Source organism: Sminthopsis crassicaudata, chromosome 2 (genome assembly GCF_048593235.1).
Source record: "Sminthopsis crassicaudata isolate SCR6 chromosome 2, ASM4859323v1, whole genome shotgun sequence".
NCBI lineage: Eukaryota > Metazoa > Chordata > Mammalia > Dasyuromorphia > Dasyuridae > Sminthopsis > Sminthopsis crassicaudata.
This window is the reverse complement of record NC_133618.1, coordinates 102,584,174-102,817,099: the sequence shown is the minus strand read 5'-3', so window position 1 is coordinate 102,817,099 and position 232,926 is coordinate 102,584,174. Positions and strand designations below refer to the sequence as shown.

The 232,926-nt window shown below is 33.7% G+C and overlaps 1 protein-coding gene across 2 annotated transcripts; it reads right to left on the bottom strand.

The window, feature by feature from the left end:
- Positions 1–847: 847 nt before the first annotated feature.
- On the bottom strand, positions 848–229,965 carry ACYP2 (acylphosphatase 2). Of its 2 annotated transcripts, XM_074286936.1 has the most exons (5): positions 229,598–229,965; positions 199,906–199,922; positions 194,797–194,906; positions 92,545–92,620; positions 1,230–1,318 (listed from the first exon to the last, which is right to left on the bottom strand). In XM_074286936.1, the coding sequence occupies exons 1-4, from the start codon at positions 229,815–229,817 to the stop codon at positions 92,557–92,559; spliced, it is 411 nt and encodes a 136-aa protein (XP_074143037.1). In that variant the 5' UTR covers positions 229,818–229,965; the 3' UTR covers positions 1,230–1,318; positions 92,545–92,556. The 2 variants fall into 2 exon arrangements, with proteins under 2 accessions (XP_074143036.1, XP_074143037.1); XM_074286935.1 differs by lacking the exon at positions 92,545–92,620 and having other exon boundaries at positions 848–1,318; positions 229,598–229,892.
- Positions 229,966–232,926: the final 2,961 nt, after the last annotated feature.

The following is a 232,926-nucleotide window of genomic DNA, read 5'->3' as shown; positions in this document are numbered from 1 at the left end:
ATTAGATTGTAAGCTCCTTGTAAGGAGGGATTATATGATTCTTTGTATTTGGATCCCCACTGCTTTGGTCAGAGTAAGTGCTTAATAAAAATTTGTTAGTTGATTGATTATAATTTTAAGTCAAAGAGCCCCAAAGGAATGGGTTATCTATAGCAGAGGTTTCAAATAAGGCCCACATACATGTGGCTTACCATATTCCTGGATATGGCTAGACCAGATTAAAATATAATTGGAAAATATTTAACAAAACAAATAAAAATACAATGAAACATAGATAATATTAATATGTGATTTCTAAGACAATACATAGCCTGCAAGGATCTTCATATATGGTTTAGTGGTCCCTCCCCTGTTTCAATTTAAGTTAGACATCACTGATCTACAGGGAATTCTGTAGTTTATATTGGACTATGCCAGTTTTGTTTTCAAGTTAACATAGCATATTTAAGGGTCTACTCTAGCCTCTACCAGGAGAGTCTAATAAATTACCCTTTTTTAGCCTTTTCACTTCAGGCAGATCCAATGACAGCTCTTTTCCAGTACAATGGACATTTTGCCAGAAAAACATGGTCTGAAATTTATGACTTGGATCAATGCCTCCTAGGAATTTTATGAAGAGCTCTTTATTCCACAAACAATACCAAATAGCTATAAAGTAGGAGGCTTTAATCAGTATTCATATTTAACTAGATTTTGTTATGGATGTTGAGCAAAACTAGAAATAAGTATATATTGAGTTTCACATAAATTTAGTTGAAAACTTAGGATTTTCTACAAACATATTACCAATATTCAAGGAATTATTATAGTTTTTTTAGAATTTAATAGAATCAACAGCATACACAAGTTTCATTTTTAAGTAGCTAACTTTATTATGCACTGAATAGTGAAACAATATTCACATTGTCATGTTCATTCAACTCCAAGGCCTTGTGGGCTAAACTAGATACTCATACTATACATTTTATACTGATATTTTCTTATTTTACAATTCTACTTTTATTCTTTTAATTTCAAAAAAAACATTCAAGTTAAATTAGTTCAGTGCCAGGCATTTTTAGTAACATCATATTTTTACTTTTTTAAGAACAAATTTCCATCGTTTAAATGGAAATACAAAGCACTATTATTCCCTTTTATGGATTTATGGAACTTATTATGGCACATAAGCATTATAATTTTATTCTAAGAACTTTTTTTCCACTAGTATTTAATGCTAAAATTAGTGTAATCAAGTTCAGAGATGGTCTTTTCATTGGAAAAGTCAGCCCGATCAATACGAGAACTGGGGCTCCCAACTTTGCTTAGCCAGGACTTCCTGTAGATTAAAAAGAAGAAGAAAAATCTTTTTTAGCATGTAAAATTCATTTTAGTGGATTGAAATTACATTATCATAAATATTAATATGATTTTAAACAAAATATTTTCATAAGAAACCCTTTAAATATTTCCATTTCACATTTCATATATCATCCTAATAATATAATACAGTAGATATGAATGATATATTAAGTCTGCATAAAATAAAGATAATGAAAATTTGAGTATGGCCAGGCTTTGATTTTCAGATTTGATTATTCATTTGAGATCTTCCTATGGCAGGCTATTAACATCAAGTTTTCTTTTTAGCAGTACTAATGCACTTAGAATCTCAGAATCTGAATTGGAAGAAAGCTCAAAAGTGATCCAGTTCAATTTGTATCTGAAAATAATCTCCTTTTCAATACAGGTTGTCAGCTAGCCTTTTTTTTGGAAAACATTTGTCTATTCCACTTTGGGACAGCTCTAATTGTCAAGAAGTTTTTCCATACACCAAGCAATTTCACTCATTGCTCTTAGTTATGCCTTTGGGGACCATGCAAAACAAGTCTAATCCTTTTCCTAATTCTTTTCCCCCACAACAACCTTCAAATACATGAATATACACATGATAAATAATCATCACTAGTTCCTTTAACTCATTCCCATGATATGCTATCAAAGTCCTTTTCTATCCTGCTACCTTTCTCTGGACATTCTCCAGCTTATTAATATTTTTATAAGGTAAATTAAGAATGGAATATAATATTCTGTATGCAATTTGACCAGGGCAGAATTATCTTTCCATTTTACCTAATATAGATACATCAAGGAATTAAAATTAATTTAATGTTGCACTAATATATCAATTCTCAATTTTTTTGGTCTCAGGATCTCCTTAAAAGCTAAAAAATTATTGAGGGTCTCTCAAAGAATTTCTGTTTATATATTTTATATCAACTGGCTCTATATATATTTACAAAAGTGTATTATAAATTCTGCTGACATAAAGGATGTATAGCACACAATTTACAATAAAATATACAATACTTTTTACTGTGAATTTCAAGTAGCCAATTAATCCCCACACAATTCTTTTATTGATTTTTGACAACACTGCTATCTGTAGGCAACCTATAGTTGTAACTTAACTATGATTTGACAAATGGAATTTCATTTTAATTAACTCTTTTCTCAATTAATTTATTGCCATTAAATCTGCTTGTATATGTAAACTCCATGAGGGTAAGGGTTTATTTGTCTCATTTTTGCATCTTCACTAGTGCTTAGTACAGCAATCTGTATCTAGTGAGCACATAATAAATGTTTGTGAAATGAATGAATGAATTCCATTAATCAGGAAAAGGAATATCATATCTAGAATTATTCACATTTCTCCAAGTAACTATTGTTTCTCTTGCAGCTAAAATAAGCTTGATGAATTTCTCATGTAAGGCTCTATATGGGTATGATGACTTTAATTATATTATCTTTGCAAAACACATAAAGTATACTCTTTGTTCACTTGAATTGAAAGAGCCTCTTAAATTATCACATTAGAAATGAGATGGGTAAAAATACTATCTACATATCTTTCTCATAAGTTCAAACATTTTAGAGAAACAGGAAGCTCCATACTTCCCAGAATTATGACATTTAAAGCAGTCCTCCACATTCTGTTTTTCCTATGCACTCTACATATTACAAGCATGCTTCAGATTATATTGAAAATGATTATGGCTGTCATCTTTAGTTACAGGAAATAGCATTTTCATGAATCATTAATAGCACTAGCTTACTAATGCTTGCTTTTCTACTCTTACAAAGAAGGGATTAACTAAGGAATATTGAAAATAGCACCTGCTCTTGGTTATAGAATCATATTCCATTCTCTTCCAACAGGAATATTCTATCTTATGACAGTATAAAATATATATCTATATCTATATCTATGTCTATATATCTTTATATATAAATATGTTATATGAAGAAGTGGCTGCAGGTTCTTAGGATCTTCATGCTAGGATGTTAAAAAGTAGTGTAAAACTTGTGCCTTACAGGAAGATTAATAAAAAATATTACCATGCACAGAAAATAACTGAATGAAATTTTCCTACAAACTTAATTTCAGAACTTAAGGATACCAATAATTTCATACAAATACCCAAACAAAGCTGTTCTTTCATCTCTGGTTCACATAATTCCAGCTTTCACATCAAAAAAAGACCAAGAAGTCCTTGTGAGTAGAAAGTATTTGTACCAATGTTAGAAATGTTAAAAACATTGTGAATTTTAGTCTTATTTAAAATGATTTAGTACTTATGTAATATTTGTAATGTCTCTAAAAGAGAAACACATTCATTCTTTTGAACCCCAAAGTTTGTACTGTTATGTTGCTATCTATAGGTTTAAGTAAAACATGCCTGAGAAGTAGAGATATTCTGTCCTTGGTTAAAAGGTACAGAATATTCAATATATATATAACATGTGGGACTTTTATCTCAGTACTCTTATGTTCATATGCCAGTAGTTTTATCTTTCCCAGTTGTTTTTCCATGTAATGCTTTTCTTAAACACACCAATAAAGGCTATTCCTAATTTTAAAAAATCCCTTTTTCTTGATCTTAAATTAAAATTTTTGGTTTTCTAGGAATTTACCTAAAGAAATCGCATGTTTGTGTCTCCTAATTAGATGAAATAAATATATTTAAGCTACTATGTTGCTTGCTAAATTGTATATTGGGTAATTTATAAAACTTGTATGAGCTGTGCTTTAACATTTTGTCAGCCTGGCCAAATATGTGGCATAAATATTGTGAAATTTTATCCAAGACTATTTAGAATATTCATCTTAAGGTTTGTAAAAGCAAGAAAATTTGGTGTATAGGATGTATGTAATTGCAGAACAAATTGTATCTGAAAGGCAACATGTCTAAAAATTAATAAGAAGTATTGAGGAGGTGTCTCCTAGGGAGAGAAGGAGGCTGGGCTCCAGAATATTTAGGTTAGGCTTTAATGAAATGACACCAGTGGGGAAAGAGAAATATAGGGGGATGGGTGGAAGCTTTCCCCCTGAGCTCTGCTGCTAAGAGGGGTAAGTGGCACAATATTGGAACAAATTCTACCTAAGGCTGGATTGGTAGAGATAATTGATTCTGATAAAGAAACATGTTTTACTTTTGGTTTTATAAGAAATAATGGGGAAAGATTGCAAATTGAATAGCAATTCCATACACCTGAGCATCTGCCCTCATCTGGGAAAGTGGAAAGAATGAATCAAATTTTAAAAACTATTTACTAAATTGATGTTAGAGACTAGATTGTCTTGGACAAAATGTTTACCTATTGCTTTATTAAAGAATTGTAACTTTCCCCAGAAGTGACCTGGGACTTTCCCATGAGATTGGTTTATTCTATTTGGGAGAAGAAAGAGAAAGACCCTCTTTTGAAACAAAGGATAACTTTTTGAAAAATTATATACTGTCTGTATCCTCATCCCTTTTTATCCCTTACAAAATAAGGATTGCTGACACAGGTAACACCATTGGAGTTTACAGTTTGCAGGAGAGAGGGTACTTATTAAGTTCTGGAAGAAGCAGAGTAGGAAGGACCTTACCAGACTTGACAGATGAGTGAGATCGCAGTCTGAAAGCTGAAGAACACTAGACTTATAGGATCTATAGAGGAACTTCAAGAATGAATGGTCTATTGAGGACAATTTATAATCTCTAAAATTTGCAATTAGGAATGTTTTGGTAGTAGGCAGGAATGTTTTGGTGGGAGCTGGGAATGTTTGTGCCTAGAGGAATTTTAACAATATTTGTGTTGTACTTTTTATATTTCCAAACAAGATTAATAAATTTAGAGGGATTCCTCAATTATTATTTTTTTGAATGAAGAAACCATTAATATTAACTAATGTTTTATGTGAAATCAGGATATTCTATATTCTGTATGAGTTTTAATTGGTTATATTAAGTCATCCTAAAGTTATACCCATTATTTAAAGGAACTCTGAGAATAATAGTTTTTCTCTCTGTCCCTTTGAACATGTTTCTGATATAGACAATATGTAATTTAGAATTTTTCTATGTATTGGGCATTTTAAAGGCAAAATGATTTGTGTAATGTGGAACTTAAAACCATTTACTTAGATATGAAAGATAAGCTGTGAACCTTCTAGGATGAATATTTTACTGTTATCAATGTAAAGCCACAGTCAATACTTTTTTTTTAGGATACATGATCCTTGAGAGCTAGATTCATCTGAAGCCTTGATTAATGACATTTGGTATTGGAGCTAAAATCTCTTGGGACAGTAGCTAATATTATTTTTAAATTCAGGGAGGACTGTCTGATAAATCATTAAGCCAGTGATCCACCATCTGAAAGGAATATGCCACAAACTACTCAGAAGAATGTGATTTTGACTTGAAAAATTAGGCTGACGACTTTGGCCTCTGTTGAGGTGGGAGCCTTCTGACTCAGTTTCTCAGTGGTGTTCTTTTGAATAAAAACCCACCTGATTACTCTTGAGCTGGCTTAAGGTAGATTGTTACTACATGATTAATTAGGCACTGGGACAATTACCTGAAAGCAAAAGTGAGTTAAGGATGCTTTATCCTGTATTCTATATGTGCTCTCAGATCAAGGCCTCAAGGACCTATTTTGATGCTATTATGTCCCTGCTTTTTTTCCTCTAATGGCAAATTTTTATATTCAGGACAAATGGTCAGTAGAAGCCATGAGCACAATTCAAAAAAAAATGTGATCATTATATTCTAAAGTAAGTAAATGAGTATTGACCTAATAATTATCCATCTGTTGCTAGGTGCATATTTTTGTCTATTTATTTTAACATCTTTGTTGTAACTAACTTTTGTAATAGGCATCTCTATTTGTGAAAGGTTATCTACTCCAATTATGGGGGACATAATTGGTTGGGATGATAGGTGGCCCTGCTACCTGAGCCCAAGAAGAAAACTATCATTAGGAAGGAGAAGTCTGTGTAAGGTTATGCTCATAACACTTGGTGGGGCCCTCCTATTCCCAATCTGTTTTATCCAAGATGATAGAATGAAAGGCAAGGAAAAAAGGGAGGAAATTATCTGGGTGATTTCATAGTTAACATTCCCATGAGAAAAGACTATGTTTCCAGGAGAAAATACTGACTATTGCCTTGGTAAAAGATATAACCATCTTTTTACGGTTCTATAAAACCATATATATAGTTTTATGTACATATATGTATATATATTATGTATATCAGAAAATTAGCATATATTCTGATTCAAACTTGGATCTCCCCTTTTAACACCTCTTGGTGGTCTTGGTTTGGAGGAAACTGTTGGAGACAGGTTCTATGGTTTCTCCTGATAGCCCTCAGTAGAGTTATGTTCTCCCTGTATGATGTAACTTATTACCAATGTGGTTCAGAAAACATTAGGATAGAAGGTACAGTTATGGGATTAGCATGATTGATGGTATTCAAGAGACAAGGTTGGGAAGCAGAGCCTGGGAGGATAAGTCAGACTCTGAAAATGAAGTCGATCAGGGAGTTGAAGAAATGAATAAACTTTGATGTGAGCAGCTTTCTACTGATGAAAGAGATGGGAGAATTGAATGAAATGAATTGCAAAAGCTGTCTCACAAGATGGAGACTGTGTTCTAAAGACTAAGTGAAGGTTGAAGGTCAGTTGTACCCCAGGGTCAGGTTTCTTTCTCCAGAAATCAGCTGGTTTACAAAAAGTGGGATCTTTTCTTTGCACTGAGGTAATTTAGTAATCCTAAAGATGTGGTTGGGTTGAAAGTTTTTCCTCATTTATGACTTAGAATGTGAGGTCATTTGTCCTGGCTAATCAGGGAAAAGATTCAGCCTAGTGTTAGCCCAGGCCCCTATATAATTCTTATCTGTTAACTGGGTAGCACCTCTTCTTGTCTAATGGCTCATGGGGAGGGAGACTCCCTTTCTCATGAGATCATAATAAAATTCTTTTCTGCTTTTGCCTTGAGAAATCTTCTTAATTTATTTGATTTATTTAAGTCAGTGGTCTTGTCCCACACATTATGATAATATGAAAAAGAAACTAGGGTATCGTACTGGAAAAAGAGGACAAAGGAGGTAAAGAAGACCTATTATTATTGAGGGAAAGAAGAGAGGGGGATGAGCATAGTGTGAATCTTACTGTCAGCAGATTTGGCTCAAAGAGCGAATATCAGACATGATTGGTTTCATAGAGAAACTTGTCTCACCTGATAGGGAAGTGGGAAAGGAAAGAGAAAAGGAAAGGGAAAGACTAATAAAAGAGAAAACAGAAATATTAGGGGAAAGGTGTAAGAAAGAGGGAGGGGCTCTAAAAAGGGAGGGCTATTTGAGGGAGAAGGAAGCAAAATATTGGGGAGAAGGAAAAGGGGGAAAGGAAAGAAAAAGCATAACTGAGGATAAATAAGATGGCAGGAAATACAGAATTAGTTGTTTTAATTGTGAATGTGAATGGGATGAACTTTCCCATAAAGTGTAAGCAGATAACAGACTGGATTAAAAGCCAGAATCCTACAATATGTTGTTTACCAAAAACATATTTAATGCAGAGTAATACATACAGAGTGAAAGTAAAGGGCTGGAGCAGAATTTATTATGCCTCAGGTGGAGTAAAATAAAGCAGGAGTAGCCATCTTGATCTCAGATCAAGCAAAAGCAAAAAAAGATCTAATTAAAAGAGATAAGGAAGGAAATTATATTTTATTAAAGAATAGCATAGATAATTAAGCAATATCAATGCTAAACATATATGCACCAAGTGGTATAGCATCCAAATTCCTAGAAGAGAAGTTAAGAGAGTGCAAGAAGAAATAGACAGCAAACCTGTATTAGTAGGTGATCTCAACCTTGCTCTCTCAGAACTAGAAAAATCAAATAACAAAATAAGAAAGAAGTTAAGTAGGTAAACAGAATGTTAGAAAAGTTACACATGATAGATCTTTGGAGAAAATTGAATGGAAACAGGAGTTTACTTGGAAGCTATACAAAAATTGACCATATGTTAGGGCATAAAAACCTCAAAATCAAATCCAGAAAGATAGAAATAGTAAATTCATTTTTATCAGATCATGATGCAATAAAAATCATATTCATTATCAATAACTTCATCTAAGAGAATGACAATAATGAGACAACATTCCAAAATTTGTGGGGTGCAGCCAAAGTGGTTATTAGGGGAAATTTTATATCTCTAGATGCTTACTTGCACAAAATAGAGAAAGAAAAGATCATTGAATTGGGCTTACAACTAAAATAGCTAGAAAAAGAACAAATTAAAAACATTTAACTAAATACCAAATTTGAAATTCTGAAAATAAAAGTGGAGATTAATAAAGTGAAAATAAGAAAGCCATTAAATTTATCAATAAAATTAAGTTCTGGCTTTATGAAAAAAAAACCAACAAAATAGATAAATCTTTAGTTAATTTGATTAGAAAAAAGAAAGAAGAAAATCAAATTGTTAGTCTCAAAAATGAAAAGGGGAACTATCCATCAATGAAGAGGAAATAAGAGCAATAATTAGGAGTTATTTTGCCCAACTATATGCCAATAAATTTGAGAATCTAAGTGAAGTGGAGGAATATCTACAAAAATATAGATTATTCAGGTTAACAGAAGAGGAAATAAATTATTTAAAGTCTCATTTTAGAAAAAGAAATAGAACAAGCTATTAATCAACTCCCTAAGGAAAAAATCTCCAGGGCCAGATGGATTTATATGTGAATTTTACCTAACAGTTAAAGAATAATTAATTTCAATACTATATAAACTATTTGAAAAAATAGGGAAAGAAGGAATCCTACCAAATTCCTTCTATGATACAGATATGGTGCTGATACTTAAACCAAGTGAAAACCAAGAAAGAAAATTATAGACCAATCTCCCTAATGAATCTTGATGCAAACATCTTGAATAAAATATTAGCAAAGAGATGACAGAAAGTCATCCCCAGGATAATACATTATGACCAAGGAGTATTTATAACAGGAATGCAGGGCTGGTTCAATATTAGGAAAACTATTAACATAATTGACTATATCAATAACCAAAGTAACAAAAATCATATGATTATCTCAATAGAAGCAGAAAAAGCATTTGACAAAATCCAATATTCATTCCTATTTAAAACACTAGAGAGTATAGGAATAAATGAACTTTTCCTTAAAATGATTAGTAGCATCTATTTAAAACCAGCAGCAAGCATCATATTTAATGGGGACAAATTAGAACCATTCACAGTAAAATCAGAAGGGCAACAAGGTTGCCCACTATCTCCTTTACTATTCAATATTGTATTAGAAATGCTAGCTTTGGCAATAAGGGGAAAAAAAGAACTTAAAGGAATTAGAGTAGGTAATGAAGAAACCAAATTATCACTTTTTGCAGATGATATGGTGGTATTCTTAGAGAACTCTAGAGAATGAACTAAAAAACTACTAGTAACAATTCACAACTTTAGCAAAATTGCAGGATACAAAATAAATCCACATACATCATCAGCATTTTTTCATATTATCCACAAAGTCCAACAGCAAGAGATACGAAGAGACATTCAATTCAAAATAATTGTCGATAGTATAAAATATTTGGGAATCTATCTGCCAAGGGAAAGTCAGAAATTATATGAATACAACTACAAAATACTTTCCACACAAATACAGTCAGATCTAATAAATTGGAAAAATATCAAGTGCTCATGAGTAGGCCAAGCTAATATAATAAAACGACAATTCTACCTAAATTAATCTACTTACATAGTGCCAAACTCACAAGAAATTATTTTACAGACTTACAAAAAATAATAACAAAGTTTATCTGGAAGGACAAAAGATCAAGAATTCAAGGGAATTAATGAAAAAAAAAAATGCTATTGAAGGTGACCTAGCTGTACCAGGCCTAAAACTATATTATAAATCACGGTTGTCAAAACCATTTGTTACTGGCTAAGAAAGAGAGTAGTTGATTAATGGAATAGGTTAGGTTCACAAGACAAAATAGTCAATAACTATAGCAATCTAGTGTTTGACAAACCCAAAGACTCCAACTTTTGGGATATGAATTAACTATTTGATAAAAACTGCTGGGAAAATTGGAAACTAGTATGGCAGAAAGTAGGCATGGACCCACACTTAACACCATATACCAAGATAAGGTGAAAATGGGTTTATGATTTAGACATAAAGAGTAATATCATAAGCAAATTAGAAGAACATAGGATAGTTTACCTCTCAGATATGTGGAAAAGAAAGGAATTTGTGACCAAAATAGAACTACAACTCATAATTGAACACTAGATAGATAATTTTGATTATATTAAGTTTAAAAGGTTTTGCACAAACAAAACTAAGATTAGAAGGGAAACAATAAATTGGGAAACCATTTTTACATTTAAGGGTTCTAATAAAGGTTTCATTTCTAAAATATATAGAGAATTGATTCAAATTTATAAATGAGTTGATTGTAGAATTTTTGTAAGAAAGGGTACTAACATTAGGACCTTCAATCAGAAGACTCATCTTCCTGAATTCAAGTCTGGCCTCACACTTAAAAGCTGGGCAAGTTATTTAATCTTCATCTATAAAAAGAGCTGGGGAAGATAATGGCAAACTACCTTAGTATCTTTGCCAAGAAAACCACAAATGGGGTCGCAAAGAGTCAGACACGACTAAAAATGACTAAACCACAATAAAGGATTCCAGGTAGAAAACAGTATTTGAGGTGAATCTTGAAGAAAACAAGAAATTCCAAGAGGCAAAAGTGAGGAGGGAAGGTGTTCTAATCTTCAGGGGCAGCCAGGACAAAGGCAGAACTTAATGCAGTGTATACAGAATAGCAGTTGTAAGTTTGTGTGGCTGGGCCAAAATGTATAGAAAGGAGTAATGGGTCTGAGATTCTAAAAGTAAAAAGAGGTCAGATTGTAAAGAACTTTAAGTGCTGAATAGAGTTTATATTTGATACTGGAAGTCATAGGAAGGCACTTATGTTTGTTAAGTGGGAAGAGAGTATGACATGGTCAGATTTTCACTTTAGAAAAATTACTTTGGGGTTAAGTGGAAGATGTACTGTAGTAGGGAGACAATTGAAGAACAGAGTCCAAACAGGAAGTTAATGGGAGACAAGGTAAGCGCTAATGGGGCATGATGGGGGTGATGGCTGTATGAGTGAAGAGAAGAGGTTATCCTAGGGATATAATGACAAGAACCAGCAGCAGAATGGATTTGCATGGTGGGAGGTAAGGAGGTTAGAAACCTGGGTAACTGGGAGAGAGATAGTGGTGCTAAAAGGTATGGTGAGATTTTTTTATTCTTAAAGAATAAAGGACATTTGGGCCTGATCATAAGCAGCAGAGAAGGAACTAGAAGATAGGCTTTAATTTATTTTCTGACCAATATGAAGTTGGTGAGGGCTGTTTCCAAAAGGCTATGAAACTGGAAAATATTTAGTGAATTATCAATTTAAATCAAATCATTGCTAACTAGTGAATCTTCAAGAAGTAACTTTTTCTCATAAACATATTATGAATAAAATCCAAGTTTTATCCAGACAGAACAACATATAGAATGTTTAAAGACCTGCTAAGAACTGTTTCATAACATTCTTGTCTATTAAATTTTAAATGAACACAAGATATTAGAGAGACACATTTTAAAAAATTGTATTTTATTTTCCCAAATATATGCAAAGATAGCTTTCAACATTCACCTTTCCAAAACCTTGTGTTCCAAATTTTTCTCCCTCGGTTCCCTACTGCCCCCTCCCCTAGACAGCAAGCAATACAATATAGGTTAAACATGTACAGTTCTTCTAAGCATGAAATAGACACTTTCAATTTTTTTTTTCAGGGATAGAAATTTCAGACATGTGATTACATCATTCAGGAAATTCCCAAATGTAAGGATTTCTTCAATCAGCATGGAACAATAACTGGTCTATAAATAATAGTGTTAGTTGCTTGGGAGCATTGAGAAGTTTAAGTGAAATCAAATCAGTTTTAATTTATTAAATTTAATTTATTAAATGCTTACTATATGCCGGGGAATAAAAAAGGCACTCCCTATTCTCAAGAAGCTTGCAATCTGATGAGGGAGACAATATGCAAATAAATCTATTCAAAGGAATGAACAGAAAATAATTAATAAATGGAAGGTGTCAGTGGAGGTGGGGAAGGCTTCCAGTAAAAGATGGGATTTTAGTTGGGACTTAAAGGAAGCCAACAAAGTCAGGAGATAGAATGGTGGAGGAAGAGTCTTCCAGGCCTGAGTGACAGCCAGAGAAAATTCCCAGAGCCAAGAGAGGGAATGTCTTTATTTGTGGAACAGCCAGGATGTCAGTGTCATTGGATTGAAGAGCATATAGCAAGAAGAAAGGTGTAAGAAGACTGGAAAGGTAGGATGGAGATAAATTATGAAGGTCTTTGAATACCAGAGAGATCATTTTTTTATTTTATCTTGGGAGCAATGGGGAGAAGAGAGGAAAAATCACTTTACTGGCTGAATGGAGGATGGATTAGAGAGGGAAGAGACTTGAAGCAATTAGACCCACACCAGAGTATTATAATAGTCCAGCTAAGAGGTGATAATAGCCTGCACTAAAATTGTGGCAGTGTCAGAAGAGAGAAAGAGGCATATTTAATAGAAATTGCAAAGATGGAATTGATAGGCTTTAACGACAACTTGGATATGGGGAATGTGGAGTGAGTGTGAGAGATTGTAAGAAACCCAAATTAATGCCTAGATTCTAAGGCTGAAGAATTGGGAGGATGGTGGTGCCTTCTACAGTCAATAGGGAAAGTAAGAAGAAGAGAGAGCTTAGAAGGAAAAACAATGAGGAGTCCTGTTTGGGACATATTAAGTTGAAGCTGACTACTGGATATCTAGCTTGAGATACCTGAAAAGCAATTGGAGATGTAAGATTCCTCTAATTTGAGGCAAAATAGATAGATTTGAGAGCCATCAGTGAAAAGATAATAATTAAATTCATGGGAATTGGTAAGCTCTCTAAAGTGAAGTGTGGAGGGAGAAAAGAAGGGAGCCTAGGATAGAGCCCTAAAGATAAGAGCACTTACAATTAGAAAACATGATTGAGAGAGAGATTCAGCAAAGGAGAAAAAGAAAGGGTAGTCAGAGAAGTAGAAAGAGAACCAGAAGACAGTGTTGTTCCAAAAGCCAAAAGAAAAGAGTGCTCAACAGTATTAAAGGCTATGGAAGGTTAAGGAAAATGAGAATAGAGAAGGGTCATTGGATGTAGCAACTAAGATTTAATTAACAACTTGGGAAAGGGCCATTTCAATGAAATAATAAGATTGTAAGATGGAATGTGAGGGAGAATTATTAAGATGAGAGAAGAAAGTAAAGAATTTGCCCAAGGTGTGACAGCTAGGTTGTATCATTCAGGACTTGAACTTGGCTCTCCCTGACTCCAAAACTAGTTCACTTTTCACTGTTATGCTGACTCATTATTCTTTCAATTCTTAACATGTAAAAATCATATAGTGCTTAGTAATAAAAGGTTTTAATCCATATAAAAGATACAATACAATCTCAACAATTTGGCCTAAACTGAAGAAAGCCACTCTGAATTAATAAAATGCTTAAATGCCAATATAATAAAGAATTATCATTATGTTCTGACCTGATATTTAGGTTCCACATCTTCTCCACCTCATATATTTCTCTCAGATTTTCTGTTGCTAGCCAATTTCCCCAGGTTGACTTCTCTCTTAATTTTTTCTTACCAAATTCCCATGTCTGCTATAAGTAAGTTTGGAGAGTTATGATGGCATAATATTCAAAATGATTACATCTAAAGGTTTTTCATATTTTATCAATGGAAATATTAATAGTATGTAATTTATTGCTATGTAATTATTCCCAATTCTAGAAATAATTAGATTTGGGAGTCTTTTCCTGTGCCTCAAGAATACTTTTGCTACCATAATATAACCCAATATTTTGGCAACTCAGGTTTTCCATTAAACACATTTAATTGAAAATGTAGCTTTTGCAATATTGGCAGAGGGAAGTGATAATTAAAAACCTGGGTTTCAGCAAAATTGAGTTCACTTCTTAAAGTTCAAAAGTTTATTTTATAATACTTAATATAGTTTCTAAGTATATTTCCTAGTTTCTTTGACCAAATTTTTGGTTTTCTCTGAGCTGTCAAGAAAAATTTGTTATAAATCCTGATTTCCTATATAGAAGGAACATATGCTAATTGAATCAAATTTAGGCAACAGATTTGTTGTTCCAAAAGCTGAAAAAAAAGATTGTATTCCAAATTGTTGCACCATCCCTGATGAAGTGTTGTGGTGAGGTCAGAGTCATGCTTTGGATTCATTCATCACTTGAGCTGCTTTGTTTGCTTTAAAGCACTCTCCAAATGTCAATTATTATTGTTATGATTCAAGATCATATACTCTGAAATTACTTGCTCTGACTACACCTCTTTAAATTTATCTGCTCTTGATCTCATTAGGATTCAAGTTTTGAGTGTTCTTTCAGCCCTTCAATCTTTTCCTGATTTCTCTTGTGTCCTTATCAAAGTTTGAATCTATGATGAGCATATAAAAAGATAAGGTAAAACATGTTTAAGTGCCATATGGATAATACAAAATATCATAGACATCCATTGAAGAAAGAAGTCACTTCTGGCTAAGAAGTCTAGCTTCTACCTTTTTGTCTCTCTTATACTATTAAGCCTAATTTTCATCCTCATTATGCCTTCTTTTAGCAACTCTTTTATTTTGTACTGCCTTACCCATTCAGATTTTTATTTTGGTGAATTTGTTATTTTATTGGAATGAGTACTCCCACCAAAATTGTAGTCACAAATTCTCTATACCTTCTCTCAGTGTCCAGTTCTATGTCTTTCTATGAATCCTTCTTAAAGGACCCACATAGTACACTAAAGAGATTTTTCTCATTTTTTTACTATCTCAGAAATAGTCACATTCCATTTAGCCTGCCTATTTGTTACCTCTTATTCTCAGTACATTATTAGTCTACCCCTTTTTAGTCCTAAATATATACATGTGTAAACATATACTACATATAAACATATATAAAATATACATCACATATGATAAACATGTATGTATGTAGATATGTAGGATGTTTCAAAAGTCTTTAATAGCATAAAACTAGACTAAGACTTTTGATACACATTTATATCTAGCTATCTATTTATCTATCTATCTGACATGCAGATATAGATATATCTTGCTTAATCTTGCAGATGAAAAGTATATGTGTGTGTATGTGTATGTGTCTGTGTATACATATATATATATATATATGTATATATATATATATATATGCCACATATAGGCAGGTTGTCCCAAAAGCTTTATATATAGATACCTGTATATCAACAATAAAAGTACATCTATATGCACTTACACATGTATTCTTATAGATAGATATTCAGATATCTATATACCCCAAATATATGTCTCAAAAATCTTACATCTAGATATTCAAATATTTACATAGAGAGATTGATATCTAGCTACATAGCCAGCTACTCTTCTCACATGTAAATAATTGTTGGTATTATGCCCACCATTCATTTTTCCATTGCTATTTCGGTTATTTGCATTTTGGATTCTTTCATGATCATGTTTCATAATTCATAGACATACACCACCACTGGATAATATTTGCAATTATGAAATCATTTAAAGAACTGAACAAGAGGCAGCTCAGTTGCTTGGTAGAGAGAGTGTTGGGCCTAGAGTCAGGAAGATTTGAGTTCAAATTATGCCTCAGACATTTACTAGCTATATGACTGGCCAAGTCACTTAACCTCTGTCTTATTCCATTGAAGAAGGAAATGCAAACCACTTCAGTATCTTTGCAAAATCTATGGGGTCACAAAGAGTCGGACATGCCTGAACAACAACAACAACAATAGAAGAAATGTGGTTTCTCAAATGGGATTTGATCTGATGCCTTTTTTTAACGCATTTTTTGGCCCAACCCATTGTCTAAGTTTCTATTTAAAATACTTGTATTCATACATGAACTGATTCTTGTCTAGCTGCCCTTTTCATCTTGGTAGTAATAATTTTTAAAATCCATTTTGCTATTCTAGTTTACTGGCTAGTTCAATCTTTTCTGTATTATTGCATATTTCACTGAAAAGATTTTGTAGCATTATAAGTATTCCATGCAATTAACAAAGTATGTACTTTTATAACTATAATCAACTTCACAAGCATAAAAAGGGTGGAAAATGGTTATTCTTTGTTTTGAAAATGTTTAGTAGCTTAAAAGCATAAGATGAGTCCATTATATGATGTGGTAGCCAAAAATCTAATCCTCTCTAGTGGACTACATCAAGAGAGGTACAATTGTCAGGAGTTTCAAACGCATCACCATACTTTGCCCTAGTCATACTTCAGAGGAGGGAGTAGTGTATTCAGTTTCTTGGCACCAGAAAGACATTGATAAAATGGAGAAGTCCAAAGAAGGACTTTGAGTCCATGCCAAATGAGGTTCAGTTGAAAACTGAGGATGTTGATTCAAGAGAAGAGAAAACTCAGGGTGCAGTGGTGGTAGTGGTGGGGTGGTTATCTTCAAGTATCTGAAGAGCTTCAACTTGGAGAAGGAAATATTTACTTGCTCTCTGTTGCTCTAGGGGGCATAAATAAGAACAATGGCATAATGTTGAAAGAGGCAAATTCAGACTTGATGTCAGGAAAAACATTAGAGATATCCAAAAATGGAACAGGCTGTCTCCTCACACTTGGAGGCCTTTAAGCAGAGGCTTCATGACCTCCTTCTTGGATATGTTGTAATGGGCATTCTTTGGTATAAAGGTTTTACTAGGTGACTGTTGAGATACCTTTCATCTCTTAAATCCTATAATTCTGTTATATATATCTGGAAATAGAGGAAAAGAAATATGAAGTAGTGGGAGGAGGTAGTAGATATAGTAGTTTAAATGAAAAGCATTAGAATGAAAAATAATTTCTAAAGTATTTACTGTGCTTCAGCCATGATGCTAAGTAATGAAGATACAAATACAAGCAAGAAAAAGAGTTCCTTCTATTTGTGAGAAGACAACATATAAAGGGGACCTAGAATTAGAAAGCATGGAGTAGAGGTTTGGAAATGGTTAGAAAATAGTATGATGATCTGGTTCTTGGTAAAATAATTGAAAACTCACATATCAGAGCCCAGGGCTTCTAGTGGAAAAATAAGAGGGCCAAAACATGGGGTGTTTGGTTTTGGAAATGGCCAAAAAGTCCTCCAACTTAAGTGGTGTGAACTGTATGCATTTACCAGTAACAGTACTTATTACTTCAGTTTTCCAAGGTTCAAAGGACAGAAACTTTCACATAATCACACAATATCAGAGTCAGCAGAAAAGAACTAAGAGATGCATCTAACTTACCCCATAACTAAAAAACAAATGCACAATGCAATACACATTTAGTTTTGTTTGAAAATCTCCAATGAAGGGGATCTCAAACATCACTAATGCTTGTCAGTTAAACTACAATATCTACTATTGATAAAGAGCTTCAATCCCACATCACCACAAGCCCTATGCCAATTCTACCCAGATGTTCTATACATAACTAAAATTCAATGTTTTAAAAAGAACTCATCTTTTCCTTTAATTGTATCTTTTCTTTCCTATCTTGCCTATTTCATTTGAAGGGACTATCATCCTTTATCACTCATGTTCACAACAATAGAATTATCCTTGACTCCTCCCTCTCAACTACTACATATTTGCCAAAACTTGTGGGGTTTTTTGCCTTCATGCCATTTTCAAATCCACCTTTTTCTCTTCAAATGGCCACCTTATTAATTCAGTTACTTATCACATCTTTGCTAGAATACTGTGATAATCTCATAATTTCTTTCCCTACCTAAAGTTCATATTCCAAGCCAAATCAAAAAATATTTATTAAGTACTAACTATGTACCAAGCACTATACTAAGTGCTAAAAATACAAATACAAGTAAAAAGAGACATTCTCTGCCCTCAAGGAGCTTTCATTCTGATGGAAGAAGAGGGCATATAAAAGGAATCTGAAGAGATGGGAGGGAAATAAAGTACTCAAGCAGGCAACATAGTAGACAAAGAAGTGGAGATGGAAAAGTAGAAGTCGGAGTTATGGGGGAGTGAATATAGCTGACCTAAGTACTTAAAATGGAGATTCCAAGAGAAAAAGGAGCAGAAGGGTGAAAATGATTTTCCAGGGTAAGAAGAGTCATGGTGGAGAAAGAAATTTAAAGTCAGGAGTGGAACCCAGAAAAGAATAAGAGTGAATACTGCTGCCAAGTTTCGAATGCACAGGTCTGGGGCAAAATCTCTATACAAGAATTTTACTTGAAGGGCTGTTTCTTTTGCTTCTTAATTATTTTTTGGATAGAGACTCTTCCACTGCACTATAGCCAAGCTAATCCTAGAATTTAGCTTTTGTTTCTGAAGCAGACATGATCATCTCACTTTTTTACTAAGTAAACTCTGGTGGCTCTCTTTTACCTCCAAGGCTAAATGCATATATTTCTATCTGACATTTAAGGCTTTTCACAATCTGGCAATAACTTACCTTTCTAGCTTTATTATGTATTACTCTTATTTTCACAGACACGTGTAGGTCCAGACAAACTGCTCTCTTTGTTATTCTTTCCTTCTATTTTTATTCAGACTATCTCTCATTCCTGTTATATACTATTTTCCCTTCCCTGCCATTTAGAATGTCTAGTTTACCTCAAAGTTAAGGTCAAATGTTAAAATACAAATTTCTTTCTTGGCATTTAAAGACTTTCATGGTCTGGCTCCAGCCCATTTTTTCAGATTAATTTCACTTCACACATTTTACATTCCAGCCAATATTGTCTACTTGTTCCCCATATTTGACATTCTGTCTCCTCCCATCATAACTTTGCATGGTTTTCCTCTTTTTTGTGATATTCTTTTTTTTCAATTCTATCTTTTGAATTTTCTCAATCCTTTCAAGGCCCAACTAATGTCACCACATACATTACATGTATTCTGATTTCCCTTATTCTTAGGGTTCTCTCCCACATGCCCCCATGATTTCAAGTTTATTTTGTATATATGTTTTAAACTTATATCTCACATTCTTCTGTCCCCCTTCCTTTTACTAGTATATAATCTCCTTAAAAGCAGGGGCTATTTCATTTTCTATTTTTGTATCCCAAGCATGTAGCACAGGGCCTTGCACATATTAGGACTTCATAAATGTTTGCTGTTGTTATTGTTTTATTAGAATAAATAGTAGTGGAAAATATGCTAGAGAAGTAAAATGATATCATCTCTTTGTAGTTTTATCTAATAGAAAATGAAAATAAAGAGAGGAGAGAAGAGAGGCAAAAAGGAGAAAAGGAAGGGTAAAAAGAAAGTGAAAGAGAAAAGAAAAGAAAGATATCACTTGTTAGAGATGAAATACTGTTCAAATTTACAATATTTTAAGGCATGTTCTTATTTTATATTTTCTATCACTAAGAGAGGTACAAAAATCCCTTTGGTGAAAGTATCAGCAATTTGGGGAATCAAGGCCATATAGAAAGAGTAGCTTTATCCACATGACATATAGAAAAAAGGAATTATAAAAGTATGAAAGGACTGCAAAGCCAGAATCTGAGAATAACCAGAATGAAATTATGGCCTCATAGTCAGGATTGAAAGTGCTATGAAGAAAAAAAGCTTCAGCATTACTTTGCTGGCTTAAATCTAGCCACATTCTTCTGGGAGGGCCAGAGTAAAATTCAGTATCACTGGAGGTGCATTTCAGGTTCAACAAATGCTTAGGTGAGTTTAGGTAGCTATTTCTTAATTCATATTTTTTTTGGTAAATTTACATAGGTTTTTGTGGCTTTTCTTTTGTGAGATTTAGATCTCATAGACTCAATCCTGCCTATATGTCTTGGGGAGAGTGGAGATCTTTGCAAAGAGTCCATTACTCTCTTTATCTGTGGGTATCAAGATTGGAATGGTAACATGACCCGAGCTTGTCAGGTTACAATGGCAAAGGAGTCTCTGACAAACTCCAGGCCCAGACTTTGTTGGCTAAGAGCATGCCTGAAAGTGTCTAGGTGAAGAAGGTGTTCTCTCTCCTTACAGAGGAGAGTAAAAAAGAGGAAGGCAGTTAGCTAAAAGAACAAAATATAAGTATATACATTGGAAATTATCTCTATCATAGTATTTCTCTGGGATAAAGCCATTATATAATACTTTCCCTTGAAAGATTTTTTCTTTCCTTTCTCAGTTATTTTAAGATAGGGACCCTTCCATTTTATCACAACCAAGCCAAGTCTAGGAATTAGTTTTTCCTTCTGATCAGGAATTTCTGCCATAGACTCATAGCATATTGGATGATTCAGATACAGTTATTCAAAGGAATAACCACATGGTTAAGAAGTATGGTTCACTTTCATCTTGCTTTTCAACTCAAAGAGAGGAAGGGAATTATTAGAAGAAGATGGCTATCCTAACTCTAAACCTAACTCTTTCCTTGTAGAAGGCATGGGGATGTCAGAACTAACTGGGAAGGGTAAAGAGGGCAACAGGAATGGCCAAATACAATCAAGGGGCAAACTGTAAAGTTAAGCTTGGAGGTTGTGTGGAGAGAACTCTTAAAAAGTTCAAAAGGTATAAGGAAGAATGCTATTCATTCACTGGGCAAAACATTTATCAAGTGGCTACTGTGCACAAAGTACTGTGCTATTTTTTTGTTGTTTTAAAAATTATTCAACGTTGAGGAAGTCTTTATTTTTATTTATTCTAATTCCTTGAGAAGGCTTTATTTTATTCTAGGCCTGGTGTATAAAACTGTTCAAATCATCTGGCTTGATAATACACTACTATAATTGCACAAGTTGTTATCCTCATCAGTATCTCCAGAGGTAAATCACTTTCAGAGATGTTGCATTCAAAATAGGATCTAGCTACTATCAAAGTGTGTTTTGTTTTTAACATCCACTGGGAAACAAAAGGAAAGAAAGTTATACTTTATTATTCAGTGATATTTAAATGGGTTTTCAGTAGTTTGTATGTTTTCAGTAACTACAAAAGATGGAAAGTACAAGTTTGCCTCTATTAATGGAAATGTACCTTGAAAGAACTAATTCTTATAAAATAAATCTATTTTCCTACTACTTAAATTATAATTTTAAGGATCTGTTTCTATGAAAAGAAGTTAGCTTGTAGTACAAAGTGTTCAATAAGTGAGGGAAGATATTTTACGGGCTCCACCTGTCAAACAGATATGAATAATCTTTTAGGTGTTGATTCTATTTCTGTAAGGAGATAATTACTTCCTGACCCCACTGCTATGAGGAAGAGCTTCTCTCCATAGTTACATGTGTCATAAATGTATCACTTTTCCTGCTATAGACTTAAAGATAACTATTTTAAACACATTGATGGAAATGGGGTTTGAGATATTACCATCTTGATGTATCTAGGAGTTAACTGACAAAAAATCAATATGGAGGAAGTATGAATAAGGAGGATGTACCTAGTGGAGACACAACTGGTAAAGAGAATCTTCTTACAAAAATATCCTCAGAAGAGTTAAATCAAGAGAAGACTTATCTTCCAGCCAAAATGGCAGAGAGGATACACACATCTATTTAAGCTCTGTCTTTGCTCTCAGAATACTTTATTTCATGACAAGGCCTAGGAATCAGTGCTTGACTGAAAATAAAAAGCACAAATAATCACCAACAGAAGATATCCTCGAAATTTGCCAAAAAAGATCTGTTTTTGCTCACGGGTGGGGACAGTTAGATTCGGTGCAGACTGCAGGCAGACAGTGAGAGTATGAAGTGAGCTCGAACTGAGCAGACCTAAGGGGGATGAGGAGTGATCTCAGCCCTTTCTATGGAAAGAGTTTTAACACAGTGTTGGCTACTTTGCCCTGGAAGCAAGCCAGTAGATCAGCAGAGAAGCTATAAACACAGGGTGTAAAGACTATAACCTTGAAAAGCTAGGGTCTCTTGGGACCTGCCCACACCCACCCGGAGTGACTCAGCATGCTCTCAGAGTCTTAGAGTGCAAATGCAGAGCAGCCATTGCTAGTGCCTTGCTAGTGCCTCACTACTGTCCCTGCAGTCTGTAGAAGAAGTCAGTAATACCATCCAACTCCCCCTCTCCCAAAAAAGCAGACTGCATTTGTTTGTTTGCTAGTTTGTTTTCTTTGATTCTTCTTTGACAAAATGAGCAAAAAATTAAAACGGACTCTATTGATGGCTTCTATATGGATAGAGAGCAGACTTTAAACCCTGAGAAGATTAAAAACAGACTTTCTCCAGATGAATCCCCAAAGGGGGATATGATCTGGTCCTCAACACACAAGACTCTCATAGAAGAAATTAAAAAGGTTCTCACAAGAGAGCTGGAAGAAAAATGGGAAAAGGAAAGGGAAGATTGGCAAGACAGGCTGGATAAGTCATCCCACTCATTTAAAGATAGAGTGGACAAAGAAATCAAATCCTTGCAAAATAGAATTAGTGAACTGGAAAAAGAAAATAGCTCTTAAAAAAAATTGGCAAAATGGGAAAAAATTCCATAGAACAAAACAACTCACTTAAAAACTCAATTGGACAATTAGAAAAAGATATAAAAAAGTGAGTGAAGAAAATATTTCATTGAAAATCAGAATTGAGCAAATAGAATTGAATGACTTGAGAAGATAATAAGAATCAGTCATACAAAACCAAAAAAAATAAAACAATGGGAAAAAATGTCAAATGCCTTCTTGGGAAAACAACAGACCTGGAAAATAGATCTAGGAGAGATAATCTGAGAATTATTGGACTTCCTGAAAAAGATGATGAAAAAAAGAGCCTGGACACTATTTTCTAGGAAATTATCAAAGAGAACTGCCCAGGTGTTATAGAGGGCAAAATAGACATTGAAAGAATTTATCAATCACCTACTGAAAGGGATCTTAAAATCAAAACTCCAAGAAATATTGTGGCTAAATTCCAGAACTATAAGACCAAGGAAAAATATTACAAGCTGCTAGAAAAAATCAATTCAAATATAGAGGAGCCACAATAAGGATTACTCAGGATCTAGCAGCATCCGCATTAAAGGATCAAAGGGCCTAGATTCTGATATTCCAAAAGGCTAAGGAACTTGGTATGCAGCCAAAAACAACTTACCCAGCCAAAATGAGCATTTTTTTCCAGGGAAGAAGATACACATTCAATGAAATAAGTGAATTTCATCTATTTCTGATGAAAAAACTGGAACTAAACAAAAAGTTTGATCTCCAAATATAGGACTCAAGAGAAACCTAAAAAGGTAAAAAGAAATCTTGGGAACTATAGTTCTGTTATAAAGACATATAAAGAACACATGTATAATTTGTTCTAGAAACTAGAGGTGGAAAAGAAATTGCACCAGAAAAAGGGTAAAGTGGGGGTACTACATCTCACAAAGAGGCAAAAGAAACCTATTATCTCTGAGAGAAAGAATGGAGGGGAATGAATATAGTGTGTATCTTACTCTCATCAGAATTGGTTTACAGAGAAAAATATCAGACATATTCTATTTATGATGAAACTTCTCCCACCTCATTGAAAAGTAGGAGGGGAAAAGTGAAAGGGGAAGGAGTAAGCTAAGTGGAAGGGAATACAGAAATCATGAGGAAAAGGGGTAAGGTAGGGGGAGGAATACTTAAAAAGGGAGGGCTGTGAGAAGCTAGTGGGTGCTCACAAGTTTAATACTGGGAAGGGGGGAAGGAGAAAGAAAGGAGAAAAGTATAAGCAGGAGTTAACAAGATGGCAGGTAATACAGAATTAGTAATTTTTTTTAATTTATTTTTTTTAATTTTATAATTATAAATTTTTTGACAGTATATACGCATGAGAAATTTTTTAAATAACATTATCCCTTATATTCATTTTTCCAAATTTTCCCCTCCGTCACTCTACTCCCTCCCCTAGATGATAGGCAATCCCATACATTTTACATGTGTTACAGTATAACCTAGATACAATATATGTGTGTAAATCCAATTTTCTTGTACATTAAGTATTAGATTCCGAAGGTATAAGTAACCTGGGTAGATAGACAGTAGTGCTAACAATTTACATTCACTTCCCAGTGTTCCTTCTCTGGGTATAGTTGTTTCTGTCCATCATTGATCAACTGGAAGTGATTTGGATCTTCTTTATGTTGAAGATATCCACTTCCATCAGAATACATCTTCATACAACATTGAAGTTTACAGCGATCTTCTGGTTCTATTATTTCACTCAGCATCAGTTGGTATAAGTCTTTCCAAACCTCTCTGTATTCGTCCTGCTGGTCATTTCTTACAGAGCAATAATATTCCCTAACCTTCATATACCACAATTTACCCAACCATTCTCCAATTGATGGACATCCATTTATCTTCCAGTTTCTAGCCACTACGAAAAGAGCTGCCACAAACATTTTGGCACATACAGGTCCCTTTCCCCTCTTTAGTATTTCTTTGGGATATAAGCCCAATAAGGGTATGCACAGTTTGATAACTTTTTGGGCATAGTTCCAAATTGCTCTCCAGAATGGTTGGATTCTTTCACAACTCCACCAACAATGTATTAGTGTCCCAGTTTTCCCACATCCCCTCCAACATTCATCATTATTTGTTCCTGTCATCTTAGCCAATCTGACAGGTGTGTAGTGGTATCTCAGAGTTGTCTTAATTTGCACAGAATTAGTAATTTTAATCATAAATGTGAATGGGATAAACTCCCCCATAAAGAGGAAGCGGTTAGCAGACTGGATTAAAAGACAGAATCCTACAATATATTGTTTATAGGAAAGACATTTGAAGCAGGGTGATAAATATAGAGCAAAGGTAAAAAGTTGGAGCAGAATCTATTATGCTTCAGGTGATGTAAAAAACCCCCCAAAAAACAAAACCAAAAAAACAGGGGTAGCCATCCTGATCTCATATCAAGCAAAAGTAAAAATTGATCTAATTAAAAGAGATAAGGAAGGGCACTATATCTTGCTAAAGGGTAGCTGTTAGGATCCTTACAAGGTGCTAAGTTGGTACTTAACAATTCTCTAGTTCAGAATTCACACCTTTAAAGGAATTCACACCTTTAAAGGAGTTCACACTTTTAAAGGAGTTCACTCATTGGTTCCTTAAAGAGTTCCCACAAGTCCATGGAGTACCCACAAACCCATTCTCTGGGAATATATAAGGAGCCAACATTGAATGGGGAAGTCAGTCTGGGAGTGAGTCAAGGGGAGAACTTTGGGGAAGCTTGAGGAGATTCAGAAATAGGATTCAGTGGATTTGCAAGTCCAGCAGATTCACAAGTGTAAAGGAAAAGCCTGCTCATGGACTTCTGGGGAGATTCACATCTAGGATTGAATTCTGGGAAACCCCCAATCCCACACTCTTTGAGGCAGAGTCTGATTGATTCCCATGTCTACCTTCATGCTGGCTGGAGGCTTTGAATTCAGAGGAGATTGAAACTGAAGCTGGCTGGAGACATTCTGACAGGAAAAGATTCAAGACTTTGAAGGACACAATATAGGATCTGGACTTTAACTCTTGGCTGCATTTTGGGATTATTGAACAGGAATTAAAAATAACGCTGCCTCCAGAAGCTATCCCAAGAAACCTGCTACCAAGAGAACGATTATATTTTGGAGAAAGAACTTTACAGGTAGCATAGATAATGAAGCAATATCAATATTAAACATATATTCACTAAGTGGTGTAGCCACTAAATTCTTAAAAGATAAATTAAGAAAGCTGCAAGAAGAAATAGACAGCAAAACTATAATAGTGGAACATCCCAACCCTGCACTCTCAGAATTAGATAAATCAAATCACAAAATAAATAAGAAAGAAGTCAAAGAGGTAAATAGAATACTAAAAAAGTTAGATATGATAGATCTTTGGAGAAAACTAAATGGAGACAGAAAGGAGTACAATTTCTTCTCAGCATTCATTGAACCTATACAAAAATTGACCATGTATTAGGATATAAAAACCTCAAAGTCAAATGCAGAAAGGCAGAAATAGTAAATGCATCCTTTTCAGATCACGATGCAATGAAAATTACATTCAATAAAAAGCCAGGGGAAAATAGAACAAAAAATAATTGGAAACTAAATAGTCTCATATTAAAGAATTATTGGGTGAAACAATAAATCATAGACATAATTAATAACTTCACCCAAGAAAATGACAATAATGAGATGTCATACCAAAATGTGTGAGATGCAGCCAAAATGGTAATAAAGGGAAATTTTATATCTCTAGAGGCCTACTTGGATAAAATTGAGAAAGAGAAGGTCAATGAATGGAGCTTGCAACTAAAAATGCTAGAAAAGGAACATATTAAAAACTCTTAGTCAAACACTAAATTTGAAATTCTAAAAATAAAAGGAGAGGTTAATAAAATTGAAAGTAATAAAAAAAACTATTGAATTAATTAATAAAACTAAGAGTTGGTTCTATGAAAAACCCAACAAAATAGACAAGCCCTTAGTAAATCTGATTAAAAAAAAGGAAAGAGGAAAATCAAATTGTTAAGTCTTAAAAATGAAAAGGTAAAACTTACCACTAATGAAGAGGAAATTAGAGAAATAGTTAGGAGTTACTTTGCTCAACTTTATGCCAATAAATTTGATAACCTAGATGAAATGGATTACTACCTCCAAAAATAGAGCTTGCTCAGATTAACAGAGGAAGAAGTAAATTGGTTAAACAGTCTCATCTTAGAAAAAGAAATAGAACAAGCTATTAATCAACTCCCTAAGAAAAAATCCCCAGAACTAGAGGGATTTACATGTGAATTCTCCCAAACATTTAAAGAACAATTAACTTCAATGCCATATAAACTATTTGAAAAAATAGGGAAAGAAGAGTCCTACCAAATTCCTTTTATGACACAGACATGGTACTGATACCAAAACTGGTAGGTTGAAAACTGAGAAAGAAAATCATAAACCAATCTCCCTAATGAATATTGATGCTAAAATATTAAATAAAATATTAGCAAAAAGGTTACAGAAAATCATCCTCAGGATAATACACTCTGACAGTAGGATTTATACCAGGAATGCAGGGCTGGTTCAATATTAGGAAAGCTATTAGCATAATTGACTATATCAATAACCAAATTAACAAAAACCTTATGATAATCTCAACAGATGCAGAAAAAGCATACATTCCTAATAACAACACTTGAGTATAGGAATAAATGGACTTTTCCTTAAAATAGTCAGGAACAACTATTTAAAACCATCAGTAAGTATCATATGTAATGGGGATAAACTGGAACCTTTCCCAGTAAGATCAGGAGTGAAATAAGGTTGCCCACTATTACATTATTATTCAATATTGTAGAAATGCTAGCCTAGGCAATAAAAGTTGAGAAAGACATTAAAGGAATTAGAGCAGGTAATGAGGAAACCAAATTACTCTGCAGATGATATGATGGTACACTGAGAGAACCCCAGAGATTCTACTGAAAAGCTATTAGAAATAATTCACAACTTTAGCAAAGTTGCAAGATACAAAATAAATCCATATAAATCCTCAGCATTTTTATACATTACCAACAAAATCCAACAGCAAGAAATACAAAGAGAAATTCAATTCAAAATAATTGTTGATAGAATAAAATATTTGGGAATCTATCTACCAAGTGAAAGTTAGGAATTATATGAGCAAAATTACAAAATACTTTTCACACAAATAAACTCAGATTTAAATAATTGGAAAAATATTAAGTGCTCTTGGATAGGCCGAGCAAATATAATAAAGAAGACAATGTTCTCTAAACTAATCTAGTTATTTAGTGCTATACCAATCAGACTTCCAAGAAACTATTTTAATGATCTAGAAAAAATAACAACAAAATTCATATGGAAGAACAAAAGGTTGAGAATTTTAAGGGAATTAATGAAAAAAATCAAATGAAGATGGCCTAGCTGTACCTGATCTACAACTATATTATAAAGCAGCGGTCACCAAAACCATTTGGTATTGGCTAAGAAATAGATTAGTTGATCAGTGGAATAGGTTAGGTTCACAGGGCAAGATAGTGAATAAAAATAGCAATCTAGTGTTTGACAAACCCAAAGATCCCAACTTTTGGGATAAGAATTCATTATTTGACAAAAACTGCTGAGAAAACTGGAAATTAGTATGGCAGAAATTAGGCATGGACCCACACTTAACACTGTAAATCAAGATGAGATCAAAATGGATCCATGATTTAGACATAAAGAATGGGATTATAAATAAATTACAGGAACTTAGGATAGTTTACCTGTCAGACTTGTGGAGGAGGAAGGAATTTGTGACCAAAGAAGAGCTAGAGATCATTATTGATCACAAAATAGAAAATTTTGATTATATCAAATTAAAAAGCCTTTGTACAAACAAAACTAATGCAAACAAGATTAAAAAGGAAGCAACACACTGGGAAAACATTTTTTAACAGTTAAAGGTTCTGATAAAGGCCTCATTTTCAAAATATATAGAGAATTGGCTCGAATTTATAAGAAATCAAACCATTCTCCAATTGATAAATGGTCAAAGGATATGAACAATTTTCAGAAGATGAAATTGAAACTTTCTACTCATGTGAAAGAGTGTTCCAAATCACTATTGATCAGAGAAATGTAAATTAAGACAACTCTGAGATACTACTACACATCTGTCAGATTGGCTAAGATGACAGGAAAAAATAATGATGAATGTTGGAGGGGATGCAGGAAAACTGGGACACTGGTGCATTGTTGGTAAAGTTGTGAACAAATCTAAGCATTCTGGAGAGCATTCTGGAATTATGCCCAAAAAGTTATCAAACTGTGCATACCCTTTGATCCAGCAGTGTTACTACTGGGCTAATATCCCAAAGAGATACTAAAGAAGAGAAAGGGACCTGTATGTGCCAAAATGTTTGTGGCAGCCCTTTTTGTAGTGGCTAGAAACTGGAAAATGAATGGATGCCCATCAACTGGAGAATGGATGGGTAAATTATGGTATATGAATATTATGGATATGGAATATTATTATTCTGTAAGAAATGACCAGCAGGATGATTATAGAGAGGCTTGGAGAGACTTGCATGAACTGATGCTGAGTGAAATGAGCAAAACCAGAAGATCATTATACACTTCAACAACAATACCGTATGAGGATCTATTCTGATGGAAGTGGATAACTTCCACAAAGAGAAGGAACACTGGGAAATGAGTGTGAACTGTTTGCATTTTTGTTTTTCTTCCCAGGTTAGTTTTACCTTCTGAATCCAATTCTCCCCAGCAAGAGAACTGTTCTGTTCTGCACACATATATTGTATCTAGGATATACTATAACATATTTAACATGTATAAGACTGCCTGCCATCTAGGGGAGGGGGTTGAGGAAGGGAAGGGAAAAGTTGGAACAGAAGTGAGTGTAAGGGATAATGTTGTAAAAAATTACACATGCATATGTTCTGTCAATAAAAAGTTATAAAAATAATAAAAAAGAAAAAAAGAGAAGAGTTATCATAATATTTATGAACAAAAGTGTCACAACTTTGTTAAGGTAAAAGAAGTCTATTATGGACCCTGATGGAATAGTATATGGCTATGAAAAAGATTAAGTGAATAAAATCTGGTCCCACAATTCCAGGAAATAAACAACTACCTGAGGATTGAGAAAAAGTTTCAGGACATCTGGTAAAAAAGCCACAGCAGCTTTGGGAGCTCCCAAGCCAGAGTGGGAAAGAACCTAGAAACTTGTCAGGAAGAAATTAGAGAGTATCCCTGTGCTAGCATTGGATGTAGGACCAAATGCTATTTAGCAGTTCCAGTGTCTATACCCACTTCTCAGTCACAGTTCAAGGGTAGAGAGGAGTACTTTCTGTTAAGAGAAATGGAAGACTCGAGGAGAAGTATCATTTCTGACCTCAAGGGATAAGGTGCTTTAACCAACATTATTATTACTGGTCTTCCCATGAGAAGAGGAACCTGGAAGAGCAGTATTGATTCTAATACCAAGAGATCAGGAGCCCTTCTTGGATAAGACTGCCTGCCATCTAGGGGAGGGGGTTGAGGAAGGGAAGGGAAAAGTTGGAACAAAAGTGAGTGCCAGAATGAAGGCCAAGAGAGCAGTAAGCACACCTTTCCCCAAATCAGAGCACCTTGGAAGCACCAAACACTTTCAACCCCAAAGATTAATTCTGGAAATAGCAATGTATAAAAGCCTGAAACTTGAGACAGAGTTCTACTACCTTTTATTCTGGGAACTGAGCCTAACATTAACAAAAAGTTCAAATCAATAAATATAGAAAAATTTACAAAGAACAAAAAAAGAATCTGACCAGAAAAAGCAGGACAGGAAAGAATCAAGACACAAATTCAGAAGACAATGAAATAAAAAACAAGCAGTGTCTTGAAGAAAAAATGTGAACTGGACAACAAGAATTTCTGAAGGAGCTAAAAACTGATTTTAAAATAAGAATGATAGAAGAAAAATTAGGCAAAAAATGAAAGTAAAAGAAAAAATATGAAAAGATAATATCTTGGTAAAAGAGCTACAAAAGATACTGAAGAAAATAACATAATAAAAACATAATTGGACAAGTGGAAAAAGAACTTCAAAAGCTCACTCAAGGAAATAATTGCTAAGAGTAGGTAATGAAATCAAACTGTCACTCTTTGCAGATGATATGATGGTATACTTAGAGAACCTCAGAGATTCTAATAAAAAGTTATTAGAAATAATTTGCAACTTTAGCAAAGTTGTTGGATACAAAATAAATCCACATAAATCCTCAGCATTTTTTATACATTACTAACAAAATGCAACAGCAAGAGATACAAAGAGAAATTCCAAACAAATGTCAAGAGTATAAAATATTTGGGAATCCATGTACCAAAGAAAAGTCAGGAATTATATGAGAAAAATTACAAAACACTTGCCACAAAAATAAAGTCAGATTTAAATAATTGGAAAGACATTCAGTGCTCGTGGATAGGCTGAGCGAATATAATAAAGATGATAATACTCCCCAAACTAATCTATTTATTTAGTGCTATACCAATCAGACTCCCAAGAAACTATTTTAATGATCTAGAAAAAATAACAACAAAATTCATATGGAAGAATAAAAGGTCGAGGAATTCAAGGGAATTAATGAAAAAAAAAAGTCAGATGAAGGTAGTCTAGGTGTACCTGATCTAAAGCTATATTATAAAGCAGCAGTCATCAAAACCATTTGGTACTGGCTAAAAAATAGACCAGTCGATCAGTGGTACAGATTAGGTACAAAGGACAAAAAAGAGTACAACTATAGCAATCTAGTGTTTCACAAACCCAAAGATACCAACATTTGGGATAAAAATTCATTATTTGAAAAAAACTGTTGGGAAAACTGGAAATTAGTATGGCAGAAATTAGATATGGATCCACACTTAACACCATATACCAAGATAAGATCAAAATGGGTTCACGATTTAGGCATAAAGAATGAGACCATAAATAGATTAGAGGAACAGAAGATAGTCTACCTCTCAGACCTGTGGAGGAGGAAGGAATTTATGACCAGAGGAGAACTAGAGATCATTATTGATCACAAAATAGAAGATTTTAATTACATCAAACTAAAAAGTTTCTGTACAAACAAAACTAATGCAAACAAGATTAGAAGGGAAGTAACAATTTGGGAAAACATTTTTACAGTTAAAGGTTCTGATAAAGGCCTCATTTCCAAAATATATAGAGAACTGACCCTAATTTATAAGAAATCAAACCTTTCTCCAATTGATAAACGGTCAAAGGATATGAACAGACAATTTTCAGATGATGAAATTGAAACTATATCCACTCATATGAAAGTGTTCCAAATCACTACTGATCAGAGAAATGCAAATTAAGACAACTCTGAGATACCACTACACACCTGTCAGATTGGTTAAGATGACAGGAACAAATAATGATGAATGTTGGAGGGGATGGGGGAAAACTGGGACACTAATACATTATTGGTGGAGTTGTGAAAGAATCCGGCCATTCTGGAGAGCAATTTGGAACTATGTCCAAAAAGTTATCAAACTGTGCATACCCTTTGGTCCAGCTTATATCCCAAAGAAATACTAAAGAGAAAGGGACCTGTATGTGCCAAAATGTTTGTGGCAGCTCTTTTCGTAGTGGCTAGAAACTGGAAAATGAATGGATGTCCATCAACTGGAGAATGGTTGGGTAAATTATGGTATATGAATGTTAGGGAATATTATTGCTCTGTAAGAAATGACCAGCAGGATGAATACAGAGAGGCTTGGAGAGACTTACATGAACTGAAATGAGCAGAACCAGAAGATCACTATACACTTCAATAACAATACTGTATGAAGATATATTCTGATGGAAGTGGATATCTTCAACATAAAGAAGATCCAACTCACTTCCCGTTGATCAGTGATGGACAGAAACAACTACACCCAGAGAAGGAACACTGGGAATTGAATATAAACTGTTAGAACTACTGTCTTTCTACCCAGGTTACTTACACCTTTGGAATCCAATTCTTAATATGCAACAAGAAAATTGGATTTACACACATATATTGTATCTAGGTTATACTGTAACACATATGTAATATGTATGGGATTGCCTGCCATCTAGGGGAGGGAGTAGAGGGAAGGGGGGGAATTTGGAAAAATGAATACAAGGGATAATGTTATAAAAATATGCATATGTACTGTCACAAATTTTTTAAAATAATTTTATTATTATAAAATTAATAAAAAAAAGAGAAAAAAAAAGAAAATAATTCATTAAAAAGTAGAATTGGGCAACTGGAAGCTACTGACTCCAGACATCAAGATACTTCAAGAAGCATCAAGAAAAGTCAAAAGACTGAAAAAATAGAAGAAAATATGAAGGTTCTCATCAGAAAAATAACTAAACTGGAAAACAGATTAAGGAGAGATAATTTAAGAATTCTTGGACTACAAGGCAGCTAGAGGGTATAGTGGATAAAGCACCAGCCCTGAAGTCAGGAGGACCTGAGTTCAAATCTGGCCGCAGACACTTAACACTTCCTAGCTGTGTGACCCTGAGCAAGTTTTGCCTCATCAAAACAAATAACAACAACAAAAAAGAATTCTTGGACTACCTGAAAGCAATTATCAAAGAAAAGGTCTAGATATCATATTACAACAAGTCTTCAGGAAAATTTCTCCAATATCCTAGAACCAGAAGATGAAAGAAAAATGGAAAGAATATACCAATAATCTCTTGAAAGATAACCCAAAATTAAAAGTCCCAAGAGCATTATAACCAAATTGCAGAGCTCCCAGGTCAAAGAGAAAATACTTCAAGCAGAAAGAAAGAAACTATTTAAATAAATACCATGGAGCTACAATCAGAATCACACAAGATTTAATAGCTTCCACATTAAAGGACCATAGGGTTTCAAATATAATATAACAGAAGGCAAAAAGAGCTAGGATTACAATAAAAATAACTCACTCAGAAAACTGAATATAATCCTTCAAGAAAATAAAAGATATTTAATGAAATAGAGGTCTTGTAAGCATTCCTGAAGACCAGAGCCAAATGGAAAATCTGACCTTCAAACACAAAACTCAAGAGAAGCAAAGAAAGATAAATATGAAAGAGAAATCACAAGGGACTCAATAAGTCCCTTAAATTGCTTACATTTCTACATGAGAAGATGATACTTATATCTTCTAAGACTAGTCTTCCTAAGTCCAGGGCAGCTAAGTGGTGCAGTGGATAGAACACCAAATCTAGGGTCAGGAAGAGCTGAGTCCAAATCTAGTCTCAGACACATACTATCTTTGTAACCCTGGGAAAGTCAATCAACACTGTTTGCCTCAGTTTCCTCATGTGTAAAATGATCTGGAGAAGGAAATGGCAAACCACACAAATGTTTTTTACCAAGAAAATCCCCAATGGATTGGGGTCATGAAGAGAATAGTACAACAACAACAATAACTTCCTGCGTCCAGGTCCAGAACTTTATTCACTATACCAGAAATAGTCTGACCAAACCACAGTATATAAAAATTAGAACTTGATTATTCTTTATTTTACAAATGATCCTTCTTTTAACATAGTCTAGGTTATACTCATTTTCTTATTTGTCTCATCATACTATCCATCTAACCTTCAAAGTTCTTTTTTGAATGCTGCTTCTATAATCGAATGTAGGAAATATCTCTTAGCTTTATGTTTTCTGGAAAAAATGTTACCAAATTTCTTCATCCAAGTCATTGATCAAAAAGATCAAAAAGAACATCCATAATTGGTATTGAAATGTTTTGCATTAATTCACATATATAATTGCCATAATATTGCTTGCTTTCTAATAGACAGAAGAGAAGTGAGGATGGAGAGAATATTTTTATTTCAATATTTTATATATTATTTTAATAAATATTTTTATAAAATATTTTATTTATTTATTTATCAATATTTTTATAAAATAATTTATAAAAATATAAAAAATAATTTAAATAATTTAAAAAAGTTGAATGGCACAGGACCAAGGACAGATCCCTAGAACCCTAAACCAAAAGACTTCATCCAAGATGGTTTGTTCTTTAATTTATCAATGACAATCCATCAATGACCACTGATCATAGGATTAGCAGAGTTTTAAATGACAGTGGAAACCAACTAGTCGCTGATGTTTATATTTACATATAGTGTAATTAGATGAATTCCTAACTGCTTCATTTTGAGACAAACAGCAGCATGGTACAGTGGAAAGGAAGCTTTGGAATCAGAAGACCAGGCTTAGAATCTTGGTTTTGCCAAAAGTAAATACGTATACACACACACACACACACACACACACACACACACACACACACACACACACACCCTGGCCTTAAATAATAGCCATGTGATCCTGGGCAAGTCACTTAATCTATTTGCCTCAGTTTCCTCAGATGCAAAATGGGACTATTAATGGTACTTACATCCCAGGGTTATTGAGAGGATCAAGTAAGTATAATGGTTGTGATATACCTAATATAGGGCCTAGCACACAGTACTTATTTCCTTCCTTTGACAAGGATAATATTAGAGAATATGTCAAATTCTTTGCTGAAATAGGTATACTAAAATTATAGTATTATCCAGCTTACTTACTCTACCAAAAATGAAATATCACGACCTAGCCTAGCTGAAGCCATTGATCATATTTCCCTTTCTAAATACTCATAAGCCAGTCCTTAAAAATTTATCCTTCTCTAGTTCCATACAGCCTTTCCTGTTCTCTAGTCTTTCAAAGATCATTGTCAGCTGATGATAAGCCACATATGCCTGTTCTCTAAATACTCTGAGATATGCTTCATCTAGATATGCTGCCTTGAACTTATTGAAGGTAATTAGGTGATCTCTTATGTTATCCTCAGAGATCTTGGATTTAAACTAAATGTGAGTCATTTTTATTGTTCTCTAAGTCAGCATTCTATGAATACTCACCTTAGTGAGAAATCAGAAGGAAATGATGCTTTATCTTTCCTTCTTTGCCTTCATCTTGAATAGTGGTCTTTTCCTTGCTTTTGCTCCCAACATAGTTTTAAAAACTCTTTTTTTTTGTCCTTAACAAGGACATTTTGAACTTTTCATTATCTTGATATTTTCCTTAGAGATCTTAGGGGACTATAGCATACTTTTATATTTGTTACCTTTTTCTATATTCTATAAATATTTTAATCTAATTTCATTGATGGATAGTATGTGCATCCACTTGAAGTCTCTTTAGATGATTTTTACTATTTTTTTTCTAATCAGAATTATATTTTATCTTCAGAAATTGCATTTTTGAGATTTTCCTTCTTAGACTGTCTGGCATATAGAAGATATTTAATAAATGCTTATTAATTGATTTCACCTATAAAATTTCAGGTCAAGTGATACTATCTGTTACTAACCTGAACCTTTTGAATTCTAAAATCTGGGGTATATGTCAGATTATATCCAGATTTTCTTTCTCTCTCACAAATTCTAAGATGAAATGATTACTTCTCCCCAAGTTTCCCATCAATGATATGTTAGTACATCTTCATGGGTCTAAATTAGGTCTAGAATAACATTTGCTTCATTGTTTCCTCCACCTTTTAAAGAATTATTTGTTTATTGAACTCCTAGTTAACTAATGAGGTTGCTTCTGCCTTATATTATGGTTTTGTATAATAAATACCTGTATTAGAAGCTTTGTCCCTTCCTCTATTTATTAAAGCAGAAATTTACACAGCCAACTCAAGTAGCTCTCAGGTAAGTTATGACATGGAGAAACAAACAAGATGAGTAAAAATACTTAGACCTTAATAAGAAGTTCTAAACAAGTGGGAAATGTCTTGTTTGGGAAGTAGGAGAGAAAAGAGTACTTGGGAAAATTCATCTTTATTCATCTTGTATATAAAATTGAAACTGATGTGATCAGGAAAAGTAGAAGGTTGTTTCTACAGTACTAAAAAAAAAGATCCTTTATTTATAATTAAAAAGGCTTATGGGACCAGGTGGTAACAAGAAGAGTCAATAAGTCAGTGTCATTTTTAACTTGAGGTTTAAAGAGCTGTGATACTGTTAGTCTTTCTTTGTTCAGCTGCTGTAGAAATGGCATCACCTCCTAAGAGGGAGCAACTGCCCAAAAGCATCTATGGTAAAGAAAATAGTTCAGATCTACCCTGACCTTGGGTGTGAATGAATGATCACAATTTCTCCTAGACCAGCTGCTTAAGAGTTGCACCATCTCCTGGGAGAAGAAACAACTGCATCTTTGGAACTATACGTCCCTGAACAATGGAAAGCAGAGCAGATTTGGGTGTAGCAATCTTTCTAGAAATAACACAAAAGAGAATACTATAAACCATATGGATGGTATAGATCTCTTTTGGAAAAGAGGTAATAAGGAGAGCTGATGGTCACCCCTTGGGAGAGTGCCAAACTGATATTCTTAGGTTTCACTTGAGGACCAAATGAATCAGAGAAGAGAGAGAACCACAAATTTCAGTTTGGGTCTGTTAGGTCTATCAAGAGGTTTATATTTAAAATATACTTCTTCTCAGCTTAAGGTAGGACCTGTGATTCTGTTGGTATGAATATTCCCCATCAACAATATAGCAAAAGATGATTTAAGGCTCAGGTGAAAACATATAATATTTTATTGAGAAAACTGAGACAAAGGTTAAATGACTTATCTAAAGTCACATAGCTAGTAAGTGTTAGGGGCTGAATTTGAACTCAGGTCTGCCTGACTCCAGGTCCAGTGTTCTATCTCCATTCAACTACCTAGCTGCTTTCTTTTCTAGCTCATTTTATGGATGAGGAAACTGAAGCAAAAAGGATTAAGTTACTTGCCCATGATCATACAACTAGCAACTGTCAGGGGCTGGATTTCAACTCAGATTTTCCTGAGTCCAGGCCTGGCACTCTATCTATTATACCAGGTAAGTGTTCATAGATTTCCTACCTGCTCCACATAGTAAGTTGTTAAGTTCTTACTAAGTACTAAATCGGTACTTAACAATTCTCTAGTTCACACCTTTGGTTCCGGTCTTTAAGGGGAGTTTACCCCTTTGAACTTCTGAGGAAGAGTTTACATATGAAAAGGAGTTTACACAACCTTTAAAAGGAACAAGTTCATTGGTTGAAGTAATTTTCCCATAAGCCCTTGAGTTCTCACACGCCCCTTCTCTGGGAGGATAAAAGAGACAACATTGAGCCCAGAGAAGTGAGTGTACTCTAGGACAGAGTTGGGACGGCTCTCTGGAGGAAGAAGAGTCTAGTCTGGGATTGAATTGAGACAGATCTCCTCCCAGGGAGCGATCGGCAGTTTCTGGAGACAATAGAACATTACAGTAAGTACTTACTAAATTTTGTTGTTCAGTCATTGCAATTATGTCTCACTTTTCATGACCCCACATGAGGTTTTCTTAGCAAGGATACTAGAACAATGTGCCATTACTTGTTGATTACATGAAAGGAGAAACTTAAATCTAGTTTGTCCTACTTCTTGCTGTCTCTCCAATAATATTAATACTTCCATTTACTCCACTCCATTAATAACTAGCACTTGAAGATTTGTAAAGAACTTTCCATATTCATTTTCTTTTAAACTTTTCCCAAGAATCATACAGGGTGACCTACTTTGCAGCAAACATTCTTGGTGTCATAAATATTAGTAAAAGTTTTTTTTAGGGAATAAGCAAAAAATATAATAATAACTATGATTTATATAGCATCTACTATGTATCAGGTACTGCGCTAAGTTCTTTAAAAATATGACTTTATTTGATCTTTACAAAAACCCTGACAAGTTAGTGATATTACAACCCCCATTTTACAGTTGAGAAAACTGAGACAAACGTTAAGTGACTTATCTAAAGCCACATAGCTAGTTATTGTCAGAAGCTGAATTTAAACTCAGATCTATCAGTTAAGAAATAGAAGGAAATAGCCAAGATGCTAAGATAGCCAAGTACTTAAAAGATGCAATGGGATCTCACTAAGTAGTCTGTCAAGTTTCAACAAAGTATTAGAGTTCTTTTTTTTTTTTTTTTTTTTGGAAGCTGAGTAAGTATTGTCTATAAAATGTAATACAATAAAAAGATAAAATAAAAAGTCATAAATGTGGGTAAGTTTTGATTTTAAAATGTTTATCTCCAGTTAGTTTCATGTTTATTTTTAAATCATGAATATGATTTTTTTAAATTTGGGATTTGGGATTTATCTATCATTTACATGCATGGTATTAACTTAAAATACTTAGTATTGAACAGATGAACATATGTTCTTCTCACACTTAGTGATGGCTATACAGCATGCAAATGTTAGCTGCTTAAATTTTTTTCAAACCTACAGAACTTGTTGAAAGGATAAATGTGAATAATCATTACTCTAACAGCACAGAAGATGTATATATACATACATATATATATATATATATATATATATATATATATATATATAAATCTGCTGAGGATGCTTTAAATACACACACATACACACACACACACACACACACACACACACACACACACACACATTTAAAGCATCCTCAGCAGATTTAAATAGAAAATAGCTCTAGCAATATTCCTTAAAGGATTTGCATGGAGTTCTTAGAGGCAGCAAAAGCCAAGGAATCTCAAACTTAGATATCTAGCACTAACTTCAACATTGATTTCCTGTGTTCTAATAGTGTTCTAATTCCGCTGGGAAGGCATAGCATAGAGGTCCTGATAGCTAAGATATGAGAGCAAAGGCAGCTAAGAGTATTTAGCTACTGCCAGAAGCCTTAGGTCAGACTTGAGGAAATGATTAGATATCTTATATCTGTTTCCTCTGTGATTTTGGGGAAGGAGTATGAAAAAATACTCTAAGCATGAAAATCTAGAAAGAGAGCCATAAAATAAGATTTTTTAAAACTTTAAGAAATGTATTCTGTTAGTACTTTTGCAATGGGAGGAGGGAATTAGCTGAGAGAAAAAAACTGAGACAGAAAAACCAGGGAGAAAGCTCAGTTGGAGAGAGTTCATCAGAGAGTTAAGACAATGCAAAAGATTGGTTGCTTTTCTCCACAATATATGTGTGTGTTTATTTCCTTATTTCTTCCTTTCTATTATATACATTTACTTTCACATATATACATACACACCAAATCTGTGTATGAAAGAAATAAGTACATATGTGGTACAATGGATAGAGTGCCAGACCTGAAGTCAAAAGGCCTAGAGTTCAAATTTGACCTCAGATACTTATTAGCTATGTAATCTTAAGCAAATCATTTAACCTTGTTTAATTCAGTTTCCTTATCTGTAAAAATAAACAACAACAACAAAAAAAAAGGTAGAGAAAGAAATGACAAACCACTTCAATATCTTTGCCATCTCCCCTAAAGAAAACCCAAATGGGGTCACAAAAAGTCAGATAGAACCAATTGAAAAAAAAAACAGTAAAAAAAAGAAAAAAAAAACTACTTGGCATATTATGATAGTACCTCCTGAAGTTGGAACTAACTCTTAATAACTTATTTTTTCCTAATGATTGATGGCTGACAAAAACATTCATAGTTTGGCAGATGTCAAGGGGAAAAGGAAAAGCGATGCATACATGGTATCTCCAGTTGTCAGGAGAAGAAGCCGAGGCTCTTATTTCCTAAGGTGCTATATGGTTGGTTAAATCATAGTTGGAGCTTAGTCTAGGAATAAAACACAAAACTACTAAAAGGGAAATCCAGAACTGGGATCAGGTTACCAAGCTGGGACTGGAAAAATATATTAAAAGTAAAGCTATAAACAAGATACAGCATCAGGGAACTCAGGAGATCTGAATTAAGTTGGAAGCCATGATCAAGAATGTGGGGGAACCTACATTAGGTTACTAAGAGGAAATCAGAGAAATGGGAGAGCAAGGGCACCAGGAATTAAAGAGAAACCAAAGGTCAAAATCACAGATTATAAAAGGATAAGGCCAGAGATTAAAATAATTAGTTGTTATTACACCTATGAACTTTAAGTAACTGCCTGCCTGTGTCACTATTAGAAAAATTACAATAATCATATTAAGCTTGATATCAACTAAAATTTTTAAATCTTTTCCATATGAAAGATTAAGAGGCCTATCTTTTTATAGATTTGTTACTTTTGAATCTAAGTTCTAAACTTTATATTTACTCATCAAATTATATCTTGTTAATTTTGCCCAGTGTTCCAACCTTAAACAGGTTTATTATTTTATTTTGGAATTTTAAATCCCTCATCCAATATGTTAGCTATTCATTCCTAAATCTTTACAAAATCCACATTATAGATATGCCTTCATGGCACTGAAGAAGTATTGTATAGTACAAGATAAAAAGTAGAATACTATGGGCTACTAGAGAATCTCTTTAATGGTACTAATAAATACTTGTTGGTATGGTTGCTTAACCAGCTGTCAATTTACGATGCTTTCCTGTTACTCAGGTAAAAACTCTTCTTGTCTTCAAGATTAAAATGAGAAACTTAGTAGCTTAATGAAATCCAGCTATCCTACATCCACAGCATATATCTGATCTCTTCTGGTTTATATTTTTGCCAAAAAAAAGGAAATTAGCTCATTAGTGCAGTCCAGGCCTGGTGCATGTTAGCAATTTGGGGGATATAACTCATCCTCAACAATGTATCCACTCTCCTACCTTCAATTTCACTGGAGTGACCGGACATATATAGCAGGTAAGTCTAGGGATTTTCAGGGGGATGAGGAGCAGGATCCTCACCATTGTCACTCATCTACTATTCAACTAGAGATAGAAGATTTCTGGGGCAACCTTAAGATAGGGGTAATTCATTCATATTAATCACCACCTTAGCTCCTGAGACCTCACTGGGATACAATTCATTTATTCAAGTAAAATGGTGTCAAAGTAATACCACTCATGAATAAACACGAACAATTTATTTAATAAGGTCAAAGCAAAAAATAGTCCCAATCTTTATTTGTACTCAGTAGACAATTCAATTAAGAATAATCATAATTTGTAAAGGGCTGAAACTCTTGAGTCAATGCACTGAGGTTGGGCAATTGAGCACTTGAGGCTAATTACCGATTGGACAATACTCTATAAGAATATGCTTGGAAAATGGCCCTTCCCACTATACTGTGCTGGCCCAATCGTTTGGTGTATACAGAGAATTGTGGGAGGGACTAGGAGGTGCAGCAAGACTAGCCAGGATCACTTCTGGGAGAGAGACTACAAGGTGAGGTCGCAGAGATCCTACGCATCCGCTCTCTTCACTTCTACTGCTAAAGACCAAGAATAAAGACTTTTACTTGTCCTGACTCCAGCTCTTTTTGATATAGAAATCCTCAAAGACCTGAAAAAGGCTTGCTCTCTTTATGGGGCTACATCAGCTTATGTTAAGATGTTATTACAGAATTTGGCTTATGAAGTCTTAATCCCTAGGGACTGGAAATCTATAGCAAAGACATGCTTAGAACCTGGACAAAACTTGTTGTGGCTTTCTGAATATAGTGAGCTCTGTAGGATACAAGTCCAACAAAATAGTCATAGTGGAGTTAATCCTCCAATCACCTGTGACCAATTAACAGGTGTAGGTTCTTATGCAGACATTTCAGTACAGATTAATTACCCCATAGCAGCATATGAGCAGATTGCTGCGGCTGCTATCAAAGCATGGGCTTTTCTCCCCGGTCAAAACAACAAGGGTGAGGCCTTCACAAAAACTGCACAAGGGCCAAATGAACCCTTTGCTGATTTTGTGGGATGTTTGCAGACAGCTGTCATTCGAACTAATGGTGAAAATTCAGTAACAGACATTATAATAAGGTAACTTGCTAAATAAAATGCTAATGATGTTTGTAGAATGATTATACTAAGACTACACAAGGATGCTCCTTTAGAGGAGATCATAAGATGCTGTGCCACAGGGGGCACAAATACCTTTAATAGCCAGGCTATGATGCAGACTTCCCAAGATCCCAACATGGGAAGACAGGGTCCTTTTTGGCAAGGGACTTCCAGAGAGACTCATCAATGCTTTCAATGTGGTAAAGAAGGACATCTGAAAGCTCAATGTTGGCATAGAGACAGAGTGAGAAAACAGGGTGGGAAAACAAGACCTAAAACCCCATGTCCAAAATGCAACAAAAGCTTCCATTGGGCATCAGAATGTAGACTGATTCAGGGAAACAGGATGAGGGGCCAACCCCCAGGGCCCAAGGCAAAAAATACCTGGGGCATGATGGCAGCCAATGCTACACCCATAGAGTGCCTAGAAGTTCAGTACCCAGACATGACCAATCAGCCAGGAAGTCATCTGATGGGAGAAAGGGATTACACAATCAATCAGCAAAGAAGCAACATGATGGGAGAAAGGGACTACAATTGGGGAGAATAGAGTTGTATGCAGTTGGAACAATTGAGATACCCAGTGGAGAGAGGTGAAATCTGTACCTCTCCAGCCTTTGGATCCCTTGCCTCCAGGCACAGTAGGCCTGACCATTTCACCTCCTGAGTGTGCTTACAAAAGTGTCCATCCATACACTGATGTGGGAAACTTGGGAATGTGTAGATAATATCCCAGTCACTAATAGGTAGATAATGTGTGACTTATCAACTAGGAGAAGTAGTAGCATCAGGTTTACTGATACTCCTAATAAGCAATCTGGTGATAGTCACCCAGATTCTTACTCCAAGCAACAAAATCCAGGAATATACTGGATAGCAGCTGTGACAGATGACCGACCTATACTCACTATCTATATAAATGGCATATCATTAGAAGAGTTGGTAGACACAGGTGCAAAATGTAGAGTCATTAGAGGTGCCAACTGGCCCAGTCACTGGCCAAAGATTAAGGCAGACACCTACATGTCTGGTGTAGGAGAATCAATAGCAGCAGAAGTTAGTGCTATCCCTTTGAGATAGATATTTGAAGGTGAAACAGGAGCTTTTATAGTTGAAAAAATCCCCATCAACCTGTTGGAAGAGACATTTTATAACAATTAGGATTAAAAATGAGTACTTTGGTTTTTTAGGCAGGGCTGCTGTTGAAGGCCTGCCAACACTTTCACCTATTCCTATCCAATGGAAAACTGATACACCAGTGTGGATAGAACAGTGGCCCTTAGGTAGTGATAAAATTCAGGCCTTATTAGATATAGTAAAGGAGCAATTTGACCAAGGACACTTACAATCTTTTCTAAGTCCTTGGAATTAAGCAAGCAGTACAACTATCTGGGATAAGACCTGACAAGATATACACCTTTTATACTAATGCACAAGTTAATGTGTGCTGTGAAACCATCTCAGAGTGGCAAATTTTATTAGCCATGGCTTGTCTCTAATAAGACCCTTCAGCCCAGAAACCCACTAGCAATCCCCACTTCCCTTTGGTGCTTTTCATCTCCCTTCCTGAGATGTCAGGGATGGTGTGATCACCTGTGTTCTAAAACAAAAGAAAGCAGGAGATATAAAGAGCTGAAACTCTTGAGTCAATGCACTGGGGTCGAACAATGGAGCACTTGAGGCTAATTACTGATTGGACAATACTCTGTAAGAATATGCTTGGAAAATGGCCTTTCCCACTATCCTGTGCTGGCCCAATTGTTTGGTGTATACAGAGAATTGTGGGAGGGACTAGGAGGTACAGGGAGACTAGCCAGGGTCACTTTTGCGAGAGAGACTACAAGGTGAGGTTGCAGAGATCCTATGCATCCACTCTCTTCACTTCTACTGCTAAAGACCAAGAATAAAGACTTTTGTTTATCCTGACTCCGGCTGATTCTAAGGTATTCAGGGTGCTAACGTGATTGCCACAATAATTTTTTCAATTAAAGTCAAAAGAAGTAGTAATATAATTGTCTACCCATAAATCTAGTTCTTATTCTCTCACCAAAAAAGTGTGAATGGAGAAGAGTAGGCACAGAGCCATTTACCCACAGCAACTCACAACACAACAACACTGAAATGCAGGTGTTGATATTCTGAATTTTTTAGATAACTTTATGCACTATGTATCACTGGCTTAAAAAAAAAAAAAGGTCTTCTCTAATATTTGAGCCTCTTCTGGTACTCACAGCATTTGTACTGGACCAAGCTGCTTCCCTGCCACTTTCAGGGCATAGTCCTAAAACAAGTATGAGTTCCCTATACCAATGAAATCACAGGTCCAAACTAAAAAACCCACATACATAGTGATATATTCTTCTAATATATAGACATCCTTAACAAGGTGCTAAGAAAGTATTCTTTTAGTCACAAGTAATTTCCTTAAGTAAGAGCAGTTCTTAAGCTCTGAAACATTTCTGCTTCTTAAGGTATAGATAATGGTAAAGACCATACAGCCTGTCTTCAACCAGTTTTTCTAAAAGTAGGATGGGATTCTACTTTGTCCTATTAGCTTTCAGCCTAGTAAGTTCTCTTCTCACAGAAAAGCAGCTGAAGAACCTGTTTTCTCCCCTTTTTCCTTCTTGAACCAGAAAGAATAGTAGAGGATAAAACAGGAACTCCTGGGAGATTTTTCTCAAGCAACAATGGCAATAGAGCTCAATAATCCCAGATGGTTCTTCACACACCAGCAGTAGAATTCAGATTTCTTCTAGTGATTTTCCAGCAATTGTAGAAGCCATTAGCTTTTAGTTAATTCCTTTAGCTGACTCAGCTTCTATCAGTTTGCTATGTATTCTGTGAGTAGTTTTTCATTATTGTCATTTAAGTTGTCTCCTGTCTTCAAAATTATCGTTATGCTAATATAGTGATCATATTTTCTTTTAATGTTATTACTTTCAGTGTCTCTTATTCTAGATTGTCTTTCCTTCCATGTGTTTATAGTCCCTCTTTTGTGTCTGGTGAAGCTTGCAATTGTAGATTCATTTTTATTTTCTGCCCATTACTTTTATTACCATAAATTCTGCTCTCATAATTCTCATTTCTCTTTTGAACTATTAAGTAACAGAATATTGTGACTTTATGTTCTCCTCAAATCCTACAGGTTCCTCTGTCTCATCAAATGTTGGATGATTTTCTGGCAATGAGATTATACTAGTATATCTAAGGACACAAAACACACAAAACCTGATTTTTTTGTCTCATATCTTTCTTGTTTCCCAGTGCTGTGGAATTTAGGTTAAAGCTTTAAAATTTATCCCTGGCTGCAACAACCAGCCAGGAAGTGGATTTAAAAATCCAATAAAATAAAAAGTGATAGGTTAGATATGAAAACAAATCCTACAATCAGTTGCTTACAAAAATATATTTAAAAGACCAAAAAACACAGAGGAAAATGAGGAGGTAGAAAAAAATTACTATGAATTAAGGAAATTCAAAAAAGCAGAATTTGCCATCATTCTGACAAGGCAAAAGCAAACATTCAAAAAGTAAAAGGTATAAACAAGAAAACTATTATGTTAGAAAGAACCATAGAGCAAATATCAGTAAGAAATGAATATACTCCAAATGCTTTAGTATCGAAATTCGTGAAGGAATTATTACTTGAGCTACAAGAAAACGTAGACAGTAAAACAGTAGTGTCAGGAGACTTTAGTATCCCTCTTTCAGCTTTGAATAACTCTAACAGAAATATAAACAAAAGGGAAAATGTGAAACTGAGCAAATTTTTGGAGAAACTAGAGTTAAAAACTTATAGGGTCATTTAAATGGGATAGAAAAAGAATATGCATTTTTCTGAACATCACATGGAATTAAAAAAAAAACACTGACCATGTACTGAGGCACAAATATATTGCAAATTTATGTAAAATGGCAGAAATCATCATTAACACATTCTTTAGGTACCATAATGCAATAAAAATTGAAATTGGTTCAAGGAAGAAAAGACATAGTCCCAAATGAGACTAAATAATGAATTGAGTATGTCAGAAAACAAATCAGAAACAATTAATAATCATATAAAACAATATATCAAAAACTTCTGGTATATAGCTAATGCAATCCTCACAGGAAAAATCAAGACAAATAAAAAAAAATAATCTTTACATATACAGAGTTGTATGCTAACAAACTGAGAATATAAAAGAAAAAGAGACAAACATTCAAAAATATAAAATACTCAAACCACACTCAAAGAAGACCAGATAGAGATCTTAAATGATTAAGATTCAGAAAAGAAAACAGGTCCATCTGTATATGTAAAGGAACTACCAAAGGGCAGTAAAAACTGGTCCTGATAGATTTATAGGAGAATTCAATCAAATTTTAAAAGAATAGTCACAAATTATTCTCAAAAATTGAGAAAGCAGCCTTCCAGAATCCTTTTATAAGACAAAAATAATTCTACTGAAACCAAGGAAAGATAAAACAAAAACTTTAGGCTAATATACTTATCATTGTCTCAAATTTTTAAAAGAAAATACTATCATACAGTCCATAGTGATTTACAAAAAAATCATTCACTTTAACCTAGTGTGTTATGCAAAGAGGGTTCAACAGCAGAAAAACAGTCATCACAATTAATTAACACAATTACATAATAGTTAATATAAGTAATTTATATAATTATGGCATTTAATATAATTATTCATATTAAAATTTAATATAATTTGTAAGGGGCCTTTAAATGGGTGCCACAGTGCATCGGGAGATTGAGGCCCAGAAGTAATTTCTGTGGATATTAGGACTGCCCTTGGGCGGGATCCTGGCCATATTGAGATAGCTTCGTAATGGGTGACTCTCTCGCTGACTGGCTGTGTGTGTGACCTCACAGGCCCTATATAAGCCCACTGCAGGCAGCAGGCGGCCTCTTTAACCTGGCGTTTTTCACCTTGGCTCCCTAGCCTGGGTGGCCAAGCCGAGATGGATAGCCAAAAGAGGTAAGGGTTTTGGTAGTGAACACATGGGTCTTCTGACCAGGTGTTCACTCGGGAACCAACAAGTCAGGGCATCAGTCAGGGCATTATGTGAGTAGGTATAATAAAGGCTTTTAAGATTACACATGGTTGTTCTTGAGTGCGCTACCGGTTATTAAGCTAGTAATTGTAACTGCCAGGAGAGCACGTTACAAACCATGTGTTCACTCCCAAAACCCTTACCTCTTTTGGCTATCCATCTCGGCTTGGCCACCCAGGCTAGGGAGCCAAGGTGAAGAATGCCAGGTTAAAGAGGCCGCCTGCTGCCTGCAGTGGGCTTATATAGGGCCTGTGAGGTCACACACACAGCCAATCAGCGAGAGAGTCACCCATTACGAAGCTATCTCAATATGGCCAGGATCCCGCCCAAGGGCAGTCCTAATATCCACAGAAATTACTTCTGGGCCTCAATCTCCCGATGCGCTGTGGCACCCATTTAAAGGCCCCTTACAATAATTAATTAAAGTATAATTTTAATGATTGATTATTACTATTTCAACTATATAAAATGTTACATATTTTATATAAATATATGTAATTATCACAAGCTACATGATGACCTCAAGAAATATAGAAAAACTTGATTCTTTTATACTAAAAACTCTACAGAGTATAAGCACAGAGACTTTAATGTCATAAAATTATCTAATGTCAAAAGGAAGTATCACATGCAATGAAGGTACAATAGAAACTTTTTCAATAAATATGAGAGTGAAACATGTTCATTTGATATAGTTCTGAGAATATTGGAATTAGCAATAAAACAAGAAAAAAGAAATTAAAAGAATAAAGATATGTAAAATTATCCCTGTTTGCCGATCTGATGGTTTCCTAGTAAGAAACTAACTGAAACCATAGTTTCAGCAAAATAGTAGTCTACAGAATAAATCCACAAATCTTTGTTACAAAATACAAAAAAAAAAAAAAAAAAAACAGTAATAGGAAAATTTCATTCCAAATAACTACAAAATGTATAAAATATCTGGGGGATCAATAACCCAAGGCCTCAAAAGTCTTGTATAAATTCAATTATAAAGTACTCCTTAAAGAAATTAAGAAAAATGTAAATAGCTGGAGTAATATTCAGAGCTCATGGTTAATCCATGACAATAATGACAAAACTATCAAAATTAACCCACATTTTTGATAGCATACAATCAAATTACAAGAAAATATTTTATAGAAATTGACAAAATTATTTTTAAAAATTCATTTGGAAAAAATGGTCACTATCAAAGGATATGATAAAACAAAGTAGGAATGAAGGGAAAAGCAATAAAAATTCTTTGATATTGGTTAAAGAATACAGAAATGAATCAATGGACTGGATTACACAAAGAGATTTTAAAATAACAAATATTTGATAAAGTCAAAAAAATTGCCTAGGCAAAAAATTCCTCATTTGAAAAAAACTTCTGGGAAAACTAGAAAGCAGTCTGATAGAAAATAAGTTAACACCAATACCTTACACTAAAATTTGTAACACATTATAAATAGATAATGGTCTTACTATTAAAGATCATGGAAAATTACTATGTATAAGACATGTATTCTTAACCAAATAAGAAATAGAGGCGATTATAAAAGATAAAATGTATATAAATTATTTGAAACTGAAAAACTTCTGCACAGACAAAATAAATTTGCTGGAATAAGAAAGGAAATGGTTAAATAAGATAAAAATCTTTGTATCAAATTTTGCTGGTAAGGGTTTATTATCCAAATATGTAAAAACAATTAATGGATATATACACATATGTACATACATATTATATGCACACACACACACACACACACACACACACACACACACACACATATATATATATATATATATATAATATATGATAATACTTAATCCCCATTAGATAAATGATCAAAGTATATGAACTAAACAGTGTCTCAAAAGAACTGCAAAGTATTCACAATCATATGAAAGAGTATTTTGAAATCACTAATGATAAATTAAAACAACTCTGAGGTTTTACTTCATACTTTGCAAATTGGCAAAAATAGCAACAGCAACAATCAATGCTAGAGGAGTTATACAAGAACAGGTATACAAATATATTTGTGTATTTGTGTAATTCAAATTGTGTATATTAAGTTATACTAATAATAATTAGTGAAACTGTGAATCAGTGCAACTACTTTGGAATTATACAAAGTTACCAAAATGTCCAGGCCCTTTGAAGCACAGACTCCATTACTAGATTTATAGCCCAAGGAAGACACCAATAAAAAGTCCCAAATATTCTCAAATATTTATAGCAGTACTTTTTGTGATAGCAAAGAACTGGAAACAAAGGAAATGTCTAGCAACTAGAGATTGATTAAACAAACTGGTTCATGAACATAAGGAAATGTTTTTGTGCTATAAGAAATGATATGCCAAATGGCAAAAGAGGCAAGTACATGCATAATATGTTTGATATTCTTCTTGAAGATTTAAGTTAAGCTACTAGAAGTCAACTTTTTTCTCTTTTTCAAAATGAGCTTTCCTGCTCTAAGGGAAAAAATCTATAGTTTAACTTTGGGGAGAAAATATACAACAATTTGGGCCTAATTCTATGAATGAATTTTTTAAACCCCATAATAACAGTGCCATGATTTACACAGAATATTTTTCTTTCAGCAAACTCTCATTATTTTTGGCCTAAAAAATCAAGAAGTTAATTAACTTAAAGATCATAACTATAGAATAAAGGAAATAACAATTTTATTTTTAGAGAGGTAGGATTGGGTAACAGAAAGATCACTAGAATTAGTATCAGGATAAACATGTTCAAATCCAAAACTTATTAGCTCTGTGATCCTGGAAAGTTACTTAACCAAGGTAAACCTAAGTTTCATCATCTATAAAAGGTTACTTAAATTTTACAACAATCACAATATTACTTGAACTAATTACCTGCCAAAGTTGGTGCAAGGAAAGTACTTTGTTAATTTGTAATTTGTAAAGTACAATGTTATAAAAATATGACTTTTATTATTGAGTTTTTAACACACATAAAAATTTATCTCAACTTCTGCTGAATTTAAATATATGAATAAGAATGTAATAAAATAATAAAAACAGACAAAAGAAAAAGTCTTGGTAATGACCACATATATTCAGAAGCTTTTGTAATTTACCAATGCTAACGTAAGAGATGTATATATATTGATACTGCTAAGCAATAAGAAAAAATATGCAAATTAGTCTCTTTTCTTAGTGAGATTTTTTTTTTGGGGGGGCAATTGGGATTAAGTGACTTTGCCCAGAGTCACACAGCCAGGAAGTATTAAGTGTCTAAGATCAGATTTGAACTCAGGTCCTCCTGATTTCAGGGCTGGTGCTCTATCCATTGTGCCAGCTAGCTGCCCCTTAGTGAGTTTTTAATATAGAAACATAATAATTTTAGTGATAATTAGAAAAATGAATTTAATTTGAATTTACACATGGATGCTGAATCATAGAGCAATAGACTGATATATTTGATTTAGTTCATTTTATAAGCTTTTTTCTAACATCTTGTCTTTTATAATCATCATACTTTTGCTCAGTATCCCCTCCCTCACAGAGTTACAAAATCTACTTTAAAAGAAAAAGAAAGACAAAAAGAAAAGGGAAAAAATCAATACAACTGGTCAATACATTGAAAGTCTAAACCTGGTATGTCCTCTCATATTTCTTCATGATTACTGTTTTTTAACTATTAAAAATAGTATTGATTAAATGTTTCCTGTATGTGACATTAAGTCTAATCTTTTCATCTGTTAGGGGGAGCTTTTTCATTTTATAGAGTAATAAAATCTATTTACATTTAAAGTTTAATGGTTAAATTTAATTCTTTCTCTATTGTGCTCTTATATTATCTTTTATCATCAAGGAGCACAACCTTCCATAGTTAACTAAGATTAATCAATATTGTATTAATATATATTTATACATAGAGAGATACACAAAGTCTTTTATTTTCTCCTTAATGTAGTTTGAAGTACAATTCCTAAATTTCTATGTTATCATTATAAGTTTTTCAAAGGTTGCATTTTTATTATTTTTCCCCCTATCCAGGATGTAGTAACCCTAAATGAAGGGCCCTTTCTAGTTGTCCTGATTTATAGCTTGCCATTGGATCCAGATGTTCCTGGAGAAGTCAGGTTGATGACTTTGCACAGCCTTCTCTCACTTACATCCAATTCACTTATATGTCATGGCTTCATCTCTTTCCTGTCATGGTCCTCTTTGAAAATAAAACACAAACAATAACAAGTCCCAAATCACTTAAAAGAAAATATTCCTGGGTAGGATTTTGATTTTCCAAGTAAACATGTATTCGTGGAAACTGTAATTTATTCTTGAAATTTTCTGAGATATCTTTGTTATAACTTTTCCTCATGGAAAAAAAAATGAAGGCTCTAAACAAGGTTCTTTAAATGTTTACTCTGTTTTTATATTTTTTCAGGTTTGAAATTGAATGAAAAAATTAATTTATTGGCAATTTAGTTGGCAACTGTTTATTTCTAGTTCCTTGTATATAAGAAGAGGTTAGTAAATGATTTCTGAATTGGATCGTATAAAAGTACCTTTATATACTAGCATTAAGTTATTATAATTAAACATCATTTAGAGGTTCATGTAATCATCTTTTAGGATAGATTCTATTAATTTTAAATCTTTCTAGATCAACCTATTGGTGTCTCTTTAGCATAGGTCTTGGAAGTCTATGCAAATTATAGAACTGCTAATATTTCAAGGAATTTTAATTACCAGATAACTTATTTGGTATGTCCCACGCTTTGACAAGCCTAGCTTAATAATATTTGATTCCCTAGCTGCCTTTAGTCAAACTTAGGACTGACCTATGTTGTAGAACTTGATTCCTACTGAATTATTCACTAGTATTATTCACTAGCACATGACATTTATGATACAAAGAAGGCTTACTAATAATCACTGCCTAGGATAATGCTCCAAGTGAATACCATGGATTTCAAATAGGGTGTAAGTATTTCTCAATTAGTAAAAGTTCTGACATTTATGCCACTATATATCCAACCCTATGGAGTGAATGTGTGAACAAAAAATGGTGTGTTGTTCCTATATAGAGACTTTGCTAAATAAGCTAGCCAATTTAAACCACTTGAAACTGAATATTCCCTATTGGCATCATCCTTGATTCAGTCCAAAACCAACTGGTTTGATCCATATTGGCCAAGTAGTTAGCATGTAGGGGATGCAATCAGACCACATTATACTTATATTAAAAATCCAATTTTGTTTGACATGTTCAATTCTTGATTTACTAAGGATTTATTTTGATTTTCTTAACTTTTTTTTGAAAAGCAAAATCAATTTATTATTTACTTATTTAAATGTTAAATAAATTAATATTTAAGTAAATATTAATTTATTTATTAACTTTATTTAAGTTAGAGACTATGTTTAGCAAAGATTCCATAGAAGTCCTACTCTGATGATTCAATGGGCACATGAAAGTGTGCTCTCAAAAGTTATGTAGGTGAGGTTTAAGCTTGGAAATTCTATGAAATCAAAAACACTTTGAATATGGTCCGGATGAAAGATTGTTCTTGTCTATAGCAGATATAATAGACAAGTCCTGTGAGGCCTTTTCTACTTTTAATATGACAGTATAAGGATTGGTAAACTGCAGCCCATGGGTCATATTCAACTGCTACTTGTTTTTGTATGATCTTCAAGCTAAGGATGTTACATTTGTAAATGAAGTATTATTATTTTTTAAAATGTAAAAATTACCCTAAATTCCAAGTTTATACAGAAACACATGGTGGGCTAGATTTGGCCCAGATGCAGTATGTGGACCCTTGGTGTAGTGTAGTGGAAAAGAGAGTACCAGGAATCATAAATGTTTAGGTTATCTATAGATATTAATCTAACCTTTATAACTCACATTATGAAATGCTAAGAAGTAGAGGCAAGAAGAGAATACATTTTGAGCATGGGGGCAGTTTGTGAAAAGGCACAGAGACAGGAAACATAATGTTATGTCTTAGGACAAAAAAGTGAAAAAACAAAGAAATGACTTCATGAACCTGAACCACATCCATAGACTTTCTTCCTATATATGAATGTAGAAGGCATTAAACAGCTGCAGATAAATGGAAAGATAATTCACAGGTTCTTCTTGGACAATTGGGGAGACTCAAATCATGTCAAGGAGAAGGGAGAAGGGAAAGGAATATAGCATCTCTTGTGTGTCAGGCACTTAGCAAAGTACCTGACACATATCTCATTTCTCATTTGACCATCAAATCAGAAGCATTTATTAAACATCTACTATATTCCAAGCACTGTGCCAAATGCCAAACACATGAACAAAGGCAAAAATATTCTCTGTGCTCAATGAGCTTACAATCTAAGAAAGACAACATGTAAACAACTAAGTACAAAATCCAATATATCCAGGACAAATTGGATATTAATCTCAGAGGCACTAGCATTAAAGCAGACATGATAAAAGCTTTTAGAAGGTAGAAATTTAACTAGGGCTTGAAAGAAGCCAGGCATTACTACTGGGCTTATACCCCAAGGAATACTAGAGAAGGGAAAGGGTCCTGTATGTGCCAAAATGTTTGTGGCAGCCCTTTTCATAGTGGCTAGAAGCTGGAAGATGAATGGATGTCCATCAATTGGAGAATGGTTGGGTAAACTATGGTATATGAATGTTATGGAATATTACTGTTCTATAAGAAATGACCAACAGGAGAAATACAGAGAGGCTTGGAGAGACTTACATCAACTGATGCTGAGTGAAACGAGCAGAACCAGAAGATCATTATACACTTCAACAATGATACTGTACGAGGATGTATGCTGATGGAAGTGGATTTCTTCAACATAGAGAAGAGCTAATCCAATTCCAATTGATTAATGATGGACAGAACCAGCTACATCCAGAAAAGGACTGGGAAATGAATGTAAACTGTTATTTTTACCTTCTGAATCCAATTCTTCCTGTGCAACAAAAAATTCGGTTCTACACACATATATTGTATCTAAATTATACTGTAATATATTTAATATATATAAGACTGCTTGCCATCAGGGGGAGGGGGTTGGGGGAGGAAGGGAAAAAATCTGAATAGAAGTAAGTGCAAGGGATAATGTTGTAAAAAATTACCCATGCATATGTACTGTCAAAAAATGTTATAATTATAAAATAAAATAAAAAATTAAAAAAAAAATTAATTAAAAAAAAAAAAAAAAAAAAAAAAAAAAAAAAGAAAGAAGCCAGGTGACCTAAGAAGTAGAGATGAAGAGGCCGAGAATTTCAGACATGTGGGACAGTTAGTAAAAATGCATTGTGAAAAGATGGAGGAAGTTTTCATGAAACAGTCAATCACTTCATTTGTAGTGCACATGATCTGGTAAGGGGTTCATAATTAAAATCATTATTGTTCATGTGTCAATATCTGATAAAAATAAAATCTTTGAGAAACAGTTGCTAATCATTTACTCTTTGCTATGATTATGCTAGGAGCTAGACACAGACAAAGAAATGTAATAGTCCTTGTCCTCATGGAGTAATATGTACCTATTGTGGAAATAATAGGTGTATGTAACATGAATATACAAAATACAGAGACACTATCAGTTGCAAAGATCAGCAAAGGCTGAGTTTTATAAAAAACTAAGGATTCTAAAGGAAGAAAAGGAGTGCATTTTAATGGGGACAGCAGAAAGGCATAGAGATGATAAAAAGAATGTCACGTGTGAGGAATCAAATATGACAAAGCAGAGAAATTCTATAAGAAACTGAATACTATTACATAGACAATGTTAACATGTGTCTTGATAATTAATAGCTTTATTAAGAGGTTGAATACAGATAAAGAAGGTGAAAAGTATGTTGCAAAATATGATTTAGGATTAAAATTTTAAAAGGTAAAAGGTTTCCAAAAAAGGAATTTCAGAAATTTCAAGCTTGTATAAAATGAATAATTTCCTTGGAAAGAAGGTCAACAGACACTGGATATGGCAAGGATTAAACAATGAAAAAGAAAACCCATATTTTAACAGTAGGTCAGTAATGAGTTGCCAATGTGAGCCATTTCAGAGTGACCTTTCTGTAAGTCAGATAATTGACGAGTTGGGGCAAAAGTAAAACTTCAAAGTATAAAGATTAGAAAACACTATGTGAAATTGCAAAAGCTATACCTTTAACTATTTAAATAAGGTATTTGAAAATGAGAAAGTAATAAAAATAAAGATATTACTAATTATCATCATTTGTTGGAGAAATTTAAGTAATTCAAAATAATCACCATAATGAGAAGTCTAGATGAGCTCAAGAAATATATTAGCCAGCTAACAGGTAATCTTTTTGCCAAGCAGAGAAAAATGATACTTGTTAAGAGAACCCAGTTTAGAATTTAAAAAAAAATCATTGGCAAACCATTCAGATGCAGAAAAAGAGGAGGAATAGGAGGAACCAAACTCAACTTTGAAGCACTATTCTGCTTGCTGTTACAAACTTTTAAATATCAAGGTCCCAAACCATACCACATATTGGAATAATTTTTATTAACTATGCTGATGGGGCTTGTGAGACTAGACTTTGGAAATGCTAATTTCCATCTAATATTGTATGCCCTTCAATGAATACCTTTAGCTCTATAACTCTTTTATGTAGTCATTCTAGCACTTTGTAATTAGAATTTAAGCACTGGAAAGTTGGTCTCTTAGGCTTATACATATGGACAAGTTTTCATATGATTTAATGGAGAGTAGATCACCAATGAGATTTTTGGATTCAAGGAAGTATAACAGTAAATGCCACAACATCCATAGCTTAGGACTGCATTAACATGTTAGGTCTTCATCATTGAGAGATCAGGTTTTTTTTTTCTTTCTTTTTTTTTTTTTTTTCAGAAAGGTTATATGCTTTGACTTTCTGAATGCAAATTTATTATTTTTCTGTTTTCCCCCAGAATCAAGATTTCTTTTTTAAAAAAGTAATCTGGAACATCTATCACTGTTTTTCCCCATGCAATCCACCAACATAAAGTTACATGGTATTTATTACCTCTTAACAGTGTGAAGTCTGCTAACTAGAAGCAGATATATTGAGTTTGGGCTTCACTCTCTGTATACTTTTATATACTTTTTGATATCTCTTTATATATTTCTTTCTCATCATCTTCTATTGATTACCATCTATAAAGGGAAAATAATGTAATCTGACTGGCAAAGTGTGCTGATGTGCTATGAATTATTTACTTGTTGGATAATCTTATTCAGTCCTTTTAATTTTAAGTGATGCAATACTCCCATTGTGCCTTTGATGGCTTTCTTCCTATTATTCTTTTGAATCTTTTAATTGTGTGCCATTTTTTGTTCCTGTCAGGGAAATGCCTTTATTTTATTCATTCTCATTTATACTTAAAAAATGAAAACAAATAAACAAATCCCACTTGTTTATGTGACCAAAGGTATTCTTCCCAGTTCTTTATCTTCATATTCACTAAAGTAGGTATTCAACTCTTGTAAAATTATTTTACTTAAACATGAGGTGTTCATGAACTATACAATCATAGTTACTTAATACTGTCCTTGGAAATACCTACTAGAGAATAAATAAGAAGGATAAATGCAGTCGAAATATCTGTTATTTAATAATATCACTGCATCAAAATAAAATAAAGACAAGATTTGGTCTCTAAATCAGGGTTTTATCTAATTTGTTCTATATGGCTAAATATACCCAGCTCCAAGTCAATCAGAAGCATCTTTTTCTCTTTTCCCATATTAGCTAAATAATTACAACTACTAATGGAAACTAAAGATACTCAAGGGAACACTAACCAATCATCTCAACAACTTGAGAAAAGTTCAGTCTCACAAAAAACAAATCAGAAAATCAGGGTAAAGGAATGAGGGAAGAGTGATAAAAAAAGCTGAGTGACTCTGAAAAAGCCAACAGATCACTTAATGCAGTTTCACCCTCTATTGCCTGAAAAAAGGAGCTCCCATTCCATCAAATATTCCATGTGTTTCACCCTGTCTTCTTACCTTTCACTGCTATTTCTATTCATCTGTCATACTTACTCACTGTCAAAAAGAAAGTCTATTTTCCTTTCTGAAAACCACTTCCCTTTTGCACAGCTGGTCTCTGTTTCCATTTATAGATCTGCATCAAGGCTGCAGATTTGTCTGTCCCTATATGTCGGTAGACCCATTAAGGCAGAAAAATATTCCATATCCTTTAAAAAAATCCACATAATATGTTTTATGTTTGTTGTACTGAACTCAGGCCAAAATATTCCTAGAAATTATTTAAGGTCAACAAACAATTCAACCAACCTATATAATTAAAGAAAAACATTCTGGTTGTTCCATGAGGTTGAAAAGGCAGCAGTAAGAAAGATGAACAATTCACTCCTTTGTACTGCATTGTACTTTAACTGTTAGTTTGTATTGACAAGATTACAGCAAGCATCTTCATAAAATAGCAAGATGTAAAACTTGATAGTAAAAATGCCTGAAGTTCAATATCATGTGAAAAGAAAAAGTAGAGAGATATAAAATTCAATTCATCCAATTTAGCAAATATCCAATTATATATATATATATGTATATGTATATGTGTATATATAATAAGCTATTTGAACGTACAAAAAAGAATGCACTGACAAATTGATACTGACCGTATCCATATTTACTCAGGCCACTATTTTCTTTCACCCATCTTTAAAGCAGTTTACATTATTACTTGGAGGCACACAGGAGAGTAGCACACACGACAGCCACACCCCAGTGCACTGTTTCACCAGGTTAAGAGTAACTGTCAGGGCTCAAACGTGGTAGTGACTTAGGGGGATGTCCTATGTAAGGATGTAAAAAGATGTGCAGATGAGAACAATTTGTTCCAATGAACATGAAGATGCCTGAAGTAGATGCGACAGAGTACTTAGAGTTTGGTCAGGCAAGGGCATCCACATCATCCTGAGCAATTGTCAGGTGTCTTAACTTCTGTCCTACCACTGGACTCAGTAACTCAAGAGGAGAAAATAAAGCAGATAACTTTGTGCACTTTTGTCTCATTTAAACCCAATTCATGTGCAAGTCACCATATCACCTGGGATGAACAATAACATCATTATAATTAGGTTGGGAGAATAAATGCTCCCTTTTCAAAGGAAATTTTTTCCAAAAAGAGTTCTTTTGCAAATATATTTTTACAAAAATAAACTTGAACAGTCTTTTGGCATTGCCCTTCTTTAGTGTCTATTCCAATCCAATAGAAACTGTTGAGTTTTTCAAATGCTGGTATTTTGAGTATAACACTTTAACAATATCATCTTTTAGAATTTAAAATAGCTCAGCTGAGATTCTGTTACTTCTACTAGCTTTATTTATTGTTAAGCAGTGCTTCCTAATATGTTATATGATTATATTTACAAAAAAATATAATTACCCAGATTACCAAAACAGAAAAATAAAGTTCTTACATAACAGCATCAGAAAAAGAAGGTAAACAAACATAAATGAACTCCCAAATGAAAAAAATCTGAGGACTAGATAGATTTATATATGAACTCTACCAAATATTTAAAGAATTGGAACTATATTTGAAAAAAAAGGTGAAGGGATCTTACCAAATTCTTTTTAAGACACAAGGATTGCTTCAACATTAAGAAACATAGATAAAAATGTCCATATTAATGACCAAACCAACAAATACATATGATTACATAAATAAATGCAGAAAAGATTTTGAAAAAATATTTTATTCATGTTAAAAACATAAGAAAGCATAGACATACATGGAGTTTTCCTTAAAATGATAAATAATATCTGTCTATAACCAAGATCAAGAATTATCAGTAATGGAGATAAAGTAAAAGAAATTTTCCAATGAGTTCAAAGTTGAAGCTAGGAAGGATATCTATTTATTATCACTATCATGTAATATTGTATTAGAAATGCTAGCTATAGCAAGAAGAAAAAAAATAAAGGAATACAAACAATTAATGAGGATATAGAACTATCACTTTTATAGCCAATATAGTTATTTACTCATAGATTTAACAAAAAATTAACTGAAACAATGTTTGCCAAAGTTGCAAGAATATTGCCAAATCAAAAGCTTTCCCTTATGTTGCTAACAAAACTCAGTAGGAATATAAAGAGAAATTCCATTTAACCTAAGTATAAATTGCATAAATATTTGGGAATCTATCTTCTAGGACTCACACAGGAAATATATGAACACAATTATAAAACACTTCACCCCAATAAAGACATATATAAATAGTTGAAGAAATATTAATTATTGATGGATGGAACTAATATAATAAAAAAGATGAAACTACCTAAGTCAATTTACTTATTCAGTCTCATACCAGTCAAATTATCAAAAATTTACTTTACAAAGGTAGAAAAGATAAAAGAAAATTTTCTTGGAAGAACAAAAAGTCAAGAATTTCAAGGGAATCAAGGGGAAAAAAAGGTAAATATAAGTGAGAAGTACCAGGTTCCACATTATACTACAAAATTGTAATTATTACACATATGATACAGTATAGAAGAAAAAGATGTTGATTGGTAGGTCAAATAAGGTACACAATATATAGAAGCAAGTGAATATAGTAACCTAGTGTTTAATTAAATCCAAAGATTCCAGCTAGTTGGTCAAGAACTCAAAATTCCGCAAATACCATTGGGAAAACTAGAAAGAGGCCTGCAGAAACTAGGTACTGACGAACATCTTACACTACATACTAGGATACACTCAATATAAGTCCATGATTTTAGATAAGCAGGGGGACAACATAAGGAAATTAGAGGATCAAAAAATAAATTAGTTGTTAGATCTATAGGTAGAGAAAGAAATCATAGCCAGACAAGAGAGAGAGAGATTCACAAAAAGAAAAACAGGCAATTTTGATTACAATTTTTAAAAGTTTTTGCAAAAATAAAACCAATACAGCTAAAATTAAAACAAAAGCAAAAATTGGATAAAATCTCTAAAGCAAGGTTCTTGATGAAGATCTTATTTTTAAGATATAAAAGAAGCTGAGTTAAATGTATAAGAGTAAAAACCATTTCTCACTTGATAAAAGATCACAAGATATAAATAGACAGTTATCAGAGGAAGAAATCCAAGCAATAAATAGCAATATGAAAAATGATATAAATAATTATTAGAAAAACACAAATTAAAATAACTTTAAGATTCCATGTCATATTCATGAGATTGCAAATGACAAATAGTTATTTCTTATCCCCACATCTCTGGGTTTGTCAAAGACAAGATTTTTATGGTTATTTACTACTGGGTATTATGTACAATCTACTGCATTGATCCACCACTCTATTTCTTAGCCAGTACCAGAATGTTTTGATGATCACTACTTTGTAATATAGTTTGGGATCCCTGAATAAGGTCATGATCAGATCATGACTGAATAATAAGATCAGACTGACTGAAAATATTGAATCATCTTTCTTCATTTTTTTCATTGATTCCTTCCATATTCTTGACCTTTTGTTCTTCCAGATGAATTTTGTTTTTATTTTTTTCTAGGTCTGTAGAGTAATTTTTTGGTAATTTGATTGGTATGGCAGTGTAAATGTAAATTAATTTGTGTAGAATTGTCATTTTTAATTTATTGACTTCACCTATCTATAAGCAATCATTACTCTATATATTTTTCATATAATACATATTTATATATTTGTATTTTCTTGTTTTCTCATTGGGCTGGAAAGGGGTAAGGAATAGAGAGAATTTTCAACTGAAAACAAAATTGAATTTTAAAATGAAAAATCTATTTTTTGCTCTAGAATTATTTTCTTTAAAAAATTTTTAGTCGCAATCAAGGTTTTCCACAAGACCTTAAGGATCTTAATATGCCCCTTGACTCCCTTTCTCATTATTATTTATTATTATTTATTTAAGGTTCGGACCTTATATCCAGGGTAAACTATAGTATTCACCATTTCCTAACTAGGCATTACATTTTCCTTCCTCTGTGACTTTGGTCATTCTATACCCTTTTCTTACAACATCTTCCCATTTTATTGAAATACTGCTCAATCTGAATGGCCCCCACCTTCCAGGATAGCTTCCCTGATCATCTCAGTCAGAAGATATCTCCTTACTTTGCACTCTGACAGCATTTTGAACTACTCATGGCATTTAATCATATCCTAAAATGTAGCTGCAGCAATTTGGGTATTTGTTATATCTGTCACCATAAACTTGATGCTGGCTGTTTTAGAACAAAGATCACATCTTTCACATTTGTGTTGCATTTCAACACACTGTTCTACACATAGACAATATTTTATGAATGAATCATGCGAAGTGTGTGTTGTTTGCTTGCTTGTAAAGGAAACATACAAGTGGGTGGGTGCTTATGTATTATGACTGTAAGTGGGTACTGACCCCAAATAAGATGTTCCTTGAACTTGAAGTGGTGTTCAAGGTGTTTGAAAGACCCTGGATGCTAAAAAATGTTAATTCATTCAATCATCTTAGAACAAAGATTTCCTATGCAAGAAACAAGCACCTGCGACTATCCCTATAGTGTTCATTTGGTTGGCTCATGAAAGCCTTTAGAGAAATTGCAGTTATGCTGAGCCTTTTAATATAAAGATTTACATGGCATAAACTCATTTCCATCTAGAAAAAAGAAATTTAGTAAAGAGAACTAGAAATCTGGAAAACATTTGGTTGGGAACTTAAATATATAATGTAAGCATTTGGATTTTTTTTTCACTGCATTGTTGCTGCAATAGAAATATGATGAAACTGTGGTCATTCATATTTAATTAAACTAGGGCCAGCCAAGAGCCAATTTTGATTAGATAACTGCTATTTGCATGCCTTAACAAGTGTGTGTCTTATTTCCAAAATGGTGCTTGCTACCTACTATATATCATCTTTAAGAACATAATGATCCCACAAATTCCTATTTATGAGATTTGTAAAATGTAATAAGACTCTTTTTTCTTTACTATAAAGGAACACATAGGATCCTTAAAGTCCAGAATATATGTTTCTAAAAAGTCTATTTTTGGGGAAAATTCACATCTAAAACAGTTTACATTATATTCTGTCTTAATATACTAAAAAAAGATTACTGTCTCCTACTTCCTGCTCTGTCAAGACTTTTGTATTAACTATAGTTAACGCTAGTATGAAAACTGGATTTGACAGCATCTACAAGAGATTAGTTTTGGTTTCTTATATTAGACAAAGACAAAAATCAGGGAATGAAATTATACACATTCCTTCCTCTAAAAATAAAAGAAAATTAGAGTAAAATAAGCATTTTGACCTAAAAATATTTAACTGTGAAAAATTTCAAAAATTCATGCAAAGTTTTCCTATAAAAGGAAATAAAGAGGAGTCTAGTTAGGAGTCACACTGTTTCTATTAAATCCCAGTATCTGCAGGAAGAGGCAACTTTACATAAATAAATAAAGGATTGTTTCTCCAACATGAATACAAAGGAAAATGATGTAACCAGAGTAGCAGGTTTAGCCACAAAAAATAAAAGACCTATCAGCTTACATTCTAAATGTCTGCTTTAAGATTCAGAATTAACTCAAAATGTGTGGATGACTTGAAAGCTGAGACATAGGCCATAAGGCAAGAAATATATTTCTATAAAAATACAATATATTTTGACCATTTTTTTAACAAAGTACAACAACCTGAGATGTCCTAGAATGGCAAAGGGAAAGATAATTTTCATTTAATTTTTAGAAAGAATACATTCAGAGTGGATATAATTATTAAATCCTAAGCACTATTTTGGGTTGCCAAAGAGGAAAAGGGATCAGTTTTAAAATGCCATAGCAACCTGAGCTTAGAATTTCCCACACTTTCTAGATTGTTTTTTAAGATTCATAACTATTTTTTAAATTGCCATACCCAATAAAATATGATAAAATATAATTTCCAGGAAGCATTTCCTCTGGTCCAAACTCCCTGGTCCAGAGTCAAATTAGGACATCTTTATTAGGTCACAAGACCACAAATTTAGAGCTTAAAGGGACCTTAGGACAATGGAATATTAGATTTGCAGTCAAAAGCACTTGAGTTCAAATCTTATCTTACATACTTTGTAGCTATGTGATCCCAGGTAAGTAAATTAATCTGGAAAATGTAGAATAAAGAACAATAGCTTCCATCTCCCAGGATTCTTGTAAAGATAAAATGAGATTATATTTGTAAAGAGCCTTGTAAACATTACAATGGTATATAAATGTTGGTTCTTATTGTTAATAGTAATAATGATCATTCCAATTTTAATTTCAAATTTCTCATGTTATAATCAAGGAAACTGAAGTCCACAAAGTTAAAGTGTTTTGTCCAAAATCATGTAAGTAAGAAGCAGTGGGGCTGGGACTTGAACTCAGATTCTTCAACCTCAAACTGGTACTCAAGTGATTAAATCTATTTTATTTTTATTTATTGTTTTTATTTATTAATTAAATTTTCTATGGACTTGTATATGTAAGACTTGGATGGATATATAATTTAATTTCTGACAGATGGCCTGATCAATGAGCAGTGACAGTACTAAACTATATTGTAGTTATCAAGGGCCTTGACTTTTCTCTTCTTTATATGCATGGATTATTATTTTTATCTAATAATTTACTTTCACATCACCTAGTAGGAAGACAAGGATGGGAAAAAAGGGTGAAACTCAAATGAATCAATTTCACTAACAGGAAATCAGATGAAATAGGTATTCTGATTTATTAGTGGATTTAATCTATCAAGTATCAACTATATTTCACTCTCTGGTCTTAGTTGAAAAAAATGGTTGAAAAATTATTTCAGTAGTTAAAATTATGGAAGGAAAGACAAAACCAAATAATTCTATCCTGTTTCTTGCATTTACTGATTTAGAGATTATGAGAATCTGTTGTCAACCAATTTCTAGGTTTTGGAGCAGGAGTAAATGCATTATGGGGGAGGAGACCTTATGTTTTTAGCAAGAAGAAAAAAAGAATAACTATCAATTTACAGATAATACCATTTAAAATTCAGAATCTCAAAATTAACAAAAGTGGGCACTGATTTATTTAACAGAACCTAATATCTTAAACATGATTTTATTTGGGTGACTTCTGAATGATCTAGGACTCATTTACATTACATAGCAATTGAGAAAGGCTAAGTTTTTATCTATAATCCTTTCTGCATTATTCAGTTTCATTTTAATATATTTTCTGGTTGATCAATATTCAGACAAATATTACAATAAGACAATATGTAATCGAATATAATATAGTTATTTGAAATAAGGATTGTTATTCCAGCATAGCCTTTTCCATTTAATTCCTTTAGAATAATTCTTTTTTTGGATCTGAAATTTTCTCCTTCTTCCTATTTCTGCTATGTGCAAGGACTCTTCTGACAGAAGGCATCTTATTGTAGCATAGGAGTGGGTGTGGATGGCACGAGAAAAATATCTCATTGCTGTAAGTCATGCCTATCCATTCTAGCTCTTACTTTAAGATCCTATGATCTAGAGAATTCCCATTTTAATTAATACCATGTTCAAGTCCAATGGGGTCTTCTGTTTAATTTCTAGGAGATAAAATGTCTTCCCTCATCTGGTAGGTAACCTATAAGGACCTAGAGGAAAAAAAGGTAATTTGTAAAGGTCACAAGTAGATTGGATATCATTCTGATTGCACAGATATTCTACTTAAGAGTTCTTTTGAAATTAACAAAAAGAAAGAAAGAAATTATTTCTCAAAGCAAAGCCAAACTGGTTTACAAAAAGGAGATAACGTACATCTTTATAATTATAAAAAAGATAAGTATTTTAATAGGGATAAGGATTGGAACTGAGATTTCATCGATATCTAACTCTCAGATGAGGAAACTTCCTCTATCACTACTGGATAACATCTTTTTTGAAACTTAAAAGTACTAGAGCATGATTAGAACACTGAGAGGTTAAATAATTTGCCCAGGGTCAGAAGTGAGATTTGAAATTAGAGCTTCCTCATTTCAGGGCTACCCTTCCTTTCAATGACATGTTGCTTTTCCAGGAGTTTAACTGAAATAGTTATAAAGAGAACAAATAACTCCAAATATTAATTATCAACTCCATAAAAACTAAGGTCATTAGAAAAAATTTTATTTCAGTTTCCCAAACAAAAGTCCTATTTTTCTGTGTTGGCAATCAGATTCATTTTTCTTTGATAGTTTTACATAAAACATTTTGGGCCAGGGGATGTCAATATTATAAAAAAGATTATTTGCAGGAAGAAACTGCCTGTATCATTGTAAGAATCCTAACAGCTCAGTCCATTAAAAAGAACTTAAACCTAGATATCTTTAGTAAAATGTAGCAAAGCACTTTTTTTCTGTCCTGCATTTACTTAATAGCCTTGTACATTTTTACCTTATATCCCACTTAATTTAATTTAACTAACGTAACTTATGTTAAATAGTCAATATGACATGTTTTTAAATACCTCTACAACATATGTCCTTATGGGTAGAGTAAAAGGGCTTAAATCAGAGCTGGAAATCCTGATAGTTACAATCTGAAGATATAGCATTTCTTTCTCAGAACTGTAATACACTGGATTCATTATTTGGCCTGAGTCAGGGTTAGCATAGAGAGGGAAAATGCTCCTTTCACTAGCCTGGGAGCTTTTATATTGCTCTGAGAAATGAGAAGTGAGAATCAAAGAAGAAGTCTGAAATAGTAAGAAGTCAGAAATTGTAAGAGAGGAAGTTGATTGCATGGAAGAGAGTAAACCGAGAATTCAGCGATACCAAGAGAAGGGACATTTGGATTGGGACTAACAACAGACAGTAATGTGACCAGTCTTTCCCTTGCTCACTGCTCTACCTATTGAAAGCATTCTGCAGAAAAGTGTGGCTGGATTGTTTCTCTTTGATAGACTATTAGATTGGGATATATTCCAAATATCTATTTCTTCTTTGTTTTGTCTTTTCCTGCAAAGGATGAACATACTCTTTTAAGTCTCTTTTACATTTGGATTTGGTTAGTCACTTTGAAAGTGCTTTTCCTCACATATAATACATGACCAGTCTTGACTGTTATGTATTGCATCTATACCTTTAATCTGGGCTAGATAAGGAGGAATAGAGGATACCCATGACTAGTTGAAAATCAAAGAATTTAAATAGGTTAGAGATCTAAACCTCTATCTGAATGTTGGGAAATTTTCTGACAGAGGACTCAGAAAGCTTTATAAAATAGCTTTGTGATTTTAATTTTATTAATAATAACTTATCTTATGTAAGCTTCTGAATTTAGAAGAGAAAGGGATATTTGTGGACCAAAGGCCTTTTCCCTCCTTAGCTGGAAACATAATCATTGTTGTAGCCTGTATGATGGCTCAGTTGCAAGAGCCTCACAGGAAGAAGAAAGGAAGAAGAGAAGTAGAAATAAGGATCAAAGGGAGGACTACACCTTTGAGGTGGCCCATGGGAAGAGAAAGGAATGTGCTGGGAAGTTAATTCTTCCTCTTTTTCTTACTGAAAAGGAGGGAATAAAAGAGTAAATGCTCAGTCAACTCTACCATAATATTTACTATGTTACAATGTATTACTTTAAGGAAAATAGAGCAATAAAAGAAAATTATCCCATCAATTTATGGCTTTTTCAAAGATTGGCACAATATTATTTTTAATCTGATAGATAATGTATTATATGGTTACTGCTACAGGTGTGTATATAAGAATAATAACTTACAGAGATATAAAATGCTACCATTTTGATTCATTCAACGTCACAAGAGAAAGGCAATTATAATTTCATTCCAAGATGTCAATATATTGGGGAAAGGAGTATTTCTTCCTCAAGGTGAATTAAGACATGCAGTTTTGGCTTGAAGATCTTCTCTAAGGTGAACCCACTATTGCCCATTTCTATTTGAGATAGCTCTAACTGTTAGAAAGGTTTATTTTTTTAACATTAAGCCAAAAACTGTCTTTGCTTCTACTTCTGTCTTCCAGGAAAAGTCTAATCCTTCTTCTTTATTATAAGATATATTTGTAGCTGTAAGAGACCTATGAAATCATATATTCCAACCCCTTCATGGTATAACTGAAAACAATTTAGTCCAGAAAAGTTGGGTCTAGCCCAAGATATTTGCTGCAAACAGTAGGATTGAAACCCAAATCCCCTGAGTCCAAATAATCACTCTTCAGACATGTCTATTTTTACTCTGAGTTCTCTTCTGCACACTAAATATATTTAGTTCCTTTAATTGATCCTCAGTTAATCTATGAAAAAAATGGGTAGATGTGATTGCTGAGTCAGGGTCAATAATAATATCTGGAAAACCATCAAAAATAGGAATGAATTGTTAAAGAGAGAGTTTCCCATAGAAAGGAAAGCAGTTATAAAAAGCTGGCATTGCTTCATGAAGAATAGATCATACAAAAATATTTATTCCTTGTTTCTGTTTTTGATAGAGCTTTAGAACTGGTAGATTGGGAAATGTTGCTTTTAACAAAATATTTGATAAAAATATTTCATTCTATAGATGTATACTGGACAGTAATAAAACTAGATAAATTCAAAATTAGTTTGTTGTCTGAACTAAAAAATAATAGTTGTAAATTATAGCAAACCATGTGAAAGATAAAAAATAAAAAGAACTCTGAGTTTTTATCTCACAAATAACATAAAAGCTTAAGAGTCTCCTCTATCCCTTTGAAGGATAAGCACAGTTCACATATTGATGGTACTCTTAGAAAAAGAATCAGAAGGCAGGGGAAAAGGAAAAGGAGATAAAAGAATGTAATCCCCACCCCTCAATAATAGGCATTTCAGCCTATTTGTTTCTCCTCAAAGATGTCCCCAGGAGCCTTATTTGCTGCCTATACAAAACTAGTAAAGTTCCTGTCATGGCCCACCCAGGTTATTAAGTTCTACACAGTATATAATATCTTTGATGGACACTGGAAAACCAGTATGCAATAGGAGACATCAGTAAAATTCTTCTATTAGTTCTTACCTCAAAGTGGAGAGCATTCAATTGTCTAATTCTGTTCTTTGCACATCCCAGACCACTCAGCCAAATCCATAGCCACTACCCAGGGATCAACTGTGTATTGGTTGAAACTCTGTCACATGCTAAATATGTAACTTTTAGCTCAGCCCTTGTCAGGAACTCTATTCTTCAGGGTGTTTGCAGTTGCTGGATTGATAGTCGCCAAGGTACAATGCATATACCTCTAACATAATAGAGCCATCAGTAAATCTAACCAATCAATCAATAAACATTTATTAAGTGCCTATTATGTGCCAGGCACTGTGTTAAACCCTGGGGACAGAAAAAGAGGCAAAAGATAGACCCTGTCCTCAAGGAGTTTACATTCAAATGGGGAAGGGGGTTTACAACATGCAAACACATATATACAAAAGAAGCCATATATATATGACAAATAGGAAATAATCAATAGAAGGAAGGCACTAGAATTAAGAGGAGTTGGGGAAAGCATCCAGTAAACATGGGATTTTAGTTGGGACTTAAAAGAAACTAGGGGAGTCAGCAGTCAAAGCAGAAGAGGGAGAGCATTCTAAGTCTAAGAGACAGCCAGAGAAAACGCCCAAAGCTGAGAGATGGAGTGTCTTATTCATGGAATGGCCAGGAAAATCAGTGTTACTGGATCAAAGTGTACATATTGGGGAGTAAGTTAGGAGACGTCTGGAAAACTATGAGAGGACTAGGCTATGAAGGGTTCTGAATGCCAGAGCATTTTATATTTGATCCCAAAAGCAATAAGGAACCATTGGAGTTTATTGATTTGGGGTGGGGTGTCACATGGTCAGACCTGGGCTCTCAAAAAATCATTTTAATGACTGAATGAAGGATGTATTCAAGTGGGGAAGAGACTTGAGGTAGGTAAATCCACCAGTAGGCTATTGCAATAATCCAGGCAAGAGGTTTTATAGTGGCAGTGGCAGAGAAAAAGTGCATGTTTTCAAGAGATGCTGCAAAGGTGAAATCAAAAGACCTTGGCAACAGATTGGATATGAGGAATGAGAATCAATAAAAAATCCAGAATGATTCCTAGGTTGTAAGCCTGAGGACCTTGAGGGTAGTGTTGCTCTTTACAGTAACAGGAAAGGAGGGAGTTGGGGAGAAGTGAAGAGGAAAGACAGAACTCATTCTCTTGGACATGTTGAGTTAAAGGTTTCTGGAGGTCATCTAGTTCAAGATGTCTTAAAGGCAATTGGAAATGCAAGATTGGAGGTCAACAGAGAGTATGGGGCAGAATAGGTAAATATGAAAATCATCAGTATAGAGACGGCAATTAAATCCATGGGAACTGATAAGATTATCAAAATGAAGTAGTATAGAGGAAGAAGAGAAAAGGGATCAAGACAGAACTCTGAAGGAAATTGATGGTTAGGAGGAATTATCTGGAATAGAATCTAGCAAGGACAATAGGGAAACTGTCAAGTAGCAGAGATAGACAAGCACGGTATCTAGAAAATCTAGGAAAAAAAGAATATCAAGGATGAGAGAATGGTCAACAGTGTCAAAGACTACAGAAAACTAAAAGAGAATTAAGATAGAGTAAAGATCACTGGATTAAACCAACTAAGGCATCATTAGAAACTTTGGAGAGATCAGCCCTTGAAATGTAAGGGCTTCTTTTCAACAGGAAGGTGATTCAAACCAGTTCTTTTTAAGAAGACAATGAGAGGAGAGAATGTGGAAGTACCTATTGCAGATTCCTTCCTAAGGAAGGTAAAACAAGAACTTCTGAAGATGTAGGTGCTTGTAGACATGGGCCCAAAAGGTAAAGCCTTTACTGAAGGCCTCTGCTTCTTAATTAACTAAAGAGTTATTAAATGGAATTCAACTTGCTTTTAGATATACTGTTTCCACTTAACAACTGAAGCTTCTTGTTCCTTAAAGGACAAAGTATAAAATAGTTTCCATTTTATCCACCTAAAAAGGGATAATAAACAATCTCTCTCTGGAGCTTCCACTGACTTTCTAGAAGTAATATCTATAAGCTCTCTCAGTGATGGAACTTTGAAATTGAGAAAGACTTAAGTATCCTATTATCAAGAGCATATCTACATTAGCCATTGTATTTATGCCACTGGATTGCTGTTTAAACTTCTCCTTCAAATGCCAAACTTCCTTGATATTAAAAGCCTGCTCATTCTCAGACTCTCCCATAAGGAATTCAATCTCTGGGAAGTTATAGAAGGGAGGAAAGGGTGAAAGTACGATAGTGAAAAGGCAAGTTTGAGGCTCTTTTACCATCTTTCTGTAATTATCCCTCACCATCACCACCACTTCTCTTTTATTCTGACAGTTCTCATTTTGACAGGGTTTAACTCATTCTCTAGAGAAACCTCTGAGTCAGGGATCATGCATTCATGATCACGGAAATAGCTTCTTATAAACTCTTTTACAAAATTTGAGTTACTACCAAACCCAAAATCTATGTATGACCATCAACTTACGGAAAGTTCCCTTTCTTCCACCATATCCTTTCTCTTCTTAAAAACTGAATTTAACTACAAGGCCAGTGTAAAACAGCATCTTTCATTATGCCAAATATTCTGCATCAGAACTATCCTAGATTAGTCAAGTAATTTAGGCTTGAGGGTTATAATGCAATGACAAAATGCAATAAGCCCATATTTATTAATGAGGAATTAAAAGAATGCAACTTCATAATTAAAAGGAAATTTGTATGGGGCTGAAACTCCTGAGTCAATGCACTGAGGTTGGACAATCGAACACTTGAGGCTAATTACCGATTGGACTATACTCTATAATAATATGTTTGGAAAATGGCCCTTTCCACTATCATGTGCTAGCCCAATCATTTGGTGTATACAGAGAATTGTGGGAGGGACTAGAGGGTGGAGTAAGACTAGCCAGGGTCACTTTGGGGAGAGGGACGAGGCGGTGAGGTCGCAGAGATCCTATGTGTCCACTCTCTCTTCACTTCTACTGCTAAAGACCAAGAAGAAAGACTTTTGCTTATCCTGACTCCGGCTGATTCTAAGGTATCCAGGGTGCTAAGGCAGTTGCCACAGAAATTAAATGCTATTTCCTTCACTTCAGATCATCAACTCAGAAAGAGATGCCTCACGTAGGTGAACCTCAGAAATAACTTCTTAACCAATGGAAGATTACTTCATATAAAAAATGCTGGCAGTGGTTACCCATAGGAAAAGAGGGGGGAAAGGTTCTAGCTATAGCCCAGTAGAGATGCAAACATCATCTTGCATAGCTCAGTCACTCCCTCTTATGTATGGTATCCAGCTTCCCATTTACTGTCCATACAAAACTAATTTAGCAGGACCCCAAAGGACCTTGAATCTGTGTATAAAGGATTTAACCTGAAAAACAGAAAGTTCTGGGGATACATGATAGTTGTCTTGGAAAAGTTGTCATGGATGTGGCTCTTTTCAACAAGGAGGTGATTCAGGCCAGTTCTAATGGTCTTGTGATGGAGAGAGCCATCTGCACTCAGAGAGAGGGCTGTGGGTATTGAGTATGGATCCCATCACAGTATTTCACTTTTTTGTTGTTGTTTGCTTGTATTTTGTTTTCTTTCTCATTTTTTCCTTTTTGATTTGATTTTTCTTGTGCAGCATGATTATTGTAGAAATATGTATAGAAGAATTGTACATGTTTAATGTATATTAGATTACCTGCCATTTAGGGGAGAGAGGATTGGAGGAAGGGAAGAAAAATTTTTGCAAGGGTGAATACTGAAAATTATGCATATGTTTTGAAAATAAAAAGCTTTAATAAAAATAAAACAAAAGATTGTCAAGTGGAAAGAGAAATAAATTTGTTTTGTTTAGAAAATGCCCTAAATCAGAAGCAATGGGTAGAATTTACAAAGATATCAGAAAAAATTTCCTAACAAAAGTTGAACTGCCTATCCTGGGGAGGTTCCCCTTAATTAGAAATTTCAAAGCAGATGCTGAATGACCGTAGTTTATTTCTGATTTCTGGCATAAGACTTTATTTTTGTCACTTTGCCACTTTTAAATGAGATTTTATTGGATTATCTTGTCAATATCATTTTTGTTTTGGAGGCAAACATCAACATCCCAAGGCACTGTAGTGATAAATGGGTCAAGAAACATTCCATTTCGTAAAAATAATGTACAATGGACATTACCAAAATGCAAAAACCAAAGAAATTTCTGGGCACAGAAAAGAGAATCACTCTGGCTTATACGCTGGCTTAATGATTAATTTGATTCACAAATGAAGCTAGTTTAGATTTCCTCAAATGCAGAAAAGAATTTGTGTTTTTCACCATTAGCAGTTGAAAGATCTGAACTAAAAGTTTTTTAAAAGGACTGTAAATTATCAATGATTACACAAAGAACTGTTCTAAAAATCACTAATAAGAATGAAAATGTCAATGAAAACAACTATGATGTTTTACCACACACTCAGAAAATGAGCAAAGCTGACAAAAGATGAAAATAGTGAAAGAAGAGAGGCTGTGAGAAGACAAGTACATTAATACACTGCTGGTGAAGCTGGAAGTTAGTCAAGCTCTTTTGGAAAACAATCTACCATAATACACAAAAAATAATACACTGAACTTTATTCTTTGACAGAGAGATTCAATTCCTGGGCAAATAACTAAAGAGACCAAAGACAGAAAGGTTTTACAAATACTAAAATAATAATAACAGGAACTTTGGTGGAAAAAAATTGATGCTCATACAATGAGGAATGGAAAAATAAATTATGGTATAAAAAAGTAATGGAATATTACTACACTCTAAGAAATGATAAATATTGAGAATTTGGAAATTGATGAAGAGTGAAGTAAACATTTATCTGAATGAGCAAGTCAAGATATTCATATGACATTTTATATTCCTTAAAATATTTGATTTGATTTTTCCTTAAATTTTTCATTTTAATAAGAGAAATGAGGAATAAGGCTTTAAAGTTTTTTTTTTTTTAATTTACATCATATGAAATGAGCTACTCTAAAAAGTTGAGATTCCTTAATAGGAATAAACCTAGTTCTGAAAGTCCTTACTTCATATAGACTCTATTTGCTATTAATGGTAACAGTTTTGAAAAACAGAATTTTAAAAGTTTGGAGCTAGAGAGGACTTGGGAACATGGATTCTTAAACTTTTTGTGACATGAACCTCATTGCAGTGTAAGGAAATTTATAGATAATTTCTCGTAGTGTTTAAAATGCATAAAATGAAATGTTTAGGATTAAAAAGGAAAATAATTATATTGAAATATAGTTATCAAGCTTTAAAAAAATAACCAAGTTCATGGATATCACATTAAGAACTACTGATTTAAGAGATTATCTAATACTATCCTCTCAATTTTAAGGATAAATAAATTAAACTACAAAGAGGTTAAATAACTTGTTCTAGATCATTCAACTCTTTAATAACAAACTGGGGACAATTCTCCTACGTCCTAGCTCAATGCTCTTTCCATTCTCCATTCATAGCACAGAGGAACTAAACGGAATCTTACGAGATTATTTGATCTAGTCCTCCTTTGAGTAGGTGAACATTATAAAACATCTAAAAGAGATAGCTGATTTAATTTGAAAGACTGTTTCAAAAGAACAAAAATCTTATTTGATTTGTAAATCATTTGATTCATTTTGGCTACTGCTACCAATGTTACCTTTGATAGTCTTAACTATCTTCCCATATGAATTTTTCATTTCATTTTTCATTTTCACAGTCATGTATAACTCTTCATGATCCCATTTGGACTTTTCTTGTCAAAGATACTCAGTTTGCCATTTTTTTTTCTCTAGGTCAGTTTGCAGATGAGAAAACTAAGGCAAATGGGGTTAAGTAACTTATCCCAGAAACATAGCTAATAAATATCTGAGGCTGGATTTGAACTCAGGGCTGCATCACCTCTCTAGCCTATATGCAGTTGTGGAAAATACTTTTTACAATACTTTTTATTTTTCCAAATAACATGCAAAGATAGCCTTCAACATTCACCTCTGTAAAACCTTGTGTTCAATTTTTTCTCCTTCCCTTCCTCCCTTTTCTCCTTGCTCCCCAAGATAGCAAGTAATCTACCATAGGTTAAACTTAAGCTATTCTTCTGAACATATTTCCATATTCATTATACTATGCAAGTAAAATCAGATCAAAAGGAGGGGAAAATACGAGAAAGAAAAAAAGAACCAAAGCAAACAACCACGACCATAAAAGAAAAAGTGAAAATACTATGCTTTGATCCATATTCAGTCTCCATAGTTCTCTCTCTGGATGTAAATGGCATCTGTTCCATCTTTCATCCATATTGGAACTGTGTTGAATCAACTCATTTTTGAAAAGAACCAATTCAGCCCTTTGGCCATAGTTCCAAATTGCTCTCCAGAATGACTGAATCAGTTCACAATTCCACCAACAATGAATTAGTGTTCCGGTTTTCCCACATCCCCTCCAACATTCATCATTATCTTTTACTGTCATATTAATCATTCTGACAAATGTGAAGTGGTACCTCAGAGTTGTCTTAATTTGCATTTCTCTAATCAATAGTGATTTAGAGCATTTTTCATGTGACTAGAAATGATTTTAATTTCTTCATCTGAACATTGTCTGTTCATCTCCTTTCACTATTAATGGAAAAATAGCTTATATTCTTATTAATTTGAGTCAATTCTCTATATATTTTAGAAATGAGGCCTTTAACAGAATCCTTGGACGTAAATTTTTTTCCTAGTTTTCTGCTTCCCTTCTAATCTTGGGTGTATTGGCTTTGTTTGTACAAAAATTTTTTTCATTTAATATAATCAAAATTATCCATTTTGCATTTCATAATGTTCTCGAGTTCTTCTTTGGCCATAAATTCCTTCCTTCTCCACACATCTGAGGGCTGGACTATCCTTTGTTCTACTAATTTGCTCATAATAGCACCCTTTATGTCTAAATCATGAATTTATTTCAACCTTATCTTGTTATCTTGGAAGTGTTGGCCAATGCTTAGTTTCTGTCGTACTATTTTTCCAGTTTGTCCCAGCAACTTTTGTTAAATAATGAGTTCTTATCCCAGAAGCTGGAGCCTGGGTTTATCAAACACAAGATTACTTAGTCAAGTAACACAAGATTAGTTAGTGCTTTGTGAACCTAAACTATTTCATTGATCCACTATCATATATGGTGTTGATGATCACTGCTTTATCATATAGTGTTAGGTTTGGTACAGTTAGGCCACTTTCATTTGCATTTTTCATTAATTCCCTTGAAATTCTTGACCTTTTGCTCTTCCAGATGAATTTTGTTATTATTTTTTTCTAGCTCTATAATGTAATTTCTTGGCAGTTTGATTAGTATAACACTGAATAAGTAGATTAATTTAGGTAGAATTGTCATTTTTATTTAGCTCAGCCTAGTCATGAGCACTTGATATTCAAACAAGTGATTAAGTTTAACCCTTATTTCTATGAAAAGTGTTTTATAATTTAGCTTTCTCTTGGCATGTAGACTCCCAAATATTTTGTAATATTGACATTTATTTTAAATAGGATTTCTCTATCTCTTGCTGCTGGATTTTATTGGTAACATCGAAATGCCAGACTTAGGTTTATTTTATATCCTGCAACTTTGCTCAAGTTGTTAATTGTTTTAGTAATTTTTAAATTGAATCTCTAGGATTCTCTAAGTATATCATCATATCACCTGCAAAGACTGCTAATTTTGTTTTCTCATTGCCTACTCTAATTTCTTCAATTTCTTTTTCTTTTCATCACCAAAACTAAAATTTCTAGTTCAATATTGAATAGTAGTGGTGATAATGAGCAGCTTTGTTTTATCCCAATCTTATTGGGAATATTTCTAGTTTATTCCTATTATATATAATGCTTGCTGATGGTTTTAGGTAGATGCCTACTTATCATTTTAAGGAAAACTCAATTTATTCCTATTTAATTTGTGTATTAATAGGAATGGATATTGGATTTTATCAAATGCTTTTTCTGCATGTATTGAGATTATCATTTGATTTATTTGGTTATACAGTCAATTATGCTAATAGTTTTCCTGATACTTAATGAGCACTGCATTCCTGGTTTAAATCCTATTAAGTCATGGTATATTATCCTGGTGAAACATTGCTGTAATCTTTTTGCTAATATTTTATTTTAGATTTTTGCACTAATATTCACTAGGGAAATTGGTCTATAATTTTCTTTCTTTGTTTTGGCTCTTCCTGGTTTGGGTATCAACACCATATCTTTGTCAGAAAAGGAATTTGGTAAGTCTCCTTCTTCCTCAATTTTTTCAATTTGCTTATATGGTATTGGAATTAATTGTTCTTTCAATTTTTGGTAGAATTCATTTGAAAATCCACCTGCTCTGGAGAATTTTTCTTCAGGAGCTGCTTAATAGCTTGTTTAATTTATTTTTCTAAAATAGGACTATTTAAGTAATTTATTTCCTCCTCTGTGAATTTGGGCAATCTATGTTTTTGTAAGTATTCATACATTTTACTATATTATCAGATTTATTGGTAAATAGTTGGGCAAAACACTTAATTATTACTTTAATTTCCTCTTCATTGGTGGTAAATTTAGCCTTTTCATTTTTGATACTTGTAATTTTGGTTTTCTTATTTCCTTTTTCTAATCAAATTAACTAAAGTTTAATCTCTTTCGTTCATTTTTTTCATAAAATCAACTTAGTTTTTATTAATTAGTTAAATAGTTTTTTTACTTTCAATGTTATTAATCTCTCCTTTGAATTCCAGAATTTTGTATTTCATATTTAATTGAGGGTTTCTAATTTGTTCTTTTTCTACCTTTTTTAGTTGCATGCCCAGTTCATTGATCTTTTCTTTCTCTATTTTATTCATGCAAGCATCTAGAGTTATAAAATGTTTCCTTACAAACTGCTTTGGTTGTATCATCTAAGTTTTGGTATGTTGTCTCATTATTGTTAAACTCTTAGATGAAATTATCAATTGTTTCTATGATTTGTTGTTTCGCCCACTCATTCTTTAGGATTAGATTATTTAATTTTCAATTGGTTTTTAGTCTATCTTCCCATGGTCCTTTATTGAATGTAATTTTTATTGCATCATGATCTGAAAAGGATGCATTTGCTATTTTTGTCCTCCTGCATCTGATTTTTAGGTTTTTATGCCCTAATACATGGTATGTAGGTGCCATATACTGCTGAGAAAAAGCTGTATTTCTTTCTATACCCATTCAATTTCCTCCAAAGATCTATCATTCCTAACTTTTCTAAAATTCTATTTACCTCCTTCACTTCTTTCTTATTTATTTTGTGGTTCAATTTCTCTAATTCTGAGAGAGCAAGGTTGAGATCCCCCAATACTATAGTTTTGTTGTCTATTTCTTCTTGTAATTCACTTAACTTCTCTAAGAATTTGGATGATATACCACTTTGTGAATATATGTTTAGTATTGATACTACTTCATTATCTATGTGACACTTTAGCAAGATGTAATTTCCTTCCTTATCTCTTTTAATTAGATCTATTTTTAAGTTTGATTGACCTGAGGCCAGGGTTGCTACCACTGCTTTTTTAAACTTCAACTGAAGCAAAATAGATTCTGCTCCAGCCTTTTATTTTACTCTATATGCATCTCTCTGCTTCAAATGTGTTTCTTATAAACAACATATTGTAGGATTATGGCTTTTAATCCACTTTATTATCCACTTCTGTTTTATGGGATAGTTCATCCTATTCACATTTATACTTAAAATTACTAACTCTAAATTTCCCACTATCCTATTTTGCCCAGTGTTTTGCTTCTGATCACCATCTTACCTTTTTTTTTTAGCCCCTCCCCCTTTCTTATCCCTTTCTCCTTCTCCTTCTGCCCTCCCTTCAACTAGCCTTCTCCTTTCCTTTCCCTTTTCCTCTTTTATTTCCCTATAGGGTTAGACAAAGTCTAACCCAAACTAAGGGTATATGTTTTCCTTCTTTGAGCCAAATCCGATTAAATTAAGGTGCAAATAATGCTCATCCTGCTCCTTTCTTTCTCTCAACTGTAATAGGTCCTTTGTGCCTCATTATGTGGTTTAATTTATCCTATTTTATTTTTCTTTTCCTCTTCTCCCAGTACTATCCCTTTTCCACTCCAATTTCTTTTTTATGTCATCACATTAAAGTCAATTTATAATTATATCCTCTAAGTATACACCTTCTAAATGCCCCAAGAAAGATATAATTTTCAAGAGTTATCTGTACCATCTTCCTATGTAGGGATGTAAACATTTTAACTTTTTTTTAAAAAACAGTTTTTTTCCCATTCCTTTTTATCTTCTTTTATTTCTCTTGAGTTTTGTATTTGAAGATCAAATTTTTTGTTTACTTCTATCTTTTCATCAAAAATAACTGAAAATTGGGGCAACTAGAAGGTACAGTGAATAGAGCACTAGCCCTGAAGTCAGAAGGACCTGAGTTGAAATTTGGCCTCAGACACTTAATACCTCCTAGCTGTGTGATCCTGGGCAAGTCACTTAACCCCAATTTCCTCAGAAAAAAAAATAATAATTGAAAATCTCCAATTTCATTGAATATCCATTTTTCCTCCTGAAAGATAATGTGTATTTTTGCTGAGAAGTTGATTATTGGTTGTGGTCCAAGCTCCTTTGTCTTGTAGAACAGCATATTCCATGCCCTTTGAGCCTTTAAAGTGGAAGTTGCTAGGTCCTAGGTAATCCTGATTGTGGCTCCTCAATATTTGAATTGTTTCTTTTTGGCTGCTTGCAGTATTTTCTCCTTGATTTGATAATTCTGGAATTTAGCTATAATATTCATTGGAGTTCTCAAAATTTCTTAGTTCATGATGCCCTTAATGTCTTCAATATTATTCAATATTATTATTCAATTATTATACCCCTAAAATAAGAACAAAAAATACCTAACGGTTCTATTTATTAAGTAGCTAGGTCCAAAAACCATGAAAATTATTCATGTCTTAACAATTTAGAAGATATCTTTAAAAATACACATAAAGAAAAGAAATATTTTTATTTCATTCTGAAATAAACTCATTTACTAATGGAATGTATGTACCTCTCTGATACTATATAGCAGGGGTCCTCAAACCATGGCCCGCGGGCCAGATGAGGCCCACTGAGGATGTTTATGTGGCCCACCAGGTTATGGCAAAATCAGACCCAAAGTGATGTTCGATCTAAACTCTCGTTAGCAATGCACACTTCCAGCACTGGGCTGAGGTGGCAGAGACAGAGTGTGAGGCAATACCGAGGTGAGGTGAGTTCCCAGGCCGGGGTGTATGGTGTGGGGAAGGGAGAGAGATGCAGAAGAAGGAGAACTGACGGCCTGTGGCCTTGTAAAGTAACGGAAGCCACCACAACAGACAGGCGCAAGGGATGTACAGTGTATGCTGTGCATGTCATGGCTGCTGCAAGGGGAATATATGGGCTGTGTCTGGTGCGCAAGTATAGTAACAGTACTACAAGTCCCAGCTAGACTCTATCATTGTCATTATGCTGTAATGACAATGTAATGGCTTCCTCTCTAGCGCATGTTGCAGTACTGACTGCTATTGTCGCCCAAAGTGAGGCTCCTGATACCAGACCATGGCCCTGTATCCATAGTGACCTCATGTTGTGGTCATCAGTTTTATCATTGTGTGTATGTTCTGTAGTTTCATAAAGAGATGGAAAATTGCTAACATATGTCATCACCTTATAATCACTGGGGGGTCTGACCTTAGTGCCCCCCCCACTTATCCTGAGTATGAGGGGGTGCAGAGCTGGTGTACTGCTTCATCCCCCTCCAAATTCCCCATACACTTGTGCAGCTTCAAATCACATGATGACCTCCCCCAGAAGCCCCAATGTGCGATTTGTCACTGAAGCTCATTCTGCACATACAATATCTTGCGCAGTTATATACATATATTCACAGTCTAGCCTGTGATCATGATAAATTACAAGTGCAGCACATACGATCATGCAGCGCTGGATCATAAGAATTGATCTCAGGATTCAGAGGAAGCCAGGGCATTTGGGAGGGCCGCCTGAGCAGTGACTTGTGTGCAGTGAAGGTCTGAAGCAAGAGAGAGAGTGAGGAAAACGGAGACATCATAGCGCAGAGGCAGCTTAGAGGAAGTTGGGCATTGTAGTCTGTATGTCTCTGTGTGGGCAAAGTTATTGCTGGTATATTTTTTGTAGCACTGTGTATATATATATATATATATATATATATATATATATATATATATATATATATATATATATATATATATATATGTATATATATATATATATATATATATATATATATATATATATATATATATATTATTTTACTAATAGCAATTTGGAATCCCTTAGAAATAATGATGTCAAGAAAAATTGACTTGGAGTGTAGGATATTCAAAGCACAGTAGACTTATGATTACTTTTTCATGCAGTATAAGGAAAGAGCTGTATGTCTTATATGCCAGAATATAGTGTCTGTGTTCAAAGAATATAATTTGTATTGACACTATGAAACTCAACATAAAAATAAATATGATTGTTTGGTTGGAGAAGTGAGAAAAGATAAAATACTAAAACTGAAAAATACACTGACAACTCAGCAAAATATTTCTATGAAGCAGAAGCAGCTAAATATTTCATCACTACGAGCAAGTTTTCAAGTTGCCAAGCTAATAGCATGCACTGGCAGACCATTCATAGAGAGAGAATTTGTTAAGGAATGCCTTCTTTCTGTTGCCAAAGAGATGTGTCCAGAGAAGGCTGATTTATTTAGTACAGTGAGTCTTTCAGGACCTACAATTACATGGAAGATTGAAGAAATGGGAGACAATCTGCATCAGTATTCGCAAAACTCCACAAAAAAAATTCATATTGTTCCTTGGCACTCGGCAAAAGCAATGATGTTCATGATTCTGCACAACTTCTAATTTTTATTCGTAGGATGAATGATTATTTTGAAGTCATAGAAGAGCTTGCTGCAATGCAAAGCATCAAAGGAACAACTACAGGAGAGGATATCTATGAAAAGGTTTGCCAAACTATGAATGGTTTGGAGCTGGCCTGGGCTAAACTAGCCAGCGTGACAACTGATGGTGCCCCTAGCATGGTGGGATCTAAGAAAGAAGTAATTGCTCGCATTAACCAAGAGATGGACAAACATAACCATTCTCATCCAATAGCCATACACTGCCTCATCCACCAACAAGCGCTGTGTAGGAAATCACTGAAGTGGGACTCTGATATGAAAATTGTGCTATCTTGTGTTCACTTCATTAGAGCTAATGCAATGAATCACAGACAATTTCAGGAATTTCTGTCTGAGCTAAATGTTGAGTATGAAGATGTTCTATATCACACAGAAGTCCATTGGCTGAGTCGAGGAAGAGTTTTGAAATGTTTCTATGACTTACTTCCACAGATTACAACTTTTCTGCTTTCAAAAAACAAAGAAGTACCAGAGCTCAGTGATGCGGAATGGAAATGGCACCTTGCCTTTCTGACAGATGCAACAGAGCTACTCAACAATTTCAATATGCAACTTCAAGGAAAGGGGAAGCTCATCTGTGATATGCAATCATATGTCAGAGCATTTGAAGTAAAATTAGGCCTCCTTATCAAACAAGTGAAGGAGGAAAACTTCTGCCATCTCCCCACAACTCAAAATCTATTAGCAGAAAAACCACTGATTGCATTCCCAAGCAAAACGTGAGGATTCATTGGAAAAATTGCAAAAGGAGTTCCAATTTAGATTTAAAGAGCTTCATCTCCATGAACAGGACATACAACTTTTCTGTAACCTATTTTCTATTGACATTGAAAATGTGGATACAATTTACCAGGTGGAACTGGCTGAACTGCAGAATTGTGATTCTCTGAAAGCCGCCTTCAAGTCAAGCAGGCTTCATAATTTCTATGCATCTCTGCCCTCTGAGACATATCCTCATCTCAGGAACCATGCACTCAAAATGGCAACCATCTTTGGCAGCACTTATGTCTGTGAACAGACTTTTTCTAGAATGAAACATTTGAAATCTCCACCCAGATCAAGACTAACGGATGCACACTTGCATCACTTATGACTAGCAGTGACAAATATGGAACTAGACATTGACCATCTCATTAGCCAAAAACAGGCCCATAGTTCCCATTGAAATACTGGTAAGTTTGTTGACTTAACTTTACTTTTAAATATTGTATTTGTTCCTGTTTTGTTCCTTTACTTCAAAATAAGATATATGCAACGTGCATAGAATTTGTTCATAGTTTTTGTTTTTACTATAGTCTGGCCCCCTATTTAAAAAGTTTGAGGACCACTGCTTTATAGTGCCTCAAATCTTGGAATTAGGTTGGACATTCCCACCCTCATTTCCTGTTCCATTCTGATGTTTGTTCTGTATTTGTTATTAAACACAGCAACAGCTGAAACCTCAGTTTCACAAGGATATAGCATTGCTGTAGGTAAATGCTAATAAGAGACCCTTACATCTCCATAAACCATCTTGTGGCTCAGTAGATAGAATGCTGCATTTGGATTATGAAAACCTGTGTTTGAAGCTGCCCTCATATGGTTGGTGGATGGTTGATTGTTGTTATTCATTCTTGAAGAGAATCAAAATGACAATTCTATATTTATATTAAGGTACAATGTGTCCGATTCTAGCTGATCAAACCAGTATGAACTTGGAGTGTTTTACTACTGGTCAGACACAAATAGTCCACATAAACAACTGAAGTAGAATCGTCTCTAAATTTGTTCATCTCATATTTCGTTTAAGTCACTGCAATTCTGCTTTAATTATAGAGTACAGTGCCTTATTGTGTTCATACTATGTTATGCAATTGACTCCAAAGTTCTTAAGAGAGACCTTGAGAGTGTCCTTGTATTGTTTCTTCTGACCTCCATGTGAGTTCTTACCTTGTGTGGATTATTTGTAAAATACTCATTTAGGTAAATGCATGTTTGACATTCAAACAATGTGGCCAAACTATTGAAATTTACTCTTACATGCCACATTCCTGGCACAACACTGATAGACTGTCATATAAAGTCATTGGTAATGCAACAAAGATTAGAAGGAAAGCTGAAAACTGGGGTGGGGGGGAATTTACAACAAGTGTCTCTGATAAAAGTCTCATTTCTTAAATATATGGAAAAATCTGTCAAAGTTAAAAGAATATGAATCATTCCCCCACTGAGAAATGGTCTTTATGAACAGGCAGTTTTCAGACAAAGAAATAAAAGTTATATAATAAAAATACTTTAAATCATCTTGATTAGAGAAATGTAAGGATGCGGTTCTGCAAAACAAGAGAAGGGAATTGTAAGGGTCCTTTAAATGGGCGGGCACAGAGCAACAGGAGATTTGAGTTGCCCAGAAGTAATCTCTGTGGATATAGGACTGTCCTGTGGGTGGGATCCTGCCATATTGAGATAGCTTCGTAATAGATGATGGCTCTCTTGCTGGTTGGCTGTGTGTCTGACTTCACAGGCCCTTTATAAGCCCACTGCAGACAGCAGTCGCTCTCTTTAACCTGGCGCTCTTTAACCTGGCTCCCTAGCCTGGGGTAGCCAAGCCAAGCTGATGGATAGCAGAGAGAGGTAAGAAGTCTGGTAGTGAACACGTGGATCTTCAGACCAGGTATTCACTAGGGAGCTAACAAGTTAGGGCATTATGGAGTAGGTATAATAAAGGCTTTTAAGATTACATGTGGCTGTTCTTGAGCGCGCTACCGGTTATTAAACTATAGATTCAAGAAATCATGGCCAGAGACCTTTGAAGGCCTCAGAGGAGGTGAGCTGGATAGAGTTGACATTGCAAAGGTCAGTAGTCAAAGGTACTCTGTTGGAACTAGGACAGACTAGTAATTGTAACTTCCAGGAGTGCATGTTACAAATGGCGCCCGAACAGGGACGCATCAGAAATTATCAGGTTTTGAAAATATTTAATATTCAGAATTAAGATTCTGAAAGATCCGGTAGAAACGCTGCCTAGGAGGAAAGGCAGAGAGGCAATATGGATCCAGGTAACTCTGGGATCAGGCTCAAGGATATAGCTGAATATAATGCTTATATAAATAGGTTAAAGAGCCAAATAGAAGATCTTTTAACAAAGATCACCACTGAAGAATAGCAGGAAGCTTGTAATCAAATTCCAAGAAGGCTATCCCCACACCCAATAAATATAGCTCAGAGAGGGAGCAACCTAAAGCTAATGCGTATGTATGACAGTATAGAGTATAAAATGCTACAACTAGAAGTTGAGTTAAAAATAGAACGACAAATAATTAAACAAGAGTTGAGATACAGAAAGAAGAAAAAGCTAGGTTACTACAGATAGAACAGGAAGAGTTCAAACCAGTGGCTGAAGCTAAGGAGGGAAATAAATGAACCACATGGACTTCAGTTGGAGAAATTCTTCTTAGTGTTTTGTTAGTTTACCTTGTGCATTATTGTCTTAAGGAATTAATTGATTACCCTTCCATTGAGAAGAGGTTTAGTTCTTTTTATGTGCAAAGCTAGGGCTGGATTTTAAATTAGCCTTTGGGGAATTTTCCAATTCCTCTTCCCTCAGCCCCACCTTTGTGGGCCAAGGGAGAAGAAGGAGGAGGAAAAGGAAGGGCGATAATATCATCAAGCACTGCCCATTAATCCATTCAAAACTCTTATGTCTTCATTTCAAAAGACAGGAGTAGGCTTTATGGCCCAAGGCAAAAAGGAATTGTAGAGTATTGACTATAATATTCAGAAAAAATTTTAAAATACAGTTCAGTTAATTTCTAAGAAACCTTAAAAGGATAAGATCTTGCAGTTAGAAAGAATGGAGTTTTATACTTATAAAACTGCTAGGATATTCTTTGGAAAGTTGGAACTCCTCTTTTCTTACCTTGTGGATTTTCCACTTCCACAGGTGGGCTTGATTTCCCAACCCCCTATGAGTACTTATAAAACAGTGTTTATGTTTAGAATGGTTTGGAAAATTGCTGTTTTAATCACTAGAATAAATAGACAGTGTGTGTGATCTTTGACCCAGGAGGAAAAGTAATATCAGATGTATTGATTCACACTCCTGAAGTACAATTCAGTATCAGAAACTCAAACTTTGATTTTAGGCAAAAGAATTCAGGGATACAGCCAACTGTTCTTTTTTCATTAACTGTATGATTTTGCATTGAATTTGACTTTGCCCATTCCATTGGCATTTCTTATAATCCTACTAGTAAAGTCATTACTGCACAGACTATATCTCCAAGATCTTCTCTTCTAAACAAGAGAAGGGAATTTTGGAATATGCACAAGATGTGGCAATACATATAGTGATTGCTTGCAATTTTTAAATTTTGATTTTACATTTTTAAATCCTTTTGATTTTGCATTTTTAAGTTATTTTGATTTTACATCTTTAAAATATTTTGATTTTACATTACTATTTTGATTTTATATTTTTAAGTTATTTTGGTTTTACATTTTTAATCTATTTCGGTTTTACACTTTTAAATTATTTTAGTTTTACATTTTTAAACTCTTTGCATTTTTACCTTAGCAATGCACTTCGGGCATACACAGAAAGTGCAGATAAGTGACAGACTGACTAACTTTTGTCTGACTTTTGTTAATCTTTTTGACAACAACTTTGTTTCACTGTGATGTGGAAAGGCCTGGGTGGCATTTGGAAAGGCCCAAGTTGGGCCCCAGGTACATTCTTTCCTAGATGCAGATCCAGCAGCAGAGGAGTTGATCCCCACCAGCGACATTTGTGACCTGGGGATCCAAGAGAAGGGCCAGATAACAGCCCAGAGAGACCAGCCAGATGTCAGCAGCCCTCCAGACTCTGAAGAGAGCAATGTCCCTCCTGACTGTGACACCAGAGACAGCAGACAGTTCCAGTGTAGTAACTGAAATGGACTGTTTGGGGTGATATACAATATAAAGACTGTAAATGGACAATGGGCCTGCTTGCTCCTCCCGTGGCTACTTGCCATATGGTGGCCTGGGAAGAGGCTTTGCCCTATGCTTTCTATTGAAGGACTATGCTTTTAAATTAGTGGGTGAAAAGCCAACACACCCACCTGCCATTGATATTGAGACAATGTTAATGGACATGACTTTGCTTATGTGCACCTGTGAAACTAGAATTGCTCTAGGATTGTGAAAAGTGCAATAGAGAATTATGATAAGCTAGAATTGGTCTAGAATTGTGAAAAGTGCAATAGAGAATTGTGAGGAACTAGAATTGGTCTAGAATTGTGATAAATGTAACTAGAATTATGACAACCTACCTCACTGATATTTAATTGTTAACTAGAATTGTGATGTTTTACCTTGTTGACTTCCCACCTCAGTGTTGACATCCTACCTCATTGGCATCCAGCCTCTTTGGCTTATTATCTCGAGTATGACTTTAATGAATGGGTTGAACACTTGGGCCACTGTTGAGCTTAGTTCTCATTGTCATACTTCTTTTTACTGATCTGCTGCTTTGTACCTCCTTGGGCATAACACTCTGTCATCTCATGGATCAAGTGAACTATAGCTGGTGCTAAAAGTTTAGCTTGATGAGATGTGCGGTTACCTGCAAAACGAGAGAAGGGAATTGTAAGGGTCCTTTAAATGGGCGGCGCCACAGCGCAACAGGAGAGTTGAGTTGCCCAGAAGTAATCTCTGTGGATATAGGACTGCCCTGTGGGTGGGATCCTGCCATATTGAGACAGCTTCGTAATGGGTGACACCTCTCTCGCTGATTGGCTGTGTGTGTGACCTCACAGGCCCCTTATAAGCCCACTGCAGACAGCAGTCACTCTCTTTAATCTGGCGCTCTTTAACCTGGCTCCCTAGCCTGGGGTAGCTGAGCCAAGCTGATGGATAGCAGAGAGAGGTAAGAAGTCTGGTAGTGAACACGTGGATCTTCAGACCAGGTGTTCACTAGGGAGCTAACAAGTCAGGGCATTATGTGAATAGGCTTTTAAGATTACATGTGGCTGTTCTTGAGCGTGCTACTGGTTATTAAACTATAGATTCAAAAAATTGTGGCCAGAGACTTTTGAAGGCCTCAGAGGAGGTGAGCCAGGTAGAGTTGACACTGCAAAGGTCAGTGGTCAAAGGTACTCTGTTGGGCATAGGGTAGATTAGTAATTGTAACTGCCAGGAATGCATGTTACAGAGAAATGTAAATTAAAACAACTCAGAGGTACCACTTCAAACCTATTAGATTTGTTAATATGATAGAAAAGGAAAATCATAAATGTTAGAGGATATGTAGGAAAATTAGGGCACTAATACATTGTTGGTAGAAATGTGGATTGCCCCAACCTGTTAGGATTACTAAGTGAGAACCGAGGTTGTCTGGACAGTGACAAGGTGAGAATTCAGGTTTTCTGGACAATTACAAGGTGAGAACTCAGGTTGACTTGATAGAGGGGGCAAGCTCATTGGCTGGGGTGGTTCTTCCCAGAAGCCCTTGCATTATCCCACGCCCATTCTCTGGGAGAATAAAAGAGAGGACTCTCAGAGAAAGAAGAAGACTCTCTGCATTACATCAGGCCTGACGGGGCTCTCTGCAGGAAGGGAAGTCACTTCTTTGGACAAGAGTTAACAGCAACTGCCTGGAGACAACGGTTCGTTACAGGAAGAAGAATCTGTTGGAGAGATTTGAGTAGACACAGCAGATCTCTTCCCAGAGAGTGATCCGGCAGCTTCTGGAGACGACAGCTCGCTACAATTGGCGCCCAACGTGGGGCACGGACTTTTGCTTATCCTGACAAGAAGAGCTAGACCAGACCTTCGCAATTTGGCGCCCGAACAGGGACAGACACGGTCCTGATTCCAGTGGAAAAGCTTCCGATCTAGATCTCAGTCTCTCTGACCCAGAACCGTGAGTAACAAGGAAACTTTGTTAAAGATTAAGTGAGCGTGCTAATAGATAAATAAGGAACTTAACTTGTTAAGGGCTAAACCAGGAATCTCTTATAGCTGAAATGGGGCAGATGTTAGCTATATTCAATCCCTGGACCTCAGCCGACTCATCCCCAGCCCCAGAAGCAACCTCAGCTCCACCCCCATTCAGGAGTGGTACTATAGAGAGTATAATCAACATAATTGAGGAGCAGAGTTTACTTGTAACCTGGGTACAGATTGCTAAACTCTTGGCTGCATTAAGACGCACATCCCCTTGGTTCTTAGAGGAAGAAAAGATAGATGTAGATAAATGGAAGCTAGTGGGATATGAAATGAAAGAATTTCAAGCAAAAAATGGGCCTCGTTCAATTTCTGCAGAAGTATTTTATATCTACAACATAGTTCAATTAGCCTTAAACTATCAAGCAAGTTGTAGGAGAAGGAAAAGTTCTAAAAATGAACAGAGGAGGAAGTGTGAGGAAAAAAGGAAAGATCAAGATCTTTCCCTAGAGCAAGAGGATTTAAATGAGGAATTATGGTATGATTCTCTTGAAGAAGCTTCAACCCTGTCTAGAGAACAGATTATTGACAGGCCCACATCAACCCCACCTTCAGAGATGGAGGAAGAAAGAGGGGAAGAGGCAGAAACACAAACAGAATTGCCTGTGAAGAAGCCTAAGCCTATGACAAGATTAGAAAAAGCATTGGTTAAAGCTAAGAGAGAAGGACAGGATATAAGTGATTTTATACATGCATATCCTGTGATTGAAGAGATTGATTCTGTAGGTAAAAAAAAGGAGAAGATATGCACCTTTAGATTTGAATAAAATTAAGGATTTGAAAAAAGGTTGTACCCTTTATGGGGCTACATCAGCTTATGTCAAAATGTTACTAGATGGTTTGTCTTATGAAGTCCTAACCCCGAATGATTGGAAATCCATAGCAAGGACATGTCTGGAACCTGGAGAAAATTTATTATGGCTTGCGGAATTTCATGAATTATGTAAAATTCAAGTCAGATGCAATTTGGAAATAGGAGTTAACACACAATTCACTTTTGAGCGCTTAGCTGGTGAAGGTCGGTATGGAGAGAATTCAGAACAGACTGATTATACCATGACAATATATGAACAAATTGCTAAGGCTGCAATAAAAGCTTGGGGTGTCCTTCCTGGACAGAAAGATCGTGGAGAGGCTTTCACTAAAATACAGCAAGGTCCCAATGAACCTTTTGCAGATTTTGTGGGACGTTTGCAAACTGCTGTCAAAAGAACTATTGGAGAAAATTCAGCTACAGAAATAATGACCAGACATCTGGCTAAGGAAAATGCCAATGAGATTTGCAAAAGAATTATATGGGCATTAGACAAAGATGCTCCTTTAGAAGAGATCATAAGACGCTGTGCTACAGTGGGAACAAATGCTTTTTACACTCAGACAATGATAAATGTGGAAAGACAGGGTCCCTCCTGGCAAGGGTCTTCTAGAGAAACTCGGAGATGTTTTCAATGTGGAAAAATTGGACATCTAAGAGCTCAGTGTAGGTATGGAGATACAGTGAGAAGACAGAGTGAGAGAAGACCTAAAACCCCATGTCCAAAATGCAACAGAGGACTCCATTGGGCATCAGAGTGTAGATTAATTCAGGGAAATAGGATGAGGGGCCCAGGTCCAGGGCCCCAGGCAAAAAAGACTTGGGGCATGATGGCAGCTGATGTTATACCCAAAGAGTCTTTAGAAGGCCAGGACTCTGATTTAATCAACCAGCAGAAAAGCAATCACATGGCAGAAAGGGATTACCTAATAAGTGAGCCAAAAGGCAATCAGATTGCAAAAATGGATTACACTTGGGGAGAATACAGGCCTTTTAAACCAACAGGGCTGTGTCCAGTGCAAACAATTCCAATGTAATTGCCAGATGATGAGAAGAGATTTAGAAAGTGGTAAATAGAAGGTAATTAGATAGGTTAAATGCCTGGGAGAGAGGGTTTGCTTGTATTTCTTCAGCAGGAGAAGGAATCAGATGGGTGCCAACAAGTCATATTCGCCTTGTCCATCAGAGAGAGACAGAAAAAGAGAAAGACCTCAAAATAAAGGAGAAGATCTAAGAAACATCTGACACTGAAAGAGCATGGATAATAAGAAGACTATTAAAGAACTTTAAAACCAGCAGGAATCATTGGACTTCCTCACACAAGATGAGACTAATGGACAATGGACTTATGGGCATTTATAAATTTTCAATTTATGATTATGTTATATACTTCTAGCATGTGTTATGTTACTATGTTACTATATGCTTATGTAATTTATGTAATTATCTGTAATACTTCCCATATTGATGGATTTATGTTTCAAGGTCATTTATGTAATTATCTGTAATACTTCCCATATTGATGGATTTATGTTTCAAGGTCATGACTGTCCTATGTTCTAAATCAAAAGAAAGGGGGAGATGTTAGGATTACTAAGTGAGAACCGAGGTTGTCTGGACAGTGACAAGGTGAGAATTCAGGTTTTCTGGACAATTACAAGGTGAGAACTCAGGTTGACTTGATAGAGGGGGCAAGCTCATTGGCTGGGGTGGTTCTTCCCAGAAGCCCTTGCATTATCCCACGCCCATTCTCTGGGAGAATAAAAGAGAGGACTCTCAGAGAAAGAAGAAGACTCTCTGCATTACATCAGGCCTGACGGGGCTCTCTGCAGGAAGGGAAGTCACTTCTTTGGACAAGAGTTAACAGCAACTGCCTGGAGACAACGGTTCGTTACAGGAAGAAGAATCTGTTGGAGAGATTTGAGTAGACACAGCAGATCTCTTCCCAGAGAGTGATCCGGCAGCTTCTGGAGACGACAGCTCGCTACACCAACCATTCTGGTGACAGTCTGGAACTAGGCGCAAAGGGTTATGAAACTGATTCAGCCAATATTATATCCCTAAGGGATTCCCTAAAAAAGGGAGAAGGACCTATTTATCCAAAAATATCTATAACAACTCTTTTTGTGGTGGTAAATCCTTGGAAATTGGGAGTATGTCCATCAATTGGGGAATGGCTGAGCAAGTTGTGGTATGTGAATGTAATGGAATACTATTATACTAAAAGAAAAGATAAGCAAGATGTTTTCAGAAAAAACTGGAGTGACTGACATGAACTGATGCAAAGTGAAGTGAGCTGAATGAGATGAACACTGAACACAATAATAGCAGAATTATATGATGATGAACTGTGAATCATTTAGCTTTTCTCAACTGTACACTGAACTCAGGTAATTCCAAAGGACTCATAATGAAAAATGCTATCTACCTCCAGAAAAAGAACTGTTGGAGTCTAAATACACATCAAAAGAATATTATTTTTCACTTAATTTTGTTTCATTGTGTTTTTCCCCTTTGATCTGTGTTTTCTTTTACAACATGACTAATAAGGAAATATGTTTTACATGATTATATACCTATTACATAATCTATTTAAATTTTTACTTTAAGTTATATTTAATTATTATAGTTTTATATAATATATGATAATTATATATTAATAATTAATATTAAAATATTAAATAAAAAATAAAAATCCCATCTCAGGCAGAAGGGAATGGAAGAAAAGAGAGAGATAATTTGGAACTCAAAAATTTAAAAATCCAAATATGAGAGATTGTTTTCACATGTAATTGAGAAACAAAATACAATAATTCAATAAAAAGACTCCAAAAAAGAGAAAGATGTTGATAAGTTGAAGAATATTCAAAGAAAGGCAACTAGAATTATATTTCATATTATATGAAGAGGGATAGAACGAACTGAACATAGTTTTTGCCTGAAGATAAGACTTAGAAAATATGAGGTAGACGGGACATAATATGTCATATGGAAAAGGAATTCACTTACTCCATTTTGCTAGGTCACAATCAGGAGATACCCACAGAAGTTATAAAAGGGTAAATTTAGGTTTAATAGTAGGAAAAACTTACTAAAAAAGTTGTTCAAAAGTGGAACAGGCTGCCTGAAGATGTGCCTGAAGAAAAAGATGCTCTTTTTCCTTGGAAACTGTTAAAACAGAGAATGAGTGACCAATTATCAGACTGTGGGGATTCCTTTGCTATACTGATGGGGGAAGACAGTTGCTAAGGACTGTTCCAACTCTCAAATTAAGTGACTAATTTTAGATCTGAGCCTGTAGGCACAGAGAAAATCATCTTTAAAGGTCTGTTTATCTAATTTTCAGGACTTCTTTGATAATTTCTGGTAAAGAATAGGTAGGTAGTATAGGGACCTTGACCAAAATCTCAAAAAATTTAGTTTTATTTTTTGAAAGAGGTGGCATTTGGACAAATGGAGCCATTATCAACTAATAACATAATTTTTAAAGCTATCATCCAAGATGAATTTGAAAGTGTGATCTTTATTTATTAATTTTTCTTTCTTAATTCAAAATTGATAAAAAAAAACAGGTTTCAATAATGTACTGAATTGTTGGTTCACACATGACTACAGTCATAGATATATATCATATGCATACGTACATATAAATATATACATATATACAAACATAGGTTTTCTAATCTTACAAAATATTCACCAGTCCTTCTAATTCTAGCACACAGTAGATACTTTATAAATTTTTATTGACTTACCCATATATGTAACTGCAAAATGGCAAAAGCAGTTATTACTTGAAATATTGTGATGTAATTGGAGTGAGAAGAGTTATTTCTTATTTTTATAATAGCTTTTTATTTTTCCAAATACATGCAAAGATGGTTTTCAACATTCTCCCTTGAAAAACCTTGTGTTCCACATTTTTCTTCCTACCTTCCCACTTCCTCCTTCCCCTAGACAGCAAATAATCCAACATAAGTTAAACATATTGGTTCTATTCACTTCACTTAGTATTAGTTCATGTAAGTCCTTTCTGAAATCATCCTGCTGATCATTTCTCATAGAACAATAATATTCTACTGCCTTCATAAATCATAACTTATTCAGCCACTCCCCAACTGATGGGCATCTACTCAGTTTCCAGTTCTTTACCACTACAAAAAGAACTGCTATAAACATTTTTGTACATGTGGGTTTTTTCTCTCTTGTGATCTCTTTGGGATACAGACCCAATAGAGATACTGCTGGATCAAAGGATATGCACAGTTTAATAGCCCTTTGGGCATAGTTCCAAATTGTTCTCCAGAATGGTTGGATCAATTCACAACTCCACCAACATTGCACCAGTGTCCCAGTTTTCCCACATCCTCTTCAATATTTATCGTTGAGAGTTATAAAGTGGTACCTCAGAGTTGTCTTAATTTGCATTTCTCTAATCAATAGTGATAAGAGTATTTTTTTCATATGACTATAAATGGTTTTAATTTCATCTGAAAATTGTCTGTTCATATTATTTGACCATTTACCAATTGGAGAACAGCTTATATTCTTATAAATTTATATTCTTATAAAATTATAAATGAGTCAGTTCTCATTTTAGAAATGAAGCCTTTATCAGAACTCTTGGATATAAAATTTTCCTCCCTCCTACTCCCATCCCTAGTTTCTAATTCCTTTCTAATCTTGCCTGCATTGGTTTTATTTGTATAAAACTTTTTACATTTAATATAATTTAAATTATCCATTTTGCATTTCATAATGTTCTCTAGTTCTTTTTTGGCTTTAAATTCTTCCCCTCTCCAAGATCTGAGAGGTAAACTATCTCTTGTTCTTCTAATTTGCTTATATGACCCTTTATATTTAAATAATGAACTCATTTTGACCTTATTTTGGTATAGAGTGTTAGATGTTGGTCAATGCCTAATTTCTGTTGTATAATTTCCCAATTTTCTCAGAAATTTTTTTTTTGTCAAATAGTGAGAGTATTTGTCTTTGGGTTTATCAAACATTATATTACTATAATCATTAACTTGATTCTTGTGAACAAAACCTATTCCACTAATAAAATACTCTATTTCTTAGCCAGTACCAAATGGTTTTGATAATCACTGCTTTATATTATAGTTTTAGGTCTGGTACATCTAAGTCACCTTCATTTGCAATTTTTTCATTAATTAAAGGTTATTTCTTATATAGAGAATAATGTAACAGTCTAATATCATTTGATTCTTTGACACTGTCAGCCTATTCATACATCTGACTTAAATCTATGGTTCTATCATATTGATTCTATCATATATATGATATATGATATCATATATATCAAGGATTCTATTGCTGGATGAATCTGCTTTATTAAAATGCACAATTACCTCTGAAATACACTCTGAAGGAGATAAATGTATACAACTAATTTTCTACTTTCAGCTAGATAGTTATAAGGCTGGAAGCACCTAAAAGACACTATTCTCTAGTAAGAAAAGGAAATAGGGAAAAATATCATGTTAGGTGAAGAAGGGATCATAGCAGAATATGGAAATTACCTCAGAAAATGTTAGTTATCACAGTAATGATACAGTAGATAAGGAAGATTAGTCAGTGTTGGTAAGACCACAGAAAAAATACATAGAAGATACTTAAGATAAGAAGAAACTCTTAAGATACCTTAGAGTTTCATAAAATAGCATAAGAAAGAATATAAACAAGTAACCATTAGGCAAAATTTGAGTGACAAGTTATCAATGGGAAAAAGCACTAAACTAGAAGTCAAAAGCATCAATCCTGTTCCTTTTTACTAACTGGGATTTCAGTTTCTTCATAAGAAAGTGAAATTAAATGATCTTCAAGGTTGCTTCCAACTTGATGATTTTTTGGGGTCTGTAGGTATACATAACTAAAATTTTATTTCAATGTTTTTTAGGAATCTCACTAATGGGGGCACTCTAGCCTTATAGCCTTTTAAGTCATTCATGCCTTCTCATCCAGGATATGTCTAATCAATTTCCTTCAAAACTCCATCAGGGATTCCACCCTATATACTACAGGTTTTTCTATGGAGATTTTTAATATTTAATATATTCCAGATAAAACAATTAGCTCATTCATGTTATTTGTTATTTTTACTACATTGTCTTCCATTTTAATGTGTTTTGTACCAATTCTAATATGCAAGTCATCACTGATAACATGCTATAGTCTACTTATACTCACTTTGAACTTTTCTATTAACTTTTGTTTTCATCTGCAATTTTGTTCTCCAGAGAAGATGGCAGTATAATATCACCAAGAATTACATTTATTTTTTTTTGAAGTTTGGTACCATGGAATAGGTAGGGAACGGTAAAAGCATTGAAGTTTTCCAAATACAATCTTGCCTGGTTTCTCCTATTCATTTCTGGGATCATTCAATTTCTATCTGTAATAATTGTCCAAGAAATATGTATTGAACTCAAAGGACTTATTTTAATCTGCACAATTAGTAATCTTTCTATGTATATTTCTAAGTTGATCCTTTTTGAGTAAATTGTTGATCTCACTGAGAAAGGCCCATATTGTTCCCAAGGCTTAACTATAAATATCTGTAATGTCTATAAATAGGACACCTAGAAAATACATTATATGAAATACCCCCTCTGAGTGAACACCACATATACCATGATAAGGATGAATGCATCTGACAAGTATATATCTCCCTATTTTATTTGATATCAATAACTAGTGAATCACTGAATAAAATTATTGCATTTCATATGATCTTTATATATAAATGGGAGATACCTTGTTGGAAGAGAGCCTTTAAATTTATATTTTGTTATATGCAGTCAAATGTTTTAAAAAAATAACAAGATATACAATATAAGATCTTATACTTACTATATTTCTAATAAAATGTGAGATTAGATTTTGCTGTAGAAACTTCAAAAGTCTGCCTGTTTCCTTCTCATATTTTCATCTAGTATATTCTTTGTCTATAAGATTACTTTCATTAAAATATTACTTCCCTCCATAAAGATGGAAAAACAACCCTATGTCTATATTTATTGATGTTTTCTTAGTTATTTTTGGTAATAATATTCTCCATGATATTTTATTTAATATTGGGGATTCTCTTTTTTTAAAAAATATCTTGAAAACATACTAGAGTATCTTTAAATGATTTTACTTCTAAAGCACTAATTGCTGCTGTTGTTTTGGAAGAAGGAACTATTCTCAATTTTCAAATGCCATTTTCACTATAAACATGATGGCAAATCTGTCTGACTTTGAGCCTGTTTTCCTCAGTTCTACTCACACATACACATATACACATATCACATATAACATGTATTGCAAATACGCATTATTCTAGGATGCTATGTTTTATTTAAGCCTCATCCATCTGAGAGAATACACGTTTGAGAAGGATAATTTCAGTTGAATGATGAGGTTTGGAAGCCATACCACAAAGGACTGAGAAGTGAGTGAGAGAGGAGAGAAAGTGGAGACAAAAAAGGAGAAAGCTTTTTCTATGATTCTGGCTGTGAAAGAGAGAAGGCATAGGATAACACTGAGGAAACAGTGGGTCTAGTGAATGTTTTCTAAGGATCTGAAAGACCTACACATAGTTGTAGACAAGATAGATGGTGTTAGTAGATAGGAAAAGGCTAAAAATTGAGGGAAATTAAGAATAATAATTGCCAAAGGACAGAGAGAAGATGGGATCACAGAAACAACTAGCAATGTTGTCTGGGGCAAAATCATTACTTTAGTAGAGACCTTTTTTAAAGTATGTTATTCTCCTCCCCACAATCTACAATCCAGATATGCTTATTTTCTTACTGTTCCTCATACAAAACACTTCATCTCCTCTCTCTATATCCCTGTATTTGTTGGATGCCTATTTGCTAAATATATTGTACAACCAATAGATTCCTGAATTGGGAAGAAAGTTGGACTAAATGACCTCTTAACTTGTTTCCAATTCTAAGATTTTATTCAATTCAATTTAGCAGATGTTTATTAAATGATTGCTGTGCCTCACTCAGTATGCTAGGTGCTTGATAAACAATGACAACAAAGAAATAGGCTTTACCCTCAAAATTTCTCAACATTCCACAGTTAAAAATAATTCACAGCAGTATTTTAATTTGTGACATCAAAAGGCCTTTGTAAATATCTCAAAGGAATAGCAAGAGAATCCTAGAATTTTAAAAGGAAAGTAAATTTTATTCAGTTTAAAGTACAAATATGTGTCATAAAGTACTTTTAAAAGGAAGGGAAAACGTGTACTAAACCTGAGAAACAAATAACAGCAATCCAACTCCAAAAGATAAGTGTATCTATAATTGGAGAGAAAGCAAAATAACACAATGATAGTAGTGGGGATTTATAACATAATGTCTATATTTCATATTTGTAGCATGCCCTTTCTAAACATCATCCTATTTTTAAAATGCCAATTTAAAAAGCAAAAACATAATTAGTTTTTAAAAAAGACCCATCCATTATCACAATTATGACAACCATCTCTCCTGGATTTTGCAGAACAGTGACTCATTGCAAATGTTATTTATTCTCTTGTTCCATTTAAATAATCCAGAAATTTTAATATTTCATCATATAGTAAATGAATTAAGCCAGCATATGTTACAATAACTATGAAAATCCATATATACTCATCTACATTATCACAAAGTAATTACCACATAAACTTAGAATTGGAAAAGAACTCAAGGATCATCTGATGTACATTTATAATGATTTACAAAAAGTTCAAATTAATTTAATAAATATTTATTAATTGGGAAATGACTGAAGTTATGGTATATTATTGTGATGGGACACTACTATGTTAGGAGAAATGATAAGAAGGATGTTTTCATAAAAAAACATAGGAAGAAGTATGTGAAGTAATGCAAAGTGACATGAGCAGAAACAGGAGAACATCGTTTTTAGTAACATCAATATTGTAATGATGATCAACTCAGATCAATACAATGATGCAATATAATTCTAAAGGACTCATGATGAAAAAAGTTATTTACTTCTAGGAAGAGAAGTAATGAACTCTGAGAACAGACTGAAGTATATATATTTTTTCACTTTCTTCATTTTTTTTGCTTTTTTTGTTGTAATATGGTTAATATGGAAATATGTTTTCCATGATTTCACACACACACACACACACACACATATATAAAACATAATATTGTTTGCCTTGTCAATGGTGGGGGAGGGACTGGAGAAAGGGAAAAAATTTTAAATAAAAATTAAAAATAAATAACAAATTTGTTAAATAAAAATACACATTTATTGAATGCATACTGTATACCTAGTATAAAGCTAGGTAATAATAAGAAAAGGAACAAAGTTATCACAAATTAGAGGATCAGAGAAGAATAGGTGAAGGTAACACCTGAGTTAGGCTTTAAAGAATTCCTAAAAACCAAACAACTGGAAAGCCGAAGAGACCATATACTAAACTGAAAGTTTTACATAAACAAAATAATCATGTTCACATATCATTTACGGTAATATGTAAAGTAGCTAAAAGAATTCTCCAGGGATCGTTGCTTGTCCATGTGCTATTTAGTTTTTATTGAAGCTTTGGATGAACACCAAGTAGGCAGAAAACATAAAAGTAAAACAGACAGCTGATGCTGGATGACTGAATCAGATTTCAAAAAGATCATGACTAGAACACTGGGATAGAATGAATAACTTAATAGAATCCGATGGTGTCCTCGTCTCTTGAACATGATATTCCATCTCCTAATTCTGTGCATTTTCAGTGACTATCACCCATGCCTGGAATACTTTTTCTTCTTGTCTCTGCTACAAAGATGAGGAAAAGGCCCCAAGATTATATCATACAAGTGATTGGCTGAAAAATCTGGGAAACTTCAGTCTGAAGAAGAAAAGAGGAGTATTTAAAAACCTAAAGGGTTGCCATATAATCAAGCAATTAGGTGATAAAACTAAGGGCAATGAGTGTTCCAGGCAGTTGTGAATTGCAAAGAATGTGCCAGCCTGCATTGTTGGAGGAAATTTCCTCCTCTGAGAGATCTAAAGTGAAAAAAAAAAAAAAGAATAAAAGTTTTTATAAATCATTTGCTACGTGCCAGGCTCTGTATTAATATCAATAAAATTATAGGTCTAGGCCTCCTCTTACCCTCACTTGACAGACTGTCAGAAAACTCTAGAACTTGTTCACATATTGAGTAGTTTAATTTGGTTAGAGTACAAAATATTTTAAGGGAAATCCTGAGAAAAAACTAGAATGATAGGCCATGTAGAGGCTGAGTAGAATGGTAGGACTGTTTAGAGCTGTAAATTCTAGGCTAAGAAGTTTGAACTATAATCATGAGGCCCTGGGAAGCCAGGGAAGGTTTTAAGTTGGCAAAGTGAGAAGAAGTATGCTGAATCTGAATCTGATGAACTAGGGAGAAGGAAAAACTGGAGGTAGAAAGACCAGGTAGGTATTCCAATAATTAGGGAAGAGATAATGAGGGCATGAATTAGGGTATTAAGCAACAGGGATTAAAAAGTAGGGAATACATATTAAAGAGTCAGATTTGATAGGATTTAGCAACTGATAGATTGTAGAGACTTGAAGTTGAGTGAAAAGTTGAAGATCGCTTCAGTTTCAAGAGGTTGGTAAAAGGTGGTTACATCAATATAAAGAGAAAAAGGCAAAAACAAAGTGTAGGTCTTGAGGAAAAGATGAGTTAAGTTTAGGATATGTGGAGTTTAAGATGCTCACAGGTTATCCAGGTAGAAATGGCTAGTAGAAAGTGTAAAGAACCCGGAATTCACCCTAGAAATCAGCAGTAAAGATGATTTAGAAGTCACCCACATAGGGCTGATATAGTTGGAGCTGTGAGGAGCTTGCCAAGGGGATAAGCAGTGACAGAGGGAAGAAAAGGCCAAGAACCTAGTAAGAGGCTTGCAATTTGGGAGCAAAAAGGAAAATGAGCCAGAGCATTGGAAGGAAAAACAGAAGAAAGTAGTCAACAGTATTCACAATACAAGAGTTCTATGCAATCTGTTAACAATATCAAAAGCAAAAAGCATTTGGAGATATTTTCTAGTTTCTTCCTCCCTATCTCATGATTCAAATAATGTGTGTGTGACACAACTTTGCCCAAGGCCCTGCAATCAGGGTTTATCAGGTTTGTTACCTACTTGAGTCACTGTGGGTGGAAAAGCAAAATGACAAATATGTTTAGTTCAACTATGATAACACTGGACCCTTTTACAATTTTGGTAATTTAGACACCCTTAGGAAAATTTCTTAGTCACTGTAAGCTCAGTGTTTCCAACAGAATCATATGGAACAGCGTCTTCAATCCCAAATCAGATGTTTACAATTCAGCTATAATTTTGTTCTTCAATTTTCTATTTATAGTACTTTAAATAGTCCAGTCCTTTATGAATTATATAAATATGATGTTGCTGTCTCTGTAACAATTAGTAAGTATTTCTGCTTCATTTTTGCCTTTAGCCTTGCTAAGAGAAGCTTCTCTTCACTTCTCTTTATAATCAATAAAATAGCACAACCCATATCTTTTCTTCCAGACATGATTCTTTTGAGATCTTCTTGGAAAAGCAAAACATGAAAGTTATTAATGAATTATGGTATCCTTGCAAAAATTAAGTGCCAGTAAAATAGAAATTTTATTATTAAGGGAGCCTAGTTGCTTTAATAATTCCTGTGACCTAGAATAAGGACTCTTTTCAAGTAACTGCACACACCAAATTAATGTACATCTTATATAATCGGAAATATCATAGTGATATAAAGTAAGTGGGTTTATGTCTTATTTGTGGACATTAAAATTCATGTATCAGTTCATGATTATTCTTTGAAAGACATTTGGAGTCATCATTATGGACATAAAATGTAGCTTTGCACCCAGAAGTCTGCACACAAATCAAATTCTAAATGTACAAGGCGGAGTTGAGATATTGACAGTTTGACTATATTTATGGACTAAATTATGACACAGTGCATATAGATAATTAGCCTTGGAGCCAAGAAGATCTGAATTTGAGTTCTGTCTTACATAGATACTAGCTGTGTGACCATGGATAAATCATTCAACCTGAGCAACAGGACTTTTACACAAAACGCAATGGATAAAGGACTGAAGTGAAATTCGGCTTCACACACAAATTAGCTATATGACTCTGAACAAGTCACATCATTAACATCTCCCAGCCTCTGCTTCTTCATTAGTAAAATGGGGATAATAATAATAATTACATCTAGTCTTCTTGTGAGGATAAAGTGATATATTTGTAGAGTGCCTTGCCAACCTAAATTTGCCATATAAATGCTATCAATTAACTTCCTAATGTCCTAGACAAAAAATTCTGTTACAGATGAGGTACTAAAACATATCAGTAGATAGGACTTCCATAATGGAAGTCTTCCATACCACTGAAATGACAAATCTAGAATTCTAACTTAAATGTTCAATAGCATACAACAATTTTTACAAAAACACTTTTATGAATTTTTATAAACTAACTAAAGATCATCCTATATACATTCAAAGTTATCTGAATCTACTTAGGTACTAATTTCCTATATAAACACTTCACTAACGATGAAATTAAATGTCTGTAGATGCAACCTAAACAAATTATTCAAATACTGAATGACTGCTTAATTTAAACTAATAAAAATATTTTAAAGAAAAATATTTGGTTTTGCTACATGATAAAAATATTTGATTTTGTTACATAATAAACTGAAATGCTATTGACACGACTATCTCCAAATAAAATATTATAATAGTAAATAGTAAAAGTCTTACTTTCTTACTATGAATAACTATCTTCTTAATTCTATGATCAAAAAATTAAAAAAAAATTTTTTTGCTATGATTTCCAAAAAATATTCAGAAAACTTTGCCTACAAAGTACATTCCCTGAAGGGGTTTGAGCAAAACTGTCTAAGAGCTTGTAATACAATGAAATATTTTTTTTCAGCAAACAGCAAATGGGTATTTTATGTATCTCTGTTTCATTTGAAGAAGAACAATTTCAGCAGTGAAGCTACCTACTGAAGTTCCTAAAATGTATGGTCTTATAGCTATGGAATACTCTCCTAAGGGGATAAAATGAATATACTTTATGCCTATATGTTGGAATTCAGAGCTTCTTAAACTTTTCCTACTTGTAACCACTTTTCTCCCAATAAATTTTTTTGTAACCCCAAGTATATAGGTATATAAATAGGTTTACAAGTCAAACTTTTACTGGTAATAAATCATAATTTTATCCCTTCACATTTAGTTACAAGACCCTCTATGGGGTCACAAACCACAATTTAATAAAAACTAGATAATACTAGAAAATACTAGATAATACTAGATAATACTAGAAAAATACTAGAAATACTAGAAATACTAAGATACTAGAACATATCAATTCCAGTGTTCTATCTACTATTCTAGACTTTTTCTATTTTACACAATTTTAAAAAAAAATTAGCCTTACTGATAAAAATACTTTTTTGCTTCACCTACAGCTATCAGAGACATTTATACACGGTCTCTTTATTATTTGCTATATTGCCATAGGCTGACAAATCTCTGGCAAATGCTGTTTGAACTTTTTCATCATCTTAAATATTCAGGTTTTATTTCTTCCTATTGATGTTAGGTTAGGCAATTAAGTTTATTTTTTTTTTAAGAATGAGATCTTTTATCAGTTGGTTGAGAGATTCTATCTTTTTTATAGTGAATAATAATAGCTAGCATTAGTATAGCATTTTAAGCTTTGCAAAGCACTCTACAAAAGTTATCTCATTTGATCCTCACAAGCGCTATCATTATCCTCATTTTTACAACTTTGGACTGAGACTGAGGGAGACTGAGTGACTTCCTTGTGGTCACACAGTTATTAAGGGCCTGAGGAGTGATTGGAACTCAGATATTCCTGACTTCAGGTCCCCACATTCTGTTAAGTGTATCACTTAGCTCTCTTCTGAATCTGAATTTAATAACATTTAGTATTCTCTAGATTTTATGTTAGAAAACATTGCTTGGCTTAATCTTTGGGCATTTGATTCATTATTATTCTCACCTTCTTCATAAACTTTCATAAGTTTTTTTTTTTTCTTTACTAAATTCTAATCTTAGAAATGTCCACTGTTTTCTTTTCCATTCTTTTCTTCTATTTATATAAATAATAACTTTAATCTTTTCTTTCAAACTCTTAATTGGATATAATAGGATCATTTATTTGGCTAATCAACCTTCTGTCTCAAGCAGCAATCAAACCTAAATTATTCCCCAATGATCATCAGCTTTCCTGTAAATAAGATCATAATGAATGTCAATGATGTGGGTACTCCTTCCATGTACACCTTTTATCCTGTGTGACATTCATAGCTCATAAACTTTCTTTGGGGGGTCCACCACAATAAGGACCTCTTTTTAGATTTCTTGACAAATATCAAAGAACATGGAAGCTCTTTTGGTTTTCTCTTGCTTTTAGTATATGATGCATCCATTTTCCTTTTTTGTCTTATAAATATCTAAAATTATCATTTATGTCAATTCTTCAAAGCAATTCTTAGTAATATAAGGTAGACTGAGATAGCTTCTAGACTTTTTGAATTTCATTGTGGCAAAGATTTTGTATCAGTTAAACCTCCTAAGGAAATAGTGTGTTGATGTCTATTTTTTGATTCATCTTCCTTTTTTTAAGGATAAAATCATATTTAGAGTCAGGTTTTAGTTGCTTTTTAAAAAACCATATATTCCTTTCATTTTTATTTTAATATGATATTTATTTTGACATTATGCTAACAAATCAGTGATGTGATGGTACAAAAATAGCTAATTTGTAAATGACATTAATAATCAGTTTTGAATTGGACTAGGATAGCCAGAAGGACAGAATATTCGTCATGATCATATAGGAGAAAAGAGGAATGGGTAAGAACAAACAAATAAAGAATTCTGCTGAGGACTAGGAGAGAATAATAGAAAAATTTAAACTGAAATTAATTTACTTATATATAAATAGCTGAAAAAAGAAATTTAATCGGTTGTACTGATATTTTTAATATTATAAAAGTCAATAAGAAGTAAAAGAAAAAAAGGCAACTTTTAGGAATATGATACTAGGTTTGCAGAATTCCTCAGGGAATTGAGATATCTTGGCCAATTTCTCTTGTGATATTTTAGATTATCTCCTTTTTTTTTTTTCTTTTACATGTTTCTCTGGAGTCAACAGCTATTGTTCTGATACTAAGCAATGACTTAAGAAATAATCTAGCACAACTCCTTCAGTTTATCAATGAATAACTGAGATTCACTAAGCTTCTCTGACATGTACAATCACACAACTCATTAGTAAAAGAATCAGAACCCAAGGATCTTGACACACAGTACCTTATTCTTATCATTCCACTGTGCTACATATCAAAGAGATAAGATTTTCACACACACACACACACTTTCCCATATATTTCTGTAGTCATATATATTACCTCTTACTTCTGTTTATTTCACTATACATCAATTCACACAAAACTTAATGCACAATATTATTTATTTTCATAAGTTTTTTCAGCCATTTTGCATTTGATAGGTAACCTCCTCATCTCCATTTCTCTATTCTCATAATAAGTTCTTATATGAATATTTTGATACTTACTGAATTTCTATTTCATCTTTGAATTTCTTGTAATATAAGCCCAATATAGGAATTGCTGAGTTTAAAAATTATGAACAGTTTAGTAAACTTTTTAAATACACAGAATGGCTGAACCATTTCATGGTATGTGACAGTGTGTCTTTCTCCTCGTAGATCCTCAAAGATTAAATGATTGTCACTATCTTTTCTCATCTTCATTAATTTTCACACAGTGATGAGAAAACTCAATCATTTTAGTTTGTATTTCTCTTACTGATTAGTGATTTGGAGCACATTTTATGTCATCATTTATAGTTTGCAAATATTCTGAAAATTGTTCATATCTTTTGACCACTGATATATCAAGCAATGGCTATGTGATCTATTTTTTTTTTTGCCAAAATCCTACATATTTTGTATATCACATTTTTATCAGTTATATTTGATATAAATATTTTACCACTCTACTTTATCTCTGAATTTATATATGCACATGTTTTTTAGCCTGCTCTAGTCAAAATTATCAATTTTATCTTTTGTAAACTCCATATTACTCATATGGTTAAGAATTTAACTGGAAATGCCCTACCTGATCTTTTCTTCTATTTTTTTAATGGTATCACCTTTTATATTCAGATTACACATCCATTTTGAGTTTATGAGTATATGATATAAAACTGTTGGTGTAATCTAATTTCTTCAAAACTTTTTTCAAACTGTTTTTGGAAAAAAACAAGAACCAAATATTGGACTGGTGTTTTTGATTCTTATTGTTTCTTCCTTATTTATAGTTACTTACACTGATCTTATTCCACTTGGGACTTGGAGGGATGTGAGGAGGAAATACAACATGTTCACATATAAATAAATACAGGATACATACAAAACAAATAAAAGGTTAGTGGAGGCAGTATTAACAATTGAGGGAATCAGGAAGTGGCCTATGAGTAGTCTTGAAGGGAGTTGGGGTTTCCAAGAAACAGGGGTGAGGAAGAAAATCCCTTCTGGTACAGGGAGATGGCACTAATACCCCCAAGAAAACAGACACACACACAAACAAGGAGATGGCACTAATACTCCAAGGAACCACACAGACACACAACCACACCCCCTCTCCTGTCAGTACATTAGCCAGCAGAGCATACTGACATGGGAAAAACAAAGACAGCAAAGGACAGATAACCAGAGAAGTCAGATTACCATAAGATTATTGTCTCACTGCAGCAACAGTCCCCAAGAACTATAGCTCCTATAGCTCTACAATTCTCTGAATTTTTTTTTTCTATTATGTGTTTCTAGTTTCATTTTCTAATATACAAACTATGGAAAAGATACAACAAGCAAAAAGAAGAAAAAAGATAAACCTTTTTTGGAGAGTAAATATATTGTAATTCATCTGTAAAATAATTTCTCCAAACAAGTATAACTTAACTGAGTTTTTCAAATGAAACTTAATTTTCGTAATCTTTCAAAGATATTTTCAGCTTTGATTTTAAAATAAAATTATCCTATGAACTGAGCTATGTAAAAAATAGAGAGCAGACTATCCTTTATAGGTTTTTCCCTTGCTGTTATTGATAGTAAAGGAATTTTATAATGAAGTAAGGTTTTTATGATTTAGTACCAAGTGAAATAACCAGAAGCAAGAGGACTGGACTAGTAAAAGGAACAATTTTAGTATAATTTCTCCAGGAAAATAAAGTTAAATCATTTTGCAATGGTTCATCATACTTTTACCTTATAGGCTGGACCTATTTAATCCATATCCACATTTAGCCTCACCTTTGACTCTGACAAATCCCGTACTATAGTGGAGGAATATAAGAAGTCTTATAATGTAAGAAGATTCCTACATAGTTGGTCAAGGATTCATCCTTGTGGCTGGTTTGTTTCACTTTGATATGAATACCCCATTCTCTGTAAATAGGTTACTTCCCTCACACCAGTCATCCCATGGCAGAGTTCCTGCCTGGTCTCCTTGTTCCTAATGACTGAGCTTCTTGTTTTGTAGGCCAGTCCTCCCAGGATATGAGTTCCTTTGTTATACCCTTTCCCAAATAGTGTTTTGTAGGGCTCCTGAGCCTCAGTCTCTTTGACTGGGCACCTGACACCAGCTAACAGAGTTCTCTGTTGTGGAACACCTATCCCAAACCCAGATTCGGCAGAAGACAATTACAGGGGAAATAAAAGTTTGAAGCTGAATTCAATCAGAGAGATATTAAAAATGGAAAAATATGTCTCAACCTAAAACTTCAAACACAAGAGAGTCAATCATCAGGCCTTTAGAAAGTGGTCTTTCATTTTACCAAATGACCAATATGCATTTCCAATACTTAATTTGCAGGTTATTCTTTTGTTAAAGTGCCACCCCTGTTGGTGGCTTTTTTTTTTTAGTGACAGGCTAAATAAATTATGGCTTTCAAATGAAATGGAGTATTACTGTACCATAAGAAATGATGAATATGAAAAATTCAAAAGAGTGTAAGAATATGTAAGAATAAGAAAATGAAACAAAATGAAGTGGAATCAGTAAATAACATACATAATAGCTACAATAACGTAAATGGAAAAACATAAAAGACTTTAAATATTATGTAATTATAATGAGCACTCAGTGTTCTAGCAAAGACTTGAAAAAATGCCTCTTCCCTCTAATCTTTAAAGGATAGGAAACTACAGGTTAGCTTTGTGAATAACATTTTTTCTCTTTTAAAAAATCTTTGTTATTATAAGACATTTCTATCTGAATATGAGAGAGGAGGTATATTTGGAAATGAAAGTTATTAAAAATATCGACTTTTTAAAAGCGTTTCCCACTACCTACCAGAATCTCTAAAATCCATCTTTCCAGTGGTAAAGCCTGAAAGATGCTGTTTTTTTCTCTGTCTTAGATCATATACATGAATATTTTTCCGATATTAACCAATAGTTTTTTTTAATAGCAATAAAATTTGTTTACATTGATATAAATACTTTGTAATGGTGAAGCATAGAAGTAGCCTTATAGATTTGGGGGTGGAAGGAGTGGCTTCTAACAATAGTCCTTGTGAGCTGTGGGATCCTGGACAAGTTGTTCAACCTTTCTAGGACTCAGTTTCTTCTGAGAGAAGAATATAAAATGCGAACAATAATACTTACATTATCTACCTCAATTGATTGTTGTAAAGAAAATATTTTGTAATCTTGTTATAACATTTTCTCATTTGAGTCCCACAACTCTGTCAGTTAAGTAGACAGAACAAGAATTTATTACCTCCATTTTCTGAAGAAGAAACTGAGGTTCTGGTAAGTGATTTTCCCAAAATCACACAGATTTTAAATAGGGGAGCTGAAACATAAACCTAAGTCTCTGCTTCCAAATATTGTGATCTTTCTCTTTCTTATATTACTCTACCTCAACAGAAGCACATGGATCTTTGTGTTTCACATTATTCTACATATTATAAGAAGAAATCGTGAGATAATATATATTTGTATGTGTTTGTTCTTAAAATAAATCATGTTTATGCCACCAATTATAAAATGATTGTATATGTTATCTTACTTTTAGAAAGTAATCCCAAAAGGACAGTTTCATGTAGCCTTATAATAATCCTGATCAGTAAACAGATGGGGTTGGAATCACCATATACATTTTTATAGACTGAACAATAGACTTACTCAAAATAACAGAAAGGAAAAAGTGGGCTGAAACTCAGATTCATGAATCCACAGTATTAGGTAAGGCAGCTTTATTTCCCTTGTTAAAAATAAAAACTAACAACAAATTCTTTGAAAAATTAGATTCCTCTCTATTTTTGTCCGCCTGCATTTTTTATTTCCTTCACAGACTAATTGTACACTATTTCAAAGTCCGATTCTTTTTGTACAGCAAAATAATTGTATGGACATGTATACATATATTGTATTTAAACTTATAATTTAACATATTTAACATGTATTGGTCAACCTGCCATCTGGGGGAGAGGGGAGGGAGAGGGAGGGGAAAAATTGGAACAAAAGGTTTTCCAATTAGCAATGCTGGAAAATTACTCATGCATATATCTTGTAAATATAAAGCTATAAAAAAAGAAAAATTAAGATTCCTAAATCACTCTAATCCATCTGAAATTTCCTTTGAAAATAAATAGCCTTGTAAAATAGATCTCAAAAACATCCATCCTCCAAAAAAATTTAATTACATAAGCAACTTCTCAGGGGTCAAACTCATGAACTGTCATAGGCTCTAAATGTGCCTATGACACCTTTTCTTTACATTTAAAAATCATTGTATACCATCTAAAATGATCTGCTCATCATCATTTGGAGCCTATGTTGCTTAAAGGTATGGAGCCTAAAATACAGTATGATTTTCCTGATCTTTTTATAAATTTTAGTTTATAAAACTAAAGTCATCTTAAGTCATCTTAATACTCTAGTTACTAGTTACTAATAAATTGTGTTGATTCACTGTGAGACACACTATGAGAGAGGAGAAAAGTAGAGAATGCCAAATCTGGACCTTCATGAAGCATGAGCATCAAGTCTAAAAAGGCTGTGTGTTCCCCTTCTCAGGGCTAAAGTCTATCAGCTCTTCTGGTGTTTACTTCACCTTTCTTTGATTTCACTTAGGCACTGATTGCCCAAAAGAATCTTGTAACCCTCTGCACATGAATACTTTCCTATTCCCTTTAAGGGTAGAAGAGGCTGTGAAAATATATTCACAAACAACTCTTTGAAATTAACACTTGTTTGTAATTAGAAAGAGTTGAGCTCTTTTACTGACCTCAACATGTTACTGAAAGTACTCTCAATTCTTTGGCCTTCCTAACCTGCCCTTTCAGCCCTTCCTAAGACCAGGAGTCAATAGCTGACAGCCTGTAGGGAGAAACTGCAGTGACTCACAAGCAATAAATACCAACTACAATATCTGTGAAAGGCTACTCCGTATTTATTGGGGAGTCAGTATTTTTCCAACATAGCGATTTAAATTCAATTCAATACAACAAATTTTAAATACTAGCATACCAAAACAAAAGCCATTATCCTCAAGAACTTCACTACATAGATGGCTACAACATGAAAACAGAAAAATATAACATAATTTGAGGAGGAAAAGAGATTGAGAACTGAACCTTGAAGTGATTCCTGTCCTGGGCCTTAAAAGAAATATATGAATTAAAAGTGAAGATGGGGTAGGAGAGGCGGGTGCATTCCTGGCCTGGGGGACGGACCCTTTGTGAGAACTCAGAGAAGCATGATATGGAATGTCCAGTTGGAAGAATAGCTAAAGGTCCAATTTGGCTAGAATGTAGTTCTTAGAGAGGAACAATATGAAACAGAACTGGAAAGATTAGTTGGAGCCAAATTTCAGAAGGCTCTAAATGTTTTTATTTGAATTAACATTATGGGATTAGCTGCTGCCCCACAAACAATGTCAGTACATGACATGACCTGTAATAACAAGGAGTGCTTTAGTAATACTGGTGTTGCTGCAGTATTTCTACAGCAAAGGAGAGCAAATAATGTGCCATATGTTCATGTCACAACTCATTTTCTTGTGGATGTCTATAATTTTTTATTAGTTTCTCATCCTTACCATCCCTCCCCAGGCCAAGTAAATATTTAAATAATTTAAAGGCCTAGCTAGTCATCAGTGGGTCTACAATAATATAGCAGTAGATTTTTATAATGGAGAAAAACAGTCAATTCTACTATAAATTGTTATATTCATGTTATCTATAGTGAATTTTTTTGTTTTGTTTTGTTTTTATCCTGAATTGGTGTCCCATTCTTCAGCATCTTCTTGGGCTGCCTTTTCCTTACAGCTATTATGTCCTAGCTACCATGGCCTCAAAAAATGAAAAATTAGTTTAATATTAGCTTAAAAGAACATAATTAGTAAAGAATTCTGCTATAAGAAAGCCACATAAAATATTCCATTGCCAAATAAAATGACTTTGAATTATCCACAAGTTTGGATCACCTCTGTAATTATTTCCTTATTAATCCAGATGATGGAAAATTGATATCATTCTATAGAATCAATTATCTTTTCTAAAACCTTCCGTAACTCAGTATCAATTCATCAACATTTTTGTTATAATAAAATAATAATAATTTTCACTTATTTAGCCCTTCAGAATTTATAAAGTGTTTTCCTAACAAGAACACCTATAAGGTAGATAGTCCAACTACTCACAATTCATTTTATAGATTCTGAATGGGACTTCAAGACATGAAGTGACTCGCTGATGGTTAATAAGTTTCAGAATCAGAGTTGGAAATAAGTTCTTGTAACTCCAGATCCAACCCCAGCTGACAGTGCCTTAGAAGCAGATTGCTTCTAAGTATTCTTAAGTATTGCTAAACCAATAAGTACCAAATGCAAAATGTAAATTAATCATAAAGTGGCAATATCTTTTTTAAAAAGGCTATAAAAATGTTTGTGGCAGTCCTTTTTGTAGTGGCTAGAAACTGGAAAATGAATCAATGCCCATCAATTGGAGAACGGTTGGGTAAATTGTGGTATATGAAAGTTATGGAATATTATTGTTCTGTAAGAAATGACCAGCAGGATGAATACAGAAAGACCTGGAGAGACTTACATCAACTGATGCTGAGTGAAATGAGCAGGACCAGGAGATCATTATACACTTCAACAACGATACTGTATAAAGATAATGGAAGTGGATATCTTCGAAAAAGAGAAGATCTAATTCAGTTCCAATTGATCAAGAAAAGGAACACTGGGAAATGAGTGTAAACTGTTTGCACTTTTGTTTTTCTTCCCAGGCTATTCTCCCTGTGCAACAAGAGAACCGTTAGGTTGGTTCTGCACACATATATTGTATCTAGGATATACTAGAACATAATTAACATGTATAAGACTGCTTTCCATCTAGGGGAGGGAGTGGAGGAAGGGAAGGGAAAAGTCTGAACAGAAGTAAGTGCAAGTGATAATATTGTAAAAAATTATCCAGGCATATGTTCTGTCAATAAAAAGCTATGAAAAAAAGTGTAAAAAAAAAAAAAAAGGCTATAGACTAACATAATAGAGATCATTCATTCAGGTCAAAAGATCATTCAGGCATTGAGTGGCATAACAGATAGAATACTGGACCTGGAAAAAGGAAAACCCAAGTTTGAATCCTGTGATCTGTGGCAAGTCACTTAACCTCACTTGGCCTCCATCTGCAAAATGAGGATATAAATAGCATCTATTTTAATTGTGTTGTGAAAAGCAAATGAGATAACATATATAAAGTGCTTTGCAAACTTAAAAGTGTTATCTAAGTGCTATTATTATTATTCTCTCAAAAATACTATGTCAAAGCACACTCCAGAAACTTAACTACAAATAGGAAGTTCTATATAATGTGAGTACCCTACAGAATAATTTTGTCCTCTCACTAAATATCAATATTAAAAAGGGATCATACATCATTCCATTTTTAACCCAAGTACTCCTCTTAGTTATTTCCATGGCTTAAACATAAATAGAAAATATGATAATTTATCAAAGAAACACCATACTAATTTTTATAAGACATAAGAGAGAGTTTTATACTTGTATGAATACTCTAGTGAATCTAATAACAACAATAATAATAATTAGCATTTACATAGTGCTTACCATGTGCTGGGCACTATGCTAAAGGCTTTACAAATATTATTTCATTTAATCCTCCTAATAATCCCAGGAGGTAGGTGTTATTATTTTACAGGTAAGGAAACAGAGTTTAAGTGTCACAAGGGTCACAAGGCTAATAAGTATCTGAATTCAATCTTCCTGACTCTATGCCTAGAGCTTTTATTCAGAGTCACTACTTAACTAATCTATAATCTTATCATTGTGAGTAGTTCCTATAGTCTGCCTGTCCTCTTCTGTACATTTGCCATAGAGAGTCAACCCAATGTGGAACATTGCTCCCTCAAATATAATAAGATTATTTATGGTAAGGTTTTATTCAAATGAAATTATTAACTGTTGTATTTCTTAAATTAATAAAATTTTGAAATGAATCAAAACTTTCTTTTGAGGAAAAGGTTTATAAACTTCCTCATTTTTTTTCTTGAACTTCTTTATTCTTATTGGAAACATTTAACCAACACCATCTAACACTATTTTTAGACATATCAAGACCAGGAAATGGACATTTAACAATGAAATCTATCTTTAGATTTTTAATATAATGCTGGAGAATCAACTAATTCAGGTTACATTGCTATTGAATTATTTCAATTGTTTGGACTCTTTGAGGTCACATGGAGATTTCTTTCTTTTTTTTAAATAATAAATTTAATTAATACATTTTGTTTTTACATCATCTAGATTTTTCCCTACATCCCTCTCTCTCCCAGAAAGTCATCCAATAAAACAAAGAAAATTTCTTAAGAAAAAGGGAAAAGAAAATCGGCAAAATCACTCAATACATTGAAAAAATTGGAAAATATATGCAATATGCCACAACCAGAGAGCCTCCCTTCTACTGTAAAGGAAGAGGAACTATCTTCTCATCTCTCTTCTTTTGGGCCACATTTGTTTTTTATAATTGCATTTTAAAGTGTTTTTCATTTGTCATTTTTGATTATTTTATGCTTATTCTTCCATTTCCACTATTGTCATTAGAGTATTTTCTTGATTCTGCTAACTCCACTCTGCATCATTTCATATTGTCTTTTCATACTTTTCTATATTCATCATATTTGTCACTTATTATAGCAGCATAATAATCCATTATAGAAAGCTTTCATCCTCATTTGTAAGTACAAAATCTTCAGCATTTCAGTCTCCTTTCCAATTATTCTCCTACTTCCAAACATCCCTTGGCTTCCCCAAAGGGGGGATATATGGTGGTGATGGTGTGGACAGCAGAGAAGAAGCATTCAAAAGCATGTACCAATCAATCAATAAACATTTATTAAGTGCCTACTATGTGCCAGGCACTGAGCTGAGCCATGTCCCATGGCCTTATTCTGTGTTCTGAGTTGCTGACAGGAAGGAGGTTTGATTTCCAACGTGCTAAGAACTGCTGAGAAGGAAAAAAGGATCAGTTAGGAGATAGGTGGGGGGGACTTTAGGTGTGAAAACACCATATATACTGTTAGACTCAGTAGGGTATTAGTTAAGTTTGCTCAACTTTTTTCCCCCTTTCTTTGTTCTTTGTTCTTGAGGATGACTCTGGATAGTGACAGGCAGAGAAGTACAGTTGGAAAAGAAGATGTGGGAAAAAATAGAATAAAAAGAAAGCATGTTGGGAAAGCCAAAGGAGTTTGTCAAGCTGATCAGCAGACTGCTGGTGTTGGCCAACCTCTGAAGCAGGTGCTCCTTGTTGCTAGCAACAAACAGGCTGTTTACTTAAGACTCACACTCCCCACTTCATAGGGTCCTTGTAAGCAAAGGTGTTGTAAGCCTGAAAGTATCCTGACAGTTGTGTTACTGTTATTAAAAGACAAAGGATTGGGGGATATGCTGCATATAAACTTGCCATGGTTGGCTGCGTTTAAAAGGCTTCACAGAACACTTCCTGAAGTCTCAAAGGCCTATCCTTCAATTTGGGTCTTTTGGCTAGCATTAGGTCTGAGGTGTTCCCAAATTCTGAGTTCTCCAAAACACAACATATTCCTGTGCTAGGAATAGCATAGACTGGGATTGAAGAGTCTGGGTTCTAATCTCAGCTTTGCTACCAACCTCCTATATGAGACATTTCCCTGCTTCAAGCCTCAGTTTCCTTATCTGCAAAGTGAAGAGTTGGACTAGATGATTTCTTAGGTTTCTTCCAGGTCTGATATCCCATGTTCTAAGGCCCTCCCAGATCTGACCTTCTTTCTTCTTCTTTTTTTTTTTTTTTAATTTTTTTATTATATATATATATATATATATATATATATATATATATATATATATTTTTTTTTTTTTTTTTATAATATTATCCCTTGTATTCATTTTTCCAAATTACCCCCCCTCCCTCTATTCCCTCCCCCCGATGACAGGCAATCCCATACATTTTACATGTGTTACAATATAGTCTAGGTACAATACATGTGTGTGAATATCATTTTCTTGTTGCACAATAAACATTAGAATCCGAAGGTACATGCAACCTGGGCAGACAGATATTAGTGCTAACAATTTACATTCACTTCCCAGTGTTTCTTCTCTGGGTGTAGCTACCTCTGTCCATCATTGATCAACTGGAAGTGAGTTGGATCTTCTTTATGTTGAAGATTTCCACTTCCATCAGAATACATCCTCATACAGTATTGTTGTTGAAGTGTACAGTGATCTTCTGGTTCTGCTCATTTCACTCAGCATCAGTTGATTTAAGTCTCTCCAGGCCTCTCTGTATTCCTCCTGCTGGTCATTTCTTACAGAGCAATAATATTCCATAACCTTCATATACCACAATTTACCCAACCATTCTCCAACTGATGGACATCCATTCATCTTCCAGTTTCTAGCTACAACAAAAAGAGCTGCCACAAACATTTTGGCACATATATGACTCTTTCCGCTCTTTAGTATTTCTTTGGGATATAATCCCAGTAGTAGCGCTGCTGGGTCAAAGGGTATGCACAGTTTGATAACTTTTTGGGCATAATTCCAGATTGCTCTCCAGAATGGCTGGATTCTTTCGCAACTCCACCAGCAATGTATTAGTGTCCCAATTTCCCCACATCCCCTCCAACATTTATCATTATTTGTTCCTGTCATCTTAGCCAATCTGACAGGTGTGTAGTGGTATCTCAGAGTGGTCTTAATTTGCATTTCTCTGATCAGTAGTGATTTGGAACACTCTTTCATGTGAGTGGATATAGTTTCAATTTCTTCCTCTGAGAATTGTCTGTTCATATCCCTTGACCATTTATCAATTGGAGAATGGTTCGGTTTCTTATAAATTAGGGTCAGTTCTCTATATATTTTGGAAATGAGACCTTTGTCAGAACCTTTGTTTTTAAAAATATTTTCCCAATTTGTTACTTCCCTTCTAATCTTGTTTGCATTAGTATTATTTGTACAGAAACTTTTTAGTTTGATGTAATCAAAATCTTCTATTTTGTGATCAATAATGATCTCTAGTTCTCCTCTGGTCATAAATTCCTTCCTCCTCCACAAGTCTGAGAGGTAGACTATCCTCTGTTCCTCTAATCTATTTATTATCTCCCTCTTTATGCCTAAATCATGGACCCATTTTGATCTTATCTTGGTATATGGTGTTAAGTGTGGATCCATATCTAATTTCTGCCATACTAATTTCCAGTTTTCCCAACAGTTTTTTCCAAATAATGAATTTTTATCCCTAATGTTGGAATCTTTGGGTTTGTCAAAGATTAGATTGCTATAGATGTACCCTTTTTTGTCCTTTGTATCTAATCTGTTCCACTGATCTACCGGTCTATTTCTTAGCCAATACCAAATGGTTTTGGTGACTGCTGCTATATAATATAGCTTTAGATCAGGTACACTTAGACCACCTTCCTCTGAGTTTTTTTTCATTAGTTCCCTTGCAATTCTCGACCTTTTATTCTTCCATATGAATTTTGTTGTTATTTTTTCTAGGTCATTGAAATAGTTTCTTGGGAGTCTGATTGGTATAGCACTAAATAAATAGATTAGTTTGGGGAGTATTGTCATCTTTATTATATTCTCTCGGCCTATCCAAGAGCACTGAATGTCTTTCCAATTATTTAAATCTGATTTTATTTTTGTGGCAAGTGTTTTGTAATTTTTCTCATATAATTCCTGACTTTTCTTTGGTAGATGGATTCCCAAATATTTTATACTCTCAACATTTGTTTGGAATGGAATTTCTCTTTGTATCTCTTGCTGTTGCATTTTGTTAGTGATATATAAAAATGCCGAGGATTTATGTGGATTTATTTTGTATCCTGCCACTTTGCTGAAATTTTGAATTATTTCTAGTAGCTTTTTAGCAGAGTCTTTGGGGTTCTCTAAGTATACCATCATGTCATCTGCAAAAAGTGATAGTTTAATTTCCTCATTTCCTACTCTAATTCCTTGAATCTCTTTCTCGGCTCTTATTGCCGAGGCTAGCGTTTCTAGTACTATATTGAATAGTAATGGTGATAGTGGGCAACCTTGTTTCACTCCTGATCTTACTGGGAAAGGTTGCAGTTTATTTCTATTGCATATTATGCTTACTGAAGGTCTTAAATATATGCTCCTGATTATTCTAAGGAATAGTCCATTTATTCCTATACTCTCAAGAGTTTTTAGTAGGAATGGATGTTGGATTTTGTCAAATGCTTTTTCTGCATCTATTGAGATGATCATATGGTTCTTATTAATTTGATTATTAATATGGTCAATTATATTAATAGTTTTCCTAATATTAAACCAGCCCTGCATTCCTGGAATAAATCCTACTTGATCATAGTGTATTATCTTGGAGATGATTTTCTGAAGTCTTTTTGCTAATATCTTATTTAAGATTTTAGCATCAATATTCATTAAGGAGATTGGTCTATAATTTTCTTTCTCAGTTTTCGATCTACCTGGTTTAGGTATCAGTACCATGTCTGTGTCATAAAAGGAGTTTGGTAGGACTCCTTCATCCCCTATTTTTTCAAATAATTTATATAACATTGGGGCTAATTGTTCTTTAAATGTTTGGTAGAATTCACATGTGAATCCATCTGGCCCTGGGGATTTTTTCCTGGGGAGTTGATTAATAGCTTGTTCTATTTCTTTTTCTGAAATGGGACTATTTAAGCAATTTATCTCCTCCTCTGTTAATCTAGGGAGCCTATATTTTTGGAGGAAGTCATCCATTTCACTTAAGTTATCAAATTTATTGGCATAAAGTTGGGCAAAGTAACTCATTATTTCTCTAATTTCCTCTTCATTGGTGGAAAGATCCCCCTTTTCATTTGTAAAACTATCAATTTGATTTTCCTCTTTCTTTTTTTTGATCAAATTTACCAAAGGTTTATCTATTTTATTGGCTTTTTCATAAAACCAACTCTTGGTTTTATTTATTAATTCAATAGTTTTTTTACTTTCAATTTTATTGATTTCTCCTTTTAATTTTTGTATTTCAAGTTTAATTTTTGGTTGGGGGTCTGACCTTCTTTCTTCTAAGGTTCTCCCAGCTAACACACCATGTTCTAAAGGCTCTCTCAGCTGCGTAAGGGTAAGATCCCTCCCCCATCTGACATGTTCTATCTACTCTTTCTTTGCTTTAAGACTTAGGATTTGCTTTGTTTTATACCATGGAGGTTTTCTTAACAAAGATACTGAAGTGCTTTGCAGTTTCCTTCTCTCTCATTTTACAGATATGGAAACTGAGGCAAACAGGGGTAAATTACTTAACTAGGATCACACAGCTAATAAATGTTTGAGGCTGGATTTCAACGCAAGAAAATCTGTCTTCTTGACTCCAGGCTCAGCACTCTGTTCATTGTGCCAGTCTTTAGGTTATTTAAGTTTATATAAATTTCCTAATTTCTCATTTCATAACTAAATAAAAATTCTGGATCTGTTGAAACTTAAGTCTTTTCTCATAACTTTGGAAAACAACATAGTGAAACAATAAAAAATGTATTCGGCAAATTATCTTTTATAGTAGCATGTTCACCTAGTCCATTCAAATTGTTAAGAATTATTTTTACAAAATCTTAAATAGAAGAACCAATGCTAAGTTTTCTTTGGTTGTCTTTTTCAGGCAAGATTATTTTTTAAGTGCTTAACTGTTTAAAAAATTAAAATTGTGGGGAGAAGGAAGATGACAAAGTGATTGGGTTTCACTTGGAGATATCAAACTCCACTATTTGTGAGAGATCCTTGCTATATTTTTTAGTCCCATAAATATGATGCAAAATTATATTAATTATTATCTGTAAATGATACACTTTCATGCAGTCTGAACCTTTGACCCTCTAAAAGCATAACGAAGATAACATCATTTTGTGAATGCATGCTATACTAACCGTTGTTATAATCTAAGCACTCTGGTGACTTACTCTTTATGGTCCATTACAGGTTTGTTATTGGTTTTGTATTTACCATGGCCACTAACCATATGAAATTCTCAACGCATTACTATTATATTAGACCTTGTGAATTTTTAATGAGATGAAACCAGAGAATTTGGTCATCCAGAACATATAAAAGTATAAAGTTGTCTTTTGTTTTACTATATATATGTATCTTACTGATAGGATAGGATCTGCATAAAATGATATATCCCTACTAGGAACTGGATTTCTTTACACTAGAATTTTTTAAAAAATCTTTATAGAAAGAGATCAGTCCCTAGGAGAGTTGTAATGGTAAAATAGAAAATTTAATTGATTAGTGACAGATGAAACAATTCAGATAACAGATATTAATAATCAACTATGCTGTTTTTGTGGAAATGCTAGGTTTAAAAAATAATTGTTACAAGAGTAAGCCTGCTGTGTAGAGGAAAGGGAAAGCTACATATTCAGAAATGAAACTGTGATGCAAAAATCAAAAAAACACCAATAAACTTAAGAGTAGACCAAATTAATTTTTAAAAGTCTCTCTATATTCAAACTATTTGTGTTAAAACGTTATTATAATTATTACTACTATTAACATAAATTTTTAAAGAGTGAAAAAAATTTAAATGTAGCTAAAGGTTTCATAAGAGGAATAGTTTTTAAATGTCTTTCAGTTATTATAATTTTTATACTTAGATTTTTGGAAAAGTTCTAAAAACTTGTCTTAAAGAAACTTTGTAAAATACAGAATGATTGATTTAAAAAGTGAAAAGAAAATATTAGGTCAACATAAGTCCTTTGAAGTCCAAATGTTTTCAATAAACGCAAAATTGTATGTTGAGAAAATAACAGATGGCAAAATCCTTTTTATCTAAAAAAGCACCAATCTGTTTCCAATCTGTAAAGTATCCATTGGTTGTTTAGAAAAATCATTCAAATTAAAATTCAATAAATTTTAGTATTAATGTGATATTATATATATATGTAGCATTCTAAATCAAATGAAAGTTTAAATGTTAATAAAAATTCCTTGAAAATGAAGTATAATATTAAACAGAAAACATTTTTTATAGCTTAAGTTTTTTTTTAATACAGCCATTGATAACATCAATTGTCATGTTTTAGTTGTAATAGTTTTTTATTTTTTTATTTTATAATTATAAAAATTTTTGACAGTATATATACATGAGTAATTTTTTTTAAATAACATTATCCCTTGTATCATTTTTCCAAATTATCCCCTCCCTCCTTCCCTCTACTCCTTCCCCTAGATGACAGGCAATCCCATACATTTTACATGTGTTACAGTATAATCTAGATATAATATATGTGTGTAAATCCAATTTTCTTGTTGCACATTAAGTATTAGATTCCGAAGGTATAAGTAACCTGGGTAGATAGACAGTAGTGCTAAAAATTTACATTCACTTCCCAGTGTTCCTTCTCTGGGTATAGTTGTTTCTGTCCATCATTGATCAACTGGAAGTGAGTTGGATCTTCTTTATGTTGAAGATATCCACTTCCATCAGAATACATCTTCATACAACATTGAAGTGTACAGCGATCTTCTGGTTCTATTATTTCACTCAGCATCAGTTGGTATAAGTCTTTCCAAACCTCTCTGTATTCGTCCTGCTGGTCATTTCTTACAGAGCAATAATATTCCATAACCTTCATATACCATAATTTACCCAACCATTCTCCAATTGATGGACATCCATTTATCTTCCAGTTTCTAGCCACTACGAAAAGAGCTGCCACAAACATTTTGGCACATACAGATCCCTTTCCTCTCTTTAGTATTTCTTTGGGATATAAGCCCAATAAGGGTATGCACAGTTTGATAGCTTTTTGGGTATAGTTCCAAATTGCTCTCCAGAATGGTTGGATTCTTTCACAACTCCACCAACAATGCATTAGTGTCCCAGTTTTCCCACATCCCCTCCAATATTCATCATTATTTGTTCCTGTCATCTTAGCCAATCTGACAGGTGTGTAGTGGTATCTCAGAATTGTCTTAAATTGCATTTCTCTGATCAGTAGTGATTTGGAACACTCTTTCATATGAGTGGGATATAGTTTCAATTTCATCATCTGAGAATTGTCTGTTCATATCCTTTGACCATTTATCAATTGGAGAATGGTTTGATTTCTTATAAATTAGGGTCAGTTCTCTATATATTTTGGAAATGAGACCTTTGTCAGAACCTTTGTTTTTAAAAATATTTTCCCAATTTGTTACTTCCCTTCTAATCTTGTTTGCATTAGTATTGTTTGTACAGAAACTTTTTAGTTTGATGTAATCAAAATCTTCTATTTTGTGATCAATAATGATCTCTAGTTCTCCTCTGGTCATAAATTCCTTCCTCCTCCACAGGTCTGAGAGGTAGACCATTCTCTGTTCCTCTAATCTATTTATGATCTCATTCTTTATCCCTAAATCATGGACCCATTTTGATCTTATCTCGGTATATGGTGTTGTGGATCCATATCTAATTTCTGGCATACTAATTTCCAGTTTTCCCAACAGTTTTTTCCAAATAATGAATTTTTATCCCAAATGTTGGTATCTTTGGCTTTGTCAAAGACTAGATTGCTATAGATGTACCCTTTTTTGTCCTTTGTACCTAATCTGTTCCACTGATCAACTGGTCTATTTCTTAGCCAATACCAAATGGTTTTGGTGACTGCTGCTATATAATATAGCTTTAGATCAGGTACACCTAGGCCACCTTCATCTGACTTTTTTTTTTCATTAGTTCCCTTGTAATTCTCGACCTTTTATTCTGCCATATGAATTTTGTTGTTATTTTTTCTAGGTCATTAAAATAGTTTCTTGGGAGTTTGATTGGTATAGAACTAAATAAATAGATTAGTTTGGGGAGTATTGTCATCTTTATTATATTCACTCGGCCTATCCAAGAGCACTGAATGTCTTTCCAATTATTTAAATCTGACTTTATTTTTGTGGCAAGTGTTTTGTAGTTTTGCTCATATAATTCCTGACTCTCCTTTGGTAGATATATTCCCAAATATTTTATACTATTGACCGTTATTTTGAATGGAATTTCTCTTTGTATCTCTTGCTGTTGGATTCTGTTGGTAATGTATAAAAATGCTGAGGATTTATGTGGATTTATTTTGTATCCTGCAACTTTGCTAAAATTCTGAATTATTTCTAATAGCTTTTTAGCAGAGTCTTTGGGATTCTCTAAGTATACCATCATGTCATCTGCAAAGAGTGATAGTTTGATTTCCTCATTTCCTACTCTAATTCCTTGAATCTCTTTCTTGGCTCTTATTGCCAAGGCTAGAGTTTCTAGTACTATATTGAAAAGTAATGGTGATAGTGGGCAACCTTGTTTCACTCCTGATCTTATAGGGAAAGGTTCTAGTCTATCGCCATTACATATGATGTTTACTGAAGGTTTTAAATATATGCTCCTTATTATTTTAAGGAATAGTCCATTTATTCCTATACTCTCAAGCGTTTTTAGTAGGAATGGATGTTGGATTTTATCAAATGCTTTTTCTGCATCTATTGAGATGATCATATGGTTTTTATTAATTTGATTATTAATATGGTCAATTATACTAATACTTTTCCTAATATTAAACCAGCCCTGCATTCCTGGTATAAATCCTACTTGATCATAGTGTCCTGGGGATGATTTTCTGAAGTCTTTTGGCTAATATCTTATTTAAGATTTTATTTATTTATTTATTTATTTTAAAGTTCTTTTTTTCTTTTTTTTTTTTTCTCACTTTTTTTTTTTAATTTTTTTATTTTATTTTATAATTATAACATTTTTTGACAGTACATATGCATGGGTAATTTTTTACAACATTATCCCTTGCACTTACTTCTATTTAGATTTTTTCCCTTCCTCCCCCAACCCCCTCCCCCAGATGGCAAGCAGTCTTATATATGTTAAATATATTACAGTATAATTTAGATACAATATATGTATGTAGAACCGAATTTTTTGTTGCACAGGAAGAATTGGATTCAGAAGGTAAAAATAACAGTTTACATTCATTTCCCAGTGTTCCTTTTCTGGATGTAGCTGGTTCTGTCCATCATTAATCAATTGGAATTGGATTAGTTCTTCTCTATGTTGAAGAAATCCACTTCCATCAGCATACATCCTCGTACAGTATCATTGTTGAAGTGTATAATGATCTTCTGGTTCTGCTCGTTTCACTCAGCATCAGTTGATGTAAGTCTCTCCAAGCCTCTCTGTATTTCTCCTGTTGGTCATTTCTTATAGAACAATAATATTCCATAACATTCATATACCATAGTTTACCCAACCATTCTCCAATTGATGGACATCCATTCATCTTCCAGCTTCTAGCCACTATGAAAAGGGCTGCCACAAACATTTTGGCACATACAGGACCCTTTCCCTTCTCTAATAGTTCCTTGGGGTATAAGCCCAGTAGTAGTATGGCTGGGTCAAAGGGTATGCACATTTTGATAACTTTTTGGGCATAATTCCAGATTGCTCTCCAGAATGGTTGGATTCTTTCACAACTCCACCAACAATGCATCAGTGTCCCAGTTTTCCCACAGCCCCTCCAACATTCATCGTTATTTGTTCCTGTCATCTTAGCCAATCTGACAGGTGTGTAATGATACCTCAGAGTTGTCTTAATTTGCATTTCTCTGATCAATAGTGATTTGGAACACTCTTTCATATGAGTGGAAATAGTTTTAATTTCATCATCTGAAAATTGTCTGTTCATATCCTTTGACCATTTATCAATTGGAGAATGGCTTGATTTCTTATAAATTAAAGTCAATTCTCTGTATATTTTGGAGATGAGGCCTTTATCAGAACCTTTAACTGTAAAAATTTTTTCCCAATTTGTTACTTCCCTTCTAATCTTGTTTGCAGTAGTTTTGTTTGTGCAGAAACTTTTTAATTTGGTGTAATCAAAATGTTCTATTTTGTGATCAATAATGGTCTCTAGTTCTCCCTTGGACACAAACTCCTTCCTCCTCCACAAGTCTGAGAGGTAAACCATCCCATGTTCCTCCAATTTATTTATGATTTCGTTCTTTATGCCTAAATCTTGGACCCATTTTGATCTAATCTTAGTATGTGGTGTTAAATGTGGGTCCATGCCTAGTTTCTGCCATACTAATTTCCAGTTTTCCCAGCAGTTTTTGTCAAATAATGAATTCTTATCCCAAAATTTGGGATCTTTGGGTTTGTCAAAGATTAGATTGCTATTTTTATTCACTATCTTGTCTTGTGAACCTAACCTATGCCACTGATCAACTAGTCTATTTCTTAGCCAATACCAAATGGTTTTGGTGACTGTTGCTTTATAATATAGCTTTAAATCAGGTACACTTAGACCACCTTCCTCTGACTTTTTTTTCATTACTTCCCTTGCAATTCTCGACCTTTTATTCTTCCATATGAATTTTGTTGTTATTTTTTCTAGGTCATTAAAATAGTTTCTTGGGAGTCTGATTGGTATAGCACTAAATAAATAGATTAGTTTGGGGAGTATTGTCATCTTTATTATATTCGCTCGGCCTATCCAAGAGCACTGAATGTCTTTCCAATTATTTAAATCTGACTTTATTTTGTGGCAAGTGTTTTGTAATTTTGCTCATATAATTCCTGACTCTCCTTTGGTAGATATATTCCCAAATATTTGATACTATCGACCGTTATTTTGAATGGAATTTCTCTTTGTATCTCTTGCTGTTGGATTCTGTTGGTAATGTATAAAAATCCTGAGGATTTATGTGGATTTATTTTGTATCCTGCGACTTTGCTAAAATTCTGAATTATTTCTAATAGCTTTTTAGCAGAGTCTTTGGGGTTCTCTAAGTATACCATCATGTCATCTGCGAAAAGTGACAATTTGATTTCTTCATTTCCTACTCTAATTCCTTGGATCTCTTTCTCGGCTCTTATTGCCAAGGCTAGAGTTTCTAGTACTATATTGAATAGTAATGGTGATAGTGGGCAACCTTGTTTCACTCCTGATCTTACAGGGAAAGGTTCTAGTTTATCACCATTACATATGATGTTTACTGAAGGTTTTAAATATATGCTCCTTATTATTTTAAGGAATAGTCCATTTATTCCTATACTCTCAAGCGTTTTTAGTAGGAATGGATGTTGGATTTTATCAAATGCCTTTTCTGCATCTATTGAGATGATCATATGGTTTTTATTAATTTGATTATTAATATGGTCAATTATACTAATAGTTTTCCTAATATTAAACCAGCCCTGCATTCCTGGTATAAATCCCACTTGGTCATAGTGTATTATCCTGGGGATGATTTTCTGAAGTCTATTTGCTAATATCTTATTTAAGATTTTAGCATCAATATTCATTAAGGAAATTGGTCTATAGTTTTCTTTCTCAGTTTTCGATCTACCTGGTTTAGGTATCAGTACCATGTCTGTGTCATAGAAGGAATTTGGTAGGACTCCTTCAATCCCTATTTTTTCAAATAGTTTACATAGCATTGGAGTTAGTTGTTCTTTAAATGTTTGGTAGAATTCACCTGTAAATCCATCTGGTCCTGGGGACTTTTTCTTAGGAAGTTGGTTAATAGCTTGGTCTATTTCTTTTTCTGAGATGGGACTATTTAGACTACTTACTTCTTCCTCTGTTAATCTGGGCAAGCTATATTTTTGAAGGTATTCTTCCATTTCATTTAAGTTATCGAATTTATCGGCATAAAGTTGAGCAAAGTAGCTCCTAACTATTGTTCTAATTTCCTCTTCATTAGTGGTGAGTTCACCCTTTTCATTTTCAAGACTATCAATTTGCTTTTTCTCTTTCCTTTTTTTAATCAGGTTTACTAAGGGTTTGTCTATTTTGTTGGTTTTTTCATAAAACCAACTCTTAGTTTTATTAATTAATTCAATAGTTTTTTTACTTTCACTTTTATTAATCTCACCTTTTATTTTTTGAATTTCAAGTTTTGTGTTTGTCTGGGGGTTTTTAATTTGTTCCTTTTCTAGCAATTTTAGTTGTAAACCCAATTCGTTGGCCCTCTCTTTCTCTATTTTATGCAGGTAGGCCTGTAGAGATATAAAACTTCCCCTAATTACTGCTTTGGCTGTATCCCACACATTTTGGTATGATGTCTCATTATTGTCATTTTCTTGGGTGAAGTTATTAATTATGTCTATGATTTGCTGTTTTACCCAATCATTCTTTAGTATAAGATTATTTAGTTTCCAATTATTTTTTGGTCTATTTTCCCCTGGCTTTTTATTAAATGTTATTTTGATTGCATTATGGTCTGAAAAGGATGCATTTACTATTTCTGCCTTACTGCATTTGATTTTGAGGTTTTTATGCCCTAGTATATGATCAATTTTTGTATAGGTTCCATGAACTGCTGAGAAGAAAGTATATTCCTTTCTGTCTCCATTTAGCTTTCGCCAAAGATCTATCATATCAAACTTTTCTAGTATTCTATTTACCTCTTTGACTTCTTTCTTATTTATTTTGTGGTTTGATTTATCTAATTCTGATAGTGCAAGGTTGAGATCTCCCGCTATTATAGTTTTGCTATCTATTTCCTCTTGCAGCTCTCTTAATTTCTCTTTTAAGAATTTAGATGCTGCACCACTTGGTGCATACATGTTTAATATTGATACTGCTTCACTATTGATGCTTCCCTTTAGCAGGATATAATGCCCTTCCTTATCTCTTTTAATTAGATCAATTTTTGTTTTTGCTTGATCTGAGATGAGGATGGCTACTCCTGCTTTTTTGGTTTTGCCTGAAGCATAATAGATTCTGCTCCACCCTTTTACTTTTAGTTTGAATGTCTCATCCTGTTTCAGGTGTGTTTCCTGTAAACAACATATAGTAGGATTCTGACTTTTAATCCAGTCTGCTAACTGCTTCCTCTTTATGAGGCAGTTTGCCCCATTCACATTTATGGTTAGAAGGACTAATTCTATATTGCTTGCCATCCTATTAACCCCTGCTTATGCTTTTCCCCTTTCCTTCCCTTTTACCCTCCTATCCAGTATTAAACTGGTAAACACCACTTGCTTTTCACAGCCCTCCCTTTTTAGGATCCCTCCCCCACCTTATAGATCCTCCCCTTATTTTACCCCTTTTCCTCGAAATTACTGTATTCCCTTCCCCTTAGCTTACTCCTTCCCTTTCACTTTTCAATGAAGTGGAAGAAGTTTCACCATAAATCGAATATATCTATTGATACATGCTATGTTCATCTCCCTCCTTTCTTTCTCTCAGATATAATAGGTTACCTTTGCCTCTTCATGAGATGTAGTACCACCACTTTATACTTTTTTATGATATAATCTCCTTTCTACCTCTAGTTTCTAAGACAAATTGTACATATGTTCTTTACATATTTTTTTGACAGAAGTATAGTTCTCAAGATTTCTTTTTACCTTTTTTAGAAGTCTCTTGAGTTCTGTATTTGAAGATCAAACCTCTTATGTAGGTCTGGTTTTTTCATCAAAAATAGATGGAATTCATTTATTTCGTTAAATGTCCATCTTCTTCCCTGGAAAACAATGCTCATTCTTGCTGGGTAAGTTATTCTTGGCTGCATACCAAGTTCCTTAGCCTTTCGGAATATCATGTTCTTTTAATGTGGATGCTGCTAGATCCTGTGTTATCCTTATTGTGGATCCTCCATATCTGAATTGTTTTTTTCTAGCAGCTTCCAATATCTTTTCCTTTGTCTGATGGTTCTTGAACTTGGCCACTATATTTCTTGGCGTTTTGATTTTAGGGTCCCTTTCAGTAGGTGATCGATGAATTTTCTCAATGTCTATTTTACCCTCTGTTTCCAAAACGTCTGGGCAGTTCTCTTTGATAATTTCCTCGAAAATGGTGTCCAAGCTCTTTTTTTCCTCCCATTTTTCAGGGAGTCCGATTATTCTCAAATTGTCTCTCCTGGATCTGTTTTCCAGGTCTGTTGTCTTTCTGGTAAGGTACTTGACAGTCTTTTCAATTGTTTCATTTCTCTGGTTTTGCTTGACTCCCTCTTGGTTTCTCCTTGAGTCATTCATTTCTACTTGTTCCAGTCTAATTTTCAATGATGTATTTTCTTCACTCACTTTTTTTATATCTCTTTGTAATTGTCCAATTGAGTTTTTATCTTCTATGGAATTTTTTTCCATTTTATCCATTTTATTTTTTAGAGAGCTGATTTCTTTTTCCAGCTCTCTAATCCTGTTTTCCTTGGAGTTGTTTACCTTTTCCAGCTCACTAATCCTGTTTTCCTTGGAGTTGTTTACCTTTTCCAGCTCACTAATCTTGTTTCTCAATGATTTGATTTCTTTATCCATTCTGTCTTTGAATGCATGGGATGACTTCTCCAGGCTCTCTTGCCAAGCTTCCCTTTCCTTTTCCCATTTCTCTTCCAGCTCTCTTGTGAGAGCCTTTTTGATTTCCTCTATGAGGTTCTTTTGTATTGAGGAGCATCTTATATCCCTCCCAGGGGATACATCTGGGGACATTCTGTTCCTAGTCTCCTCAGCATTTAAAGTCTGCTCCCTCTCCACACAGAAGCTGTCAATGGTTAGAGCCCTTTTGAATTTTTTGTTCATTTTGTCAGAGTAGGAATCAAAGAAAACAAACTGACAAGAGAAACAATTGGTCTGTTTTGCGGGGGATAGGGCTGGATGTTATTAATGGGCTTCCTCTACAGACTGGGGGTAGGGCAACAGAGAGCCACTAACAGAACAGCAATGACTGTACTGAGTCTGCGCTCTGAGGCTCTGAGAACGCACCGAGTCAGTCCAGGTGGGGGTTGGGGGTGGCCGGGCTCTGAGAGACGCTGGCTTTCTGGGGTTTTAATCTTCACCTCCGGTGTTTACACCCTCTCTGCTGCTCCTGGCTTGCTGCCAAGACGGAGCATCCACACTGGGGCAAAAGCCCTTTCGCAGAAACGGCAGAGATCACACCCCTCCCCCTCCGGTCTGAGCTGTGTGAGCTGCCTGTCTTGCTCTGGCTGTCTGCCCTCAGTCTGCGCCCAGTCTGATTGACCCTCCCCCGAACAAACACAGACCTTTTCTGGCGACTTTCAAGGATGTCTTCTCTTGGTGATAATTTGTGGATTTCTTTCTGGGTCAAGCATTAAGTCAGAGGCTTGTCATGAAGTAAGTTCTGAGAGAAAACGAGGAGCTCAAGCAGCTGTCTGCCTCCACGCCGCCATCTTGGCCGGAAGTCCCCTTATTTAAGATTTTAGCATCAATATTCATTAAGGAAATTGGTCTATAGTTTTCTTTCTCAGTTTTCGATCTACCTGGCTTAGGTATCAGTACCATGTCTGTGTCATAAAAGGAGTTTGGTAGGACTCCTTCATCCCCTATTTTTTCAAATAGTTAATATAACATTGGGGCTAATTGTTCTTTAAATGTTTGGTAGAATTCACATGTAAATCCATCTGGTCCTGGGGATTTTTTCCTGGGGAGTTGATTAATTGCTTGTTCTATTTCTTTTTCTGAAATGGGACTGTTTAAGCAATTTATCCCCTCCTCTGTTAATCTAGGAAGCCTATATTTTTGGAGGAAGTCATCCATTTCACTTAAGTTATCAAATTTATTGGCATAAAGTTGGGCAAAGTAACTCCTTATTATTGCTCTAATTTCCTCTTCATTGGTGGAAAGATCCCCCTTTTCATTTGTAAGACTAACAATTTGATTTTCCTCTTTCCTTTTTCTGATCAGATTTACCAAAGGTTTATCTATTTTATTGGCTTTTTCATAAAATCAACTCTTGGTTTTATTTATTAATTCAATAGTTTTTTTACTTTCAATATTATTGATTTCTCCTTTTAATTTTTGTATTTAAAGTTTGATTTTTGGTTGGGGGTTTTTAATTTGGTCTTTTTCTTGCTTTTTAAGTTGCAGGCCCAATTCATTAATCTTTTGTTTCTCTATTTTGTTCAAATAATCCTCTAAAAATATAAAATTTCCCCTTATTACTGCTTTAGCTGCATCCCACAGATTTTGGTATGATGTCTCATCATTGTCATTATCTTGGGTGAAATTATTAATTGTTTCTATAATTTGCTGTTTTACCCAGTCATTCTTTAAGAAGAGATTATTCAGTTTCCAATTACTTTTTGGTCTATTTACCCCTAACTTCTTATTGAATGTAGTTTTTATTGCATTGTGATCTGAGAAGAAGGCATTTATTATTTCTGCCTTCCTGCATTTAATTTTGAGATCTTTATGTTCTAATATATGGTCAATTTTTGTATAGGTTCCATGAACTGCTGAGAAGAAAGTATATTCCTTTCTATCACCATTCAGTTTTCTCCAAAGGTCTATCATACCTAGTTTTTTAAATGTTCTATTTACTTTTTAAATTTCTTTCTTATTTGTTTTGTGGTTTGATTTGTCTAAATCTGAGAGTGCAAGGTTGAGATCTCCCACTATTATAGTTTTACTGTCTATTTCTTCTTGCAACTCTATTAACTTTTCCTTTAGAAAGTTAGATGCTATACCACTTGGTGCATATATGTTTAGTATTGATATGGCTTCATTGTTTATGCTACCTTTTAGCAGGATATAGTTTCCTTCCTTATCTCTTTTAATTAGATCAACTTCTGCTTTTGCTTGATTTGAGATAAGGATGGCTCCCCCTGCTTTTTTGGCTTTACCTGAAGCATAATAGATTCTGCTCCAACCTTTTACCTTTACTCTGTATGTATCTCCCTGCTTTAAGTGTGTTTCCTGTAAACAACATATTGTAGGGTTCTGACTTTTGATCCAGTCTGCTATCTGTCTCCATTTGATGGGAGAGTTCATTCCATTCACATTTACAGTTAAAATTACTAATTCTTTATTTCCTGCCATCATATTATCCCCAGATTATGCTTTTTTCCCTTGACTGCCCTGAACCCCTTCCCCAATATTTAATTTATAGACCCCACTTGTGACGCGCAGCCCTACCTTTTTAGTATCCCTCCCCCCTCCTTCCAAATCCCTTCCCTTTTCTTGTACCCTTCCCTTATTCCCCGTTTCCTTTTTCCTTTTCCTCTCCCCCCTTTTAATGAGGTGAGAGAGAATTCTCTGAAAAACAAATATGTCAATTATTTACTCTTTGAGCCTACTCTGATGAGAGTAAGATTCACACAATATTTCACCCCCCTCTCTAAATTCTCTCAGATGTGGTATATTTTTCTATGTCTCTTCCTGGGATGTAGTTACCGTCTTTTTATCACTCCTTCCCCTTTTTCTGATACTACCCCTTTTCCTTTACTACTCCCCCTTTTTTTATATCAGTAAAATCAAATTATCCATGCGGACTTTCTATATATCCACAACAGAGATATAGTTTTCAAGAGTTCTTTTTACCTTTTTCTGTTTCTCTTCAGTCTTGTGGATGTAGATCAAATTTTTTGTTTAAGTCTGTTTTTTTTTTCTTAGAAACAAATGGAATTCCTCTGTTTCATTAAATGGCCATCTTCTTCCATGGAAGAAAATGCTAAACTTAGCTGGATAGTTTATTCTTGGTTGCAATCCTTGATCCCTTTGATCTTTTAATGTGGAGGCAGCCAGATCTTGAGTGACCTTTATTGTGGCTCCTTAATATTTGAATTGCTTTTTTTCTAGCTGCTTGCAATATTTTTTCCTTTGTTTAGTAGTTTTGCAGCTTAGCCACAATATTCCATGGAGTTCTTTTTTTAGGGTCTTTTTCAGAAGGTGTTTGATGAATTCTTTCAACGCCTATTTTCCCTTCTGTTTCTATTATCTCTGGACAGTTCTCTTTGATGATTTCCTGTAAAATAGAATCTAGGCTCTTTTTTTGGTCATAGTTTTCGGGAAGTCCAATGATCCTCAGATTATCTCTCCTAGATCTATTTTCCAGGTCTATAGATTTTCCCAGTAAGTATTTGACGCTATTCTCCAGCTTTTCATTTTTTTGTTTTATTTGACTGATTCTTAGGGTTCTCAATGAATCATTCATTTCTATTTGTTCTGTCCTGATTTTTAAGGAGTTATTTTCTTCATTCACATTTTTTACTTCTTTTTGTATATGCCCAATTGAGTTTTTAAATGAATTATTTTGCTCTATTGAATTTTTTTCCATTTCCCTAATTTTTTTAGAGTTATTTTCTTTTTCCAATTCAGAAATCCTACTTTCTTGAGACTTTTTTATCTTTTCCAATTCAGAAATCCTGCTTTCCTGTGATTTTTAAACCTTTTCTAATTCACAAATTTTATTTCCCTGAATCTCCTGTGAATTCTTTATTTTTTCCAACTCAAATTTCAGAACGTTGTTATTCTCTGTCATAGCTTCTCTTTCCTTTTTTTATTTTTCTTCAAACTCTCTTAACTTTTTAATAGTCTCTTCTTGGAGAGAGTTATTTGATGGGGGGCAGGTATTGTTCCCCTTTAGGCTGTTATCTGCTGACTCTCTGCTATTAACTTCCTTGGGGTTGGATACCCACTCTTTCTCTGTGTAGAAGGTATCAATAATTCTCTTCAGCTTTTTACTCATGGTTAAAAATCTTTTGGGATCTGTCCTTGGGGTAAGAAGTTTATTTATTTATTTATTTATTTACCAGCTTCCTCCCAGACTGGATGGATGCAGAGGCTCCTGTGTCTGAACTAAGAGAGAGCTCTGGGAGAGAATTCCCCACCTCCTCCCTGGAAGTGCCTCAGAGGTGATTAGCAGGGCTGCCCTTTGAGGGCGCTGTATGTCCTAGCGACTTCCCTGAGGTTTAAGACTGAAGAGTAAAGGCGACACAAAGCCCAGCCAATGCTGTCCCGTGATACGTGGATATCAGCAGCTGACGTGAAAAAGGCCCTGTGCTCAAACTAGAAGTGTCTGCCCAGAAACCATGATCCCTATTTCAAAGGTTCTGCTTCTCTGGGACTTCCCTGGCTGAGTTCCCCAGCCTCAGGCCATGTCTGGCCCTATGTGGATTAGATGTTGCCTCGGGCTATTTCCCCCGCTGTTCAGGCTCTTAACTACCCCAAGGTGAAGCCCAGACAGCAGAAAGCTGATGCACAGCCTTGCCAAGATCTGTTAGGTCACTTCCGGATTGGGGTGGTTCTAGTATCTGGCTTTATATTTTAAAGTGGCTTGATTTCTCTTCTGATCTGCTGTTTTATAAGCAGAGAAGAGCTAACAGCCTGTGTCTGATTCCTCTATCTCAGTGGCTTCTCTGATCCCAGAGTTCTCCTCAGCCTGATCGGCGCAGTGTGCTAGCACCCAACTGTCTGTGCTGGCCTTTTTTATTCTTCCCCTCGGAACCGACCTTTTCTGTTGAAATTCCAGATTCTCTTCAGCTGGTACATTGTGCTTCCAATTCTTGTGGTTTCTATCAGTCCAGCGTTATTTTTGAGGCTGATTTAACTAATTGGTAATGAGGGAAGAAGGGAGCTTACAGATTCACATGTATCTTCTCCACCATCTTGGCTCCGCCCCCCCCCTAATAGTTTTTTAAAGATTTGTTTCCTGAATGAATGAACTTGGGAATTATTTTCATAATATTTTTGTAGATAAAGAATTAGATCATAATTTGTTCTAATGAACAAATCTGTTCAACTTTTTTCTTTCATTCTTCATTCATATTTGTCCTTTCCTTTCTATTTCATTCCTATTATAATACTCTCCCACTCAAAAGTCTTCAATGGTGAAGCAGCTAGTTGGCACAATGGATAGAGCACCAGCCCTGAAGTCAAGAGGACCTGAGTTCAAATGTGGTGTCAGATACTTAATACTTCCTGGCTGTGTGTCCCTGGGCAAGTCATTTAACCTCAATTACCTCAGCAAAAAAAAAAAAAAAGTCTTCAATGGCTCCCTGCTGCCACCAGAATATTATACAGTCTCCTTAACCTGGCATTTAAGGGCCTATCCAATATGAACACAACCTAATTTTCAAATTTTATCTTTCACTACTTCACTATTTCATACACTTCATCCAGACTGGCTTATTCATTATTTCAGAAGCACTTCTGATTTATTTCTATCTCTATCACTGCTGGCTGGACTGTTCTTCTCCCTCTCTCCTCATTACACAAATCTTGTCCATATTTTAAGGTCCGGCTAGAGTCTCAATTCCTCCATGAAATCTTTCAAGGACATTCCATTCCACAGTGTAGTAATTACTGTCTATACTCCTCATTTAGATTTTTTATACATCACTTTTCAATATTAATTAGCTTTTTCCATATTATAAGCCTAACTAGCTATTAAGTTGCCAAAGTGTAAGAAATATTCTCAAATCCTTTCTCTTCTTCTACGCCTCCTAGCCTAAAGCATAGCACAAAATTGTCATGATTCATTGTTTTTCAGGCATGTCCGACTATCAATGACTCACTTTGGGGTTTTCTTGGCAAAGATGCATGAGTGATTTGTTATTTCCTTCCCTAGCTGATTTTACAGATAGGAAACTTGAGATGAATTGTGTGGTCTGACTTGTGTAGGGTCACACAGTTAATAAGTGTTGGTCTAGATTTGAACTCAGGAAGAGTCTTCCTGACTGCAGGCCTGGTGCACTATCCACTGCAGGGGCTCAATAAATATTTGTTCAGTGACTAATACTTTGAATCATATTACAAAATAAATATGACATTTGAACCTATGCATAGTATAGTGTGGATCAAAAGAGGGACTAGATTTTGCCCAATAGGACTGGGATTCATCTCCTTGTTAGGCTTGTGACTGGGCAGATGGCTTTATTCCTCTGGGTTGTTTCCTCATCTATAAAATGAAGGACACAGACTGTATGATATCTAAGGGTCCTTCTAAGCTCCCTTGCTCTCTCTGCTAGGCAGTCCTCTCTGCCTCTGGCCTCTGGACTTTTGCAAGGATTCTTCCTCATTTTAGAACCACATTGTTACCTCTTCTCAGAGTCCCTGATTTCCCATGAGACTCTCTCAGCTTAAGGGCAGTCACTTTCTGCATGAAAAATTTCTTAAACCTACTCCTCCAGAAGCTGCTGGATCCTCTCCCACAAAATCCCCTTGTATCTATTTTGTATATAGCAGTGCATGTACATAATGTCTTCTCTCAGGTAGAATGTAAACTCCCTAAGGGCAAAGTCTATCTGTATTTTTGTCAGCCAGATATTGCAATGGAAAGAGTGTTGGACTTAAGAGTAAGGAAAACCTAAGTTCTAATTCTGGCTCTGACACTAGCTTGGACTCTGGGCATGTCAGTTAACTGCTCTGTGCTTCAGTTTCCCAGCTGTAAAATGGAGATAATAATAGTACCTACCTTTCACAATTGTTGTGAAGATCAAATGAAATAATACTTAAGTCAAGTGCTTTGAAAACTTTAAAGGCCTATTATATAAATGATATGTAATTGATTATTTTTGCCTCTGTATTCTTAGTGTCTCACATAGTAGGTCCCAAATAAATAAAAGTTCATTGGTTCTAAACTAAAAAACTCTTATTATGTATTATCAAAACAATATATTCAATGAAACTTTTTACAGAAAAACTAAGACCCACCAGGTATAGTGATTTGCCTAAGGAAACACAGCTAACAAAGAACAAAGCTAAATAGGAATTCTGATTTTCTTATTCCAAACTCAGTAAGAGAACTTTTTTTTTCCTCTAAGATTATCCTTCATGTCTTCCAGGATTTTTTTTCTATTTAGTTTACAATTTTCTTCTCATTTTCAGCAATGAAAAGTTGGTTCAATTCTTTTGATTGAGCCAGAAACATCTAGTAAAAACTAGAACCCCTTTCTTTACCATTTCATAATATATGAAAAGTTGCTTCAATTCTTTTGACTGAGCCAGAAACATCTAGTAAAAACTAGAACCCTTTTCTTTACCATTTTATGATATAATAAATAATTTGTAACAACATATTTGAGTAGACCAATTGATTGTGTGCAAACAAAAGTTGGCAAGCATACCATTGTTCTAGCTGTAAGCCATTTCTGAGATGCCACAGAACACATCCATGGATCAAAATGACTTCTGTTCCAGATTAATAAGTATTATTCTATGTATGTGCACATTTTAACCCATAAGAAACATTTCATGAGATACATTTTATTGATTATCACCAATATTCAATTTAGATTAAAATAATATCCTTCCATAAAATTAATATAAATATAAGCAGAGAAAAAAAGATGAAGAGACTGTTAAGAAAGAATCTGAAGCTAGACACCAGATAATATGTTTCCTAGGCTAATGTGTGGCCTGTCTTTATAATGACGAAAGGACATTTATGCAAATTGTATTTGACTCCTCTAAAAGGGCACAATCCAGATTTCCTGTGGAATAGAGCTACAGATCATAAAGGTGTTTTTTAAAAATGGAGAAGAAAATGTGCTAAGTGGGCTGACTAATAGGAACTGCATGTGAGAGTTTTAGCTTGATCTAATCCTCTCTTCCCTTTTCCTACTCATTTCCTTCTATATTTCTCGCCCCAAGTCCCAGAATCATTTTTTAAACAAGTTGCGCAATTGACTTCTGAAATGAAATGAATTTTCCATAGTTGAATCTTTCAGAACTGTGGCTGTAATTAAGGGGAGGGAGACAGGAAGGAAGAGAATGCGTCCACAAAGCTTGGGAATAATGATAGTCTACAAGATAGAAATCCAGTGAAATGCTCATTACTAAGTAACTAGAGCTCATTATTGGACCAATCCACACTTGATCAGCTTTGCATGCAATAACAACCAAAGGAAGATTACATCTTGGCTCACAGAAACTCTAAAAGAAAATTCTAAAAAAATAGAGCAGGGCAAAATAAACCAGGACCTTTAGACAGGCACCTTATTGAAGGATGACTACCTCCTAGTCAGTGAGTTAATATATAGATTATTTCCTGGAACACTGTTTAAAGATGCTATCTCCATCTAGTTTTCACAGACCATGCCCAACCTATCTGCAGTGTCTAAAAGAATCAGCAAAATTTCTCTTAACCAAATAGTATGGATGTTTGGCTTGTCAATTAAATTTGTTTTTTATTAGAAACAACATCAAACATCAGTAAAAATCAACTAACCTTATTGGTAACTATATTTTAATTAACTTCAATATATAAACTATTTATAAATACTTATTCATTTCTTCCCTCTAAATTTTCAATATGCATACCATCATAAATTTGGCTCCACTTAAAAAAACATCATAATAATTAAAGCATGAATATCTAACAAAAAAAATTGCCCCACTCAATGAATCCTATTATTAAACCTATAAATATAACTGGGAGAGAAATGTGCAAAATATATCTAGATGCATCTGTGTCATAAACAATAAAGGCTAAAGATAAAACTTTTAAAATTGAAAATAAATAAATACATTGCTACCTTAAGATCTCTCTTTTGGGACAAATAGATACTATTTCTCTTCCCATAAAGAAAATTGTTTTGGGTATATGTCCCTTAAACAATTTTTAAAGGTCTGCTTCAGTTCAATACTGCTATTCAAAGTTTTTCATTGTTTTTGTTTTGGAGTAAGAATTTCATTGGCATAGGAAACTCCAATGTCATATGAATATTGGTTGAAGGAATTGAGAATGTTAAGTTCAGAGAAGGGAAAATTTGGACAAGACAGAAGCAAGAACAATGAGAACAAATATTTATTTGAAAACGTGCTATCAAGCTGTCCAAAAGTAAAATGCTTGAAGAAGTAGTGAGTTTCCCCTAGTTGGAGGCCCTGCATGACCATTTGTCAAGTAGGTTATAGTGAAGATGCCCTTTGGTTACAGATGGCTGAGGTCCCATTTGTCTACACTTCAGCAGATTTGCTGTGGAGATATCTGAAGCATTTAGATGTTTAGACTTGCCCAAACTCACACAGATAGTATAGGTCATAGTCAGTAGTTGAATCACATCTTCTGACAGCAAAAACTGTCTGGTCTATCTTTCCATCTCCGACTTAGAAGTCAGTTATGAAATGGACAAAATGAGTCCTTAATGTTACCAGAAAAATAGCATTGTACAGTGCACAAACTCTTAGAAATATTTTATGAACAAGGGAAATTACCACATGTCTAGAGAGAGAGAGAGACAGAGAGAGACAATAAAGTTGTAATTTCATCAGTGCAGGAAAACTCCACTTACCAAAGCAAATTGACAATTCTTGCAGATGTGTGAGGGGACAGAATATGCAATAAAGCTCAGAGGCCAACTCCCTAACCATTATACCACACTGCCTCTTAATATCTGAAATTAATATTTTTATACCATTTTCTAAGGAAATCTCAGGAAAATATAAGTTTTTTTGTTAACACCTTAAGTGGCAAAGCACAAATGTTTATTTAGCACTTAATGTAAAAAGAACAATGTATTAAGGCAAGACACAAAGTTCAGATATTATCCTTGCCCTCAAAACATTTGCAATCTAGGTGAGAAATAAGACATTATTTTAGATAAACATAATAGACATCATAAATGTATTAAAGAGAATAACAATTTTTCTTCAAAAATAGTTTCAGCTTTTAAAAGAGTACCAATTAAATTGCCCCCATCCAGGATGGCACAGTACTTCAGGAAAACAGTGCATCAGTAACTATTACTTAGCAATCATTCTTTCATTTAAGCTAAATTAGAATGCTGTCTCTTGTCAGCAAGGATTAATTACAACTTTGAGCAAGTACCTCACTCTAAAGTCAACACGGTTACACTGATTATTTTTATATATATTTAATATGTATCAGGTCTTAAATGATAGATTTGAATAGAATTATAGTGGGAGATAGTACATTTTTAACTTAAAAAAGGATTTGGAACTTGGGAGAATTATATACAAATTTGTACCAAGTAAGGTGTATTTTTGGAAATTTTTTCCACCAATCAGACCTCGTGTGTGTGTGTGTGTGTGTGTGTGTGTGTGTGTGTGTGTATTGTCCTATTTTAAGTCTTATCAATCCCCTAAAACAGCAGGAATACACTATTGTGGTTCTCTCTTAACACTTTCAAAGTCCTATTTCCCAAATTTTTTTTTGTCAGCTTCTCAGAAATATTTTTTTTTCACCTTCACTTCTACAATTCAAAGTTGAAGAAGGAGAGGAATGGTCAGGAATACAATTACAGCATGACTAGAGGGAGTATAGAAAATTGTAAATAGGATACTAATATTGGAGTTAGGAAAATTTGGATTCAAATCCTACTTCATAAACTTATGAGCTTAATTCTAAACAAGTCATCAGTTCCACATCTGTAAAATAGGAATAAAAATAGCACCTATTTTCACAGGGTTATGCTGAGGACCAATGAAATAATGTGAAAGAACTACCTTGCAAATTTTAAAACACGATCTAAATGTCAGCCTTTAATCAGCAAGCCTTTAAGTATATTCTATGGGAACAGCTAGGTGGATAGAGCACCATCTCTAAAGTCAGGAGGACCTGAGTTCAAATGTGACCTCAAACACTTAACATTTCCTAGCTGTGTGACCCTGGGTAAGTCACTTAACCCCAACTGCCTCAGCCAAAAAAAAAAAAAAAAAAAAAAGAATATTCTATGCACCATGCACAGAGGACAGCTAGATGGGGCAGTGAATAGAGTACTTGGACTGCAGTCAAAAAGATTTATCTTCTTGAGTTCAAATCTCACCTTAGAACCTTAGTATCTATGTGATCCTTATCAAGTCACTTCAACCTGTTTGCTTGAGTTTCCTCATTTGTAAAATGAGCTAGAAAATGAAATGGAAAATGGGGTCACAAAGAGTTATAAACAACTGAACAACAACATGTACCAAACACTGGTTAGGATACAAAGACAAAATTAAATAGTCCTAGCCCTCAAGGAGTTTACATGCTAATGGGAGAGACAATATGTACATATAGAATCATAATATATAAAAAATGAACATGAGGTAGTTTGGGGTGGAGGATGTTCTGCCTTAAGACATATATATGTAGAGAAGAAGATATTCTCTTCTTCTAGAATTAAAGAAGGACTTGAAAACATCTATAAGAAAATCCTTAAATAAAAATACATCTTAGAAACAAGTTCTATTGCAACTGCTAGAAGAAATAAAAGTGTATGTTTATATATATATGTGTGTGTTTGTATTTATATACACATGTACACATACATATGTGTATGTATGTGTGTATAAATATAACTGTAGATATAAATATATGGTATAAATGAAATGAGCATGTCAGAGGAAAGTTTTGAAAAAAGAAATGAGAGCAGCAATGGGGCAAGCCTAAAATAGTCAAGAGAAACAAAAAGTTAATTCAACCCTAGTCAAATGATATATTAAGAATAACTGAAACTAACTTAAGTTTAGAGGCACTGACATCATGTTGCAAAGATGATTCAAAAGCCAGATCTTGATGCCCAATTTTGGTTAAAGAAGAAAAAACAAAACAATACATATGCTACCCAGTAGATCTAGGAAATTTTTGGTACAGAATATCAAAGATCTGGAAATGGGTCTAATGATGGGATTGGCTTTAGCCTTTGCTTTGTATCCTGCCTTGTGGAAAAGTTGCCCAGTATCATTGGAAACTTTGTCCAGTAACAAAATCCATTTTTTGAACTCGGAGCATATGTGACCTACCTTGTTTATAACTGTAGATCTTTGAAACATGTAGAACAATCCCTGTATCTGGCTGGGTGGGCAACTGTTCCTTGTAATTAAATAAAAACTAACTCTTATCTTTAACACCTGGCCTAGAAATTGATATAAATATGAGAACCTCTGATTAGCTTGCTGCTGGTCCCTTACAGATTAAGCTAATCTTGCTGTTCACATTGAAAAATGCCTTAACAGGGGGCAGCTAGGTGGCGCAGTGGATAGAGCACCAGCCCTGAATTCAGGAGGACCCGAGTTCAAATGTGATCTCAGACACTTAACACTTCCTAGATGTGTGACCCTGGGCAAGTCACTTAACCCCAGCCTCAGGAAAAAAAAAAAAAAAAAAAAAAGAATGCCTTAACTAAGAACCCACTTGCTTTTGAAATTAGTTTCCCAAGCACCCCCGACTAATCTGCATCATTTTCTGTTTTTTTTTCCCCTCAGACTGATCTTCATCATTGATATGCAACCAATTTTACCACACAGAAATTGGTCACAATATTACTTCTCAAAGTTGTAAACTAATTGTTGAGAAAGATGCTCAACTAGTCATCAAGATCACCATTCTTTTTTGTAAAGGATCTCTTGTACTCTGCCTCCTATTTAGAGGACAAGAAATAAGAGAGGGAAAAACATAAAATGCAAGGAAACATGCAATTTATAATTATAATTGTAATGTAAATCCATATTATCATATAAAATCTATATCATCCATAAAACAGAAGAGAAGAGCAGAAAGGATTAGAAAGAAGACTTAAAAAATACATAGCTTACAAAAAATACACTTAAAAATAAACATTCACAAAATTTAATTTTTTTCATAAAAAAATCAAGAATAGCCATGATGATCTCATATATGGCAACACTAAAAATAGAACTTCATAAGAGAGACAAAAAGGAAAAGTACTTCATGCTAAAATGTACAAGAAATAATAAATTCATATGAATATTTTACATACTTGAACCAACTTTTACAATATCTAAATATTTAAAAGAAAATTTTGATGAATTACAGCAAAACTATAATAGTGAGGAATTTCAGTCTAGATAAATCTAACAAAGAATAGACAAGAAAGATTATAAATATCTGAATAGAAATTTAGAAAAGTTAAACATTAGTGAATGAGAATAAAAAGGAATATACATATTTCTAAGAACTTTGTTGCAGATTAACACAATTTGACCATGTATCAGCACATAAAAACTTCACAAACAAATGCATAAAAATAGAAATACTCAACACATCTTTTACGGACTGCAATGAAATTATATTCAATAAAGGGTCTTAAGAGATTAAAATTAATGGAAACTAATCTAACTTTAAAGAATTAATGGTTCAAAGAATAAAGCACAGAAATAACTGATAATTTCATCAGAGAAGAAAGATATTAAAATTTATGGGATACAGGAAAATGTTTATCACCACTTTTATCAACAATTTAAAGAGAGAATAGATAAAGGAAGAGGGAAGGCCAGTTTTTAAAATTTAGAAAACCAATGAACTATATTCCCTGCAATTAAATGCCAAAATAAAAATTCTGAAAAATGAAAAAGTAAAAATAAAAACTGAATTAATAAATAAAATTAGGAACTCATCATGAAAAAAAGATTAAATAATTTTATTTTTAAAAAGAGGGAAATCAAATTTCCAGTATAAAAAATTAAAACATCAATTCCCCCAAAAAATTAAGAAATAAAGAAAATTATTAGAAATTATTTCACACAACTATATGCCAACAAAACTGACAGTGCATATAGAATGACTACATTTACAAAAATGTAAAATGCATAGATTAGTAGAAAAAGAAATACAGAACTTTAAAAACATAATCTCAAAAAAAAAAAAGAAAAAGAAAGAAAGAAATAAAAACCTAATCTAAGAAAAAATAAACTGAACTAATATAAATAAACTCTCAAAGAAAAACCTCTGAAGCTAGAAGGATTTATAAATTTTAAGTGTCCTTCAAATATCCAAAGAACAATTAATTTCATTATTACATAATCTATTTGCAAAAGTAAGCAAAGAAAATGTCCTGCCAAATATTTGATACCTACACCAGAGAAACTTAAAACCAAGGGAAAAAACTTCAGACTAAACTATCTAATGAACATTAATGTAAAAAAATTAAATAAATTATTACCAAAAAAGCTTATATTAACATATCAAAAACATTTTCCACAATGATTATGCTGAATTTATATCAAGAACACAGAATTGGCACAATTAAATTATAAACAATATAGACCACAAAAATAAGAGCAATAAAAATAATAGAAAAGGCTTTTGACAAATTACAATACCCAACTCATTAAAAAAGTAAGACAACACTAGGTAAAAGAAACAAATGGGCCTTTCTTAAATATAGTTAAATAATATTGTTTAAAACTAAGAACCACCATTATATACATAAAAGGATAATTGATTTTTACAATAAGGTCAGGAGTAAACCACAACTATTTAACATAGTGCTAGAAATGCTAGCAATAGTAATCAGAAATGAAAAAGAAACTGAGGGAATAAGCCTAGGATGACAGGAAATTAAATTATCTCTTTCTGCAGATGATATGATTTATTTACAGAATTCAAGAAAATAAGCTAAAATTTAAACAATTTACAAATTCAGAAATTGAAAGATATAAAACAAATCCACATAAATAATCAATATTTTTGCATATTGTTAACAAAATCCCAGAAGGAAAAAATAGAAAAAGAAATTCTATTCAAAGTAATTACCAAATATATAAAATAATTGGGGGTTTACTTTCCAAGACACATATAGAAACTTTTAGAATACAACTAGAGAATAATAAAAAATAATTGGAGAAGTACTAATTGCTTAAGTAGCTTAGTCAAGATAATAAAATTGGCAACATACTTATGTATTCAGTGATATGTGAATCAAACTACTTTTGAGAGGGAAGATTCAAGTAGAGTGCTAAAGACAAGAACTCCAAAATTTGAGAAATGAAGTTGTGAAAATTAAGCCACAGATTATCTACAAATATCTAGGAGTTTGTAAATGAAATATAAGTGAAATATAGAATATTAGCCTGAGGGGATGGCAGTGTTAAGATTTTCCAGAATGGAAGGGAAATAAACACATGTAGACTATGAGAAAGATTAGGGTGAAACTGAAAATGAAACAGAAAAGTAAAAATCAAGGGTCCAAACTCCCAAAAGATACTCCTTGTTGAAGGCAAGAAACTGGTCATTTTAAACTGTTTAAATGCACTATTAAAAAATCAGACAACTCCCTCTCCTCCATATAAATAACCAAAAGTAACCAACTGCACCATTACCCCCAAACAAGGGGCAATAAAACCATGGGAATATTTTAAAATAAGATGATATCTTGTTTTTAGAAGAAATAAAAACCTAAGGTAAATTTTCCTTTAAAGGCATAATGAATACTTCATGAAAAGAGAAATGTTATCATTCCCTTTGATGAGAATGAAAGAAGTTCTAGTGGGTTTTACAAAAGTCCAATATTATAAATCAATAATCTAAAAGAAAAAAAGGGGGAAATAACCTGCAAAAATAACAAAAACAAATTTTAAGAAAAAGGATTTTTTTTTTCATTTTTTTCTGGGTGGTGCTAACCTGAAAGCCAACAAACATTCCTAACTTCATTCTTAAGAACTGATGAAATACATCTGCACAAAAATACCACAGCTAGAAAATGGGTAAGCGTGCCAAGAAAAAAAAAATTACTTTTGTAATTACTTCAAAAGTAAGTTGAAATTCAAAGTTAAGGAAAAAAACTAGGTATGCTGTTTTGTTTGTAAATAAATCTGCATACCTATGTACACACACACAACAGCTATATATTCTTTTCTGGTGAATGATTCATATTCTAAAATTTGGTTTACTTATGATGTAGAATACTTCTGAATGCCTACTGCAGATTTGAGCTTCTTGTTTCATCAGTGCTGTAACCTGATACTGTGATTTGAAAAAATCTCTTTTCTCCTTAAAACTCAAAAATGAATTCTTATCAGCAGGTTTTCTGCTCAGTGAAGTCAATCATTAAGCCAATAATCATTTCAGTTTGTCCCTCTACACCAGAGACACTGGGAGTAAACCAAATTATATATATTGTCTCCTGCTGCTCTAGATAAAACTTATTTCCTATTTTGAAAAAGACCAACTCTGAGGTTACACGATGCCAAGTTCATAAAAGTAATATGAAGATCAAACATACAGTGAAAATTTTAAGTTACAAATCTCCATCAGTCATGATGATGATTTTTTTATCATTAATTTTTTTAAAGTATGAATATGGATTGGGATGAGACACAAAATAGAAAATAAGAAATTCAAAGAATAAATACAACATTTGGGGTGGATCAGAAGTAGAATGGGAAAAATTCAGAAGATTGATAGAATTGTACTTGAATTACAGCAGCTTTTTGTAAACAAAGAACAATGTGAAGTAAACACATTTCATTTGGAGATATAAAACAAGGAAAAAAGTATATTGGAAAAATTTATAACTCAATCTGTGTGGGGCCAGAGGAAAAGCAGAGCAAAATGCTAATGAGCTGGCAGAGTGTAGAGATAACTCAAGGGACAACAACCAAAAAGATATGGTCAATAAACATGTGTGAGGTCCTTAAAAAAATTGTTTTGCAACAATGATAAGATTTCAAAAATTCCAAAGGGATATTAGATAGCATTCTACAACATAGTGTTGAAGTCACAATTCTTAGTATGTTCTATAAATTGTTTAATACTGAATATACATAGAGAAATAGAAAATTAAAGATCCAAGAACTAGAACAGTGATTATGTCATGAAGATACATAAATAATACTCCAATAATGAAGTATTGTTTACTATTTATATATTATCCTAATAATAGGATAATGTCATGAAAAAAATTTTAATAAAGATATAGTCTAGTTTTGTCATAAATCAAAAGTACTTGGTAGTTACTTGTATATTTTAAATTCAGTTTTTATTATTCCAACAACTTTTGAATATTAGCTGTACAAAGATTATATGGGAATGGAGAATATTAAAATACACAGATGAAATTTTTCTTTTCAAAACATGACATAGAATTTTTTAGTTGAAAGGGACCTTGGAAGTCCTAAAGAAGAATCTCTTCCACAAAATCTTCAATAAGTAAACCACTAATTTCTGTCTGAAACACCCCCTTCAAGAAGAACCACCTACAAAGTATTCAGTTATACTTTTGAAGAACTCTGTTAGAAAGTTTTTCCGCTTATAAACCTAAATCTATTTCTATGCAACTTTCATTCATCCCTACTTCTGCACTCTGAGATCAAGCAGATACATCTAGTCCCATTTCTACATGACTATCTTAAAAATACTTGAAGGTGGTTATCACATTCTCCCTCTTCAGAGAGATTCTTCAGGATAAACATCCCCATTTCCTTGAAACAGCTGTCATACATCATGATCCTTCACTCATCCTGATCACCCTCCTTTGGATATCCTCTAACTTAAACATTTATTCCTATTATATGTCTGTCTTCCTATAGGTTAAATATTTCTTGTTACATTAATCAATCCTCCTGTGCTAGGACTTCTTCCAATTTTATATCTCCAATTGGGACCAGACCTTTCAAACTGGTTATCCCATAGGCATTTGAAACCCCCAAACTGAACACATTATTCCCCTACCCCTAACTTCCCTCCTTTTCTTAACCTCATGCCTACATACTGGGGTAGACTTAGGCTTGGTCCCCCAGCTTCAAGTCTCTCTCCACTCAATTGTCAGCATGATCCTCCCAAAGAGATTATGTAACCTACCCCTTATTCAATAAACTCCAGTCATTACCTATTACCTCCAAGATAAATTTAATTCCTTCATAACCTGGTCCTTTCCAATGTTCTTATAGCTTACTCCTCTCCTCATAAGCTAAAATCTCCTAACTCTGGCCACTCTGTATTCTTTACAAAGGAAACTTCATCTCCTGACAGCATTTTCCCAAGATATTCCCCTAGGCCTGGAATACTTTTCTTCATCTTTGCCTCCTAGCTGTCCTGGCTTCCTCCAAATCTCAGATTGAATCCTACTTCTTGCCTTTCCCAGTATTCTTTATTCATTGTGCCCTACTTCTGAGACTACCTCCAATTTATCCTATATATATATATATATATACATATATATATACATATATATATATGTATATATATATATATATATATATATATATATATATATATATATATATATATATATATATATATCTTATTTGAACATAATTGTTTACATGTTGTCTCCCTCATTAAACTGTGAATTCCTTCTGAGCAGGGACTATTTTTTGCTTGTTTTCATGTCTCCAGCATTCAGCACAGTGTCTGCCACAGAGAAGATGCTTAATAAATGCTAATTGACTGACAGTAGAAGTTTTAAAAATGTTTGTTGATGATTTCTTACCAACCTGGTGTGCGTATTCTTGTTTTCTTACAATGCATTCAAGTATGCTTACGTCTTTACTAAATGTGGTGCTGAAAAATGAACAGTAATACTATAGATCTAGGACAGACTATGACAAAAATTTTACTTTCCTCATCCTTGACCTTACAAGTCTCACCATTTTGATTAATATACACATTGCTGATAGTTCCTTGTAGTTCCTACAATCTGTGAATGAAGAGAGAAATAAAAGCAATAATCTGACATGCACCTTATATTTTGGGAAAGCAAATTTCAAAGTATTCCAGAGGGACAGGTAGGATCCCATCAATTAAAATGCTCCAAGGGAAATCAACCCAAGAAGGATTCAGGAATGAAATTGTGTAGATGTAAAGGCAGATGAAAAATGGAAGTTACTTGAAAAGACTTGTGTAAATTCAGGAAATTAACCAATCAATTTATATTATAAAACTATATGTAGAGAGATGGAAGCTAAAAGAGAATATGGTAACATACTGAAAAAAAACAGCATCAGTTCTATTAAAGTTCAAAACTGGGTGAAGGTGAAAGGAGAAGCTAAGAACAATAAAAAGGGAACCATTTTGGTAGCAAAATGAAGATTAAATAAGAGAGAACCGCTGCTTTAAGATTTGAGGTAGAAGGGGATGACTGACAACAGAGAAAAGGCAGAGATACTCAACTGTTATTTTTCTTGTTCTCTCTAATAAGGAAAATTACTTTTATTATTAGATATAATAACAAAAATAGCTAAAAGAGAGAAGATAAGCAAGGAGATAACACGAGAACTCCTAGTTAGAAATTAAAAATTCAAAAGTGTAGAAAAGCAGAAATGTAAAAGTTTTTCTCTAATGTCAATATATTAAAATTATATTTGATACTATGTTATCAAAACTGAAAAGAGAGATTCATAAAAACTAAAGATTAAAGGAAAACAAAATAAACGTTTTGCCCAATGACCTGCTAGTAGAGCTTAGATCTAACAACTTAGAATGGATAGAAGTTTACAAAGATACATAAACTTGATTAACAAAATAAGAAATAGAGAACTTAAACAACTTATTCTTAGAAAAAGATGTGGAATAAATCATAAATGAATCCCAAAATTCAGGAATAAAAAAACAAAACAGGACCAGACAGATTTGCTAGGCAAGTCTCCCAAATGTTAATAGATCAATTATCTTCAATACTATATAACCTGCTTGTAAATATAAGGGGAAAAATGGTTCTAAACTCCAACACAATTTATAATCAAAGAAAAGACAAAGTCAGAGAATAAAAACTATAAATATCCCTTAAGAATATTCTTGTGATAGGATAGTTTACCTCTCAGACCTGTGGAAGAGGAATGAATTTATGTCCAAAGAAGAACTAGAGAGCATTATTGGTCACGAAGTAGAAAACTTTGATTATATCAAATTGAAAAGTTTTTGTACAAACAGAACTAATACAGATAAGATTAGAAGGGAAACAATAAACTGTAAAGACATTTTTATAGTCAAGGGTTCCGATAAAGGCCTCATTTCCAAAATATATAGAGAATTGACTCTAATTTATAAAAAATCAAGACAATCTCCAATTGATAAATGGTCAAAGGATATGAACAGACAATTCTCAGATGAAGAAATTGAAACTATTTATAGTCATATGAAAAGATGCTCCAAGTCATTATTAATCAGAGAAATGCAAATTAAGACAACTCTGAGATACTACTACACACCTGTCAGATTGGCTAGAATGACAGGGATGTGGGAAAACAGGGACACTGATACATTATTGGTGGAATTGTGAATACATCCAGTCATTCTGGAGAGCAGTTTGGAACTATGCTCAAAAAGTTATCAAACTGTGCATACCCTTTGATCCAGCAGTGTTACTATGGGGCTTATATCCCAAAGAGAAATTAAAGAAGGGAAAGGGACCTGTATATGCAAGAATGTTTGTGGCAGCCCTCTTTGTATTGGCCAGAAACTGGAAACTACGTGGATGCCCATCAATTGGAGAATGGCTGGATAAATTGTGGTATATGAATATTATAGAATATTATTGTTCTGTAAGAAATGACCAACAGGATAATTTCAGAGAAGCCCGGAGAAACTGACATGAACTAATGCTGAGTGAAATGAGTAGGACCAGGAAATCATTGTATACTTCAACAACAATACTATATGATGATCAATTCTGATGGATGTGGCCATTTTCAAAAATGAGATGAACCAAATCAGTTCCAATAGAGCAGTAATGAACTGAACCATCTACACCCAGTGAAAGAATTCTGGGAAATGAGTAAGAACCACTACATAGAATTCCCAATCCCTCTAATTTTGTCTGCCTGCATTTTGGATTTCCTTCACAGGCTAATTGTACACTGTTTCAAAGTCTGATTCTTTTTGTACAGCAAAATAACTGTTTGGACATGTATACATATATTGTATTTAATTTATACTTTAACATCTTGAACATGTATCGGTCAACCTGCCAGCTGGGGGAGGGGAGAAGGAGGGAAAAATTGGAACAAAGGGTTTGGCAATTGTCAATGTTGTAAAAGTACCCATTCATATATCTGGTAAATAAAAACTATTATTTAAAAAAAGAGGAACAAATTGGAAAAAAAGAATATTCTTGTGAAAATATTAAATAAAAGTTGGCAAAGAGATTACAACAATTTATTTAAATGATTATGTGCTATGACTAATTAGATTTATACCAAAGATGAAAGATTGTTCCAATATATGAAAATTATAAACATAGTCCACAAAAATAGTAAGATCCACATGATTCCATCAATAGATGCTAAAAAGACTTTTGACAAAATTCAAATTGTTTGTTATTAATTTATCAATTCTGAAAAGCATAAGAACAAATAAGCCTTTTCTTAATACAGAAAACATTTTCTTCCTAAAACTGAGAAACAACAATATATTTAATATAGAAAGGCAAGAGGTAACTTTACAATAAGATCAGGGGAAAAGGATGGTTGTTTTTTCCCCTCCTTTTTTTTCTCTCTCCCCTTCCCCCCAAGACAGGAAGCAATCTGATATTGGCTATAGTCATGTTAAACATCTTTCCATATTAGCCATGTTGTGAAAAAAAAGAATCAGAAGAAAAGGAAAAAATCACAAGAAAGAAGAAAACAAAAAAAAAAAAAAAAGAAGAAAACTTAAAAAATAGAAAATAGTAGGTGGTATGGACCAGAACTCTGAACTTGAAATAAAGGATTGTTACAAGATATTAAGTCAGTGGAGTTGATAGAGACAATAGCTATCTAATTTATCATGGTTCATTCAGTATGATTGATTTAATCCTACAAGGAGATGTTATGGGCCAGAACTTGAAACAAGATACTAAGTGGAATTGAGGAGACAATGGTTAAATCTAATTTATCATTGATTTAATCCTACAACAAATAATGGTTTCCTAGTGATATAATGATTGGTTTGTACTCAGTGTGCAGGCTATAAAGCTAGAAGCCTCAGCCAGGGAGATTCAGAGACAAGTGGACAGAAGGCTGGAGGCTGAAGGCTGGGGCACAAACCCTTGGACTCAGACAAATTCATCCCATTTCACACCACCTCAGTGGCAGGCTCTCCTCCTTTGCTTCCCCACTGAAAACAAGACTCTGGAAGGCTTCCTGAAAACTAGCCAAACACCAAGTGAAGGAGATGGGACTTTGAAAGAGATTTGGACTTTAACACTTGGCTGCACTCATGGTGATTACTGAATTGAAATGAAAGCTGCTCCCAGAGACCCCAAGAAAACCTCAACAGAGAACATTATAATGTAGAGAGAATATTACAAGTAAGCTTTCATCTGCATTCAAATTCCATAGTTCTTTCTCTGGATGTGAATGATATTTTCCAATATAAGTCTTGCAGAACTTTCTTGGATCATTGAATTTCTGAGAAAAAACAAAGTCTATCAAAATTGATCATTGCACAATGCAGCTCTTTATTTTAGCAAAGAATTAGGAATTAAACAGGTTGCCATACAGTGGGCAAGGTTAAATAAATTATGGTGAACGAATGTAATGGAATATTATTGTGCTTTAAGAAATAACAAAAGGGACGTTTTCAGAGAAACTTGGGAAGACTTTTGTGAACAGATACAGAGTGAAATGAGCAGAAACAAGAACACTTTAAATAACATCAGCATCATAAGAAAAACAATTTCAAACCTTTAAGAATTCTATTCAATATACTGAGCAACAAGGATTCCAGAAACCAAAGATGAAGCCTGCTACCTGCTTCTTGATTAGAATGCAAATTTAAGCTTGATGTCAGGAAAGTCTTTCAAATAATTAGAGCTGCTGAATGGACTGCCTCAAAAAAGAAGAATTTATCTTCATTTAAGGCCTTATACATAGAAGTATGTCCTTCCAATATGAGTTACTGCTTAATGGTCACTGAGATCCTTTATAACTAAACAGCTATAACTATAACAGTGGCAAAATATGTGATTCTGTAAATCCTTGAAGACTTCAAAGATCTTTCTCAACAGAACTGTTGTCAATAAACACTTTTACCCTCATGTACTTTGGATTTTTTAATCCAAATGTAGAACTCTATATTTATCCTAAGTAAATTAATTTTTATTTGAAATAATCTATAATTCTAATCTATAAATAACATTTTGGGTCCTATGTTCAGCCAATATATTATCCATGTGCTTCCAATCAGCAAATTTAATAAGCATACTATTTTCTGCTTTATCCAAGTCATTGATAAAAATCTTGAATAGTCACTGCTGAGAGACCTGATGACAGAATTTTCTCTGCATGCTATAATCCCTATTCTATAGTGCACTCATAGGTAGTGAGGGGTCAAGTCCCAAAAATCAATAGGACTGAATTTTTTATAATAGCAATATATGCAAAGATACTTTTCAACATTCACCCTTGCAAAATTTTGGTTTCCACATTTTTCTCTCTTCCTTTTTCCCATCTTCTCCCCTAGGCATCAAGTAATGCAATATATATGAACAATTGTTGTGTACATAGTTCCTCATTTATCATGCTGCCCAAGAAAAATCAGGTCAAAAAGGGGGGAAAATAAAAAAAAGCAAGTAAACTACAACAAAAAAAGGTGAAAATACTATCCTGTGATTCACACTCAGTTCCCACAGTCCTCTCTGTGAATGCAGATGGCTTTCTTCATTACAAGATCATTAGAACTGGCCTGAATCATCTCATGGTTGAAAAAAGCCTAACCCATCAAAACTCAGTTTCCATTTTCTAAGCCACTACAAAAAGGGCTGCCACAAACATTTTTGCACAAACTTTTTAACTCCAAAAAGAAGACAAACCTAGGCAGGAAAAATAAATGATACATTCAGTATAATCATATTTAATATTAACTTAAAGTTAAAAATTTAAAATTATAATCTTAAATTTTATTCTTGAGATTAGAGCCACATATGAATTGACAAGGCTGATCTTATGTCATGATTACACTTGATCCCAAATTCAAATGGGAATATAAAAATATAACCAAATTTATGTGTCACAAAAACTATTCAAAGCTGCAATAGAACCTCAGTAGACATGTACATTTCAAATTCTTCAAAGAGAAAGGGACAAATAAAGTGATTTTTAAACCATCTTAAAAATTATAAAATATTGTGCCAAATAGGATGGATATAATTTTAAACTTGGGCTATGACAGTTTATATAACTGTTATCCACTCTTTCAGAGAAAAATATTACTTTTATGGTGAGGGAGAGCATATATTAAATGCACAAAAGATATTAGTATTGCCTACAGAGTGACAATCAGTTTGCATTTCTGTTTCAAATTATAGTTAATCAACTCTATTTAGCACATAATTACAGAATAGGCCACAAATGAGATTAGAATGAAATACACCAAAAATATATTGGTGCTTGTTTCAGGAAAACAAGAAAAATATAGTGCACAGAGGAAATGTAAACAGCTGATGGGTTCCTGACATAAATAAATGATGGGGAAACTAAAAAAGTACTAAATGTAGTAGAAATAAGAGATATATTATTGTGGTTGTGTAAAGCCTTTCAGACCTTGGGGTTGCCATTAAATACACTTGAGAAATCTGGAACCAAGATGATGGATGGCATAGCAGGAAGAATTATAGTCTAGCTCCTCCAACACACTTCCACCACAGAAATCTAGAAAATGCATTCGGTTGAATGGAAAAAATAAAAGTGAATCCTATTTCCAGCTCAGGTCAGCATAGAAAGACACACAGAAATGTCTGTGGAGATACAAAGGATGGAACTTAGGGGTGGAGAGGTGGAAGAACTGAAAGAGGGCTACAGCTGTGCATGGGGCAAGAAGAGGTCCTAGACCCATTTAGGAGAATCCCAATGTATGGTGTGTAGTGAAGGGAAAGATACTACCTGACAGTTCTGTCATTCAATACCCAGTTTCAGGTATCTAAATCTTACTTCTTTTAGTTCCTTTCTTTGCATAATTCTCCTCTCTCCCACTCCTACATGAACATATAAATATGACAAAAAAGTTTTCCAAAATAACACAATTTTGCACCAAGAATCTCAGATATCACAGTTCCCAATTAAATCAGCATTTGTCAAATTCCTATACTGTATGTTGGGCATAATAACTCATATGGGGGTGTTATTAAAAAAATAGAAATTTTCTAATCTGAAAGAGATCACAACATAGATGAGTTACAAATTACAGACATTTAAATATATTTCAAGAAATATGTATAGAAGAATTGCAATTTTTTTAAGAACTGTATTTTTAACATATATTGTATTTGCTGTCTAGGGGAGAGGGTGACGGAAGAGGAGAAAAAATTTAGAACACATGGTTTTGCAAGGGTGAATGCTGCATATCTTTGCATATATTTTGAAAATAAAAAGCTATTATTTTAAAAAATAAAAATATATTTCAAGAATATGTAACAACATATAAATGAAGGAAGTAATTGAAAAATACTTTGGGATACAGGAAAAAGGAGTATTTCTCAATGGATCAACTGAGAGCAACATAGAAGTTTTTAAAGTCTCAAAATTTAATAAAAAATGGAATTAAAAGATATGTAATGAAAGCAAAAATAAACCTAATTATAAAATATAATCAGGAAAACTAATTTTGCTAACAGATAACATAAAAATGAATATCAATGCTTAAGTTTATACACCAAATGGCCATCCAAATTCTTAAAAGTTAAATGAGTTACAGAAGGAAAAAGAAAGTAAAACTAGTATAATGAAGGACCTCAATTTACCTCTCTCAGAACTAGATAAATCTAAATATTAGATGAGTAAGAAAGAAGTCAAGGAGATAGATATGACAGATGTCTGGAGAAAGATAAATGTAAACAGAATGTTTCTAAGCTATATAGCATATCGCATGTTCACAAAAAATGACCAATCTTAGTGCATAAACCCTCATAATCAAGCAGAAATATTAAATGTTCCCTTTTTAGGCCATAATAGAATAAAAATTACATTTCATAAATTGTCTTGTAAAATAGATTAAAATTTAATTGGAAACTAAATAATCTAATCTTAAAATAATGGGCAGGTGAAAGAACAGATAATAGAAACAATCAATAATTTCATTAAAGATAATAATTTAAATGAGGCAATGGACCAAAATTTGTGGAATGTACCCCAAGCAATATTTAGGGGAAATTTTATACCACTAAATACTTATCATTAAAAAAGATAAAAAAGCAAATAAATGAATTGAGCATATAACTAAAAAAAATCTATAAAAAAAAAACCAACACATTAAATTTCCAATTAAACACCAAAACAGAAATAGATCCTGAAAATCAAAGGAAGAATAATAAAACTTGAAGTTTAAAAAACCACTGAGCTGCTTTTTAAATAAATAATTAATAATAAAACTAAGATCTGGTTTTATGAAAAAAAAAATCACTGATTTATCTAATTAAAGGAAAAAAGAATACAATAAATTACCAGTATCAAAATGGAAAAAATGAATACACTACCAAAAAAGATGAAATAAGTAATTATTAGAAGCGATTTTGTCCAATTATATGGCACTAAAACTAATAAGTAAAATATATTAATATTTACAAAAATATAAATTGTCCATCTTAACAGGAGAGGAAATAAAGCATTTAAATAACCCTATCTTACAAAAAGAAATTGAACTAATCATAAATGTTCTTCTAAGAAAAATCCCTAGGACAAGAAGGATTTATAAGTGAATTCTAAGAAACACTTAAAGAACAATGAATTCTAATATATATAAACTATGTAAAAAAAAGTAAAGAAGTCCTACTGAATTCCTTCTATGACATAAATATAGTTTTGATACTTAAACCAGTGAGATTAAAAACAGGAAGAAAAATATAGATGAATTTTCCTAATGAATATTGATAAAAAATTTTTAAATAAAATACACTATGACCAGATAGGATTTATGTCAGCAATGTAAGACTGATTCAATATTAGAAAAACTATAAGCATAATTGACTACATCAATAACAAAAAGAACAAAAGTAATATGATTATATTAATTTATATAGAAAAAGGTTTTGATAAAATACCCATTTCTATTAAAAATTAGAAATTACAGAAATAAATGAAGCCCTTTTAAAAATAATAAGTATTTCTATCTATAACAGTCGACAAACTTGAAACCTTCTCAATAAGATCAAGGATGAATCAAACGTCCATTTTCACCACTATGATTTAATATTGTACTAGACATACTAGCTACAGCAATGACAAGAAAAAGAAAGTAAAGGTAAGAATAAGCAACAAGGAAATAAAATTCACTCTTTGTAGATTATATGATAGTATAGTTAGAGAACACTAAAGAATCAAATACAAAAACTGGTTGAAACAACTTTAACAAAGTTTCAGCATATGAAGTAAATCTAAATAAATCATTAACATTTCTATCTATTACCAACAAAACTTAGCAGAGAAAGAAAAATTCCAATTTAAATAACTGCAGACAGTATAACATACTTAGAAGTCTACCAGACAAAAAAAATAATCAAGAACTATATGAATACAATTACAAAACATTCACATAAAGATATATATAAACAAATATTGTTTATGTATAAGATGAGCAAATATAATTAAAATGACAATTAAACCTAAATTAATTTTCTTATTAATGTCATATCAAAAAGTCAAAGAATTATTTTATAGAATTAGAAAAAATAAAAAAATTAATCTGGAAGAACAAAAGGTCAACAATATCAAAGAAATCAATAGGGGAAAAAAATGTAAAGGAAGATAGCCTAGCAGTACCAGATTTTAAACTATATTACAAAATGGTAATAATTAAAACAATTTAATACTTCACTGGAATAGATTAGATATATAATATTCTGTAGTAAGTGACCATAGTAATCTGGCATGTGATAAACCCAAAGGTTCAATCTTTTGAAACAATAACTCATTATTTGAGAAAAACTACTGGTGAAAATAGAAAGCTCTGTAGCAGAAACTAGGCATAGACCAACATCTCATATCAAATACCATGATCAGGTTAAAATAGGTACATGATTTTGACATAAACTGTGATATGATAAGCAAATAAAGGAGCATGGAAAATGTTACCTCTTAGATCAAAGAATAAGTGAAGAGTTTATGACCAAACAAAAAAGGAGAAAAAATTATAGAGTTAAAATGGATAATTTTCATTATATGAAATTAAAAAGGTTTTGCACAAATAAAACCAATGCAGCTAAAACTTAAAGGAAAGCAGTAAAACTGGGGGAAGAGGGAGAATAATACTAAGTTTTTCTGATAAAGGCCACATGTCTCAAATATGTAAGTAACTTGGGCCAGTTATATAAAAATAAGACTCATTCTCCAACTGATAAATAGTCCAAGGATAAGAACAGTCAGTTTTCAAAAGAAATCAATAGTAATATGAATAAATGCTCTAAATCACTAAAAATGGAGAAATGCAAATTAAAATATCTCTCAGGAACCACCCTCATAACCTATCAGTTTGGTTAATATGACAGAAAAGGAAACTGACAAGTGTTGAGGGGAAATGGAAAAATAATTAAACTAATGCACTGTTGGTGGAGCTATGAACTGCTGCAACCATTCTGTAGAACAATTTGAAATTCTGCACAAAGGGTTGTAAAACTGTGCATGCCCTTTGACCTAGTAATATCACTACTAAGTCCATATCCAAAAGAATCAAAGAAAAAGGAAAAGGACCTAAATGTATAAAAATATTGATAGCACCTCTTTTTGTGGTGGCAAAGAATTAGAAACTTAAGGGGTGACACAATTTAAGAAATGGCTGAACAAGTTTGGTATATGATTGTAAAATGGAATACTCTTGTATTTTAAGAAATTATGAGGGAGATGGTCTCAGAAAAAAAAAAACCTAGGAAGACTTATATGAACTGATACAAAGTAGAGCAAACAAAATCAGGAGAACTTTGTACATAGTAACAGCAATATAATAAGGATGATTTGAAAGACATAGCTACTCTATTAAATACAATGATCCAAGACAATTTCAAGGGACTCATAATGAAAAATGCTATCCATTTACAAGAAAGAACTCCTAGTACACATTGAAGCATATTATTTTTCATTTTTTATTTTTTAAAATATTGTTTGTATGCCTTTATATGTAAAATAGTATCATATTGCTTACTTTCTCAATGGGTAGGAAAGGGCTTAAGAGAAGGAGAGTATTTGGAACTCAAAACTTAAAAATGAATGTATTTTAAATTAAAATAATAGTGCATGAACTCTATAAGTTAATCATTTCAATGACTTAAAGAGTATAAAAATTATAGCACCCTGATAAAACACTTTTTTTTAATTTTTATTTTATTTTATAATTATAACATTTTTTGACAGTACATATGCATGGGTAATTTTTTACAACATTATCCCTTGCACTTACTTCTATTCAGATTTTTTCCCTTCCTCCCCCAACCCCCTCCCCCAGATGGCAAGCAGTCTTATATATGTTAAATATATTACAGTATATTCTAGATACAATATATGTGTGTAGAACCGAATTTTTTGTTGCACAGGAAGAATTGGATTCAGAAGGTAAAAATAACAGTTTACATTCATTTCCCAGTGTTCCTTTTCTGGATGTAGCTGGTTCTGTCCACCATTAATCAATTGGAATTGGATTAGCTCTTCTCTATGTTGAAGAAATCCACTTCCATCAGCATACATCCTCGTACAGTATCATTGTTGAAGTGTATAATGATCTTCTGGTTCTGCTCGTTTCATTCAGCATCAGTTGATGTAAGTCTCTCCAAGCCTCTCTGTATTTCTCCTGTTGGTCATTTCTTATAGAACAATAATAGTCCATAACATTCACATACCATAGTTTACCCAACCATTCTCCAATTGATGGACATCCATTCATCTTCCAGCTTCTAGCCACTATGAAAAGGGCTGCCATAAACATTTTGGCACATACAGGTCCCTTTCCCTTCTTTAGTAGTTCCTTGGGGTATAAGCCCAGTAGTAGTATGGTTGGGTCAAAGGGTATGCACATTTTGATAACTTTTTGGGCGTAATTCCAGATTACTCTCCAGAATGGTTGGATTCTTTCACAACTCCACCAGCAATGCATCAGTGTTCCAGTTTTCCCACAGCCCCTCCAACATTTATCGTTATTTGTTCCTGTCATCTTAGCCAATCTGACAGGTGTGTAATGATACCTCAGAGTTGTCTTAATTTGCATTTCTCTGATCAATAGTGATTTGGAACACTCTTTCATATGAGTGGAAATAGTTTTAATTTCATCATCTGAAAATTGTCTGTTCATATCCTTTGACCATTTATCAATTGGAGAATGGCTTGATTTCTTATAAATTAAAGTCAATTCTCTGTATATTTTGGAGATGAGGCCTTTATCAGAACCTTTAACTGTAAAAAATTTTTCCCAATTTGTTACTTCCCTTCTAATCTTGTTTGCATTAGTTTTGTTTGTGCAGAAACTTTTTAATTTGGTGTAATCAAAATGTTCTATTTTGTGATCAATAATGGTCTCTAGTTCTCCCTTGGACACAAACTCCTTCCTCCTCCACAAGTCTGAGAGGTAAACCATCCCATGTTCCTCCAATTTATTTATGATTTCGTTCTTTATGCCTAAATCTTGGACCCATTTTGATCTAATCTTAGTATGTGGTGTTAAATGTGGGTCCATGCCTAGTTTCTACTATACTAGTTTCCAGTTTTCCCAGCAGTTTTTGTCAAATAATGAATTCTTATCCCAAAATTTGGGATCTTTGGGTTTGTCAAATATTAGATTGCTATTTTTATTCACTATCTTGCCCTATGAACCTAACCTATGCCACTGATCAATTAGTCTATTTCTTAGCCAATACCAAATGGTTTTGGTGACTGTTGCTTTATAATATAGCTTTAAATCGGGTACACTCTGATAAAACACTTAAAAAAATAAAATGTCAGCTGCTGTTCTCTCAACTTGTGAAATACCCCCTTCTATAGCCATCTTTGTCCCAGTAGGCTCTCATATATAGATTTCCAGATTCCTGTTTACTCAGTAAATACAAAAGATTCAAAAACCATTCATTGTACAATTTGGTTGTTGGGAAGAAAATAAAGAACAGCAACTTCTCTGTTAAAAAAAAAAGATAGGGCTCAAAAAGTTATCAAACTGTGCATACCCTTTGATCCAGCAGTGATACTACTGGGCTTATGTCCCAAAGAGATCTTAAAGAAGGGAAAGGGACCTGTATGTACAAGAATGTTTGTGGCAGCCTTCTTTGTAGTGGCCAGAAACTGGAAACTAAGTGGATGCCCATCAATTGGAGAATGGCTGAATAAATTGTGATATATGAATATTATGGAATATTATTGTTCTGTAAGAAATGACCAACAGGATGATTTCAGAAAGGTCTGGAGAGACTTACATGAACTGATGCTGAGCGAAATGAGTAGAACCAGGAGATCGTTGTATACTTCAACAACAATACTATATGATGATCAACTCTGATGGATGTGGACATTTTCAACAGTGAGATGAACCAAATCAGTTCCAATGGAGCAGTGATGAACTGAGCCAGCTATATGCAGCAAGGGAACTCTGGGAGATGACTATTAACTGCTATATAGAATTCCCAATCCCTCTAATTTTGTCTGCCTGCATTGTGGATTTCCTTCACAGGCTAATTGTACACTGCTTCAAAGTCCAATTCTATTTGGACAGTAAAACAACTGTTTGGTCATGTATACATATATTGTATTTAATTTATACTTTAACATCTTGAACATGTATTGAACATGAACAACCTGCCATCTGGGGGGGGGGGGGGAAGGAGGGGAAAAATTAGAACAAAAGGTTTGGCAATTGTCAATGTTGTAAAATTACCCATGCATATATCTGGTAAATAAAAACTATTAAAATATTATAAAAAAAGATAGGCAATGACATTTATGGTTATGGATTTTAATATATCATAAATATATTTTGTGTGGAATTCTAGCCTAATATTAAACTGTTATAATGTGTTCTTATTTATAGATATTGCTATGAATTGTCTTTTTTTTAAAGATGTTATTTGGATATGACTGATAGCCTAAAAATAACAATTTAACTCATCAAAAATATGCATTTAATATATTTCATATCCAGTTACTAAAGTTTTATTTTCTCTAATATCAACTACAATCCACTACACAATGTTACCAAAAGAAAATTCTGATAGAGTGAAAGATGATCAATTTTGACATATCATTTATCATATCCATTTGAAACATGGATTAAAAAAAAATCAGCTAGGTGACATAGTGGATAGAGTACCAGCCCTGAAGTCAGGAAGACCTGAGACACTTAACCATCCTAGCTGTGTGACCTTGAGCAAGTCATTTAACTCCAATTGCCTCAGCCAAAAAAGAAAAAGAAAAGAAAAAAAATGCTTTTCAAACATTTTATCAAAGAAAAAAACAAAAACTGTACATTTACTATTATTTTACAACTGAGAACAAATTTTAAATGAATGTTGCAAATGTTTTGTTTTCCCAATGCAATAACTAATCATTAAATTATTCATCATTAACTATTTAATATCTATTAGTATTTAGCAGTTACAAATACAAAAACAATGATAACAGCTTTAAACCACTTAAATTTATTGCCATGTTAAAAAATGCTGAATATATGTAAACAAAAAAACCCATGTCCTGAAGGACTTAACTCCTTCAAGAGTTAATTTTCAACTCATGAACTCCTACTCTATTTGTAAATTTTAATATATTAATATATTACTTTTGTTTTTTAAATTTCTCTATCAAATGTCACTTAAAAATCATGTCAAGGTATAAAAGAATAAAGCATACATATATCATATCTGCACACATTTCAATGAAATTTCTAATGATTCATAGGGGAATCTGAAATCTGACCAATTTCAAAGTTATGTAATCATTTGGATTAGTCTATAGCTTATCAACTGTACTGCTCAAATTATATTCAAATCCTTTTTAATTCTACTACTTTTCCTCTATAAATTATTTCCTATTTATTGTGTATGTAACTTGCTGTATGTATTTGTTTGCTTATCGCTTTCTCCATTAGATGGTGACCTCCTGGACGGCAGGAACTGTCTTTTGCCTTTCTTTGTACTCCCAGTAGCACAGTGCTTGGCAAACAATAGGAGCTTAATAAATGTTTATTAACTAGCTAATTAATCATATAAATTACATAAATTAATTGTATTGATTTGTGTAGTTTATGTAATTAATTAGCTAGTTAATAGAAGAAAAGTTTAGTCTTAAATTAATTGTATTAAGACTAAACTTTTCCTCTCATAGAAGAAAATAAACTATTAATACAGATAAATACAACAAACATAAGCCTCCTTTGTACCCTTTAACCCATCCCCTTCGGCCAAAAAATGAACACATATCTAACATCTTGTTATGGTATAATGGCATTTCTTTATTTGGAAAACAGCTCTGAAGAAATAAATCTAAGACATTATCATTATTACTATATTGGCCCAAAGAATATTATCAACTCTCCTAAAATTTAAAAAAACAAAAAAAGTTATAAATTAAAGTTGCTTGCCAGCAGACTATTTGAGGGCAAGATCTTGGACTCCAGAACTGCAACAGATTTTTCTCCTTTCCCCTCCATTACATTTATTCCATTTTATTTCACTCAATTCCTTAGGGACCTCTCTTTGTTTAAATGCCAACCTTAGAAACCCAACTATTCTGTGGAATCCACTATCCAGCCTCTCTCCCTGATTACTTTTCCATTTAGTGACAATGAATTCTATGGGGTTAGTCTCAGCAACTTTGAACAACCCCAAAATCATTTATATTTGGAAAATGGAAATTGAGCCCCAGATCAAATATAGAAAATATAGAAAAAGAGCACTGAATTTAAAGTTAAAGGATTTGACTTTGAATTTCTAATCTACTATTTATTATCTATTATCTTGGACAAATCAGTTAAACTCTAAGGTTCAGTTTTTTGATCTGTAAAATGAAGGAATGGGATTTGTTCATCTTTAGGATCAGCTACTATGAAACTATGTAGCAGTATGCTACAGCCAGCTTGTCCCAACTTGCAAGAGCTGATAGTTAAATATTTGGGAATTTTGCCAGCTGGTTATTAAATAGTGCATAATTCAATTAGCTCCCACCACCCATCTATTAGGGTTGTTGTGAGGATCAAATGTGATATTTTTTAAATGCTTATTAGCACATGCATAGTGCATAGTAGGTGCTTAATAAATGCTGGTCTGCTTGTTTCCTTCTTTCCTTTCTGGATAAGTAATGTTATTTGTTGCTCTAAAAGAAATGGATTCAATCACAGCAAAGTGTATTTTATATACAGTATTGTCTACTTAAATGGCTGTGGTTTTACTAATGAATGTTTGAAGGCTAACTTAATTGCATTTTGTTCTTACAATGCTATTACATGCTGGGAAGAAGTCTGGAGTAGCTATAGAGTTGTTCAAAAAATTTCCTAAAGTGCTCTTTTAGTATTGTTTAAATAATAAAATGTAATTTTTTTTTCAGCCAATTTCAATTCTGTCTTACTCTTTGTTACCTTATTTGGGATTTTCTTGGTAAAGATACTGGAGCAGTTTGCCATTTCTTTCTTCAGCTCATTTTACAGATGAAGAAACTGAAGCAAACAGGATGAAGTGATTTAATGAAGTTACCAAGAGAGGATGTAAACTCAGGAAGATGAGTTGCTGAACTCTATCCATTGTATCATCTAGCTTCCTTAAAATGGAATTATCACTTGATGATTCAATTTCAGAAATAAAACAATTTAATCATTTAAAAATATTTCTGGATAAAGTTTAATTTACGTATCACCAATATAATAAAAAAGTAAACCAAGCAAGAAACTGTAGCTAAGAAACTTGAAATTCAAAATATTAAAATTGGTTGAATTACAAAACTGAGATGGGAAGCATATAGTTACTGAAGTACTTTCCTACATTATTTATACATTTTTTACATTCTTCTCATTTTAGTTTGACGATGAAATTAGCTAATGTTAATTTTTTGCAAGGCCTTGACTGACATTCTTTTTCAACTGCATTGTAGTCAAGATCAACTAACATTCAGATAATACAGAAATTAAATGCACCCTAAGAGATTTAAAAACTGGTACTAGAAAGCATCAATCTCAAGGTGAAGTTCTAATTCAGTCTGATAACTTTAAAGATTCCATTAACAAAAATAATAATGGTTTCCTAAGAATGTTACTAGAAAATATAATTCAATACATGAATTTACATCTTTTATCAAACAGAAACAACAACCTGTACCACAGATGCAGATAGCAATTTGTTGTGTCTATGATAAGTAACACAAAAAAATACTGGTTCAGCTGAGGTGGAGAGAGATTCTGAGACACTGCAAAGATGTCACAGGAGGTGGAATGAGTTAGCAGAGTATGAGGGGCTCACCTGGAACATGGGCACACAGCTGCCATCTGGTAGTTTCTTACTTTAATTATGTTTGTGAATTAGTTCCTCAGCTACAACTGTCAATCCTCCTAAATTTCAGCACTCTGATAAAAATGCCCTGTTGTCCCACTCTATTTGTGGCTATATCCCTGGATCTTGATTATGGCTTCCTCACTGAATGGCTCTGCCATGTGATTCACTCCAGAGTCTACTTTGGAATTCATTAATTGTAATTCCTTTAAAAGAGAGAAGCTTCCATCAATACCATGAAGCATATACAGCTACAATCTTGGTTGGATCCCATACTTAGGGAGATTAAAGAAGAAAAGCTCATTCTGCCTGCTCAAAAACTAGTAAAGATTCCTGCACACTCACAAAACAAAATATAAACTCTTTGTGTCTAGTACTGATGGCCCTCCACAAGATGATTCCAAATTAAATTTCCATTTCTATCAGTACTCCCCTACCTTTACAGTCAAGTCAATCCCTGCCTTTATAATTAAGATGTTTTACATTACCTCAAATGTCTTGTGCTTGCCCTTCTATATTATATCCATTGATGGCTTGGTGCCAATCTGGCAGACAATCTTTAGTAGAGTGCCAAAGACATTTGTGGTTGACCTTTGCTATTTAACATTTTTATCAATTTCTTGGACCAAAGTGGGCAAGCCTATCAGATTTTCAGATAATCCAATGCCAGGTGGAATAGCTTGACAATTATAATTCAACTGAAATAAGAAAAGGCAGAGGTAATGATCACCTTGGACATAGTAAAAGCAATAATAGATCTAATTGAAAGACATAATTAAGAACAGGCAACTAAGTGGCACATTTAGTCTTGCCCCAAATCAGGAAGATTCATTTTCATCAGTTTAAATCTGGATTCATACACTTCCTAGCTGTGTAACCCTCATTTCCTCATCTGTAAAATAAGCTAGAGAAGAAATAGCAAATTAATATTGTTACCAAAAAAACAACCTTAAATGGGGTCATAAAGAGTAGGAAACAACTGAACAATGAAAGTCAGGGAAACTACATTTTGCCTTACCATAAGCAGCCATAGATACCATAGGCAACAAGGCAACATTAAAAAAAATTTATACCAAGGTTCTTTTTACAAAAGCTTTATTTCTTAAATATAAAGGGAACTGCATCACACTTATAAAAAATAAGAACCATTCCCCAATTGATCAAAGCATATAAAGAGGTAGTTTTCAAAAAGAAAAAAATAAAAGCTATCTATAATCTTATGAAAAAAAATGCTCTATTGATTAGAGAAAGGCGAAGTGAAATATATATGAGGAACCTCACACTTATAAATGACAAGTACTGGAGGGGAAGAGGGAAAACAGAGAAAATAAACTTTTAGTACAGTAATTAACCAGTCCAAGCATTCTGGAGAATAATCTGGGACTATGCTCAAAGGGCTATAGAACTGTGCATATCTTTGTCCCAGAAATACCACTACTAGGTCTATACCCTGAAGGGATGAAAGGAAAAGAACCTCTATGTACAAAAATTTACAGCAGCTCTTTTTTTTCGGGGTGGCAAAGAACTGGTAATTGGGTGGATGCTCATCAGTTGGGGAAGGACTGAACAAATTGTGGCAATTATTGTTCATCCTTCATATTTGAAGAGGATCAATAAATAACACCACAATGTTGAAGTAAAGGTATCTTGGGTTCAGCTGTGGAGAGTCAGTCCAGAATGGGCACAGTTTCTTTGAATATTTGGTAGATTTGCCCATTTCACACTTCCTTTGTGCTACTGTGAGTTTGCTTGTCTCCTGGAGCACAATACTTCTTTGATGTGGGCACCATGCTTGGCATCTTGTGCCAATGTCTCTCATGTCACACAAGAGATTTCAAAGTTCTACAGAGAGACTTTCTTCTTCTGACTCCCATTAGGTGCTTACCTTTGGTAAGTTCTACATAAAACAGTAAGTTGGGTAAATGTGCATTTGGCATTCAGGCCATGCAGTCAGCCCATCAGAGTTGGATATTCTGCAACACTATTTGAATGCTTGGCAGCCAATTGAGAAAGCACCTCAGTGTCCCATACCTTATCCTGCCAGGTTGTCTTTAGAACCTTCCAAAGACAATTCAAATGGAAGCAGTACAATTTTCTGGCATGGTCCTGTCAGACTGTCCAGATTTCACAGGCATTTAATAATGAAGTCAGCACAGCAGCTCGATAGAGCAGTCTAGTATCTCTTCTCTTCTACACTTCCTTTCAGATTCCCAAATGCTAAGTCAGCTCTATGCAAGCATTAACTTCATTATCTATGTAATCATCCCTAGAAAATATGGTAAGTGAACATAATTATGCATATTTAAAATTTCTCCATTTTCTGTAACCAATGGTTACTTGTATGGATGGTAAGATATTGGCTGGTGAAAACTCCTGTTTTCTTGATATTGATTATCAAGCCAAAATTAACACAATCCATTATTGCATCTCAGCCTCAAAGGATGTTTTGATTACACAATTATCTGAAAACCAAAGTTGTATGCTGGCTCTCTCTTTGCTTTGGTCTTGCCTTGTACAGCCTTTTCAAGTTAAATAGTTTGCCATCTGTATACAATATTTATGGAACTGACCATGGCCAAGCTATGATGGCTTATGGAAAATCACAATGAAATTGGGTTGCTTGGAGAAGTTCATCAGGATGATAAGCCAGTTCCATGATGGCATGCCTGCATGGATTCTGGATAAAGGATGATGCTTTCATGCTTTCCCGGTCACCAGTGGAATGAAGGAGGGCTGAATGCTTGCTCACACCTTTTTTAGTATGATGTTTTCATTGAAATTGTCAGAATTTTTTTCAATGAAGATGAAAACAGAATTATGGCATATGATTTTTATGGAGTACTCATGCTATAAGAAATGAAGGAGGTAATTTCAGAAAAATATGGCAAGGTCTATATGAACTGATGGAAAGGGAAATGAGAAGAAGCAGATCACTGTGCATTATAACATGCAAGTGTTATGATAAATATCAACGGCGAAAAACCTTGTTATTCTGATTCAATGATGTAAGACAATTCCCAAGTTCTCATGTTGAAAAAAATGTATTCACCTTCAGAGAGAGAACTGATGAATTCTTGAGTATAAACTATAATACAATTTTCTTTCTTTCTTTTTTGTTTTTGTAATATGGATAAAATTAAAATATGTTAATTAATGTGATGTTGTTTGACTTCTCAATGGACTTAGGAGAGGATGGGAAGAAAGGAGAATATCTGGAACTTAAAATTTAAATTTTATGCTAAAAAATAAAATAATGATAAATTAAAGAATAAAAATGTGACTAAAATTATTTGAATAATAAGTAAATCATTCACAAAAAATAAGTACTGTGCTGCATAAAATAAAGAAAAACTGTAAAACAACAGGGGTAGGTTAAATGACTTGAGGTAACTTCTAATTCTAGATAAAAAGTCATATGTTTATTTTCATAATAAATAATTATAGCAAGTTATTCTTAAATCATCCCCTAAATAGTAAAAGACTTTTTTTTATGTCCAGATAAAAGGCTTGCTGTTGATGCTTCTTAGCACTGTTAGTTAGAGAATGTGTAAGTCAATAAATATTCATTAAGTCCCTAATATGTGCCAGATACAAGGTTAAGCCCTGGAATACAAAGAAAGGGAAAATCAATCACTCTATCCCTTCAAGAAATTCAAATTTTAATGGAGGAGGACAAAACGTAATAATTATATAAAAACAAGCAATAAATAAATAATAAATAAATCAACAATCAAATAAATAAATAAATGGATGAATGAATAGATAAATAAATAAATAAATAGATGTGAAAACAAGAAAAATTGGAGATGACTGACAAAAGGAAGGCATTAGAATTAAGTGGCATTGGGAAAAGCTTCCAAGAGGTGAAGTTTTAGCAGACACTTGAAAGATGCCAGGAAAGCCATAAGAGAGAGAATCAGTAGATTCAGTCAGTAGAAATGCCCAGAATTGGGAGACAGCTTGTTTGAGGAACAGCATAGAAGACTGTCACTGGAGAAAAAGAGTATGTGGAGGATGGAAAGTATAAGGTGTAAAAAAAAACTTGAAAGGTGAGGGGTTAAGGGTGGGAAGAAATTATGGTAACAGAACTGTATGTGTTTCTAGTCTTTGAACTTCTGGTCTAATATCATTCTGTTCTTAGAGAAAAATTCAACTAGCTATCTCAAATTCATATCCTTAACTCACTTGACAAAAAAGTAGATGAATAAGTGAAAATCTATCACTACTATTAAAAAAGATAGCTAGACAGACAGACAGACAGACAAATTGTCATCTTTGGACTTGAAATACAAAACATTTAAGAGACTGATAGAGTGAATTGATGGTTATCCTATTGTAGTTAGGACGTCAGTAAAACTGAATAGCAAATTATAGTTTATTTATATTGATAAGGCATTAAAGTAACTCCAAAAATATCTAGCAATCTAGGAGATCTGCTACATGGGCTATTTTATAAAAATCATCCATTTTCTGACTCATTTAAATGAAATGTCAAGACTCAGAATTTTAGTTTATCATAAGATCAGTACTTAAAGTTGGAGCAAAGATTTCTACATAATAAAATGTATTTATTTTCATGATGTCCAGAATAATATAATATTTTAGAACTGTGTTATGTTACAGTTATTTTCTTTGTGGTGGCTACCAAATAGAGGTTTATGGCCAAAAATTACATCTTCCTCCTATCTTCTCCAGTTAGAAAACCATAGATCCTCCAAGCTCAGCAGAATCCTATTGTGAAGGAAATTTCATGAGGATTCTATGAAGGAAGGGAAGAACTCAAAGAACTAGAAGTTCAAAAATACTACTGGGCCAGATATGCTCTCTACTCCTGTATTTCACTACCATTACACTTTACATCTATCTCTCCAATGATTTTGTATATTAAGGGGAAAGACCACTTATTTGAATGTAATATTTAGTATCAGCTATTATTGCCAAATGGTCAGAAGACAGTTAAAAATGGATAGAGTAGATAGGGTGTCCAGCTTGAAGTCAGGAAAATTCATCTTCATGAGTTCAAATATGACCTTTTGTCAGATCTGTGATTCTCAATTTCTTCATCCATAAAACAAACTAAAGAAGGAAATGGGAAACCAAAAATGGTCATAAAGAGTTGATATGACTGAATTGACTCAATAATAATTATTAATAAGATAAATGCAAACCAAATACTGAGGCCTCACTTCATATCCAGAAAACCGAGGAAGTCAGAAATAGTGGACTATTAGTGGAGCTGTGAATGATACAATAATTATGGAAAGCAATTTGGAACTATGCTACAAAAGGATGAAAATGTACATACAACTATAGCAATGTAACTGGAAAAGATCACACATACAAAAATAAAACTGAATGCCATGTAATTATAATGAATTAGCCCAACCCATGTCTTGGGGTTGAATCTTGATTCAAAAGAAGAAATGAGAAAATGTACCTTGTTTCTTTGAAAAGGTGAGAATGATTCACATTCTATATGTTATCAGACTCTATTGACTTGTTAGTTGATTTTACAAACTTTATTTGTCTTTTTATTTATTCTATATTCAAAAAGATGGTTCACTAGATGTGGAAGGGAAAGAAATATACAGAAATGAAGGTAAGGTAAAAACAAAAATATATCAACAAAAAGGGTTAAAACACTTTCGAAAAAAGAAATGTAACAGGAATAAATAAAATTTTATACTTAAGTTCAAAATCAATTTACAAATATGGGAATGTTTGTTTAGTTTGGGTTCTGAAAAAGACTTAGAGTAAAGGTTCTTAATCTGAGGTCCATAAAAAATTTTTAAATATATATATTTTAATAACTGTCTTTGAATATAATTTGTATACTTTGTAATCTTTTGTATTTTATACATTTAAAAATATTATTCTTAAAGGTTTTACCAGACTGCCAAAGGAGTTCATCATACAAAAAAAAAGTTAGCAAGCCCTGATAAAGATCTTAGTAGACTACAGGTTCAATAAGTGTTAATAGTGTGACATTGCTGGCAAAATATTAGGCTATGGTTTTAAAAAAAAAAAAAAAAAAGGAAGGAAGGAAGGAAGGAGGAAGGGAAGGAAGGGAGAATAGAAAGAAGGAAGGGAGGGGGGGAAGGAAGGAGGGAGGAAGAAAGAAAGAAAGAAAAAAGGAAGGAAGGAAGGAAGGAAGGAAGGAAGGAAGGAAGGAAGGAAGGAAGGAAGGAAGGAAGGAAGGAAGGAAGGAAGGAAGGAAGGAAGGAAGGAAGGAAGGAAGGAAGGAAGGATACTGTGAAGGACTAGAGTAGTGAGTCCTGTATTCTTTCCTGCTCAAATAATTTTTGGAGTGTTAGTTTAAGTTCTGGTCACCACATTCTAATAAAGGTTAACAGACTATTTCCAGAAGAGAGTAGAAACAATGTCATGGAAAAAATGAGTGAAGCAACAGGGCATGTTTAGCCTTGAGAAGAGAATTATGGAGGAAATGGTAGTTGTCTTCATGTATTCAAAGGGTTGTTCCAGAACAGAGATATTCAATTTGTACTGAGTGTCTGACTTATAGATACTAAGACTGAGAAAGAACAATGGATAAAATTGAAAAGAGGTAGATTTCAGCTCCATCTAAAGAAAATTTCCTAAGAATTAATATTGTGTCAAAGTGGAATATTCTGAATTAGGTATAGGGATCCCCGATCACTGAAAGTGTTTTAAGTAGTAGAGATGATGTGAAAGGAAATTCTGTTTAGTTTCAGATTAGACTAGATTACTTCTGAGGGCCTTTCTAACTCTGAGAATCTGAGACTGCATGATATGAATAGACAGGATAGGGGCTATTTTATTTTGTCTTGAAGTTGAATGTAATACATGTTGTCAATAATCAACTGAAATATAACTTGAACTTTAATAATCAAAAAATACAAATGAAACAACTTTAAAACATCACCTTATAACCATTTTATTGATAAAACCATTTTAAAAATTCTTCAAAGAAAGACCTCCTCTGATGTCTCATCTTGGCATGACTGTGATCCTAGATTCCGGGAGGCTATGCTAAAAGAATACAAGTACTGGGAAGTTTTAATAAATTAGAAAGATTGTGAATATAATCTCAGTAACAAACTGAATTCATTGTCCAAGTATACAAAGAGGCTAAATACAGAGTCTTTATCATTATCATTATCATTACATATAATTATATATTATATGTATGTAATTATATATAATGATATATCTATATTGGAAGAGCTCCTTTTCCAGTAGCAGGACAAAAGTCAAAATAACTGGTGATAGCCTGAGATACAATGGAAGACCTTGCTATCTTTGATGTTTGACCAAGTTTAAGCACTACACCTGCTTTAGCTTTTGTGGCCACTGAGACAAACTGTTCTCATCTCTTCATTCTATGGGAAGAGATTTACACAAGTTTGGGGTAGACATCTCTTTAACTCATTCACAGTTTTGAGGCCTATAAGCTGGTTTAGCCCATCTGCCATTAGCCAGGTTCAACATGGTTTAGCCCATCTGCCAAGACGGTTTTACTGGATGTAGCCACTGCAGCTTCTTGGAGCCACAGATAAAGGTCAGGATCAAGTATACCCCAAAGATGGAAAACAACTCTGAAAAAGGGTTTGGGAAAACCCTCATACCAGAGGTGCTAGTCTTCCCTGAACACCCCATGGGAAATCACCACATTATTACAATGTTGGAGAAACTGTGAAGTATAATTTTTTTCAAGAGTAATTGGATAATAAATGCTAAGACTTAAACTAACCACTTTTTTTGATCTCATGACACTATTACTAAGACTATATCTGTATATTATTAAAAGTTAAAATAATTATATAAAATTTACTTACTTACTACTTAATTTATAATAGCAAAAATTGTAAATGACTAGGAATAAGCTGAATAAATTATGGTATGTTTCCCAGACTATGATTTTGTTGAGATAAAGAACTTTGGAGAAGGAAATCCTGTGACCTTAAGGAATTACTTGGATCACTGAAACTTTATATAATTTAGCTGGGGACACACATCTAGCACATATTACAGGTGAGATTTAATGCAGGGTTTTCCTGACTCCATGGCAGGCTCTATATCCACCAGACCACCCTGCAACATAATAATATATGAATACACTATAAAAGTGATGAAGATACAAAAGTATATGAAAGGATTGGTACAAGGTCATGAAATGAAGACAGTAGAATTGACTACATTTATTTACAAACATAAGAATTTCAACAAAACTTTATAAGTATTCAGAAAAGTGATTAGAAAGAGACTTAAAACAACAAGGACAATAAAAAGTTGTCATTATTTTAGTTTATATGGTTATCAAAACAATTTAATGAGGATGCTTTGGAGGAGTTTACTTAGTTGTCAAAACAAGACATTCTATTACATATTTTCACCAATATATAATTATATCATATTTGCTCAAAATTCTCCCTTTAACAGAGCTTCAAGAGTCTTAGGAGATTCTTCAAAAGTTTAGTAAAGTAACAAGAGATGCTCTATTTCAGTCGTCCTCAAAGCTTTTAAATAGGGGGCCAGTTCATTGTCCCTCAGATTGTTGGAGGGCTGGACTATAGTAAAAACAAAAACTCACATTCTGTCTCCCTCCGCCCCTCAGCCCATTTGCCATAACCTGGCAGGTGCATAAGCGTCCTCAGCAGCTGCATCTGGCCCTCAGCCTGTAGTTTGAGAACCCCTGCGTCTATTTGCTTAAAGAGTAATGAAGAATAACTATATCTTCAATAACTATTTTCAAATCTTCAGTGAAGAAAGAATTGCAAAAGTCAGTCTTTCTGAGTTTATATTGTTAGAAACAGAAGCAACTGGTTTCCTCTACCTCTTTCCACTCTTTAATTAATAAAATACTTGTGTATAGATATGAGATTTTGGAAAATGTCTAAGTCATTATAATAGTTGAAAATAATCACAAAGTAACAACTAAGTTCAAAACATAGCATCAAATCAAGGTACAGACATCATATTCTGTTCTCTCTAACCCTAGTCTTTCCTGCTTATGCATAAGTATGTCATTTTCTCTCACAAACACCCAACTCCTGCCATAGGTTTCAAATATACATTTCTCTTTCTACAATGCCTTGCATGTTAATTTATTATAATCTGATTTTTTAAAATCAAGAGAATTCAATTCTGGGACACCCTTTAACTGCTAGAAATTCCTTTAAAAAACTAAATCACACTAAAAAAGCTTTCAAATAAAAGACTTGCTTTAAGCACTAAAGTTTTGGCAACCCATTTTACACACACACACACACACACACACACACACACACACACACATTAATGACAGTGAACAAGAATTTAAAAATTGATATTTAGTTTAAAAAGCCAACATTTTTTTTAAAAATTCAACTACTACTACCAAAAGAAAGGAAAGAAATGAAATAAGAAATATATCAAAACTAAAAATAGTTGTTTTTTTATACTGGCTTCCTAAAGAACTAAAAATAGAGGTGACAAGCACAATTTGCAATGAAGTCTAAATGTACTACTATATTATTACATTTGCCAATAAAAAAATTACAATTTCCCTTCTTTGAGATTAAAAATTTTCAAAATGAGTCAAAATTGCTTCAGTTTATTTAGTTTGTGATGTTCCTACAAGTGAAAATTTACTTTAATGAATAAAGAAATGCATGAATTTGTCTCTAAGAGAATAACTCTGTACTCAGAAAAGTAACCATTAACTCAATAAACATGTATTCAGTGCCTACTAGGTGCTGTGCTATGCCAGGAATTAGGTATATGAATATGAGACATGTTTTTATTTCCATGTTCCTTTGATTGTTTACAGATACTGGGACCTCTTTTTCTGCATTTAAGAAATTGTATCTGTTCACTGTCTACTCAACTTTGAAAGTCCCTAATCTTTTACATAATTAGAAATGAGACCACCTAATGTATTTTTCTTTTAAATTAATTTATCTTATTTGATTATTTTTTATGTATAAAAGTCTGTCTCTCCCTATATTTGAGGTCTAGTCCTAAACGGAGGAAGGGAACTGGCCCCAATTTGTTAGGAAATTATCATGTACTGCTTAAATAAGTTGATTTGTTTGGAAGATCAAACTTTTGTTTTCCCTGGTCATTTCATCTTTCACTCACTACATAAGGAAAGATTTAAATTCAGATCTTTCTGAATCCAAATATAGCATTCTATCTATAGCATTGCAAAAAGAAGGGATTGCACTAAGGGACCTCTAAGTTCTATCTCTAAATCCTATCATCAATCAATCAATAAGCATTTCTTAAACACACACATATATAGCATTGTCTTCAAATATACAAAGACAAAAATGAAACATCCTTACATTTTGTCAAGGAAAAATTATCTTTGTGATAGTGGACCACTAGGAGAAAATAGAACTCTTTTCTAAACCAAGATGAAAGATATTTATAGATAATTCTTTATCATTACAGATTTTGAAGTGTAAGAGGCTTCATTTAATCCATTCCCCTCCTTTTTCAATTGAGGAAACTTAGATCAAAAGAAGTTGAATAACTTCTGAGTAAATTAAAACCCAAGATATAATGAGTTACCAAGTGAGCATTTAGCTATCCTCCATGAATTAAAATCAATCTTTTTCTCAGGGTACTTAAAGAACAAATAGATATGATTCTTGAATAAGTGTTGATAATTTTTTAGCAAGTATGAAGAATGGGCAGGAGGTCAAGAGAAGGGAGAATTTTGCTCTGATTTTCATAAAAGGAAAAATGTTAGATACTTCAAACTAGAGGTCAGTAAACTTTATGTTGATTCCTGGTAAAATTCTAGAATAAGAGTATTATAGGAATAATTTGTGACTATTCAGATAGCCATAATCATCCTGAGCTCACATGGATTCATCAAAAACAAATCACATCAGATTAACTTTATTACCTTTTTGGACATTTATTAGACTAGAAGTAGATCAAAGAAATGCTAGGGTAACCAGAATCCTTGTTGGGATTAATCCAAAGATTTCCCAGAGAATGAGGTAAGAGTAACAAGTTGGTATCGTGGCCTAAAGCTAGGGAAAAGCTGAGACAGTCTACGTAAACAATAAGAGGCAGCATTGAATGGCACTGATTTCTTACAAAGTCTACAGCTAAGAGCTTCCTTTCTCCTGCTAGAGTGATGACCATGTCCTGATGACAGATTGTGCAGCTCTGATCTCTTCATCTTTTCAACAAAATCACTTGTGAAAAAGCAATGAAAACAAACCAAAAAACCAAAATGTCCCAGCCCAGACATTCTGGTTCACTGCTCCTACCTATTCCCTGCAGGCATTTTCAGGAGAGAAGAGCCTGGCATAAAGGTTATCTGCCAGCCATGCTTGCCATGCCCCTCTCGCTGGTGCCCTCCTTGGCTTCCACAGTATGAAAATACCAGCTTCCCTCATCTAGCATGATAAGGATATACCAGCATGGACTGTGGAGAGTGCTGGATTTAGACACAAGATGATCTAAATTCAAATTCTATCTCTGATACTTACAAGCCTGTCACTGAACCTCTTGGAACCTGAAGTTCCTCATCCATAAAATTGGGACAGTAATGCTTAAGAGTTACCACCCTACAGGGTTATTCTAAAACTCAAATGAAATAATGTACGTAAATGTTAGCCATTATCACTCACCAAGAATATTTTGACCACCAATTATTACAAGCCAGGCAACTATACTAGGTGCTAAAAATACAAATATAAAAATAAAACAGACTCTATCTTTGATGTAGTTATAATTTAGCTAAAGGATACATGTACATACATACATATGTACATATTTACAAAACATATATGCATATACATATGTATGTATATAAAAACTAGATAGGCATAAGATATGTTTAAGAGGGAAATCATTATTGAGGAGACGGGGTTATAAGGAAAAACTACATGAAAAAGAGCTGAGTGTTTAAAGAAACCAGGGATTTGAAGAGGAAGAGGAGAAAACAGTGCATTCCCAAGCAGGGATAACAGCTGGTATAAAGACAAAGATGCAGAAAATGGAAAAATATAAAGACTAATTTTATAGGCTGGGAAGGTAAGCTGTGAACAGGTTATAAAGAGCTTTACATTAAAATGTATGGGATTGGGATTGCCTGTCATCTAGGGGAGGGAGTAGAGGAAGGGAGTAGAAAATTTGAAAAAATGAATACAAGGGATAATGTTATAAAAAATTACTCATGCATATATACTGTCAAAAAATTTTATAATTATAAAATTAATTTTTAAAAATAAATAAATAAATAAATTGAACTGGAAAAAAAAAAGAGCTTTACATTAAAATGCTTAACACGTTAAATAGAGGAAATTATATTTGATCCTGGAGAAAACAAAGAATCACTAAAGTTTACTGAATGGGAAGTGACATGGTCGAACTGTTCGCATGTTCTGACATAACCACAAATACACCTGGGTCCAGGACGCTTTTCCTTACTGGAGAGAAGGGAAAAAAAGGCTAAATTGAGAGGAGAGAGAGAAGAAATAGAAACGTTACTATCTTATCTGTGTTCATAAAAAAGATACAAAATAAAGTTAAAGGAGACCTAAGGAGCAGAGTTTTTTGGTTTACTTGGTTATTTTTTGGTGGTGGTGATGGAGGTGGTAGTAATTATACAAGTAAAAAGAAGATCAAAGAAAGGGGGAAAAACATTACTTAGAGATGAATGATAATAGGTGACAAAGAAAACAGTCGAATAATTATTTTATTTGTGTTTTCTCTGACAAATGGAATGATCTTTGTGCTGAAAATGTCAAGGAAACAATAGCTCAGATAGAACATATCAAGATAAATTAATAAGCACCTAGGTGCTTTTGCCTAGTTTAAATCAACAAATCCAGATGAACTATATTTCAGGGTAATTAAAGAACAGATACATGTGGATGCATGATCCATCTTATCTTTCAAAGATTTGTGGAACATAGAAGAGGTGCCCCAGCTTTTGGTAAAGAGTAAAAAAGTTCAGATCTAAAACTACATTATAAAGCATTTGGTACTGGCTAAGAAATAGACTAGATGATTAGTAGAATAGGTTAGGCTCACAGAACAAAATAGCCAATGACTATAACAATCTAATATTTGACAAACCAAAAAGCCCCAACTTTTGGGATAAGAATTCGCTATTTGACAAAAACTGCTGGGAAAATTGGAAACTAGTATGTCAGAAAGTAGGCATAGATCCACACCTAACACCGTAAACCAAGATAACGTTGAAATGGCTTCATGATCTAGACATAAAGAATGATATTATAAACAAAATACTTTACCTCTCAGATTTGTGGAGGAGGAAGGAATTTGTGACCAAAGAAGAACTAGAGATCATTATTGATCACAAAATAGATAATTTTGATTATATTAAGTTAAAAAGTTTTTGTACAAACAAAACTAATGCAGATAAGATTAGAAGAGAAGCAATAAACTGGGAAAACATTTTTACATTCAAAGGATCTATAAAGGCTTCACTTCTAAAATATATAGAGAATTGACTCAAATTTATAATAGCTTGTAGAATGCTGAAACTCCAAAAAGGTATGCTTGAATCAGACAACTGAGCACTTAAGGCTAATTTCCTATTTGATGTGAGATAATGACTCTATTAGCATATTTTTGGATAAATGGCTCTTCTCACTTTTGGTGCTTGCTGATTGTTTGGTGTTAAGATAATCATAGGCAAGGATTGGAGAGTGGAGGGAGAGAGGCAGAGTCAACTTGGTAGCAGGAAAAAAAGGAGAGAGGCTGGTGACTCTGGATTCCAGAATCCAGGATACATGTTTGGCAAGCCTCATAGCAGCTTGTCTGCCTCCTTCACTTCTCTCCCTAAAGACCAAGGACTTTAATTTATCCTGATTCTGGCTGATCCTGCGGCCCTACAGGGAGATAGCCTGTACTTTATAATAGTTCAAGCCATTCCAATTGATAAATGGTCAAAGGATATGAATTTTCAGATGAAGAAATTAAAACTATTTGTAGCCATATGAAAAGGTGCTCCAAATCATTATTGATCAGAGAAATGCAAATCAAAACAATTCTGAGCTATCACTATACACCTGTCAGATTGGGTAAAATGACAGGAAAAGACAATGACAAATGTTGGAGGGGATATGGGAAAACTGGGACACTGATACGTTGTTGATGGAGTTGTGAACCGATCCAACCATTCTGGAGAACAGTTTGGAATTATGCTCAAAAAGTTATCAAACTATGCATACCCTTTGATTTAGCAGTGCTACTACTGGGTTTATATCCCAAAGAACTACAGAAGGGAAAAGGACCTGTATATGCAAAAATGTTTGTAGCAGCCCTTTTTGTAGTGGCAAAAAACTGGAAACTGAGTGAATGCCCATCAATTGGAGAATGGTTGGGTAAATTATGGTATATGAATGCTATGGAATATTATTGCTCTGTAAGAAATGACCAGCAGGATGATTCAGAAAGGCCTGGAAAGACTTACATGAACTGATGCTGAGTGAAATGAGCAGAACCAAGAGATCATTGTACATGGCAACAGCAAGATTATATGATGATGTTCAATTCTGATGGATGTGGCCCTCTTCAACATTGAGGTGATTCGAACCAGTTCCACTTGTGGAAGAGAACCATCTATATCCAGAAAGAGAACCATGGGAACAGAGGGTAGAATACAGCATAGTATTCTCATTCTCTGTTATTATTTGCTTGCATTTTGCTTCTTTTTTTCAGTTTTTCTTTTTCTTCCTTCTTTATCTGATTTTTCTTACACAACCAGATGGCTGTGTGAATAAGTATATACATATTGGATCTGGCATGTATTTCAGCATATTTGGCATGTATTGAACTACCTGCTGAGTGGGGGAGGGAATGGGAGGAAGAAGGGGATAACTTGTGGCAGAGGGTCATGCAGGTTATAATATGTGGCAGAGTTATGTTGGAAAAATTACCCATGCATATGCTTTGTGAATAAAAAGCTTTAATTTAAAAAAAAAGAGTAAATGTTTTGATTTTTAAGAAAAAAAGTGGAATCTGTAAACTATAGGCTAGTGATCTCTACCTAAAACTCTGTCATAAATATAAAATATTTTATATATTTAGATAATAAGTAGATATCTAGAAAAGAAAAGTGATGCTAAAGAGTCAACTTGGTTTCACTAAGAATAATGCCTGCCAGATCGACCTCATTTCTTAATTTATATAATTAGACTGGTAAATCAATGGAAAGCTATCAATGTGGTTTATTTAGATTTCTATTGTTAACTTTGTGTAAATAAGCTTTATTTCACATTAGGTCCTCCAAGGATTCTTCAGAACCTAGGCTCTTATATTTCAGAATATAACCTGTTAGGTTCTTACTAAGTGCTAATGAGATAATGAGATAGTAGGTTTTTACTAAGCGCTAAGTCAGTACTTAACAGTTTTCTAGTTCTGGCCTTTCCTGGGAGTTTGACTTGTGAATTCCTGGGGAAGAGCTTGCATGCTTAGGAGGAGCAAGTTCATTGGTTGAAGTAATTTTTCCCAGAAGCCCTTGCATTATCCCACGCCCATTCTCTGGGAGGATAAAAGAGGGCAGCCCTTAGTAAAAAACCTAATATCTCATTATCTCATTAGCACTTAGTAAGAACCTAACAATAACCCACAGTATTAGTACTGTGCCTCACATGAAACAGGAGATTCATATTTTGTGAATGACAAGGAAATTTATTATTCACCATGTTAAATAGTATTTTTTCAAGCTTTAGGTAATTCTTCACAGCTCTAATACTCCAAAATTCAGTGAATAAATTAGTTTTCGTTTTGGGGGTTGTTTTGTTTTGCTTTGTTTTGTTTTGAAGCAGGAAAACATCAAGTGTGCCCTCTAGTGACTATAATGGAAGGTTGGTTTCAGGGAGGGCTCCAGGCAAATTATGTTCTTGCTGAATTTCATATTGGGATTCACTTTAAAGAAGACATAGCTGGAGCTCTCTCTCATTTTTGCAATTCTCAGAGAATATACTTCATTGATGTCATTATTTTACCAGAAGAATTATTACTTTAGAGATTCTACACTGAAATTCTGGGTTTGGGAGTGGCCTTGCCATGCTATTTTTCTCATGTTATAGAATCAGTGTGCAGGACCCCAGAGAAATATAGCTGAGAACATAGCAAAAGGACCCACAGGAGAACAGATGTCCAGGAAGCTCAGTAGGTTTTAATCTTGTCAAACAGCCTATTCTGACATGACCCAAGATACTATACCCAGTACAGATTTCTTTTCTACAGATTTAATCTTGACTGGAGACCCAAAAAAAAGGCTGGGTTGACAGGAAAGGGAGAAGAATTAGAAACTGCAGTGTCTTGTCTGTGTTTATAAAAAGACACAAAACTAGCACCCCCTTATGTACAAAGGGGAGAGAGTACTGAATCAGTTGCTATAGCAACAGCTAATAATATGTACAAGAGTTTTATCTTTTGCTCTTATTCATAAAATAAAACCAGTCACTGGGGAAGAAGATCATAGCTCCATGGATTCTTTTTCAGAAATCAGGGTTACAGAAAATTAAAATGATAAACAGCATTTTTTATTTTTAAACACCATGGAAACTGCATTAAATTATGTTGTGGCAATATGCTACTCTGTTGCTATAGAAATAGATTTGTTAGATTCAAAATGACCAAGATTTGAGTTCTTTAAGTCCATTATAAAATAAATATGACATTTCTTCTATAATATATTTCTATATATCAGTTATACATAGTTTTATTGTTGTTTTTTGTTCTTGAAGAGAGCTATGATATCAGGGAGATGATGCCATGACCTGTACATCAATTGGATTTATGTGAGGGAGGGCTGTGCTAGGTCACTTGCCTCACTTTCTCCTCCAGAGTCATCTAGGTCCAGTGGCAAGATATAGATCAGGATGACTGAAGATGGCTCTGGATGCAGAGGGACCTTGCCTTTTTAAAATAAAGATCTTTAACAGGTCTCAGTTTGACCAAGGCAAGGTATATCTGTGATTAAGGATATGTAAGAAAAGAGGCAGAGATTGGCCTCTTTTAAAAAATATAAAAATAAAAAGTTCTATAACAAGGAGAAAAATGCTACTAGAAAGTTCAGTAAGAGAAAAGCTTATGAGAGATGTTCAGAATGATGTGAAAACAGCCAGCTTTGAAAACAAAGCATCAAATTTAACAAGGTAACAAAACACAAAAAAACCAAAGAGCTCCACCTAGAGTTGGAAAACTTGGCTTATATTTTTTAAAAGGCCAATTCACAATGATGGACACATCAACTTATTTATATTTATTTTTCACTGGTGTTGAAAATAAATATCCTTACAAAAATCCTGGTCAGCAAGGAGCATAGCTTTGAAATGTGAAACAGTTTATCAAAAGGAAAACTAAATGCAAATATTTTGATTATAATAATGCCTTTTGTTAGTCTTTTGACTTAATATTTTTGCCAGTTAAAATTGCTGCTGGAGAAATTTTTCAAAACTTTTTGAATTTTAAAAAAAATTAAAAATTGAAACTTTTCAAGAAGGCACCCACTGCAATAAAATATTTCCCAGAAGTCCAATCCACTCTGTTAAGCTAAAGATACCCCTTTCCTCTTCCACATCTCACACTACTTGTATATCTTCACCTATTAACTCCTCCTTTACCCATTTTACTCAGAGATAGCCCTTCTGGGCCAATGCCTTTACATACACCTTTAATTGGATTCTAACCCATTTTCTCCATTAGATAACAATCACTACTGTCCCAAATCTTTCCCTAATAGTTACTTTCTAGCTGCCTAAAAAGCATCCAAGGTTTTCCCAATCTTAAAAACCCCTCATTTTATCTGACCATGCCCATGAGTTATTATTGCTCTGTAGCTCTCCTGTTTGTGGCTAACCTTGAGAAACCATCTATAATGCTTCTCATTCTCTACTTAACTCTCTGCAGTCTGGTTTATCAGTGATCTGTGCATGGTCAGATCTAATGACCTTTTCTTGATCTTCATTCTTCTTGACCTCTTTTCAGTCCTCCTTAATATTCTCTTCTAATCTAGGTTTTTGACACTGCTGTCTCCTGGGATTCATCTTACCAGTCTAACCATTCTTCCTTTGCCTCCACAAAGATGCCCACTAATTATGAGTATGCCCAAAACTCTGTAGTAGACCCTCTTTTCCTCATCATGTATCCTATCTTGCTTAGTTATCTCATTAACTCCCATGGATTCAATTATCATCTGTATACAAATAATTCTCAAAATATGACCCCTCTTCTCTCCAAACTTCTCATCTTACATCTTTAAATAAATGCCTATTGTGTATCTTGAATGAAATGTCCCCCAGATATCTTAAATTCATCATGTCCGAAACTGAAATTATCTTTTCCAAACTTCCTCTCTTTTTAACTCCATTATTGTCCCAGGCACTCCTTCCTGGCAGTCAACCAGGCCCACAACCTTGCTATCATTTTTGACTCTTCATGCTCACTTTCCCTTCATGCTCTTTTCACCTAACTAATGCTATTTCTAACTTCACACCATTTCTTAATTCATTCACTTCTCTCTTCTGACTCTGCCACAATCCTGGGGAAGATCCTCATTATTTCATTCCTGTACCACTTCAATAGGCCTTCTTGTTGGCCCCTCTCTACTCTAATCAATTCTCTACTCAGTTGTCAAATTAATCTTCCTAAAGGGCAGTCTGACCCTGTTACTCCCTGATACTCAGCACACTCCAGTGGCTCCTAATCATCCTCAGGATGAAACATAAAATCCAATTTGACTTTTAAAGTCCTTTACAGCCTGGCCTTTCCTTACTCTTCAATCTTTTTAACTCTTTACTTCTTTCTGTTTATTTTTAGGCCAAAGTAGCCTTCTGTTTTTCATGTATAACACTTCAATTCAGCCTTTTAACTGGCTGTTTTCCCATGTCTAAAAAGATTTCCCCTAATCATTCAAGACGATTCCTAGCTTCTTTAAATCTTAGGTCAAATCCTGCTTTCTTCAAGAGACTCTTCCCAGTCTCACTCAATGCTAGTACCTTCTCCAATTCTGTCTGTACATACACACACACACACACACACACACACACACGCTATATAATCTAATTGTTTGCATTAGAACATTAATTTCTTGAAGACAGACTATGGTTTTGTCTTTCTTTTTATGTCAGTACTCAGTACAATGCTTGGACCATAGTAAGAACTTGAAAATTTCTTGTTGACTTCTTGTTAGGTTCTTTGTAAAGCCTTGAATCTGCTTTCTTCATCTCACCCAATCTGTCCCAAAGAACTACCATCAGTGGTTCTTAGAAGTGCTGTCATGATATTAATAAGAAGATGGAAAGTCCCAAATCCTCCAAAGTTCACAAGACTTTTCTACAATTGGTGGGTGAGGAGGGAGGCCAAGAGAAAATCTAGACCAAGGTATTCTCTCTTCCTATCTTCTAATGGATAGCTTTCTTTTCTTTCTATCACCAGATACTCAAATCCCCTGAATTAAAGTGGGGGTTCAATATTGTTCCTATGACCTATAAGGCATAACCAAGTTTCCTCCAATACAAACTGTTGAAATTCTTTAAAATACAATTAATGAAAACAAAAAAGCATACATGTTAAAGTTGTGACTTAGAATCATAAAGTATGTATTTAGGTGGCTAATGCTACAAATTTGCAATATTTATAAAGAAGGTAAAGAACAGTTTTGAAATATAAAATCTTTACATTTAAAGGATTGGGTTGGTTTTTTTTTTTAAATAAAACCAATGCAGCCAAGATTAAAAGGAAAGCAGGAAGCTGGGGAAAAAAATTTATATCCATTGTTTCTGACCTCATTTCTAAAATATATGGATTAATAAAAAAATTTAAAAATAAAATAAAATATATGGAGAATTGACTCAAATTTATAAGAATACAAGACATTCCTAAATTGATAAATTATCAAAAGATATGAACAGACAATTTTTAGATGATGAAATTAAAGTCATTTCTAGTCATATAAAAAACACTCTAAATCACTATTAGTTAGAAAAATACAAATTAAGACAGCTCAGAGGTATCACTTTACACCTTTCAGATGGGCTAAAATGATGGGAAAAGATAATGATAAATGTTGAAGGAAATATGGGAAAACTGGAATACTAATACATTGCTGGTAGAGTTGGAAAATGATCCAACCATTCTGAAGAGCAATTTGGAACTATGCCCAAAGGGCTGTCAAACTGTGCATACCTTTTGATCCAGCAGTGTCTCTATTAGGTTTGTATTCCAAAGAAATAAAAAAGAGAAAAGGACCTACATGTGCAAAAATGCAGAAAAGCCTGGAAAAACTTGCATGAATTGATGCTAAGTGAAATGAGCAGAACCAGGAGAACATTGTACAACAAGAAGATTATGTGAAGATCAACTGTGATGGTCTTGGCTCTTTTCAATAATGAATTGATTAAAGGAAATTCCAATAGACTTGGGATAGAAAATGCCATCTGAATCCACAAAGAGAATAATGGAGACTGAATGTGGATCAAAGCATAGTATTTTCTCCTTTGTTGTTGTTGGTTGCTTGCTTAATTTTTTTTTCCTTATGTCTCTTTTTCTTTCACCTTTTGATCTGATTTTTCTTGTGCATTATAAATATGGAAATATGTATAGAAGAACTGCAAATGTTTAACCTATATCACATTCCATGTAATAAAATCAAAAATTTTTTTGGTCTTCTTCCCTATCTGTTCTCTCCTGTTGAATGAAAGTAATACAGGGGGAAATCATGCTTTGTTTGTACATCGTCTAATCATAATGCTGTCTATGACAAAGGGTGAGGGAGGAGAAAAACATTTGGAATGCAAGGTTTTGCAAAGGTTAATGTTGAAAACTATCTTTGCATGTATTTGGAAAAATAAAAAGCTATTAAAAATTCTAAAAAAAGAAGTATAAAATCTAGTGTATATATAACAACGAAGAACTCCAACACAGCTGTGCATATGTTACCCTTTAAATATTTTTATATAATGATGGCTCTTCAATATTTTCTCATTCTATTAAAATATAGCCAATCTAATGGAGCATCTAGTGGAATTTTTCTTTAAAATATCATTTCTGCCATTTGTTTCACACTGGGATACTATGATGATTATGTTAAGAAATGTGTCCAAACTGGTTAGAGATCATTTTATAAAAAGTATTAGCTAAAATTAAAAGCTAGGACTCTGTCCTGGTCACACAAAAATCACAATGGGGGGCAGGATCTTAAAGTCAAATTTTAAAATTATAATAAGTAATTTTGGATATGACACTAATTGCTCCACATGGTAATTTTGGTCTTCACAAAATCCAGCATTTCTTTATAATCTATATCCATTACATCTGGAAATTCAAAGCAATATGATTTCATAGCTAAAGCGACATGTTATTGTTAAGAATTCAAGAAGGTAAAGAATATGCCAATTATTCCAGTCAATCTTTAAATTTTGTATATAAGCCACAAACAATCTTATATTTAGACAGATTATATATAAGAATATTACTTTATGAATGGAGCACACTTTGGAAGTAATCAAGTTTACCCACTCAGTAAGGAATCCCTTCAATACCTTACTTCATTAAAATAGCTCACTCTATTTTGATACAGGTTATAAATTGTTAGAAAAGTCTTCTTTCTGTTAAACCAAAATCGTCCTACTTCTTATTTCTATCTACTCTTCCTAGATCAGTCTTTTAGGACTATATCAAAGGGATGTTATTCCCCTTCTACACATAGGACCACAGACACAATGTTGGCAGAGACCTTAAATGCTTCCAGTTCAACTCTCTAATTTTACAAAGAAATGATGACCCAAATTGGTTTGGGAATTGCCCAAATCACAGAAATGAATAAGAAAGGTTTTGGACCAGGTTCTCCTGACTCCAAAGTCAATATTCTTATCACTAAGTCATGTTCTTCTCATGGCAGTCCTTTGAAATAACTGAAAAGAGCTACATTATCCCTTCAAGCATGTCTCTTGGGGAATCAGCCTCAGTTTTCACGGTAATTTCCAGGCCCCTTGCTTCTTGATGCCCTTCTTTGGAAGTATTCCAGTTTTCCAATTAGTTCTTAAAAATGCGATTATTACAACTGAACACAAAATCTCAGAAGCAATTAGTTTCTAAATATTATAAATAAATAAAAATGCAAATATGACAATTAGGATACAACTTTGATTTTAGAGTTTTTCTAATGTGCCCAAATTGCTAATAAAGTTTTTTAGACTATTATTTTGTTCAGACTATGGGAAAAAATACATTCCATGTAATAAAACCAAAAGTTTTTTTGGTCTTCTTCCCTATCTGTTCTCTCCTGTTGAATGAAAGTAATACAGGGGGAAATCATGCTTTGTTTGTACATCGTCTAATCATAATTGATATATCCTGTGAATGTACTTGAAGTTATTATTCAAAGATATAATGGATTTTTCCTGTTTTACTTTGCAAAATGTGGAGTTGTAAATTAACAAAATAATAGGTTAGAAATTGGTAATTTGGTAATTTGTTACAATTTATTTGTAGCAACCAATTAATTGATCCTTAGGATCCTCTGAGAAAGTGGTGCTCCATGTTTGGGAAAATAGGTAAAAGACAAGAAAGGGACAGGAAAGGAAGTAGAAAGACAGAAGAGCAATAGTACTAGTGTTAGATAGGGATAATAATATCAGGAAAGGTAAGCTGGATAGAAAGGAGTAGGAAAATTTGAGATAAAGAATCAAACATAGTGATATCAAAAAAGTATAGAAAAACTTTAAATCCTGAAAAACATTTAAATCACACATAATGGAGTTGTAGGAAAATTCCTTAATAATACTAGTTTATGATGAGAGTTCTTATTTTTAAAAGTAATCAAGTCTTAGTTTTGTTTATAAATTAAAACCTAAGTAAATGTGACTATATTTGCACTTATTTTAGAAGCTTTGACTGATCACATTTCTTTACATAAATTTTTAGCCATGACTACATTAAAATTATGCTTTGATTCTTTGCATTTTGGTTATTAGCAGTAGCTCTAGGTGACTATAACCCATATTGTTTTATTTCATTGATGCCTTTTGTCTTTATATCTCACTTATTTCTGAATGAGATCTACTTCTATCTACTTTATTTCTCAACAAAATAAAAGAGTTGAATTGTAAAGGGCTGAAACTCTTAAAAGGTGTGCTTGAATCAGACAACAAAGCATTTAAGGCTAATTACCTATTGGACAATAACTCTGTTAGCATTTATTTGGAATTTCTCTTCTCTCAGTTAATGCTGGCTCAATGTTTGAGATTAAGAGAATTGTAGGTAAGGATTAGGGGGTGGAGTGAAAGAGGGAGAGAACTTCACTTGGCCTCTGGACTGAGAGGAGAAAAGTGTAGAGATTCTGCATTCCAGAATCAAGAAGGGATCCTTGGCAAAACTCTTGGCAGTTTTGTCCATCTCCTTCACTTCTCCTGCTAAAGACCAAGGACTTTTGCTTATCCTGAGGCCTTCAGGAAGCTAGTTTGGACTTTACATTGAACTCTATGACTTCTAAAATTCTTTCTAGCTCTAGATTTACAAACTTAAATTTTTATGCCTTTATGTTACTGATGTGAGAAAAGATTAACTTTAAGCTCCCTTCCAAACAATTTAAAAGAGTATTGAATGAGATGGGATGAGATCTTTCAAGACAGTTGTGAAAATTGAGTAAGGCTTCATCTACTTCAGAGTTTGAGTAGGCCTGAAGGACTTTGAAGATTGAGTCAAGGGCATAATTGAGTCCCCTTCCAGCTATCCTCCCATGACATCATTTCCTCCCTATTTTAGGCAAATATGGGCAACTATGTACTTATTGGCCAAGTTGAATTTTGTGGGTAAATTTTGCGTTTAGAATGTAAGACTCTCAGCCAATGAGGATAAGGGTCAGTGGTGGTGATGAGGTATAGAATGAAATTAGGTTTAATTGAGGTCTAGTGGCAGGGTCCAGGTACAGGGAGTCAAACAGAGCTCCCCTGCAACCCCTTTGGATTCAGCACAAGAATACAGAGTTAAATGAGGTCTAGTGGTGGTGCAAAGTCCCCTATAAAGGAATTTTCAGACCTGAAAACCTATATTGATAAAGGAGGTTTATTATGGGGTTTGGAAGTAAAGTTAAAGTCTAGTTAGTAAAAAGTAAAGGTAGAGATAAAAGGGCACCTGAAATAGGATTCCAGTGGACAGAGATCCTTGGCAGTCAGGAGTAAGGCTGCCATGTTAGGAACCTCTGCAAAGAGAGAACTCCTGCTTGGCTTTTTTATAGCTAAAGGGGCCTGTGGGTGGTGTCCCAAATTGGCTCAGATCTGGGTTATGAAAGCCCTGATCTCCAATTGGAATTCAAAAGGGTGTTTTTGACAGGATTTGGGAATCCAAAGGTCCTAACTTCTTGAATTGATGATGCATCAGCCAGGAGGGGCTGGGAATTAGAAAGGAATAAATCAATTAGTTTTCCAAAGGGAGCACAACTCACATCATTCCCTGAAAGGATTAGTTTCTTAAAGGGAGCACAACCCTCATCAGTGGGAGGGAGTATTTGCATTAGGGATTAAAGGTGCTAATACTGCCCACAGGAGGTGCTTCCTCTCTTTGATTGTCTGCTCAAAGGGGTGGGATGCCATTCTCTGAGAATGTACAATAAATTTTGCTTTGCTTTAGAGATCTCTCCATTTTTTTTTTTATTAAATGGTGACCCCTCATCATTTTTGTACCACACAGTATGAACTGGTATAATAAAAACAGAGAAAAAATATTACTCATGAAACAATGAAAAAAAACCATCACAAACATATTTCAATTTTGAAACTCACTATTTCTTTATGTTCAAAATAAATAATCTATTTTGATGTTTAAAAATAAATTTCACAATGTCATTTGCTACAGATTTAAAGTGTGATTACCATTAACAATTTTAAGTGACTTTTATTATAAAGCACCCTGTAGTTGATTTGTCTTTTTCATATTATTCTCAAGAAGGAAATTAAATGTTTTGTAATTGTGGGAACTTCTGGGATTTTCTATCAGTCCCTATTTGGCAAATGAACAATTTAGTTGAGTTTCAGTCTATACACGATTTACAACAGCTTGAAACCACTGAATTAAACTTAGAGTTGTGGTTATTACCAAAAGAGACTTTAACACAAAATGTTCATTTATAAATTACAAAATGTTTCCAAAACCTTTCCCAAATATTAGCTAAAAAGAGGTAAATTATAATCTTTCTTGTGAATTCTTTAATTTCAACTGTCCTGAGCAAAATTAGAACTACTGTTAAAAGTGAATGATATTTATTCAGTATTAGTACCAAAACTTCCTTTCTCTCTGGAGAGTGTTGAGGATGGAAAGATAGCTGGGAGGATACAGCATGGAATGAGATATAGGATAAGATTTTGTATTTTGTATCTTTGCTTCTAGCATATTCTCTACAGAACACATTTCCTGTAAAATTGTAAGCTGTCTGAGATCAAGAACTTTTTTTGTTTATCATTTTTGTATCCTCTGTGCCCTGCACATAGATGGTACTACATAAATATTTGAGAATTTAAAAGTCAAAGTATACAATGTATTATGTTTTTGATTAATGTTAATATTTCTAGGTTTATTTCTAAGAGCAAATCCTAGAAAATGTCTTTTTGACACTTTTATTATGGATGACTGTAATGTTCTCTTCTCTAAAATATAATGTTATCTGGGAGCAGGTTTTTTGGGGGGCTTTTGGAAGCAACCTTAGTTTCAGTTAGTTCAATAATCACCCCAAATGCAGCCAGGAGTTAAAGTCCAGATCCCTTATTTTCTCCTTCAAAGTTTTGTCTCTTTTCCTGGACCTGGCTAGCTTTATTAGAGGCCTATCTCTCTTCTTGGTTCTGAGAGTTCTGTTCAAATGACTCCAGTCAATACAAAGGTGGAAGTTGGAATGACTTTGAAGAGAGAAGCCTCTAAGAGAGTGGGCTTGTGGGTTTCTGACTTGTGAATCTCCCAGAAGTCCAAGAGTGGGCTTGTCCTCTAATGGGCTTGTGAACTCCTCCTTATATATGCTCTCTAAAGGTGTGATATCTAATGTGTGAACTCCTTTAAAGATGTGAACTAAGTACATAAGCCATTGTCTCTATTAGTGATTTAGCACCTTGTTTCAAGTTCTGGCCCATAACAGATGACCATATCGTTTGTCCTCAAACTTTTTAAATAGGGGGCCAGTTCACTGTCCCTCAGACTGTTGGAGGGCCGGACTATAGTAAAAACAAAAGCTCACACTCTGTCTCCGCCCCTCAGCCCATTTGCCATAACCTGGCTAGGGGAATAAATGTCCTCAGCGAGCTGCATCTGGCCCAAGGGCTGTAGTTTGAGAATCCCTGAATAGACTATCATAAGAAGTTTTATTTTTAAACATAACAGAATAGAACAGAATAAACAAGAACAGAATAGGAGTAGCTGTTAAATAGTTACTTCATAGATTTTGCTTATATGCAAGATTTGTCTTAAGTGCAGTTCCTTTTGAAATGACAATGTTGAATAGCAACTCCTTAGGCCCTGTTCAAAGGAAATCTCTTATTCTTATGGAACTGGTCACAGCTGAAATGGCATAGAAAATGGCAATAAGTTTTCTTTGGAGCTCCTCTAGAACTGACCAGACCCTCAAACTACTGTCTTTTATCTCTCCTCCCTTTCACAGCCAAACACAAAGAAAAACTTACTTGTATTCATTCCATTTCTATTCCTCCCACTTTTCAACTTTTTTCCAATCTGGCTTCTGCCCTTAATTAGTCAGTTGATTGTGTTGTGAAGGAATCACCAAAGTTTCTCCAAAGTTACTAATGATATCTTAATTAACAAATCTGATAGTCATTTTCTTAAGATTTCTGCTGCATCTGAAACCATTGACTACCCTGTCCTCCTAGATCCTCTCTCTTTTTTAAAACTACACTTTCCTGACTCTTACCTATCTGACTACTTTTCAGTATCCTTTATCAGAAGGCTCATATCAATACCAAGCCCCTTCACAGGTGTTCCCCAGCACTATGTTCTGGGATCTCAAACAATAAACATTAAGTGCCAATTATGACCTAGGCACTATGCTAAGCATAATAATAATAATTCAAAGAATGATTAAAAGAAAAAAAAAAAAAAAAGAGTCTCCGACCATGAGGTGTCACAGTCCAATGGGAAAACTGTTCACAAAAGGAAGCTTTAATAAAAGTATGGTAACGGAGTGGAGGAAGCAGAGAAGTCCAGAAGAATATGGCAGGGTATCTGGTCAGGATTCCTGGTTCTAATGGAAGCTCTCTCCTCTCCAACCTCCTAATAGTGGAAGGAACCTCAAGTACAGAAGGGACTGTTGGGAGTCCTAGGTCTAAAGTGATCTTGCAAGATGACAAAGCCCTGGAGCATGATGGCATAAATCAGCCACTTGGCAAATGAAGAGATTCTTGGCCTAAATACTATCCTTAAAAGGACATTCTGGGAAGAGGTCTCTGATCAAACTATATTTTCTCTCTTAGTGACTTCAAAAATTCCCACAGAGTTATAGTTTCTACTTAGCTTTTCTCCCTTCAGCTTCAGTCTTTTTTTTTTTTTTTTTTATTCATTTTTCCAAATTATCCCCTCCCTCCCTCCACTCCCTCCCCCCGATGGCAGGTAATCCCATACATTTTACATGTGTTACAATATAACCTAGATTCAATATATGTGTGTAAATACCATTTTCTTGTTGCACATTAATTATTAGCTTCCGAAGGTATAAGTAACCTGGGTAGATAGACAGTAGTGCTAACAATTTACATTCGCCTCCCAGTGTTCCTTCTCTGGGTATAGTTATTTCTGTCCATCATTGATCAACTGGAAGTGAGTTGGATCTTCTTTATGTTGAAGATTTCCACTTCCATCAGAATACATCCTCATACAGTATTGTTGTTGAAGTGTATAGTGATCTTCTGGTTCTGCTCATTTCACTCAGCATCAGTTGATGTAAGTCTCTCCAGGCCTCTCTGTATTCCTCCTGCTGGTCATTTCTTACAGAGCAATAATATTCCATAACCTTCATATACCACAATTTACCCAACCATTCTCCAATTGATGGACATCCATTCAACTTCCAGTTTCTAGCTACAACAAAAAGAGCTGCCACAAACATTTTGGCACATACAGGTCCCTTTCCGCTCTTTAGTATTTCTTTGGGATATAATCCCAATAACATCAGCTTCAGTCTTGCATCACTAGCTGCCCAATAGGCAATTTAGACTAGATGTCCTATAAACACTAAAACATTTTGTCTGGAACAAAACTCATTATATATTTTCCCCAAAACCCAACCTTCTTCCTATCAGAGGTACCATCATTTTCCAATCTCAGTTTTATAACCTTAAGATTATCCTTGAGTCTTCACTCTTCTTCACAACCCAATCAGTGGCCAAATCCTATTATTTCTCTCTCACTACAACCCATATTTCTTACATCTGACTGCCTTTCTACTCATATATCCCATATCCTCAATCACCTCTTACCTGGATTATTGCAAAGGCTTCCTAACTGCCTTCCCTGAAGCAATTCATCATACATTTCCACTGCTTGTATCGTACAATAAAGCCAAACTACCATTCCCTTTGCACCTTACTCAAGATATTCTATCTCCTATGCCTGTGTCTTTGAATTGGCCACCTGCTCCCTGCCCAGTCTTTGGAATGCCATCTCCCTTAACTTCTACTTTGTAGAATCCTTTTCTTCCTTCAATTGCAACCCAGGTACCATCTTATAAACATACACTTTTTTGATTTCCCCTCAAATGCTAGGATCTCATCTTGTGAAGTACCTGGTATTTATTTTATGTTTATTTTATACATACTTAGGGTTTGGTACAAGGAGAAAAAAGTCCAGAAACACCAACAGCTCTAAGAAGAAGCAAACAGTCACAATATAAAGTAGAACTTTCTAAGAGTTAAAACGATCCAGGAAAGGAGACAGTAAATAAATATATAAATATATAAAAAGGAAGAATTACAAAACTGCTACACCAGGGAACTTTTTTTTTTAAAATATAGATGCCTAGATTTTAGCAAAATAATTAGTAAAGTCTCTCATTATCCTTGAAAAAGATGAAGAGATATGAACTATGTATCAATATTGGTAGGTGGAATTAAGGTTGGTAGATTGAACCCAGCTAAAAAAAATTCTAATTTTCTGTCATCTTTGGAATGAGAATGTACACACATTGAAGCACTGTTGACAGCCTAAAGGGTTTCCATTCTGGAAAAATATTTGGAATTATATATTACTAAATAGTACATGCCCTTTGATGCAAATGAATACTATATCAAAAGGGATCAAAGAAGAAGAAAAGATATTTTAAGAACAAAGTATTTATAGTAAGTGTTTTTGTGGTAGCAAAAATCTGGAATGTCCAACAATTGAAAAAATGGCTAAATAAATTGTGACATATGAATGTGATAGAATACAAGTGCAATGAAAGAAATGATGAAATAGATGATTTCAAAAAGGTATGAAAAGAGGCACATGCACTGATGAAGAATCAAGCAAATAAAAGTAATAAGAGTAACAAGTTATAACATCAATGTTATAAAAATAATTTTGATGATTTATAAAATGATGACAAATGATATGCATAGAAAAGAGAACAATTAATACAATAATAATATTATTTTAAAACTTTTAAGTTGTAAGATCTATGATCAATACAATTTATAATTAATGAATTTGGAGAAGTGGTGTTATCCATTATAAAGTCACAAAGATGTGTACATATATTTTACACATACACACATGTATACAGACATCATATGAATTTGTTTTGGCACATTTCTTACAAATTTTTTTTCAATGGAAAGGAAATAGGAGGGAGAATAGATTTCTACTATTTTTTTTTTGAAATTACATGTAATATATTGGATTACTTGTCATCTAGGGAGGGGTAAGGGGAAGGAAGGGAGAAAAAAATTTGGAACACAAAGTTTTGCAAAGATCAATGTTGAAAATTATGCATATGTTTTGAAAATAAAAAGCTTTAAAAAGAAAAAATTTAAATTTAAAAAAAAGGAAAAAAAGAAAGTAGAGATGTGAAATATAACATGCACACTTTCAGATGAAGTCAGCAAAGTTTTACTTTGTTATATGACACTTCCCCTGAAGTAAGAATAATCTATAAATGATATAAAAACAAAAGATATCAAAACTTTCTTAAAAAGGAGATCTAAGGGGATATTATATATATTATATATATGTATATATGCACATATATACATATATATACACACACAAATATATATTATACACACACACATGTATAAAAAATAGTGAATAGGTCTAATAGAGACTGGAAGAGAATGTCTTTAAGTTCCCTAAAGTTTCATGGAATGTTACCAAGGAGATATCTTCTAGGCCCCAGCTAACATCCCTTGGAGACCACATTGCCATCAAAGTTTTGAGCTAAATCCTATCTCTTCTTCTTGCTCTTATATTTTAAAAAAGGATTCTTTAAATTTTGCTATCATATTATATATGTGTGTATATATATATATATGTATATATGTGTGTATATATGTGTATAAACACACTAAAAATGTTCTACCACTATTCAGATATTCTCCACATAACATTGCCCTAACCAACACAATTTCACAATGATGACATTAATACATTATTGCCAAATTCTACCATAAGATCATAAACCCTCACTGTAAATCCTGTTCATTTGATCACCAAAGATATATAAACAAGTATTTGGCAATGATAGGAACCCCAGTAACAGTAACTATCCAACAATATTGTATTTTAGCTAATCTGTTTTTGTGCACCTGATTAACATTATCCGTTTGCTTATGACAAAAATGTGAGAAGTTTTAAAGAAAAAAATAATTTTTAATTTTGGGAAATACCTTTAAACATTTCACAGATTGCCTCTACATTTTCATTTATTAATTTTGTTGTTTCAAGTAGCAAGTATTGAAAATATTTTATTACTTACATGGAGTTGACTTTATCTTCAGGACCTTGAACTTGGCCTTTTACCGTTCCTTGGCTGGTATTTTTAACCCAGCCAACAACTCCCACCTTCTTAGCTTCACCTTCTGTGTACTAAGTGAAAAGGAAAACAAGAGAGAAAAGAACAATTCATTTGGCATCAAAAGTCCAGATTCGTAGTAAATTTGGTTCTAAAATTCAAAGAACACTAACTTGAGGATTGTCATTTCTTAAGGTATATAATGGTAAACATTAAATAAACATCTCAACTACAGTAAAACTTTAATTAAACCTAAATATGAATGGCATTTGTTCTAGATTCCATCTAAAGTGGGCAGGGCTCTCAGATGCCCTCTCAACTAACCATGTCATCCCTAACTGAAAACCAGGGGAGTTAAGTAACTTATCCAATGTCTCACAGGGAGTATGTATCACAATTGGGATTTAAAATTCTTTCTCCCAAATTAGGATTCTTCCCTTATATTACTGACTTCAAATAAGCGAATTAGTAATTTGCATAAAAATTAGCTTCCATGTTATTTCAAGAATAAATTCATATCTAGTTTTATATTATAAGTGATTCTTTCATACCAGATAATGATCCTTCACTTTCAGAAAGAAAATTTGGAGATACTACAAGATCTTCTATCAGAACCTCAATCAAAGAAAGTTACTGTTCAGTATATATTTCCTGTCAAGGCAGGAAAATCAATTAATATATATTTTAAATGTTATCAACTATTGTTTCCATGGTTTAGTAGGATTCAGGCTTTACCATACTAATCTGCTATTCTAACATTTTCTTTTTGTTTCTGGACTTGAAGAAAAGGCATACTTAAACAACCTGCTTCTCTGCCTGCTCAAGATTTTTTTCTAGAGGATTGATAGGGTCAAATTCAATCTGGCAACTTTATATGATATGTATGGAAGATGGGAGAGACTAGGGACATCTGATAATTAGTAAAAAAAAAAAAAAGTGGTGATCATTGTGTTCTGTTGTCCATCTTAATTACTGGATCTGGAGTATAATTTTAATTTGTATGGAGGGAAGGCAGGAATTGAACTTCTGAAAAACATTTTGTTCTACTTTCTAGGTAATACAAAGTATTAGTTTCATAACATTCCTAATATACTAATAACATTTATAATGATAATTCTTTAAAATTCCAAATAAATACAAACCAACAAAAGTTCTATAGAAATATTCTAAACATAGACCTGGAAGGGATCTTAGAGGTCACTGAGTACAAACCTATTCTTTACAGACAAGGAAACTAAGGCCCAGAAAAGTAAGATGACTTTCCTCAGGTCACACAATAACTAAAATCCCTAATTCAAATTCTGAAGCAGAATCTGAACCAGTTTTCCTGACTCTACCTATAGCTCACTGTCTCTCAGATGTGCAATTTAATATAACCTTCTTATTCTGCTTAGGTGCAAGAGAGTTATCAGAGTATCAAGAAAGAATACAATGGAATTACATAAGCAAGCTCTGACTACAGACCAAAAAAAAGGAATAATAGGTAAGCCACAAGCTAATATGAGGAGCAAAATGAGCAGAACTAAGAGAACACTGTATTACAGTAACAGCAATTGTTTTAAGAACAACTTTGATGGAGGGAGGGAGTTTGGTGTATTGGTGCACTTATTCTGAGAGTGTATTCTAAAAAAAAATAAGCAGCCTCTGATGCATTAAATTCCTCCCTCCAATCGAATTCTTGTAGGAATGAGGATAAGGGGATTCCAACAGATCTGGAAAAAGGAAAAGGGATCCCACAGTTGGCAACAAAAAAATGTTGGTGAGGGAAGGGTATTCAATGATCACTTTAAGGATTAGAATTATCCAGTATTAATTCATAAAGATTTTAACTTGTTGAGTTCTGTCTTTTTTATTTTGTAGGCTTAGCTGCAATTATTTTCCAAGAGGAATGTTATTTCTCTTACCTTTATTTTTCATTTTTTGAATACTAGACATAAAGTATAATACAGAAAGTGGCAAATCTTGCTAATCACATGACCCCAGAAACTACTTTTTTGAAATGCAAGTTTAAAAAAATCACTAATACTTAATAACAATTTAATAATTTTGGTTTTCTGATAAAAGAAACTAAGGAACCATTGAGGATTTTGGATACATTAGGAAAAGGAGATGATGCTGACAAATTGATCCTTCTACTCACATTCTACTCCATTCCCTTTGCCTCCCACAGGATCTTATTTTCTAATTGCTGTTCTTTCTCTCTCTTCCCTATCAAACTTCTTGAAAAACATTTTCTACACCAGATGTCTCCACTTCCTGATTACTTTTTTCAACTCCTTCTAATTAGGAGTCCACTCCCATCACTCTATTGAGATAGTTTTAGGACATGACCTGGAATCACAAAAGTCAATGGTCTTTAAAGTCTATTATCTTCTGACATTGCTAATCAGCCTCTCCTACTTGAAACTCTATTCTACCTTGATTTCAGAGATACTACCACATTAACTATATCTCCTGTGCTGGCTCTTTATATTTTTCCTGACCCCTTTGTCAAGGATATGTTCTTCATCATCATTTTTTAAAAATTATTGAATGCTTAAAATTATTAAATACTTTATATGGCACTGGTTAGTATCGCAGAGAAGAAAACATGCAAACAAAAAAGGAAATTATATAAACAGAATATGGAATACAATATTCAAGTGGACTCAATAAGCTTTTTCTAGCATCTACATAATAGGAAAGGTAAAATATTTCTAAAGAGTTTGATGGTGCCTTGAAAAAACAAGGCTATAAAAATAACAATATCAACTGTCAAAATTTATTCTCTACAATATTTTGTTTTAGAAGCTAAATGCTAATTCCCCCCAAATTAAGTTTAAGTAGGAATCAATTATACATCAAGAGAAGTCAGATAAAAGTTGATTTCCATATGGTATATCTAATACTTTTTTTTTCCTCTATTAAAAGCTAATTTTTAAAATATCTATAATTTTATAAAAACATTGGAATATCTTCTGGTATTTAAATGGGGGAAAGTTCACTGCTTTTTAACTAGAGACAGCTATAAAATGGTTATGTGCAGAAAGAAAAAGAGTATCTGAGCTTTAAGACTATCCCATATTTTTATCATTTAAATTTACAACATGTGCTGGAAAATAGTAGCTGTGACAATAAGTTAATTATTCAGCCATCAGAAAAGAATGAAAAATTACTATCTTTAGTTCTATGAAAATAACAACTAACTGTTCTCTATCTCAAAAAGATAGAGCAAAGGGAATGTTAGATTTTAATCTAATATGGAAGTAGAATTTTTTTTAAAATTCCCAGTTACAAAAGGAACATTTGTAATCTCTCCAGTTATAAATGTAATTTACTTAGATTTTAACAATGCATTTGGCAAAGTCTCTTGTGATAGTCTTGAGGGAAAAATGGCAATTTGTGGACTAATTCATAATAAAATTAGGTTGACTGGGTTGGTAGTATTCTAAATGCAAATGACCAATGAGTAGACATGAGGCAGCTAGTAGAGTAGATAGAATGTAAGTCCTGGAATCACGAAGATTCATCTGACCTAAAATCTGAGCTAACCCCCCCAGGCAAGTCACTTTAACCATGTTTGTCTCAGTTTTCTCATCTGTAAAATGGGCTGTAAAAAAGGGAAATGGCAAACCACGCCAGTATCTCTGCCAGGAAAACCCCAAATGGGGCCATGAAGAGTCAGATGTAATTGACAAAAATGAACAATGAATGGACACTGAATTGTTATTCGATCTTGACATTATCAGTAGAAATTCATAAAATTAGAAATTGTAAGGAAGAAGAAACAGCAAATAAATGGAAATGTCCCTTAGGAATATAAAAGAATAAGTAAATTTAGTTTTATTGTACTTCAAAGACAACAAAAATTATCATTTTGTAGGACACTTGGTAAACTCATATTGAAGCATTCAATTAAACATATGTAAAAAGATTACCATGAAAATAGTTATAGGCTATGAACCAACCATTAGGTGCAGAAGATCAAGAGAAGAGAAATTTTAAACCCTCCAAATAAAATCATTATATATTTTGATAATCAGTGATTTCAATGTAAAGATATTAACATGGGAGAATGGTTTAAAAAAAAAAAAATTAAAAGAGAGATTGGAAAACCTAGGATAAGGAATGAGGAATTATTTTATTTGACTATACTTATTATTGAGAGATGAAGATATATAGTCATAGTGGTTTAAAAATATACAGAAGAGAATTTTAGGAGAGAACATGGAAAAGCAGGACAGTATTGGTGCTAACTTGTTAAATTTAATATGTACTTTAAAAACAAGCTATGTATAATATTCATATTTTCTTGTACAATCCTTTTTTCTATATTATTTGTCTATATAAATGTTCATATTTGATGGTCTTTTAATTTAAAAAGAAAAAATTAAGATGCATATGTATATATATATATATATACATATAATATTGTGATATAATATGTATATCTATAGTATATGTATGCATGTGCATATGTATACACATATATGTTTTATATAAAATATATATAGCATACAGGACTTTTTGAAAGTATGTGACTCAAATAATTAAATGCTATATTCAATTTCAGAAGACACAAAAATCTCCGTCCCATATAACATCATTCTTGGTTTTATAAGATTCATGCCTTTGTTCAAAGAGTTTATTTCTTTCCTCAGTCATCTTGTGTTGTTTCCACTGCTTATCTAATCAAAGTGAAAAAAGCCACAATTCATGTTTGATATTTAAAACTTTAATTTTTAAAAGAAAATCAGCCCACAAATAAAAATTCATAGCAAGAAAAAAAAACTTGTAATATGTGTTACTGTTGAGAATATTTTAATGTTCTAAATCACAGCAAAATTCTGAGGAAAAAATTATTTTAAGAGACTATTTTAATTTAAATATTCTGTACTTATATGTAATGAGAATAGTCCAGACACAAAGTAAAATATTAACAAAGTTAAATATATAATAAATAAATAGATTGTCAATGAAACATGGTAAAACTCTCTGACTTTGAACACTAATAAGAGACTATAATGTTCCTGTCACCAGAACATCAGTATTTTTACAAAGAAGAAGGGGGAAATGAACTGTACATTGACTTACCATTCTGAAGCAGACACCTATTAGGAAAAAAGAAATAAAAAAGAAATATCAGTTTACCTTGCTATATTAAAATGTTATCAGTTTATAGGGTACTTTACTTACTAATAAATGCACTAAAATTTCTTAAATAATATATTTTATTTAAGAGCCAATTATAAATAAAAACTAGTGATATTCATTTAGAATATGAATACTGATTGATTATTCAAATTATATTTGATTCTTTTAATTTAAAAATAGACAGGAAGATAACTTTAAGAGATTTTTTTTATCCTAAGGTATATTTTAAAGTGCTAAATTACATATCATATATGTTCTATATAAAAAGCAAAGATGTTAATCAAAAGATACAAAACATTTCCAGTAAAATTTATCTTCAGATTGTACTTCCTATATTTAAACAAGACTAAGTAATATAAAAATGTCAATTTGAATTATACATTTTTATAAATTCTAGAACCAATTGAGCATACATATTTATTAACAATATATATAAATTTTGACCAAAGAAGAAATAGAATCACAGGATGTAATATAGATAACTTTAATTACATGAAATTTAAGTTTTTGCTCAAACAAAACCAATGCAGTGAAAACTCAAAGGAAATCAGGAAACAGGAATAAAAAAGCATATTAAATTTTTCTGAAAAAGGCCTTATTTTTCAAATATAGAGGGATCTGAACCAAATTTATAAAAATAGAAGCCATTATCCACAACTGATAAGTGGTCAAAAAATATAAACAGGAAATTTTCAGAAGAAGAAAATAAAATTATCACTCATTACATGAAAAAATGCTCTAATATAGAATATATTCCTATCGATTGTTCAAATTATAGAAATGTAAATTAAAGCAACACTGAGGTACTACCTCATACCTCTCAGATTCGCAAACATGACAGAAAAAGAAAATGACAAATGCTGAAAGATATGGAAAAATAAGTACAATAATGCACCCTTGGATGGAGTTGTGAATTTGCTCAAACATTGTGGAGAACAATTTGGAATTCTGCCTAAAGGGCAATAAAACTAGGTATACCCTTTGACTCATTTTAATATCAATACTAGGTCTGTGTCTCAATGAAATCAAAGAAAAGGGAAAATGATCTAGTCATACAAAAAATGTTTATAACACCGTTTTTTGTGGTGGAAAGAATAGGAAATTAAGGGGATGTCCATCAATCAGGGAATGACAAAACAAGTTGTGGTACAGGAATGTGAGAGTACAATTGTGCAATAAGAAATGATGAGGGGGATGATTTCAGAAATACTTGGAAAGACTTATATGAACTGATGCAAAGTAAAGTGAGCAGAACCAAGAGAACAACATACACAATAAGAGCAATGTTGCTAATAATGTAAAAGACACAGCAATACAATCAATACAATGATCTAAGATAATCCCAAAGGACTATGATGAAAAACTTATCTTCCTCCAGAGGGAGAACTGATGAATAGAATGAAGAATACTTTTACTTTATTTTTATTCGTTCTTTTTTTTTTTTTTTTTTTGCAAGATTGTTAATATGCAGATATGTTTTTCATGGCTTCAGGAATAAAATTCCTATCAATTTGCCTTTTCAAAGGATAGGAACAGAGCAGAAGGGAAGAAATAAATTTGGAACTCAACTTTTAAAATAAATTAATGCTAAATTTTAAAAAGCAATAGACATGACTAACATGGCTATTGAAACTTCAGTATTAATGGTAATTAGTTCAACTGCAGTGAAAAACTATTCATATCTTTCTGGTTTAGATTATATAAAATTGGCACCTCAGTAGGGCTACTAATATAACATCCAGGCCTTTCTGACATTTTTAAACTATTTACTCACAATGATGACAGAGAAACCATCTGCTTTAAGATGATAAGTTAATATGGTCTGAAGGATTTCTAAAGGGATTTCCACTCACAGGCAATCTTCTAATACTGTCCTTTGAAGTTAAATCCTTTACTCTAGTGAATTTATTTTTGCATTAAAATACCCTAAGAAATCAATGAATTAGGCAAATTTAACCCCAATTAAGCATATTAAATAATATGAGTGAGCTATTAAAAATAATTTGATAGTATGATCACTTTATAGTTTTAAATTATATATATATATATATGCATATATGTCATGTGTATATGATCTGCAGGGCAAAACTGTAAGAAATGGATATATGTATATAGACATATATAAATGTATTGTGAATGTACTTGTGTATATGCAGGTGTGTATTTATTAAATATCTAAGTTGTGTGTATGTGTATATAAATATACATATATATTCACTATTAGTGGAGTTGTGACCTTAATCCAACCATTTTGGAGAACAATTTATAACTCTGCCCAAATGGCTATAAAAACCATAGACTAGCATTACACACAGAGATAATCACAGCACTAAAAAGAAATTTGTCTTGGAATATGGTTAAATCATGATACGGAATGGCATATCCATAAAAGGTTTTGATATGCTAGGCATAAAATTTTCACCATATACCAAAATTCTAGAATTATGAGATAATCCCCTAAAGCTTAAACATTCATCTCACTTCACTGTGTCTCAGTTTCATTTGTAAAATGAAGGTATTGAACTGGATAGTATTTTAAGATTGTTTGGAAGCTCTAAATTCTATGATCCTATGAGATAATCATGGGACACAGAAATGGAAGCACTATTTTACAAAATGGCTACTCTGTGCTTCATTACACGCTCCAAGAACTCCATCATCCTGCAAGATTACATCACCTTTACAATTCATATCTCATCAGTAACCCCTCCTTCTCAATGGAAAGGGTGGAAAATAAAAAGTGGAAAACTCTCACATTCTCCAGTTAAGGAAGGTATCCAGGCTAACTCTTCATATTCCACCTGAGTGGGTTTCTCTGGACTTCATTCCTACAGTTGGGTATCTTCCTTCTTTTCAGCTTTCTTTTGATTTATTGTCTTCTCATGTTCCATTATGAGCCACTTGAGGGCAAGAATGGTCTCTTATCTTTCTTTGTATGTCCTCAGAGCTTAGTGGTATCTGGCACACAGTATGCACTTAATAAATGTTTACTGAATAATTTGTATGTAGTAAATACTCAATACTTTCTGATTTCTCCATCTATTCATCCCTTCATGAATATAAACTGTGACTAAACTAACTAAATGCGGTCTAAAGCAGGTATCTCCACTTCAAAGCAAATTTGAAAAATGCTAGCATAAAGATGAGATCTATAGTATCTATATTTGTTGACCTCTAATCTCACATCACCAATTGTCTGTTGGACACCACAAACTGGATATTACATAAAAATCTTAAATTCAACAAGTCTAAAACTAAATTCATTACATTTTCCTTTAAACCCTCCTACCTTTCTGACTTCTCTCTTATTATCAAAGACACCATCATCCTCTCAGTCTCTCAGGTTTGCCACCTTTACTCTTCTATCCAGTTTGTTGCCAAGACCTACTGATTTTATCTTTGTAACATTTCTCAAATATACCCCTTCTTTTCTCCAACATGTCATTTCAGGCCCAGACTATTTTAACAGGCTGCTATTTAGTCTCTGCTGCCACAAGTCTCTCCTACTTCAGGGTCATCCTCCACTTAATTGCCAAAGTAGTCTTCCTACCTGGCAAGTCTTCTTATGGCTCCTTCCTTCAAGAAACTCTAGTAGCTCCCTAACATTGCAGGAATCAAACAAAATCTATTTGGCATTCAAAACCCCAGGACTTCTCCTCCTTTAATCTTCTTACACCTTACGCCCATTTCCTCCCCTTCCCCTTTGTGCTCTAAAAACAACCAACATTCTTATTGTTCTTTACATAAGAACTTCCAACTTTCAATTTTGGACGTTTTTCACTGGCTACTTACTATGTCCAGAGTGTTTTCCTTTCTCATCCTTTTTTCCTGGCTTCTTTGGATTGTTTCAAATTCCAGCTAAAATTTCATCTACATTTTTCTCAATCTTTCTTATAGTAGCTCTATTGATAAATTTCCAACTTATCCTGTATGTAACTTATTTGTAAATTGCTTTTCTCATGTTATCTCCCCCATTAAACTGTGAACTTCTTGAGAACAAAAACTTTTGTCTTTCTTTTTACCCCCAGAGCTTAGAGCAGAATCTGGCACAGTAATTACTTAATAAATGTTTATTGACTGACTACTTCCACCAAGATTCAGATAAATTCAGATATAAACCATTCCATAAAGATTATCAATGTAAATTGGAGTGTTTAGGGGTATGGGTCTAACTTCTGACTTTGCTCTGATGTATAAAAAACTGCCTTCTTACAGAATACTTCTCAGAGACAGAATTTAAAATTCCAATAGTCTTTTGTGGTTACATTTACATCGATTAGTTTATATTTATGTAGCTTAACTGTGCTGCTTGGGGTATTATTCCTATGTTCTATATCTCCCAGAAGGCTGTGGGTGATGGATATTTATGGAAATTGATTCCCCAGTGGCTTCTGGGAGATGAAGATATCACTGGGTAGGAAACACAAAGGACTCAAGGACTGCACAGCTCCATACTTGTACTTAGTTTTGTAAATCAAGTGAGCCCCTTGATCTAGGTACAAATTTCAGCTCCCTCACTTAAGAATGATGTGGCTTTGGGCAACTCATTTAATCTCTAAGAGAGGTCATTACTGATTATAGAATTTGTCATTGTTCTTGAACCCTATTCACTGTAGGGATTTTTAAAGTTCCTTTCATTTTTTAAAACAGATGCTTTGAATTAGTTAATAGAAAAATGTGTCTCTAGAAGATTTATACCTAACATATAGAGTACAGAATTTTTCTTCCATAATTAAATGGTATCTTTGGACTTAGATATGCTATAATTGACAAAAACTAACATGACTGTGGACTCCCTACACTGAAAAAATTTCATGGTCAACTACATGGAGGTAAGAAAACTTTTAAATTTCTACAAAAAAGTCTTCAGGATTTTTTTTAAGAGACAGTTGCCCAATCTTACTGATTCTTTAGAGTCTCACAGAATCAGACCAATTGAGAAAAGGTCAAGTTTATCAGACACATTAAGACATACCTGTCGAATCCCTTTTCACCCCTGTTGCACACTATTCACTTGTGCATAGATTTATTCTGAATTTTGATACATAGTAGATTAGTAATGAGAAAAATCACAGAAAAACTGGGAAGCCGCTGAAAAAGACCCAGCAAAGATAGAATAAAGGCAGCTGCAAAACTCTTCAAGTTATGGGCTGTGGCCAGGATCCTGTTGGCAAAGGAAATCTAAAATCATGTTCCTGGTTATTTGGAACTTCAATTGAGTTTCAATGGTTAGTGGAGCTGGGAGTTGGTTTTTTTTTTTTTTCTTTGTTGTTGTTTGGTCAGATTTCCCCATTACTAATAAGAGAATATACAGAAATATATTGGTAAATGTTAAATACTTGGCTATTTGAAAAAAAAAGTACATTTGAAACATCTTTAAATTTAACATGCATTATTAATATTTCCTCCATCACTGTGAATTTAGACTGCAAACAAAAGAATAAATTAAGCTATGATTTGTAGCATTTGTCAATGCCAGAATGAGCTGACTTCAGCACACCCAAGTAGCCAACCAGAAGGTCAGGGAGTCCTCCAGCATAAGAAATGAGGCATCTAAAGATAGATATATCTTTGGGTCTGAAAGGATGATTGTAACAATGCAGAGCACAGAAACAAGAGCAGATTTCCTTCTTTACGGATGAAGATTAGAGATGGTTCCCACTGGTCAGTAAAGTACAGAATTATGTTTCTCCTGTCATTGAGATATAAAAGCAGGGTTCTCAGGTGGACAAGGCTCTTTTACAGACTTGGTAGTCTTTGAGAACAGTCCTCCACAACATAAATTAGGTCAGACTTGGGTGTCCAACTTTGAAAAAGAATGGAAAGAGCCTTAGAATAGGGAATAGAGCATATAAACATACAACTGTTCCAGAGAACGCCAGCATTTATACCTCAATTACTTCAGAAATGAAACTTGCAAAGTCTTAGACAAATTGAATTCGTATTTCAGAAGGATCCTTTAATCTAAAATAATAGCCCACTTAATAGACCAGAGGGAAGGGGAGATATGTGAATGGTTGTTCACTATAAAATATTTATTTTTATTGTTTATGTGACTATTTGTTGTTATTTGTTCTATAAAAAGGTATTTAATTCCTAAAACCCCCAAAAAGTAGGTTTTTTTCCTCTAGGCAAAACAGAGAAAACCTTCCAAAGCTGTTTTTGAAGTTTTCAGCTGCTTAAGAAGCAGATTCTATAGGTATTGTCCTTTTATAACTTTTTCCTTTTTTTTCTCCAATTTGAAGGGGGCTTCTTTAACTCTTAGGAAACAATAAGCTTGAGAAAAGATATGCTTTAAGAGAGCATGGCCAAAAAAACTTTTTAAGGTCATTTTTTTATAGAGGGAGAAAAAAAGACTTGCTAAACCCAAGTGGGATTCTCTGAATGATTTGGCAGAATTTAATTGCCTAATGTATTAAAAGCAAAGTCAATTAAAAGGAATAGAATAGTCAGTCTATAAAGTCGGTAAGTTATAAAAAAGCAAATTGAAAATATTGGGGTGAAGGGAAAGATAAAAAGAGATAGACACAGAGACAAGCATATTGTGTCAGTAAATCTGAAAGTTTCACCTCTGATCACCCTGAAGCGAAGTTATGCAATGGATCTGAGATATGTAAGAAAATTGTGCTGTTCAGTAACAGATTCAGTGGAGAAAAAAAAAATACAGAAGATTAGCAAAGCAACTGGACCATCTGAAAGCAGTGAAGTATAAGGTAAAGAAATAAAGTTTTATAAATTGAAAAACTGAAATAATACAAATGTAATTCTGATTTGAAAGAATCATTCTGGGTTAATCAGTTAGTAACAAGAAAAAAGGCTTAAGAATAGCTTAAATTAGATAGACAGCCTAGATTATCTAATATCTAATCCAGATTAGATAGCCTAATCTTGAAGCTGAATTAAAAATACAGTAAGAAAACTATAAAAACACTCTTGACACTAGAATATTTGAAAAAGTGACTATGCTTATAACAAATATATCCCCAAAATAGGCATATTTATAAGCATTGGGGAAGAAGACAAGAGTAGATAGGGAGAGACTAAAGATTAGTAAGAAAAAAAAGTATTACGAAGGAAGCAGTCTTCTGGAGAGAAGGGAATCAAATGAGGATAATATGTGTTAGGAGAGTAACGACAGTATATCTATGAAGTTAAAGTGATAATTATTCTATACTACAACCAGAATAGAAAAACAAAACTGAGAAATGCAAGCATGGAATGTTTTTTTTCGTGTAGATAATTTAGAGACATATTCAGCTATATTAATTTTATTAAAGTGGTAATAATTTTTGCTTCATGCTTTAAATTTTATCTCATAAGATTGTATTATGTTCTATACATACAAATTTCTTACACTGTAAAATTGGAAAACATATATAAAAGGATTACTAATATTTGAGAATGATATCTAGAATGACACATATTTATTCAAGTAATAAAGTAATCTCTTCTGTTGATCTATAACCAAGAAGAAATGAGAATAAGTTGTTACAAAGATTGCGTGGTTTTAGGGAAATGACATTTGGGTGTACTAAAAATTAAGTGAATATTTTTTCTATTTGATGAATTAAAACTATTACCTAGATCATGTTCCTGTTGGACTTTGGTTGTGGAAATTGATTTTTTCTTAAAATCTATCAATTTTAATTTGAAAATTATTTGGATAGAGATATTTTGAAAGGCAGAGTGGATTTTTTCCCTTTTTTTTGCAATTTGGCGCCCGAACAGGGACAGACATGGTCCTGATTCCAGTGGAAAAGCCTCCCATCCAGATCTCAGTCTCTCTGACCCAGAACTGTGAGTAACAAGGAAACTTTGTTAAAGATTAAGTGAGCATGCTAATAGATAAATAAGGAACTTAACTTGTTAAGGGCTAAACCAGCAATCTCTTATAGCTGAAATGGGGCAGATGTTAGCTAAAGACAATCCCTCGACCTCAGCCGACTCAGCCCCAGTCCCAGGGGCAGCCTCAGCTCCATCCCCATTCAGGAGTGGTACTATAGAGAGTATAATTAAGATAATTGAGGAGCAGACTTTACTTGTAACTTGGGTACAGATTGCTAAACTCCTGGCTGCATTAAGACGCACATCCCCTTGGTTCTTAGAGGAAGAAAAGATAGATGTAGATAAATGGAAGCTAGTGGGATTTGAAATGAAAGAATTTCATGCAAAAAATGGGCCTCGTTCAATTTCTGCAGAGATATTTTATATCTACAACATAGTTCAATTAGCCTTAAGCTATCAAGCAAGTTGTAGGAGAAGGAAAAATTTTTAAAATGAACAGAGGAGGAAATGTGAGGAAAAAAGGAAAGATCAAGATCTTGCCCAAGAGCAAGGGGATTTAAATGAGGAATTAGGGTGTGATGACTCTAATTCTCTTGAAGAAGCTTCAACCCCGCCTAGAGAGCAAATTATTAACAGGCCCACATCAACTCCACCATCAGAGGTGGAGGAAGAAGGAGGAGGGGAAGAGGCAGAAACACAAACAGAATTGCATGTGAAACAGCCTAAGCCTATGACAAGATTAGAAAAAGCATTGGTTAAAGCTAAGAGAGAAGGACAGGATATAAGTGATTTTATACATGCATATCCTGTGATTGAAGAGATTGATTCTGTAGGTCAAAAAAGGAGAAGATATGCACCTTTAGATTTGAATAAAATTAAGGATTTGAAAAAAGGTTGTACCCTTTATAGGGCTACATCAGCTTATGTCAAAATGTTACTAGATGGTTTGTCTTATGAAGTCCTAACCCCGAATGATTGGAAATCCATAGCAAGGACATGCCTGGAACCTGGAGAAAATTTACTATGGCTTGCGGAGTTTCATGAATTATGTAAAATTCAAGTCAGATGCAATTTGGAAATAGGAGTTAACACACAATTCACTTTTGAGCACTTAGCTGGTGAAGGTCCGTTTGGAGAGAATTCAGAACAGATTAATTATACCACGACAATATATGAGCAAATTGCTAAGGCTGCAATAAAAGCTTGGGGTGTCCTCCCTGGACAGAAAGATCGGGGAGAAGCTTTCACTAAAATAGAGCAAGGTTCCAATGAACCTTTTGTGGATTTTGTGGGACGTCTGCAAACTGCTGTCAAAAGAACTATTGGAGAAAATGCAGCTACAGAAATAATGACCAGACATCTGGCTAAGGAAAATGCCAATGAGATTTGCAAAAGAATTATATGGGGATTAGACAAAGATGCTCCTTTAGAGGAGATCATAAGACGCTGTGCTACAGTGGGAACAAATGCTTTTTACACCCGGACAATGATGAACGTGGAAAGACAGGGTCCCTCCTGGCAAGGGATTTCTAGAGAAACTCGGCGATGTTTTCAATGTGGAAAAATTGGACATCTAAGAGCTCAGTGTAGGTATGGAGATACAGTGAGAAGACAGGACAGAGGACTCCATTGGGCATCAGAGTGTAAACTAATTCAGGGAAACAGGATGAGGGGCCCAGGTCCAGGGCCCTAGGCAAAAAAGACTTGGGGCACGATGGCAGCTGATGTTACACCCAAAGAACCTTTAGAAGGTCAGGACTCTGATTTGATCAACCAGCAGAAAAGCAATCACATGGCAGAAAGGGATTACCTGATAAATCAGCCAAAAGGCAATCAGATTGCAAAAATGGATTACACTTGGGGAGAATACAGGCCTTTTAAACCAACAGGACTGTGTCCAGTAGCAGAAAAGCAATCACATGGCAGAAAATGATTACCTGATTAGTCAGCCAAAAGGCAATCAGATTGCAAAAATGGATTACACTTGGGGAGAATGCGGGCCTTTTAAACCAACAGGGCTGTGTCCGGTGCAAACAACTCCAATGTAATTGCCAGATGATGAGAAGAGATTTAGAAAGTGGTAAATAGAAGGAAATTAGATAGGTTAACTGCCTGGGGGAGGGGGTTTGCTTGTATTTCTTCAGATGGAGACGGAATCAGATGGGTGCCAACGAGTCGTATTCGCCTTGTCCATCGGAAAGAGACAGAAAAAGAGAAAGACCTCAAAACAAAGGAGAAAATCTAAGAAACATCTGACACTGAAAGAGCATGGCTAATAAGAAGACTGTTAAAGAACTTTAAAAACCAGCAGTAATCATTGGACTTCCTAACTCAAGATGAGACTAATGGATAATGGACTTATGGACATTTATAAATTTTCAATTTATGATTATTTGATCATTTTACTTGTTATATACTTCTAGCATGTACTATGTTACTATGTCACTATGTGCTTATGTAATTTATGTAATTATGTGTAATACCTCCCATATTGATGGATTTATGTTTCAAGGTCATGACTATCCTATGTTCTAAATCAAAAGAAAGGGGAAGATGTTAGGATTACCAGGTGAGAACTCAGGTTGTCTGGACAGTGACAAGGTGAGATCAGGTTGTCTGGACAATTACAAGGTGAGAACTCAGGTTGACTTGATATTTCTCTGGCTCAGACCTTTGGTTTGGGCCTTTAAAGGGAGTTTACACCTTAGGAATTCTAAGAGGAGCAAGTTCATTGGTTGGAGTACTTCTTCCCAGAAGCCCTTGCATTATCCCACGCCCATTCTCTGGGAGGATAAAAGAGGACAGCACTCCAGAGAAAGAGGAAGTCTCTGCTCTACATCAGGTTTGACGCGGCTCTCTGCAGGAAAGGAAGTCACTTCTCTGAACAAGAGTTAACGGCAACTGTCTGGAGACAACGGTTCTCTACAGGAAGAAGAATCTGTCCGAGAGATTTGAGTTGATACAGCAGATCTCTTCCCAGAGAGCGATCGGCAGCTTCTGGAGATGACAACAGGTTACAATTGGCGCCCAACATGGGGCAAGGACTTTTGCTTATCCTGACAAGGACTTATTCTGAGCCGTTCAGAGGAGCTAGCCTGGACCATCGCATTTAAGGACTTATTCTGAGCCCTTCAGAGGAGCTAGACCAGACCCTCACAATTCAAGAACATTACAGATTTTCTCTGAGATCTTAGAATTAATTGTCTCCAGCTGATTTGTGTCTAAAACACAATACAATTTTTTTTCTTCCATAGTACACAATTATGTTCAGGATATATAAGAGTGAAGATAGTTTAGGGAAGAAAGATACTACCAATAAGAGGGATCAGGAAAGGATTCAGAGAGGAAAAACAAAACAAAACAAAAACATTTTATCTGAGCCTCAAGGAAAATCAGGGTTCTAAAAGATGATATAATGAGTGAAAGAGAATTACAGAAATGGTGAAAAGATGAGAAATGGAGTGTCATGTGTAAAGAACAGCAATCAGGTTACTATAATTTAGACCACACAGTATATAGAGGAAAGAAATACCTAACGCTAAAAGAGGGCCATATTGTGAAGAGCTTCAAATGCTAGACAGAGGAATTTATATTTGATTCTAGAAGAAATAGATATTCCATGAATCATAGCTATACAGAATTCCTGAGAGAATTCTGCTGTTTAAAAATAAATTGTCAGAGTCATTTCTAGCTGTTGACACTGAAGCACAATTTCTAATCATACAATCCAGCTTGCTCTCCCCCTTATTCAATTCTGAATCCAGCCCATTGTCCAAATTTACTGATAAATTAGTGTACTTATCTTTCTGTCCAATTGAATGTCATATGGGCAACAGATATTCAACATGCCTCATTATAGAGGCTCTGGGGTTTGATGTAATCAGCATGCCATGAATAAACAAGAGCTATCTCATATTTAAGGAATCCCTTTTGCATTTGGTCTCTACATAAAACATACTCAATAACAATGGTGAACACATATATCTCTATTTTATACCTCACTTAATACTGATAATCAGTGGGTCACTGAAGAAAATTATTTCTGCAATTACATCTATTATTAGCATGTGTAAGGGCCACACTTTATTAGAGAAAGGGCTCAAGATAACAACTGTTATCATTAATAAATCTTGCAGATCTTACTTTCTTTATACCTCCCAATCAATCACATGGATAAAATTCTGATCTGTCATAAAATATCATCTGTGAAAGACTTACTATTCTGTTCTCATATTTTAGACACCTTTGATACGTGTTTAGCAAATTCTAAGTATGTATGTGGGTCAATAGTTGCTGATATTTTCTCAATAAGCTTTCTGGGTAACAATATTTTCTGACTTTTTCTACTCATTGGTATTTCATTTCTTTGAAATGTCTCTTAATAAATCAATTCCTCAATGCTTTCAAAATTATATCACTTATAGGAGAAATCTCTTCTGTTGGTGCTTCATTTGATCCAACTTCTTCTTTACTGCCATTCTGATTTCTTCATATAGAACATTATAGAAGTGATGAGTCTAAACATTCCATTATCATCATGATGAGACTAGATTGAAAGAGAAATGCTGAGAAATCAGTTTAATTTTCTACTTAAAAATCTTCCAGTTTTACAAATAAGTTTATACATAAATGGTCTTGGATCAAGCTGGCTTAGCTGGATCTCATGGTAAGCTTTTTTCAGCTTCAATTTCCCTTCTATTTCTCCCCCTTCCCAAAGATTTATTTATTTTGATTTTTGATTTGTGGAATAAAACAAGCATTTCCATAACATAGTAAAATAAAAAAGATGATTCCATATGAAACTTCCCCCTTCCCTAGAGATGATTGCCATTAGACACAAATAGGTATGTAAATGTAAAAGTATTCAATACATACTTCAATTCTTTTCCTGAATGCTGATTGTATCTTTCTTCAAATGTCTCTAATAGTTACTTTGGATATTTATAATAGTCAAAGTGACATTTACTCAAAATCATTCTTAAAACAATATTGCTGATACTGTATATAATATTCTTTTGATTTTATTCATTTCATTCTTCATTATTTTGTGCAAGTCTTTTCATATTTCCCTAAAATCATTGAGCATTATTTCTTATAGCACAGTAATATTCCATCCCATTCATATACCACAATTGACAAGCATACATGCAATTTCTAGTTCTTTGCTACCACAAAGAGTTATTATAAACATTTTAGAACATGTATGTTTTTTTCTTTTCCCCTTATTTTGAAAACAACCTAGTAGTGGTATTGCTGAGTCAAAGGATATAGGCATTTTAGTAACTCTTTCGACATAATTTCAGATTGCCCTCCAAAATGTTTGAATCAGTTCACAAATCAACCAGCAATAAGTTACTGCCCTATTTTTTCCATATCCCCCAAAACCTGTTGCTTTTCCCTTTAAGCATTGTAGCCAATCCAGTAGATATGAAATGATATCTTAAAATTGTTTTAATTTGAATTTCTCTAATTAATAATAATTTAGAGCATTTTTTCACATGGCTGTAAGTTATTTTTATTTCTTTATTGGAAAACTGCCTGTGTTCATATCTTTTAATCACTTATCAGTTGGGGAGTGAATCATATTCTTATAGATTAGACAAGGTTCTCTACATGTGTCAAATGAGACCTTATTTCTGAGAAACCATCCATAAAATTTTTTCCCCAATTTTCTGTTTTCTTTCTGATCTTGGTGATATTTATCTGTCCAAAAAATTTTAATCTACTGTAATCAAAATTATCGATTTTACACCTAAATTTACTATTTTTTGTTTATTCTTAAATCCATAGCCACAAGACAGATAAGTAATACATTCCATGTCTTTCATGAGGCAATAGCACTTATAAATTTCTGCTGTCCTCTTATAATGTCTTACAAAGATGGATTTGAGTTGTTTTCTGTTTGTTTTAGTTTTTTACATCTGGTATATCCTAGGCCATCAATAAGAAGAACAATTATTTGCTGCTTGAGATGGTTTCTGAGTTCTTTTGGCTTTCTCATGAGGTTGTTGTTTTCTTTGGCATTAGGTTTGAAAGGGTTAGAATTTCTGTAAGAAGACATTTTTTTTTACTTTTTTAAATAATAGTTTTTTTATTTTTTCAAAATACATGCAAAAATAGTTTTCAACATTCACCCTTGCAAACCCTTGTGTTCCCTGTTTTTCTCCCTCCCTCCACACCTTTCCCTTCCTCTAGACAGCAAGTAACCCAATATAAGTTAAATGTTCAATTCTTCTAAACATATTTCCATATTTATCATCTTGCATAAGAAAAATCAGATCAAAAAGGGGGAAAATTAGAGGGAAAAAAACAAGCAAGCAAACAACAACAAAAAAAGATGAAAATACTAGGTTGCAATCCACACCCAGTTCCCACAGCCTTCTCTCTGGATGTGGATGGCACTTTCTATCACAAGACCATTGGAACTGGCCTGAATCCCTTCATTGATGAAAAGAGCCACGTTCAGCAGAATTGATCATCATATAATTTTGCTGTTGCCATGTATAATGATCTCCAGGTTCTGCTCACCTCACTCAGCAGTAGTTCATGTAAATCTCTCAAGGCCTCTTTGAAATCATCCTGCAGGTCATTTCTTACAGAACAATAACATTCCATAACATTCATATACCACAATTTATTCAGCCATTCTCCAACTGATGGGCATCCATTCAATTTCCAGTTTCTTGACACTACAAAAAAGGCTGCCACAAACATTTTTGCATACGTGGGTCCCTTTGCCTCTTTTATGATCTCTTTGGGATACAGGCCCAGGAAAGACACTGCTGAATCAGAGAAAATGCACAATTTGATAGCCCTTAGGGCATAGTTCCAAATTGCTCTCCAGAATGGTTGGATTAGTTCACAACTCCATCTACAATGTATTAGTGTCTCTAATACATCCCCTCCAGCATTTATCATTATGTTTTCCTGTCATCTTAAGCAATCTGAGAGGTGTGAAGTGGTACCTCAGAGTTAGTAAGAAGCCATTATTGTGAATAACCTATATCTTTACCTTTGTAGAGTGCTATGAAAACCTTAAAGATCTATATGAATGCTTTATTACTATTATTATCACTTTGGCCATTCCCATTTTTCAAGGATCCCAGTTTATTTAAATAGGTCATGTTGGAATTGGATTCATAGGCAGTGTCAAATCTGTAGTAATAAAGTTTCTTCTAATTTATACTTGTGTTTCATCTCAGAGCTAATTATTCCATGGCTGATTCTAAAATAATTCCTGCATTAGGACATAGCTATTTGCTAAGATACAGTGAATTTCACTTTTTAAAATGTTATTCAATACAATGTCCAATGCCTTCCATAGCTTTTTCTATTGATAAATGTACTCAATATCTAGGTATGAGGTTTCTGAAAAGTCCAAAATCCTTTGGCTTCTTCCATTTCTTAACTGAGATTCAATTTTTCCAACATATTTACCAAAGTATTCCCATTTATATCTTTCCACAAAAGTCATTATGTATCAATGTACATACTACAATGTACATACATACAGGGCAATCTTATTAAAATCTTTGTAGGATTTTCTACAACAGTTGTTGTTATATATCTTGCAATGATACAATAATCTTCATGATACTCCTTTAATATATGCTAATCATATCTGATGCAAGGTGAGATGAACATGAAAGGATATTTCATATTTCCCTGATAATACCTAAAGAAACAAACTAAAATTCTGTTTTTCTATTAGTTATGCTGGCTTATTGATATGTCACTTGGAATAACAATAGTGAAATTAATATTTATGTACTGAAACATTGTCATTCTTAACACCGTATGCACTCTTTACCTTCCACTGTGCAAGTGAAGAAGAGCTGAACAGACAGAAAGAAATTCAAGTGTTACACAGAACTGAGCACTATTATGCAGGATATAATAGCCTAAATCAGTAACATGATTTTGGCTACAGTGACAAGCATACTGTACAGAACAAAAGAGTTAGTAATAAGTCTTATTTATAGTCTGCCTTTGTCAGGTCATATCTGAAACATTATGTTCAGTATTAGGCCTCACATTTTAGGGAAGATATTAGCAAATTATAGCTCCCCCAGAGGAAGATGACCAAGAAGACTAACAACCAATATTATACAAGATCTGTTAAGGGAATTTAGCATAGAAAAGAGAAAAAGTATAGGAAATATGTTAGCTATCTTTAAATATTTGAAAGTCCTTCAAGTAAAATAAGGGTTAAACATGTTCTGCTTAACACTGAAGGCAAAATTAGAAATTCTGCTGCAGAGGAAAATAAATTTGTTATGAATTAGAGTAATCCAAAAGTAGAATGGGCCATCTTGAGATGTAGTGGGCATGATATTGGGGAATTTTTTTGTTTAGTGGTTTGATTAAATTGTTTTTTAGGTCCCTTTCATAATTCTGCATTTTTTTCTTGATATATTACAATGGCCAAAGAATTTATCACTTAATTACCAACCTACTAGTGATCTACATGTAAACTCTATATTTAGATGGATTGATCAGAAAACACAACCCTACTGAGGAACTATATGCAAATATTTTCCACTTTGGAAGAATCTACCAGAGCTTGCATTTCAATGGCAAATCCTTTTAAGAATCCAGGGTCATTTCAGACATATAAAGAACACTATCAAATTTATAAAGTAAAATCAATGCTTAACAGGTAAATTGTCAAATTTCATGAAAAGGCAGTTTTTAAATGAAAAAAATTAAAACTATGTATATGTATATATATATGTGTGTGTATATATATATACACATATAGTTATATGAAAAATGTTCTAAATAATTATTGATTAGAATACAAGTTAATATAATTCTGAGCTCTCATACCTATCAGATTAGCAAAAATTACAGAAGGGAAAAATGATAAATACTGGTGGGGATACAGAAAAATGTGGACACTAACGCACTGATGGTAGAACTATGAATTGATCCAACTATTTTTGAAGAGCAATTTGGAAATATACCCAATTATACTCTTTGGAAAATCACTATTAGGTCTGTTTCCCAAGGTAAAAAGGGACCAAGGAAAAGAATCAATATATATTCTAAAATAAGTATAGCAGCTCTCTTTGTGGTGACAAAGAATTGGAAACTCAAGAGATGTCCATCAATTGGGTAATGACTAAACATGTTGTGGCATATAATTGTGATGGAATACTACTGTGATATAAGAAATTATGAAATCAATAATCTTAGAAAAACATGAAAAGATTTGCATGAAATAATGAAAAGTGCAATGAGCACAACCAAGATAATGTTATATATAGTAAAAACAATAAAATAAGTGTGAAAAACCAAGCTATTTTGAGTATTATAAGTACTTAAATCAGATAAAAGGGACCTATGAAGGAAGATGCTATCTACTTCTAGAGAAAGAACAGAAATGTATAGTATGATTTGACATATATTTATAAATCTGTATCAAATAATAGCTTTCTCTGATATAGAGTGAGGAGAGAGGAAAACAATTAGGAACTTAAAATGTAACCAAAAATAAATTCTACACATTGTTTCAAAAAAGGGGGAAAAAAATCCAGGGAGAACTCTATGCAAAGACACATTAAAGTAGGTCTTTTATAGTAAGAGGAAAATGTAAAGCACAAATATAAAATAATCTATAAGTACAAAATCACATTTCAAAGCTAATTATGAAGAATTTTGGGGTGATACTTCTTTTGTCAAATTCATAGGTATAGATCTGAAAGGGATCTCAGAAGCCATCTAGTTCAACCCTCCTCAATTTGCAGATGAGGCATTCAAGCCAAAAGAAGTTAAGTGATTTACACAAGGTCACACAGCAAGTAAATTAGCTTAGCTGGCATTCAAACTCAGTTCTTGTGACCTCATAATAATTCATCAGCTCAACAGAAAAATGACAGATCAAAGATGCACCACTGAGTAAATGTTATCTAAAATGAACAATATATGGGTTTGTTTTGCTTTTAGCAGAAAGGTTTTAATTTTAAAAATAGGAAATTAACTTTTGTACAAACAAAATGAATGCATGCATCTAGTATGTAACCCTTATGAATTTGGTAAATATAAGGTCAAATCTCAGAGTTGTTTTCACTTTTATTGTCTTTATTATTAGTGATTTGGAGATTTATTTATATGACTATTAATAATTTAACATTATTCTGAGAACTACTTATATTCTGACCATGTATCTATTTAAGAAACGGTTTCTCATTTTATAAAATCCTCATCTGAGAAACGTGACAAAAAGATATTTTTTTTCCTATTCAACTGCTTCTCTTGTAATTCTAGATGCATTAGTTTTTGTCTCATATTATACTGAAATATTGATTTTTTTTGATGGATTTACATTGTAATCTGCTACTACTGAAGTTGTCTCAATTGCTAATTGACCAGTATTTTCTAAGTAAACCATTATGTCATCAGCAAAAAGGGATAATTTTAATCTCCTCTTTGCCTTTTCTTATACTTTAATTTCTTTCTCTTGTCTTGATGAAATTTCTAGCAATTGCCATTTCTATTTCTACTGATTATTATTTCTAAAACTTGATGAAATAGTATGTTGGGAGGATATTTTTTTCTTTTCTCCTGTTTTTATTGAAAAAGCTTCTAGTACATCCCCATTTAATATAATGTTTGCTTTTCAATTTAGATAGATACTTTTTATCATATTAAGATTCCTGTATGGTTACATATTGAAGGATGTTTAACATAAGTGAATCTTGTATTATATCAGATTTTTTTAATGTGTCCAGAGAGATAATCATGTTATTTTGGATGTTTTTGTTTTTAGCATGATTATATCGACTGATTTCCTAATGTTGACTCATCCTTGCATACCTAGCATCAAATTGGTTATAATAAATGCATAATATACAATTGTATAAATTGTAGTCTATTAGAATTTGATTTGAAAAATTTTAATTGATTTCATTAATGATACTATTCTGCTTCTCCTTTTAGTGCTTTCTCAATTTTTAAGAATAATTTGTTTAGTGTCACTATTAATTTTATTTAAAAGTTAGAATTCTTCTGTCAATCCATCAGACTGAGGTTATTTTTCTCTCTTACAACCTCTAAAGTTTCTTCTACATCTTTTTCTAATGTTGAATTATTCAAGATCTTTATTTAGACTTCTGTTAATTTGAATATTTTATATTTGTGGAGGTAATCTATTCTGTAGTCTTAATTGCTAGTATACAACTGTGTATAATAAGGTCTATTTTTTAAAAGTTCTGGTCCTTTTTCTGTGATTTTATTGATCTATTTTATTGGGGTTTTTTTTCTTCTTTTAAAAAAATCAGATTAGCTAAAGATTTATCAATTTTGTTAGACTTTCAACAGCTTTTAGTTTTATTCATCATTTTATTCATCCTATTTTTGGTTTCAAATTTATCCATTTCTCTATTTTTTTTTTTTTAATATATCCTCTTTGTACTCATTTTGGGCCGGTTAGTTTGTGCTTATTAGGTTTCTAATTTTCAAATGTATGTTATCCAAATCTCCTCTTTTTACTATCATGTGCTTTTAGAGATAGAATTTCTCCCATAAGGACTACTTTAGCTGTATCTCACAAATTTGGAGAAATGTTTCATCATGACATAGTCTTTCATGTAATAAATGTTTCTATTTTTTTGAGGAGGGGGAGCTTTCATTGTTTAGACTTTAACTATTATATCTTTCTTTGAGTTTGTTTTGTTTGTGATCCCTAAATTGAAATACTATTTTTATTGTATTATGATCTATAAGGGATGTTTAATCATTTTGTCTTTTTATATTTATTTGAAAAATCACTATAACCTAATATATGTACAATTTTTTGTAACTATGTACAGTAATCCTCTATACATTGCAGGGTTTAGGGGCACATGATCTAGAAAATAATCAGTGATCTGGAAAATCCATGCAAAATTGTTTGGTCCTCCCTTGGTATCAGAGTCTGAATTATAATGGTATTAAAAGATACAAAGAGAGGCAGAGCCAAGATGGCAGAGTAAAGGCAGGAAACGATTGAACTCTTCCCCAAACCACTCCAAATTCCTTTAAATGATGACTAAACAAATTTTAGAGCATCAGTGTAATATTTTCTCTAAAATGTAAGTAATGTTCTCTATTGAGGTTGTCTTGGGGTTTCTGGGAGCAACCTTCGTTTCAGTTCAGTAGTCACCACAAGAGTAGCCAGAGGTTAAAGTCCAAATCCTTTATTGTCTCCTTCACTTGGGGCTCGGCAAGTTTTTCTGGAAGCTTTCCGGAATCTTGGTTTCAGTGGAGAAGTGAAGGAGGAGAGCCTGCCACCAAGGCAGTGTGAGATGGGATGAATCTGTCTTGAGTCCAAGGTTTATACTCCAGCCTTCAGCCTCCAGTCATTACAAAGGTGTATGATGGAATGAATGTCTCAGCCTCCTGGAGCTTCTAGTGTGCCCTGGTCCTTTTTTGGCCATGAGAGCTTCTCCCTTATAATGCTCCACAATGAGTACAAACCAATCATTATATTATATTTGTTGTAGGATTAAGTCAATGCTAAACTAGATTTAACCATTATCTTTTCAAGTGGATTCACTTAGTACCTTGTTTCAAGTTCTGGCCCATAACATCTCTTTGTAGGATTAAATCAATCATACTGAACCATGCTAAATTAGATAACTATTGTCTCTTAGCAATTCCACTGATTTAGTACCTTATAAGATTCCTTTGTTTCAAGTTCAGAGTTCTGACCCATAACACATCAGAATACACAAAAAGATGGAGTAGGTCCATTTTTCAACTGCAGACAACTTACAAGGTCAGCAGGAAAGGTCTATGGCACTAGGGTGGGAGCCCAACCATGCAGGCCCACTACAGGCCATGCCAGTGCAGGCCTGGCCCTGGCTCCAGAACCAACAGGGCACTAAGGGGCCTTCAGACCTCTGGATTAGCAGCAGGACTGGCAGCTTCCAAACTTCTCAGCCCAGAGACACCAAAGAGGATTTTGAAGATTGGCAGGAACACTTTGTGAGTAGGGTGAGAGGGCCTTGGGAGGCATACAGGAATGAATATGGGCAGTGGTGGAGGAGACAGCAGCTGGAGGCCTCAGCTCAGCTCTATTTCCTAGCACTGAGAAAGGGCTCAGTTGCTGTAACACACAAAATCTTACAGCTACAGTGGAGTGAGGACCCTCCTAACAGCTCCTGGGCAGAAAAAAATTTATGGTCAGATCCCTAGAAACATTTCTGAAAACAGCTGCACCAAATCCCTGAGGCTTAGGACAGTGAACCCTCCACCCTGGGAACACAGCCCTACTTTAACAAAGAGTTAAAATGCCAAGTAATAGGCCAGGAATATGAGTAGATAAGAGAAAAACATTCTGACCAGAGAAAGTTACCATGGAGACAAGAGAGATCAAAACACACATTCAAAAGAGATAACAAAGTCAATGCTCCTACAGCCAGAGCTTCCAAGGAAAAAAAAAGAATATGTCTCAGGTCATGAAAGAGCTCAAAAAGGATTGTGAAAATCAAGAAAGATAAAATAATCAGAAGAGAATTGAGAGTGGGATGATAAATGTGAAAATATGTATTTAAAAAAGAGCCTGGACATCATCTTTCAAATGGTCAAGGATATTCTAGAATCAGAAGGTAAAATAGAAATTGAAAGAATCCACTGATTACCTCCTGAAAGAGATCCTAAAATTAAAACTTCCAGGAATATTAAAGCCAAATTTTGGAACTCCCAAGTTAAGGAAAAAATACTGCAAACGTTCAGAAAGAAACAATTCGAGTATAGTGGAACCACAGTCAGGGTAACACAAGATATAGCGGCTTCTACATTAAGGGAGCAGAAGACTTAGAATATGATATTCTAGAGAGCAGAAGAACTAGGAATACAACCAAGAATCTCCTACCCAGCAAAAGTGAGTAAAATTCTTCAGGGGAAAATGGGAATTCAATGAAATAGAGACTTTCAGGCATTCATAATGAAAAGACCAGAGCTGAATAAAAATTAAAAAAAAAAAAAATGTGATTTTCAAATACAGGACTCAGGAGAAGCATAGGGAAGTAATCAGGAAAGGAATAACATAAGGAACTCAGTAAGGTTTATCCTACATGGGAGGATGATATTTGTAACTTATTGGAACTTTTTCCTTATTATGGCAATTAAAAGAAGCATATATAGACAGATGGTACAGATGTGAGTTGACTATGAAGGGATATCTAAAAAAATAAAAGTAAATATGATGATCAATTCTGATGGATGTGGCCATCTTCAACAAATGAGATGAATCAAATCAGTTCCAATAGAGTAGTAATGAACTGAACCAGCTATACCCAGCGAAAGAATTCTGGGTGATGACTATGAATCACTCTAATTTTGTCCATCTGCATTTTTGATTTCCTTCACAGGCTAATTGTACACTATTTCTAAATCCGATTCTTTTTGAACAGCAAAACAACTATTTGGACATGTATACCTATATTGTATTTAATTTATACTTTAACATATTGAACATGTATTGGTCAACCTGTCATCTGGGGGAGGGGGATCGGGGGAAGGAGGGGAAAAATTGGAACAAAAGACTTAGCAACAGTCAGTGCTGTAAAATTAGCCATGCATATATCTTGTAAATAAAAAGCAATAATAAAAAAAATTTAAAAAGTAATAAATAAAAGTTTACAACTAAAAAAAAATAATAAAAGTAAGGGGTGAGAGGAATTTAGTGGGGGAGGAAGTGGTCAATAGTAGGACACTTTTGAAGAGGGACAAGGTGAAAGAAGAGAAAGAATAGAATAAATGGGGAGGATATAGATGGTAATAGTAACTAAAAATAATTTTGAAGCAAGTTTCTCTGATGAGGCCTCATTTCCCAAGCATATAGGGAACTAAATCAAATTTATCAAAAGAACAAAATTAGGTCCATGTCCCAACTGATAAATGATCACAAGATATGAACTATGCCCAACATCTATAAAATCATATATATACTTTGACCTAAGAATAACACTATTAGGCATGAATCCCAAAAGAGATTTTTTAAAAAGGAAAAATGACCTATATGTACAAAAATATTAATATTTCTCTTCTCAGAGCAATAAAATTAGAAACTGAGGGGATCAATTGGAGAATAGCAGAAAAAAATTATGATATGTAATTTTTATGGAATATTATTGTTTTATGGGAAATGCTCTCAGAAAAACCTGGGAAGTCCTCCATGAACTCAAGCAAAGTGAAATGTACTTCATATAAAGTAATTGCAACATTCTAAAATAATCAGCTGTGAACTACTTTGCTCTTCTCAACTATACAATGATCCACAACTACTCTGAAGGACTTAGATGAAAAATCTTATCCATATCCAGAGAAATAACTGATTATGTCTGAGTATGGATTGAAGCATTCTCTCTCTCTCTCTCTCTCTCTCTCTCTCTCTCTCTCTCTCTTTTTGAGGCTTTTTTTTTGTGGTGGGAGGAAAAAAATCTATGTTTTCTTCCACAACATAACTTTTATGGAAATGTTTTTCATAACTTCACATGTACTTTCTTAATTGGAGGTAAATATAAGGATAAGGGAAAGAATGTGGAACTCACAGTTTTAAATGTAACTAGAAAAAAATAAAAAATATTTTAAAAATACAAAACATTGATATTGTATAATATTATACATATTTTAATATTTCTGAATTTTTTTCTGTCATCTATAGCCTTTGTATGTCATCTGCAATTTCTTCAAAACTCCTCCAATTCCCATTTAATTTCTTATGCTAACCTATGATATACTGAAGGTGTAATATATCAAAACTGCAATTTGGAAAAGCCACAATGTGGAAGGGATAATTGTAAATGGTTCAGGAATCACATTCTGAAGATATAAAATATTTTAGCTCTATTCTTCCCAGAAATTTGTTAAATTCTATATTTTTCTTTTTACCTGTTAGATATGTCCAAAAATAAGCAAGAGATATTAAAGTTTCCTACTATTACTATGCTGTCTATTCATAATTCAGTTAATTTTTCTTTTACGAACTTAGATATTTGGGTATTTGAACAAATGTTCAAAAACTGTGATTTCTTTCAGGGTAATATAATTCCAATTATGTTGTGAAGTTTTGCTTTTGCTTTATCTGATAGCATGATTATAATTCCTGTTTTTAAAAAAACCTCCCTGATGAATAGTAAATGCATCTCATTTTTATGTTGGAAAATAGTGTCTTTTAAGTGTCTATTTTTAAGTCTTTTTTTTTTTGTAATTAATAGTTTGCGGAATTTTGTTTTCTATCTAATCCTTCACTTTTGTTTTACTAGATTGTTTAATCCACTTACATTTAAAGTTATGAAACTGAACTTTGAATTTTCCTCCATTTGTGTTTCTAGTATTGTTTTTATTTTGACATAAGAATTGTTTTTGTTCTCTTGACCTTTTAAGATAATACTATTTCTTCAGTTATTTTGTTTAATCTATCTTCATAAAATCCATTGATTTGAAATTTTTCCCTCTTTCCCCTATTCCAATCTTTTTCTCTAGCAGCTCGCTCTTCTTACTGGAAGACTAGGAGTTATTGTCCCTTAACTTGTTTACTACTAATTTGATTAGGGTACATCACTCATTTTCTTCTATCTTCTATAGTCTCATTTTTCTTTTACTTACCCTCTTATTCTTTGACACTGATTTTTCTGTGAGGTTTAGTCCATGTGTGTGAAGTCTATTGCTCCATTTTTGTATCTCCTATTTATGTTTATTTTCACTTACAATTTCTGTATTACTTCTAGTTTGTATCCTTGTAGAAAAAAATCTCTATATGGGCCCTGTTATTTTTTTTTAATCCTGTGTTTTTCTCTTTCTTGGTTTTTTCTCCCTACAAAATAGTCTTTAGGGATGGAGTGATTTATTTTGTTATTTGTACTTTTCCTGGTAATAATATTTATTTACTTTCCCTGCGTTTCTATTAATTGAGATTTTTTTTTAAAGAATCCTTCAAATATCTCTCCAACTGAAAAATCTTTTTTTTTTTTTTTTTGTTGATGATTAGGTACAGAATATATTTATTTATTGAAGAATTATCATTTTAATTATATCTTGAGTTCCTTTGATTCATAGAATATATCATTCCATTATTGTTCTATAATAAATGATCAGTAGGGTGATTTCAGAAAGGCCTAGAAACACTTACATGAAGTGATGCTAAATGAAGTGAGTAGAACCAAGAAAACATTGTACATAGCAATAACAAAATTATACAAGGATCAATTCTGATAGATGTGGCTCTTTTCAACAATGAGGTGATTCAGACCAATTGCAATGGTCCTATGATGAAGAAACTATCTGCACGCAGAAAGAGGGCTGTGGGGACTGAATGTAGATCACAACATAAGATTTTCACCTTTTTTATTGTTGTTTGCTTGTTTTTTTTTTTTTTTTTTTCTCCTCATTATTTTCCTTTTTGGTCCTTTTTTTTTTTTTTTTTGTGCAGCATGGTAATTGTGGAAATATGTATAGAAGAATTGCACATGTTTAACATATATTGGATTACTTGCTGAAAATAGGAAGGGATGGAGGAAAGGAAAAGGGGAAAAATTTGGAACACAAAAAGCTATTCCATATAACAAGTTCATATCTTATTTAGAACTGATCCTGATTTTTAAAATTATACAACAATCAGTTTTAATATATTTGATGTAGTTGTTGCTTTTCCTTCCATTAACATTTAAAAGTCTCTCTATATATTATATTCATGGTTTTATTGCTCTTGTCATCAGTTACCTATATCATTTAGTCTATGTGTTATTTAAATGTCTTCATAGTCATTGTTTCAGGTGGTACAACAATATTCTGTCATATCTATCTACTATAATTATTTAGCTGCTTCCCAGTAAATTAGCATCTACTTAGTTTACAATTATTTGTTATTTACAAAAAGTGATTCATATAACTTCTTTGGGGTCTATGAGCAGTTGGGAGAGCTCTGGGTCAAAGAGTTTTTCTTAATATTTATTTTCTTCTTATCCACTGACTCTTTTAATATCACTTACAAATAGATGTTAAATTATACTTTAAAAACTTTCATTTTATCCTACTATTTCCTCAAACTATTGTTCTTTATCTCCCCATCCCATCCATACTTATGGGGGAAAAAATGTCTATACTCTTTATTTCCATATTCTCATCTCATAATTATCAATCTTTTGCAATGTGACTTTTGAAACTTATCCGTCACTCAATTAAAACTGTTCTCTCCAAGGTTATCAATGATCTCTTAATTGCCAAATATTATGCCCTTTTCTCAGTTCTTATCCTTCTTCTAAATCTTTGCAATATTGCTTGGATTCATTACATTGTCCCCTCTTAGTTCTCCTGTTTAGTTGGTTTTTCTCAATCTCTTTTGTAAAATCATCATCCTTGTTCCACTTCTTATTTGTGCTATGAATATACTGCAGGGTTCTGTCCTAGGTTCTTTTCTCCTGTCTTGGGTGACCTCATCAGTTCAAATGGGTACAACTATCACCTCAATGAAAACAACTCTCTGTCTTATCTATCTAGATTTAGACTTTCCTAAGCTCTACTATGTCATCAACTGCCAAGAACACATTTCCAACTGAATATTCTAAAGACATTTCAAGTTCAATATGATCAAACAAAACTCATTCTTTCCTTCAAAAACTCTCTTCTCTTCCTAAATTCTTTTGTTTAAGAATACCACTAGCTTTCCAGTCATCCAAGTTCTGAAACTAAGCACCATTTTTTGTTCTTCCCTATCTTCTCTCCTCATATCCAATCAGTTCTTAAGCTTTATCAATTCTTCCTCAAAAATGTATCTCACATTCATCCTTGTTCCACCCACTCCAATTGCCACTCTCTTAGTTCTATCCCTGTAATGTTCTGTTGTCTCCAGAGACTGCCGATTGATCTCTGGGAGAAGATCTGCTGTCTCAAATCTCCTGGCCAGACTCTGACCTAGAGTAGATACTCCTCCCTTGCTCAATGTTGCTTCTTTTATCCTCCCAGAGAATGGGCGTGGAATAACTCAGGGGCTTCTGGGAAAAATACTTCAACCAATGAACTTGCTCCTCTTAAACCTTAGGCTCCTCCCCATTAGTTCAAAGGGGGAAAACTCCCTTTAAAGGCTGGGACTAGAATTGTTAAGTACCGACTTAGCACTTAAGTAAGAACCTAACATATCCCTCCTCATTCTTTCCTGGACTACTGCAATAATCTAATTGGTCTCCCTGTATCCAATAGCTTTCCGATACTATCCATCCTCCATACAGCTGAAGGAGAAAAGGAATAAAGGTCCCAAGGGCCAGGCCTTAAAGTTCAAAGTCAGAAACACAGACAAAAGGGGAATGAGTCGCAATAATTACTTGCTTAATTTAAACTGGAGAAAAGTCTCCTAAAGCTGCTATAGGCATAAAGTGCCTATCCATTCCCATCCCAAGAAGAAAGTAAACCCAAAGAAATGCTAAACTGACAAGTAGAAAAAATTAAAGCCAAGAGAAAGAGAATCAACATAACAGAGAGCCATAGTACCAAGGACTGCAAATAAGGTCCAAAGAGAAGTGAAATGAAATAAAAGAGCCACAATGTAGAAGACCTTTTCTTCTCACTGATACTGAGTTATACCTATTGTATATGTAGGGGAAAGGAAGAAAGCGCATATGATGACTATCAATTTTGAGCTAGAAAGGTTAGTACAATATGTTGGAAGGGTTATTGGAAGGGCTATATAGGCTCCAGTAAGAAGGGGCCTAAAGGGAACTGAATATTGCATATGCTATCAGACATTGTCAATGTGATGGTTTTTCTGAACTACTTTTTTATTTTTGTTTTTAAATCTTTGCTACAAAAGAAGGTTTACTTTGAAGAGGCAACAATTATTTAGACAAGAATGTAAAAGCAAAAAGCATCAATATATTTTTTTTAAAAATTATATTCTTGATTTCAAAATTACCATGAACTCCCAAGATAAGAAACCCATGAGAAGATATCAAATTAATCCCATTTCACTGAAGGGGAGAGAGGTCCATAGGTGTGGCATGCTGCATTTATTTTCAAACTTTTTTAATGTATTGTTCGGTTTTGCTGATATTTTTGTCTCTTCTTCCTCTCTTTAATAATAATATTGAAATATATGATATTTCTGAGGATATAATAGGAGAAACTCTGGTGATGCAAGTATAAAAGAAAAATTAATCAAATTTATTTAAAAAATTTTTAAATCTAAAAAAACTTATTCTAAAGATTTATTTTTCTACCATGAATTTATGTTTAGTAATATATTTGCTATTCAAGAAAGCCTTTTCCTGAATCATGATATTCATCAAATTTCTCTCCTATGAATACACTGATGTTGAAATAAGGGGGAAGAGACACCACAGATAAAGGTCTTGTGGCTAGATTACAAGTCTTTTCTGCAAGCGTGTGTGTGTGTGTGTGTGTGTGTGTGTGTGTGTGTGTGTGTGTGTGTGTGTGTGTGTGTGTGTGTGTGTGTGTGGTTTAAATAAATCCTTTTTCATATGTAGGGCCATTATTAGCCTAAGAGCTTGAAGGGGAACTGAGGGTGCTTTGAAGGAAAAATAAAAAACAAAATAGTCAATAGAATGCCTAAGATGTGGAGAAACAAACCAGAGATTTTTGCTGTATCAAAATTGTACCCAGTTCCTCACACTATGAAGGATGTTCCAAAACAGATTATATAAGCAAATCTCAAATGTTTTACACTTCCTATGCTATATGTAAGAGGACATACTTTAAGATAAAAAACATATCTTTGGAACTCTCAGCACCTAGAACAGCGATTTGAAAATTTAGCAGCTGCTGGATAAATGGTTGCCCAAATATGAATAAAATATTGATAGTGTACAAAAGCACCTTTCCAAGCAGGAGCTATATAATCCTAAAAAAAAAAAAAAAAAGGCCTTTTATATTTCATGATGCTTGTTTCTCATTCTATGGTGCTATTCCTAAGTATGCTTATATACTATATAGATCCAAGAAATGCATAGAAAAAAGAAAAAAACCTTCAATGCTTTCAACTCTTTCCCTGCAGACACGGGAATAATCCATCCTAAGGACTCAGCTTTTTCAGATGGCAATGTTTTAAAAGCTCTCCCTAGGGCCATTTTTAGATTTTGCTGAATATACTTCACTGGGGTTATTTAGGTCTTTCCAGTGTCTTTACCCTCAGCAAGTAGGGAACCAGAAAATCAAATGTTTCACAGTTCAAACGAAGAGAAGAGAATAAAATAAAATAAAACAGTTGTTTCCTCTTTACTTCCTTTTTATCCTCTCTTCTCCCCTTCTTGATCCTGTGTCCACCTTCTCTCCCCTTTTCCCCGATTTCTACTTTCCTCTCTCCTTCCTCACCTTCCATTCTCCCCCTCCTCCATTTGCCTCTTCCCTTTCCCCACTCTCCACCTTCTTCTCTTCTCCACTTTCTCCTTTTTTTCTCTCTCTCTCCCCTTTTTCCTTCTTTTCTACTTCTCAGTCTCCTCCTCTCCACTTATTCCTTTCCTTTTCTTCTCTTCTCCCTTTAGTTCCCTCTCCCCCCCCCCCCTTTCCCTCTTCCCTTCCCCCAATCTCCACCTTCCCCTCTCTCCATTATCCTTTCTCCGGTCTCCAACTTTCTCTACTCCTCCCCAGATTTCTCTCCCACTTCCCCCTCCCCTCCAGCTTTCCCCATTTGCCCCCTCCCAGGGGAGGGGCCGCCTCTTTTCTGCGCATGCGTGCTAATTCTCCTTCCCGCCTGTCCTCGAAGCGGGGTCGTGGCAGGGCAAGGGGTTGGTAAACCTTGGTCCGGAGCCTTAACCCTGACCTTTTCTTCTCCCTCATCCCTTCCTCACTTTGACCTTTTCCGCTTTAAGAGCGGAGGTGCGGCTGGGAGAGAAGGAGCTTCACGGCCTACCCTGCACTCTGCCGAACACCTCGTAGTCCACAGATTTGAGGGGCTTGGCGGTAGACATGGCGGCGGCGGGTCCCAGTCCGAAGAGCCGCGGCAGGAGCCGGGAGACTGAGGAGCCCAGGAGGGGGAGGGGGAAGAGGAAAGGGAGGGGAGCCATCGGTCGCGGTGGCGCCGCCGGCGCGCCCCCTTCGGCCGATCTGGGACGGGATCGCGCAGGGATCATGCTTCTGGGAAAAGCGAACGAGCCTGGGACGGCCAACGAGGGCGGGGGAATAAATTGAAGGCCCTTGGAAGGAATAAAGGAGAACAGAGACTGCGTCCCCCACCGTCGGGCGGCACAGGCGGGGGCGCCCTGGCCTCCGGCTCGGGGCTTGGCTGAAACCTTTAGTTGCTTGGGTAGCCTAATGTTTGTCAAACATCACGTGGGGGCTAGACTTCTGGCCCAGGAAGTCAGAGGTCAGACTGCCGAGGATTGAGGGGTTTGAGTGCTTTGGCTGTTTGCCAAATCTGGATTCCCACCTCAGCCAAGCCGTAGAAGAGCCATTTACAGCCTTCCTGACCACCAGGGAGTTAATTTTCCGAAAATTCTATGAACCTAAAGAATGATTCTAAATGGACCCATTTTGGAATTAAGAAGTCAAAGGAAAATTTGTCCTAATCCCATTTTTACAGATAAGGAAAATGAAGGCCGGAGCTGTTAAGTGAATTGCCCGAGGTGCGAGTCTAGTAAATTAGTATTAGCAATTAGAGTGATAGTAAATAAATTAGGTGATATTTAAATCTAAATTTATCTTTAAATTAAATAACCAGGCAAAGGACCTGAGTTCAAATGACATCTCTGTTGGTACAAATTCTATTGTGGAAGTTATTTTTGTTTTTAACGTGAAGGATCACCCATTCAATTCAAACATAAAGTATTCTCTGTATGCCGAAGGCTCGCTGAGGCTCCAGATGTATACTGTGAAAAGCCAAGGCAGCCTCTCGTAATGACATTTAAAGTCAAGTAAAGATAGATTCTCTTGGTGACTATAACATACAAATAAAATAGGTTCAAGCAAAGTGCAATGTCAGGCCCAAGAAGGTAAAGTTAGGATAGATTTTTTTTGGAAGATAAAATTCTAGCAGATATACACAACTTGCTAGTCCATGTTCTTAATATTCTTAATATAATTTAGAAGTGTTATAGGATGTAAGCTATAATTCTAAATTAAATTAAATTTTAATTAAATTAAATCTAAATTAAAGCAATCCTGAGAGATAATAAAAATCTTGAAGGAAGTCTAACACAAATGCTAAAATAATCCTAGCAGGTAAGAATCTTGGGGTAAGAGAGGAGGGAGGAAAGGGTGCATATTTCTCTCTCTGTCTCTGTCTCTGTCTCTGTCTCTTTCTCTCTCTTTATAGAAAACAGAGGGTAAAATTGGTGAGGATATGAAAAGGTCTCATGTAAAAAATGATGTTTGAGATGACCCTTGAAGGAAGCCTGGGATTTCTGAGAGAGGTGAGGAAATTTCAGTCATAAACAGCCAATACAAAAGCATAGAAGTGAGATGGGACACTACATATTTCAAGGCCAGTTTGGCTTGATTGCAGTCTTCATGGAAGTAGCGTTGGGGGTGGAATAATGTGCTGGAAAGGACCTAACCAGAGTCACCCATATAGTAGCAGTCAAGGCTTTCTGATTCAAAAACCAATGAACTTTATGATTTCAGAATTTCCCTTTCAATCCCTCCACTCATCTTTCCCCTTCATCCCCAAAATAAGAGAAAGGAACAAAGGTCTTCAAGCAGAAGCTAGATAACTCACATCAGGAATTTTTTTTTTTTTTTTAAGTTTGAAAAGCACTTTTAATAGTTTTTATTTACCAGATATATGCCTGGGTAATTTTACAACACTGACAATTGCCAAACCTTTTATTCTAATTTTTCCCCTCCTTCCCCCCCATCCCCCAGATAACAGGTTGACCAATACATGTTCAATATGTTAAAGTATAAATTAAATACAATATATCACATCAGGAATTTTAGTGAGGGGTTCCTTTTATGAGTTAAACCAAATGGCCAATTCACTCTCAAACTCTCAAAAATTCTGATTCTATTTGCAAAGTTATGGTACTTGATTCCTAATGTGATTTTTTTCAAAGATGATCTAAACTTTTTTTTTTTTTTTTTTTTTTTGTTAGCATTTCCTATGCTATATAATTCACCACCTAAATGCCCAGGGAATTTAGTTTCTTAAAATGGTTGGAACTTTGGTAAGGAAGAGAAAGGATCTTGGTGCAGGGCATTATTTTCCTCAGTTTGATGAAGTACTGATAAAATTTTCTTCAAGCTAAAAGGATGTAAGCCTGTAAAAATATTTGTCTTCTGTTTAAAGAGAAAAAAGGAAGCTTTGATATGGCTTACATGTTAATAAAAAAAAAAAAAAATTGTCAGCACAGGGCCATGACACTTGAGATCTCCTGTGCCATGTTGAAGTGAAATCATCATTGTAGGACATGTAGCTAATTCTGAATCCATCATCCCATCTAGACAGCTCCATAAGAATAATTTAAGATAATTTATCAAAAGCTTTGTTAAAATTGAAAGAAATTTCCATTCTCTTCATTTTTTTGGTTGTTGTTCAGTTGTTTAGTGACTCTTCATGATCCTATTTGGGTTTTTCTTGGCAAAGATGGAGTGGTTTGTAATTTTCTTCTCCAACTCATTTTATAAATGGAAAAACTGAGGCAAAGTTAAATGACTTGCCCAAGGTCACACAGCTTATAAGTTCAGATATGAGCTCAGAAACATGAGTCTTTCTCACAGAAGGCCTGGGCCTCTATCCATTGTGGTACCTGGCTGCTCTTTCTCTTTATACCATGATGCATAATTTTATGGTATAAAATCCTGATATTAAATAGTTATAACATAACCATTTCTTCCTAAGTTACAAAGGAGTTTATTATAGTCATCAGTTGACTTTATAGCCCCAAACTTAACTGCTGAAGAACAAATCCCAAAGAAAGGAAACATGAACTATTTTCTCTTTTGGGGAAAGAACTTTGTTTAGACTATCATAGGCCAAAACTTTTAGGCTTCACTCTCAATATTAAGGGCTAATTTTTCATTACCCCAAATATATTGAAAGAAAGCTGGTTGCTAAGATATGGTTAGAGCAGAAGGCAGGGAGAAGTAAAAGAACAAATAAGGAAAACCAAAAATCCTTATCTTGGAATAAACAACAAAATTAGAAGCCTGGTAAGTGAAACAAGACAAACTGGTCACAAAATTAAAAGGTTAGAGCTTTTGAAATCATATCTGAAGCATCATGCCAAAAGACATCTTCTGATA

Excerpts from the sequence above, each read along its gene's own strand:
- ACYP2 (XM_074286935.1), bottom strand. The coding sequence starts at position 229,817 with ATGATCCCTGCGCGATCCCGTCCCAGATCGGCCGAAGGGGGCGCGCCG. Across the intron at positions 1,319-194,796 it reads GAAGATAAAGTCAACTCCAT|GAAGTCCTGGCTAAGCAAAG; the intron begins GTAAGTAATAAA and ends TTTAATCTACAG.